The sequence below is a fragment of the Telopea speciosissima genome, chromosome 5, assembly GCF_018873765.1.
Source record: "Telopea speciosissima isolate NSW1024214 ecotype Mountain lineage chromosome 5, Tspe_v1, whole genome shotgun sequence".
NCBI lineage: Eukaryota > Viridiplantae > Streptophyta > Magnoliopsida > Proteales > Proteaceae > Telopea > Telopea speciosissima.
In genome coordinates, this window is record NC_057920.1 from 30,692,470 (window position 1) to 30,980,827 (window position 288,358).

A 288,358-nucleotide genomic window follows, 5' to 3' on the forward strand; every position below is an offset into this window, starting at 1 on the left:
AATAGAGTGCCCAAATCTGTCCATAGTTGTGAACTAACACTGACAAAAGTGGACAATTGCACATTATCAAAATGATCATAACAAACACATGAATATGAAAATGTATTAATTAATTTAATCATATTAAATTGGATTTGATGGACACATACATCAAATGCAATTAATCCAACACTAAATTGTACCAAATCTCCTCTTTCTTTTTTATGCTTATGATCAATTAACCACATTAAGTGGTTAGGGATCAAATCCCTTCAACATAGCATGTGAAGGTTTGAATTTAAAATTCAAACTCTCATGTCCACCTAGATAATGTGGTAGGCCCATATACTTTAATGGACACATGCCCACCAACAATCTCCCACTTGTACATCAAAGTCAATGGGATCATGATACATATCCTTATGAGATCATATCAAATATCATATCTAGATATTTCAAAATAATGCACATCCTCTAAGCATATATGCCAACTTTTATATATGCTGTCATAAAGGGTGAATCTAAAACATAAAGGGATAGGACCCCATTTGGATATAACCCATCATGTAATGTATCACATAGTTGTTGGCAAAAAAATAGCAACACTCACACACAAGAGCACACAGACGTGGTTGAAATAGCGCAGGCGTGCCAGAACCTTTGCACAGGTTTAAACGAGTTTGGTACAGCTTGTCTTAGCTTCCAACCAGGACGAAACAACCTGTTCTAACTGACGAACTGGCCTGTTCTAATTTTTGACCAGGACGAAACGGCCTATTCTAAGACGAAACAGCCTGTTCTACCTTCCAGCCAAGACGAAATGGCCTATTCTAACTGGCGAAATGACCTGTTCTAAGAGGCCAGAAATGGCCTGTTCTGACTTCTAACCAGGATGAAAAGGGGATACTTCTGTGCCTAAGTAGCTCTAAGGTCTTTTGGGTAAAAGAAAATCACAATGGACGAAGCAAAGGAAGAAGATTGAAAATCAAATTGCTTACTTGCAGTTTGTATCCGATTGGAGTCAGTACAACTTGTGAAATCCGACATTGATGAGGTTTACAACTTGGTATTTACACTACAACTATTCTACGACCAAATCGTAAAATCTCCCAAAGACGGATTTGATGAAGCTTCCACAACTCTGCCAGCCATGGATTGATGGAGCTTGCAGCATGATGTTAATGGTCGTCTTCTAAAACACGGGCCAAAAGACAAGATTGCTAGAGTTATTCTCCAAGCATCTCCCAAAAATGGTTTTGATGAAGCTTCCACAACTCTGCCAGCCATGGACTGATGAAGCTTGCAACTTGATGATGATGGTTGTCTTCTGAAACACAGACCAAAAGACATGGTTACTGGAGTTATTCTCTAAGCAAGACCTACATGAATGCCCCTTGAAACACAAGACAATGAGGCATTGGTGGCTGGAAGCCAACTCCAGCAAAAATTACAGGAAAAGATGAAAGACTACATCTTGAAAGATAAAAAAAAAGAGGAAAAGATAAAATAAAGATAAAGACTCTTGTCTAGAGTGTGTTTTTGATCCGTTGGGTGTCTTTTCTTTTGCTTGGCTTTTGTCTTATATAGAAGACATTTACTTGGTAACTCCCATAACCAACACTTCTACCTCCTTCCTTGTATTGGGGCCACTTTCATTCCAAAGTGCTAATCTTCTGCGCCATGTGGCCATGTGGGGTTTGTAACCTCCAACCATCTATAGTCATGGTGGGTCCCACCTTTCCACTTTGTTAATCAAATTTAAAAGGGTAACTCTTTGATGGTAGCATGCAATGCACGGCCTTATGGCTCGTATAACCTTGTTTGTCTCGGTCCCATATTTCCCAGTCTCAATCAGAGCTTGCCATGTGTCCCATCAGGCCTGTATTACTTCCAACTACCTGTAGCCATGGTGGGGCCCACCTCACACTGCTTTCTCACGTCTCTTGGGTGATTTCCCTCTTCTTCCAGTATTCTTTGAGCACCGGCCATGTGGTTCTGCCTCTGGGCTGATAAGATAGGATCATGCCCAAGTGGGTCACACCTATATAGCTTGTAGCCTGGCCATCCATCTTGGATCCCCGGTCTGGCCTAATCTGGGCCAATGATTTTTAGGAGCAAACAATGCCCCTCACAATCCCGTTTGAACGAGGCCACACGAGTTCAAATGGGATTGTGGATGTGTTTTTATGAGTCTTAAGTTCGACCTATTTATCGAAATATGATGCCACTGTCACTACTTGCTCGGTCTCCTTTTGTTGATTCTGGCTTGAGACCGATTCAAACAACATCACCATTCATTTATTCACGTACTATCACCCTGACCGGCCGTGTTTGGCCATAATTGTTGGGATGCTACAACTGTTGACCGAAGTGAAGCGGTTGTAGTGAGTGTCATTAGAAATGCCTGCACGAGAATCCTAACGTTTCAATTCACTGGCGGGGACAGCAAAATTTGCCAGAGTTGGGTTCCCTTGGTGGATGACTTGTTCTTCTTCACCTCCCTTCTTCGCATAGCTAGAAACCTGATTTTCTCATGGAACTCCTCCCTTGCGCTTGTGGTGACCAACGGAGGTGTGAATGGCAACGTTGGGGTCGTGAGGCTGTTTGTACTAGGAATGATTTTTCATGCTCACAACCTTGTGCATTGAGTTGGAGATGGGACCCTCCTTCTGGTTCTCCTTCCACCGTTAATTCTCCATCTCTTTTACCATAATTGATATAAAGGGGAAAATCGGAGATAATGGTGGGGATTGAGTAAGTGGATAGGAAAGTGGTCTGGATCATATGGTGGGGGATTAAGGAGTAAGTGGGTAGGAGAGTCGGATATAGTTATGGTGGTTTAAGAAAAAATGGAGATAACAGTGTGGTTTAAGGAGTATGTAGGTAGCATGTGGAGCGAATTAGAGGTAGTTTAGGGAGAGAGATGGGAGAGAGGAACGTAATTTTTGGGATAGGGAAGATAGAGTTTAGGAGAGATTGGAGTTGTGGGTGGCATGTGAGAGGAGAGAGAGTGATAATGGGGAGATGAGAGATAAATGAGAGATTTTAGGAAAGAAAGATGGGAATTGTGGAAAGCATGTGAGAGGAGAGAGAGAGATAATTTGACTTATCTTTAACTACGCACGTCTCGTACTCCACCGAGCCGAGTAAATCGGCCTTTTGCTTTGAGTATACCTCAGATTTTCCATTTTTTTCTCTTTTTTTCCTTTTTTTTTAAACAACCTACTCTCTTGCAGAAAAAGTGGCTATGCGGCAGATTTCTGCCGCCTTTGCCCCTTGCTTGGTGTCTATAGTTTTTAGCCAGAAAATAGATTGACGGCCATTCACAACCCCAGCAGCAAGGCTGGTACAAAAACCGTGCCCCTTGACGATGGGTTACGGCTTCTCAATGCTTGTTTACAAGGGGATTTGCCCCTCGTTTCGTGCATGGGATATCCAAACAACCACTTTGCACTCTAAAACTGCCCACAATAGCAAACTAAATACCGAGTCGATCGATATGATGCACATTTCACGCCGCTAGAAATGAAAATGAGGGACCATGACCCCGAGGCTTGGTGCCATGAAAAGGTGAAAGTCCTTGGATTCTTGATTTCACACCAAATGGAAACTTCAGTTTGACTTTATTTCGACTCTCCGATGGGATCATCTGTGAAACAAAATTTTAATAAGAGAAACCGCTGCTGCTTACATCAGGAATGTGAGAATCAACTTCGGTTTGGGAAGGTAGGTGAAGCACGACAGGTCACCTAATGCCATTGGATTATCTCAGCCTCAATCGCAGGCATAATGGATCATCACAGCATCAACAAAAAGACTTGCCCCTTACTTGGTGGCGTACCCTCCCCCTCGAACCATCCAAATCCTGTTGGACATAAATCGTGTCCCTTGCTGATGGGCTACGGCCTCTCGGTGTTCATTGATAATGAGAATTGCCCCCTATTGAGCACATTCTCACTGCCTGATTCGGGAATGGATTTCCTTCATCGACAGTTCTTCTTCCTCGAACCATCACGATTTTGCTTTCTAGAGTCCCACCAGGCATGCCAAAATGTGTTGGCGAAAAAATTGCAACACTCACACATAGGGGCACATGCACGTGGTGGAAATAGCGCGGGTGTGCCAGAACCTTTGCGCAGGTTCAAACGAGACTGGTACGGCCTGTCTTAGCTTCCAACCAGGATGAAACGACCTATTCTAAATGACTAAATGGCCTATTCTAAGACGAAATGACCTGTTCTAACTTCCCGCCAAGCCAAAACAGCCTGTTCTAACTGGCGAAACGGCTTGTTCTAAGAGGCCAAAAATGGCCTGTTCTGACTTCTAACTAGGATGAAAAGGGGATTTTTTCGTGCCTGAGTAGCTCTAAGGAAAGGAAGAAGATTGAAACTCAAATTGCTTACTTGCAGTCTATATCCGATTGGAGTCAGTACAACTTGTGAAATCCGACATTGATGAGGTTTACAACTTGGTATTTACACTACAACTATTCTACGACCAAATCACATAATCTCCCAAAGACGGATTTGATGAAGCTTCCACAACTCTGCCAGCCACGGATTGATGGAGCTTACAACATGATGTTAATGGTTGTCTTCTGAAACACGGGCCAAAAGATAAGATTACTAGAGTTATTCTCCAAGCATCTCTCAAAAGCGGTTTTGATGAAGCTTCCACAACTCTGCCAGCTATGGACTGATGAAGCTTGCAACTTGATGATAATGGTTGTCTTCTGAAACACGGGCCAAAAGACATGGTTGCTAGAGTTATTCTCCAAGCAAGACCTACATGAATGTCCCTTGAAACACAAGCCAATGAGGCATTGGTGGCTGGAAGCCAACTCCAGCAAAAATTACAGGGAAAGATGAAAGACTACATCTTGAAAGATAAAACAAAAGGAAAAGATAAAATAAAGATAAAGACTCTTGTCTAGAGTGTGTTGTTGATCCGTTGGGTGTCTTTTCTTTTGCTTGACTTTTGTCTTATATAGAAGACATTTACTTGGTAACTCCCATAACCAACACTTCTACCTCCTTCCTTGTATTTGGGCTACTTTCATTCCAAAGTGCTAATCTCCTGCGCCATGTGGCCATGTGGGGTTTGTAACCTCCCACCATCTACAGTCATGGTGGGTCCCACCTTTCCACTTTGTTATTCAAATTTAAAAGGGTAACTCTTTGATGGCAGCGTGCAATGCACAGCCTTATGGCACATATAACCCCATTTCTCTCGGTCCCATATTTCTCAGCCTCAATCAGCGCTTGCCATGTGTCCCATCAGGCCCGTATTACTTCCAACCACCTGTAGCCATGGTGGGGCCCACCTCACACTGCGTTCTCACGTCTCTTAGGCGATTTCCCTCTTCTTCCAGTATTCTCTAAGCACCGGCCACGTGGTTCTGCCTCTGGGCTGATGAGATAGGATCGTGCCCATGTGGGTCACACCCATACGGCTTGCAGCCTGGCCATCCATCTTGGATCCCCAGTCCGGCCTAATCTGGGCCGACGGTTTTTAGGAGCAAACAATAGTACATTCAAAATATAATATTTACCAATACATACATGATAAGTAAACGTAACAAAAAATTCCCAATTTAAGTAGATTAATTATGCATGTCCCCCATTGAACATTATCGTATGGCACAGTATAGGGCATGTGCAAATTACTGTCAAGTCCCTAATGCACTGAAACTTCCATTATAGAGATTTTTTTAATTCAGATTGATCCAAGAAAACATTTTGAAATGTTTGTGAAGATAAATAAAATATGGGGGAGTGTTCTCTATGGAGGAGCATAGGGGTCACGTACGCGTAGTAGCCAATGAGAGCGCGTGTGCGGGCATCTTGGGGGTGGGATTTTTGCCCTTCATGGGGGTAGGGCAATCATTTTGTCCCCATTGTGTCTTGGCGTGGCCGCTGTGTCCCCCACAGAGAACTTCTCTCCATAAAATACATTAGTTTTTCAAAAAAATTTACAACATTTTATCAAAAGGCTACTAGATCCAGATTTTGTCCAATCAACTATAGACTTTCTCTCTCTTTGATATTTGCCCAATTAGGGCAGTGGATTCAGTATTGGGCATCTCTTTCGAATATGGCCAAATACTGCGAATCTAGTACATTGATATATAGTTAAGGAGACATCAACTGTTAGTGTGCCAAAATTTATAGAGCATAACTACTTCAACAAGGACCCCTCAAGTCAAGGGACCAACAGTACACCACTTACAAGAATTTCATTTCCAATATTCGACAATAACCCACATGAGAAATTCTTGAATGATCCAATTCAATGTAAACACAATATGTATACTCACACTTATTATCTATAATCATCATTCTTAGGTACATATTATGTGATGTCCATATGAACTAGATGTCCAATCCCGTCCCTAGTGGTGAACAATTTTGGGTGAACACTCATTAACAACCTTGACTTGCGAAAAGATCACACTAAATAAGTAAATAAATTAAATAATTTAATATAATTAATTTAGTTTGATGGACACATTTCCAACTCTTATGTACATCATTGCCAATTCCCAATAAACCTTACACCCATATTACCAACATTCTTTTCAAAAATAGAAGGTGACAAACACTTTATCATATGATCAGAAATATTCTAAACAGAGTCAACCTCAGCAATGGCTACAACACCAAGGTGAATAATCTCTCGATTCAAATGATACTTTTGTTCTACTATTGTTGGACTTGCATGTAGGTGCGGAGCTCAAGTATGTCCATGACCTATGGGCTATCACCATGAAACCAACGTGCAAGATCTTCGATCGTACTTTTGGTATAACTGTTGAGGATAGATTCTTAGATCGAGATAGAGGGAAGTTCATGGCCGGGTGGAGAGTACTTGACCTTCCCCCTTGCACCTGTCAAGGGTGTGAGAGGGTACGAGCAGGACGTACAGGACCACCTTCGTACGAGACCTCATGACCATGGTGAGTATTGACTTTAACTTACTTATTTTATCCATTTAGTTGTAACTAAGGTTGGGGGCAAATAACCAACCTTCGACGTGCCCTATGTGTGTTAATTGTATGCCTTGAAGACCCTACTACTACCCCCCTCACTGGTATAGACTCCTCAAAGAAGCCCCTATCCTTTAAGACCTTCAAAACCACCACTTTGGACCTGGCGACTGATGTTATGAGCCTCCAGTACATGAGCGGCTTGGTAGCGAAATGCTTCTCTGTAAAGATGAGTTTGGCTTGGTTCCATATTATCTAAGCCTAGGGCTTAACCCTTGGTTATTGTGGACCATTTGTGACCCAAATGACTTAGCTAAACCCTAGGATCCTGAGCCTATGACCTATTTGGATTACACTAAGTTTCAAACCCATTTTGGACTCTAGATAAGCTCCCAACCAAACAAGGCCTAGGATCCTTACCTAAACTAGGAAAGAACCTTGCCTCCTCCTCATTCTCCTTCATTTCTAACCTGAGAGAAGAGGGGAAAACGTGGAGAGCAAGAAGGAGGGGAAGAAGGAAGAAGAAAGAAAGAGAAAAGGTGGGAAGTGAGGCAAAATCACCATTGGAGCTGCCTACCAGCTCACAAGACCACCCACTTACTGTTGTGCACCTTGAGAAGCTTGATTTCGTGGGGGCTGAGGAGTTTAGCCCTACTTCAGCCTTGGTGCTTGCCCCCTTGAGTGTTTTAGCTTATTCTTGGTAAACCCTCTAGCCTATGTGAATTCCTAGCTAATTCCTACATTGAATTGATTGGAATGTATCCAATATCCTATAAAACCTTAGGGATTTTATTTTTAATTGTTTTATCTATCTAATTGGATGCCTAGAGCATCAATTGAAACCCTCGGATAAGCCATTCCTTCCCCTAGGGCTGAGATGCCATGAGACCCCATGGTAGACCATTATTTTGGGGTTTTGGCATTGGAACACCTAACCTAGTCTTGTGGATCCTAAATAGGATCAAACCTACATGTTTATTAACCTAATTGAAGACCATTAACATTCCCCCATAAATAAAAATCAAAAAAAAAAAAAAAAACATTCCCCCATAGACCTCTATTGGCCCCTTGGCCATTAGCCTTGATTGGAGAAGATCCAGGCTCTAGTGGACGATGCAGCAGGCGGCTGATGTCATGAGCTGCCTAGAATACAAAGCATCGTCCGCCTAGTGTATTTTGATGCTATTTTGGAGTTCTAACTCCAGACCTTCAACCAGACACTCTCTCACCTATTGTACACCTATATATCGACATGTTAGGCTAGTGTACGTGTGCAGAGAGGACGTGCACTACACGTGAGCTAAGATCATCTACGCTCCGACCATTGTGAGTGGATTGAACATTTGAACTACATGTGGTTAGTGCAGGGCACTATACATGTGAAAATCCTTATGATGTTTGATTGGTGGATTGGATTCGGGTGGTGACCGGCCAACCGTTACTTCGGTATCAAACCCGCCATATTGTTACTTGGTGTGGATGTAAGCTAGAGGGACGAGAGGATAGTTGGCCTCCGGTTAAGACACTATGGACTAGACCTCTAGGCTACACCCACACAGGTGTGTGTGTATATATATATGCATTTCAATAGTTGTTTGTTGGTTAGGATGTAACTCACCCAGTACTATGACCCTTATCGGCAGGGGTTTAGGTATCGGCCAAACCCATGGGTCCCAACTGTATTTTGGGGTAGCCCACCAAGAAGTCACCGATCGTATTTCGGGCTAGACACCAGGACGGGGTTAGTATGGGGGGCTTGTGGATAACTCAGTGAGGGAGTCCGGTCTCACAGGTTTTCATTGTAGCATGGGGTTGACATGATCGGAATGCCATCCGATTTATGGCACCGTTGCCGATGATGCTACTTGTGTTACTATAGTACTTAACCCAATTTAGAATCTCGTTGTTAGGGGAAAATGAACAAAAGCATTCATGCATCATATGTGATGAGCATACTTTTGCATGCTTTGATAATGTATTATTATTTGTATGAATGTGTATGGTTTAATCGCTCACTGGGCTTGTGGAAGCTCATCCCTCAGGAATCTTTGTTTTTAACATATGGATACTAGGATAGCGGATCCAGCTGAGATTGATCCAACGTACCATGGTGGTAACGACTATGAGGCTTGGGGTGCCCAGCCAGAGATGGAGTAGGGACCTGATCACCTTTGCGATGAGTGTCCTCCTGATGCTCAGTAGTTCGGGCCAGAGGCCCAGTGACTTGAGCTTTATTTTTGTCTTACACGAAGAGGATGAATGTAACCAATAACTTTCGAGATTGAATTATCTTCTTAATACTTGATATTTAGTATTTGGTTTATGTTAACCACATTACTGTTTAAAATAAAATGCCACACTTATAAATATAATATCATTAGAGTTCCTAATTACTTAAATTTATATTCTTATTAAAAGCCATTGTAACTCTGATTTTTTTCTTATTCCTTGAATGAGAAATCGGGTAGCATGGCACAACAAAGTGTTGATCCTATAGTTTGGTGTGTAATACAGGGGTATTCCCATCACAAAACCCTAAACTAGGGATGGAGGTGTGACAATATGGTATCAGAGTGACTCTTGCCTTGTCATGTACACTACCAGATTTGATCCGTCTCGATCTATTCCATGTTAGGATTCGAAAGAATAAAAGTCTTTAACTCACATAAATTATAAAGAATAGTAGGATAGAGACTTGTTGCTGAATGAAAAGTAAATGCATTAAGTAGAGAGAACTTTTATATAGATATGGCCGTCCAAGGTCGACATAACGCAATAAACATCAAAACAAAAAATAAAAAATAAAAGGGGAAAATACAAGCGTTTCTTCCTCACTTTCTACCACTTAACCATTATAAACTAACTCAAAATGATAGAAGAACATAATGAAATAGAAACTAAAATGTCTCCTAGGGCTAATCCTGCTGTATTCCCTTTCTCTTGTCCTGTTGTCCAGCCCTTCTTGTAGTTTCGTGAGTTGCCCAGAGCTGTGTACCTCACAATGCTAGATGGGACTCAATGTCCTCCAACCTACAATTCATGTCTTCCAAATTCTCGGCAATCATTGAGTGCATGGAGGAGAAACCCTCTCTAATCTGTGCTTGTAGTGCCCTATTGCTCTCCTCCATTGCCTTCTCCATACCAGCAAGGCACTAAGTCAGGTAACCCCAACCAGTGGGATACTCCTGTGAATCATCATGGACAGGTGCGGGTATATCCTCATGAACTTGTGAGGTAGATGCTCCAGTACCTCAGGCAGCAGAGGCAGCATCTCTCTGCCCGTGACCCCGTGCTGAAGCATGTGTAGAGGCTCAGGTAACTCTAACTTCTCTAGCAGCTAGAGGAGCCACTGCATCATCACCACCATCTCCATCAGAACTATCAAAATTGCCATTGTCATCATCACCTCCTACTGGCCTCTCTAGTGACAACTCGATGCTTCCCTCTCTCCCAGTCATCTTCATCTTGGTCAAAGTAGTTTTGTTGACTGGGGTCACCACCTTGCCTAGCCAGTTTGTGTTCAAAGGAACATTGAATCGGCATAATATCTTGGTGATCAATTTGGCATAGGGCAAGTTCCCATCAAGGGGGTACTCACCATGGTGCTCCATAGTTCGAATAATGACATTCGGGAGACACAGGGGTCGCCCTGTGTAGAGGTAGTAGGTGCAGTAGCTCTGCATATTTGAAACCTGTCAAAGAATATAAAACAAGAGTTAGAAATTTTAATAATTTGAACCATGAAATAATAAATTAAAATGAATTAAAAGGGTTACCTGGTGCTTGTGTCCATCCGATGGAAGATACACCAATTGCACCAGATGCGCAAAGATGCAGAGAGATGGGTAATAGTCCTTAATGAGGAGTCGAGAAGTCACCTCCTTGGGCGTAGGACCCTCATCATGTCTACATATTCCTCCTCAGAGAGGAAGGCTGAGTAATCACACCCTGGAGGTCCGTACTTGCGTGAGCTTGATCGGGCTATAATTATGCATTGAATTTCTATTTAATTGTTGGTTCCAATTTAATATATTTGGTTTAATTAATTCCATTTTGCTATGTAATTGTGATTGCAGGGTGTTACAGGGTCATGCGCATAAAAGATGCTGAATGAAAGGATTTAATGCAATTTAGGCACCTGTCTACCCATGGATCGACTCACATGTGATCAAGGGCGAGATGGGAAGAAGTTTCACTAAAGACCCAAGGGCATTGAAGAGATTTCACCTCAAATTAGAAGTATGACCAAGAAATTGGGCAACAAAGGAAAATCAAGCATAAGGGCATAACTGTAATTTCAAAAAATTGGGAAATTTTCAGAAGATATCCGATATTGGGCTCATATCATCCGGAACATTAATTGGAACAACTGTAATTCTTAGATTGAGTCCATCCAGGACCAGAATGAAGAGATATTTTCAAAAAGAGGATTTTGACCAAATTTAGAATTTATATTGATTTTAGATTTAAATAAAAAAGAATTCTCTCTCTCTCAGCCCTTTCACTCTCCTTCTCTCTCCCAACTTTCTCTCCAGCCTCTCATCTCTCACGACTCCCTCACGGACTCAGTCCCTTACGGATTCTCTCTCTCTCTCTCTCTCTTTCTCTCTCTCGCATTTTTTTTCTCTCCATCTCTCACGCTCTCTTTGGTTTATGATATTTCTTTTTAAGAACGACTGCTCCCTCCTAGAATCCTCTCTCCAACATCCACAACCGAGCACAATACCACTTACCATCATCCCATCCTTCCTCTCAGCATCTCATCTTCTCTTTTTTTCTTCTTCTTCTTATAAGGATTTTCTTGGACAGCATTCCGCAAGAAGACCAACCTCACCATTGAAGCCACTCCAGCTCTCTACCTGAGTATCATGTTCATGGAAGATCACCATTGCTGCCCCCTGTTAGTTAGCGCCATGAGTGGCTAAGTATCTTCTGTCTTTAGGTGTAGATGATACATTTGATTGCTTGATGCTAAGACTTATAATTTTATTTCATTAAATGAATTTTATTGCTAAATCCAGTTTAGGGAATTTGTTTCTATGATTCATCTTCTCTATTCAAGCAATGATATTCATATGATTGTGATTGAAACCGATGATAGTCTATAACGGACCGACTAAGCGTACTAAGCCAAAAGTGAAAGACGATAGTGATCGGCAAGATAGGTTATAACTAGGTCGAATTCCAATTTATCATTCTGTGGTGTCATTAGGTTTGTAGCTGTAATGAACCGTAAGTGTATGCCATAAATTAACTAATGAATCAATGTGGATTCGAAACCTAAAGACAGTCTTTCTCTTTCATCTCTCAAATTGATTTTTAGTATCCCTTATAGTTAATTAAATTATTATTTTTTGTTTTGTTTAATCAAAACCCAAAACTACTATATTTCATCCTTAACATTTTAGCCTTTTAGTTTCTCGTGGATTCGATCCCTACTTACCACTGTTTTATTAGTTCTAATTAGGGTTTACTTTTTATCTTTTAACGACATGATCAAATTTTAGCGTTGTTGCTGGGGAACCGAAGCACGGTTTGCTAAGATTGATTTAGTTGTTTCATTTTCTATTTTATTTTTATTTTAATTTCATATTTTTTTAAAAAAAAATAAAAAAAAAACACAATCAGAATTTTTCTTTTTAATTTTTTATTTAGTTTAATTTTAGTTCAGTCTAAGTTGCTTTTATTTTGGTTTGCAGGCAGCCCAGTTTGCAGAGCAAGGACGAGTGCGCCATTTTCAGCCCAACTTGTTGAACTTGCATTCACCCCCTTGCACATATTTTTTTTTTACTTTATTTATTTATTTATTTTTTCCCACTCTTTTATTTGGTTCTCATCATTGTTAAAGCAGAATTTTATTCTCCCTTCCCCTTAAGATCATATGTGTAACTTTCTTTTTATTGGTTATTCGTTCTTGGATGTGAAAAAGTTCAAGTGAGGATCGATCTTCATTGGAGCTAGGCATTTCAAGTATATACCCTATCTCTTCTATTTGATTTGCTTAGTTTAATTTTATGATGTCTTCCCATCTTGGTTGTGAATCTTTTGGTCGTTAGTTTTTTTATTTTTATAGTTTTTAGTTTAGTTGATGCTTGGTCTTCGCTCCTGTCATCCTACATTGACCGATTTAGACCTTGAAATTGAGAGAATTTTGCGTTTAATTCAGAAAAATAAAAGAATGGGAGAGAACGAACCAAACCATCGCCCATTGAGTGAGCCCTTCACTCCCTCGACCTATATGTCGACTTCATGCATTAGGGTTCCTGCTGTTCAGGCAGCCCAATATGAGATTAAGTCCAGTGATATTCAAATGCTCCTATTTTTTTATGGACTTAACAATGAGGAACCCTAAAACATCTGGATGAATTTTTAGTGATATGCTCAATTGTTAAAATCCAGAATTTTTCTGAAGATGCTCCGAGGTTGATCTTGTTCCCATTTTCCCTCAAGGATAAAGCCAAACAATGGCTCAATTCCTTGGATGCTGTAGTAATCACTACTTGGGCGTAGATGCAACAAAAGTTTCTGAAAAAGTATTTCCCCATAGCTCGGACCAATCAGATTAGGCGAGCCATCACTAGCTTTTTGCAAATTGATGGTGAGCAATTTCATGAGACCTGGGAAAGACTTAAGGACCTGATTAGAAAGTGTCCCCATCATACTATACTTAAGTGGCAGTTAGTTCAATGCTTTTATGATGGACTAACTGATAGACATAGATAGATGGTGGATGCTTCTTATGGAGGTACATTCATGCATAAGAGTGAGACTGAGGCTTGGCAATTGTTTGAGACCTTGAGTGAGAATTCATTGCATCATGTGTCAGCCTCTAGGACTGAAATTCCCATGACTGGACCCCAAAGAAAAGGTGGTCTCTATGAGGTACATAAATTTGTGTCCATACACACCAAGTGGACATGCTCTCTCAGAAGTTAGATTGTTTGTTATCTACAGGGCAGATTCCTAAGCCAACAAATTCTCCTCAAACCTTTCAGGATGTGTCCACTCTTTGCACCAATCCTTCTCATTATATGAGTGAGTGTCCCTTAGTTGGGAAATTCCCTAAATATGTTCAAGAACAAGCCCAGGCTGCAAAGAGTTTCTCTGAATCGGGTAATGATCCATTCTCTAATACTTATAACCCTGGTTGGAGGAACCACCCAAACTTTAGTTGGAAACAACCTAATGGATTCCAGGCTCCACCCTATAGGCAAAAATTTTCAAATCAACAGAATGCCTATAGAGAGCCGCAATATCCACTTCCTCCACCACCTATGAGTTCATCATTAGAGAAAAAGGTGATGCGTGCCTTGAATGGATTGGACTAAAACACTCAGCTCTTACACTCCCATACTCAATCTCTCACTAAGTTAGAAACTCAGTTAGGTCAGTTAGCTTATGCCATAAGTAGGAGAGAAGAAGGTCAACTACCAAGTCAAGTGGTAGGAAATTTTAATAGTCAGCCTCGTAACCGATTTTTCCATGAACAAGCTAAGGCAGTCATGACTTTAAGGAGTGGCCGAGTATTTGGAACCCCTGAACAGAGTTCCCCTACAAAGAATTCTGAGAAAGAGGTGAGTCCAGAACCTAGTCCTAAAGCTTCCTAATCTTCCAAGGACCATAAGATTGAACAAGTTGGGATGGGTAACAACCCTGGTGTTTACATGCCTAGAGCCCCTTTTCCCTCTTGTTTAGAATCTCCATCTTCTTCTGCATTTGGCAAGAAGGGTGCAAGAATGGAAGAAATGATGGAATTGTTCAAACAAGTCCAAATCAACCTCCCCCTTCTAGATGTTATCAAGCAAGTTCCAGCTCATGTTAAGTTCTTGAAAGACTTATGCACTCAAAAGTGTAAGCTGAAGACCCACATTCTTAAGACTATCCATCTTACTGAGCAGGTTAGTGCAGTCCTGTCTAATCAACTCCCCCCTAAGCGTATAGATCCAGGAGCCCCTCTTATATCTTGTACCATTGGCAACCTTGCCATTGAGCGAGCGCTTCTTGATCTAGGGGCGAGTGTTAATATTTTATCCAGCTCAGTTTATGATCATTTTGGGTTTGGAGAATTGAAGCCTACACAGGTTATTCTCCAACTTGCTGACCGTTCCATTAAAGTACCTAGAGGTTTCATTGAGGATGTATTAGTTAAAGTAGATGAGCTCTATTTTTCTGTGGATTTTCAAGTCCTTGACATGGAAACACAAACTAATGGGAAACCATAGTCGATTATCTTAGGACATCCATTCTTGGCTACTGCCAATGCTTGCATCAACTGTAGATCAGGTGCAATGGATATTTCCTTTAGTAATAAGAAGCTCCGATTGAACATCTTTAACGCTTCTTTAGGGCCCCAACATGAGGAAGAGTGCTTCTCTATTGATGTTATAGATGAGGTAGTAGTAGAGTGCACACCGGTGATGTTAGCAGATGACCCATTGCAGTAGTGTCTGACCTTCTCTAGAGGTGATGATTTTGATAGTGATACATATACTGCTGAGGTCAATACATTATTAGATGCCCCTACTCCTCTAGACCGTCCTTCGTGGACTGTCAAGTATGAGTCACTTCCTCCCCTGGCTGAGAAGCCACTATTGAGTTCTATTGAGTCCCCACCAGTGTTAGAGCTTAAACCATTGCCAACCTCTTTGAAATATGCTTTTTTGGGATCGAATGAGACGCTACCTGTTATCATTGCTTCCAACTTGACATCTGACCAAGAAAGCAAACTATTGGGTGCTCTCAAAGAACATAAGGCCGCCATAGGGTGGTCCGTGGATGATTTGAAGGGCATTAGCTCATCGACTTGTATGCATCGTATCTACTATGATGATGGGGCTAAACCTTTTCGGGATGCACAGAGGAGATTGAATCCTAATATGCACGAAATTGTCAAGAAAGAGGTGGTGAAATGGTTAGATGCAGGCATTATTTACCCCATCTCTGACAGCAAGTGGGTGAGTCTCACTCAGGTTGTGCCTAAAATATTAGGCATCATTGTCGTTGAGAACAACCAAGGTGACAAGGTCCCTACTCGTACAACCACAGATTGGCGGGTATGTATTGATTATAGGAAATTGAACGCTGTCACCCGCAAGGACCACTTCCCTCTCCCTTTCATAGACCAAATACTTGAGAAATTAGCAGGCCAAAGCCATTATTGTTTCCTAGATGGATATTCAGGTTATAATCAGGTGTCTGTGTGCCCAGAGGACCAAGAGAAAACTACTTTCACATGCCCCTATGGTACACTCGCTTTTAGGCGGATGCCCTTTGGTTTGTGTAATGCACCCGCCACCTTCCAGAGATGCATGATGTCTATCTTTTCTAACATGGTGGGAGAGTTTCTCGAAGTCTTCATGGATGATTTCTTTGTATTTGGCTCTTCCTTTGCTGATTGTCTCTCCAAGTTGACTAAAGTTTTGAAATATTGCATGGAGACAATTGATTTTGAGTTGGGAGAAGAGCCATTTCATGGTTCAACAAGGGATTGTGCTTGGTCACATTGTGTCTCAACGTGGGATAGAGGTTGATAGGGCTAAAGTTGATTTGATTGCCAACCTCCCCCCCCCACTTCTGTTCGGTAGGTCCGTTCCTTTTTAGGCCATGCTGGCTTTTATAGGCGATTCATTAAAGACTTCAGCCATATATCCAGATCCTTATGTAATCTGCTTGCCAAGGATGCACATTTTGTCTTTGATGATGCCTATCTCCAAGCCTTCAATACCCTTAGAGCCTTATTGTCTACAACACCCATAATCCAGCCCCCGGATCGGTCGCTACCATTTGATATTATATGTGATACATCTGACTATACGGTTGGAGCTGTGTTAGGACAAAGAGTCCACAAGAAAGCCATTGTCATATATTATGCTAGTAAGACCTTCTCAAAAACTCAATTGAATTATACCACGACTGAGAAAGAGTTGCTAGTTGTAGGTTTGCTCTCGATAAATTCTGGTCTTATCTCTTAGGATCCAAGGTTGTGGTGTATTCTGATCATGCTGCTCTTAGGCATTTACTTGCCAAGAAAGACACCAAACCTAGATTGATTAAATGGATTCTTTTGCTGCAAGAGTTTAATTTAGAGATTCGGGACAAGAAAGGTTCCAAAAATGTGGTAGCAGATCATCTGTCTAGGATCTTAGTTGAGTCTCCCTCCACCACTGAGTTGGTTAGAGAATCCTTCCCTGATGAGCAATTGGTTACGGTTTCTCATACTCCTTGTCCTTAGTTTGCATATATTGTGAACTACCTAGTTGTTGGGAAGCTTCCTGATGGTTGGAGTAAGCAAGAGAAAGAAAGATTCTTCTCACAGTTGAAGTTCTATTATTGGGAGGACCCGGAATTGTTCAAGTACTGTCCTGACCAAGTCATTCGCCGTTGTGTCCCCGAGAGTGAGTTTCATAGTATCCTTACCTATTGTCACACTCTTGCATGTGGAGGGCATTTTAGTGGCAAGAAAACTGCTGCCAAGGTTTTACAGAGTAGTTTCTTTTGGCCTACTATTTTTAGAGTTGCCCATGAGGAGTTTTGCCACAATTGTGTCCGGTGTCAGAAAGTCAAAAATAGGTCTCGTAGAGATATGATGTCCCTTAGTCCTATTCTAGTTGTTGAGATCTTTGATGTGTGGGATATAGATTTCATGGGACCTTTTCCTTCGTCTTTCGGCCTTGAGTATATTTTGGTTGCGATAGATTATGTGTCTAAGTGGGTTGAGGCATTAGCCACTAGAACCAATGATCACAAGGTGGTGGTTAAGTTTGTACAGAGCCATATTTTCAGTCGCTTTGGATTTCCATGTGCCATCATTAGTGATGCTGGCTCCCATTTTAAGCACTGGATTTTTGGGGCTTTACTGCTGAAGTATTCTATTACTCATAAGGTTGCCATGCCTTATCATCTGCAGACCAGTCAAGTAGAGGTGTCAATAGGGAGATCAAGCGCATTCTTGAGAAAACGGTTAGGCCGGATAGGAAAGATTGGTCGTTGAGACTCGATGATGCATTGTGGGCCTACCGTACTGCTTATAAGACTCCCATTGGCATGTCCCCATACCGGTTGGTATTTGGGAAAGTTTGTCACTTACCTGTCGAGTTGGAACACCATGCTTTGTGGGCCATTAAACAATTTAATTTTGATATGGTCAAAGCTAGTTCCACCCGTTGTCTTCAAATCTTAGAGTTGGAAGAGATGCGCAATGATGCGTATGAGAGCGCACATATTTATAAGGCTAGGATAATGACTTTTCATGATAAATATATTGTCCGTAAGTCTTTTGAGGTTAACCAAAAAGTTTGACTTTTCATTCCAAATTATGCCTCTTTCCTAGTAAGCTTCGCTCTCGATGGGATGGTCCCTTTGCTGTCACCCAAGTGTCACCCCATGGTGCTATTACCATTCAAATCCGCAAATAGGGAACATTTTTATAGTTAAAAGGCAGCGTCTGAAGCCCTATGTGGATGGTATTACAGATGGGCAAGTCATTGAGTTTGTTGATTTGATTGACCCGATTTATCAGTTTTCGTGAGCCCCCACTCTTTGTCTGGTTGAAGACAATAAACTAAGCGCTTGTGGGAGGCAACCCACCATTTTACTTCGGTTTTTGTTTTTCTTAGTTTTTCAGGTAGACAGTAGGTAGCCATGGAAAGTACGGGTTGATGGTTGTAGCGCTCCACTTCACAAGGTTGTATTGCTCCTTCCCTTTGTTTTTGTTTGTTTTCCATTGTTTTATATTGTCATATTCTTTTGCATGCCATTGGGGATAATGTCATTTAAGTTGGGGAGGGCACAACTTTGAACTATGATCTTTATTGCGAATTCATGCTGAAATTTTGTTCCAATCTAGAGCATTCAATGTCATTATTAGGAGTTATAGCAGGTGATTCTAGAGTTTGTTGATGTTTTTACCAGTTATTTAAACTTCGAACATTATTTCTCTTCCATTGTTGATTAAATTTTTTCTTGAGATATGAATTTTCATCTTTAGTGAATGTTTATGATGATTCATGTGTAACTATGCAAGCCTTTGTGGTTGAAAATTTTCCAAAATCATGCATTTATGACTTCCTCCTTAGTAACCGGGCCTCTTTGTCACAAGCATTGAGTTTCACGTCAAACAGTTGGAATGTCTATAAAAAAAATAAAAAATAAAAAATAAAAACTTCCTACTTAGTAACCGGGTCTCTTTGTCACAAACATTGAGCCTCGCGTAAAACGGTTGGAAAGTTGAAAAAAACAATTTGACTCTTTAATCCAGTCTTGACTTGTAGCCTATTTGGGTAGAGTAAGTAAGTCTTAGGGGTGTTTTTACACCTAATTCCTTAAAGCCCTCTGGCTTGAGAGTAATTGACCAAAAGCTCGCTATATGATCCATCTAGAAAGCTTAAGGGGTCAAGACATTGCACCAATTGAAGAAGTTAAGAAAAAAGTAAAAAAAAAAAAAAAGGAAAAAAATATAATAAAAATATAAAGCATGATAATAAATAGTGGGCTTGTGTAATACTTGGACATTATGACATAGCTTAAGATGAGTGATTTTGAAGTATGAGTAGGAGTTGGCTTACATGGAAGAGTTTCTTGTTCTTTGTTTAAATTTCTGTTGGATTTTATTGACATGCTTAAAGGTCCTTGCTATTGATTCATTGATGATGATTTTACTTGCTTCTGAGTGGTTAAATTAAGCTAAAGGAGTGATACGCAGAGTAGTTTTTATATTCTTTCACTCGAGGACGAGAAAAGTACAAGTTGGGGAATGTGATCAGGCTATAATTATGCATTGAATTTCTATTTAATTGTTGGTTCCAATTTAATATCTTTGGTTTAATTAATTTCATTTTGCTATGTAATTGTGATTGTAGGGTGTTACAGGGTCATGCGCATAAAAGATGCTGAATGGAAGGATTTGATGCAATTTAGGCACCGGTCTACCCATGGATCGACTCACATGTGATCAAGGGCGAGATGAGAAGAAGTTTCACTGAAGACCCAAGGGCATTGAAGAGATTTCACCTCAAATTAGAAGTATGACCAAGAAATTGGGCAACAAAGGAAAATCAAGCATAAGGGCATAACTGTAATTTCAAAAAATTGGAAAATTTTCAAAAGATATCTGATATTGGGCTTATATCGTCCGAAACATCAATTGGAACAACTTTAATTCTCGGATTGGGTCCATCTGGGACCAGAATGAAGAGATATTTTCAAAAAGAGGATTTTGACCAAATTAAGAATTTAGATTGATTTTAGATTTAAATAAAAAGGAATTCTCTCTCACGCCCCTTTCACACTCCTTCCCTCTCCCAACTTTCTCTCAAGCCTCTCATCTCTCACGACTCCCTCACGGACTCTCTCTGTCTCTCTCATTTTTTTTTCTCTCCATCTCTCACGCTTTCTTTGGTTTATCCCTGATATTCTTTTTAAGAACGACTGCTCCCTCCTAGAATCCTCTCTCCGACATCTACAACCGAGCACAGTACCACTCACCATCATTCCATCCTTCGTCTCATCATCTCCTCTTCTCTTCTCTTCTCTTCTTCTTCTTCTAAGGATTTTCCTAGACAGCATTCCGCAAGAAGACCAGCCTCACCATTGAAGCCGCTCCAGCTCTCTACCTGCTTTGAGGATTCGTTCCCAAAATCGCGCAATGAGGGGAGTTTTGGCTTGCCCTGCACTTGGCTCGATGGGGGTTTTTTAGGGTTATGCTCCTTGGTTGGAGAGAGAGAAGGAATGCATCTTCTCGGATGGTTATGATTTATCAGGGGATGGGGGTCATACAATTAAATGAAATGGAGTCGCCACCTAGGATTAGGGCCTAGGACCCATTGGTGTAGCCCTGTGAAGGGCTATGGGATTTTGTTTGGTCTGGTCAGAGATTCAAGGTAAGTGGTCAGGTTACAAGAGTGGGAAGGTGTTAGGCACCCACTTTGCCCGGTAAAACCGATCTTTCTACTAGATGCTGGTTTTCGAATATTCTTCCTTCATAATGTTCTATTTCCACATGTACAGCTAAAATGATGCGCAAACTACTTAATTAAATTTACTAATGTACACTACACGGTCATAACTTAAAAGTCTACATTGCTACGGAATTAAAGTGCGATGAAAGAATTAAATACCTGTATGCGTTTAAACTAATGCGGTTATACGAGACGAATCACGTCCCCTAGCTCAGGTTTAGGCAGAAGACTTGCTTTGTCCTTCGTCGGACAGAGTAACGATGTCGAAAAGTAATTGCCTGGATATCAGGCAGAATAAAGATGTTGGAAAAATATTTGGGGAGTACTTACCCGGATGTCGGGCAGCGTAACGGCATATAGATGTCGGGTGCTGAGACCTCGGACAGAACAACGACGTCGGAGAGCTTTGGAAACAAGGCTTCTTCAAATATCGGGCAGAGTAATTGCGCACGGGTGCCAGATACTAGGATCTCAGACAAAATTACAATGTCAAAAAATGCTTCAAAAACTGGGGATTAGGACATCGGGCAAGGTGACTAAGCCATGGGAGGCTTCGGGGTTTTGGATAGAACCGGGTTAGGAAAGGCGGGTCCGGAGGACTCAGACTCCAAAAAGAGGGACTAGGCTCGAAGGTTCAAAATCGGACAAGGGCAGGGCCTCGAAACTAGGAAAAAAGAAAAAAATTGAAAAACTGGAGCTTTGGGAGTCCCCCTCTCCTCAACTTGAGACTTGCTGAAATGAGGGGTGGGGGCTATTTATAGGCCAAAATCTGTCTAGCGGTGCCGTGGGAAATCTAGCGGCGCCGTCGGACTAAAAAAATTATGTTTGGGGTACTTGACGGCAACGCGGCCAGGGGTGTGGTGCGCGGAGGGTGAAATTTTCTTGGCTACGGCGTTATCGCGTGGCACCGCAACTGGGCGCGGCGTTATCGGGTGGCACCTCTGTCGAGCGCGGTGCTGCCGAGAAGTGCCGTTGCCAGGCGCGATGCTGCCGGGTGATACCACAGTCGGGTATGATACTGTCGGCCAGTGCAGCGGCCACGTGCGATGCCACTAGGTCAGGGCTTCAAGCATGGGCGTCATGGGGGGTCATTCCAGGGATGCGGGGGGACCACGGGTGGAAACAAGATGGAACAGGGGGTGCCCGAGTCACCTTGAAGGAAAGGAATATTCAAAGGGCATTGCCAGTCTTTCACATTCAGTTGTCATCATCGCATGGGGCTGGCAAAATCCAGCGTCTATAGTTTGCCCCTCTTTGGTTGAGACCCATGCCAATAGCTGAAGGGCAAAGACAAAAGACTGCTTGATTTTGTCACCAAGAGCATGCATCACCGCCACTTTGCTCATAGATGGTGGAGTTGAATGATTAAAACTGCATCTTGGTAAACCATTAGACAAATCTTTTGAGCCACTACTACCGTCACTTTGGTCATAGGTGATGGTGTTCCCTCGGAAAACTTTTCAGTAAGCCTCCTTGGGCCAAGCAACTACTCTATTACTTCGCTCAAAGGTAATAGAGGTCCCTTAGTATACCTTTTGGTGAACTTCCTCGGGTTGAGCAACTACTATCGCCACTTTGCTCATAGGTGATGATGTTTTGAACGATAAAACCTAATTCGACAAATAGCTCGATGAAATCTTTGTTTTGAATGACAAAACCTATCTCGGCAAACCATCCAATGAAATCTTATGTTTTGAATGGTAAAACCTATCTCGGCAAACCATCTGATGCAATCTTTTGCTCTAAACGATAAAACCTATTTCGGTAAACTGTCCAATGAAATCTTTTGTTTTGAATGATAAAACCTATCTCGGCAAACCATTCGATGAAAACTCTTGTTTTGAATGATAAAACCTATCTCGATAAACCGTTCGGTAGCAATTGGTGCTCAATCAGTAAATCTAGAGGATTGGGTGTCAATGGGAGATCAAAGATCAAACGGGAACGGGTGATCTAAGGATCGGAAGACAACGGTAATCAATAGATTAGATGGCAATGGGCGATCCGAAGATCAAATGACAACGGTGATCAGTAGATCAAATGGCAACGGGTGATCCGAAGATCGGATGACGATGGGTGATCAATAGATCAAATGGCAACGGGGGATCCAAGGATCGGATGACAACGGGTGATCATCAGATCAAATGACAGCGGGCGATCCAAGGATCAGATGACATCGGGTGATCAACAGATCAAATGGCAATGGGCGATCCAAGGATCAAACGATAGTGGGTGATCAACAGATCAAATGGCAATGGGCGATCCAAGGATCAGATGACAATGGGTGATCAACAGATCAAATGGCAACGGGTGATCTAAGGATCAGATGACAACACGTGATCAACAGATCAAATGACAATGGACGATCCAAGGATCAGATGACAACGGGTGATCAGCAGATCAAATGGCAATGGGCGATCTAAGGATCGGATGACAGCGGGTGATCAACAGATCAAATGGCAACGGGCGATCCAAGGATCAGATGACAACGGGTGATCAACAGATCAGATGACAATGGGCAATCCAAAGATCGAATGACAACGGTGATCAGCAGATCAAAATGGAAACGGGCGATCCAAGGATCGGAGGACAATGGTGATCAATAGATCAAATGGCAACGGGTGATCCAAGGATTGGATGACAATGGGTGATCAATAGATCAAATGGCAATGGTGATCAAAAGGTCAAATGGCAGCGGGCGATCAAGGGATCGGATGACAATGGGAGATCAACAGATCAATAGGTAATGATTTTGAGCGACGCTCCATTGGATTCTGCTTTATGAGCAATGCTTGGTAGGAAATTTGCTTTTGAGCAACGCTCGGCTGGGATTTGTGGTTTTGAGCAACGCTTGATTAGAGTCTTGGTTTTGAGCATCGCTTGATCGAAAAGGCATCGTGATCGAGATTTGAAGTGTACAATGATGAGACGTCATCGGGACTGAATTTTGAAGTGTGTGATGATGAGATGGCATCGCAATCGAATTTTGCAGGGTGTAACGATGAGACGGCATCGCGACCAAATTTTGAAATGTGTAACAATGAGACGGCATCGCGACCAAATTTTGAAAGGTGTAATGATGAGATGGCATTGCGACCGAATTTTGAAATGTGTAACAATGAGATGACATCGCGACTGGATTTTGAAATGTGCAATACTGAGACGGCATCGCGACCGAATTTTGAAATGTGTGACGATGAGACGGCATCGCGACCAAATTTTGAAAGGTGTAATGATGAGACGGCATCACGATCGAATTTTACAATGTGTGACGATGAGACAGAATCTCGACCGAATTTTGGAATGTGTAACGATGAGACGACCTAGCGATTGGATTTCAAAATGTGCAATGATGAGACGGCATCGCGACCAAATTTTGAAATGTGTGACGATGAGACGGCATCGCGATCGATTGGGGGAAGAGAAGTACGACGAGGTGGTATCACAACCAATTTTAGAAAACATACGATGAGATGGCATCGTGACCACTGGGGAAAAAATGTATGATAAGGTGGCATCGCGACCAATTTTTAGAAAACATACGATGAGATGGCATCGTGACCACTGGGGAAAAAAGTTCGATGCGATGGCCTTGTAACTGGAAAGACAAGGTCATCGAGTGATCGAGCCATACGCGAGTATAGCAGGGATCGAAAAACCACAGGAGATTAGACTATACACAAGTATAGCGGAGATTGGGAGACCATGGGAGGTCGGACTATACATGAGTATAGCAAAAATTAGAAGAGGAGGTCGGACTATACACGAGTATAGAAGAGATCAAGAGACCACGGGAGGTCGGTCTATACGTGAGTATAGCAGAAATGAAGAGACCACGGGAGGTCAGTCTATACGCGAGTACAACGGAAATCGAGGGACCGTGGGAGGTCGATCTATACGCGAGTATAGCAGAAATTAGGAGACCACGGGAGGTCGGACTATACGTGAGTATAACAAAAATTAGGAGACTATGGGAGGTTAGACTATACGTGAGTATAGCGGAAATTAGGAAACCATGGGAGGTCGGTCTATACGCGAGTATAGCGGAAATCAAGGGACCACGGGAGGTCAGACTATACGCGAGTAAAGCAGAGATCAGAAGAGTTAACGATTAACTAGTACACGAGTACAAGGGAGATCAAATTTGTAGGCCAGTCAAATTATATACGAATATAGTGGGTTTAATGAATGATCAGGCTATACACGAGCATAGTAGAGATTAATAGGATCAAGTTGCACAAGAGTGTAAAATATTTAAAGGTCATTGATGAATCTAGTAGTGGTCGAATAATCAATAGCACAAGAGTGCAGAAGAGATCGAAGGTTTGGTCAAGCCATACGTGAGTGTGGTAGGAGCCAAACGATATGAGATCAGGTCGTATGTGAGTGCAACAAAATCAACGTTTAGACAACATGTGACAATACAATCCTTATGCATGATGAAATTTTTTATTTTTATGTAAAGAGATAAAATAACCAATTTTATGCAAGTATTTATGATGTAAACATGGGAAATGAAAAGCAATCATATACAATCATAAATGCTTACCAAATATCCTTCATTTCTGTACTACACAATACATGTTCTTCACAAATGGTTAGTGCATAAATGTTATGGCATCACCAAAAACCTAGGTAGAGGCAAATATTTTCCATGATTGTGATTCACCCCCTTTTTTTTCATATTTTTTATTTTTTTTAAAACATTATATTTACAAAAGTATTTCATTTTGAAATCCTATTGCACAATTCCACGTAAGCATATTATTCACATCCTTGTTACACGCATAGGCTCATCAAACATTGAGGGGCCAAAATCGAAGGGGTAAAACTTTGCCCCAGTAGGTCAAAATGGATGCAACCAACATAGGTGGATAGGTCATTCATCCCTTCCTCCATGGGTAGCATTGTCTTTCTTTTCCGTGTGGTCATCGAGGTTCTTCAACGATTAGGAACTGATCTCCATGGACAGGATACCCCTCTTATTTCAGATTCTTTTTCCCTGTAGACTGCCCTAGGGAAATAAACTTTCTTCCTCATGCCCCATCATCTCGGATAGAGATTGCTCTAGTGACAACTTAATTCCTCTTTTGGTATTCCCCTGGTCACCTTGCTGGTTAAAAGGGTGAGTACACTGCTACTAATGTTCCAAGCCATAAATTCCCTTGATCTTGGTAGACAGGTTGTCTCTTTTTTTTCTTTTTCTTTTTTATCTATCATTGGGTCACATCAAAGAGAGAGATACCGATGAATGAGGGAATAGAGTGGAAATAGGGAGAGTAGTAGAGATAAGAAGCAAATGGATGAACGGACGATTGTATATGTGGGAGGACCGAACTTGATTGTTCTTTTTATCAAGTTGCCTACGTACCCTATGTAGGGATCAGGTCGAATGTAGTTCAGGACAAAGATGTCCCATCGTCAATGCCTTGTTAATTAAGTTCCGTCATAGTTGGGTGAGCTCGAAGCTGTTGAGGAGAATCTCATCATCGTTTATCCCAAGAGAAGTTTACTAGGTTGTAATGGGGCTTAGGACTGGGTTCCAAAGGATGGTAGAGGCCTAAATGTGCCCCTAGGGTCCAACCATGACTTGATACTTTCACTCCCAAAATTCTACCAAGTATCTGGTAATTGAATTCTTTTTTCTTTTTTTTTTTTGGATTTTGACAATTTTTCTTTCCAGAAGTGTAATCGAGAAGTTAAACAACCATTCTCATTTTAACTGAGGGCTTTACCTTCAAAGATTGACTGACGATTTTGACAATATTGTCTCCGAAGGAAAAGTGGCAATTTTTACCCCATGGTCTAATTGCTCCCAATTGTTTGCAAGATCTTGAGCCAATGCATCCTTTTTCTTTTTCAAAAAGTTTTTTTACTCTCATTTATTTTTTCTCTCTTTTTTTTTTTTTTTTTTCGGACTCTTTCATCATTTCCTTTCTTTTTTTTTTTTGAACTCTCATTTTTTTTATTGGCTCAACTTTGGTTTTGGAGACGGAGCTTTTCTTTTCTTTTTATCCTTCGAAAATGTAATACCCTTGTGACATCTTCCTTCAACACGGAGACTCCTTCCGATCAGACCCTAGAAGCTAGTGGGATTTTTTATAAGCAGGAGGATGTATGGATAATGGGGTGTAGATGGGCCAAGATAAGTTTTTTATTTTTTTGAAAAGGTTAAGGCACAACTAGGGGACTAGCGGGTTTTGTTGTCTTAGGATTTATTTGGGATGACTAGCGGCCAAAGGGGTCCTCCCTTAACAGGTTTTATGACATGAAATCTTCATCTAGGCTTCCGGCTCGTTGACAGGGGATCAAATGTATAGAAAGCACCAGATCTTTGATCATCAAGACTTTGACATTGGAAAAATGGGTAGTAGATTTTATTTTTTTAACTATCAGTCATGAGATCATTATAAACTGCTATTTGAATGAAAGCGAAAAGAAAGAGAATGAGTAGATGGACAAGAAAACATATTCATTGATGGCTAATGGAAAACACACGATGGATGAGTTAATAGAACGAAATTTGACTGAATGAAAAGACCTAAGGGATGCGGACCCAATGATGTCTTCAGTACGATCCTGTCTACAAAAGAGTAAAGTATTGTCACTGCTTTGTCACAGGACGGTGCAGTTTGTACCATCAAAAGTGCCCTTCTAACTAGAGCTAGGTACTGGATCCATTTTAAGTTGGCAGCGAGGCTGATGCTCATGGAGTTAATGACCGTAGTTTAACACCTTCGAGCGACAGTGGTATCCTCAATCAGTGTCCGCCCTCAGTTTAAACTTTCCCGCTTCTAGTAGGTCTTGGATAGCACGCATGAGTGCAATGAATTCATCAGTAGGGTGCCCCTTTTAGGTGTGATAGTCACAATAGTGACCCGGGTATACCAAGAAGGTGGAGGATCTCTAACCGATCGTGGTCAGACCATGCCTAAAAGCCCTAATTTCTTCAATTCGGTGTATGCCATAGACCTAGTCATGGCCAAATCAGTGAACTCACGTTGACTTGAATTTACCATGTTCACCTCTGGGTTTTGGTTCTGATTTTGCATCATGTGATTGTCCTGGCCATTTGCATCTCTGAACAATTTATCTTCAATGCGATTCCTTGTGGCTATGAGCAATTCGAAAGTTGTGAGGTGTTGACAGTAGAGACAATCATGATATTCTCCATACTAATTCTCTAAGATCATCTCCACCTATTCTGCTTCCGTCGGGCGGCTCCATAACTTTGTGGCCTTCTCTCTAAATCTCATAATGAAATTGGAGAACCGTTTATTCGGCCCCTGCCTTAGTGTCTCCAACTCTCATCGTGTGATATCCAATTCAGTGTTGTAAGAATATTATTTTGTGAATGCCTTCACAACTGCCGACTAGGTTTGAGTTTGAGTCTATTCCAACTGGGTGAGCCACCTCAGAGCTAATCCAGCTAATGAGTAAAGGAAGGCCTGACCCATCTAGTTTTCCGTGAGTTCCCATGACTTGGCCACAGTGATGAAGATTTTTAAGTGGGCTTTGGGGTCTCCAATTCCATCGAACTTATCTAGCTTCCATTTGAAATCTTTGGGTATTCTTCTTATCAGAAAGAAAACCAAATCATCTTCTTGTAACTGTTTTACCTTTCACGGTGATCTCCAGTTTCTTGACCTTTTCCCTCATTTGCTTTTCCCTTTCAATCTCAGGTGGATTCTGTAGGGTGTTGACAGCTAATGAGTAAAGGAAGGCCTGACCCATCTGGTTTTCTGTGAGTTCCCAGGACTTGGCCACAGTGAAGAAGATTTTTAAGTGGGCTTTGGGGTCTTCAGTTCCATCGAACTTATCTAGCTTCCATTTGAAATCTTTAGGTATTCTTCCTGCCAGAAAGAAAACCAAATCATCTTCTGGCTTTGTAACTGTTTTACTTTCACGGCGATCTCCAGTTTCTTGACCTTTTCCCTCATTTGCTTTTCCCTTTCAGTCTCAAGCAGATTCTGTAAGGTGTTGACAACCACAACCTCCTCTTCTTCTATCACGACTTTGGGATGCACCCTAGGTACTGTCGGTGTCATCCTAGGTTCTCTGGGGCTTTGCGCATTATCTCCTCTAAACTGGCCCTGCATTGCTTGTACCATTTGCATGACCAACTGTTTCATCTCTGTCATTTCTTTCCGCATGCTGACCATTTCCTGATTCAGTACTTCAATTGACGGGCTGATATTTGACTGATCCATGGTACCCACACTGGGTGATGACCTTACTAGACTCTATCTGAGTGGAGGAATGGAAATACTAAAGACCTCTATAGATCAAATTGGACCAACTCAGGTTAGCCCATTATCATGATGAGCCCACGCGAGTAACAGGAATATTTCTTATCGTGGAATGTGCTTGACAAAACTTATTTTAGGACTTGAGAAGATCTTTTTTTTTATGATTTTATATGTTATATATATTTTTTATTTATACTAGAAGATATACACAAACAAATATATACAAATAAGGTTAGTCTGTGCAACAATTTGCCTTTGACCTCTTGGTTCCATCTTATTTAGGTAATTAATGGTGTAATTATGCCGACACCTAGGATTAATCAGGGAAGGCCCTCATAATCTCAAAATTGATGTAGTGACACAATAAATACTTCGTTGTTCAATGGTTTTGGTCAAATTAGAATCGTTACACAGCAACAAACAAAACGGCCTAATTGAGAATCTCTCAATGGTCTATCCTTTTCTAATACGGGATGCCTCGTATCACAGGACGATCAGAGCTCTATCATTGACATACCATGCTGGATAGCATATCATTCTCTAAGGGACAACTGAGGTAACATTTTTTTTTTGATACGCCAGCCCAGACGGATATGTCATTTTTTACGAGGGACTATCGAGGGAAAGATAAAGCCCCTTCTTATGACAGGAAATCCATATTAAGAAAGGTAGACCACCGAGAATCTCGCATTTAGCCCTACTATGTTAGTTTGTGGCGTATCCTAATCGTATATGGTCTAATTTCCTACATGATGCATGCAATGGGTAGGCTGATAGAATAGAAAAAGGTCACCCTTGACAGCACCTATATACCTATCGCTCGTGGTCGCAAATTGTCAGTACATGGTGCTTTTAAAATACCTTGAGAGTAGGTCACACGATCTCAGAGTAATCAAACTAATGCCCTTTTTGAGTAGCGAAGTACCCCATGGCACACTAGTGAATACCCTCGTCGATATGATCTCAGAGTAATCAAACTAGTGCCTTTTTTGAGTAGCAAAGTACCCCGCGACACACTAGTGAATACCCTCGTCGATGATTCTAAACTCGTATAGTAAATATCAAGGGCTGTGGCTTCACCGCGAATTACCCATATCCACATATAGGGTCGAACGACTAACCATGGGGTTGTGTGTTTCTATGTAGTGTTGTGTGTGCATGATAGTGGTGGCGGAAGCGGGTATCATCTGATCTCAAAGTATTTAGTATGATGTGCCCCACCTCCCTGGGGGTAGAGGCACAACAGGGAGTACCCTCGTCGTTTGACTTCACTTCGAACACGCATGATGCAGTTAGTACAAAAAAGGGGTTAGTCGAACATGTTATCAATCAATAATGCAGAATGCAGTATATTCTTGCGTCAATGGTAGCATCTAGTATTGAAAGCTTGACCACCAATCCCTAGTGGAGTCACCACTGTGAGGATCTGTTCCCAAAACCGCACAGTGAGGGGGGTTTTGGCTTCCCCTATACTTGGCTCGATGGGGGGGTTTTTTGGGGTTATGCTCCTTGGTTGGAGTGAGAGAAGGAATGCGTCTTCTCGGATGGTTATGATTTATCAAGGGATGGGGGTCATACAATTAAATAAAATGGAGTCGCCACCTATGATTAGGGCGTAGGACCCATTGGGGTAGCCTTGTGAAGGGCTACGGGACTTCGTTTAGTCTGGTTAGAGATTCGGGGTAAGTGGTCAAGTTAGAGAGTGGGAAGGTGTTAGGCACCCACCTCGCCCGGTAAAACCGGTCTTTCTACTAGATGCTGGTTTTTGAATATTCTTCCTTCCTAATGTCCTATTTCCACATGTACAGCTAAAATGATGTGCAAACTGATTAATTAAATTAACTACTGTGCACTACATGGTCATAATTTAAAAGTCTACATTGCTACGGAATTAAAGTGCGATGGAAGAATTAAATACCTGTATGCGTTTAAACCAATGCAGTTATACAGGACGAATTGCGTCCAGCTCAGGTGGAGGTAAAAGACTGGCTTTGTCCTTCATCGGAAAGAGTAACAGCGTCGGAAAGTAATTACCTAGATATCGGGCAGAATAACGGCGTCGAAAAAATATTTGGGGAATACTTACCCGGATGTCGGGCAGCGTAACTGCGTACGGGTGTCGGGTGCTGAGACCTTGGATAGAATAACGGCTTCGGAGAGCTTCAAAAACTAGGCTTCTTCAAATATTGGGAAGAGTAACGACGCACGGGCGTCGGATACTAGGACCTCAGACAGAATAATGGCATCGAAAAACGCTTTGAAAACTGGGGATTAGGACATCGGGCAAGGTGACTAGGCCATGGGAGGCTTTGGGGTTTTGGAGAGAACCGGGTTAGGAATGGCAGGTCCGGAGGACCTGGACTCCAGACAAAGGGACAAGGCTCGTAGGCTCAAAATCGGACAGGGGCAAGGCCCCGAAACTAGGAAAAAGGAAAAAAACTGGAGCTCTGAGGGTCCCCCCTCCTCAACTTAAGACTTGTTGAAATGAGGGGTGGGGGCTATTTATAGGCAAAAATCCATCTGGCGGCGTTGCGATAAATCTGGCGGTGCTTCTGGACGAAAAAAATATGTTTGGGGTACCTGGCGACGCCGTAGAGGGCAAAATTTTTGCGGCGACGCCGTAGTCGGGTATGGCGCTGTCGGGCGGTGCCACGACCGAGCGCGGTGTTGCCTGGCGGTGCCGTTGCCAGGTGTGGTACTGTCCTGCAGTGCCGCAGTCGAACACGGTGCTACCGAGTAGTACCACGGCCGTGTACGATGCTACTGGGTTAGGGCTTCAAGCGAGGGCGTCATGGGGGTTATTCTGAGGATGCGGGGGGACCACTGGTGGAAACAAGATGGAACAGAGGGTGCCCAAGTCACCCTGAAGGAAAGGGGTATTCAAAGGGCATTGCCAATCTTTCGTGTCCGGTAGTCGTCATCGCTGGGGGGTGGCAAAATCCAGCGCCTACACCTGCGTTTCACGTTCATGGAAGATCAACAATGCTGCCCCCTGTCAATTAGCCCGATGAGTGGCTAAGTATCTTCTGTCTTTAGGTGTAGATGAAGCATTGAATTTTGTTAATTAAATTTATGGATGATGCATTTGATTGCTTGATGCTAAGACTTATAATTTTATTTCATTGAATGGATTTTATTGCTAAATCTAGTTTAGGGAATTTATTTCTGTGATTCATCTTCTCTATTCGAGCAATGGTATTCCTGTGATTGTAATTGAAACCGATGATAGTCTATAACTAACCAAACTAAGCATGCTAAGCCAAAAACAAAAGAAGATAGTGATCGGCAAGATAGGTTATAACTAGGTCAAAATGCAATTTATCATTCTGTGGTGTCATTAGGCTTGTAGCTGTAATGAACTGTAAGTGTATGCCATAAATTAACTAATGAATCAATGTGGATTCGAAACCTGAAGATAGTCTCTCTCTTTCATCTCTCAAATTGCTTTTTAGTATCCCTTATAGTTAATTAAATTATTGCTTTTTGTTTAGTTTAATCAATAACCGAAACGACTATATTTCATCCTTAGCATTTTAGCCTTCCAATTCCCCATGGATTCGATCCCTAATTACCACTATTCTATCAGTTCTGATTAGGGTTTATTTTTTATCCCTTAACGACACGATCAGAGCCCTCCATGGATACACCCAAAATCTCTCCTAGCTCGGTGGTGGTGAAATTGATATCCATCCCGTTGACTTGTAGTGAGTTGATGTCCCACCGCACCTATGTCGTCCAACTCTAGGTTGGCATAAAAATGGCGGACTAAAATAGGGTAGTAGTCATCCTCCGGCTCGATGATGTTTGACCATCTGAGATGAGCAAACCTCTCCACCACTTGGAAGGACCGGAAGTCCTCTGTGATGACCCGTCTCTCGGGTATGACTGAGGCACATTGTAGGTTGCCCCACAACTACGTATACCCAGCCTCACGGAACAAGTGTTCATCGAATTCCATGGGCTGAGGTGGGTTAACTACGCCTCTTCTAGCGGCCATGGCTAATCTACACAAGTAAAAGGGGGAACATGAGTAAGTAAACCTTGATTAGGACAAAATATTCATTAACACCAAAACACAAACACCATGTGTACATTCTACATTGTAAACAAGTTAACCAATTAAAATGTAACAAAACCTAACAAATTAGAGATTTGAAAAGCCTCAAACAAAATCCAAATGTAGATGAGGCTATTGGACATGTAAGCAGATCCAATGAAAACCCGGAAAACCCCACATCCATACACATTATAAGAAAATTCATGTTTGGGGCAATATACAAAATACCTAAGTTGGGGAATTAAAGGAACTCGGATTTTGGATGCACAATAGGTTTAAAAAAAATCGAGATTGGTAATAATACTTGTGTGAATCGGTGTGTGTTTGATGTTTAAACCCCAAATCAATTGATACATCATGTGATTTTGCCTTAGGTTATGCACAAATTTCGTTTTTGGGCAAAAATACTACCCAAAAACCTAAATTTGGGTTGCAGAGACTATATAAAATAACAAAAATCACATCATTGCAACCTAAACTACTAATCTTATTTTCATTCATTGATTAATCAAGCAAGAATTCTAATGAATGCAAAACAACACATAAAATCCCAAGAAAAATGCACAAACCTAACCTAGTTTCGGTTAGGATTGGAAAGAAAGGGAGAATGGAGTTTGGAGTAGAGAAAACCTACCTTGGATGGAGTGCGGGAAGATGGAGACTTGTGATTTGGAGCCTTGGGGATGGAGTTCGAAGTGGTGGGGGAAAACTCCTCTTGGATGCTCTGGTTATGTTCTGGCGGATGAAGGAAAGAATGAGGGAATGAGAAGCTGGATCATGTTCTGTTTTAAAAAATGGATCACCGCCCAAGCGGAAGATCCGATCGTCTGCCAAAATATTCACATCGACTGCCTTTGCATCGTCTTCCAGAAAACTTAGGCCAGTTACTGCCTGCATGAGCCGCTAGTATTGGCGGATGATGTACACAGGCCATTACTACATGAGCCACCAACTATAGTTTTAGCCTTTTTAGCTTATTTTGGTCACCCCGTTTGGCGTGCACCCATATTACATGCCTTATAGCCTTCGTATGCGACCCCACCCAATTGATTAACCATTTTTTATATTAAATTGATTACTTGTGTGATGCATTATGCGGGCTAACTTTTATGGCTTCTCTTTTAGGGATTTAGTAATGGTACATGGATGTCGTGGTCGTTATCCTAGAGCGCCCACACCTGGTCGCGGCTATGATAGAGACACGGCTAGTACTTCCGGTGAACCCTTTCTGGATGTCCCTAGGTACACTACGGCTCATGATTTAAGCCAAATGGTTGGTGATATGATGAGGGAATTTTGGGTCCAGCTAATGGACTATTTGGATGAGATGAGGCGCACATTCCAATAGTAGCAAAGGGAATTTGCGGATTACTTGACAGCCAGGTATGAAGCCGATGAGAGGGCTAGGGCAGTACCCTATACCCCACCCCCAACACCTATGGTGGCGGCTCAGCCGACTCAAGTGCAAGTGGATGTTACAAGGATCATGGAAAGGTTCCAAAAGATGAGGCCCATAGAATTCAATGAGTTAAATAAAGACCCATTACACCCGGCGGTGTGGGTCCAGGAGATGGAGAAGACTTTCTCGATGATCGATTACACCGAAGATTGCAAGATTCAGTGTGCTGCCTATATGTTGAAGGGCGAAGTCGATGCTTGGTGCAGATTGACGGAGCCCAACCTTGTTGTTACCCACCCCAATCTCACTTGGGAGCAATTCAAGGAGGTGTTCTTCGACGATACGGGGGGATGACTATTTACAGTGATGCATCAAAATTGGGATTGGGGTGCATGCTGACGCAAAATGGGAAAGTTGTGACCTATGCTTCGAGGCAATTGAAAGACTAAGAGAAGAACTACCCCACTCACGACCTTGAGCTAGCGGCAATCATTTTTGCATTATAGATATGGCACCACTATTTGTATGGTGAGAAAAGTGAGATTTTTAGTGAACACATGAGCTTGATGTATTTCTTCACCCAGAGGGAGTTGAACATGAGATAGAGGTGGTGGTTGGAATTGATGAAGCACTATAATTGTACAATCCACTACCACCCAGGCAAGGCGAATGTAGTAGTGGATGCCATAGCCGAAAGTCACAAACTGTATCCTTAGCGACTTTGACTTCATGTGAGCGGTTGATTGAGGAGGCGCGACGGTTAGATCTGGAGGTATTGATTGATGATATAGTAGTGTCCTTGGCAGCCCTCACTATGTAGCCATCCTTGATTAAGAAGATTAAGGGGGTCCAATCCACAGACCCAGAGTTATAGGAATTGTTGAGTGAAGCTCAAGCCAGCAAGCAGCCCAATCCGGACTTCATCAGATCAAGGGATGGTATATTTAGATTTTGGGGCAGAATTTGCTTACCCAATGATGAGGAGTTAAGGAAGGAAGTGTTGAGCAAGGTTCACTGTTCACCATACACATCTTGATGGCACCAAGATGTACAAGGATCTGAAGAGGAATTATTGGTGGAATGGTATGAAGGATGATGTAGCAACATTTGTTTCAAGGTGCCTGACTTGCCAGCAGGTGAAGGCCGAGAGACAACGACCCCATGATTTATTGCAGTTGATACTAATCCTAGAGTGGAAGTGGGATAACATTACTATGGATTTTGTCATCGGGTTACCACGCACAGCTAGGGGTGTCAATGCCATTTGGGTCATTGTTGATCGATTGACTAAGGCGGCACACTTTATCCCTATGAAGATGACCTACACCATGGACCGTCTAGCCAAGCTTTATATTGATAATGTGGTCCGATTATATGGGGTGCCGGTTAGCATCATTTTGGACTGGGATCCGAGGTTTACTTCAAGATTTTTGGAAGGTTTTCAAAAGGCCATGGGATCCTTATTGAATTTTGGCACAACCTTTCACCCACAGACTGATGGGCAGTTGGAGCACACTATCCAGACCCTGGAGTATATGATTAGAGCATGTGCTATCGATATGCAGGGTAGTTGGGATGAGCACATTTTGCTTATCGAATTTACTTACAACAACAACTGTCAGGCATCTATTGGCATGGCACCTTTTGAATTCCAATATGGAAGGAAGTGTTGTACGCCATTGTATTAGGATGAAGTTGGCAAGCGGCGTATCTTGGGACCGGAGATGATCCAAGCTACTTGCGAGAAAGTAGATTTGATTCGAGACCGTATCAAGGTTTCCCAGTCGAGACAGAAGAGCTACGCCAATGTTAGGTGAAAGGACCTCGAGTTTGTAGTTGGAGATAAAGTTTTTCTTCAGGTGTCACCTACCAAAGGGGTGATGAGGTTCGAAAAGAAAGGCAAATTAAGCCCAAGATTCATTGGACCCTATGAGATCTTGGCCCGGATTGGACAAGTAGCTTATAGGTTGGACTTGCTTCCAACCTTGGTGGGAGTTTATGACGTGTTTCATGTTTCGATGTTGAAGAAATACGTTCCGGACCCAGTCCACATTCTTTCCCAAGAACCACCCGAGTTGAATGAAGATTTGACCTATGAAGAGAAACCTATGGAGACTTTGGAGCGTAAAGAGTATAACCTGCGGAACCGCTCTATTCTTTATGTCCGTGTGCATTGGAACAACCACACCGAGCAATAAGCATCTTGGGAACGAGAAAGCGAGTTGAGACTGGGTCACCCCCAATTGTTCGGGTTATCAGGTACGTCAGTTTTGAGGATGAAATTCTTATAAGGTGGGGGGAATGATACACTCGTAACCTAAACCCTACTATTGTTAGACTTGTATATAGGTGCAGAGCTCGAGTATGTCCATGACCTATGGGCTATCACCATGAAACCAACATGCAAGATCTTCGATCGTACTTTTAGTATAACTATTGAGGATAGATTCTTAGATTGAGATAGAGGGAGGTTCGTGGCCAGGTGGAAAGTACTTGACCTTCCACCTTGAACCTGTCAAGGGTGTGAGAGGGTACGAGCAGGATATATAGGACCACCTTCGTACAAGACCTCATGACCATGGTGAGTACTGACTTTAACTTACTTATTTTATCCATTTAGTAGTGATTAAGGTTGGGGCCAAATAACCAACCTTTAACGTGCCCCATGTGTGTTAATTATATGCCTTAAAGACCCTACTACTACCCCTTCACTGGTATAGACCCCTCAAAGAAACCCCTATCCTTTTAGACCTTCAAAATTACCACTTTGAACCTGGCGGCTGATGTCATGAGCCGCCTGGTACCGAAATGCTTCTCTAGGAAGCTGAGTTTGGCCTGGTTCCATATTGTTTGAGCCTAGGGTTTAACCCTTGGTTATTGTGGACCATTTGTGACCCAAGTGACTTAACTAAACCCTAGGATCATGAGCCTATGACCTATTTGGATTACACTAAGTTTTAAACCCATTTTGGACTCTAGATAAGCTCCCAACCAAACAAGGCCTAGGATCCTTAGCTAAACTAGGAAAGAACCTTGCCTCCTCCTCATTCTCCTTCATTTCTAACCCAAGAGAAGAGGGAAAAATGTGGAGAGTAAGGAGGGGAAGAAGGAAGAAGAAAGAAAGGAAGTGAGGCACAATCACCATTGGAGCTGCCTACAACCTCACAAGACCACCCACCTACTGTTGTGCACCTTGAGAAGCTTGGATTTCGTGGGAGCTGAGGAGTTTAGCCCTACTTTAGCCTTGAAGCTTGCCCCTTGAGTGTTCTAGCTTGTTCTTGGTAAACACTCTAGCCTATGTGAATTCCTAGCTAATTCCTACATTGAATTGATTGGAAATCCAATATCCTATCAAACCTTAGGTCTTTTCTTTCTAATTGTTTTATCTATCTAGTTGGATGGATGCCTAGTGAATCAATGGAAACCCTAGGATAGGCCATTCTCTGCCCTATGGCTGAGATGCCATAAGACCCCATGGTAGACCTTCATTTTGGGGTTTTGGCATTGGAACACCTAACCTAGGCTTGTGGATCCTAAATAGGATCAAACCTACATGTTTATTAACCTAATTGAAGACCATTACCATTCCCCCATAGACCCCTATTGGCCCCTTAGCCATTAGCCTTGATTTGGAGAAGATCCAGGTTGTTTCCTACATTTGCGGACTCTGATGGATGATGCAGCAGGTGACTGATGTCTTGAGCCGCCTAGAATACAGAGCATCGTCCGCCTAGTGCATTTTGATGGTATTTTGGAGTTCTAACTCTAGACCTTCAACCAGACACTCTCTCACCTATTGTACACATGTATATCGACATGTTAGGCTAGCGTACGCGTGCGGAGAGGATGTGCACTACACGTGAGCTAAGATAGTCTACGCTTCAACTTTTGTGAGTGGATTGATCATTTGAACTATTTTACAACGTTTAAACATCAAGCAAAGCTATGCATACTGATGTGTATGAGTGATATGCATGTTGGTTGGTCTTTAAATTGTTTATTAATATGCGTTAATATGAAGCATGATGTAATATGATTAGTTATGCATGATGCTATGTATGAGAATGAGATGTGGTTAGTGTAGGGTACAATGTGGTTAGTGTAGGGTACTATAAATGTGAAAATCCTTATGGTGTTTGATTGGTGGATTGGATTCGGGTGGTGATCGGGCGACCATTACTTTGGTATCACACCTGCCGTATTGTTACTTGGTGTGGATGTAAGCTAGAATGACGAGAGGATAGTTGGCTTCCGGTTAAGGCACTATGGACTTGACCTCTAGGCTACACACCAAGACACGTGTGTTTATATATATATATATGCATTTCAATAGTTGTTTGCTAATTAGGATGTAACTCACTCAGTACTATGACCCTTATCGACAGGGGTTTAGGTGTCGGGCAAACCCATGGGTCCCGACCGTATTTTGGGGTAGCCCACCAAGAAGTTACCGATCATATTTTGGGCTTGATACTAGGACGGGGTTTGTATCGGGGGCTTGCGGACAACTCGGTGAGGGAGTCTGGTCTTGCAGGTTTCCATTGTAGCATGGGGTTGACATGATGGAATGCCATCTGATTTATGGCACCGTTGTCGACAATGCTACCTGTGTTATTGTAGTACTTAACCCGACTTAGAATCTCGTTGTTAGGGGAAAAATGAACAAAAGCATTCATGCATCATATTTGATGAGCATACTTTCACATGCATTCTTATTTGTATGAATGTGTATGGTTTAATCGCTCACTAGGCTTGTGGAAGCTCATCTCTCAGGAATCTTTATTTTTAGATATGGATACTGAGATAGCAGATCCATCTGAGATTGATCCAGCGTACCATAGTGGTGAGGACTACGAGGCTTGGGGTGCCTAACCAAAGATGGAGTAGGGACCTGATCACCTTTGCGATGAGTGTGCTCATGATGCTCAGTAGTTCGGGCTAGAGGCCCAGTGAATTGAACTTTATTTTTGTCTTACACGAAGAGGATGAATGTAACCAATAACTTACGAGATTGAATTATCTTCTTAATACTTGATATTTAGTAATTGGTTTGTGTTAACCACATGACTGTTTATAATAAAATGCCACACTTATAAATATGATATCATTAGAGTTCCTAATTACTTGAATTTATATTCGTATTAAAATCCATTGTAACTCTGATTTTTTTCTTATTCCTTGAATGAGAATCTGGGTGGTATACATGGCACAGCAAAGTGTCGATCCTGTAGTTTGGTGTGGAATACAGGAGTTTTCCCATCACAAAATCCTAAACTAGGGATGGGGTGTGACAGGTACCACCCTTAGGTCATGCATTAGCTTCTGTTTGGCGTTCTTCCAAAATATAGTTCCACCATCCATAACAAAAACATAATAGATGCGAACTTTCTGTCATCTTAGACAGTCTGAAAAAAGTTTGTCTGCATAACCTATGGGCTATGACTGACAACTAGTTATAGCCAAAAATTAGGATATAATCATTGGTCCTCCTCAAGTACTTGAGGATACACTTTACAGCAGTCCAATACTCTTGATTTGGATTAAACTGATACTGATTCACAATCCCTATCTCATAATAAATATCTAGTCTGGTACATAACATGACATACATAAGACTTCCTACTAGAGAAGCATAAGGAATTATTTTCATTTTTTTTTTATGTCCACAACAGTATGAGAGCACAAAGACTTGGACAAAGTAACTCCAATCTCTGAAAGGAACACTTCCTTTCTTAGAATAAATCATGCCGAATATGACCAATATTTTGTCAATGGAAGTGAATTTTGACAAGCCCAACATCTTGTTCTTGTGATCTCTCACCAGCTTAATTCCTAGGATGCAGTTGGCTTCGCCAAGGTCTCAGACAACCACACCTTTATAGATGACAACATGCCCACATCATTCCCAGTGAGGAGAATACCATCCACATACAAGACTAAAAAACAAAAGTCACTCCCATTGACCATTTTATAAATGCATAACTCATCAATGTTTTGTTCAAACCCTAACACTTTGATGGTTTGATCAAAATATATGTTCCAACTCCTGAAAGCTTGTTTGAGACTATAGATAGATCTCAAAAGTCTGCACAGACTATTTTTTTCTCTTGGGAAAATAAACCCTTCTGACTGATGCATGTATATGACCTTATCTAAATGTCTGTCAAGGAAAGTGGTTTGCACATTCATGTGTCATATCTTATTATCTAAGTGTGTCACAATCAGTGATAAAAGCCGAATGGATTTAATCATCATCACTGGTGAAAAGGTCATTATAATTCACCCATTGTTGTTAGGTGTAACCTTTTGCCTCTAGTCTTGCTTTGAAATGCTCCATGTTTCCATCCACTCCTCTCTTCCTCTTAAAGATCAACTTACATCCTATGAGCTTGATGCCTTTAGGTGGATCTATAGGAGTCCAAACGTGGTTGGAATGCATGGAATTTATCTCAAAGTGCATGGCTTTCAACTATTAAATTGCATCGACTTCCCTCAACGCCTTAGAATACGTATATGGATTTGACTTTGAAGAGTCTATCACCATGTGGAACTCTTCCATCTTCTGTAAAATGAGTCAAACGTGTGATAGGCCTCCACTACATTGAGGAGCTTGGGGATGTTCAGTTGTAGACACCCCATTTTGTCACCCTAAGTGGCCCTAGACGATGATGAGCTCAGAATCTACCCAAATTATGGATGTGGTTCCCTCATTATAGCTCGAAGTGTCCCCTTACCCCCAGGCAATTTTTTTAACTCCCAAGATGGTATAGGTGGTTAAAATGAACTCAAATTGACTTTCACAATATTGATCAACAATTTTGACACACTTAGGTAGATTCAGACCGACCCTATAGACCCAGACTCTAGTTGGAATAGTGTTATACCCGCACCTCAGATACTAATATTATAATCTCTCTCTATGCCACGTAGACGGGACGGAGGTTTATGCGGGTGAACTATTCTACCTGGTCATCAAGCCAACCCATAAAATCATTGATCGGTTTATGGGATTGACTATAGAGGACAGATTCCTCAACCGGGAGTGGGGAAATTCATAGATGATGACTTCACCGACTATCCTCCTAGCACAAGTCCTAAGAGTGAGGCGTATTGGAAGGCACACCCCGTGTCATGCCACATCAACACTTCGTCTCTCGATGAGGTCAGCATTGAGTGAGGAAGCTCTTTGGGATCACGGAGGACACGCCGTGATGGTTGAGGGATAAGGTACTAATCCTTATTTATTACTTGTTAATACCCTCTCAGAGTCCTTGAAGTGCGGGTCAAAGCCCAGAGCTTTTTTAGTTTAAAAGGCCCTTTTCCTTGCATCAGACCAAGGGCGGATGGGCTGCATCCGTCCTTGAATCTGATGTTGTTGTCAAGGATTTTTTGGGTAAATCTTTATGTGGGGCCCACATACCCTATGTCTTGGATGTTGCTGGTAACCTAGGGCATGGTCAACCCTTACCCTTACCTTCCTTTACCTTGTGGCCTCATGAGTGGGCCCATAGGTCCCAAACCATGCCTTACAATGAGCTTTGTGTAAAATGAACCTTAGGGGACCCTAACCCAAACAAGCCCTAAGTGGAGCCTTATTATAAATAGGGGGTTGAGCACCCATTGGCCAATTACTCAGCCTGACCTACCAAAATCGTGGAGTTAAGAGGAAAGAGAGAAAGAGCAAGGAGAAAGAAGGAGAAGAAGAAGTAGAAAGAGGGAGTTGGTTGGGGGTAGCTTGGACCTACAAGGAGGGCATCCTTTGGGCATCTCAAACAAGGTAGGCTCATGATGACTCTCTCATCTCACCCCTTCCTCTTATCTTCCTTTTAGCTTAAGCTTGGTTGGCTCCTTTGATAATGAATTAGAGTCTAGGGTTTCACTTGGAACCCAAGTTATGATCCTAACCTTGTATGGGGCCTCATTAATTAGGTTTTATCCTCTTGTTACATCCATTAAGACCCCTACCTACACCTCCATTTGATCTTAGGGTTTCAAACACCCAAGAGGAACCCTAGATCTTAGAATATTGAGATTTGATCTATTGAATCTCTCAACCCTTGGATGCTTTGTGTTTCCAAGACCTTAAGGATGTGTTTGGTTCGGCAAACCAAATGGTGGCTGCATTGATATTGGTGAGGCACCAATTGGTGGTGCACCAATGGATCCGTTGTCCTGATAGATTAACTGTTTGGTTACCCTGAGTCTGTTAATTGAATCTTCCTAAAAATGTGTTTGGTTACCCTGAATCTGTCAGTTGGATTCTACTTGAATTTATATGAAAAACTGTTTGGTTTCCCTGATTTTTTCAATTGGATTCAGATTGAATTTGTATGAAAACTGTTTGGTTCAGATAGATCCTATCAACACATTGGCAACTCTATGGCTAGAAAATAAAACAATTATGAAGAAATTTGCGTACAATTAATGTTTAAACTTGAATTAAAATGAAAGTTAACAGATTTCCTATCCCATAGTTGTCATTGTCATTCATTACATGAATAAAATATAAGTTTAAAAAGTTCTTATACTATTGTGGCATCCTCTTCCCTCCTCCTAGACATCATCGCTTGTTAAAGTCAAGTTTTTTGATAGCATCAAGAACGTCCTCCAACTCCCTTGTATGTTGCTTCAACATCCTTGCTTGACCTTGACAAGCATTGATTGTTCCCCTGAGGTAACCTTATATGTATTTTGTGTCCGCAAGTGGTGATTATGTGATTGTGGTTTGAACTTCTTCGGTATTTCTACATTTGTTGTTAGAAGACGAAGGTTTTCCCTCTTCTATTATTTTAAACATCCCACAACCACGATTTTGTGCCTGAAAATAAACAAAATTTTTAATTATTGATTAAAAAATAATTTTAAAGGGAATTCTTTTTCAAAAGAAAAAGAATCTAAAAAAGGAAAAAAAATTGAATGTCGATTCATACTGAGGTGGAATGAGGACAACACCAAAAATCACTCCCTATTGCTGGTCCACTAGTACATTTGCGCACTTTGCATTGTCCTTCTCCACAATCACACATTCTGAAGTGATCCTTCCACAAAAAAAAATCATTGTGTAGTTGACACTTGTAGAACATTCTTCCTGGATTACGCTTAGTAGTTGATGTCATTATGTTGCATTTAGCATCACAAATTTCACACATAGCCACATTGTTATCCATCTATCCAAAATTTAAAATTAACACATAATAAGAATTTGTCAATGTGCCAATGTAGATGTAACCATTACTAAACCATTACTAACAGTTTAAGAAACAAATTTAACCAAAACATTAGAAGCAACCATTACTAATATGTCAATGTTCTGTTGTAGATCAGTCAAATATCTAATCTCCAAAACATTCAAAAAGATGCCTTTAAAGTAAACTAACTATTACAATAAGCAATAAGTTCTAAAACCATGAAATATTAATTGTTCTTGCAACCTAAGCACGTCATTAAAACACCAAACATTGTTTAACACAACATAAAAAAACCATAGAACCACACCCCAACATCAGTCTTCATTGGTCAACCCAGTTCCTGGCATATACAAGTCCAATAATTTGAGCCTGTCTTCCGCCTTTGCTTTTAAGAGGACGATGCCCAAGTTTTTCTTTTCCATGAAATTTGACTTGGCAAGAGCTTTCTTGTTGAAGTCAATCCTTGGGATTGCATCAATTGCATCACAAACTTTATCCCCAAAAGCAATCTCTGACTCATTCTCCACCATAGTCGTGATTGTTGTAGTAATAGCTTTTAGAGGACTTACAATTTTTTCAGCTCCTTGCTTCTTTTTCTTCTGTGGCTTACTTGTGCCAGTTGATTGAGGTCTGCCACGTCTACGACTGGAACTTCCAACAAGAGTGTTAATTGTAGTTTCTTCATTTTGACTCTCCCCATCATCACTAAGGACCAAGTTATCGAGTCCAACAACTTCAATAGCAGCTGTAGCTGGGGTTGTTGAAGCATTCCCATTTGTAATTTCGTTGCCTAACCAAACTGTAACTTCTAAGTAAATGGGAAGTACTTGATGCTCTCTCCAATACTTTTGCTCCTTTTTCTATAAACAAGAACAAGAGAAACAAGAATGACTAAACTGTTAATATCTAAATTTAATTATTTAGATATTAATATGAAATAAGACAATTGTACCTTAAACTCAGCCCAAACATGGTGGGGTGCCTCAAATCTCTTCTCTATCTCATTCCAGCCTAATCCAGAATTGTTTTGTAAATCAGACAATGCTTTCAGCCTAGCTTTCCATATCCTGTAGTGGTTTTTTAATTGCTCCCATTCATACATTGTTTTATAGCGTTCTTTTATCTTAAGTGAGAATGCTTGTCATTGCTCTTTCTTGAGGCCATTGTCTCCACATCTCCCATGTCTATGTTACTGTAAGAGACACTCCAGAAAAAAGTGTGAAATTTCACTTGGCCATGTTGCAATGTCTCTTTGTCTTAGACTGAGAGGGGGTTTCGGAGTTCATCAATCTAGAAACCAATTTGTCATTATAATAAGTTGAAAATGCAAAAGAAGAAGAAGCCACAGTATCAACCAATGGCTATTGTCTCTGACAACAGTATACCACAATACAGAGACATGTATATGAACACAATACTTTACAACACAGTGCAGAGACATGTATATGAACACAATACTTTACAACATAGTACAAAGACATGTATATGAACACAATACTGTACAACACAGTACAGAGACATGTATATGAACACAATACTTTACAACAAAGTTCTTCTTCCTTCTTTTATTATTTTTTTCTTTCTCTGTCATTCTGTTCTGTATATGGCTGTCCTAAACTTTGGGATTGAACTCTTTGGTGATCCATCAGTTTGGGCTAAGATTTGGAGGCCTACTTCCCTACCCTATGGGCATCTAAATCTTTGATCCTTGGCCTTTAATAACAACTATATTGTGATATTTGAATAGAACATCAGAACTGGTTTTTCTCCTTTCCACCAGACTGCATTTCAGTTTTTCAAATTAATTTTATTTTCCTGCTGTTTAATCTTTCAACTTGCAACTTGTAGTGTTGAACTAGATTGGCCTCATATTGACTAAGTTCTGCCAATCGAAACCAGCAGACCCTAGACAATTGACAAGTTCAGACATATCCAACAAAAGACGTAGTCTAACCTACTAAATTTCATCACCCATAAACATATCTTAATCATCATCATTCATTCAATTTCAGTACCCAAATGTACTATTTTTTTTTAATGAGCATATCAAATTCATTATAGATCAACAAATAAAATCCAAACAAAACAGAAATATGTTATGCATGTGGAAACAATTTGCTCATTTTGTTATACCAGAAAAGAGACCAAAATAGAATTTTCTAGATTCTCCTTGCCTATGAAACTGAAACATGCAACGTATTACTTACGAAAGGGTGGAAACAATGCACATTCCCAAGATTTGGTCCAGACCATAATTTTCCCTCTAATCAAGAAACGATCCACAAACTATGGTGACATGGCACAGAAGAATCCTATAATAAGAATATGCCAGGAAACCATGCCCCTTAGTTAAGGTAGTAAAGATACTATGCATTTAAAGTTGGGATGGTCAAAGAGATAAGCTTCTGTCTCTCTCTTATAGTGACAACTTGGACTGTAACATGAATCAAAAGCACATGTCAAACAAGATCATTATGCCCAAAAAAATGACCGGTAAACTGGCACTGATATGATGAAAACAGACACCACAAATGAAAGTCTGAACTGAATAGTATTAAATGACAAGCAGAGTTTTTTTTAGTTTCTCCTCTCCACTGGTTTAATGACAAGCAAAGTTTTTTACAGCCAATTTCCAATTACAAGTAAATGTACTCTTTCATATACAAGTTCATGTACTCTTTCAAATTTTAAGGGTTACTTCCAATCATTTGACAAGCATGCAAAACAATGTCTGAACTGAATAGTATTAAAAAAGTATTAAAAATGTATACAAGAAGGCATTGATGGAAAGGTTGGAGTACCATTGGGTGGCATCTTTACTTTTAGTATCCCCATTTAGGATGATTCTTACTTCCTACCATACACATTCTAATAATAAAGGATATATAGACAGATAAAAAAACTTCTAGTATTTAGGTGCATAACATTCCTCTATTAAAACAAAGAACCACATACCCATTGTACCATCAAATTACATAACCATTACCATATACTCTTCCTAATTCATAGCATACTATCAAATTACATAACAAAGCCACAGTACCATCAAATTACATAGCATACCAATTGTTTTTACAAACCCATTGTACCATCAAATTACATAACAAACCAATTCTTACAAAGCACATAAATAAAATCTAATCTTCTTCTTCTTCGTCACTGTAACCTTCGACCCACTCATCCCACATTTTATCTGCCAACTCATCTCGGAATTGATTCATGTCAACATTATTGTTAGCTTCATCAAGATCATCATCAATTGTCAATTGTTCAGGATTCGCTTCCTCATTATTGGTTGCATTTTGCTGTTCTTCTTCTGCAAGCCACTCCTCCTCTTCTTCAACACTATTTTTTGTGAGAATATGATTATGTAGCATAACACATGCTATTACAATCCAGGCTTGGATCTTGAAAGGGTATTCTGGTTGATTTTTCAGTATCTTGAATCTGGACTTCAATAGAGGGGGAGAACGAACATTCAATTACATTTCTCAATTTAGAAGGCCTCAAGTTAAATAATTCTTTCGCATTAGTTGGTGTATGTTCGGAGTTATGCCACTCTTTCAAATGATAATGAACATTGCGGTATGGTCTCAAGAAGCCCACTTGATTAGCAAACCTAGCATCAACAAGATAATACTTACCTAGAGGTACAACTATCTTTTCTTCTCCTATCTTGTGGATGGCATCATCTAATATTCGAGAATCTGATGCAGAACCTTCCCATCCTGAAAGTATATATGTATATTTCATGTCGAAGTCACAGGCAGCTAAGACATTCTAATATATATTCCCCTTCCTATCGCGGAATCTTCGATGTTGGTCAATTGGAACCCATGCAGGGATATGTGAATCATCTATAGCTCCAATGCAGTTGTTGAAATAACGTAAGTATTTTTTTGGGCTGAGTTGTGGATCTTGGAGGTTTCAATAGTTCTGTGTTCAGTTGAAGTATTGCACTCAAAACATGTTTGAAACACCTACTAATAGTCTCACCAGAATGACCAAATTGGTGTAAGATAACCCGGTTCTTGGCATTGTGGCCAATTGTGTGTAAAAAAATAACCAGTTGTTCCTCCATTGTCATAGATCTACTATCATAGAGAAGACCCCTCCGCCTAACCATTTCAACTAAACTAAAAAATGCCCTCCTACTCATCCTAATTAGAGATCGACAAGTGGTGTCGGATACACCAATAATTTTCTCTGTCTCAACAAGACCACGGAGAGCTTCACCGCGATACGGATCCTTACTGAGGTATAGTTTACGATATTGGTCAGTTGCTATAGCAGCAGCAGTTGCCGCTAAGACAATTATTTTCCTGCGTTTTCGGTAAGCCTCATCGTTCTCGCTATCCATGTATTCGTAGATCTACATATTCACAAATATCCCAATTAGTAACTCCGAAAAACCAAAACTTTGTAACATCACCACCATATACTCTCCCTAATTCATAATCTAAACTCTAATCTAAATATCTATCTACTACTCAAAACGAAATGGCAAAATCATAATCAGTAAATGATAAGAAATGGCTAAACATCTACTAGACAACAATAAATTCTGGTCTGATAGTTCTCACTCAAACAACTCTCTGTCTAGACCAGTTATTACATTCTCCAAACAATTATTACAATATGATCAACAAGTAGATAAGAAATTCCCTTTAAAAATTAATTAAACATAATTAAGAGTCCAAGACATCGCTTGCAAGAGTACATCATAGGAGAAGAGGAGAGGAGGACTAGAATGCCTGCATCTAGGATGAGTGTTGTTATTGATTACTATATCTAGGTCTTGGTGAGGTGAATGGTGGTATCATAGTTGCGTCATAACGAACTCCTCTCCCCCTTAGAGAAAAGATACAAAAAAGTTTCATGTTGCCATTAGTTGGTTTAATATGTACAAGAAAAATACTTAAGGATATTATTTTTAGCATTATTGAATGTTATTAACATGCCACATGGCCAATATAGCTAGCATAAGAGTAGTTTTATGATGGCACATTGAAAAGCTACTTAGATCCCACGTGGGCAAGCAATTGATGGTGTGGATTATAATAGTAGAGATGGGCATGGATGGGAACAAGATCACCTTTAAGACACCCATGGGGTTCGGCAAGTCCTTCCCTCTAACCTCTTTTGTGAACGAAGCAGAGAAGAAGAAGCATCTCCAGCACAAGGGTGCAGAAAATTGAACCCTCAATGATCACTTTTTGTAATACCCTGATTTTGGACTAGGGATAATTTGGTCATTTTACCTAATGCAGGATTAGGGCAAGTCGAAGTGTAGGAACTTGGACTAGCTGGAGGTGCACACACGCATGCATGGTAAGTAGTGTGCCCTAGTGTAACACCCTCATTTTGAGTTTATTCCTTGCCTAAGTGTAGAATTAGGGTTTTATTTATAACTTGATTTGGAAAATAATTCACAGTTAGTAACCTAGCCTAGTGCTTAGACATTTAATTCAATTTGTTAGAGGTCTAAGGTTCTATTCTTTAGAAGAGCAATTAAATATTTTATTTTTTTTTTATTTTATAAGGCTTAGAATGGGCTTCCACGATTCTAACTTGGGAGGTATTAGATTTTAACTAGGGAAGAATTGTGGATTGATAAAGAAAGGTGAGGTGGCAATCTCTAATTGGTTAGAAACTCAAATTTGAAAAAGAAAGTCTTCATAAAATAAAATCCTAACAAAAAAATAATTTTAGTTAAAATAAAATTACCTAATCTAAAGTTTTAATTTAAAAATCTCAAGTCAAGATTTCTTTTAAAATATTTTCATTGGAGGACAAGTAAATAGATGTAGTTAGAGACAAAATTGGATTCTTCCCACCTTCTTTCTTGTTAGGATTAAATCTCCATAACTAAATCCCAATTCTCATTTCTTTTATCATAAATTTGAGAAAGAGAGAGAGAGGGAGAGAGGAAAATTCGTGGACTATAGAGAGGAAGAAGAAGAAGGAGATTCAGACTATACAGAATCAGCAACATGACGTCCAATTTTGACCCTTTTTGGAGTTGAATTGGAAAAATCTTATTTCACAATAAAGCGTAGCCTCATCTTTTATCTTCGTAACCCAACTTGAATCAGCCCAAACGGAGTTCTGAACAGAGAGATATTACTGATTTACTGAAAGTAGGTCATTCTGTCAAAAATTTGTGTTTTCCAAATCCGAGTTTTTGCAATATATTGATGTTGATTTCATCATTACCTTATACATAGGATTCCATTAAAGTGGTTCTGAATTAGGAAGACATATATCAACATTATTGAAGCATTGATTTGACGTCACTTATAGAAACCCTAATTGCTTCACACAAGGTGAGTAGATCTTCAACCATTATACTTGATATTTTTCTTACATGTAAAATTTATTTTGAAACATTATTTTAAATCTAAAATTTAATTTTAGATTGAGATTTTTCAAGACAAAAACATATTTCATTCATGTTTTTACTCCATTAAATTGTTCACACATGATTGCTTGCAAGGAGTGGTGATTCTCTTATGATTTAATTCACATATGTGTGTGCAAAATTTTTAATAATGTCATGTTTATAGAATAATGAATCCAATGTTTATTTGTTGATAGTATGATGAAGGTCTATGAATGATTCTTCATGATTATAACCTAATGCGTGATGTTTTTGGATGATGCATAAAAATCTGATTTTGTCTAGGGTTTACTTTTAATTTTCATTGATGTTATTGTTGGATAAGTGATTGTGAAGATTTTGCCCAATCTTTCCTATTATTGTTCTTCACTTTATGTATTGATATGTTGATGAAAGTTACTATTTTCACACGTGATTTTATTCTTTTCAATAGCATGTATTAGGGTGGAATTGGGGAGTTGCTAACCCTAAGTTCTGAACTTGGATGTATAGCTTTAAATTCTAACCAAACCCTTTATTGCTATTTTGTTGTTTACCTTACCGATATTGGTGAATATGTTGGGGTAAGGATAAGTTGGCGAGTTTTTGAGCTAGGGGCTTACCCTTATTAGAGCTATATGGACTACTAGAAAGAGGGGTGATGATCAAAAACTCTTCAGGAGGGCATTGCTGGTAAACCTTCGGGGGCTTTGACTCGGTCTGGGGCAAGTTTGGTCACTAGTTTCTCCATTAGTTTCTTGATGTTGAGAGGGGATAGTGGTGTTGTAGTTGATCATAGCTGGAGTCATACGCTGCTATCATGAGGGCCTTGACCAGTGTATGGTAACTAGTTCACACTAGTCCATTAGGGAGTGATGTGTTTGTTATTTTACGTTCTTTCGATATATCTTTCGTTGATTGTTGTCATATATACTTTTCATTACAATAGTGGTGATAAGCAAATATGGTTATGATCATTTTGTTTTATTTTTTTTTTTTTGATTTATATATACATATTATTGTATGTCTTTACATTTTGTATTACTTGTGCATGTTTTCACACCTGTATAGTTGTTATAGATTTACTTGCTAAGCTTTTTTTGAAGCTTACCCTCACCACTTTTCAGATGAATAATTTTATGAATGCGAACCTGGATGTGAGGATGTATTAGAGGAGGAGGTCCAAGAGGACGAAGCATTTAGAGTAGAAGATGACAACTACTATTAAAACTTTACACTTTCTTTCAATTTTAGAAGAACTTAGAATTTATTTGAGTTTAATTAATTTTGAAGATTGTAACCTTTATTTCATAATTTTAAGTTTAATTTGAAATTTGTAATAGCTTAGTTTGACTATCCCACTTTAGTTGAATTCTTAATCTATATATTTTAGTCATGTGTTTGTGTTTTGGTTCTACTCCAGTTCATATCTCCTTGACATAAACGATCTTGTGGACTGTCAATGTCCCTAAACCGCTAGGGTGGTTTTGGGGGCGTTACAAAGTGGTATCAGAGCATACTAAGTTTGACTTAGGATAGGATATGAACTAGAAACATGAACCTAGAACACTAAACTCAAACACATAAAAACATAAAAACACTAAAACTTGGGATTCGAACACTAGCAGAAAAATTCCAAAATTCACTGTGTAGGAATCCAAAATTGCATAACATTTTAGACACACTTAGAAATTAAAATTATACCTAAAATTTGTACTGTAGGTACCTAGATATGCCTTGGAAAACTCCACAAAATCTCAGCTAAATTTTATTTTTTTTTCTAGGTCAAATAAATTTTTATTTCAGACCGTACAGTTGCTATAAAAACCTAAAAACTGAGAAAGATGGTGTTAGTAGAGGGACTTAAAAGTGGAATTTTGATCTGATTTTTCTACAACTTCAGCCTTATTGAGTCTAATTTCTACCATAAAAATATTGGAACTTATTGGATTCAGGAAGGTCAATTTTCATATTATGCATCAGGGTTTGATCAGAATCAGCTAGATTTGGAAACCTGGTTTTGGAGAGACTAAAAACCTAGGTTAGAAAAACATTCTTAAGGGAATTTTTAGATATGTTTTAAAAATCTAAGTTAGGTTTCTTAAGAATTTGGTCTCATCAGGTCTGAAATCTCAGAAGTATTATTTTTCTAATTTCTACTATGAACGGATAGAATTGGAGAAGATAGAAATTTTTAACGAGTTGTAATTTTGGGTGTGAGTTGTTGATCTTTTGTATTTGGCCATAATGCTTCCGTAAAGAGCAAAACAGAGTGATGAAAATCCTCCACCACGAACAACTAAGGATGAACATTGATTATGAAATCACATGAGAATTATTGGAGATGACTATTAGTGAATCCTGAACTTAGAAACTGGTGGCATAGGATTTTGAGCATAGAAACAATAAACATAGGCTGAAACTCTCTACTATTTTATAGTTGACTTGAACTGTGTGGGAGTGATATATTTTCTTTACCATTTGAGGAGACTTTTGTCGAAGACACTGTATATTTATCTTGTTAAGTATAGATAGAAGGTGGAGTTATGCCGACAGATTTAATCTTTTTTTAAGTGACGGATTTTGATGTCTTACTTGACATGAATTGATTATCCTCCTACTATACTAGTGTTTATTATTTTTAGAGAACAATTTTGTTTGGAACGAAGGATAAGTTAAGACCTAGACATTTGGGACCCTCCAAGATTGAAGAACATATAATTTCGACGACGAAATATTTTTAAAGGAGGGGAGGATGTGATACCCTGAAAATTTTTGAAAACTTATTAGTGGAACATGCTATGGTAAAAATGATTTGACTTATATTGTGAGGTGCATGTATGCAAGATTAGGTGATTTATGATTCTGGTTGGTTCACACAAAAGAACTTAAATGGTTTAAGCTTGAGTGATTCTATATGGATAAATGTCGAATGGTTGAGGACCAAGTCAATTATGGATCAATTTATTGGTTAGTCCAACTCAAGTGTGAGTGGTTCAGTTATAGCAAAGTTTACCTTGGACCTCTGTTACAGGCTACGATTGAATAAATAAAGATATAGAGATAACGTCCAGGAAGCCTAAAGATTTATTTGCTCAAGTTTGCATATTACATTAGTGGTTTAAGAATAGTAGGATTGATTTTGGTTCAGCTCAGTGACTCAACATTTTAACCAAGAACCAAGTTACCATGTTGGATATTATTTATTGGTCAATAGATTTAGTTTGATTAAAGTTGAATTTTTGGATTCTGATTTAATAAATTGGTTAAATTTCTAAATATAATGTCTTGACCAATAATTGATGGGCAGTCAGAGAGAGTGACTAAGATTTCGAGGGAACACCTATTTGCTTTGGATCGCAAAGGGCAAGTGCTATATAATCATACTATTTCAATTGGGACGATTCTCTGGAGGAATCATGATATTCAAAGGGTTGTGGGAGAAAGAAGATGATATGCGATGCAAGTATCTGCAACTATTTAAAGATCTAAATATTTAAATTTCGATGACGAAATTTCTTTAAGGAGGGTGGATTGTAATATCCTGACATAATGGGGAGATCCAAATATGTAAATTTTGAGGATGAAATTTTGTTAAGGGTTGGAGAATTGTAATACCCTGATTTGGGACTAGGGGTAATTTGATCATTTTACCTAATGCAAGATTAGGGCAAGCCGAAGTGTAGGAACTTGGACTAGCTGGAGGTGCACACACGCATGCATGGTAAGTAGTGTACCCTAGTGTAACACTCTCATTTTGAGTTTATTCCTTGCCTAAGTGTAGAATTAGGGTTTTATTTATAACATATATAATTTGATTTGAAAGATAATTCACAGTTAGTAACCTAGCCTAGTGTTTAGACATTTAATTCAATATCTAAGGTTCTATTCTTTAGAAGAGCAATTAAATATATATATATATATAATATATATATATATTTATATATATATATATATTTATTTATATATATATTATAAGGTTTAGAATGGGCTTCCACGATTCTAACTTGGGAGGTCTTAGATTTTAACTAGGGAAGAATTGTGGATTGATAAAGAAAGGTGAGGTGGCAATCTCTAATTGGTTGGAAACTCAAATTTGAAAAGGAAAGTCTTCATAAAATAAAATCCTAACAGAAAAGGAATTTTAACTAAAATAAAATTACCTAATCTAAAGTTTTAATTTAAAAATCTTAAGTCAAGATTCCTTTTAAAATATTTTCTTTGGAAGACAAGTAAATAGATGTAGTTAGAGACAAAATTGGATTTTTCCCACCTTCTTTCTTGTTAGGATTAAATCTCCATAACTAAATCTCAATCCTCATTCCTTTTATAATAAATTTGAGAGAGAGAGAGAGAGAGAGAGAGAGAGAGAGAGAGAGAGAGAGAGGGAGAGAGGAAAATTCGTGGACTATAGAGAGGAAGAAGAAGAAGAAGAAGAAGGAAGGAGAAGAAGGAGATTCAGACTATGCAGAACCAGCAACTTAAAGTTCAATTTTGACCCTTTTTGGAGTTGAATTAGGAAAATCCTATTTCATAATAAAACGTATCCTCATCTCTTATCTTCACAACTCAACTTGAATCATCCCAAACAGAATTCTGAGCAAAGAGATATTGCAGATTTACTGAAGGTAGGTCATTCTATAAAAAATCTGTGTTTTCCAAATCCGAATTTATGCAATATATTGATGTTCATTTCATCATTACCTTAATCATAGGACTCCATTAAAGTGGTTCTGAATTAGGAAGACATATATCAACATTATTGAAGCATTGATTTGACGTCACCTATAGAAACCCTAATTGCTTCACACAAGGTGAGTAGATCTTCAACCATTATATTTGATATTTTTCTTACATATAAAATTTGTTTTGAAACATTATTTTTAAATCTGAAATTTAGTTTTAGATTGAGATTTATCATGCCAAAAATATATTTTATTCATGTTTTTACTCCATTAAATTGGTCACACATGATTGCTTGCAAGGAATGGTGATTCCCTTATGATTTAATTCACATATGTGTGTGCAAAATTTTTAATGATGTCATGTTTATAAAATAATGAGTCCAATGCTTATTTGTTGATAGTATGATGAAAGTCTATGAATGATTCTTTATGATTATAACCTAATGCACGATGTTTTTTGATGATGCATAAAAATCTGATTTTGTCTAGGGTTTACTTTTAATTTTCATTGATGTTATTGTTGGCTAAGTGATTGTGAAGATTTTGCCCAATCTTCCCTATTATTGTTCTTCACTTTATGTATTGATATGTTGATGAAAGTTACTATTTTCACACGTTATTTTATTCTTTTCAATAGCATGTGTTAGGGTGGAATTGGGGAGTTGCTAACCCCAAGTTCCGATCTTGGATGTATAGCTTTAAATTCTAAGCAAACCCTTGATTGTTATTTTGTTGTTTATCTTACCGACATTGGTGAATATGTTGGGTTAAGGATAAGTTAGCGAGTTTTTGAGCTTCGGGCTTACCCTTATTGGAGCTATATGGACTACTAGAAAGAGGGGTGATGATCAAAAACTCTCCAGCAGGGCATTGCTGATAAACCTTCGGGGGCTTTGACTCGGTCTGGGGTAAGTTTGGTCACTAGTTTCTCCATTAGTTTCTTGATGTTGAGAGGGGATAGTGGTGTTGTAGTTGATCATAGCTGGAGTCATACGCCGCTATCATGAGGGCCTTGACCAGTGTATGGTAACTAGTTCACACTAGTCCATTAGGGAGTGATGTGTTTGTTATTTTACGTTCTTTCGATATATCTTTCATTGATTGTTGTCATATATACTTTTCATTACAGTAGTGGTGATAAGTAAATATGATTATGATCATTTTGTTTTATTTTTTTTTGGATTTATATATACATATTATTGTATGTCTTTACATTTTGTATTACTTGTGCATGTTTTCAAACCTGTATAGTTGTTGTGGATTTATTTGCTAAGCTTTTTCTGAAGCTTACCCTCACCACTTTTCAGATTAACAATTTTATGAATGCGAACCTGGATATGAGGATGTAGTAGAGGAGGAGGTCCAAGAGGATGAAGCATTTGGAGGAGAAGATGACAACTACAATTAAAACTTTACACTTTCTTTCAATTTTAGAAGAACTTATAATTTATTTGAGTTTAATTAATTTTGGAAATTGTAACCTTTATTTCAGAATTTTAAGTTTAATTTGGAAGTTGTAATAGCTTAGTTTGACTACCCCACTTTAGTTGAAGTCTTAATCTCTATATTTTAGTCATGTGTTTCTGTTTTAGTTCTACTCCAGTTCATATCTCCTTGACATAAACGATCTTGTGGACTGTCAATGTCCCTAAACCGCTAGGGTGGTTTTGGGGGCGTTACACTTTTTATAGTTAAATCCCATAGGGTCCAGATCGATTATTCATTCTCTGCTATGCAAGTTCCTTATTTATTTGTCTTAATGTACCTTTATCATTTCCTTTACCTAAATAATTGATGTACTGTTACTCGTTGAAAAGAGAGATTGAAGGCCACAGTTACATAATATGTTTTTGCATGTTCACTCTTCAACATTATAATTAACAACTGCAACACCAGCACGCACAGATGATTGAAGTTTTCTAAATACCATAGGCCTTAATATTTCATTTTGAAGGCATCCAAAAAATTGTTTCATTCTGATAAACCCAAAATCACACCAACCAATCAGAGGCTGCCATGTGTCCCGGCCCAAGGAAGTGGACCATGACAGAACCAGTGAAGGACCAACCACGGGCGCGGACCGCATGGCCCTCCCCGGGCACCGATCTGAAGGACCGCCCTCCACGGGCACCGGTCCGAATGATCGCCCTCCACGGGCACCGATCCGAATGACCACTCTCCCCGGACGCCGATCCGAATGACCGCCCTCGGGGGTGACCTCAGACAGACACAGGTGTAGATCCTGGTCTAAGATCAAGGTACCACTGCCGCCATTAACTAGACGTGCATCATCTTTAGGACTCTCGACCACCACCTATCAGCTGTACAGTCCCAAATGGACACAAGCACTAGGCACTTTATCTGACAATGCATCAGCACCTATCCGCTAGGTACATCAACCCTACAAGGACACTACCACCTGTAGGGGACAACCAACCAAGGAAGAACCCTGGTAGCTAGGGACTCTATCAACTATGAGGACTACTCGCCATCAACTGGGACTCTCCACACCGCCACATTCCACTATAAAAGCAGAGGTATTCCACCCCCTTAAGCTATCTTGAATTCTAATCATTCATCTGTTTGCTCAGAGAGATCTAACTTAGGCATCGGAGAGTCCTAGGCCGGAACCACACTAGTTCTCCTTTGTCACCCAGGTTCTTTTGTAGGTTACGGCACTCGAAGGACCATCGGACGATTTCCTGACGCAACAGATTGGCGCCATCTATGGGAACAATGCTAGCCATCGTACCTACTAGCTCGATTACACCATCACTCAATGGCACCACGGGGTAAGAAGACCACTCCCTCCACCATCAATGCTGTGAGGGAGGGGAACATATCGCCTCCTCCAGAGAGCTCGCATCGCAGAGCCAATGATCATGTCTCTCAGGAGAGGGAGGTCTTAGAGAATGAATAGGTTAAGGTAGCCGACCTCAACCCGAAAGCAGTCGTGGAGCCAGTACCTGACCCTAATGCACCAGCAACTGTGGGTCAGATCAATGACTTGTAGCAACAGATCCTCAATGACCAACGACTCTTTCGAGACTACCTGAGGCAGCACGCAACGTCCCATCGCCATAGAGCATTGCCACCACCAAGGATGGAACCTATCCCTCGATAGGAGCAGAACCCTAGGAGGTCACCTCTCAGGGATGAAAGGTCAGGGAAGTTCACTGGGCCTGCAAGTCCCACTCACCAGCAAGAGGATCCCTCCCAGCATCCCAGGAGAACGGCAGATCTCCTAGTACCTAGCCCAGAAGGTTCGATCAGGAGGTCGGTGTTCCAAGGTCGACTAGGAGGAAGTCACACACTAAGGCAGAGCCGGACCTATCGAGAAGAGAGTCCCTCACGTTCAGGCCAAGGTTCGTCGCGCCGTGACCACACACCATCCTGTTAAAACTCACTACGGGAGGGAACTTCAAGGAGAGGTTAAGAGTAAGGTCACAGCGAACACCCTGTCAGGGTGAAGGGCAGTCACGGGAAGAGAAGCTAAATAAAAGACTCTGAGATTTGGATGAGAAGTTGGAAGGGCTAAAGAAGCAGACCAAGGGCGAGACACACTCGATACCTGGACAACAACCATTCTTGACAGAGATCATGGCAGCCACACTCCCCTCCAGATTTAGGCTACCTACCTTCGAACTCTACAGTGGTACCTCAGACCCTAATGACCACATCAACTACTTCAACAGGATGATGACCCTATACGGGGGATCAGACGTGGTCTCCTGTCGAGCGTTCCCTGCATCCCTCAAGGGTGCAGCTACTTCATGGTTTTCCAGACTACGATCGAGGTTGATAGGTTCGTTCACAGAGTTGTGTGAACAGTCCATCACCTGCTTCCAGAGTAGCATCAAGCAGAAGAAGACCACAGTCAATTTACTGAACGTGGCACAAAACCCTGGGGAGTCCCTCAGGGAGTACGTCACCAGGTTCACCGAGGAGTCCTTGGGGGTTCGGCACTTAAACGACCAGACCCAGCATGCAGGCTTGGCTGGGGGCATCAGAGATCTGGACTTGATTAAGGACCTGGCACGACATGAGACCAGGACCATAAAGGAGCTTCTGGAATGGTGTAATGAGTTTGCCAACATGGTCGAGGTACTCCAGGCTCGAAAGAAGGCGATCGAGGCCAAGCCACAAGATAACAAGAGGTCAGCGTCGAAATACCGCAAGGAGAGCAAGAGGTCGAGGACCGAGCGTCGACAGGAGAAGGGCGACTGCCCATTAGGAAGGACCGACTACCACTCAGAGAGGGGCGAGCAAGCAAGCAGCCCAGAGTTCACACCCCTGAATACTGCTAGGTCTCAAATGTAGGACCGTGACCTACTACATGAGCCATGACCCATACTAGCAAGACCTGAGAAGCGTAACCCTAACAAGTACTATCTCTTCCATAAAGACACAGGGCATGATACAGAGGGTTGCATCCAACTAAAAAGGGAGATGGAATAGCTTATGAGGGTAAGGAGCTTGAATAAGTATGTGAAAGGAGGACGCGATGACCGTTGGGGCCAAGGAGGTAGAGGTCATGATCGAGAAAGAGAAAAACCAAGGAGGGAAGAAAGGAGGACAGATTGAGATAGGGAAAGAGATCGCCCAGAAGAAAAGAGAGATATAGCATAGCCAAGTGACACCAAGGGAGCCCCCATCCTCACTATACTAGGAGGACTAGGGCAGGAGTCTACCAGGAAGGCCAAAGCCCATGCTAGGTTCATGGGAGTAGCAGAGAAGCCAAGCAAGATGACCAAGACGGAGACGGTAATCACCTTCTCAGACGCAGACTTGGAGGGAGTAAGCCTTCCACATGAGGATGCCCTAGTAGTGCAGGTGGAGATAGCCAACAGACCAGTACACAGGGTGTTGATAGACACTGGGGTGTCCGAGGACGCGCTCTCATTGAAAGCCTATTGCCAATTTGGGTTCGACGACGACTAACTCAAACCAGAGCTTACCAACCTCCATGGGTTCTCGGGCGCCAACGCCTCCATCATAGGTACCATAGAGTTGCCCGTCACCTTTGGAGAACACCCTCGGTAGATGACAATCTTGGTGAACTTCATGGTCGTCAAGTCCGTGGCATCCTGTAATGGCCTCCTAGGGCGACCATCTCTAATAGCCCTTAGAGGAGTTGTATCACCCATCCATTTGAAGATGAAGTTCCCCACAGAGAATGGGATGGGCAAGGTCCGAGGAGATCAGAAGAAAGCCAGAGAATGTTATATGACCTTTGTCAAGAAGAACAATGGCAACACCCGTGGAATGACGCTGTGTATGGAGAACTTTGTCAGCGACCAGAGAGATGAACAGACAGAGAGAAGAGTAAGGCCAGTGGAGGACCTCATCCCATTGGCCACCCAGCAAGGACGACCATTCCAAGGTCGTACAGGTTGGCTCGCTATTGAGCAAGGAACAGAAGGATGAGCTTGGGTGTCTCCGCTAAGTAAACATGGATGTCTTCGCATGATCGACCTTCAACATGCCAAGCATACTCAAATCCATAGCAGAGCATAGGCTACACATAGACTCAGCCAGGAAGCCCGTCCAACAGAAGTGACAACATTTTACCCTTGATCGACAAGCAACCATCGAGGTTCGAGGTCGAGGGTTGAGGACGAGGTTCGAGGTCTGAGGTCCTAGGTCGAAGTTCCCGAGGGTTCGAGGTCAAGGTTTGAGCAAAGATGTGCTCGTGGCCAAAGACCAAATTGAGTCAATACAAAAAAAAAGGGCCATGGCTAAGGGCCGTAGGCGATAGGCCATGGGTATGGATGAGGTTCGAGGTTCGAGGTCGAGGGCCGAGGATAAAGTTCGAGGTCCAAGGTCCAAGGTCAAAGTTCATGAGGGTTCGAGGTCAAGGTTCGAGTAAAGATTTGCCTGTGGCCAAAGATCAAATCGAGTCAAAAAAAAAAAGGGCCACAACCAAGGGTCGTAGGTGACAGGCCATGGGCATGGACAAGGTTGTAGGTTCAAGGTCGAGGTTCGAGGTCAAGGTTCGAGTAAAGATGTGTCTGTGGCCAAAGATTAAATTGAGTCAAAACAAGCAAAAAAAAAAAAAAGGGCCACGACCAAGGGCCGTAGGCGATAGGCCATGGGCATGGACAAGGTTTGAGGTTCAAGGTTCAAGGTCGAAGTCCGAGGTCAAGGTTTGGGGTCCGAGGTCGGAGTTTGTGAGGGTTCGAGGTCAAGGTTCGAGCAAAGATGTGTCTGTGGCCAAAGACCAATTCGAGTCAATATCAACAAAACAAAAAGGGGGGAAGTACGAGATGTCATATTTGACATGAGTTCGAGGTTTAGAGGCAAAGTCAGGGAAGTTCGTGGAGTTTGGAAGTTCAAGATGGTTTGAATACCAAGAATCGAGTACTAAGGGTCGAGATTGAGGAGGGACCAAGCTGGATGGACCCTATACTCAACTACCTACAGAACGACGCCCTATTAGAGGATAAGGATGAGGCAAGGAAGATAAGGATGAGAGCTGAAAAGTACATGGTCCTGGACGGGGTACTATACAAGAGAGGAGTCACTGCACCACTACTCAAGTGCCTAGAACCCAAGGGAGCAAAGTACGCCCTGGCAGAGGTCCATGAGGGGATATACGGAAGCCACATGGGAAGGCGAGCGCTAGCCTATAAAGTCCTCTGCTAGGGTTCTACTGGCCACGGATGCAAGAAGAAGCCATACAGTATGCCAAGACTTGGGAGCAATGTCAATTGTTCACCCCAGTACCCCATCTACCCACCACCAAATAGACATCCAAAGTTCAAGGTTTTTTGCCAACTCAACAACATTGACTATCGGCCTGTATAGGTAGCCTACCCATAGGCCAATGGTTAGGTGGAGGTGACAAACAGAACACTACTATAAAGCGTTAAGGAGAGCTAGAGCATCACAACCAAGGAAGGAGGGCAAGCGGACGACCAACTGGGAAGGACCCTACATAATTTTCAAGCAGATATGCCTAGGGACTTACCGTTCGAAAATTTCAGGGGGCAAGAAGGTAGACCATGCTTGGAACTCAGAGCATCTGAAGAAATACTACCAGTAGAGTAGTAGTAGTCGACTTTCAGCTAGCATCACATTACAGTATTCCGTTTTCAAGAATGATTTGAAATTTTTTGGGAGTTTGAAGTAAATAATTTGTTCTGGCTACATCCGTCTACTTTTGCCATCTACTTCAGCACTTTCAAGCAACAAGGCACAATGCCACCAAGGTCTGTAGACCACCAAGGCGTAAGGCCACCAAGGTCCATAGACCACCAAGGCGCAATGCCACCAAGGTCCGTAGACCACCAAGGCGTAAGGCCACCAAGGTCCATAAACCACCAAGGTGCAATGCCACCAAGGTCCGTAGACCACCAAGGCGTAAGGCCACCAGGGTCCGTAGACCACTAAAGCGTAATGCCACCAAGGTCCGTAGACCACCAAGGCATAAGGCCACCAAGGTCTGTAGACCACCAAGGCGCAAAGCCACCAAGGTCCGTAGACCGTCGAGGCGCAATGTCACCAAGGTCCGTAGACCACCAAGGCATAAGGCCACTAAGGTGTATGTCACCAAGGTCCATAGACCACCAAGGCACAATGCCACCAAGGTCTATAGACCACCAAGGGGTAAGGCCACCAAGGTCAGTAGACCACCAAGGCATAATGCCACTAAGGTCCGTAGACCACCAAGGCATAATGCCACCAAGGTCTGTAGACCACCAAGGCGTAAGGCCACCAAGATCCGTAGACCCCCAAGGCGCAAAGCCACCAAGGTCCGTAGACCACCAAGGTACAATGCCACCAAGGTCTGTAGACCACCAAGGTGCAATGCCACCATGGTCCGTAGACCACCGAGGTGTAATGCCACCAAGGTCTGTAGACCACCAAGGTCCGTAGACCACTAAAGCACAATGCCACTTAGGTCCGTAGATCACCAAGGTCCGTAGACCACCAACGACCGTAGACCAACAAGGTCGGAGAACCATTAAAGCACTAGGTCACCAAGATCGAATGACTACCAAGAAGGTCAATAGACTATACGCGTCAACAATAAAGAACAATACGAGAAGAAGATAAGAAGTTAACTACAAATAGCAAGACAAGGAAGTCACAATAATTATAACTCAAAGTTCAGAATCCACAGGTTTGACATGTAATGTACATAGAAGGTCAAGAAATCTCCGCTAGAGGAGTCACATCCTCCTCTGGAGGGGAAGCCATCTCAGCCTTAGGCGGGCATGCCACACCCTCCTCTACAGGAGTACCGCCCTCATCAGGCAGAGTAACACCCTCCTCAGGCACCACAGTACTCACCCCTGAAGGAACATCAGCGGCCACAGCTGTAGCTGAGGTCAACGTCGCAATACCTACGAATTGAGAGAAGTCATAACCAGGAGTCTCCTCAAGAACGTAGGCGGCCAAGTCCTAGATCCCCGCATCATATATCCCCTGGTTCTGCTCGTAGAACAGATCCATGAGCATCGAGGACTTCTAGAACTCGGCCATGACTCTCTCGTCAACCTTGATCAACTCAGCCTCGTGACTCTACCTCATGCCATAGAGCTCCTCCTCCAAGGCATGGATCGAACAGGTGCGGATCGAACGGGCATGGATCAACAGGCTTGACTTAAATAGGCACGGATCACAGACATAGATCGACGGGCATCGATCGATAGGTGCGGATCAATGGGTGTCGATCGACGGGTGTGGATCGACACAGGCACGAATCAAACGGACGTCGCCAGGCACGGATTGAATGGGCATTGCCAGACGTAGATCGAATGGGCATCTCCAGGCACGGATCAAGCGTGGGCCTAGATCAAATGATTGTCACTAGGCACGGATTGAACGCAGGTGAGGATCAAACGGGAGTCGCCAGGCGTAGATCGAGTATGGGCGCGGATTGAACGAGCATCACCAGGCGTGGATCGAACCAAGGCACGGATCAAAGGGGAGTCACCAGGCATGGATCAAGTGAACAGGCACTGACCTCACACAGGTGCTGATTGCCTGTTGCGCGTGGACTAGTGGCGTAGGGAGCGGACAGGACAAGAGCCAAGAAGTGCGGAGGTAGGATCGAGGCACAAGCAAAGAACGCGACCGTGAGCACAAAGCTAGGCCACCAAATCCAATGCTAATGGCCAAGCAAGATCAAGAAAGCATGCAAAGCACTACTATTCTTTGTAACCCAAAAGCGAACATTTGACGGGCACCAAAAAACAAAGGGCAAATGCAAAGAAGGGAGAAGATTCCAAAAGAAAAAAGTGAAAACCTTAAAAGCAAGAGAGAGATGAGGAAAAGTGAGAGATGAAAAGTGAAAAAGGAAGAGAAAGGAAAAGGAAATATATCTACAAAAAGAGAAAGAAGGGAAAAAGAGAAAAGGTGTGAGAGGAGAGGTTTGAACGCACAACCTCTCCCACTTCACCAAATGATTCGTAGGTACACCCTCTAACAAGAAGGAATTCGTAATAAACCCCCTATGAGTGTAAAGAAGACAAAGTCTACTCTCTTAGACATTCTGACCCAAGAGAGTGGGGGCAAATGATAAACCCAAAATCACACCAACCATTCAGAGGGTGCCACGTGTCCTAGCCCAAGGAAGTGGACCATGACAGAACCAGTGAAGGACCAACCATAGGCGCAGACCGCATGGCCCTCCACGGGGGTCGATCTGAAGGACTGCCCTCCACGAGCACTGATCCGAATGACTGCCCTCCACAAGCGCCAATCCGAATGACCACCCTCCACGGACGCCGATCCGAATGACCGCCCTCGGGGGTGACCTCGGACAGACACAGGCGTAGACTCTGGTCTAAGATCAAGGTACCACTGCCGCCATCAACAAGATGTGCATCATCTTCAGGACTTTTGACCACCACCTATCAGCTGTACAGTCCCAAACGGACACAAGCACCAGGCACCTTATCTCACAACGTATTGGCACCTATCCGCTAGGTACATCAACCCTACAAGGACACTACCACCTGTAGGGGACAACCAACCAAGGAAGAACTCTACTACCTAGGGACTCTATCAACTACGAGGACTACTCACCATCAACTGGGACTCTCCACACCGCCACATTCCACTATAAAAGCAGAGGTATTCCACCCCCTTAAGCTATCTTGAATTCTAATCATTCATCTGCTTGCTCAGAGAGATAGAGACTTAGGCATTGGAGAGTCTTAGGCCGGAACCACACCGGCTCTCCTTTGTCACCCAGGTTCTTTTACAGGTTATGATACTCAAAGGACCATCAGACGATTTCCTGACGCAACACATTCCATACCCATTACCAAACATCTCATCATGTTTGAGAAAATACAAATTGAAGTAGATGTCCTGGGACCACAACAAAATGGGAATAAACTTATTTTAGTAATAACATTGCCAATGTAAAGGGGCACAATAGGAATCATCCTCTTAGTATTGCTATTACAAATGTAAGGGTGCAACAGGAATTATAAACTATATTATCAATGGCAGAAAGGGAATCATGGTCTGTGTAAGATCATTGCAAATGTATGGGGCAATTTAAGAACTATAATCTCAATAGAAATTAAAATCCAGGTATATTGTCATAGATAGAGGTGAAACAGGTCTAGGTTGCCCAGATTTTTCTAAAACCCCAACCAGATTGTTACAAAACTAGTTCCTTGAGAGAGAGAGAGAGAGAGAGAGAGAGAGAAAAAATAGAAAGATAACAACTATGAAATACTTGTGTTAATCGCAGATGCTCCTTCCACTGGAGATGTTCAAAACGACCCTAAAACCTGAAATGGAGAAAAAATGATTAGAAATCGGTACATTCCAAAAAACCCTAACTATACAATAAGGGGGGAGAGAGAGAGAGAGAGACAGAGAGAAAGAGAACGATAACGTTAGAGAGACATAGAGAGTGAGCAAGCGATAGAGATTCACAGAGCAACACCGAGAGAGAGAGAGAGAGAGAGAGAGAGAGAGAGAGAGAGAGAGAGAGAGAGAGAGAGAGAGAGTCATAACGCACCTACGAGTTGTAGACTTTGTGAAGCACCGTGGAGTCACAGACCTCTTTGATGGCCTTCGCTTCATTGGAGAAGAAAAACATGACAATGAGGGGAGAGGAGGAACTCGATTTGGTTTAATTGTGGATTCATCTTTGAAAATGGTATTTATACTAGGGTTATTTTTTTGTGACCCAATAATGATACACATTTACATTGAAAGTGTAAATCCGTCGTTCACCTTGAATCGGAAGTAGTGCACCGTCGAATAGAACGAAACAATTTGTTATATCAAGAACCATGAACCAACGGATTCAGCACCGTTTGGTTCGCCGAACCAAACACATCCTAATGGACCCTAAAACACCCCTCCTTAACCCTTGGAGTTTGGAAATCCAAGTGGGGCAAGTTGTGGGCTTGAAACCCTTCAAAGCTCAAGCCTAGCTTGCATCGGAGGCACGGTCGGATCCAAGCCTAGGCGTGCATCCGTGCTTGGATCTGATGAGTCCTACAAGTTTGCTAACATCGGAGGCATGGCCGGAGGTAAGACTCTGCCTACATCCATGCTTAGCTCCAATGCTTTTGTCATGGCCTTTTACCCATGTAATCTTAGGGCTTCTCTTTGGGGACCTTCCCTACCCTCTCTAACACCCTTGCACACTTCTCTAGGCATTATTGTATGTACGAAGAAGTGACTGGAATCGAAATCTATATGCTTATACAAATTCTATAACAAGCACTAGGTGAGTGGGTTTGTGATGATTTCCTTGGGTTTGTTTATAATAATTGTATGTAACATGTTATTGTATCATGAATGAGCATATTGTAGACTTGCATATTATTCTTAATATATGATGTGATATGAGAACTATTGTGAATTGTATTCTTCTCTTATATCGGGTTACAATGCCAGGAAGTACCAGTGCCGGAACCTAAAAAATGTATATGATATCCTCTATTGCATGCCATATTGATTTGTATGAGCCGTGTCATGCTGGTACCCGGGTGGTATATGGTATGGGACGTTGATGCACCCGGAATACCTCTCGAGATGATAGGTTTGCATGCAATATAACTATGATTAGGATCTTTACTTCCTTATGCTACGACCCTTACCAATAGGGGTTAAGTGTTGGGTGATCAGGGCTCCCAGCTGCCTGCGGGAGAGAGAGGCCAGGTCAGGGATGATCACTGATCATCTGGGTCTGTCTTTGGGTGGTTTTAGTGGCTTTGATTGACATGGGCCTCCTAGTGATAATTGAGGTTTCATTGTGGCAATAACATAAGTGACCCACAGTGACTCCCGAGTTGTTAGAGTAGCATATGGCTATTGCCTTGTTTTGTGTGTTAGGTGAAAAATGAATTAACACGTACATGCATCATGGATTATTTGTGATTGTGTGATTGTGCATCCCCTTTTCTCTCTCACTAGCTCAGTGGAACTAATCCTCGTGTACACATTCTTTAAGATTTTTATGCAGATAGTGGATACTTTGCTGGACTCAAGGTTCAGTCTTCAAGTTATGATGATATTGGTACTGAGGATCATAGTGATGGTTGTCCTTGTGATGATTGTGCCTACGGGCCTTACTAATACTTGAAATTCAATCCCATTTTGATATTTTGAGGGCCTTGAGCCTTGTATAAACCTTATGTTATACTTTTCGACAGTTACCTAATGGTCATGGGAATTTTGTGAACTACAGTACTTATTATCATTAACCAATGAACATCTTGTAACTATTTAACTTACACAACTCTGATCTATTTTGAAATGTAATATTCCTTTGTCTTTCGCACTCTGATATTATTGTATTTTAATATTGGTTTATGACTGTAGATTGGGACACTATATCTGTGATCCTAGTAGCTTATTGGGATGACGTGTGTCATCCTAGTCACCCCTACCTGTACTTTATTCCTTGTCAGAATGGGGGTGTGACGAATAGGCTTAGAACCGGCTACAATACCCCATGGTGCTGCATATGGACCTTGTACATCCTATCCTAAAATAGTGCCCCGTGCCCTCTAAATGGCACTCAACGCACATCGTCCGGTTTCATTTTCTCCAAAATGGTGCCCTCTGAATTACACTCCATGCCGTTTTGATCATCACATGCTGTTTTGGCAAAAATCCAGGGATCTTACGAACCCTAGTTCGAGATTCGACTTGATTCCTAATCCTTTGACCTTAGCACATCTTGGACACCCTGTAGGACTCAAAAAGACCTTCCATAAAACCCTAGAAACCTTCCTTTGGTGAATGGAAGCGATTCCCTTCCATCCAAATCCAAAATCAACCTCTTCTTCTTATGGTACGAATATCCCCTTCAGTTGGAAGTTGAGAACCCATACCTTGCTCGATTTTGGGACCCTTACACTATAAATAGGTAACCCCTTACAAATTTTGGGGGATTCCAACACAATTCACATGACTTCGGTACGATTCCAAAGAATTGATATTGCAATATGCTTTGGAGCTAAAGTTGTTGTGCTGTAGTAGCTCTTCCAACTTGAAGCCTCTTTGACCTGAGTCTAGGCCACTAAAACGATTTTCCTTCCTTCATAAAAGTTGTAAGAATGTGAGTGCTCTTCCTTTCAGTTCTTATTTCATATTTTTACGATTTGTCTACGATTTAATATCCTTTTTTCTGCTGAGCACAGGTCACTAGAGGGCAGCGGAGTTGTGCATAGCTATATGATTTTCTGTTTAATTTTATTTATGAACTCTGTCCAACACTCTTTTCCCCAGAATATTAGGAGTATTTTCACACCCCTTTTAGGTCTTTTAGGATAGATTCTCATGCCTCCTTAATTTCTCATTGAGAATAGGTTTCCATTGTTTCCCTTAACCGAATTTTTCATTGTTTTTTCCTTCTCTTGATCTTTTGATCTATTATTTTTCTTTCAAATTATTTTGACATCTTTTAATGATTTCATTACGTTATCATCGTTGTTTTCACTGATTTTATTTATCTTAGGGTTTTAGATCCATTCCCCTCTTCTTTTTCATTTTTTCCATTTATGCTAGGCTATCACCAAGGGTATTTTTGTAATTTCTCATGCACAAATTTCTCTTCGTTTGTTTATATTATTTCTGATGATATGCTTTGCCATCCGTTATGCTTATCATGTTCATTATACTTGCCATGCTTGCTATGAATTTCAATGCTTATGCTCCACATTGCCTGTTTTTCATGCTTTGATGCTTTGAATGGTAATTCTATAATTTTCAGCATGTGAATTATAACCTCCAGCATGTTAGCATACGATATATTTCATTACATGATATCATTTATGCTTTAAATTCCAGTATACTATCCTTGCAAGGTAAAGCTGGATCAAGGTATCCAATCTACCCCTTTTTTTGTGGTTTTGTGTGTGATTTCCTAGCATTCTTATTATTTCAATCTAGGCTCAACCCAAATAATATGCAACCTAGGGTAGAAGTTTGGTTCTACTGGGTGGACTGGGATGCCTAACACTTTCCCCAGACCCCAACCTTTGGAATGGATCAGTTCTGAATGGAGTTATTTTTGTTTTATTTTTAGTAAGGGTTCTAGACCTTAACTAGGTGGCGACTCCTTGTCATTCAGACCTTGAGGTTTGGTTTCCCCCCGAAGCTCTATTGTTCCCACATTAGTTTCAGTGAAAATTCAACTGGAGGTACTATTGGTGTGAAAGGTTCTTGGTCATTAGAAATCTCTTTTATGACGATTGAATCTGATTGCCTAGCGACTAGATCCTCTTCTAAGAACGTCACATGGTTACTCACTATCACCTTCTGATCAACTAGGTCATAGAAATAAAACCTTATGATTGCTTAGGGGAGTTGCACCAATCCAGGACAAGCTTCGTGAGAACCGCTTGAGGTGGTTTGGTCATGTCCAAATGAGACCCATGAATGCACCATTAAGGAAGAGTGGCCAGATTCAGTTTGAAGGAGCTAAAAGAGGTAGGGGCAGACCTAAAATGGCTATTGGAGAAGTGGTAAGAAAGGATATACATAGGGAGGGCTCGATCCTAGTACGACCGCAGATAGAGTTGTCTGGAGGACAAGGACCCGTGTAGCCGACCCCTCGTAGGGGGATGTTCCTAAGATGTTGTTTTAACTATTGCTTAGACGTGTTTGGTTGCTTACATCCGTAGTTGTTACATCTACAGATACAGGAATCTTGAATTTTTTCACCATTTGGTTGGGAAAATCGATTTACATCCTAAGATGCACCAAATCTTAAGATGCAGCATTTTACACTAAAAATCTGAATCTTTGGAAGGTGAAATCTTGAGATTCAAGAAATTAAACCCTATGACTAACATCTTCAGATGCAAAATAAAATCGTGAAAAACCAATGTTCTTCGTCTTAGCGCTCTGTTTCATCTTCAACCTCCCTTTGCAATATTGCCGTTGCTCCTAGAATCGATCAGAAGATGCCGCTCCAAGAATCGACCAGAAGATGTCGATCTCAGCGCTCCGCTTCATCTTCAACCTCCCTCTCTTCGATCTAGTCTGCGATTCGTTCTCTCTGTTGTTAGAACGAGGATATCATTTGATGGTGATGCAGAAGATGACTCTTCCGACAGCTCTATCCTTTGAAGGTCTGAAGAGGAAAGGTTCAAAGATCAGCAAGTACTTCCTTCCTCTCTCTCGCTCTCTCTCAAGCTGTCGCTCTCACTCTCTCTATCTCTCTATGTCCGTGTCTCTCTCTCTTGCTCTTTGTTCGTCTCTCTATATCTCTGCTCACTGTCTCTTCTATTTTTGTCAAATTTGTGATTTGTTTCTAAAGTTTGTTTTTCATTTTATCAACTTGATTTATGCAGGGAAAATAGAAGATAAAGTTGGAGTTTCGTCCTGCAACTAGGGTTTTAGGGGTTGCGGAAGTGGGATCTCAGGTATCAGGTAAAATTTCAAAAAAATCTAAAATTTGTATTTTGTGGAAGTGGGATCTGCGGTATTCAAGCTATTGAAGTACTGCCTTTTGGTAATCTGAGTCATAATTACACAGTTCAAACAGCTTGTGCAGCAAACCAATTGCTCTTGTTGAATAACATATTGATCCTAATATTGTATCCTTTGCAATTCATGATGATACGTAGTTAACCTCTTGGCTGTCCATGTAAAATGAAAGTTAGGAATAGAGCCTCGCACCATTAAATTCTAAGATGTCAGCTTGTTGATACAATTTGAGATTCTGTCATACGAAATCTGTTTTTATTTTTGGTACTGAAATATCATGGATTCTTTACAATGGAGCAATGTCAACAATTTTGCTGCTGTTGTGCCTTCTTGTACTGTTTTGCACTTTCAAATATTAGAGAGTGGCTCCTTTGCAGAGACATCATTCTCAGATTTTTACAATAAGGAATTAATGGATCATCATGGTCGATTACAATGAAAATTGATGGAGAGCAATTGCAATGAAAATTTAATTATGTTGTTCGTGGATGGTTTGATTGTATAGCTAATGGATGGATTTTTTTATGAAGGTTAGGACTTTACTATTCTTCTTGTTTAGAGAATATTATTTCCTTTTATTTTGCTTTCTACTTCCTTTGAGGCAAAACCTTATGACGTTTACATCAATATCTTATGTTTTAAGCAAAACCCAGTAAGAGAAATGATAGAACAACAATGCCATTTTTTTTTTTGATAGAACACCTTCATTTAGAATGCCAAGACAATCTTTAATGATCTCTACATCTGAAGTTTTCGTGGGTATTTCTGACTAGGAGAGAAGCTATATCAGATACTAATACATTATGAAAAGACAGCCCTTCGATTAACAAAAACCCCACCCCACCCCCACTTAACTTAAAAAAATATTGATGGGGGACTAAAGCCAGATACCCAGAAAAAATTAATTCTTGTGGACTAAAGCAGTACCAATGAAATCTTGAGTGAGAGAGAGAGAGAGAACGGGGGTGTGTGGGGGGAAGATCCAAGTACATGCTCCTTTGTCAGTGCTCTTCACTGTTCTGTACATCTGCATGAACATGCACAAAAAAGAATTATACAAAGTCCACAATGCTAAGAATTCATTAACTCCAAAACTGATTCGGGTGTTGCCCTTACACAAAAATAACTCACAAAATTGATTAATTTGATAGAAGGCAAATGGAGATTTTCTTAATTTCATGGCCACCAAGAAGCTCTACTGCATGAACAAAATGGGCATGTAGAGTAGTGGTCCATCTCATCCTTGGTGCTCTAGAGCTTCTCTCTCTTATCTCTGTTTTTTTTTCCCAGGAGCAAATGCATATGCTGTACCTTTTTTTTTTTATATATACGTCTACGTCCCATAAATAGTCTATTGTTGTACTTGTTGGGTCTTTAGCTTAAATTGGTAGAGCACTTGAAACATGAGCATGTTCCAAGGGAATGGTGGTTCGAATCCACCGAGATCCTTTTATTCAGTTATTCATAGCATAGTCAGTTAAGGCAATCATGAGCATTATACATTGTTTGGGAGGAAGGAGGAGAATGTGGCATTATCGGACCCTGTTTTTTTGTTTTATGTACTTGAATCAAGTGACACATAAATGTGAAACAACATGTTTGATTGAATTCTATTTAACTCTTCTATTGTTGGAAAAAATCATTCAACCAAAGCATCATATAATTAAAATTTCATATAATTAATTAAATGGCCAAGGTTGCATGGAAGACAATGTGCACACATAATTAAATTATTAATTAAAAATACTAAAATTTTTAAATACTTATATTCTAACTGTGATTATATTTTATTATTATTAAATAATAAAATAATTAATATAATTAATTTTATTTCATATTGCATTTCAGAATCAGGGTAACCAAACAGTTATTTTGGTAGATTCAGGTTTCAGAATCAAGGTAACCAAACAGTTATTCTGATAGATTCAGGTTTCAGAATTAGGGTAACCAAACAGTTATTCTAATAGATTCAGGTTTCAGAATCAGGGTAACCAAACAGTTATTCTGTCAGATTCGTTCATCCACAGATACTCTGATCTATGGATGTTACATCTGAATCAATGCAGGCATCCAGAATTTATGCAACCAAACACAATCTTAGACTTTTCCCTTTAGTAATTTTATTTTATTTATTATTAGTTTTTTTAAAACACCCCCCCTTTTTTTTTATTTTTTTTACTTTTTTACTTCCTTCTATTGCTCTTATTTCTATTACTGTCATGGCCTCTTCGGATCCATGTAGCCGACCCCATTTAGTTGGGATAAGGTTATGGTTGTTGTTGTTGGTTGCTTTGGGGTATCCCAAGAAGCAGCACCTATTTGTTCTGGATTCCAACTTATCTATCTATTGCTTACACACATGTGCAAAACAACCCTGATATGTTTTAGGCTAGGTTTTTGCCCATACCACAACTCATAGGGTATCTTTAGTTCAGTCTTAGTTAGAACCATATTCATAATGTAGATTGCTATCACCAGGGCAAAACCCCAAAACGACAGAGGTAATTTCGAGTAACAAAGCATTGATCGAATCATATCTGATAAGGTTCAATTTTGTCTCTTTGAGACACCGTTCTGCTGAGGTGTCCCTGGGGTTATCAACTAAGAAATGATCCCAATTTCCTTGAGGTAGTCCCTATACTCATTAGATAGATACTCCCCCCTTGATATAATCTAAGAGCCTTGATATACTTACCTAATTGCTTTTCAACCTCAGCTCGGAACTCTTTGAACTTTTACAAGATTTTCGGCTTCTAGTGCATCAAGTATGTGTATCCATATTGAGAGTAATCGTTAGCGAAGGTTACCAAGTACTCATACCCAAACCCAAAGTTCTAAATCTCAGTTTTGAGGTGTAGGTCAAACTACGGTCTTGGGATCAAGTCATAATTCCCTAGGGAAACTAATTATAAACCAATTAGGGTATTGCACGCCCTGGGTTAGCCCATGGTCGTCCATGGACGCCCTATTTAAATTTTAGGGTTTCCTATGGTCACTCATGGGAACTCTAGTGCATCCCAATTAGGGTTTGGTCTGACAAACCAATATCCTACCCTTCTGTTTTGTGTCCCATGCAATTATGGAACCCTAAACAAACGGAGAAAATTCATCTCTAATCCATCACATGGAAAGAGGGATCCATCCCATACCCGAATGTGCAGTGAAAATAAATCGATTCGGGTGTCTTTCGCATCCCATGAATAATCAATAATTAAAAACAAGAGGAATTCATGAAGAACTGCTAACCTGATGAGCCTTAAGTGTTGTTCCTTCAATAGACAATGGTTCTTCCTCCAATGAGCATTCCAAGTAAACAGATTTGAACCTCCAATGGTGCAGCCAAGGTTCTTCGAGCTAATCCCAGATGCTCTTCAACTCTTCAAGCACAGATCTGGGTTTCTGAAACCCTAACTTTCAATCACAGAAGAGAGAAACAAGAAGAAGAGGAAGAGATCACAAGAGGGAGAGATGGACCAAAACACTCAAGGAGGGGAAGAGCCAGAAAACGTGGAAGACTGCCTCCCCTCCTGTGTTTTGGTCCTACTTATAATAATAGGATCTCAATTAAATCCTAGATGGATTTAAATAAATCCCTGTGAGAGTCTGGCTCTCTCTCTTTGTTTGACAGTTCTGTTTAAACTTAAAAGTACTTCTAAAAGGTGAAGAAGCAAAATCTAATAGGGAATGATTTAATTAGTTACTTTATTTAAATTTATGAATAATTACAATTAGCACCATATCCATTAATTAAATAAAAAATCAATTAATTGAGCAAATTTTAAATAACTCTTTACATGATAACAAATTATCATGTACAACCCCCCCACTAATCAACACCATCATTATGAAATCTAGGACATGTACACTTGTACTGCCAAACCCCATTCCATAGTACATGTCCATATAAGAGTGTCTGTGCATCTGATTGGGTCCCGCAAAACTCGATAAAACAATTTGTTCAAATAATCATATATAATCTATTATTTTATGTAAAATAGCTTTTGCAAAAACCATTTCCAAAATGGCATTGGATCCAGATTCCGATCTGACCATACGCAGACAATCTCAATCTTATTGTTCCCCAATCGGGCAGTGGTGACCATGTTGAGTAACTCCTTCACTCACAAAGTGTTCACGCATTCCCAAAACACCGGCTTTGACTCACTTGAGTCTCAGTCCTTGATGAACTAAAGAATGCGATCATACTTTACAGTGACAGGGTTCCCTCAGGCAAAGGGTGTCGGTGACACATGTCTATTCCTTCCTACATCTGACAGTAATACATGAGGGAATCGACAAAGTAGATTCTTTCCCAATACACACATCAATCATGTGAGTACTCGCATTCGTACCCTGACATCACATGTCTAGACATACCCAATGCGACGACCATATGATAAGGGTGCCCAGCCCAAACCCTAGTTGTGACAACCAGAGACATATCTTAGAACATAATAAAGCTAATCTCATCTCATGTCCAAAAACTTACTCACGGCTCAGCAAAATCACAAATGGCTCACAAAAATTACAGCTTACGCCACCATTTAAGAATGATCTGACTTCGTCACATGATGAAACGTCGTTGGAAACTAATTTGATGCCGAACAAAGGTTAAATGGCACTGGCGTTTGTGATCAGTAAAACACATAATGCAACATTAATTTTAGTCAAGTTGCATTTTGTTTCATCAATTTTAGACCATAATAAGCAAACAAACAGTTCACGCACTTAGAAGTGGTTTTTTGTGCTTGAAGTGAAAGAACTCCATGGGCTATATACCATAAAATCCCTGAACTGTAATACAAGTGTCCAACTTGAATATTTCTTTTCCTTTTCTTTCTAATCTTTCATACATATATCTATAGTAATTACATTTTCAATCACATTCCAAAATCCTAAATGTTACCTCAAATTTCAACTGCATTTAAATCTCTTTATTCCTTTACCATGCAGATTGCTTAGAAATTACATTATTAACATGTTCTGTGTGTCACAGTAGCCTCTTGCAGTACTTGCAAGGTTGTCTACTAAGACCAATGTATTGGTAGAGAAGGATGCACATATAGGACATAGTAGGAGAAGTTGGACATGAGCTAAGCTTGGTCATCTAGAGAAAGCAGCAGGATGATGGATGAATAACTAAGCATTGGGTATGAGTTGGCATCGAGGAAGTGGGCATATTGTTTTATTGCTGCATCTCTTTCTGATAAATCCTCTGAAAGGAAGTCAAATGGTGATGGCTTGCTAGTGTCAACCAGGGGTTCCCATCTGTAACCAGGCCTTTCTGGTAGAGTAACAATGACAGGTAAATGGCTAGTGTTGAATGCAACGTAAATCTCTCTATGCACTGAATCAATCTGCAGAAAAATTGAGAAAAATAAATTAGGACATGCTACATACAATGTGCTAACAAGCATAAAATGAGCAGCGGCATGAGACTGATTTAGCAATGAGACCAATATTTTTCAGAACCGCCATGCCAATTATCCAGGCCAGTGGTATCTCTCAATAGACAATCATAACCATCCAATTAAGTCATATTGAAGGATGCTACCATCATGGCACTTGGAAATTGCTCACAGAAACGGGAAGTACCGTTGTCAAGGATATGTAGCTGTAAATGTGCACCTAGTATAATGCCAAACTAACAGTTTGTTGGAGCACAATGAATTTTGACTCGATCACTGTGGAATAAATTTGGTAGCACTCAGCCAATCATACAAGCAAAGTTCTCGCTTGTAATTTAACCATAGCCAATTATAATTAATGATAAATTTCTAAAAAATGACCCCAAGGTAAGCCAACATAAGCATAAACTAAAATTGAATCAGAAAGAACAATAAAGAAGCAACTTACCAAGGAGAAGGCTACAAATCGGCTCGTTTCAGACCAGTCTGGCATTCCAAGTGTGTGTCCATGCCACTGCAGTCGTTCTGCTGTCGGGAAATCATATAAACCAAGGGATTCACATTCACTGCAGATCATAGCATGCGGATGAGCTTATGCGAAGTTAAGTATTCAATAGAAAGTAAAATATGTTTTAAGAAATACTTATATTGATATCTGAAGGAAGCACCTACCGCCTAAACTTTGTCATGAGACAGCAAAACCTGAAAAAGTCAGATGAAGACTCTTCCTTCTTATCCCAGCGGAAATAGTTAATCTGAAATTATAACTGATTAACTCCATAAACACTTCAAAGTCAATTTTTGTTTGTGAAAAGCAAAGGATTGGGAGAAGGGAGTAGAATATCACATAGTTATCATGGCAATATGTATTGTTGTTGCCTCCCTTCGTATGACCATACTCGTCACCCATGTAAATCATTGGCACACCCTAATAGAAAATGACAGCTCCAGTCAGTGAAACCTTCGTATTGATAGAAATGATTCTCTCAACGTGTAATGAATTTATGGTACGAAAATAGTATTGGACAGAGAGACAGGCAGAGGAGCTCCAAAGGGCAATATGCTAGAACAGAAAAGAAGAATCCATGAACCATGCAACAAAAACCAACCTAAGATAAAAGCGATACCCCAAGAAAAATCCTCCCCCCCCCCCCCCCGGGGACCTTTGAATGCAGAAAAAACTGAAAATCCACCCAAAACTCTTGATATATATATATTTATTTATTTTTTTGGGGGGGGGGGGGGGGTGAGGGGGTTCTTATACAGAAAATATTATCTTCTTAGTCAACAATCAATTTGATTTGGTGATGAAAACCATCCAATCTATAGATGCACTCTCATCTGCCACATTCTCTTAGCCAAAAGATTACAACAGGTCTGATAATAAATGAGTTCTTTGTTGTGCAAAAATCATGAACACAGGATTGATGGCAACATGAAAATGAAGAAATCAAATGTACAAAAATAAAAAATCACGTACAAATCAAAAGATTTATGTAGTTAATCTACAAACGACTACAATCATGGACAAACAAGGAAACTAAAATGAGCACATGATGAAACAACAATTCAGCCATATCCCAACTAAATGAGGTTGACAACATGGATCCTTGCCCTCCAATCCGCTCCAATCGAAGTCATACTTGATATGATACCTAACCTATGCACGTCTTTCCTCACCACTTCTCCTAAGGTTATTTTTGGTCTGCCTTTGGCTCTTTTAGTTCCTTCAACTTGAATCGAACTACTCCCCCATACTAAGGCATCCAAAGGTCTCTGTTGAACATGGCCATGCCACCTCCAACAACTTTCTCGTAGTTTATCATGTATCCGAGCTACTTCCAAATCAGCTCTAATATGATCATTCCTTACTTTATCCTTCCTAATTTTGCCACTCATCCATCTCAACATTCTCATCTCCGCTACACTGAGCTTTATCTATATGATGCTTCTTAACTGCCCGACATTTTGCACTATACATCATAGCCGGTCATATGAAAATCCTATAAAATTTACTTTAAGTATTAAAGGAATACACTGATCACACAACACTCTGGACGCACCTCTCCACTTCACCCATCTTATTTTAATTCTCTATGAAACATCATTCTCTATATAACCCTCTTTATTTATTATTGAGCCCGCCCATACCTAAAATAATCACTTTGCGGAATTTTTCTCTGATCAATTTTCACCACCTCATTATCCGTCCTAGTGTAACCAAAGTTACACACCATATAGTCTATCTTTGTTCTTCTTATCTTGAAACCTTTTTTGATTCCAAGGTTGATTTCCATAACTCCAACTTGGCGTTAATCCCTGCTTTTGTATCATCTAGCAAAACAATATCATCAGTAAAAAAACATACACCAAGGAACCTAATCTTGAATGTCTCTGGTTAAATCATCTATGATAAGTGCAAATAAATAAGGGCTTAAAGCTAATCCTTGATGTAATCAAATTGTAATTGGGAATTCACTACCTTGACCTCCACAATTCTTACACTCGTCACCCACGACCATACATATACTTGAAACACTTTTCTCTAGTACTTGCCAGATTAACTCTCTAGTGACTCCGTCATAAGATTTTTCAAGGTCAATAAAGACCGTATGAAGATCTTTCTTGCAATCTCTAAATCTTTTGAGTCTCCTAAGTAAATGGCTTCTGCCGTGGATCTTCTTGAGATAAAACCAAATTGGTTTTCCATAATAGTAGTTTTTTGTCTCAAGAAGGTTTCAATAACCCTCTCCCATAATTTCATAGTATGACTCATAAAGTTTTATGCCTCTATAGTTATTGCAGCTCTGAATAACTATAGAGCCATAAAAGTGTCCAATTTTTTGGAAAAGAATATGGCATGCATAGATCGATCAAGACATGCAGAGGGAAGGTCCAATTGATCATCTCCTAATTGATGTCACCCCCCCCCCCCCCCTAAAAAAATAAAAAAAATAAAAAAAATAAAAAAAAGAGGGGAAAGTGGGGAACCAAGGATTCTGAAGGGTTGAAAACGAGGACACCCTGATTGATACAAAAGGCACAAAGTAAATCTGTAAGAAACTACAGAAAAAAAATGGAGAAGAGCGCCAGGTATGGGGGGAAGGGAGGACTAAAAAGAGAGGGGATCCTGATCGATAGAGATTGAGGACTTCCACAATTTGGGACTTCTCTTTTTGATTTCAACTCATTGTACTTCATTAACTGGGAGCAGAGTTTCTGATTGATTATGCATCATTCTTTTGTTCTCTTGTTTTACCTTCTTTGTTTCCTTGGGGTGGTTGTTGGAGCTGGCTGCAATGAAGGTTCTGGATTGTTGTAGTTGTGGCAAAAGTGTCATATGGATGGGATCAGATTTGGTTTCCCTTTGCCTCTCCCTTCAGGCCAATTAAAAATGAAAATGAAGGGTTCTCTTTTTCCCTCTATTTTCTTTTGATAAAGTGAAGCGAGGTATATAATCCTTGTAACAGATTTAAACCTAAAGCAACAAGCAATCAACAAGATAATAAGATATAACCAAAGAGAAAGAAGAGAGTAGAATAGAGGCAAGACTGATGAAGAAGAAGAAATAGAAGGCAGCAAGACAAGCTACCGATTGAAGAGAAGAGACGTAGCCTACAATCGGTAATATATAAATATTTATATATAAGACTTGATAGGAATTACAAGTATGTCCTTAGAATAAAAGTACCCACGACTTAAAACTGTACTCTGTATCCATGACTTAAGACTGTATCCAAGACAAAAAAACATGAGTGGACAAGTATACCCCCAAGCTATATAATTCTTAACACTCCCCCTTAAGCTGGAGCATAAATATCACCCATGCCCAGCGTGTTACACCCTTGAACTAACACATTATTAAACAAGGCTTTAGAGAACAAATCACCAAGCTGTTGAGTAGAACCAACAAACGGAGTTGAAGACAATCAACTTCGATATGCTTAATAGCAATATAGATAGCAACTTGATTGTTATAGTACATGTCAATAGGCTTATTAATTGAAAAACCAAGCTCTTGAAGAAAAGATTTCAACCACAACAATTCAACTTCAGTATGAGTCATGGCCCTATACTGCATCAACACTAGACCTCACCGCTATTATTTGTTATTTACTCCAAGTGACAAGGTTACTTCTTCCAATAAACATATAGTAATCCGTGGTAGACTTACTATCATCTTTAGCACCAACACACTCAACATCAGAGTAACTAACAAGATTAGCATGTCCATGAGGCGAGTAAATGAGAACTTTTCCTGAAGCACCCCTAAGATACTAGAGAATGCAACACGCAGCCTTCTAGTGATCTTGCTTAGGCAATTCTATAAACTTGCTTATAACACCTACTGCAAAAGATATATCTAGCTAGTCTGTTAGAGTTTATGTATTAGGGGTACTTTAGTCCTAGTTTATTTGCAAGTCATATAGAGTTGTAAATTTATCTTTTGTTACTTTTTACCTTTAACCTCTCTAGGGAGGCATATGTAATTCTAAAGATATTATTAATGAATCAAATAGGTGAGAGTAGTACATCAGCTACACACCACGATTTCTCCCATCTCTCTACTTCTTTCTCTCTTCTTAGCTAAAACTCCTTGCTCCCTACTAGAATCGATCCATACGTAGTTTCTAACTTGGTATTCATGTCAATAAATCAGCCCGCACAAAGCTTGATCCCAAAGCACTCAAATGTCTTTCCCGTGGCTATTCCTCCTCTACTAAAGGGTATAAATGCTACCACCCTTCCTCTCGAAGACGATTTCTCTCCAAAGATGTCACCTTCTTTGAGTCTATTCCTTTCTTTTCTCCTCATCAACATTCTCTTCAGGGGAAGTCTAATGGAAGTGAACAGGCTGCTGATGTCATCCCTTTTTTGACTCCTTTGCCTACCTCCACCTTCCCATTCCTGCTTGACATTGGGAAATACAAAGAAGTTGATGTTGTTGACATTGATACTCATTCTGGTGTTGATGGCTTGATGCTAGCAATGAAAAAGAGTTAGTTGTGTACAAAAGAGGTGAATGCTTGAAGGGAAAGGGAAAGAAGACCTGCTAAGAGTCCTCTTTGGATCCACATCCTGAGCTCCACCTTCCTCTGTCAGGAAACAACTTGTCTCCTTCCTTTGAGTTAGATCTTCCCATTGCTATTCGAAAGGGGAAGAGAGCTTGTACTAATCCCATAGCCAAGTTTGTTTCCTATGATGGTATTTCTCCCACAGGTATAGCTTTCCATTGCTCCCTCCAATCTTCTATTCCCAAGAATGTAACTGAGGCTATTTCTGATCCAAAGAGGAAGGAGGTCATGTCTGAGGAAATGATGGCCCTTGAGAAGAGTGGTACGTGGACACTAGTTGATCTTCCCAGGGGAGAGTTCCAGTTTGATGCAATTGGGTAAGTACTGAAAAAATGGTACTATAGAAAGATATAAGGCTTGGTTGGTGGCCAACGGGTACAATTATGTGTACGGCATTGACTACCAAGAAACATTTGCTCCTGTGGCCAAGCACAACTCAATCAGAATTCTCCTATCAATAACAACCAATAGAGACTGCTGTGGTATCAATTAGATGTAAAGAATGTCTTTCTCCATGATGACCTAGAAGAATTGTATTGCAACCTCCACCTAGTTTTAAATTTCCCTCAGTTGAAAGGAAGGTGTGCCTCCTGAAAAAGGCACTTTATGGTCTCAAGCAGTCTCCTAAGGCTTGGTTTGAGCGATTTAGATAGACCATCTAATGTATAAGGGGTTCAGCTAAGAACCACTCTACAGTAGGATCGATGAAAGGTTGCAGCAGAACATCATAATAGCAATAAAACCAGAATTAGTAACTTAGGAGGTAGAGATCAAACCATCCAGTAGAACAGTGTCAAACTTAGGTTGAGTGGAGGTGATGTTGAATAGGGTCTAAGCTCCAAAGTTCATCCAATTATGATGGTTGGATACTGAGATATGAAAAGAACTCCAAAATAGAAGGTTATAGAATATCTCACAAACAGTACTGTATTTTGGACACCAATGTAGATTGAGTGTTGGCCTTGTTGGGGTGAATGCTTGCTGCAAGTTTGGGTCAATTCTAATGGCTAATGATGGAGTTCTGAACTGGAGTTGAAAATAGAAGGTTAGCCTCAAATTAGAAGGTAAGTGATGCAGATCGATCCAGCCAGCAACAGGGTCCAAGGCATGGATCAAATGACCTTTCAGAGGTCTGGAACAGTCCTCCAAGTATCACCCTCGATGGAGTATAGGCTTCTGGGTTCAGGTCCTTCGATTCAGCAGCAGGGAAAAGAAAGGGTTGCAGCCGGCAGGTGTGGAGATGGGATTTCTAACCTCTGTTCAGCAACAGAAACTCCACAACTTAATTGGATTGTCTTCTGATCTTCTCAGTTGAAGCAGCAGCAAACAGTTGAAGTCTCAAAGTAACAGCAGGGGTATAGCTCGATTGAGGTGAGAAGACAGTGAAAAGAAGATAGGAGCAGAAGAGAGAAGGGGATAAGGAGATTCGACCCTCACCAGCCAGGCTCTCAGCAGCCCTGAGGTTTCGGCTCTCTCAGCCAGGCCCTCACCCTTCAACCTCATAGTAGGATGATAAACTTTGCACAAAGCAATCAAATCAACTTCATTAATTCCGGAGGCTACTAAGAGCCATTACATATATAGGCAGCAATACCTTGCCCCTCAAGTAAATAGAAAATAGAAAGTGACTTGCTACCAAGTAGCTTACAACCAAAATAGAAACTTCCTAAATAATCTAGCTGCCTTATTTCAAAACAGAAACTCCTATTTTAGAGAACAAAACAAAAATAGTAACAAATTGAAATTCGAAACTACCTAATATACTTTCTAAAACTGAAAATAGAAACCAAATTATGGCAGCATTAGGATAGAATATTTTTCCACTTGATGGGCCCACAAAATCTTCTAAAAAATATCTCCACACAAGGAAAATATGGGCTGTGACACTGTTCAAGTGAACAGTGTTTTGGCCTCTTCTTCTTCATGTTTTGATTTACATCAACATCCTAAGGAATGGGTATTCCTAGAGTCAGGCTGATTACACCTTATTTATCCGGAGAGTTAATGGCACTATCACAGCCCTTATTGTTTATGTTGATGACATTGTAGTAACTGGGAATGACCAAGTCGAGATAAGTAGATTGAAGTCATACTTCAACCAACAGGTTGAGATTAAAGATCTTGGACTCTTGAAGTACTTCTTGGGAATTGAAGTGTCAAGATCAAAGAAAGGAATCAATATTTGCCAAAGAAATTGTGTTGGACTTGTTGAAAGAAACATGAATCTTGGGTTGTAGACCAGCAAACTCTCCAATTGATCAAAATCACAAGCTTAGTAAAGATTGTGATCCTCCTCTTATAGATGCATGAAAGTATCAGAGATTGGTTGGAAAACTAATCTACCTCTCTTTGACTCGGCCAGACATTATTTATGTAGTTGGAGTGGTGAGCCAACAGTTGAATGCTGTATATCGCATCATCAGATACTTAAGTCTTCTCCAGGGAAAGGTCTTTAATATGTCAGGTATAACCATTTGAGGATAGAAGGTTACATTGATGCTGATTGAGCTGGTTCAGTTTCTGACAGAAGATCTACATTCGGTTACTGCACTTCTGTTGGTGGTAATCTGGTTACATGAAAGAGTAAAAAACAACCAGTTGTGGCTAGGTCTAGTGTAGAGGCAGAATTTAGAGCCATGGCTCATGGGGTTTGTGACCTCATATGGCTAAGGCAGTTGACTCAAGAGTTGGACTTTGACATTGAGGGACCTATGCAACTCTATTGTGATAACAAGGCTACTATAAGTATTGCTCATAACCTTGTTCAACATTACCGAACAAAGCACATTGAGATTGATAGACACTTCATCAAAGAGAAGTTGGATTCTGGTTAAATTTGTACTCTCTTTGTGCCAATAGGAGATCAAGTGGCAGATATCTTCACCAAAGGTCTCCTTCCTAACTAGTTCAGTACCCTTCTCTGTAAGCTGGGAATGTATGACATTTATTCTCTAGCTTAAGGGGGAGTGTAAAAGTTTATGTATTAGGGGTACTTTAGTCATAGTTTATTGTAAGTCACATTGAGTTGTACTTTTATATTTTGTTACTTTTTACCTTTTACCTCCCTAGGGAGGCATATATAATTTCAAGGATATTATTAATTAATCAAATAGGTGAGAGTAGCACATCAACTACACACCATGATTTCTCTCATCTCTCTACTTTTTTCTCTCTTCTTTTTCCTTCCTCTCATCTCCTTCCACTCTTCTTAGCCATAGTTGTTAAGGTAGCAAAGCGACCCAATGCGCTGCAGGGGTATCTAAGTGCTTAGGCGTCAAGGCGACCCCAAGTGTTATTTTTTATTTCCCCCTTTTCTAACATCATTTAGTATGCTACAATATTTTTGTATGCTACAAAAATATACCTTATATCATAAACAATCAACATTAAGCCTTCTCAAGCCATCAAAAATCAATATTAAGCCACATTAAGTCACATCAAGTCATAAAAAATCAATATTAAGCCACATCAAGTCATCAAAAATCAACATAGAACTAGAAGACAACAGTACTGAAGAAGCAAGCTATTGGAAGTTTGAAACAATCAAACATACATTTGGTTTATACTAGTCTCACATTTGGTTTATACTGTTCTCAGAAAATATGATCTTATCTATAAGTAACTAAATTGTTCTCGATTTAGAGAAATGTTCTTGTTCTCCAAGAAGTTTGACTAGTCAGATGATTTATTTTTATATAAGACTTATAGTATTAGGTACAGCACAAAACCAGCTTTCCAACAAATCCAAAATTGCTTAAATCTGATTTATATTGAAGAAGTTATGTTCCGGTCAAACCTTACTTGGTATGCGCAAATGCTATCAAAATCGCTCTGAATGAAAATATTTTTTTAGATATCAAAATAAATGAGTATTTTACCTCACTTTTGGTTTTTAGCAATGTTTTACCATATTAAGATTTATAGAATTGTTAGATTTGAGAAAAACCTCAGCATTAGAAAATTGAAAATTTTACCTACCGTCCAAAATCCAGTTTTTTGTTCTTGAACTGGGGGAGTTGACTTTTCATCCTTTTGGAATTTGATTTTTTAACTATTTTTATTGGATTCAAATAGGGGGTCGATACCAATAAAAACCAGTGCAAGGCGTCTTGCAATAAGGCGGAGGTCGCTTAGGCCCCAACAAAACCGCCTGGACGCCTAGGCGGTGCCTACGCCTTGACAACTATGTTCTTAGCTAATACTCTTTGTTCCCTACTAGAATCGATCCATACCTAGTTTCTAACTTAGTCACGGTGAGATAGATAAGCTTACTAGCCAATCATCGAAACTGATGCTAATCAACAAATTCTTACCATCATACTTCTGATGAGGATCCATGGGAGTATCAGCAGGTTTTATAGGCTAACATATCAGTCTCAATCAATAAGTCAATAATATACTTTCTTGTTAAACAGTATTTTGTGGGTATATTCTTATTACTAAGTGGGTTTAGTTGTTATTGGATTAATCTGCTAGTTTGTAATTTTACTTTTCCCTATGATTAGCTTTTCGGGAAATTTCCAAACTAACAATTTCAACGAAATCTTTCAATTCTTATTTTACAATGTTCAACTCTATGTATTCCTCTATCCGTAGAATTTCTTAATGTATAAGTATGTGGACCTAGCCTCATGAGAGGAGTATTCTGAATCCTACCATGAGCCTAGGGGTTCTTTCCTTTCTCCATCGCGATTCCTCTCCTCTCTCTCTCTCTGATTACTTAGGGACTGGTTTTCCTGGATTTACATTGTTTCATGGGATCAGAGCTCCTCTAATCAGTCCCTACTCTTCAATCTCTGTTTTGATAGTCCCTTAGGGCTTTCCTTTTGTGGTTTGCAACAACCTATGTTGCCATATCTATTCTATGGAACCCTAGTTGGTGACTACATTAAAATAAACTAGGGTTTCTTCCATGAATGTTGCTGATTTGTTTCCCCTTTATGTTGATCACCGTGGAAGATGAATCTACATCAAAGTTATCAAGAGCACATAAAGGACATTGCTTGAAGCAGCGCCAGAAAGTCCTTGAGGATTTCCTTCTCCACCGATATTAAAATGTCTTTGTTCATTGCTGTCCAAATACCAAGCAGTATCCCTGTTTTTTCTAGGTTTTTGGACAGATTGAGATTCTCTATAGCTGGGAATCTGTCCGTCCAAAATTGCTGATATATTAGGGCTGTTTAGGGCCTTTTAGCTATCTGAAATCTCCCAAATTCTGGGTTTATGATTTCAGAATTTGAGTTTTTTGGCTGCTGGTTGTTATTCTCCATTTGATCGTTGTTTTTTTTTTTTTGGGTGAATAAATATATTACCAACCCCAGGGGGGGCAGGGAGAAAAAGAGGGGGGGGGGGGAAGCAAAACCAGCAACCCTACCTACGCAGAGGTGGTAGGCTGAAGAAGAGACAAATCAAGACCCCAGGAGACAACAATATGCCTGTTCCTTGGGGTATCCAAAAGGTGACTGTGGCGAGTAATACTGAGCTTAGAAGAGGCGTCAAAGGAGATGGCTTTCCAAATTAGACCAAAAGATCGAGAATTGGAAGTTCATCTCTTGAGGTTCCGCTCCATCCAAATATGATAAATAGCAGCGCCAAAAACCAGCTTTCCAATAGTGTCACTGATAGATGTCCTGGAAAGGTCATGTCCAACCAGAGCCATTCTCAATCAAAGGCCAGGGGTCTCCTACAACGGGGCCAGATCGTGGAAAGGGCTTTTTTGCAGATGGTGGCGGTAAAAGGGCAAGCAAAGAAAAGGTGGGGAATGTCTTCAAGGCCATTCCAACAAAGGGCGCAAGATGGGGAAACCGGGATGTTGCGGGGGATATGACCTTTGAACCAGATTAATTTGTGCCAGGGGACGGTGGGGCAAGGGGCTCGAACAAAATTCCAAGCAGAGATGGAGCTAAAAAGGCCAGTGGGGGAAGGGAGCCAAAGAACCTTATCCGCATGAGGAGGGGGGGGGGGGAGGGACGGCTAAATGTGGGGGAGAATAGAGGGATTAAGGAAGGGGTGGGGGGTCCAAGAGCCAAGGGAAATGAGGGAGGAGAGAGGGGTATCTCCAGGAAGGCCAGAAAAATAAATCATCCTAGGCCTAAAGACATTGAAAAGAACCCCAAGCGGATGCGAAGGATCAAGCCAAAGGGAAGTGGAGGAGCCATTAACAATGAAGGATGAGATAGCACGGAGGGCGAGAGGACAAAGAAGGAGGATCTTACGCCAAATCCAAGAGGAGTCCGAAGGAATAGGAGCAGTCCAAATGGAATACTTCTTGAGATGATGGGAATAGATCCAATTGACTACATGGAATCCTGACGGGAGGAGATTTTCCAAATGAGCTTAAAGATGCCAGTGGTATTAGAGTCACGAATGCGACGAATACTAAGACCTCCTTTAGATTTAGGGAGACAGATGGACTTCCAGCTAGTAGGGTGGAGGAATTTGGAAGGGATCATTCACTTTCCAGAGGAAAGCACAGAAAAGGCGTTCCATCGCCTTAATGGAGGCTTTAGGAATACAAAAAATGCCACTCCAATAGATATAGGAAGCTTGGAGGACTGAACGGATGCACACAAGTTGGCCAACATAGGAAAGGAGTTTGCCTTTCCAAAGCTGGAGACGCTTGCGAATGTTGTCCAACATGGGAGTGCAGTGGTGACTAGAGAGCTTGGCAGGGATGAGGGGAAGACCGAGGTATTTGACAAGGAGAGAGCCTATGGAAAACCCAGCTAGACGGAGGAGGGTCTCTTTGTCCGACTCCGGGATGCCCGAGAGGAAGATTTTGGATTTAAGGAGATTGATGAGAAGACCGGAGAGAGATTCGAAGAGGTGGAGGGAATCCATGATGGCTGAAATAGAGGAGGGGGAAGCCTTAGAGAAGATCATCAAATCGTCTGCAAAGGTCAGATGGGTGAGGTTAATATTTGCATTTGGGGATAGGAGAGATGAGATAGAGATCCGTTTTGGTTTGGAGGCTCCTAGAGAGGACTTCCAGAGCAAGGGGATAGGGGGCAACATTGGCGAATACCGACTTTGGAATGAGAAAAGCCAGCAGGGGAACCATTAACAAGGACAGAGAGGGGGAAGGAGATACAGGCATAAATCCAACGGACAAAAGCAGGGGGAAAGCCTATTTGGGAAAGCACATCGCATATGAAGTCCCAGCGGAGGGAGTCAAAAGCTTTGTGGAGGTCAATTTTCATCAGGGCTGCCAGAGAGTGAGATTTGCGGTCAAACCCTTGCACAATTTCAGAGCAAAGGATAATGTTGTCTGCTATACTTTTTCCAGAAATAAAGACGGATTGATTAGGGCTGACGAGAGAAGGGATAGAAGCCTTAATTCTATTGGCAAGGATCTTGGCAATGAACTTGTAAAGAAGATTGCAAAGGGAGATAGGTCTAAAATCAGACAAGGAGGTAGCTCCATCTTTTTTAGGGATGAGGCAGATGAAAGTCTAATTGACCTGAGCATGCTGGCTGGGCTTGAAGAAGAAGCTGTGAATCACTTTGAATAGATCACCTTTAATTGTATCCCAGTAGCTGAGAAAAAAACCCATGTTGAAACCGTCAGGACCAGGGGCTTAATTGGATTTGTGGGAGAGAATTGCCTTGGAGGTCTCCTCATCAGAGGGAATGGCAAGAAGAGAATCAGATAAGAGATGGGGGACAAACTTGTCAATAAGGTTAGGAGGAAGGGGGGAGGGGTAAAAGGGAGGGGGATTGAACAGGGTAGAGAAGAAGGAAATGGTTGCCGACTTGATATCATAGACCGAGGAGAGGGGAGTCCTATCGAAAGAATGTAGTAATGTGATGGAATTGGAGTTGAGCCTAGCTTTTAGAGACCGATGGAAGTAGGCAATATTGAAGTCTCCAAGGTCCAGCCACTTAATGCGGGATTTTTGGCACAAGAAGCTTTCTTCAAGGGAAGAGAGGGAGGAGAGTTCCTCAGAGAGCTGTTTCTCCTCAAGGGCAAGCTCAGGGTTGAGGGGATCCGACTGGAATCTGTATTGGACAAGGGAGAGCTGGGAAGGGATGTTACCAAAGGTGGATAGGTTCTAACTTTTGAGGGCGGACTTGGTGTGGCGAAGCATTCTAGCAAGGGCAATGAGAGGGAGGGAGGGAGAGGAAACCAGGATGCGCCAGGCTTTCAGGATGGTGGTGAGGTAGAGATAGTGGGAGGTCCACATAACAAAGAATTTGAAAGGCTTAGGACCAAAGGAAGAGTAGGGCTGAATAAGAATATGACAAGGGTTGTGGTCAGATAAGCCCTGAAGAAGGAAATTGGCAAGGGAGTGAGGGAAAGAGTTGAGCCAAGCTTCATTTGAGTGGAATCAGTCGAGCTTGCAAGTGATACGGTCAGGCCCCACATGACGAATGTGCCAGTGAGGGGGGAGCCTGATCATCTAAGATCGTTGATACCAAGATCATCAATGCAATCATTAAAGGCATTAACAGAAGAAGGATCAATAGGTCTTCCACCGATTTTCTCGGATTGAGATCGCACCATATTGAAGTCACCACCCACTCCCCAAGGAAGAGAATCCATACCGGATTTGAGGAGGGAGAGCTCAGTCCAAAGAGACAATCTATCGGCAGCCTGGTTGCATGCATAGATCACAGAAATGAAGAAAGAGGAGGGGGAGTTAGGAAAGGAAAAACAGAGGTGGAGAAGTTGCGAAGAGGAATGGGATAGGTAGATGTGAATTTTAGAGGGGTCCCAAAGGATCCAAATACAGCCATTAGGGGAATGGTTGCAGTTGGAGAGCAGAGACCAGGAGGGGGCTATGGATGCTGCAATGCGGGCAGCGTTCTCTTGGAGAACACAGGTTTCAAGAAGAGCACAAAAAGAGGAGTGAGTGGACTTAATAAAGGATCTAATATCCTGATGCTTAGCTAGGGAGTTGAGGCCCGGACATTCGAAATGAAGCCAGCCGACATGGGAAACTAGAGGGAGAGAGGCAAGGATCTCGAGGGGGGCAATAGGCGGGCTATGAACATATGGCCTGCAGGGAGGTCAGGGCAAAACCGAGCCAGGGAGGGGGGGGTGGACCACAACAGATAAGGCCAGGCAGCCCAATGGGGTTAGGGGGTAGGGAATTTACTAAGGGGGGTCCAAGGGGTGGTTAGCCGAGAGAAGGGTTAGAAATGGATTGGGTCAGGGAGGGGGTGGGTGGGTTGGGGTAGTGTTTTTGATAGAGATGGGCCGGAGGTTGGAAAATGGGAAGGTTATAGGTGAAGAAGGATTAGGCTTGGGCTGGGGGAGGGGGGATCAGGTTAGGGAGAGGATGGGCCGAAAGGGTGGGCCTGGCAAAGGGAAAGAAAGTTTGAGGATGGGGGATACGTGAAGGAGGACACGTGGTAGGGGAGGGAGCTGGTAAGGGGGGTTAGATAATAAGGGGATAAAATGGGGGGATTAGGTAATAAGGGGGGTAAAAGGGGAAAGTGTTTGGATAAAAGGGGTTGGGAGGTTGGATTAGGTAAAGGGGAAGACTAACCTTTGCGTTGGAGACGGGGCTTTAGCACGAGAATAGCTACTGGTGTTAGAGCTCGCCAGGACATCGACTGTGGCATCACCTGGAGGAGTCTGCGATCTGTGTAGCCTGCTTGTCAACACATCAAGAGAAGAGGAAGGCAAAGAGGATCTTCCAAGCTCAGGGCACGCAATAGAGATAAGCCTATCTCCAAAGGGAACTTCTTGGTTCGAGAGGACAATCTCAGTTGTCAGAGAAGCCGACAGGGAGGGAGCCAACATAGCAGGGCTAGAGGGGCCTCAGGGACTGGTAATGGAAGCTCCGACGTGTAAGGAGGGGAGCTAGAGGCGCGAAGAGAGCTGCTACGGCGACTGTGTTGTTGACGACAATTCTGGTGGCGGTAGCGAATACGGTGACGGACGGGGTCTCTTCCTCGACTAAGTGATCTGGGGGAGCTAGAAAGGGTCGAAGAAGCATTGATGAGAATAAAACCAGGGGAAACCCATTTCTGGTAATGGTTGGAGGAGCAGTAGCAGTCGACGGGATGTCGCGAGAACCATCCGAGGAGAAACCAGAGAAGTTGAGGGACACTCAGTGGCCTGAGAAGGCTGAGAAGCCTGAGTTGAGTTTGGCGCAGTAGTGGACAGAGGAGAAGTAGCTGCACAGTCCTTCGCATGGTGGCCAAAAATTTACAGAGGTTGCAATGTGGAGGAATCCACTCATATTTGATAGGTTGCTCAAAGCAAAATCCATCTTCTTCCAAAATGGAGATGGACGATGGAGGAGGAACATCGGCCGAGACTTCGACACAAATCCTAACGTAAGATAGATGATCCTTCTTGAGAGTGCGTGAATCAGTACGCAATGGGAAACCGACGACGGAGCCTAATTGACTGAGGCATTCTTGACTCCAATAGTGCAGAGGCAAACCAGGGAAGGTGATCCACAAGGGAATGGTGTTGAGGTCGACCTTGTGGAGAAGAAGATGGGGCCTCCATTGGTGGAGGAAGATTGGTTTGGAACCCCAACCATCCAGGGAGCGCCATCAAGAGCTCTAGATTTTGCATCATCCGAGAAGAATTTGAAAATGAACATCCCATTGTCAAAAAGAAAGGTGTCCAGCAAACGAGCGACTTTCCATTGCTTTGAGAGGGAGGCTTTAACTATGTTGAAAGAGGTTCTAGCACCAAGGAAATGACCTACCAGGCAAGATTGCCATTGAGGGATTTCATGTGAGAGGATGGAGTTGGGGCAGAGGGCGTAAGCAACACCATTCTCAGAAGAAGGTTTGATAAAATGGAGGGTACTGTCGGTGGTGGACGAGGTAGTTGGCTGGGAGAAGGAGGACCACTGTAGGACCAGCGAGTGCAGAGGGGACGGTGGTGGAGGGTGTTGCAGCGGTGGTGGCGTGAGTGGCGGTGGAGGATGAGGATGGCGGGATGGTGGCGGAGGGGATTGTATCAGTGGTGGCGTGAGTGGTGGTGGAAGATGAGGAAGGTGGGATGGTGAAGGTGGATAAGGGGGGGGGGAGGAGGAGGCGGAGATGGTGGGGTCAGTGGGGGTCACCGGAGAAGAGGAAGGAGGCGGAGGGAGGGGGAGTTCATTTTTTTGAGAGTCTATATTCTTTGACGTTGAGAGGTTTTGATTTGAGCAAATTCAGCAGCCAATAGAAGACAAAGAAAACTGACCAGCGGCAATAGTACTAATAAATAACCTAATCTGGCCAGAAACAACAGTCCACTAGAAGTCAAAGTCAACTCCTTTGGATGGGTTTCCAAGTCTGGTCAGATATAGTATCCCAATATAGGATAAAAACCCCCACAAAATCGTTGTTAACTTGTGATATTGTGGGGTTTTTTATCCTATATTGGGATACTATATCTGACCAGACTTGGAAACCCATCCAAAGGAGTTGACTTTAACTTCTAGTGGACTGTTGTTTCTGGTCAGATTAGGTTATTTATTAGTACCATTGCCACTGGTCAGTTTTCTTCATCTTCTATTGGCTGCTGCATTTGCTCTTTATTGTGGTCTTTTAGTGGTGATTAATGTGCTGGTTATCTCTTCATATAGATATATAATGGGTGATTCAAAGCCTCTGGTGTACTCTGTCAATGTCCAAAATGTAACTATCAAGCTTAGTGGTGCCTCAAAAATTTTTTTTTGGTGAATAAAGAATTCATTACCAGGATGCAGTTAAGTGACACATTGAGGTTGATTGTCACTTTGAACAGGATGCAATTATGAGGAAAATTATCTCTACTCCGTTTGTTAAATCTGGGAGGCCAGCTAGGTGACATGTTTACTAAATCTTTGTTTCGTCCGGCCTTTCTTGAGGGTTTCCAAGCTGGGAATGAGAGATTTATATGCTCCAGCTTGAGGGGGAGTGTTGAGATTATTGGATTAAAAGAGCTACTGCAGGGGTATTTCAGCCATACAGTCTTATGTTATAAGGTTATGTGTAAGTAGCTGTGGACCAAGGCTATACTCTCCCAATATATATACAGCACTAGCACTGCTCATGGTTGGTGTCAAACCGTGAATCCTATTGTTCACATCTTCTCTTCTTCTCACATCACTTTGTACAGGTACCGACTGATATTGCAACAGAGCTGTTGGTAACAGAAGTAAACTTACTCAAAAAAAAGAAGAGATACTCTTCATCATGCCAGTAATTTCTAATTGGCAGGAGCGATTTTCAATACCAATTGGTTTGATCTAAAATCAAGCAGTTTAGATTTCTTGCTGCATCTTGGTTTTCTGAAAATTTAATTATAAACTAGATCATTTATATAGATGCAATATTTGATTGTAATCGTTGTGTCAAATTGTGCCTCTCATTACTCACACAACCCCCCCCCCCCCCAAACAAAAAAATAAAATAAAATAAAATAAAACAAAAAAGAGAAAGAAAAGGTGTTTCACATTGAGTTCCTTAACAAAAACAGAGTTTTTAAGGTTCAGTGTATGTGTTAAAAAATAATAAAAAAAATAAAGATGAATCAGTAATTTAAACCTTACTTGGGAAACCATAAGGCAGAGGAAGAAATTCCGCATTTGTCTTTTCCTCAGTCTTTTGACTGGAAGGCTCACAAACTCTCCCTCCTACACACATTTAAATGGATTAAACTGGGTAGCTTTTGTTTAGATCTAATAAATTAATATAAAGGATGGAAGTTATAGCTATGGAAATTCAAACCTATAAGTATCTGAAAAACATTTGACAATAGAAACAGCTAATCAGAAACTGTAAAGACTGGAGTAGAAATGTTCAGAATTATTAGCATCTATTCGACAACTACAGTAAACTCGGTCACAAACTCAAGTAAAATTTCATTGTAATTTAGACATAAAAACCCCGATCCAAGTTTGGTTCAGGGCCTTCAGAGTTCAGGCTCAGTTCACCTCCATAAGTGGTTCAGTAAACATCCACTTCAAAGCCATGAACTACCCTATGGGCCATAAGAAATCTCTCCGATGTAGACAAGTTCCTGGGCCGCAAGTACAGCCACAGGAACTGACGGGGTCTGCCCATGATCCTACATAAGTGGACAAGATCCATGGGCCATCGGGCCAACCAGCCTTGTGGCTGGGTGTTTTTTGGTTCACCCACAACCAGATCGTGGGGGACAGCTAGCTGAGTTTGTTTATTTAATTTCTATTTCGGTTCAGCCTACAATTTTCTATTTTATTTCCTAGCTATGAATTTAGTTGGCTTAGTGTACAAGTCTAAAAGTTTCCTTGTACGAGACTCTTGTACTTCCCTATTTGCTTACTTTCTATTTTCTGTTTAGTAAGTATTAATCTATATGTATCATGTATGTGAGACCGTAGAGTCTCCCCCCATGATTTATGAATGAAATTAAAGTTTGCTTTATGCAAAAGACTGTGAGAGACAGTGAGGTGAGAGGCCCTGGTGGAGAAAGGTGGGAGACCTTCAGGTGAGATACCTACATGTCATTTTTTTTATTTTTCTTTTTCTTCTTCTTTCATTCTCTGTTTCACTTCTTCCCCATCTGCGATTCTTTCTTTCTATTGGTAAGTTAGTCTTCTGTTAATTTCGAATAGTTCTATTTCAGGTTTTTAGTTTGTCACCTCCATATTCTGTCGATTCGCATCTGCGTATTCAGTTTTGTTGTTTTGAATTAAGTTGAAGTTTAGTGACCTGCGCATGGTGTAACAGGTCTACAGAATTTAAGTTACTGTTTTTCCAACCAATCTCCCAAATTAGCAACTTCTATTTTCTCACTTTCTAATTTGGTTTGCAGGGTTTCTTTAGTTATTCATGTTAGAAGTCATGTAATAGGGGTAGTTTAGGAACTAGTTCTATCACTAGTTGCCTTATTATGTAATTCTTTTTTATTTCTTTATTTCCCTTTTACCTCCCTGGGGAGGTGGATGTAATTCCATATTAGTTGTGATTAATGAATATATGGTGAATGGAGAAGTCTCTCTATTCACAATCGATTACAGCCCAAACACTCTCTTCTCTCTTCTCTTGCTATCTTCTTCCTCCTCCAATCTCTTCCTTCTCCCTTCTTATTTCCTAAACCTAGAATCTAACTTGGTATCAGAGCTTTAGGTTTGAGAGTCCTATCATCTTCCTTTCCTTATTTTTTTCCCTCTCTTTGAGATCCTAGAACTCAAAGGATCTCAAGGAAGAGGTTCCTATGTAAACCTCTTGCTGAAGAGATATGAAATAGGTCTTCTACAATCTATTTAGGTGATTGAAGATGGTCTTCGAACCACTGTGAAGCTCCATTGAAGCTGTATTGAAGGTTTCCGCCAGCTGCTGCTTGCAGGCCATGTCCTTCTATTTCTCGGCAGTTTTTTGGAGCTTGGAATAGTTCAATAGGATCGTACAAGGGTCCTTTCTATGCTCCATGTGTGCTTCCTTGATGGATGAAGGCACTGCTGAAGCATAACTCAGTTTCGTTGGACTGCTATTCTGCCCAGATTTCCGCCAGTTGCAGGTTTAAACCATGTCTCAGCTCCATTTCAGCATGGGTTTGGCTGTTGGAGCAGCCCACTAGAATTGTATAGGGGTCCTATTTCTGGCCTTTGTGTTTCCCATTGATGGATGAGACTTTCCTTTGAGCAGTACTCAGTTTTGTGGTGATTTTTTGCTGCCCAGGTAAACCCGATACTGCTGTATTTCTCTTGTTCTTACATTTAGGATATATTGGGCTTCTTGTTTGGTTGAGAGGTGATTATGACTACATCTTGGAGCTTGTGTAAGCTGTTTTTACTCTTTGAAGAGTGTGAGGTCTGATGTTTTAATGCACTTGAAGTGTTTGATTTAAGTCCTCTTAGACATTTGCTGCTAGGACTGCTTCGGCAGTGTGCTATCCTAGGCTTTTTTGTAGGACTTCTTGCTTGTTTGGGTTGAGTGTGTACTCCCCACTTGCCTTTGGTGATATTGTTTATTGTTGGTAGCCATCATGGCTGGTTCGGATACATCTGTGCTTGGTACTGCTGATTCTCAGCCTCCCACTGTTGTCCCTCAGTTGGCTTATGAGAGTACTCATCAACAGATTTCTTTTGTGAAGCTTGATGGTACTAATTACCAGGATTGGTCACACTCTATGAGACTTTCTCTCAGGAGTAAGGGAAAGCTTGGATATATAACAGGTGCTATCAAGGCTCCCACAACTGGTTCACCGGCCTTTGATAAATGGGAGACCGAAAATTCTACTGTTATTGTGAAACCCGCAAAAAAAAAAAAAAAAAAAAAGAAGAAAACTTTTGGAACTTGAGTGGTTTCAGGTTCTGGTTCATTGCCCAAGCTAGTCTCTATGTGTTGGGCTGTCTCGATTAAGAAATTTCGACTAATCTCATGACTCGTCTATAAAGGGCATTTCGAACAGCCAACTACCTCGCCCTTCTAGAGTTAGAGAACCCCAATGGAACCCTACACCTAAGCTACCTGTGTCGTATCTACTAGCTGGACAGCATGTAGAACCCCTCCATCAATTAAACCCATTGTAAGTACAATTTATTTGTATTTTATAGTGTATCGTACTGACCGATTAGAGTTATAGGGGTATTTTAGTAAATTTACCTCTGTGGGACCCACATCCCCAGTGAGGAATCCTATTCCTAACATTTACCCGTATTCGGATTACCCATGATGTCATATGACATCACTCTATGGTTAGATTAATGTAATAAGTACGAAATTCTGGTTAAAATTAGTTTTAGGAATTAATTTTAGGAATCTGATTTTGGCTTTATTAAAACCAAACAGCCCTTAGTCAATCCAGTACACATATATATATCAATCTATCTTTATTATTATTCACAAAATCAAATGAGAGGAAAATCGATCCAGCCTAAGGAGAAGAAAAAGAAAAGAAGAGAAGAGAAGAAAAGAGGAGAAGAAGAAAGGAAAGTGAGGGCTTTGCATGGGGCTTGGTTCCTACACCTGAAATTGAAGTTTTTGGACCTCCATTGACAACTTAGCTGCATAAATCAAGGCTGCCGTCATCTCTTCTCACTGCTGTACTCAGGTAAGCAGAAATTCCTGCTGTACCCATCTTCTTCTCCTAATTTCTCTATCCCTAATTGATCTTTATAACAAATTCTTCCATTAAAGCTCAACCTATTGGTTTAATAAGCTAAGACCCATCCCTAACCTTTTTAATTAGACCCAATTGAGGATCAGATCTTGAATTAAGCTGTATAATTCCTGTTGTACCTCAAATCACAGCTGAAACATGAAACCTAATGAACCCTAGCATAGTGAATTAGGTTAATTTGATCAATTTTCTCAAATTGGTTAATGATTTTGAATTAAATTAACCAAAACCCCTAATTTCTGCTGTTTCCCATCTTGTTCTTCTCTAATCTCAGTCCTAATTAACTCCTAAACCCTAATCAGCCATTAAAGCTTAGAAATGTTAGGTTTATTAAATTAATTTCAGTAATTAAGCCTTGTTTTGAACCAAAGAATGGTTCAGATGTAACTATGACCTGAGAATTTCAGCTTAGAAACCCAATTCTCTGTTGATTTACTCAATTAACAAATCCTTGATAATCAGTTTGGGTTAATTTGTTAAACCCCTCAAATTGATTTTCAATTTTGGAATTAATCATGAAATTGGACCCTCAATTAAATGGACCCACCTTAGAATTAGGTGAAACCATGAAATTAAGCCCATGCATGTCAAGATCTGACCATTAGGAACAAAACCCCAATTCTGCCCTCTGAATCCGGTCCAATATTTTTTGACAGAAATGCCCCTAGACTCTTGGTTAGACCTTAGACTGCCTTCTGACCCTAACACTTGATCTTTTCTAATGTTTTAGGACTGTGTTGGGTGGTATACTCTATTCTTGTCTGTATTGCTGGGATCTTTGAAGGGTAATTGACTTAGTCTAGTCTACAACTTCAGGTAAGGGAATTCTGACTTTAATTTTGGAGTGTTTATCATTTTAATTTGTTATTGTTCGGATTGCCATGTCATGCATCATCAAAATTATCCTGTTCATATAGTTTATTAGCTTTTATTTACTGCATTAGAATCTGCATGTGAATTAGGTTGCATTGGCATCTTGCATTTGCACTGATATTTACTTGTTACTGATGATTATTACTGGAGAAGTACTGTTCTATTTAAATTCAGCTATTCATACATGTGCTATCATGCATAGTTTGCACTGGGCTAGGCTGTTATATCATAACCCAGTACTACGCCCCTTACCAACAGGGGGTAAGGTGTTGGACAACCCGTGGTACAGCCGAAGGGTATGCCGGGGTACCATTCACTATCCCATGTTAGCGTGTGTACTCTGCTGTGGGAACAAACAGTAGGGTTGGTCATTGAGGGTCTGTTGGGTTAGCTGCCTGGTGATATGCTTTCCTGGCGGGTCCTCACCGTGGTAGAATGGTTTCGCTCGGGTGACCGACGTCTGGAGCTGCCTGGTGTCATGCTTTCCGGTTGGTCATTGGGGGTCTGTTGGGTTAGCTGCCTTGTGTCATGCCTTCCTGGTTCTCTTCGAGGGGTTCTCTTCGAGGTTGGCATCTACCACAGTAGTACTTATACCACATGAGACTTAGTATCCATGTTAGGAGCATGCTAGATTAGCACATTCATCATGAATTATTGTGTTGTGTTTTGCATGCATTTCCTTAGTGGGCTCAGTTGAGAGCTCACCCCTGTGGATATCCCTATTTTTCAGGTGATTTAATTACTTTTAATGATGGATTTGCGACGCTGGAGTTTGAAGTGCACGATACTTTGTGCGCATGTGATGATTGCACAATCTTCTGATCTTGGCCTGACAGTCCAGGCTATCTCCCCACTCTTTTATGCTTATAAATATTTCTATATTGATATAATATAGTTTTTGTATAGTTTTACCCTGTAGTACCTTTGAGAACTGTATAGTAGTATCACAAGCTTTGTCCTTTATATAAATGAAATATCACATACACTTCTCTTACTACTGATATTACCTTTATTATTTAATTGTTTCCGCTGCCTCTGATTACTGTATTTGTGAGCAATGATTGTAAATAGGGTACTGCACTTGTGATCCCTGGGGATTGGTTGGATGTCAGAGACATCCCGCCACACTTGGCCCTTATTAACCGGGCCGGGGTGTGACAGTTATGACCTGGTTGATCTTCTCCATGAAGCTCGAGATTGGGAGAAGATTTATAAGGAAGGAAACCGCCAAAGCTATTGGGACAGTGTCTATGTGGCCTTTGACAGAGTGGGTGACACTACCAAGGTCTATCAGCTCCATCAACGAATCCACTCATTGAAACAGGGTGACAACACTATAGTTAAGTACTACAGTGCGTTCCTTAGTCTTGTGGAAGAGTATGATCATTACAGAGACCTTCATTTGACCAACCCAGAGGATAAAGCTAAGGTGTATCTGACTCTTGAAAAAGTGCGTGTCTTCTCTTTGCTTAGTGGTTTGAACTCTGACTATGAGCCAGTTAGACTCCAGCTGTTGGGCCGGTCTCCCCTTCCCTCTCTTAGTGAAGTCTGTAGTTACTTACAGAGTGAAGAGACCAGGCGACTTACTATGGCACCACCACCAGCACCATCTAAGAGGTTAGCCCTAAACTCTAGTTCTGTTCGAGACACCCGTGGAGGTGGTAGAGGCCCAGGGCCTAACCGTGAGGAAGCTAGTACTGTGGAGACAGTTGCTGCCAGTGGAGTTGGGTGAGATAGATTTAAATGTGATCATTGTGGTCGCACTGGACACACCAAGAATAGGTATTGGTCTCTCCATGGTCGTCCTCCTGGTATGCGAGGTCGTAGTAGCCGTAGAGGGGGAGCTCGGGCTCATTCTGCAGAGTGGGTGACACTACCAAGCTTCTTAACTACAAATCTCCCTTGGACATCTTATCTCCCAAGGCCTCTGTCTTTTCTCTTCCTCCTAGAGTCTTTGGTTGTGTTTGTTATGTGCATGTTAACAAATATGCTCGCACTAAACTTGATCCCAAAGCTCTTAAGTGTCTCTTTCTTGGGTACTCTTCTACTACCAAGGGGTGCAGGTGTTATCATCCTTCTTCCCGCCGAAGTTTCATTTCCAAGGATGTTACCTTCCTTGAATCTGTCCCTTTCTTTGTTCCTTCTCAGCATCCTCTTCAGGGGGAGAATTGTGGGAGTGAACAGGCTACTGATGATTTCTTCCTTTCTCCTCTACCTACATCTTCTTTTCTGCTTGACATTGGAAAACACAGGACTGTGGATGTGATTGAGATTAATGATCAACCAAGGGGGAATACAGATTTGGTTGTTGAAAGTGGTTCTGGTAAGGAGAAGGGTTACCACATTACATACAAAAAAGGTGAAGGCTTACATAATACAAGAAAGAAGGCCTAGCAAGAGTCCTCTTCAGATCCAGATCCACATCTTGAGATTCATCCTTCTCAATCAGGTGACATTTCTTCTCCTCCATCTGATTTGGACCTTCCTATTGCTATTAGGAAAGGGAAAAGAACTTGTACTAATCCTATATCCCAGTTTGTTTCCTATGATGCAATTTCTCCTACAGGCCTTGCTTTTATTACTGCTCTCTCTACTGCTTCTATTCCCAAGAATGTCATTGATGCTATGTCTGACCCAAAGTGGAGCCAAGCCATGTCTGAGGAGATGATGGCACTTGAGAAGAATGGTACTTGGCAACTTGTTGACCTTCCCAAGGGACGTGTCCCAGTTGGATGTAGATGGGTCTATACTTGTTGACCTTCCCAAGGGATGTGTCCCAGTTGGATGCAGATGGGTCTATACAATCAAGTATAAATCCGATGGCAGTATTGAGAGATACAAAGTAAGGTTGGTGGCCAAGGGGTACAGCCAAGTCTATGGAATTGATTACCAGGAGACATTGCCCCTGTGGCCAAGCATAACTCCATAAGAGTTCTTTTATCCTTAGCTGCCAACAAAGATTGGCCTTTATATCAGTTGGATGTGAAGAATGCCTTCCTTCATGGTGATTTGGAAGAGGAAGTGTACATGCAAACTCCACCAGGCTTCAAGATGCCCTCAGCTGAAGGGAAAGTGTGTCTCCTTAAGAAGGCTCTATATGGTCTCAAACAGTCACCAAAGGCATGGTTTGAGCGTTTCCGACAGGTCATTCTGAAGAATGGATATTCCCAGAGCCAAGCTGATTATACTCTCTTTACCAAGCGGAGTAATGGTACTATCACAGCTGTCATTGTCTATGTTGATGATAGCGTGGTCACCGGAGATGATACAACTGAGATAGGTAAATTGAAGAGCTACCTGGCACAGCAATTTGAGATCAAAGATCTGGGTCCCTTGAAGTACTTCTTAGGAATAGAAGTATCAAGGACCAAGAAAGAGATCAACATATGTCAGAGGAGGTTTATTCTTGACCTGTTGAAAGAGACAGAGATGTTAGGCTGCAAACCAGCTAGCTCTCCTATTGAGCAGAATCACAAATTAAGAGAGGATTGTGGTCCCTCCCTTGTTGGTGCAGGGAAGTATCAAATACTAGTGGGGAAACTTATCTATCTCTCTATGACTCGGCCAGATATCTCTTATGCAGTGGGAGTTGTTAGTCAATTCATGCATGCTCCCAAGAGTGGCCATTTAGATGTTGTGTATCGCATTCTAAGGTATTTGAAGTCCTCTCCAGGGAAAGGACTATTGTATGCAAGGCACAACCACTTGAGAGTGGAAGGTTTCATAGATGCCGATTGGGCTGGTTCCATTACAGACAGGAGATCTACCTCCGGCTATTGTACCTTTGTGGGAGGTAACTTAGTCACATGGAGGAGCAAGAAACAGCATGTTGTGGCCAGATCTAGTGCCGAGGCAGAATTTAGAGCTATGGCACATGGAGTGTGTGAGCTCATCTAGCTGAAAAGACTTGTTCAAGAACTGGGGTTTGCCACTAAAGGGCCCATGAGACTGTACTGTGACAACAAGGCTGCCATCAGTATTGCCCACAACCCTGTGCAACATGACCGAACTAAGCACATTGAGGTTGATAGGCATTTCATCAAGAAGAAGATAGACTCTGGCTGTATTTGTACTCCTTTTGTGAAGACTGGTGATCAGTTGGCAGATATCTTCACCAAAGATCTTGGCTCTCCTCAGTTTAGTTCCTTCCTAAGCAAGCTGGGAATGCATGATATATATTCTCCAGCTTGAGGGGGAGTGTTAGAAGTCATGTAATAGGGGTAGTTTAGGAACTAGTTCTATCACTAGTTGCCTTATTATGTAATTCTTCTTTATTTCTTTATTTTCCTTTTACCTCCCTAGGGAGGTGGATGTAATTCCATATTAGTTGTGATTAATGAATATATGGTGAATGGAGAAGTCTCTCTATTCACAATCGATTACAGCCAAACACTCTCTTCTCTTGCTATCTTCTTCCTCCTCCAATCTCTTCCTTCTCCCTTCTTATTTCCTAAACCTAGAATCTAACTATTCAAATGCTGTCTTTGACCAGATTACTAATCTCTATTGAAATGCTGTTTCCTGACTTTCTAAATCTAGTTTTGGCCTAATTTCTAATTCTGATTTTGGACACTTGCTAATTCTGTGACTGACCCATAACTTCACATCCAGCCGTTGGATGTTGATCAAAATTTGAAGACTTGTTTCCCATAACCACGGATACTTTCGACAAAAATTTTGTCCCCACCAGTTTACTCTGTTGCGAGATACAGAATATATCTGATTCTGGTTTTTATTCCTTACCTGCGGTCTTGCTATTATTGGTTTTCCTTGTCTCTAACAGTAGGTTATTAGGATCTCATTATTTTCGTATCAGAGCCACAGAGAAGATGTGGTCCTTGATTCTTGGCATTACAGAGTTTGTATATAACAGTTTCATCAACTGCACCACCAGTCACACACCTTTTGAGATCGTGCTAGGTCTTCAGCCATAGAGACCCATTGACTTGGTACCATTACCCCTCATGTACGGGTAAGCGTTGAGGCAGATGAGTTTCATAGACACATCACGGAGGTTCATGAAACAATGCATGCCAGAACTATACAATTTTAAGCAATATTGCTAAGGATTTTTATTTAGGCTCCATCCGATTTGAAGTAAAGTGGAGGGAAGCGAAATGAAATATAGAAAGAACAAAATGGAAACTTTTTTTTTTATCACAATTGCAAAGGTTTCCATTCCCTTGTTAAAATTTTCCCTTTGTTTCCATTTACTTGCAACTAGACGGAGCCTTAGGTAATTCCTGGGCAGTCTTCGTAATATAATGATTTGTCTACAATTTTTTTCACATTTTTTTTAGTTATGCACATTTCTATAAATAAAAGCAACTTCCTTAAATATATGACGCCATGCTTGTTGCTGGAACTGGATTACTTGGATTAGTAATAATGTTAAAAAGAAACTTCGATGAGTTTTACATGTCTACTACAAATATGAATCATGTATAGTATTCCAGGAAAACTCTATAGAAAAAAAAAAGGTATGCTTTGATCACTAAAGAAAGGGAGGGTAGAAAAGAAAACTATGCTGAACGTGCATGTTGGGTAGCCTTAGAGACAAAGAAAAAATGGTTTCTTGGGCTTCCATATGTAAAGGGTTTTCTGGTCATTCTGCCTTTGACATTAGGTGAAACTGGAAAACTTTATATGTAAGTACCTACAATTTTGATGATATATCCAATGTATTTGGAGTTTGGACACATCTCTCATCCTGGAAAAAGAGAAAAAGAAACTTCGATGAGTTTTACATGTCTACTAAAAATATGAATCATGTATAGTATCCCAGGTGGAAGAGTGTTGGAAGAGTGTGGGTTAGGGATGAGGACATTGTGAAGAGGTGGGACAAGTATATCTGTAACCTTCTTAATGGAGATGGGCTGAGTAGCAATGGCCCAAACGAGTACTCTATTCAACATGATACCACACATCATAGTTATGCAAGAAAGGTTAGTGTGGCGAAAGTTAAAGAAGCATTAAGAAAGATGAAAAGCTTGCAAGACTCTAGGCCCAGATGAGATCCCAATAGAAGTGTGGACAACCCTAGGAGGTTGTGGGGTTTATTGGCTAACCAAGCTGTTTAACATGATTATGAACACAAGGAGGATGCCAAGCGAATAGAGGAGAAGCATTGTAGTCCCAACTTACAAAAATAAAGGTGATATCCAAAGATGTAATAACTATAGAAGCATAAAGCATATGAGTCACACTATGAAACTTTGGGAGAAGGTTATTGAAGCCCGTTTGAGAAGAGACTCATATCTCGGTGAACCAGTTTGGCTTCATGCCAGGTAGATCCACAACAAAAGCTAGCTACTTATTGAGGAGGCTTATGGAAAGATATAGAGATAGCAAGGAGGATCTCCATATGGTCTTCATTGACCTGGAAAAGCCTATGACCGAGTCCCTAGAGATTTAATCCAGCATACTCTGGTGAAGAGAGGAGTGTTGAGTAAATATGTGTAAGTAATTAAAGATAAGTATGAGGGCGTGGTGACTAGTGTAAGATTTGTGGGAGGCCAGGGCAAGGAATTCCAAATTACGATTGGGTTACATTAGGGATCTGCCTTAAGCCCTTATCTATTTGCGCTTATCATGGATGAACTAACCACGAGCATTCAAGACGAGGCCCCTATAAGAGTTATCAGAATTTATGTGCTAGGGGTACTTCAGGAACTGGACCTTATCTAGTTCCCTTATTATGTAATTTCTTCTTTTTCTTCTTTTTACCTTTTAGGGAGGTTGGATGTAATATGTTTAGAGTTGTTATTGGAGTAATATAGGTGTCGAGAGAATAATCTCCAACACAAGAGATTACAACCGAAATATTCTCCCTTCTTTCTCCTTGTCTCCTCCTTCTTTTCCTCTCTTCTACTTTCTCCCCCATCTTGTTCTCCTCGTCCAACTTACTCTTCTAACCTAAAATCCAACTTGGTATCAGAGCTACTGGTTTGAGAGTCTCATTAATTTCTTTGCTCTTCTTTTTTTCCCTCTCTTTGGAATCCGAAAACTCAAGGGATTCCAAGGAAGAGGACCCTATGTAAATAAAGCTTGCTGAAATGGTCTGAGAGGTTCTACACAACCTATTTCAATGATGGAGGAAGTTATTTGAGCTGCATTGAAGTTTCCATGGAGTGTTGAAGACAACCAAGACTCAGCTAGGGTTTCCGCCAGTTTTCAGTTGCCAACCTTGTTTTGTCTGCATCTCAGCATGTATTTGGACCTTGGAGCAGCTCACTAGGATCGTATTTAGGTCCTCTTCATGCCTCTTGTGTTCCCTCTTGCTGGCTGCTGAGTTCTTTTGAGCATAGCTCAGTTTCGTGAGTTTCCGTTCTGCCCAAGTAAACCCGATAGTGCTGCAACTCTCTTGTTCTTGTCTTTAGAGTACAATGGCCCTTTTTCTTGGTTATGGAGTGATTATGGATACCTGTATTTGAGGCCTTGGAGCTTGTTCATGCTGATTTTGCTTCTTGGAAGGTGTTAGGGTGAAGGTTTATCCAGTTTTTACTTGTTTTCTTCCGTGCTGGAATCCTTTTCTATGTTGGGATCCTTGTTTGGGTTGAGTGTGCACTCCCCATTTGTTGTTGGCACTCTTGTTTATGGTCAAGTGCCGTTTCCCCTACACTATGGCTGCATTGGATACTTCTACACTTGGCTCGGCTGACTCACAGCCCACTCCAATGGCTCCTTAGTTGGTCTATGAGAACACACATCCACAGATTTCGATTGTGAAGCTTGATAACACTAATTACTTGGACTGCTCACACTCAGTGAAGCTTTCCCTTAGGAGCAAAGGGAGCTTAGGTATATTACAGGTGCTATTAAAGCCCCAGAGCATGGTTCTCCTACCTATGAGAAATAGAGAACTCTACAGTCATGACATGGCTCATCTTCTCCATGAAGCCTGAGATCGGGAGAAGGTTTATGCGAAAGGAAACAACCAAGGCAATTTGGGACAGTGTCTCCCAGACCTTTGACAGGGTAGGTGACTCTGCCAAGGTTTATCAGCTTCACCAAAAAATTAATTCAATGAGGCAAGGTGACAGAACCATTTCTGAGTACTACAACGCTTACATTAGTCTTTTGGAGGAGTATGACCACTACAGGGATCTTCAATTGACTAACCCATAGGATGAAGCAAAGGTACATCATACTCTTGAAAATGAGCGTGTCTTCACTTTACTTGGAGGTCTGAATCCTGATTATGAACCAATCATGCTCCAGATTTTGGGTCGGTCCCCTCTTCCATCTCTTGATGAGGATTGTAGCTACTTACAGAGTGAGGCGACTCGACGTGTTGCTATGGAACCAGCACCAGCATCATCTCTTGAGAGGTCAGCTCTCAATTCTAGCTCTTTTCGGGATACCCATGGAGGTGGAAGAGGCCAAGGGCCTACTCATGGGGAAGACAGAGCAGTAGAGACAGGTGGTGCTAGTGGAGGTGGCAGAGACAGGTTCAAATGTGATCATTGTGGGAGATCTGGACACACCAAGGATAGGTGTTGGACTCTTCATGGCCGTCCCCCTAGTATATGAGATGATGCTCGTGGAGGCCGTAGAGGGGGAGCTCGAGGAGCACACTCGATTATGACTGAGGCAGATACTACACAGGATGACTCCACTTTGGCAGATGCAGTGTTTCGCAGGGCTATGTCACAGTTGAGCACATCTCCTATACGCACTGTGGCTAGCTCCTCTTCATCCTCAGCTTTGCAGGTCTCCACCTCAGCTTCTACTACAGCCCAGTCTTGGGTTATTGACTCTGGTGCCACTAATCACATGACTGGTACGTCCCATTATTATGATTCCTATACCATTTGCTCTGGTAAGAATAAGGTTAGAGTAGTTGACGGCTCCCTTTCCTCCATCTCTAGTAAGGGCAGTATCCCTGTTACATCATCCATTTCTTTTACCTCTGTTCTACATGTCCCTAACCTTATTCTTAATCTTTTATCTGCGAGTCATTTGACTCTCTAAACTGTTGTGTCACTTTTTTTTCCTTCTCATTTTCTATTCAGGATTTGGTGACAAAGAGGATTATTGGTAGTGGCCGTGAGGAGTAAGGCCTTTATCTTTTTTAACCTTGTTTGCCCACAGCTCAGCCTTATGTGTGTGGACGTAATGATAGTAGTTCTGTGGAGTCTGTTATGTTATGGCATCGTTGTCTTGGCCACCCATCTTTTGTTGTAATGAGGAAACAATTACCTCACTTATTTTCTTCTATTGCTTCTTCTCATGTTTTTTAATGTGAACCATGAATGTTTGCCAAACACTGTCGTTCATCTGATCCATATCATGGCAATAGATCTGCTTCTCCTTTTCATATTGTGCATACTGATGCTTGGGGACCTTCCTCCTCTACCTCTTTATTTGGTTATCGTTACTTTGTTTCATTTGTTGATGATTTTTCTCGTGCTACTTGGACTGTTCTTTTGAAGCATAAAAGTGATGTTTGTGATGCCTTTAAGAATTTTTATCAGATGATTCTTACTCAGTTTGATACTCGAATCAAAATTGTTCGTTCTAATAAAGGGAAAGAGTATATGTTTGGTGGCTTCCAAACCTTTTTTACTGACAATGGCATTATTCATCAGCTACCGTGTGGTTGATGCACCCCAACAAAATAGGGTGGCTGAGAGGAAAAATCGCCATTAATTGGATGTCAATCGGAGTCTTCTCTTTGGCATGCATGTTCCTAAGACCTTCTGGTCTGAAGCTCTTCTCACTGCTTCTTTTCTTATAAATCGCATTCCTACCAAACTCCTTGACTCCAAATCTCCCTTAGAAACCTTACCTCCACAGGTTTCTGCTTTCTCTCTTCCTCCCAAAGTCTTTGGCTGTGTATGTTATGTGCATGTCAACAAACCTCATCGCACTAAACTTGATCCTAAAGCTCTCAAGTGTCTCTTTTCTTGGGTATTCTTCTTCTTCCAAAGGATACAAGTGTTATCATCCTTCTTCTCGTCGGTGCCTTCTCTCCAAAGATGTCACCTTTCTTTGCCCCTTCTCGGCATCCTCTTCAGGGGGAGAATTGTGGAAGTGAACAGGCTGCTGATTTCCTTCATCCTCCTCTCCCTATCTCTCCTTTTATGCTTGACATTGGGAAACACAGGACTGTGGATGTGGCTGATACTGATGATCAATCAGGTGGGAATACTAAATTGGTTGAAAGTGGTTCTGGTAATGAGAAGGAGAAGGGTTACCACCTTAAGTACAAAAAAAGTGAAAGCTTGCAGAGTAAAGGAAAGAAGACCTACCAAGAGTCCTCTTTGGATCCAGATCCACACCCTAAGATTCATTCTCCTCAATCAGGTGACATTCCTTCTTCTCCATCTGATTTAGACCTTCCTATTGCTGTTAGAAAAGGGAAAAGAGCTTGTACTAATCCTATAGCCCATATTGTTTTCTATGAGGCTCTTTCTCCTACAGGTCTTACTTTTATTGCTGCTCTCTCTACTGCTTCTATTCCCAGGAATGTAACTGATACTATGTCTGACCCAAAGTGGAGACAAGCTATGTCTGAGGAGATGATGGCTCTTGAAAAGAATGGTACTTGGCAATTGGTGGATCTTTCCAGGGGACGTGTCCCAGTTGGATGTAGATGGGTCTACACAATCAAGTATAAATCTGATGGCAGTGTTGAGAGATACAAAGCAACGGTGGTGGCCAAAGGGTACAGTCAAGTCTATGGAATTGACTATCAGGAGACATTTGTTCCTGTGGCTAAGCACAACTCTATAAGAGTCCTTTTATCATTGGTTGCCAATAAAGATTGGCCATTATATCAACTAGATGTCAAGAATCCCTTCCTTCATGGTGAGTTGGAAGAGGAAGTGTACATGCAAACTCCACCAGGTTTCAACATACCTTCAGCTGAAGGGAAAGTGTGTCTTCTCAAGAAGGCACTATATGGTCTCAAGCAGTCACCAAAGGCATGGTTTGAGTGCTTCCGACAAGCCATTCTGAAGAATGGATATTCTTAGAGCCAAGCTGACCACACTCTCTTTACCAAACGGGGAAATGGTACAATCACAGCCCTTATTGTTTATGTTGATGATATTGTGGTCACTGGAGATGATACAACTGAGATAGATAAACTGAAGATCTAATTGGCGCAATAGTTTGAAATCAAATATTTGGGTCCCTTGAGGTACTTCTTGGGAATTGAAGTATCAAGGTCCAAGAGGGATCAACATTTCTCAACGGAAGTTTGTTCTGGATTTATTGATAGAGACAGGGATGTTAGGTTGTCAGCAAACTCTCCTATTGAGCAGAACCACAAACTAGGAGAAGATTGTGGTCCCCCCCTTGTTGATGCAGCAAAGTACCAGAGGCTTGTTAGGAAGCTTATCTACCTTTCTATGACACGCCCAGATATTTCTTATATAGTGGGAGTGGTGAGTCAATTTATGCATGCCCCCAAGAATGCCACTTAGATGCTGTGTACCGCATTCTCAGGTATTTGAAGTCCTCTCCAGGGAAAGGACTGTTGCCCAGGTATGACCACTTGAGAGTGAAAGGTTTTACTGATGCCGATTGGGCTGGATCCATTACAGACAGGAAATCTACCTCCGGCTATCTACCTTTGTGGGAGGTAATTTGGTTACATGGAGAAGTAAAAAACAGTCTGTTGTAGCCAGATCCAGTGCAGAGGCAGAGTTTAGAGCTATGGCTCATGGAGTGTGTAAGCTCATATGGTTGAAAAAACGAGTTCAGGAATTGGGGTTTGACACTGAAGGCCCTATGAGACTCTACTATGACAAGAAGGCTGCCATTAGTATTGCCCACAGTACAGCATGACAGAATCAAGCACATTGAAGTTGATTGACACTTCATCAAGGAGAAGATAGACTCTGGCTGCATTTGTACTCCTTTTGTAAAGACTGGTGATCAATTGGCAGACATCTTCACCAAAACACTTGCCTCTCTTCAGTTTGGTACTCTCCCATGCAAGCTGGGAATGCATGACATTTATTCTCCAACTTGAGGGGGAGTGTTAAAAGTTATTAGAATTTATGTTCTAGGGGTACTTGAGGAACTGGACCTGATCTAGTTCCCTTGGTATGTAATTTATTCTTTTTCTTCTTTTTACCTTTTACCTCCCTAGGGAGGTTGGATGTAATATGTTTAGAGTTGTTATTGGAGTAATATAGGTGTGGAGAGAATAATCTCCAACACAAGAGATTACAACTGAAATATTCTCCCTTCTTTCTCCTTGTCTCCTTCTTCCTCTCCTCTTTTCTACTTTCTCCCCCATCTTGTTCTCCTCTTCCAAATTACTCTTCTAACCTAAAATCCAACTGCCCCATAGTGTATGCTCTTTGCCGATAATATCGTTCTGGTGGATGAGACAAAAGAAGGGATTAACGCTATGTTAGAGCTATGGAGATCAGCCTTGGAAACAAAAGGGCCTTAAGATTAGTAGAACAAAGACGGAGTATATGATGTGTAATTTTGGTCACACTATGATGGATACTAATATGGTGCGAATTGAGGAAAGAGAGATACCGCAAAGTGACTATTTTAGATATCTAGGGTCTATCATAAATAAAGAAGGTGACTTAGAGGATGATGTTTCACAGAGAATTAAAGTGGGATGGATAAAGTGGAGAGGTGCGTCCGGAGTGTTGTGTGACCGACTTATTCCTTTAAAGCTTAAAGGAAAGTTCTATAAGACTGTTGTTCGACTAGCCATGATGTATCGGTAAACTGTTGGGCAGTTAAGAAGTATCATATTGAAAAGATTTGTGTAGCAGAAATGAGGATATTAAGATGGATGTGTTGAAAAACATGGAAGAATAGGGTATGGAATGAACATATTAGATCAGACTTGGGAGTAGCCCCGATCAATGACAAATTACGAGAGAGTCGTTTAAGGTGGTATGGCCATATTCAACAGAGGCCTAGCGAAGCCCTAGTAAGGAGGGCTGATATGATTCCGATTGAAGGAGCTAAAAGAGCTAGGGGCAGACATAAAATGACCATAGGAGAAGTGGTGAGGAAGGACAAGCATAGGCTAGGGCTTGTTGCAAGTATGACCTCAGATAGAGCCTGCTGGAGGGCAAGGATCCATTTCCCAGACCTCATTTAGCTGAGATTCTCCTGACGGGCTGAGCTATGCCTCTTTTCTCTTACTATCTTTCATTGTTCATTTTTCTATTTATTTCCCATCTTTTATTTGTCCTTTTCCTTTTTCATCTCTCATCTCTTTCCCCATCTCTCTTTCCCATCTTTTCTTTCCCTTTTTTGGTTTAAACTCTGCTTTCCCTACTTTGTTTTGTTTGGATCCATGTAGCCGACCCCATTAAGTTGGGATAAGGCTGAGTTTGTTATATGTATAGTAACCCAGGTAAACTCTATAGAAAAAAAATGGTTTGCTTTGATCACTAAAGAAAGAAAAGGGTACAAAGGCTAAACTTGTTAAGATGTTTGAACTAAGTAGCATTTATAAATAGCAACCAAAAAAAAATATACAGGTTCTGAGCAAGGTATTAGGAAACATGGATCAACTTTGGGTTTCTCTCAATGTATAAGGATTACATAAAGCAATGTATCAATAAGACAATAACTCAATAAAATAAATATAATTTAATATTCCTTTGTAAATCTTTTTCTCCCCCCCCCCCCCCCACCCCTTTTCTCTTTTTCCAGGATGAGAGATGTGTCCAAATATATCATCATAATATTAGGTACTTACATATAAAGTTTTCCAGTTTCACCTAATGTCAAAGGCAGAATGACCAGCAAACACTTTACATTTGGAAGCCTAAGATACCATTTTTCTGTCTCTAAGGCTACCCAACATGCACGTTCAGCATAGTTTTCAAATTCTTTCTTGTTCCTTCCCAATCATAAACTCCAGGCAATATTTGCCAACTTAAACAACCAAACCACCCCCAACCAAACTCTGTTGGGGAATTGCCCATTTAAGAATCTCACATTCTCAAGTGTCCAACTCTTAGTTTTGATTATAACAAATACTTGAATATCTTTAACATGTATGCAAAGCTTTGTACTCATAATGATAACAATCAAGAAACTATTCTATTGGAGTAATAAGACTTGAAGAAGAATCAAGACTCATGGCTTGAGAAGACAAGACAAACCTAGATTATCAAGTCAAGCTAAAGTAAAGCTTCAAGACAAGATGCAACATTGAAGTCAAGTCAAGGCAAAAGACACGATAGAAGTCGAAGCCAAGATACACTTGAAGACTGAAGACAAAGATTCAAAGATGCTACTGTGTACCTAGTGACCTAGACTGTTTGAGAACACTTGCATTGTTATTTGCATATCCATACAAGCATAGACCTAGATGAACACTAGGTAATGCCCAAGGACCCTTGAAAGGACAAAAAATATGTAAAAAGACCATCGGTGTAAAAGCCCCAAAGACCAGACCAAAAATAAGCAAAACAGGGCTAGTTTTGCACCAATCAGTAGCTGGACTGGTCTGACCGGTTTCCTTAACCTGCTGCACAGAGGTTGGTAACCGATCTGACCGGTTGATCCAACTGGCTGGAGAATATCCAGCTGGTATCAAGCCGGTTGTCCAACGACTCTTTCAATGGTCCAGCCGGTTCATGAACATGTCGACCGGTACACCCAAAACATGATAATTTCTTTGACCGTTTGATATTCAAATTTCTCACACTTTTTGTCTATAAATAGGCGACTAAAGGACAAACTTTACACATCTTTTGAGGCATTCAATACTACTCATTGGAGAGCATTTATTAAAGGTTATTTGTCCTTCTATCAACAACTTTGGAGTTGAGTGTCGTCATTATAAGATCTAATTTTTGGATAAACTAAACCGTTGAAGGCTTGCATCATAGCACCTTTAATCGTCTCATCAAAGAAGTGTTGAGATAGCCTTCACTTTGTGCACACATACATTCTTATCATTTTGCACAGGGAGTATATTCCGAAAATAGGTATTCTTCTTCCTTTATTTATTTGTTTATTTGAATCTTAGTATTGATCTAAGAGTTGGTAGAACTCTTGATCAAACTAAGGTGCATCAGCCTAGACTGCACTTAGGTGATTGCAAACGAATACTCTTATCCTTAAAAGATTTCATGAACGGATACTATTATCCTTAAAAGATTCATTACATAGATACTCTTATCCTTAGAAAATTCATTGCATGGATGCTCTTATCCTTAAAAGATTCTATGCACGGATCCTCTTAAGATTGTTGTAAAGATTCTCTTGTCCTGTAATAAGATTGTGTAAAGATGTTGATTCCCACCTATTGTACTGAAAAAAAAAAAAAAAATCTAGTGGAATTCTTTCAAGTGTTGAGAGGAGTGGACGTAGACTCTTGGAATCAAACCACTATAAATCGCTTGTCTCTTGTGGTTGTTTGTCTCATTAACTTTAATTGTGCGATTTAATTTATAAAAAGGACACAATCCACTAGATACTCCTCCAATATTTGTTGAAGTTGCTGCTTCATTCTTGTTACTCTTTCTTCATATCTACTGAAAGTGAGGAGGAAATGGGGAGGATAGATTGCAACCAAGAATGTCAACACCCCTTTCTTATTTTTCTCTTCATGTGAGGGGCAAATAAAAAAAAGACAAACTCACCCAGATGTCACTAGTTTCAGAAAGGTTCTTTTATGTATTTATTTGTTATTTTCTTTCCCTTTTCCCCCCTAGTATGGAGAACTAAATTTATTCCTCTGGAAGTTTAACAGACAAGATAAATCTTTCAAGCATGATGGGGAAGAATACTGACTGATAGTGGAATTTTACTGGCATGGGAGATGGCAATTTTTTTCTTCCACAAATTATAACTCAGCCCTGGTTCTGATGCAATTTCCCACTTTTAATACATAGGAGAGAATAGAATGCTTACACAGGTACGATGATGCAGTGGAAACCAAGAGAAACTGAGGATACAAATAGCAAATTAGCTTCTTGGTGAATGACAGTGGATGACAAGTTAGAAAGGTTTACGGATTCATCTACAAGCATCAAATTCAAAACAAGGAATAAACCACAACATCGAAACAAGATTATTAAGATTTACTTGTCCGCAGTTCCAGCTATTGTTGTGATTCTCTCCATCATTGTTGTCTTCCCCATTTGCCAAGTTATGCTTCTTGTTGTATGTAACAAGATCAGCCAAAGTGAATCCATCATGTGCACATACAAAGTTGATGCTGTTCCAAGGTTTCCTTCCTCCTCCCTGTTTCAGTCCAAGTGAAGAGCATACCTTAATAACTTTTGCATATATAATATGTAAATATGTAAGCCCACAGCAATTCCACAATAATTCACACCACTGGAAATGAATAAGGAAAAATAACAGAAAACTAATATTTTAAGCTTGGATGGACTCCATCAATTTCAAAAAAAATAAAGAGATGCAAGTTTCACATTGGGGTACTATGGAGAGGGAGAAAAGGTTTTAGAGCTGGGATCCGATTGTCAATAGATCCTCACAGAAAACAAGCAGGGTCCCTGATCCTTGCTGAAACTAGGATCGTATCGGCCTTATTGATGACAATATGATTCGAGCCAATCTATGACTGGATCCATGGACCCTTGAATCCTTGCCAATAAGGGTTCAGATCTATCATAGATAAGAAAAATAAAACTCCACTATTTGGTTAGTACACGGGAACAAGTACAACAAAGTAATCACCTGGTATAGATTTGGGCTACCACAAAGACATTCAGCAAAAGCCCCGGAAAATCCATCTGTACCTTTGATGAACTGTCGAACTATATCTCGATACTGGAAAATTATAAGGAAATATGAATTTAAGATATGGTAAAGTTCAGGGAGGACAGAAATATGTTTTAAAGTGAATTACACTTGATGCTTTATGTACAAAATTCCAGTCCCACTTTTGGAGCAGTAGGAAAAAAATGATGTAAAGAAGAATGTGAGCAGACCTTCCCATTCCATTCTGACCAAATACCCCAGTGTGGAAATGTACCAACTTGGTAAAGCCCACCAGTATCCCATGCTTCAGCAATAAGCTGTATAAGATATGAAAGATACAAAATCAGTTGTGTTTCATTGCGGTTTCCCAAGAAGCAGAAATGAATAAAATTTCAGTGAAATGATACAATGAAGGTATATAAATCCTTTATTTTGATGCATTTAGCCCCATTTCGACAGTTTCACCCATTCCTCTTGTTAAACCACCAATGAGCTCAAAATTTCTGGGGAAACCCATATTCTGCCCAGATTACCTATATTTGTCACTGCATCAAGCCTTAAGTCTTCCAATTTGGAGCATTATTTTTTACATTTGGGTGGATTTGAAGCATCATTTGCCTAAATTATCCCCAAACTTTGAGTTTTAAGCAAAATCCCCAAATTCCTTCAAATTTGTTGGGTTTCATTGCTTGAATTGCATGATTAGTAGTACTTGATCATCATATTAACATCCAATGTTCATGACTCAAGTGTTTAACATGAATTTGATATGCTGTTGAAATTGGAGATTTTTTGAAAACAATTTTTTGAAAAAATTAGGGTCAATATAGCTTTGTTGCGGTTCACTTTTTATATGTTAGACACCATAGGCCAACGTACAAGTTCATGTAGTTAGTTTGGATTTTTTGCATGAACATTCAAAATTTTAATTATATGTTTTGAATTTTTTTTTTTTTGGAACATTTTTAAAAAAATAGTCAAAACAGTTCTGTTGGGGCTCAATTTTATATATGTTAGACACCAAAGGTCAATCCAAGGTTCTAAATCTCGGCCAAGACAGCTCAATTTCGACCTTTTTCAAGACGAAACCAATGGTCGAAATTGATTCGTACCAGGTTTAAACCCTGTTTTGACGGGTTTCGAAAGTTTCACAAGTTTCGACACTTGGTTTCAACCGAGAGCTGGGAGTTTTGCAAGTTTTGACATTGCTAAGGGGGATTTACCAAAAACTTGCAGTTTTAGCCAAACCGCTTGATTTCTTCCTACTTTTTGGGATTCTTCTACTCATCCAACCCTTCTACAACTAGGATTTGCATGATTGGAGCTCAAAGGTAATGGCTTTTCCCCCCAACATTTATTTTTTTGGAGAATTAGTACATAGACATTGATGTAGATCCAAGTTTCCATGACCTAAAGAAGCCCCCTTGATCATAGGGTTTTAGTAGGAGCCTTAGTATAGTTTATTTCAGTTCTATATTTAGTTTTTTTTAGCAGCCTTAAGGACTTAGTCCTATTGGCTGAGATTGTTTTAATCTTATTGGTTCTTAAGGAATCTGTTAGTTCAAGTGTTTTAAAGTTGTTTTAATTGTTTTAAGTTACTAGGGACAATTAGGTCTTTTTATGTCTTTTAATTGTTTTAAGTTACTTAAGTATACCTCTCCACGATTTTGGAAGAGAGAATAGAGTTGCAATAGATCTAGGAATGAGGCCCTTGGCCTATTATTTATAATAAAACGTGGGAGGCTCCCCCACACAATCTAGATTTGAAAATTTCGTTTGCTATTGCTGCTGCCATGACTGCTGCTGTTTGCTCTTTGAGAGTAATCCTTGTGGGTCATATCAAGGAAGCCTTGTGAGTCATATCAAGGTTGAAGGGCTGGTGGACTCCAGTGACTCCTTGCATCTTGTAGATCGGGAGGTTCTTCTTCAGATTATCTTCAAGCTGCTGCTGTCTTTGAAGGAGTTCTAATCAGTGAGTTAATTTTAATTCTCTGCAGATTTCCTTCCTCCAACCTCCCATAATCGATTCCCATAAAACCCTAACTCCATTAAACCCTAGAATCCCTTCACAGCTTTATTCTTCCATTAGATTCAGCCCATATCACAGTCACATCCCCGTTAAAGACCTCCCTCCACTCGATCTCAGCTACAGCCCATTCCAACAGTTAAAACCCTAATCCCCTTCATTCCCCATTAAGCCCTAAAACTCCAATTCTTAGATCTTATACTTCCCACCATCAAAAACCAACCAATTCCAGTCGAGTTACCCTTCCACTGTCCCCTACCTTCGATCCAAAGCCCTACTCCAAAACCTTACTGTAAACCCTAAATTCCATAGCTTTTCCTAATTTCTAAAATCCGAAACCCTAACCCTAATTCTGCATAATTTTCAAACTTAATTAAACCTTGATATTTTTATACCGTAATAATCCCCTAGGTCTGCCTATTAAAACTATATAAGACCCATCCCCAAATTCATAAACCTAACCCTAGTTTTGAGTCAAGTCAGCCTGCTTTGCCCTAATCGGCTGATTAATTTCAGGATTATTGTTCACCTGGTCTCTAGTAGGACTGCCTCCTATCTAGAGCTACATTAGATATGGTGCTGGGCACAAAATGTGTCATGGCCTCGTGTGATATATATGTGCAGCGTTTAAAGGAGCATCAACAAAATCTTCAGTTGTATGCAGCTCGTGGATTAGACCTGCCAAGAAACTACATGTATTGAGTGGTGAGTGTATACTTGTGTTTTCCTTATCTAATGTATGTTTTGATTGTTTAAATTGCATATTTACATTTCCAGTAGCTAAATCATATGTAGGTAGCGTTTATAGTAGGGGCAAGTGCATAGCAACATTCAACGTATACCAGCAAACTTGGGTCCAAACCACAAGAACCATTTTAGGTGGTTTTTGTGAAACTAATTCATGTAATAGGTGTAAAATGTTAAAAATAAGAAGAAGAAAAAAAAAAAAAACCCTGATCAAAAAACTGTTTTCTGGGCCTCAAAACCTAGGTTCGGATGTAGCCCAGCAAAATCCCAGGTTTCAAACAGGTTTTGGTTGAAACCTGGGATATAAATGTTTTGGCTAGGGTTGAAACTGGCATTGAAACTGAAATCTCGATCCTTGGGCCAATCTGCAAGTGTATGATGGTGAATTTAATTTTCTGCCCGAAAAATTCATTTTTTTTAATTTTCTGTTAAAAAAATGATTTAAAAATTTTAAAAAATTAAAGGAAAATAAAGAAAAGTATTCTGTTTTGAGTAAAAAAATCATGAAAATTTATGAAATTATTGCTATTATGTTTTCAACTGAAAATCTGAAAGTGATTATTAATGTGTCATCCCATAGTTAATTAATTATTTTAAATAGGTAATTTTTACTTCTTAATAATATTAAAAAATAGTCTTATTTGGAAAAAAAATATAAGGCTCAAGGATAAATCTGAAATTGTTGAAGTGTTAACTGATTAAAAGTAAATGCATTCTTAACTTTGTATGTATGTAATGGTTGTGTTAACTATTGATTCAACAGTGTAAGAAGTTATGTAAGAAAAAAAAAAAGTTATGTAAGAAAAGGATACAGTAGGCTACACCATACACTATAAACATTGGGTGATTTTTTTTTCCAGTTTAATTATTCAAACATGTGTATTTTATGCTTAAATTGACAGTTCCTGAAGTTTCATGCACAAATTCCACTTTTTAGGAGACGAAAAGGGCATTTCTGTCCATTTCACCGAAATATTTTGGCTTTGGCAGGGGTGAAATGGATTACCCTGCTAAAATTAAAACCTTGTAGAGAAGTGCAAGGGGGAGGGGATTAAGTCCTTGGAATGCATATATAGTAGAAAACTGAAAAGTGCTAAAAATAATCCTATTATCATACACTGATGTCCTCGTGATACAACAAATCTCCTTATCAACTGGTAAGCATAGATACTTCGTAGAAAATCTATAATCTCTTCTAAGTCAAAATTACAGCTCAATCACACAGATATTACACAGATAAACTAGGGATGTATGCTGAAATCAAGCTTCTAGATGACTGAAACTTTTTGTTTCTCCTCCTATTCAACTCCCATATGCCACACATATAACATGAACTTTGGAAATTGAGTTTAAACTAAGAAAAGACTCCCGGCAGAAAAATTATCAGAAGCAAGAGATAGAAAATGTAGTTCACATCTAAGGAGAGAAGTTACTGAAACTTATATGGCTTGCAAGAAAAAGCATAAATAGAATACTTGCTAATGGTATCTTTATTATTCAGCTGCACTTAATGAAATAAAAATCATGGCTTTTTCACATGGATAGAGAAAAGGAACTACTCTTGATGGTACCTTCACTCCACAAAGGATTGGATCATTACTGATCATATCAATTAACGGAGGGCTACTCAGGGGAGTGCCTGTTGTCAACAAGTCGCCTTCTATTGGATTCCCATATACATTAACTGCATCCCAAAGACTGGAAAGGAGAAAAGTAAGAAAAGCAATACATCAGACTATTTTAAGTTTTAAATGCGTACTGAAATAAATGACATAGACCATAGCAAAAAACCTGCTACTCCTGGTCAGTATAGACGCAAGATCAAAGCGAAAGCCATCCACATGCATCTCTGTAACCCAATATCTGTTGCATAAAGTGGTAAAATGCAGACCTTTAAAACTCTATGTTGCAAGATTGAAACACGTTATTGAAACAATACAATCGGAAACAGAAAATGAAGGGTTCTGAAAGCTTTAATGGTTGATAAAAAGTAAGGACAGAATCAACCTTCTGGATTCTACTTGAAGTGTTTCAGAGACATAGTTTAATGACTTGGAATTGGAATTGGAATCAGATCAGCGGATCACATGATTTGAATCGGAATCAGCATCACCGATCCTGATTCCTACCGATTCAAGCACTCGTTAATTGGATCGGGTGGTCCGATCTGGATCGCAGGATCCAACTGATCCGGCAACCTGCATGATGAACATGTGTAACCGAACCTTCCGGAAGTACCAAGGCGTCTCTAGCATTTTCAGCGACCACTTCTGTGCCTTTCACTTTGACAGCCCCTCCAGTTTCTTACATGCTTGCCATCATCAAAGACAATAAACCAAGAGAGAGCTGAGTCAGCATCGAAAGAGAGAGTTGCACGGGGCAGGTGAAAGGGAGGGTGATGATGATGCAGCCAGCTAACTAAGATTCCAAATTACGAATCACAGATCAGATCGGCTGCTCCACAGGCCCAGATCAGAAATATTTTCTGACAAATCAGGGTTGAAAAGGCTTGCTGGTTTGTCGTTTTCAGCAGTCTACAATAGGGAAGAAAGAGAGAATAAGGAGAAGAAGAGAGGGGCTGTTCTGGGACCATGAACGCTACCCAGGGACACTACCAGTGATAGTGACTTGAAGAAAAGAGAAGAGAGGGTGATGCAGATAAGACACCTGAAGGGCTTATGTTATTGAAAATAAGCTTTGGGTTGGGTTGATCCCATGGGTTTACTTTGTAATTGGCCAATTTAATGAGCCTAAAATATGGGTAGCAAGTAGGAAAACCAGATTTACTTCATTAGTTTAGTTAGATTCATGTTTTGAGTCGGCTTCTTTCATTATTTTAGTTTCCAGTCAATTTATGTTACCTTATTATTTAAGGATTGGGTTAGGCCTTTCCTTTTTAGTGTTTGAGTATGTTTTTGAGTCTTCTATATAAGTTTGTCAGGGGCTACAGCCTTGTACACGAATTTTTTTTTTTGAATGAATATATAATTCAATACCAAAAGGAAAGAAAAGGGGGGGGGGGGGAACAAAGAGCAAGGCCATGCCTTTACAAGGGGAGAACCCGGAAAACATAAGCGGCCAAAAAGCCCCAACTTAAATACAACTCAACAGACTCAACTTAAGAGAGCCCATTATGTCATAGCAAAATATCTCGGCAACAAACATGGTTACGGGTATCCATAAAGGCGAAAGCTTCTCAATGTTGGTTGCGGCATACTCCCAGATGGGCAGCTTCTTGCGGAAAGAAGGAGCGCTTAAATGACGTCGATGGTAGACATGAATGGGGTGATGAGAAGCAACAGAGACCTGAGGGGGAACGGAGAGAGGGGGAGGCAAAGGGTTTCCATTGGGAGGGAGAGACTCCGAGAGGTGGTCCGGCGAAGGAGAAGATCCATCAACCAGGTTGGAGAAGGCTGGAGTGGTTTGGGGATGGGCAGGCAATTGGCACGAGAGGATTAATGAGATTTTAGCTTGAGCCTTCTCTTTTATTCTGTGAGACTCAGATGGCTGTGAGATGTGGTGCTATATGGTGGGATACCATTAATGGCTGGTGGGATTCCAGTTGGAGCAAGGTGGAATGCTTAGTCATATCTTCTTCATTCTTCTTCTCCATCAATACTCAAGTACTCCTACAACCATCAATCAATTGCTGTTTCTCTGATCTGATTTGAAGTCTGATTTTGGTTTGGTATTAGTCTGTGATCTTTCTTCTACTAGTGGTTTCAATCTTTGCTATTAATTCCTTCTTTAATGACTTATTTAAACAACCATCACATACCCTGTTTTTTGTTAGTTTTCAGCATATATTGTTTGGTCCATAAACCTCCAAACTCTAGATCTGTTTTCCCTGAAACTTTGGGAAGTCAAAGTACTGCCCATGAACAGTACTCGACCAATGTTCATGGTCCTTCTGCCTGCTGGATTGTGAATTACCAAAGTTTCTCCTTGTTCCCAGTTTTCTCTACTTCAGAATTGGAGTTTTCAAATTACTTTTAATCTATCTTTTGCATCGTCTTGAACCCTTAGGGCTTTGATTTGATCTACCGATATTGAGGTTTGATTCAAATTTCAGATCAATCTGTTGGTTGGATTGAATTTAATTTCAGTTTTTCCATCTCAAGGATCTCTGCCCGTGAGATCGCTGTTTTTCAAATTACTCCCAAACAGTTCATCGTATCATTCCCATCTTTTGAGGGTTTCTTATCCCTCTTATAAACTATTTTTTCCTATAGTTTGGTGTTATTCTGAGAGGTTTTAGTTTTCAGTCAATTTTCGGTTTCTATCTGAGTGGGGTTTTTGACTTGGGATCCTATCCAGAGTTGTTCCTACCAACCCACCTCCACCAGAGGGGTAGCGGAGAGGATCCCATAGCTCACACACTTCCACAATTAAAAACTCTTATTCAACGGTGTAAATTGAGAGGGGGTTACATCCTTATATAAAAAACAAAAGTAGAAACCTAGTAAACTTCAAACACTTTTAACATCTAGATATAGTCTAACAAAATTAAACAACTGACAAGAAACCTAATAGACTCAAACACTAGCACTAACTAGATTGTCATTAATGAGACTTAACTCTAGATAAACTATGAGACTAAAAATACTCAACCCCCAAAATTAAGAGGGCCCCACATACTAGGAAAAAAAATTAAAAGAAAAAACTGTGTACCCCGTATGGACCTAAAATTTAAGCCTTATAATCGAACGCATGACAAATAAAAACACTTGTCCCAAAGCCAAATACTATCAAAACAAGCCCTAATGTTGCACTGTAACTGCATTTAGACGGGAGGGAGAGCTGGAGAGGCACAGAGAGAGAGAGAGAGAGAGAGAGGAGACTGCTTTTAATGTATGTGTAGTGTATAACTTGGTTTTGTGAGTCCTTTGAAGCTGACTTGGTTTGGATACAACCATGACTGATTACTGAAGGTTGTAGACTGTTTTCAGAATGTGAGGCCCAGTTCAGAAAAGCTGCCTGAGGCTTTGGTGGTGATTCTCAATTTGTGCTCAAAAGAGGACCGAAATGCCTGGCTGAACTTCTGATGGTGATCCCGGGGTCAAGAAACCCTATTCGGACTTGCTATGGACCCACACGAGCAAGGGAGTAATCAAATCAATAGTTTGGTAGCAAAACTGTAATTATTTTGAAGTTTTAAAGAAGAATGACAGAACTGTAAATATCCAGGTTATCAGAGGTTTAATAAGGTAGATTTTAAAGAAAGGACAAGATGGGTATTACAATTTAAAAAGTAGGGATTAACTCGGAACAAACTAAAATAAGAGGACAAAGCTGAATTATAAAGAAGAGGGATAAAAAGGGAAGTCAACCTTTAAGAGCTAATAATGTGAGGTGGAAAGTCATCTCCAACCTTGCGAAACTGGTTTAGCGACAAACCAGCAGCCCGATGGACCAAGTAACTGCCTCGTCTGAACTCCAATGGCGTTGAAATTCTAGGGTGTAGTTCTCAACTGAAAGCCGTTTTGATTACACCCAATCAACGCCCCAAGTAGTACATGGAAAAGAGGGTTTAAGGTCTGCAACTAAACCTGGCGGTAAGCACTCAAGAGTGATTGAAGGTGTGATGATCACAACTCCAGCAAGGTTATTACTCCCAATGGTGTTTCAGTCAATGAGATGACACAGAACACCTCGCCCGCTTTAACCCCTGATAAATTCAAGGGCAAGGGCTGTTAATCCCTACCGTGTCCAGATGCGACTGGACATCTCACTAAACTTTGGTGATTTGGGTGACTTATGGTAAGCGCACTTAGCACCATAGCATGTTAGTGATTCGGTGTAAGTAACACTGTAACTCGATGCGCCACAAACATAAACTCGCGTCCAGGAATATTTAAAGCGTAGTATAATGTAGCTCTAAATAGGAAAAGGATCCTATTAGAGGCAAAGCAACAGGATCTCAAAGGGGGCTGCTGGTTCGAATGGGCAGAATTAGGGTTTTTAGGCCAATTTCTAGGGTTAGCTTGGGGCAATGGGGCAATTCTTATATGGTTCTAATGGGCAAGTTTTAGGGAATCTAATAATGTAGGTTTGGATGATGTTTAACTAAAAAATTGAATTTCAGAAAATTAGGGTTAGGGTTTCGGGTTTCGGGTTTTGGGTTTTAGAATCTAGGTCAAAATCAAGGTTTTTAATGGGAGTTTAGGGCTAGAGTTGGGATCGAATTTTCCAGGAAGGGAGGGGAAGGTTAGATCCAAATATGGGAGGTTTTTTATGGCTGGAAGTACTGATTCTGGAATTTTAGGGTTTTGGGGAATTAATGAATGATGGGGAATCTAGGGTTTGAATGATAATTAGGGGCAGAACTTAAGGCCGAGTGTGAGTGGTGAGGAGAAGGGACTGTGGCTAAATTTTGGATGAAAACTGATGAAGGATGAAGGCTGGACAGGTTTAAGACTAATTAGGGTTTATGGGAATTCAAATAAAATAAAGGGGATCGATTGGGGGGGGGGGGGGGACGGAATTAGAGGATTAGGAGAAGATGAATGGGGATGGGGTTTCAAACTTACTTGCAGTTGCAGCAAGTCTTCAATGGAGGCAGTAGCTATGTGATAGAGGGATAGAACCACCTTCCAGCTGAAGAAGATCTTCCCAGCCGTCATGGCGTAAGGAATCAATTGGATTCCACCCATAGTTATCAAGGCGGGAAGGCGGCCATGGCGTTTTAGAGTGTAAAAAAGCAAGGCGACACCGCCATGGCGACATGGCGCCCAAGGCGTCCAAGGAGCCTGGATGCCTTGATAACTAGGATTCCACCAATCTCTTTCCACCTTGAAATCCACAAGGATGCACACACTCACAAGGAGCAAAGGAGCAGCAGCAATGGCAGCCAAGCTAACACGATTTTTTTATTCAATAAACTGTCGGGAAGCCTCCCATGATTTAAACTTTTATTATAAAAGGCTGATTCCAAATCCTAGTACAATCTAACCTCTTCCTTGATAAATCATGGAAGGGAAGGAATTAAAATTAAATCTAATAACTTAAAACAGTAAAATGCATAGTTATGAAACCAACACCATGGCGACGCCAAGGCGTCCAGGCTCCTTGGTCGCCTTGGACGCCTTTGGCGCCATGGTGGGCGCCTTGCCGCCATGGCTGTGTCGCCTTATTTTTTACCCTCTAAAACGCCATGGACGCCTTCCCGCCTTGATAACTATGGTAAAATGACCTATCTACCCCTAATGACTTGAATTAAAAGATACTTAGCTAGATAACTTAAATTGACCCAATTGAACCAATTGGATGCAACCAATTTTAAACCAGCACAATTTAAAAACAGAAAATAAACTATGGAAAATGCTAACAAAGCAATCCTAATCTACGGCTCCCTAACTAAGCCCTAATGTCAAGACTTCCTTCTTCTTCTCCTTCCTACTTGGTGCTGCATCAACTCTCCCTGACTTAGAAACATTCATCTCCGATGAATGACTGGAGATCATAGAATAGTCATTCAAATCAGGGTCAAATTTCTTAAGGTCATCCTTAGCAGATGGCTCAACCTTGTAGGCGGACAGCAGCTCTTTGATGGGTGAGGAAGGCTGGAATTCTGGCTGGACAGCAACCTCTTGAAGCATCACATGAACACCTCTTGGGTCATTACCCTCGTCTTCAAAGTAAGCAGCCGCAGCTTCATCATCAGCAGGATAAGCATGGAAGCCTTTGTCTTCATCATCATCGTGGACTTCCTCTTTCTCAATCACGTCCTCTTTCTCAATCACGTTGACGTTCTTCCTTTTGTTTGGTCAGTTCCTAGCAATATGTCCCTTGTCTTGACACTAGAAACAAGTGAAAGGGTAATTACGTCCCATAGGAGCTTTGCCCTTATCATCAACACGTGGGAGAACAGCAGGGCAAGAGATGCTGCCTATAGAGGGACCCTGTTGTGAGGTGCTAGTGTTGATGTAGGCCGGCTTGGAAGTAGAACCCGGCTGTTTGCTTGAAGCTAGTAGCTCCTCTGCTTTCAAGGCCTTCTAAAAGCAATCTCGAATGTCTATAACTTCAACCATCCCAATTGCCCTGTTGATCTTAGTTGTCAAACCCAACCTGATCGGGAAAGCATCTGGATGCCCTCCTCTCTAATACCAGTGCAAGAAGAAAGTGCATCAACTTTCCTCATGTACTCAAATACAGTCATGGTCCCTTGGCGTAGGGAGTTGAATTGATCCTGTAACTAAGACTTGAAGTGCCATGGCAAGTACTTCTTACTCTAGTCATATTTCATGTCCTCCCAAGTGCGGGGTGCTGTTCCATCAAAGTCCATCTCCCTTTTAGTGGTTCTCCACTACTCACGTGCTGGTCCAACAAGTTTAGTAAGGACTAGCTTCATTTTCCTCTCTTTAGACAGATCATATCAGTCAAAATAATCATCTAGGGCAGCAATCCAATCATAAAATACCTGAGAGTTAGGATCACCATCGAATTCTTTCAGCTCAAGCTTCACCTTCTGGTTGTCGTGTAGCGCCGATTAGGGCCCTGGTCTCCAGTGAAGTAGGATCTCATGTACTCCTCAAAAGTAGGCTGGCGACCTCTATTTCTATCCTGGTCTGCTCTATCTCTGTCTTTGTAACCTCTGTATTGATCTCTGTATTCCTGGGAAGCCTCATGGGTACCTCTGGTTCTGTCCCGATGATCTCAGTCATCTCTGTCATCTCTGAGTCTGTTTCTATAATCTCTGGGTTCATCTCTGTGAACTCAGTACCTATCTCTGTGATCTCTGTAATCATCTCTCGTATTCTCATCTCTCTCAGGGAGCCTCTGTACCACTGAATTGAGTTGATACCTGTTTTCATTGATGGGTAAGTTAATGCCTCTATCAAGGGGAACTCTTTTTTCTTCCAATCGTTGCACCCTCCCTAGCCATGATGGCATCGGTAGCAGCCCTCTGGGCTTCAGTTGCAGCCCCCTGTTCAGCAGCCAATTTCTGAAACAGCTCTACCATAGCAGCCATTGGATCTGTTGGTAGGTTCAATACTTAATTCCCATGCTGATCCATGACTCTGATACCACTTCATGTAGCTCTAAATGGGAGAAGGATCCTATTAGAGGCCAAGCAATAGGATCTCAAAGGGGGCTGCTGGTTTGAATGGGCAGAATTAGGGTTTTTAGGCCAATTTCTAGGGTTAGGCTTGGGGGAATGGGGTAATTCTTATATGGTTTTAATGGGCCGGTTTTAGGGAGTCTAATAATGTAGGTTTGGATGATGTTTAACTAAAAACATTGAATTTCAGAAAATTAGGTTTAAGGTTTTGGGTTTTGGGTTTTAGAATCTAGGTCAAAATCAAGGTTTTTAATGGGAGTTTAGGGCTAGGGTTAGGATCGAATTTTCCAGGTAGGGAGGGGAAGGTTCGATCCAAATATGGGAGGTTTTTGATGGCTGGAAGTACTGATTCTGGAATTTTAGGGTTTTGGGGAATTAATGAATGATGGGGAATCTAGGGTTTGAATGATAATTAGGGGCAGAGTGAGGGGTGAGGAGAAGGGACTGTGGCTAAATTTTGGATGAAAACTGATGAAGGATGAAGGCTGGACAGGTTAAGATTAACTAGGGTTTATGGGAATTCAAATAAAATAAAGGGGATCGATTGGGGGGGGGGATTAGAGGATTAGGAGAAGATGAACGGGAATGGGGTTTCAAACTTACTTGCAGTTGCAGCAAGTCTTCAATGGAGGCAGTAGCTATGTGATAGAGGGATAGAACCACCTTCCAGCTGAAGAAGATCCTCCCAGCTGTCATGGCGTAAGAAGTCAATTGGATTCCACCAATCCCTTTCCACCTTGAAATCCACAAGGATGCACACACTCACAAGGAGCAAAAGAGCAACAGCAATGGCAGCCAAGCTAACACGATTTTTTTATTCAATAAACTGTCGGGGAGCCTCCCACGATTTAAACTTTTATAATAAAAGGCTAATACCAAATCCTAGTACAATCTAATCTCTTCCTTGATAAATCGTGGAAGGGAAGGAATTAAAATTAAAGCTAATAACTTAAAACAATAAAATGACCTATCTACCCCTAATGACTTAAATTAAAAGACACTTACCTAGATAACTTAAATTGACCCAATTGAACCAATTGGATGCAACCAATTTTGAACCGGCTCAATTTAAAAACAGAAAATAAACTACGGAAAATGCTAACAAAGCAATCCTAATCTACGGCTCCCTAACTAAGCCCTAATGTCAGCACTTCTTCTTCTTCTTCTTCCTCCTTGGTGCTGCATCATAGTATCTTCCCATCAGTGCATGAACGCAACACTGAATCATGTCCGCTGAAATGTAGCCATGATATGTTTCAACTGTGCATTGGCTTGTTCATGTACGGTCACATCTTGACCGTTAGATCGGTCAGTTCTGACACTATCTAAGTCCTTAGATCAGGATCTACTTACAAGCCAATTCTATGTTTGACGTACATACCACACTCAGTACGCCACCAAATTAAATCCCACTGAATGGAATCTCAAAAGGGGCTACACATGACTTCGTACTCTACTACTCATCTCGCACCGCCGGATTCGCATTGTAAGATGTGGCTGATTCTCAACAGTTGGATGGTTCACTTAAGTGAACTAATTTAGCATGTGTCAATTAAATTTTATGGTGTAGCAAGACACATCAACACCAATAGACCTAACTAAATGATGACAAGAAATAGCATCTTCAACACAACACTTCACCCTGAGCCACAGAATTAGAATATTCCAAAGCATATTCATCTCAAGCTGCCATGTCCATAAGCTGCCACTGCACTGTCTGTACTGCCAAGTGGCTCCCTGTCTTCGTCATCTTTGCTAGAACACCTGAGAAGGCTGTGATCCCTGTCACACCACTCTAGATGCCCTGCCACACCAGTACAGTGCCTGTGCACCTTTGTACTCACAACTTCCATCTGCACTGCTGCTTTGCTGACTCAACCAAACTGCACTGTGTTGACGACAAAGACAACACTATGTTGATAACAATGACAACACACATGCACCACCACCTACACTCTGTGCAAAAAATAAAGACTACAAGTTAAACCCAAATAGAAAACTAAACCACTAACAACCTTTGTTAGGCCAAAAACCCAAGTTGGGCCTGTTTCGTCTTGGCTTGGGTTTCTAAACTCAATCGTACTGGTACCATAGTTGTCATGGCAACTAGGCGACCCAAGGCGTCATTCAAATGCCACTGCATCAACTTCAGTCAGATAGTACAGATGCTACTGCGTTATCTTTCAACCATTCCACCACCAGAGCCTATGATCCCATCCTGCATTTTCAAATCTGAAATGCTCTTCTTCCACTAGAGTCTTCTGGTACAAGCTTTTTGATGGCAATGCAGAATGAATTGGGAAAATCCACAAAAGCCAAGATGGAAAACAAGCCAAGTTGCAGAGAGAGAGAGAGAGATGCAGCCGATTCACTTTTCTCTCTCCTTTTTTTTTTACCCAATAGCAAAAAACTGCTACTGGAATTGGCCAATTACAACTGATTCCTTCATATCTGGATCTGGATCAGATCAGAAATGGCAGTGACTGATTCCGATACCGATTCCATATACTTAAACCTTGTTCAGAGATCATGCAATCTTTTTTGTTAGTAGAAATTAAGTTTCTTTGTATCATAATTACTGGTAGATCAACCTGTTTCGCACAATGCTTTGTTGAGTATAGAGGTGCTTTATTCTTTTCGATAAAATATCTGACCTGAACCTTCAAAACGGATAATTATATGAATAAATCTCATTCTTCTTGACAAGAACTCTGATTCACAGGAATGTGTATGCTTGCCTAAATGTTTCTGAACATGAATAATCAATCATCCCAACTTGGAACAGTCCTCTCTTACCTTAATTAGCAAGCATATTTCGTGATTTAGCTTTTTTTTTTGGATGAATAAAAATTCATTACCAAAGAGAGAACCCTAGAGGGGAAAAATACAAGGAGAAATAGAAAAAACAAAGAAAGAAAAAAAAAATACAAACAGAGGCCGTTGTAAGGGTAGGTTCAAAGAGGTTACAGTATACCTATTTCTAGGGTAATCTATGAATCTGTGGGGCACCGCTGACAATTTTCTTTTGATGTCAAAGGAGATGGAATCCCAAATCTGATGAAGGGATCTGGAATTAGAAGTCCATCTTCTAAGGTTGCACTCAAGCCAAATATGGTGAATAGCAGCATTGAAAGCGAGTTTACCCACTCGGTCACAAACTAAGGAACCCCCAAAAGTTATATCAACCCAAATCCATTCCTGCTTTACCCACTTGGTGGTATAGCTTTTTACAGTTAAAATTGAAGAAATCTTGTAAGTTTCTGAGATACCTACAAGTAAGCTAAATTAACACATATTTTCAAGGAAATTTAAGCTAACTACATAGTTGTATTCAAGCAGAAGAAATTTGCAACTAGTTAAAAAATTTATAAGAAGGAAAGTTAATAATAAAAATAAACAAATACAGAGTGAAGGAAGAGCTCAATGGAGATTTTGGAGGCCTACCTTAGACAATCCACTATAAATTGGCGCACAACAGGATGATTGCAGTTGAAAGTGTTGCCACAACCTGAATAATTATAGAATTCACCCTGTAGCAATATAAAAGCATAAGATGCGTTATAATGAGGTTCACAGTTTGAAAGTAGTAGGTCAGGAAACCAGAAAAGATATCTTAGACTTGAGAAATCAGAAAACAAAGGTTCCAATGTTCAAGATGAACTTTTGAGGAATATAACCTTTTGAATGAGGATAATTGTTTCTAAAAATGAACCAAAAGCCAGATCTTTGAGGTCAGAAGTGGATGGTTCAAAATTTTTCTTTATTTGATAGGAAATATAGAAATGTAAGTTAAAAACTCTAGTCTGTATGCGTGGATGGTGGAGAAGACATTGTCAGAGCAAATCCTATACGGTTGCCTTCTCAGTCTACTTGTGTTTTTCTTTTGGTGAGGTTGGGATATTGCATTGTTTGTTTTTGGCTTTTGGGGGGCATTTATTGGATGGTTGAAAAGGAGCTCATTTCTTCCTTAGGTTGTTGGTGGTGTTTAAGGGAGGGGAAGGGTTGGTTTTGTTTTACTGCTTGCTAGGTTCCGGCCCTGCTCTAACCTATATCGATTTATCCTAGGTGCTAGGGTTGGAACTTAGAATTAAATTCCTTTACTATTCCACGTTAGATTTGGGTTAAAGTATTCGGATCTTATTTGGATGTGGACCTGGGTCCTCCAAAGTTTATTTTATACAAGTTTTACAAGTGAAAAACAATTGGAAGCAAGTATGTATAAAAGGTACCCAGTGGATAAGGCTCCTGCGTTTAGCAGGGTCTGGGGAAGCAAGTATGTATATCCAAACAAAATCCAATCTATTGGGTCAGGTATGGATCTAAATATATGGATTTGAGTTGGATTTGGATTTCTAGCGGAATTGTTTTCAGGACATTCCCATCTGGACATGAATTGTTGTGGACAAGCTCAGATCCATAAAAATCTGAGTTCAAATCTCGTTACTCTCAAATGGATCCAGGTTCATGCAAGTTTTGACTTTCATTCGATGCAAATAGACAATACAAAGCCAAAATCCTTATGGGTTGGGTCCTAAATACTAATCAGATGTGGAAATTCAAGCATGATTCATCTTTATAAACCAAATATCATTAACCCGTTATTATACCCTAGAAAAGAGGGTTTTCTCTTTTCCCCAATAATCATATCAATTTTTTCGTCAACCTTTATGGTGCAACCAAACAGATGCTAGGGTAAATATTTCTCTTACTTTTCCTTTCTTTTTCTTTGCTTTGGGAACCAAACACACTCCTAAATACCATTATTTTTCTATCTACTGATTCCCCCCTCCCCCCCTCTTTCTGATTTCCTCTCTACAAATCTAATCATCAGAATGACATTGTCTTGTTTTACAGCTTTGCAGCAACGTAATGGTTGGCTGCACTGAAGGTGTTCTCTGCTCACAGATATCATTTGATCTAGTTCCATGTCGAGATCAATGAATTATGTGATCTACCCATGATGACATAATTCATTTCCAGACACTATTAGATACTCTTCGTCAGTTCTCTTTCTGTCTAAGCTATTTCTGGAATGAAAAATCTGTGACTTCAATTCCTTTTTATTTTTTAAAAATTTGACGGCAAAAACAAGGATCTGTGACATGTGTCTGTACAACTTCTTAAGGTGTTCTGATGTGACATTTTAGCTTTAACTGAATTTCTATTTTGTCTGACATTTATCAAAAAAAGTTTATCTCATTCTAGGCAGGGGGGCAGAGCCCACACTTTCTCTCAGGGGGTGCAAAACACTACTAACTCTTAACCAGTACTATATGTCAACAACAACAACAACAACTCAGCCTTCTCCCAACTTAATGGGGTCGGCTACATGGAACCTTGCCCTCCAATAAGCTCTATTCGAGGTCATATTTGATACAAGACCTAAGCTCATGGTTTAAAGTATTGACTGATACGATAAGATACGGATCGATACCGATATGATACATACCGATACTTATCTTTTCTTTTAGAAAATAGTATATCTCGATTGGTATCGTATTGTATCGGCCGATACAGATCAATACGATACGATACAGACCGATACATACCAATATTTACAATATGTACATTAAAAATTCTGTGAGCATCGATACGTATCGGTATGTATCGGTCGATACGGCTCGATGCAGACTGATACAGCTCGATACATACTGATACGATACGATACTGACCGATACGGCCATTAATGGACCCTGTGACTAACAAACTATGATTTTGTTTTTGAGATCAGAGATTGATGGAGATATCATAGAAAAAGGAGATTTCACAGAAAAGGTAAGTTTCAAAAAAATTTGATCTTTATGTTTAAAAAAAGGTTTTTGACCCTACTTTTTTCTATAAATCGATAGATTTAGATAAAAATGAGTTTGATGATGCATCAAACTCAATCATTTGCAAGGATTTGTACTCAAATCGATGAAAGTCTCTTGTCTCGTTATACGTTGTTCTCCATTTTAGTGTTTATTCATTATACATGTTATATATTGCTTATTTATATTGTTTTTTGCTCCAAAGTGTATTTCAATGTGTATCTTGACCATTTCCATGTGTATCTGTAGCGTAGGATACGTATCCCTGATATGGTACGATACAATATGATACGATACGATACGATACACATCTCTTAAAATCACCCTTCCGATACGATACCCAATACCGATACTTTAAACCTTGCCTAAGCTATGCATTTCTTTTCTCACCACTTCTCGTAATGTCATTTAGGTCTGCCCCTGGCTCTTATAGTTACTTTCAATCTGAATTAAATCACTCCCCCATACTGGAGCATCCAAAGGCCTCCGTTGAAAATGGCCATGCCACTTCAAATGACTTTCTAGTAGCTTATCATGTAGCGGAGCTTCCCCCAACCAGCTCTAATATGATCTTTCCTTACGTTATCTTTCCTAGTACAATCAACATCCTCATCTCTGCTACATTTAAGTCTACTTTTTCCCTCTCAAGTACAATCAAAATTCAATAGCCCCATATACCAATGCAAAAGTATTTTCATATTCTTTTTTACTTAAAATAATATAAATTTATCAAATCAATGAGTATGCAGATAAAATTTTAAAAACAATTAAGATATCCTTGTGACAATTCTTTAAAATTTTCATCCTACAACAATGGTTCAAGAAGTCGACCATTTCAGTTGAAACCAACCAAAATAAGTCGGTTTCAACCCTGGTTGTAAAATCCGCAAAAATTTAAAACTTTTTGGAACTTGTATGATCTCAGGTTCCAGCTTTGTGTCCATGATTGCTTCGATGCTATGGGCTGCATCGGTCGAGGACACAGACGAAATACTCGACAAACCTATGGAGGATTCCAAGGATCTTTCCCAACTTGCCCTTCTGGAGTCAGAGGACCCCGATGGAACCCCGCACCGGAGTTACTTGTGTCGGATTTGCTGCCTGGAGGCTATGCAGAAGCTCTCCCTCAATTAGAATTATTGTAAGTATGATTTAAATAGATTTATATAATGTTTTGTACGACCGAATAGGGTTAGAAGGGTATTTTAGTAAGATTGCCTCTGTGGGACCCAGTTCCCCAGTGGGGAATGCTGTTCCAGACAGTTACCCGTGTTCGGATGATCTCTGATGTCGTCCGGCATCACATTATGGTTAGAATAATCATTAAAAACAGATTTATAACTATTTACAATTTTTGAAATGATTTATATCCAAAGGACAGAATTGCCCCTTAGTGCTTAAATACCATTTACACATATATATAACCCTCTCTTATACTATTCATATGTCACAATTACAAACTAAGGAGCTGAAGAATTCGTTCTCTCTTGGAGAACAAGAAACAAGAAAGAAGAATAAGAAGAAGGGAAGGGGAAGAAAGAACCTAAAGCTAGATTTGGGCATCAAGCTTGGAGTACCATTAAGGCTGAAATTGAAGCTGTTATTGATTCTCTGAACTGAAATCAGGTTGGTTCCCTGCTGTTTCCTTCTCCTTCTCCTCTAAATTCAGTTTATTTTCAGCCTAAATTCACCTAAATAAGCTGGCCTCCATTAAAGCTTAAAGGCGAAGCTTGAAAATTCAGATTTTACTATGAATTACACTGTTTTGGAACAATCCTAGACCAATTAAACCTGAAATTGTGTGATTAACCCCAATCTGACCCTAGTTGCTGAAACTATTAACTATGAAATAAACCCTAAGCCAACTAATTTATGTTTAATTGATAAAATCCCTAAATTAGGAAGCCAAACATGAAATTGAACCTCTAATTAGACTGACCCACCTTAATTTTAACCTAAAACACCAAATTTGGACCATGCATGCAAAGATCTGGCCAATTGAAGCAAAACCCCCAAATTCGGACACTGGGTCGGATGCTGTTGCAGGCCCAGGGGCGGTTGACCGGCTCCCTGGAAGTCTGCATCCTGCTCCCCCTTTTTTAAGCCCCTATGACCTAAACCCTATGGGACTTGGCCTTGGACTATCTCAGGACCTAATGAGTGATATTTGTATGTTGTTATAGGTCTGTTTCTACTGTTCTTGTCTGTTTTGCTGGGTCTTGGAGAGTTAATTGCAATATGCTAAACTACATTTCAAGTAAGGGGATTTTTTGCTTTAATTTCGGCGTGTTTGTGATATTTAATTTTGTTTTGTTATGGTTGCCATGTCATGCATCATACTAATAACACTGATCATGTATTTTTGTTAGCTTTAACTTCTTTGCATTAGATGTGCATGATATTAGGTTGTATTTCCATATTGCATTTTGCATTTATTACTTGATTCTTGGAATTTATTATGATGTTGATGTTGTTGGACAGAATTGTTGTATTATCTATTATGATTCATATGTCATCATGATAGTATGCATTGGGTTAGGATTGGCATGAACCCAGTGCTACGATCCTTACCAACAAGGGTTGAGGTATTGGATAACCCGTGGTAGGTCCGAGGGGTTAATTCCGGAATGCCATTCACTGTCCCATGTTAGCGTGTGTACTCCGCTGTGGGAACAAACAGTAGGGTTAGTCATTGGGGGTCTGCTAGGGTCCGATAAGTTCATGTCGGAACTGGCGGGTTTCCATCGTAGTAGAGTGGTATTCTTGGGAAGATCGATGAGTTCATTCCGTGACTGGGAATATCATACCTACTACAGTAGCACTTATACCTCATGAGACTTAGTATTGTTGTTGGGTGCATTCTTAGATCTAGGTCATGCATCATGGACTATTTGCACTTGCTTGTGTGTTTCCCTTACTGGGCTCGGTGGAGTTCACCCCCGTGGATCCTTATTTTTTTTTTCAGATGATCTTATTGCTGCTTCTGTGGGAGTCTCCTCTAAGCAGGACTCTCCTTCAGCCCTTGGAGTTGATGCTCCTCTGACGGTGGTGCACGATGCTTCGTGCTCGTGCAATGACTGCGCATTCTCCTGAGATACTGCTAGATTCAGGCTTCTTCCCCTCTTTTACTTATACACTCTTGTATAGTACATGTACATAAGACCTTTTGTTTTAATTCTTTTGTTTATGGAAGAATCACTGTAACTCTGGTCTTTTGAATATGTAAATATATCACTGTTCAGTTTAGTCTCCCTTTATTGCTGCCTTATTTATGCATTTAATTACTTCCGCTACTTTTAATTCTGTATTTGTGGATATGATTGCGAATAGAGTACAGCAATTGTGATCCTGGTGGGTTGGTTGGATGTGAGACACATCCAGTCATACTTGGCCCTTAGAAACTGGGCCGGGGTATGACATTGGTCGGCACAAAATGGACTGTGACTCAGTCGAGCTATAAAAATTCAATCGAAACATTCAAGCTTTCGTCGAAATCTCGGTTCATCTCAGTCGTGCCATTTCATTATAGCAGAAATGGTACAACCATGGGTTTAAATGACTTAAAGTCGATCAAAGTATACCATTTCGATCAACTCTTGTCCCCATTTCACAGGTTTCATGTGAAACCTACCGTGAAGGGTAGAAACTTCAAATTTGAGTGGATTTTGGTAATTCCTCTTTATGGAACAAGCTTTTCTAACCTTGTGCAAGTCATCTACAACAAAGATTTGGAGGATTTGAAGGAGATTGATTGAAAAATTCAAACTTTCAGGTAATACCCTTTTCCCCTAAACTTGGTTATTTTTTTTTCTCCAAAAAATAGAGTAAAAATATACTGATTAGGTTTCAATTTATTATATGTTAGATAGTATTAGCCGAACTACGACTCCATGGAGTCCGATTTTTTTTTGGGTAATTTACACACCACCCCTGAGGTTTGACGAAAGGATAATTTTACCCCCCAGTTTTGGAAAATTTTGCGTACCCCCCTGAGATTTGCAAACGGCAACAAATAAGCCCATTTCGTCAGTTCATGACTAACTGCGTTAAAATTTAGATTTGAACTGACGGAATTGCCCTTGCAAAAAAAAACTTGCAACTCATCTTCCCCAAATCGATTGGGGAAGTTGGGTTGCAGGTTTTATGCAGCATAAGTTTAAAAAGATCTTTTATTTCATGGATAAATGAGTTAATCTTCTTATAGCAGAAACCCTTTTTTTTTTATTGAGATTAAACATCCACTTCACATGTTTCTAGGGTTTCATGATCAAACAAGTTTTAAATAAGAATCTAACATCACACATTGGATACCCAGAAATTTATAGTAAAAGGGTTCTAATTAATTAAGTGGGGACAAGGAAGCTTGTGGATTAGTACAATTGGATGGAGATGGAGGAGACTTTCATGAATTTCAAGTCCATGGAAGCAGTCAATTCTAATTTAATGGCGACAAATCTAACGATTTTGACATGGAAGCAGAGAAATTTCCAATGAAGAGAGAGGTTGGAGCTCGCAGAGAAGACGACGAACCCCTAACACCTACGGGAAGATTCTTCCTTCAACCAGAAATGAATCAGGTGATTAGTTGTGTGGTTGGGATGAAGAATCCAATCGATCTGGAAGACCTGAAATAGTTGAGTACGGAGAAGCCGCATAGACCTGAATAGTTTATTGGAGGAACCGACGGAAGCAACAAGAAGACAGAAGAGATACAGGCCTATGGGGCAGTGAAGATCGATAGCTGGAATTCCAAATCTGGGTTTTTTGGAGTGGTCAACCGCCGCAAGAACCCATATGAGGATGAAGATGATGGGTTTGGAAGTCGGAGGATCTATGTCCTTATTGGCCATGCACACTCTTCTAATCTCTTCCTGAGCTTCTATTTATCCTTTGTTCTTGGTTTGGCTTTTGCTACATCAAAGATGCTTCCCTCCCTCCAACAGAACTCATTGGGCAGATAACAAGAGTTTAAAGATGAGATTAGATTAACCAATTGTGCCTCTTCGTTGAATTGGTAGAAGCCCTAGCTCATCACAGAATAGACTCTTAAAGTCCGAGTCACTAGAGCTGCAAGTCAAATGCAGTAATCTATCTGCAGGAATGCACCTTGTTAGATGTTCATCGTTGATGGTTTCTTCCGCTTTGGGAGTTTCATGTGGTAAGGGAAAGAAAGTGTTGTGTATTGAGAATCCATCACGCTTTGGGGGATTGAATTTCGTTGATGTCTCTGTTTATTGCTTGTTGTCGGAAAGCCGATCAGCCTGATCAGATGGCTACAATCCCTAATAATCCATCTTCTTCTTTTGCAAATACGATTTCGAGGAGAAGTGAAGAGATTGGAATTGGTTTCTGCATAAAACCTGCAACTCATCTTCCCCAATCGATTTGGGGAAGATGAGTTGCAGGTTTTTTTTTTTCTTTTTTTGCAAGGGCAATTTCGTCAGTTCAAATCTAAATTTTAACGTAGTTAGTCATGAACTGACGGAATGGGCTTATTTGTTACCATTTGCAAACCTCAGGGGGGTACGCAGAATTTTTCAAAACTGAGGGGTAAAATCATACTTTTGTCAAACCTCAGGGGTGGTATGTGTAAATTACCCTTTTTTTTTTCTTGTTCTGTTTTTAAATTATTTTCTTAATTTTCTGATTTAAAAATTGATTTTCTTGCAACAAACTTTTGAAAAAAAATAGGTTAATACTGAGTGATTGGAACTCAATTTTATATATGTTGGTCAATGTTGGCCGATCTATGACCCCAAAGTGTCACTTTATTTTGAAAATTACAAAAATAATTTTAAGAATTCAAAAAAATTATGATAATTATGGAAAAATATGCTGTTTCGGTTTGAAAAATAGTAAAATTTTTTAAAAGCATTGTCGTTGTCTTTTCAACTCAAAATTATGTTTTTGTGTAGCTCCATACTTTCATATTGGCTAACTATGTTATAATTATAAAAAATTTGTTTTAAGCAAGGTAAAATGTAAGACAGGTATAAATTAGGAAATAGCTTTCTTGTTGTCATAGGATTTTTAATTGATGTAGTAAATTTAAGGGGAAATATCATCCTTCTCCCCTCTAAGTTTCCTTAATATCAACCCAGTACCCAAGTTTTAAAAATGACAATGCCCCCCCAACTTTTTAAAATTCTATCAACCATACCCTAACCGTTAAAAAACGCCATTAAGTCATGACGTGGGCATGTTCAATTTTTCTAAAACCCCAGATTACACTTAATCTAATTTAATTCCATTTTTACCCTCATCAATCCCAAACACCTTTTTCATCTTTTTTCCTCCAAAACCCCTTTTGGTTTCTGGAATTTCTTCTTCTTCCTCGCATGCCTCATACCTGCAACATCAAAAAGATCTCCTTGAATTCTTTCGCATAAACGACGAACACCACCGCAAGATCTTCTTCTTGCCTCTTATTCCTCTCAGCGTTTCTTCTTCTTCCTCTTCTTCCTATCCGCATTTCTTCTTCTTCGTCTTCTTCCGCCAGCACCACCGTCATGGTCTAGCCTTTCTTTTTAAATTGATAGTCAAAGCAGAGAATTTATTCCATCGGTGCCAACCAAGAAACTTAAACAGATGTAATCATATGAAACAATGAACAACGATGAACATCTCGAATGGAATTTGGTTAGACACAGAGGGACCCCTTGTCCTTGGTATAGAGTTGTTTGGTTCCGTGGTCACATACCTCGTCACAGCTTCACCGCTTGGTGCGTCCTTGCTAGCTGCCTTCCTACACAAGCCTTCCTTATTTATCGACATATTCAGGTCCCTCCCAACTGCTGTCTCTGTTGGAATGGGACTGAAGATGTCGATCACCTTTCCTTTTCTTGCCCCTTTGCTGCCTCCATTTGGACCCGTGTTCTCCGCCATTGTTGGCCCGGTCGTCGCACTCCTCTTCCTCTCAGTAGGGAATGGATTTGGATTGACATGACATTCGGAGGGAAGTCGATCTGCGACTTGGTTGGCAAGATTGCCTTTTGTGCCACTATCTCTCACATTTGGATGGAGCGCAACCTTAGAAGATGGACATCCAACTCCCGCTCTTTCGACATGATTTGGAAGGCCATCTTTTTTGATGTTTCATCTAAAGCTAGATCCCTCCCCCTCCGTGATGTGAAGGATTCCCCAAGGAACAGGCTCATTGTTGTCTCCTAGGGCCTCACTACATCCATTTTGCGCCCTAACTAGCCCCTAGTTTCGGCTTGCTGCCCTTGGGCTTGTATATTCCCTCTTTTTCTTTGTAATTAAATTTTTATTCATCCAAAAAAAAAAAAATACAATTTCAAATTTCTTTTTTTTTTCAATTTTACTCCTATTGAAAAATCTATTCTTGATTCTAAATGAAAATATTAAAATTCTCACATACAAAATCTAAAAAATACATACAAGATGTTCTGTTTGTCCCTTTGTCTATATACCAATAATCTGAAACTCAATTTCTCTTTCTCATCCCTTCGTTTTGCTTTCTGGGTGGACCTTCGTTTTGGTTGGGCATGAATCATTCAACCAAACAGGATGAGAGCGTAGAGAAAGAATTTCAAGAGAAAAAAAAAAAAAAGAATCTCAAAAGAGAACAACATCAATGCCACCAAAATCGTCAGAATTGGCAATGGAATGATCGGACCACAATTCTCTGAGAAGCTTAAGCAGCAACTGTGCCTTGCGCTTGGCTCGCTCAGTGCAATCGATCTACACCCGCAGCAAGAGCTGTGTCACCACCCCGCATGCCACTGCATCCCTCTGCAACTGATCCGACGCCGAGCACAGTGACAGCAAAGCACCCACCGCGTACTCCGTTGCCCTATCTAATATCTTCAATATGATCTTCACAAGAATCAGAACCGTCAACGCGTGGGAAGCGAAGGCCGCGCAACTCGCTGGCACCCTGCAGAGAAGTTCCGTAGTCGCCAAAGCTCGCTCTGCGTTGCACTTCTGGCGGAGGAAGCTTGCAAGTCGTCAATGGCGGAAGATACTTGTTGGTGTCTTCTTCTCTCTCTCGATTTCCCCTGTTGTAAGGGAGAAAGGCTTGTGCCTATTAACTCTAATTAAAAAGGGTAATATCGTCTTTTCATATGCTGTTTTAACAGAGTTAGTCACTTAGGGTACGGTTGATAGAATCTTTAAAAAGTAGGGTGGCATTATCATTTTTCAAAACTTGGGTACTGGGTTGATATTAAGGAAACTTAAGAGGGGAGGGGGATGATATTTCCCCTAAATTTAATGATGGGCTACTTTTTGTTTCAATAGTGTAAGAAGAGCACATCATTGCTTCTCAGGGAGGAGATGGGGGTGATATAGGAGGCATGGTAAACCTATTGGAAATGACAAGAAGAAATCTCAATGCAACTATCGTGGGAAAAAAAATTATGGGAGGTGGAGCCACTAGATTAAAGTGGCATTTGGCAGGAGGATATAGTGATGTGGCCAAGTGTGACAGGGTTTCTTATGAGGTGCATAAGGCCATGGCTCGACTCATGAAGGGAGAGAGAAAGAGGAAAACTGAAAAGTAAAGGGCAAGGGAAGAATTTGATGAGGGAGTACTGGACAAACTGGCAGAGGGAGGAGGGGGGGGGACTCAACCTTTGATATTGATTCTGTTGAGGAGTTTGTTTGCTGAAGTAGAGACAGAGATAGAGGCCAAACAGATTCGACAAGTGACCAGAGCGAACCATGTCACACATTATATGAAGCAGGATAGACATAGAGACTTCAGGGGATGAGCTAGTTCCTCAAGAGCAGCAGGAGGAGAGGATAGTCATAGTGGTAGTGGTTCTAGAGCAGCTGCAGGAGGGGCTGGTCCTAGTGGTGCTGCCAAGGGTAAGAAGAGAATGAAGCAGCCGGAGTTTCCATTCAGGAGGACACAGAGTGTGAGGGAAGCCCCAACACCACCAACCCTAGGAGAAAATGGTGATGAATATGATGACAATCCTGTTGAGATACTTTAGCAGGATCTTGTAGTTTACACCCGAAGTGTAGACAGCAAAAGCTGAAGCAAGTGTGGGGTCATTGGAGGGGTATGGTAGGGGCTCAAGTGGTTCTTTTACCACAGACCACAACATCCCAGCACATGCCACTCAGGGGCCCTACTACCAGAACTGTTAGACATTGTGGTGAAGGCTGGGGAGGGAGTGAGTGAAGGGTCCCACTGCCTATGAGTTTATGAATGTGTATCTGTCCCAAACGGAGTTAAGATTATATTGAGACCCTCAAGGTCTATCTATGGTCAGATTATGGGGTTACTGCAACGTGTAATGTTTGGACTGGACCTATTAGACAGTCCATCATCAACTTCATGGTGTATTGTGATGGGAGGACTGTGTTCCTCAAATCAATTGATGCATCCAAGCAGAAGAAGGATGCAAAATATATTTATAACTTCTTGAAGGAGGTGGTCCAGGAGGTGGGGATAGAGAACGTTGTCCAAGTGATAACGGACAATGGTAGTAACTTCAAGAAGGAGAGGGAGAATTTTATGAACAATAGTAGATATCACCTTTTTTGACCCTTTGTCAGCCCACTTCTTAGAACCTTCTCCTGAAGGACATAAGGAAGAAGACATTGGTATGGAATGTGATCGAGAGAGCAAGACAAGTGACCACATTCGTATGCAACCATGGATTTGACTTGTGGCTACTGAGGACCAAGTGTGGTGGGGGAATTTGGTTAGTCCAGGCATCATGAAATTCACAACCAACTATATTGCCCTGACGAGCTTTCAGGTAAAGAAGGTAAGACTCAGATCTATGTTTGCCTTTGAGTGATTTGGTTGGAGAGAGGCAGGTTCTCCAGGGGGTAGAGTTCATAGTAGATGATATCTAGTGAGCTCTTCTAGCACGACCTGGCGGAGGTTGTCAAAATAATTGAGTAAAGTGTTGAGGATGGTCGAATCCGAGAAGAAGCCTACCCTACCACACTTGTAGGCGGCAATGGAGATGATGAAGGACCAGGTGGCAGTGGCAGTACCACATGGTGGTAGGAGCTATGTCTAGATTGTGCAAGGCCACTGGGGGAGACTACTTATGCATCCGCTGCATAAGGCTGGTGAGTTTGTAATTTATAGTTTATACTTTATGGGAGAGGGATGGGTATGCTAGCAGTATACCATATGCTAGCACCCTATGTGTCTATCTCTCTCTTCCACCCTTTGAAATGACTCCTTTAGCCCCTCAAAGGAAGGAAGAGAGAGATAGACACATCGGGTGCTAGCATATGGTATACCACTAGCATACCCAGCCTTCTCCCATACTTTATACAACCTAAGTCAAATTACTTTCCAATAATAATTTCATAAACATTTATTAATTACAAATTCTATTATGTTATTTTCAACATATTATCTGAGTCCCAAGTAGCACAAAATTGGGCTGAATCAAGAGTTGATAGATGCAATAGAGGAGGTGGTGGCCAAGTTGGAGCCGAACGCATCTATCTAGTCAGCCTTCTTTAGTGAGGTATACTTATGTTTTTATTAAGTTATTAGTCCCAATAACACACTGATTTTGACGTATCAATGTTTGCAATGGAAATAGAGAAGCACAAGCCGGTTGGAAAAAGACTGCTCCTAGTAGATCTATTCACTTGGTTTCTTTGTTCAATTCATAATTTCACATATGTATGTATCCAAGTTAGCACTTACCAAGAATATTCTAATGCTGGTGAATGGTGCTAGGTGCTATATGGAAGAGATGCACCTAACCTGAGGAAGATAGAAATTAAAGTACTCTCCCAGACATGTTTGCCTCTGGATACATGGGCAACTTAAGTTCGTTTTTACTCATCCACTTGAAGAGGCAGAACTGATCAATCAATTGGGCCATAAACATTTTGAGCAGATGGTGTACGTGCACTGCAACATGAGATTGAAAATGGAGCACATAAGCTTGGAAATGGACAATGACAAAGAGCCCATCGAACTCAACAACATCTTCTAGGTAGAGTCAGATGAGGAGGATCCTCTATACAGGTGGGTGAGGGATTGCGGTGAGCCAGTGACCCTGAGATTGCCAGTCAGATGGGGTGCTGAGTTAGCGAGTTTATGTCTTCTCAAGAGAGTCGAGTCTGCTCACAGACACCCCAACCTTTTGAGTCTCAGCCTGGCGGGGATGTTGAGGATGTTGACTGGTCGCATTCTAGTGGCTGCACACGCACACCATCGCCTTCTGCTTGTGGGGATGATGGTGGTGGTGAAGGTGATGGAGATAGATATGCGAGCCTTTGAGAGGAGTTTGACCAGGCAGAGGAGGAGCCAGAGCTTAAGCCTGTCCGATTCATAGGAGAGACTCAGTTTGATCATGCTACCCAGGATGCCGACCATGGTGCACATGCCATCACATGTGCAGGTTATACTAGAGGGTTGCGTTGTAGATGAGGAGTAGGTGAGGAGCATGACAATGTTAACATAGAGATAGTTGTTTCTTCTATGTTCGACACCCTTGGAGGCCTCAGAATGGAGAGCAGTAGTAGGTTTGAGCAGCAAGTACAGTGTTGTGCATCATTATTTCCCACAGACACATCCATTTTTGAGAGTGGACCATATGGTGGCCATGGTAGGTTTGCTCAGCATGGCGCTTCATCATCTTCATTCCGCACCACCCATGATGATTAGTCACAGGGTGTGGCACCTTTCGTTGATAGCATCTTCTCCTTTCCTTGTCCCCAGCAACAGCCCTATCAGTCCGGAACACTGAGCAGTGTTTACATTGGAGCCACATTTGCATCATCTTCTTGATCCAGTGATCTATATTCGAGGGTGGGGTACCTAGTGTGTGTTGATGATGATACCTATCAGGCTGCTGAATTGGACTTTGAGCATTTCTTCCGACATACCATGACATGGTCATCTGTTGTGATCGAGTTGGAGGAACGGTTTTGTCCACCGCAGCAATCTTCCTCATCTTTCGAGCACACCCAGACCTCTTTCTGGTATTGACATAAAGTAGGACACTAGGACGAAGGGCAGGGGACATTAGCTCATTTGCACCTTTGGGCTTTTATGTGAATTGTGAACTTGTGATTTGTGAAGTCAGTGTCAGTGACTGTACACTTGCATCTTTGATGTAATATTCTGAAATTTAATAATAGTAAGTATTTTTTCTCCATCAGTCACTTGCAATTGCATATTTTAATTGGTTTCTTCATGTTTGGTATGCTATAGTACTAAATCAAGCGTAACATAGGCTATCTTTGAAAAATATACAGGCAAGGTACGGTGTACACTAACAACCTAGGATATGGATACCAATTTGAATGTGTTTTTCAACAGTCTAAAGGTTCCAATGTGTTTAGGGATTTTAATTAGGGCTCTACCAAGTTTCAACTCAAAATATGGTCAAATGAATCCCACCAGCCAACCCTGGCAGAAAGTCGACCAGATTTCAGCCAACTCCCGAATTAATTCTGTCAAAACCCGGGTTGAAAGTTGAAACCGACTTCTTGAACCTTGCTTACGACATCCAATAATACTCTCAAGTTGACAACTTCTTAAAACATGAAAATAAGAAAAAAAAAAATTTAATACTGAAGCATATAGGATTTGTATAAATCTTCGTAACTAATAAAAAGAGAGAATAGATGAGTAATATATAGGGAAAACTAACATCACGATGGTTGGTGAATCTTTCTCGTTGTCAGCAAACCATGTTTTCATGCAACATGGCAAACGTGGACAGATGAGGGGATAGAGCACTCCATATGCATTTCATGGGTCAAATAGCCCAAAACAAGCACATGAATGATTAAAAATAAATTTGTACATTTCATAGAATTGCACAGATGCCATTTTGCTGCAATATAATGGAATCTAATGGCAATCCTGTAAATTTCTAAAAAACTTTAAACTCAACTATTTAGGCATTTCTCCTACTTGTTTTGAGCTGAAACTTGACCAATGAGACAGATGTGGAGTATATCACATAAACTCACTTATCTCTGACACATGGTAAGTTGGTGACAAAAAGTTCACCACCACTTGTGACATCAAACAAGACCCTAGGGTTTTTCTTCCTTTTTTCTGGATTTCATTGTAAGTGGGGGTGAGATCAACCGAATCCATCCCATCCTTTATAACATAGAACCAATGGAAGAGTAAGAGGGGGGGGGGGGGGAGAAACAGTTACCAATTCCCCCCCCCCCACACACACACACACAATTTCGTCACACACAATACATATGCACATGGGGGGGGGGGGGGTTGACTCCACCAGTGATTCTGGGCCAGTTCCTTCGAGGCAATCTTATGGCCATTTGGCTTTAAGATTTTAAAATGATAAATTGACCATAACCTCCAGAAAATAGATGCTTGTGAAATGTCTCCTTAGTTATAAATATTCCAAATCAGTCAATTGCATTATTGAAGTGTTTTTAGTTGTTGGTTAAGCCCATTCCACTTCTCTAAGAAAGCAAATAAAATTAATTGGATACCAAGATCTATACCTTTGGTGCAAGCATATAATAGACACTGTTATCAACACCTCTAAATGATAATATAGGACCGTTTTCATTGCCTTCAGCTGTATGATTGAACACAACATCCATGATTACCTGTAAAAAAGAGAAGTGACAGAAGTCACCTGGCATTCCTAAAGAAACAACAAAGAATGTTAAAAGCAATGTGATTACCTCGATTCCTCGTTTATGAGCTTCTCTGACAAGAACTTTGACTTCATTTATTGCATTGCGGCCACAGTTAAGGATGCCCGATGAGCTGTATCTTATCATTGGTGAAAAGTAATTGACAGTTGAATATCCCCAAAAATTCAGCCTGGAGCAAAAAATGATATTTGGTACCAAAGGCGAAAGATTAGCATTACTGCATGTAATTTCCTTTTCATTTCCACTTTTTTAAAGAATCAAAGAGATTAAAACTTTAGGAAGAGACCAAAAGGGAAATGGGAATTTAGAGATTGTGCGTATTCCTATGTTCTTTGATCAGCAACAATTTATGTATATTTGTTAATGGATATATGCATATTTTAGATACTCACATACATACCAAAATTTTTATATGCACAGTGTTCTGTATTTTCAAAGATTCAAAAGGATTCTTATATTTTATACCTCATGTAATTTATAAACCTTTCCTCTATTATTCCACATTATTTTGCATTTTTATTTTACTTTTGGTATAAATATTTATAGATTTAAAATTATTAAATAATACATTTTTTTAAACAATCCAACTATATATACCTTATGGCAGCTCAGGCATATCCAAATTTAATGAGCATGATCTCCACATCATCAAGAGATAAATTTCAGATCAATATGAATTCTTGTATCATCATGCTTTAAAAAAGTTCAATTCTGTTTGGGACTATTTTAACGAAGGGAAAACAAGGGGAAAACCCCATACAAGGCGAACCATATGATTGAGATTGGCCACCAAATTTGCTATGTGGCTTGTCTAATGAATTCCAGGTCCCATCCAACACTTAGAGTGATGAATCTTGCCTACATAGCATAAAAAAGAGGGTGTGTATGAAAGGGTTCCCACATAGGGTGTGTAGGAACTCTTTTTCCAATACGTGCTGAAATTCCCATCACGCTTTAATGCTAATACCAAATTATTATCACACACCTATTTTTAATGTACTCGAGTCAGCCCGTGCTTTTTAGAAGACTCATGCATCCATATGGGCATATGGCCAAGCAGGCCTGCATGTGTATGCACGTGTGATGTGTGCATACAAGAATATATGTCCATGTGCATATACAATGTGTGAACAAACAGCCCCAAGACACCCAAACAAAATAAATAAATAAAAAGATGTAATAGCAATTCCAGACAACCATAATCACACAACAGCCCAGAAACACCAAAAAGAGTAAAAGCTCTAACATGAGCCCTGACATACACCTCTCCATAAAAAAAAAGCCTAGAAACACAACCTACACCAACAAATAGAACATGGACTCTGTCTAGTTGGAAGGAAAGTGAAGGAAAGGTAAATGAAATGAAAACAAAAATAAAATGGAAATTTTTGTAATCACTACCTATAATGAATAAGTAGGTCATAAGGTAATTACTTTCTAAATATAGTTATTAAATATATTTTAAAAAGCTTAAATTTTTGGTCATGAGGTCATCAGCTTACATTTGGGCATGAGGGAGAAAAGGCACTGGTCCATACTAGACTGGAGGCTTCTGGGAAGGACTTCAAGGGCCAGGGAGAACAGATAAGGGGAGAGGGGGCTGCCCTGACGAATCCCAACAGAGGAAGCGAAGAAACCAGTTGGGCTACCATTGATGATCACAAAGAAGCAAGGAGAGGAAATGCGATGGAAGATCCAATTAACGAAGGCAGGGGGAAAGGACAATTTATTCAAAACACAAACAATGAAATCCCAAGATAGAGATTCAAAGGCTTTATGAAGATTGATCTTCATTAGAGCAGAAGGGGGGTGACAATGCTATTTACAGGTATGGTTTCGATAGGTTGGATTTGGTCTCCGACATCATTCGGTTTGAAGAGGGCCTCCCCCCCCCCCCCTTTCCCCCTCCTTGGCAACCATATGGGGCATTCTTCTAACCATCCGAAGAAGGTCCTCCGGTAGTGGTGACTTGGTCTCATGGACAACTTCCTGGTTGTTTAGTGCCAAGTCCGCCTAGGATCTTATCAGGGCTTGCGGCCCCAACTCTTTCTAGAGCAAGGTTGTTTGGTGCAATACATGCATCCCCCATCAAAGTTTTACAATTTGGAGAGCTTTCACCCGCTACCTTCCTACACAAGTCTTTCTCATTGAGAGCGGCAGATTCTTGCCCCTCCCAGCTGCTGCAAAAGCTCTCTTCCTATGCAAACCTTTCTCATTGAGCGACAGATTCTTGCCCCTACCAGCTGCTGCCTCTGTTGGATTGCTCCTGTGGATGTGGATCACCTCTTCTTTGATTGCCCATTTTCTTTTAACATATGGAAAGGTTTCCTCTCCAAGTGCAGGCCCAGTAGATGAAGAATCCTGCCTTTTGCTAGAGAGTGGATTTGGGTGATATGTCCTTTGCTAGGAAGTTTTGTTGTGATCTGGTAGGCAAGCTGGCGTTTGGTGTTGCATCCACCACATCTGGTACGAGCGTCATCTCCGTAGGTAGACCCCCAAGTCCAAGCCTTTCCAACAGATCCGGGACTCCATCATCGTTGAAGTCAAAGCTAAGATCGAGGCGGCTCCTTCTTCTTGTACCATCACCCCTAGAAATAGTCTTATTATTGCTTCTTGGGGCCTGCCCCCTTCTATTCTCCAAGCCATTGCCTCCCCTTTGTAAAGACATGGCCTTGATATTGTTTTCTCCTTTGTTCCTTGGTAATGAAGATGTAACACCTTACATGCATGTCATGATTATTTTAATATCATTTTAGATGTCCTTTAATATTTTATGATTAAACCGGTAGACCCCTGAATTGAGTTTTTAAAAGGGCTGTTTCCCTAAGAACATGGTATATGATCTAATAAACCAAATCAAGTTACATAAAACACTTATTGTATGTACTCTAATCTTGTGTAGGCACACCTTATTGGAACTCTACTTGAAGCTTGTGATTGGCAAATACGATAAAGGTGAGTTGATATACATCATTGATGGATATTGTATATTGTGATGCAAGAATGGAATGTATGTGATGACATGTTATCAATAACAGATTGAATAGTACATTTATGTATTGAGTTGTGACTTGTGAATACTCATATGAATGAACTATTATTGGATGAATAAATGTTGTACACTGTGGTAATGCTTGAATTGGATATGTTGTATGATGTATGTTACCATGCAAGTTATTAATCATAGTTAATAACTATGAGTGCATGTTAATGAATGAAAGAATGCCTCTTGAAATGCTTGTTTTGCTATAGGAGGTAAGTATTGAATTGCATGTTCACGCATTAAACCTCACTTAGTAGGGGGGAGAAGTGAGATGTATACTGAGTTGTTATCTTATTTAGCAGGGGGAGGAATAAGACACTTCTCAGAGGAATTATGAAGCGGAGGTGATGGAAGTCATGCATTATGCATATGATGCAATGTTTTGATTCATAATACATTGTGACATTGAAATTGTATCAATGAGTTTGCATATGAAGATTGTTCTTGAGTTGAATAGCATGATTATATGTTGTCACTCACTGAGCTGTTTGCTCATCCTATGTTGTATATCTTATATGCAGATCAAAAGAATGTGGACAAGGGCAAGGGAATTGTCAAGGAAGAATCATAGAAGTTTTATTTTGCTTTTACTTTTTGGGATCAAATGAATGTATATATACATGAAATGTTAGTACAAGAACCAGATAGAAGGTGTTACTTACTTTGTTAAGTAAGTTTCTTTTTAGTGTGTTGCCATTGGATTTTGCTCAGTTTTGTATGGACTGTAAATAACCCTAAAATAAACTGTAGGTCTTCCGCTTGTATTAAACTCTAATGCGTTATGTGTATGGATGTTTGATTCATATTGCTGTAAGGTATGGTTTTACCCTGTACGGTCCCAGCTATGTCTGGTTAGTTTGGGGTCGTTACAAGTACCAACATCTCTCTTTAGTGTACCCCAAATTCCCACAGTGATCACATTTAAATCTGTCTCGTTATCTCCACTAGGTGGCCCTTGGCCTCTCCCCCTACCTCACCAATCTTTGTGAAAACTAGAAGAGCGAGCAGATCTCTCCAGGGATGGTGTAGTGTCCATGGATACTCTTCTAGTCTCCTCATTCTGTAAATAGCTACATACTTCATCTAAGGATGGAAGAGGAGACTGCCTTAAGATCTGCAGTCAGATTGGCTCAAATTCTTGATTGAGCCCACCAAGTAAAATAAGGACACACTCCTTCTCAAGTGTCCTATACACCTTCGCTTCATCCTTAGAGTTGGACAAATGGAGGTCCCTTTAATGGTTATGCTCCTCCTAGAGACCAATGACAGTGTTGCAATATTCAGAAATGCTTCGGTCACTTGTTTCATATTGATGACTTTTTGGAGAATTTGATAGACTTTTGTTGAGTCCCCTACTCGGTCAAAAGTCTTAGAAACACTGTCCCAAATTTTTTTTGCAGTCTCCTTCCTTATAAATCTCCTACCTATCTAAGGTTTCATGGAGAAAATCAGCCAAGTCATGACAGTGGAGTTCTCAGTCTCCCACTTCAAGTATGTTGGATCAGTCGTAGCAGGTGCCTTGATAGACCCGGTAATGTACCCCAGTTTTCCCCTACTTCTCAAAGACAACTTCACAGAGTGAGACCAATCCAAATAATTGGTATTGTCCAACTTCACAAGAGCAACTTGGGTAAGGGGTTATCAAATGAAGTCATAATGGGGTGAATACCACCCAAACCACCAGCAAAAGCTTCCAAAGGTCCACAGTCCACTAACCTCAGATACAGACCCAGACATGGTAGACATGGCACGCAAATACTCAACAAATCAATATAAGGTTTTGCACAAATGGGGAGTATATTCTACTCAACGAAAGCAAGTAAACCAGCAAATAACAGTCTCATCAGCAAGTAAACAGAGAGCAGTTCCTTAATAATAGCCAAATCAAACACTTAATATGCACCTTAACTTCAGTTCACAACCACCATAGACATTCAAATACTAACCTTCAACCAATAGTGTCCATTCCACTCATTACAGCCAAAAAAACTCAAACAAGGAGGGAACAGAATCTGGCAATACCTGGAGAGCATCAAAGAGTTGAGCTATGCTCCTCAACCAGCTCCTCTCATCAACCGAGTGGTTAAGGGTCTGAAAGGGTATCCCTAGGCATTCCAAATGCACTTGGTTTCATCCCAAATAGTGGAGAGATGAGAGATAATCGAAACAAACAGTCCACAGGCTGGCGGTAACTTGGTGTGCACCTTTAAGGGCTTCAATCCACTTCAACAGCTCCTAAACTCCCTCTATTGTGAGTTGGTTTGAAGAATGTAACTCCAAAGAATGTATTGTGTAATATTTCACATAATATAGCCTCTATTGGAACCCTCTACCTTTCTAGGGTTCCAAAGAGAGGTGAAGACAACAACCGAGCTTAGTTGACTCTCAAACCAGAGAACCAAACTCTGATACCAAGTTAGAATCTAAAAATGGAGCGATTCTAGTAAGAAAACAGGATTTACAGCTAGGAGAAGAAGAAGAAAAGAAGAGGGATTGAGAGAGAATTATTGTCAGTTAGAAACCTCTCCACTCACCTATTTCCTTCATTAGTTTATTCTTGTAATTACACATGCCTCCCTAGGAAGGTAAAAGGAAAAAAGAACAAAAGACAAAAATACAATTTGACATGACTTATAACAAGACAGTGACCAAAGTATCCTTTACAATACAAACTCTAAAACTTTCCACCAGTTCTCAAAATTCATCCTGTGGTGGACTCTCGTGGTACTAGTGATCGTCCTACTTTTGATCGGGCTCCAGTGAAGTGTGACTATTGTGGCAAGGAACGGCATACCCGTGAGAAGTGTTGGAACTTCAATGCAGTCTTCACTCCATTAACCAATCACCACCGAAAAGAAAGACCTAGTTCTTAATCTTCAATCATAAACTAGTCTCTAAACAGTCCCAAAACACAACATAGGCTGCTGCACCCCTTCAAACAAAAAACGAAAGAACCCGCAAACTAAAACTGATATGAATCAATCAATAATGATTGAAACCTTGAAAGGAAGAAGACAAAATACTAGGAAAGTTGTACTAGTCCCTAGATATCTCGCTCTGATACCATGTAAATAATAAGAGAAGAGAAAAAGAGAAGGGAAAGAGAGAAGGAAGAGAAGAGGGAGAGAGCAATGAGAGACAATAGGTTTTGTGTAACTTTGGGAGTCTCAACTTAGTGTTAGAGCTCCTACTTCATTCAATATATAATCACTTAGAGGAACCAAGGGACACAATAGGAAAAATAATAAAATAGAAAACACATCATAATACCTAAACTACCCCTACTAACATATCTCGGTATTAGCACTAGCTAGCACCATAGTTCAAAAACTCACCGAAATCTTGGCGAGATCTCAAATATCTCGAGAATCTTGAGCTCCTCGAGATGAGATGACACACGAGACACAAAATATGCACAGTTTTGAATAACTCAACCGAAATTTCAAATATTTCGAGAATCTTGGAGAAATCTCGAATATTTCGAGAATGTCAACCTCCTCAGTACTCATAGAGTCATAGTATAATACTATTTGTCCTTGGGTATCTATTTAGTATGCATTATTCATTGTACTTGGGTGTCTATTTAATATGCATTGTTCACTGTACTTTGTAGTTTTTACTTTTAGTCCTTAACTATTTCTTAAAATAACTATTCAATATTATGTGTCTTCATCCATTATTGCATAATATACTTGCTTTACTTTCCAATTATGTCTCATACCATTCAAACAATGTGTAGAATAGGCAATATTACATCAAGGGTTTGGCCTTTACTGCCAACCAAGGTGCAAATCCAAAACACCAAATTGGGTGTTTTTTTTTTTTAATTTGAAGATTTAAATATGTTTATTATGCCTAAAACAAGCTTTTCCCTAAAAGTTTTGGAGCTAACTATGGCCATTTGCCCACCGAAACTTCATTCCAAAACAAAAAAACATATGCACTCTCGCCGAGATCTCGACCTGGTCGAGACAGCTATTCAAGACGAGTTTTTGAACTATGGCTAGCACTAATACCGAGATATTACATAGCCTCTACTAACGTTGTCCAGCTTCACAATAGATATTTGGGTATTGGGGTTACCAAATAATGTCATACTTGATCTGTGGGGGTGATTTCAATGCTGTCGCGTCCCCCTTGGAAAAGGCGCCGCAGACCGGCTTCTTCTTTATCCTTGGAGGAGTTTGGGACCTTTGTGAGTGGGGCTGGCCTAATTGATGCAGGTTACGCTGGCAATGTTTTTACTTGGTTGAATAATCAATCTGGTGCAGGAAGGGTGATGGTCAGGTTGGATCAGTTTTTGGTGAACGCTTCTTGGGTGGGTGCTTTCCCCAGGTGCACAGTTACCCACTTCAATAGAACTTGCTCAAATCACGTGCCTATTGGACTCTCTTTCTCGGTTTCTGGACACCACACCTTTTCAACATTTAAATTTCAGCAAATGTGGTTATGGCACCCGGGGTTTCAGGACTTTGTTAAGGGCCAGTGGGAAAAGCAGGTGGTTGGCATGCCTCTATTTGTGTTGTTCATGAAACTCAAAGGGCTTCGCAGTGCTCTCCGTAAATGGAACAAGGAGATCTTTGGCAATATACACCAGAAGGTTAGGGATGCTGAGGACTCGGTTAGCAGGGCAGAGTCGGACATTGACCAACATACTGACAAGGTTTTCAGGACACCCTTGTGGCGGCCAAGGAAGTTCTACAGGAGGTGTTGCTGCAAGAGGAAATTTTCTGGAAGCAAAAATCCAGAGTTACTTGGCTAAAGGAGGGGGATCGTAACACGAAGTTCTTTCACTCCATGGTTAATGTCAGAAGAAGGCAGGCTAGTATTCAGAGAATTAAAGGAGAGGATGGTGCATGGATTTCTGGCATTGATGGGGTGCAAACTGAGGCAATGTGTCATTTCTCAGGTATCTTTGCCTCTCAGGGTTGCTTAGTGGATGAGGGGCTGCTCTCTTTGATTCCCTCGGTGGTAACTGCTGCTGAAAATTCTTCTCTTCTTTTAGTGCCCTCTCTGGATGAGGTGAAGGGGGCTGTCTTCTCTTTATCTTGTGATAATGCGCCAGGACCAGATGGTTTCTTGGGGTATTTTTTCACGTCTTGCTGGGATGTGGTGTGCAATGATGTTTGGGCAGCTATCAAGGATTTCTTTGAAGGTGGGGCCCTGCCTAGGAGCTTCATGTCGGCCAATCTGGTTCTCATCCCAAAAAAGGAGAACCCGAAGGTAATGTCTGATCTTCGGCCCATTAGTCTCTATAACTTTTCTTATAAGATTATTGCCAAGATCATTTCTTCTAGACTGGTAGGGATTCTTCCATCCTTAGTGGCAGAAGAACAAGGTGCTTTTGTGCAGGGCGGGTGTATACATGGCAATGTTTCTATTGTCCAAGAGGTTGCTCATGACTTAAACAGAAAGACTTGGGGGGGCAATGTGATCCTCAAATTGGACATTGCTAAGGCTTATGACCGGTTGAATGGAATTTCTAGTGGCTGATCCTCTCTAAATTTGGTTTTAGCAATGCCTGGATCAACTTAATCAGGAAGCAGTGGAGAATTGTTGGTTCTCGATAGTTTTGGGGGACAACCAGTCGGGTTTCTTTAAGTCGACAAGGGGCGTGAGGCAGGGGGATCCCTTATCTCCTGCTCTATTTATCTTGGCGGAGGAGGTACTTAGCAGGCGCATTAAAAATCTTTTTGTTGAAGGGCATGCTTCCTATTCCGGCTTCCGAGAGGGTGCCCTGGGGTCTCTCATTGCCTTTTTGCAGATGACACTATTATTTTCACTAGGGGCTTGAAGAGTTCGCTTAAGTAGATAATGGGTTTTTTCAACAGATATGAAGGTTTTTCTGGTTAGCTGGTCAACAGGCAAAGGAGCTGCTTTGTGTTGGGCGACAAGGCCTCTCAGCCAGAGCCCGGATGATAGGGGCCGTTACTGGGTTCTCGAGGAAGTCTCTCCCTATGTCTTATCTAGGAGCCCCACTCCACTCTGGCAGACTAAAAATCTGTTTCTTCGATGGGCTTGTGGAAAGAATTAGAAATAAGGTTGCAGGTTGGAAGGGGAGGCTGTTATCTTCTGGGGGACGGGTTACTCTCTTAAAACATGTTCTCTCTTCCATTCCTATCCATGTTTTTGCCACGTTGGACCCGCCCAAAGCGGTCATTCGAAGGATATATGGGATTTTTGCTGACTTCCTTTGGGGTTGTTCGGAATGGGGAAAGCATAAGCACTAGGTATGTTAGCGGAAGGTTTGTAGGCCTCTTGATGGAGGGCTGGGGGTTAGGCTACTGGATGAAGTTGGACTTTCTCTTAGGCTTAAGGGTCTTTAGAGGGTCCTTTTAAAACGTTGTCTTTGGAGTGATTTTTTCAGGGCCAAGTTCTTCAAAAATTATCATGTTGCCCTAGCGAGGGCACATGGGATGGGCTCGAAGTCTTGGCGGCATGCCTTGGCTTATAAGGGGCTCTTGTGGGACAATTCAAGATGGTTGCTAGGCTCTGGCAATATAGCCTTTTGGCATGATAACTGGACTGGGGCTGGCCCTCTGATTGACGCTGTGGACATTGGCCTTCTGGTTGACCCGGAGTTGCGCATCAAGGATGCGTTAGAGGAGGACGGCTCGTGGAAACAGGGCTTACTGGACCGCATTGATTCAGCAGCTATTAGGCATAGCATTACTTCGGGTATTTACTCCCTTTCTGATATAGAGGATGTTTTGGTGTGGACCCCTTCAAGTAATGGTTGTTTCTCTACTAAGTCTGCCTGGAATGAAGTGCGGAGTGTGTCCCCCGTAATCACCTATACCAAGTGGATCTAGAATCAAGCCTTACCCGTGAAAGTGGCCTTTTTCCCCTGGCAGCTCATAAATGGAAAGATTCCAATAGGTGATTCCTTAATGTCGATGGGTATTCACCTGGCTTCCAGGTGTAACTGTTGTGGAAGTCCAAGGAGGGAGACGACTGACCACTGCCTGGTTTATGGTGGTACGGCCACCAAAGTTTAGGGCTACTTCTCACTTATTTTTGACATTGCCTCCCTTCCCACCCAGGATGCCAGAAGCCAGATTTCTCTTTGGCAGGAATCGGCGGGTTGCAACTGCCTTAGTGCTTATATCATAGGTATTTTGCCCTCTCTGATTGTCTGGGAACTTTGGAAGGAAAGAAACAATAGAAGACATGGGGAAATGAGGCGTATTGCTAACTCCATTATAGAGTGCATTAAAACCCGGGTGAAAGACCTTCCTTTAACCTCCAAGGTTGGTCGTCAGGGGTCATCTAGAGACAGTTTGATCCTCCAGTGCTTTGGGCTCGTGACGCCTTCCCCCAAGCTGAAATGCCCTCTCCTAGTTTACTGGTGCCCGCCGTTCACCTCTGTGAAGCTTAATGTGGATAGGGCTTGTCGGGGCAATCCTGGCTATGGGGGGGTGGAGGAGTTGTTAGGAATTCGAATGGAGCGATCCTGGCTGCTTTCTCTAATTTTTATGGTCTTTGCACTAATGCGTTTGCACTAATGCGATTGCTAACCTGAGAGCTTTAAGGAATGGTTTGCTCCTGTGCCAGGAGCTGGGTTTCATTGATTTGGTGGTAAGCTCGGACTCCGCTTCCACAGTCAGAATGGTTAACCTCAAGAGGTGTAACTTGTGGAAGGGATGGTACTGGTTCCAAGAGGTACTGGCTTTGTCATCTACTACAAGGGCATATGTGTCTTTTGCGTTTCGAGAGAGCAACAGGACGGCTGATTGGTTGGCCAATCTTGCTTGTGATTCTGGGTCCTCCGTCACTTTCCTGCAAGGTAGTTTGCCTTTGGGTGATTTACAGGGTATTCTGAGGGAAGACAAGGCGGGTTTACCTGTCCTTAGAAAGTAATGCTTGTGGCTTACTGGCTTTTTGTATGGGCTGGGTATGAATAGTTTTGAGAGTTATTGTGCGCTTTGCTTCTTGGGTTGGGGTAAGGTAGAATGTCCCCCCCCCTTGTATTCTTTATTATTTTTGGAACTTAATAAAACTCTAGGGGCCAGCCCAGGTCCCAGGTAATATTCGGGTTTTAAAAAAAACAAAAAAAAATGTCATGCTGGGGTGATTATTACCCAACAAACCCCCAACTAAACCTTCTCCAGTTCCACTGACCTCTGAACCAGACACAGGCATGATATACAACCACTTAAGAAGAAAATATAATGTCTTGAACAAATAGGGTGTTCACTCCACCCAAGAACAGAAACAAACCAGTACCCAGATACACTACCACCAAGCAAACAAGCAACAGTTTCTTAAAAATAGGGGTATCAAATGTACCATTAGCACCGTAACTTCATTCCACAACAATCAACAACACTCAAATAGGGTACTCTTTCAAGAAACAACAACTAATCAACACACCACAAGGCTGTAAAGATGAAACAGAGAAGTATACCAGAAGCTGGCGGTACCTGTGAAGCTGTAAAGAATCAAGCTATGCTCTTCAACCCTCCCATATCATCAACCGAGTCCCTAGGGACCTTAAAGAATACCTCTGGGCGATTCAAACAGGCCTGGCCCCATTGCAAGATATGGTGGAATGATGAAGAATCGAAAAAAGGAAGGGAAGAGCTGGGGGTTACACTGATTTGGTCTTCTAGGGCATCAATCAACTGCTACAGCCCTTAGACTCTCTCCAACAGATCTTGTTTTTGAAGAATAAAACACTCTTGAGTATGCTATGTGTAGTATCTTACATATTGCAGCCTCTATTGGAACACTCTACCTTTCTAGGGTTTCAAAGAGAGGTGTAAAGAAGAGAAGGAGCTTAGTAGACTCTCAAACTAGCTCTGATACCAAGTTAGAAACTAGGTATGGATTTATTCTAGCAAGGAATAATTAGTAACAGCAAAGAAGAGGAGGACGAGAAGGGAAGAAGGAAGAAGAAAGGTGGAGAGGAAAATCGAGTGTTGAGGAGAATCTACTCCTCTCACCAATCTACTTCATTAATCATACTCTTGGAATTACATATGCCTCCCTAGGGAGATAAAAGGTAAAAAATAAAAAATAACAAAAAGATAAATTACAACTCTATGTGACTGATAATAAACCAGTGACTAAAGTACCCCTCTTACATAAACTCTATCAAGAAATAGGTATCTGAAATACAGCCAGACGCATGGGATTGAAATCCAGTCAAAAGTCATAGTACTATCTCCAAGATGTATTTTAAATCCATAATGTGTTGTGATTAAGTTTTCAGGCTCAATCACATATCACATGATCTCTCTTTGGGCCTGCAAATAATTGTATAACCCAGAAACATCAACTTCAAAAGTGTTTCCAAGAACATCAAATGAATGACTTCCATGCAACTTAACTTTTGGTGAATGGACTACGCATAAACATACGTCTAGTGTGATGGAATAAAGCTGCGGAAAAACAAAGAATTAATGGGTTCAAACTTCACAGAGATCCCAGTTTAAAATTTTATCATGTTCAGGCAAGTCAATTTTACAACTAATGTTGATTTAAATGCAAAATCACCCCCACAACTTTCGTTCTTTTTTTTTTTGAGGGGGGGGGGGGTTCCCAACCATAATCATGTCATATATAATTAGCACAAGATCTTATTTGTGCTTTTTAAAAGATTTTATGAATAAAAATCAACTACTTACTATTTTGGAAACAAAATTACTAATTTCGAATATTTTACAAAGTTCGAATTCACATACTTGTAGTCACCCAAAACAGAATTGTAGCTGAAATACTCTAGCTCATTGAACTCCTGACATGGCATTAGCTCTATACAGTTGATTCCAAGTTCCTGTAAATGAAACTTTAGTAGGAAAACCAATGGAACTTAATGAAGTATGCAACCTGGTTACACTAAATAAATGTTGCCATTACCTTAGTCTACAAATTTAGTAAGTTATAAACTATCCATTAAAATAATTATATCAATGATCTTACATTAAAGTAACTTTATCAATGATCTTACACATCAACAACGTAGATACTCACCTTGAGGGTAAATCAACCCCACAACAGTACATGCCAGAAATATGTGGGGACCTGATAGTGAGATTAACCACAAGAATGTAAGGAATAGACACAGATTTCTTCCTTTTTCTTTTTTCTTTTGTGTAAGGTTACTCCAAGATACTCACTAATAGAATGGTAGCTCATCATCAGATGGAGAAGCAAAAGATGTGAGAATCAAAGCAATAGCTTCGAGGGAGTATGCTTTGTCTTTCATTTATGCAAAGTCTGATTTCATGTGTTAATCACACTCCAAATAACAAGTAGATGTCAGGAAGAATGTATCTTCTCACCTTGCAAAGTAACTTTCGAAAATGGCTTAGTATAACTGGCAGTTGACTTCTCTACGGATCTATAGATTGAGATACCAGCACCGGTATCAGAAGAGAAGCATTCATCCTCATGAAATTTTTAGGGAATTCCAGTAATTTGGAATTGCAGTATTTCCATATGTTACAGAGATAAAATGCAGGGTAAGTTGCACAACGGTTATGTTGCGCGCACCGGGTTAAAAACTTGTAAACAGCGTCCCCAACGAAGTAGAGGGTAAGGCTGTGTACATTTGCCTCATCCAGACCCTGCAGTAGTGGGAGCCTCGCGCACTGGGACGCTCTTTTTTTTACATAGACTTAATGCTTTAGGAATTTTTCAAGGGTATTTGTAAAAAGTATTGTACTTGACTGAACTATTTGGAACTAGAACAAAAAATGTGTATTAAGTTTTAGAAATGACAGAGTTACCCCAAGCCAGAGGCCAGGCTATCCAAAAAGAAGTGCTTTTAAAATAAACTAAAGGAAGGCACTATAAGATCTTCATGTGGGATTCCTTGCTGTTTGATTGATATCTTTTGTTGATAGTTGAGTGTTTGTATATATATATATATATATGTGATGGGGAGAGGAGAGAGATAATACAACACCATCAATTGTACTTGTCTTCCCTTCTGATGAAATGGGAAAAAAAATTACATTTTGTTGTTGCTCATTGAGAAAGAAAATAAATAAAACCATATTACAGTTAACATAGAGAGGAAATCTGGTGGGTCCTGGATAAGATAGGTGATTCAAATAGATACATTGACTTAATCAGAAACATGTATGAATCTACAGTATTGGTAGCTAGGGTTACAACTGCAAGTGAGTAAGTACTCAATCTGAATAGTCTCATGTCAGGGTTCAGCATTAAGTCCATATGTTTTAGAATTGGTTAAAAATGAGTGGAAGAAGCATACATATAGTGTGATATCATGGTGTATATTCTTTTCAAACAACCACTAAAGCAATGCGTGCAGACTAGTAAATGTAACTACAAATCTTGTCCTACTCCTAACTCAACCAGATGTTATTCTTGAATCTATGTATCCTAATAAGACACAACTACTAAAAATAAATGATAAAGGGATAAACATGTGAAAACTTATTAATTCAGTCCATGACAAATAATCCCATTAAAGTCCAAATACAGAATTTATAGCTAAACTGAAAACTAAGACTATCATTACTAATAATAATCTGTTGGATTCTTATTCAGCTCTGTTCTCTTGGCTCGCAGTTCATTTAATCGCCTAATCAGTGAACATAGTTGGCACTTTCCTGTGGGGTGGAAGATATAACTTGACATTCTTCGTATGAACTCTGGGGGAATTGTGGCTCATTCCCATTTGCATCCAATAAAATTACAAATGAAAGCATTCATGGGATACTAGGGGCAGCACTCATAGTTAAGAAGATGAGTGAAGTCATCTACGATGATTAGCCACATAAAATAAAAACCAATGACTACACCAGAGAGGACAGACTGACATGATATATGTTGAAAATGTAAAGGACAAGGGGAAAGCCAAAAATGGTTTAGGTTGAAGCAGTGTGAAAAGAAACTAGTGTTTGTGACTTAGCCAAAGACGAGGTTCCACAAAATGGAATTGCAGAACAAAAGCCAACCCCAAGTAGTCGCATAAAATGTGTTGAGTTGTCTTTAAGTTTAAGTTCAAAAGGGGCCACATAGATAGAGCACCCATAGCAAATGAATTGTTTATAACACTGGATGAACTTGGAATGCAAGAGAACGAGATTATAACCTACATGAAAAAGAACCCTATCTGCTCAAGTGTAATGGTCTTATAGTTGATGACAAAGACATCCATCCAATGATTTTCCTGGTTTTCCCTCTACAACTGATCAATTGAGACCAAGTGATGCAGGATAGCTAAGAGGCTACATCTCTTAAATTGAAACCCACAGACTGTCTAGGCTATTGAGTCTATAAAGAGATTTCTGAATATTTGTGTAAGGTTATAAGAAGATGATTCCAAAGTTAGGAAGCAATAAGATAAGGGAGTGGTAAATCTAGGCGGGCCAGTCTAGAGAGGGTTCACCAGGCAGGTCTTGGTTCTGCAATGTGGCAGGTCGGACAGGGCTGTAATTTTCTGGACAGCTGGACCCTAGGGACCCCAGCTCACATGTCAAATTTCATCGCAATCGGAATTGGCCAAATGGCAAGATAAAGTATTGAAAATTTCACGAATATGACCTATGAAGAGGGTACATGCCAAAAATTGGATGCATGGAAATACATGGGAATCATTTGATTGAACTCGAGTCTGAAATCGACACATGGACAATCCAGATTATTCCCTCAATATTCCAACGGTGAGAATTGCCAAAAACCCTCCACCTGACAGAAATGGGTGGCCCACCTAGAAAAACTCTCCAAGCGGGCCAGTCTAGAAGAACTTTTTTTTCATAAGATTAGGATTTCTGCAGCTAAAATTGAAAGATGGAAAGCTAATGCTTCAGGTCTGAAGTATTAAGGTTTATTAGAAGAAATCAGGTTAGGATCATCCAGTGGTTCATCGTCTGGGGTTGGATTAAGACTGTTTGGGGTTACATGGAATAGCGGTTGATCAAGTGAGGGAAAGCTGTATAGAGACCTGAGTAAATAAATGTAGGGAACAGCTAGGGGCAAAAAATATTTAACAGCCAACAGGAAACTGCAAACAAAATCTCAGAAGCAGTAGGATGTTTGAACATCAAAGTTTTAATCAGATTCAATCACCACAGTTTACTTTCAGTCCAAAATACATCAGAACCAGGAAAAAAAATACCTAGTTCTGAGGGTTCTTCACAATAAGGTAGCACTGAAAAAAGACTCACTGTTTACAAAATATCACCATGTACCAAAGACTCGAGTATCGGTATCGGCTAGCGTATCAGGAGGGTATTTAATAGACATATCTGAGAGACGCTAAGAGTTACACCTGGAAATGCTTAAGAAGCACATGGATGTGCTTAGATACAAGCAAAATACTATTTTGAAGCATGATGTACCCAGTGCATGAGGCTCCTGCCACTGCGGGGTCTGAGGAGGGTCATATTGTACACAGCCTTACCCCTGCTTTCGCAGAGAGGCTGTTTCCAGAACTATTTTGAAGCATAATACACAATACATAAGGCAGTAATTAGGTTTGAGTCTTCGACAATAGGACATTAGTTGGTCAGACCCAATATCCACCATCAGATTACATATGTGACTAATCCTAGGAGTTAATTATTCATCCAATGTTTGGAAGCCCATATCAGCCGTTCAAATGTTCGAAAAGATAGAAACTGATCAAGCCATCACTAAAACGTGGCATGCATGGCTCTCCTTAACCACAAACAGATCTCTGCTTCTCATTAATTATCAAATGGTATGGACCATGAAAGCCTAAGGGATGGGCATTTATGAGTTATGAGAGAGGGTGTGAAGGTTGGGGGGGGGGGGAGGATTCAATTAGGATGCTAAGATAGGGAGGGTCCATACATCCATGCTCCATGGTAAAGAGTCAGCCCAACTTGCATGCCCGCCATGTGTCGATCAACAATCATGCAAGCATACTTCGTTGCCTGGTTTGGTATGGCCTACATGTTCATCCACGATGGCCTCTCTCACAAAAGATTCCCTGTGGGACTCAGTGCCAACATACCCTACTTCTGTGGAGCTGTAGCAGCCCACCAAGTGTAATATTTCGCTTTGTATTGCATCTTTGTCCACATACTTAAAAACAAATGATTAAGCCTTATTCTAGGAAATAAACATTGAGATTGATATTGGTTGCTTATGTCTGAATGGATCCATTACTCGGACAAATTCAAGGGCATATGGCTTGTTCTTGGGTCCTAAGTGGGTCCATTTTTTACGATTTCTTTTAAACTTTTCATTTTAGTTAATCAATTTTTTTGCAGGAGGTTTTTGTTTGACTGCAGCAACTTCTGTTCATCATTAACCACATTGTTGCAGGAGTTAGAAGAGGTCGGAAGGTTGGAAGACTTGGAAATGGAGATCAATTGAGAGATAAAGCCATCACATGGTTCCCGTAAGAAGCATAGATGAGAAAAGGAGATGAAACGAGGCAACTTTACCGTTGCTGTTGCCGCTGCCACCAGGTGAGTTCTTTTCCTTCTCTCTTCCTTCTTCCTCTGCTACTGCTACTGCCAGGCGGTGGATCTGCTGCTAGCCGTAGCTCTTCTCCTTCTTTCTTCCTCTTCATTCCTCTGTTTTTGTTCAGGCATAATGTGTCTCAGGTTGTATTGACCCGAGACGGTCGACTTGGGTCAATACAAGTCGTCGACTTGTTATACATTTATTTGTCTGTTGAGTCTCATACAGTATCATCTCAGTTACCTTCAAATGCTAGGTATCAGGCTGATACGCCAAATATGTATCAATACTTAATTCCTTGCCAAGTACACAATAATGATCTTCCCCACATATTCTCAAAATTATTCCTAATTTTAAGCTAAACTAATTTCTAACAAGCTTCAGAAACTAACAACTTCTTAATACATAACTTTTATATAAATGCATTAAGGACTAAAAAATAATGTCTGAGGAATAAACTCTGATCCAAATTAAAATTTAAAAAAGGGATAGAGATTCCACAAGGACCCATGATAACTAGCATTAGTGACATCATAAAAGGTATGGGAAGTCTAGAAATAGCCCTAATAAAGACCGTAAGGAGACCCACTAAAAGCCCACGTGGTTATGACCTATGAGCAAGACCTCTGTGAGGCTCAAATAGAAGACTAGAGTTGCTTTCATGTCGTTCTGTAACATAGTTTCAGAGATTGGTCAGCATGCTCTGTTTCTGCATCACTGAAGCTGGTGCCTATGGTGCAGTTGTTAAGGGCTAAATAAAAGACCGCTATGTTTTACAGCAATACAGCATTCTTGCATCGACTGTTAGCAAGCACTCTATACAGATCACTAAGTTTGGTAGGTGTGGTGAGTTAATTATCCACCAAAGTCCTGTAGTTACTCTTTTTGTTGGTAGTTCTTCCTCTATTTTTTCTCTTTTCAATGGAAAAGAAAAACAGAGCATATCTGGATGGAATCTTGTTTTATATTAATGTAACTCTCTATACAATGTGTATTGTTTTCCTTCAATAACAACTTAACAGAGATATGAGAGCAAGGTCCTATCATGACATTACTCACTTCATTCTTAACGAAATACAAGCAAAAACTGATATGTGACAAATACAAAGAGAGACAATAACTAGATCCCACAACCCAATGGAAAGAACAAATCGATGATAGATGTATACCTTTAAGTGATCAAGTTTCTCCACTATGCCAAGATAAGTCCCAGGAAATCTACTCATGCTTGATTCATGTCTTGTAAAGCCACGAACATGCATTTCATAGATTATAAGGTCCTTCTGGTAATATTTTAAAGGCAAATCTCCCTCCCAATCAAACTGAAAATGTACAAACCGAAAACCTGAGATAAGTTCTGGAACTGATAAATAATAATCATGCATAATACTTCTGGACAACTAATCATAACTTATTAATAATAATCGTAAATGTAACACTTCCAAGTTGAACATATAGAACTTAGGAGTACCTCACGATATACACGGTGGAAACACTATTTATACCAGAAAAGAAAATTTGCAAGTCAAAAAACTGAGATAAACTCTGCAGAAGTAGTCATGATTTTGGAATAATAATCATAAATATGCCAAACAATCAAAAAATGAACATTTAGAATTAAGGTTTACCTCACAACATGCACTAAACACTATTTCTATCTACAAGATTAGACTATTCATCTTGAACCACAGATTCATAAATAATATATACCAAGCCCCTGAAACTAGATTAAGCATAGTTGCACACTTCACTGAAATTCAATTGGACACATCAGAACTTTGCAGTGGACAAACTTCTGTTCTTAATCAAATTCATCACACATCTTTGCCATAGGTCCCACTGCTCCTTTTTTACCTTTTCTCCTATATCAAGGACCTCTCATTTATTTAGTAAAGTTCTACTTAAGGAACAGAACTTTAGAAAATTTCTATTGGTTTCTGAGGTTGAGGCATTAGATCCGCTTTGCTTCCTGCCAGAAGCCTAGATCTATCATGAGTTAGGATCCAATCTGAATATAGTAGTCTACTTCGTTGTCTTCAAGCTCACAATGTCACTGTGACTGGTTCATTGAAGCTCTGGCAGTTCGGGCCTACCTAGACAAGCGTTGGTGGCAGACATCATTAGTCAGGATGACTAGGCTCCCCCGACTCCTTCCTCTCTCCCACTATCTGCTGTCTGGGATGCTCTACCTTCCATTGCCAGAAGACCTAGCGGCAGGGGAGATAACATAGTTTGGTCTGCATCTTCTTTCGCCATTTTCAGCTCCAACTTGGGACTTCATTCATTCTCATGGCCCATTGTCCCCTTGGCGTAAGTTAGTGTGGTTCAAGAGCCACATCCCTCATCATAGCTTCACTGTTTGGAGGGCCCTCTCCAACTACCTCTCAACACAATCTTTTCTCATCCACCATCAGATTCTGGTATCCCCCTCCTGCTTCCTTTGTTGGAATGCTTTAGAAGATGTGGACCACCTATTTTTTCCTTGCCCCTTTTCCTCTTCCATTTGGAAAGGAATCCTTGGAAAATGCTGGCCAAGGAGACAGGATTCTTCCAAAGTGTTAGTAGAGACTGTTTAGTGTCTCAAGTGTCTCGGTTCTAGTCAAGGGTAGTTTGGGTATTATGTTTTATTTGTTTCTTTCTTATTTCCCTATTGTGTCCTTTAAGTGAATATATATTGAATGAAGTGGGAGCTCCAACACTAAGTGGAAAACTCCCAAGGGTTACACAAACACATCGGTTATCACTGCTCTCCTCTTTCTTCTCTTCCTCTCTTCTTCTTCCTCTTCTTCTTTCCTCTTTTATAATATTTACATGGTATCAGAGCAAGATCTCTAGGGACTGCTACAACTTTCCTAGTATCTCAGTTTGAGTTTTGAGAGTTTCATCAATTTTTGTTTGAAAGGGGTGCAGCACCAATACTGTATTTTAGGACTGTTTAGAGACTACTTCATGGTTGAAGATTGAGAACTAGGTCTCCTTTGCTGGTGGTAATTGATTTATGGAGCGAAGAATGCATTCAAGAGCTTAGAAATCAGGTTTTATCAAGTTTTTGGATTAATTTTTGCGGGCAGAATTGGAGATCGACTTTTGTCAGGGTTTCGGATCGACTTTTTAAGCAGGGATTTGAAATCTATTTTTATCAGCATATTGGAGATCAATTTTTTTTCCAGCAAAGTAGTTGAATATTGATTCTCATTGAGTTAGAAGGTGGAAATCAAGCTTGCTTCAGGGTCTTGAGTTCGAGCATCATCTTTCATCTTTCAGGGTTTTGAAATCGACTTTTCAGGGTTTTGGTGTTGAGATCAACTTTTTCAGGGTTTTAGGTATTTCTCTGAATCCTTGGTACGTATTGCAACTTCATTCCATTTTGTGTTTGTTGAAATGTCTAAACCATCGAAGAATGTCATTACTGAGGTTGTGTCTTCATCATCCAATCGTATTACCGAGAAGAAGCTAGAAGGAATCACCAACTTTCAACAATGGAAGAAGATTGTCAAGTTGGTGTTAATTGGTCGTGACCAACAGGACCATTTGACCAAGACTAAACCTGCTAATGATGCATCGTAGGATAGCATTGATGCATGTATTTTGGGACAGTTGTTGAACTCTATGGAAAATCAAATTGTTCATTTGGTGACTCATATTGATACAATTAAGGGGTTATGGGATTATCTGAATGTTTTGTATTCTGGGCAGAACAACATCACATATCTATGAGTTGTCTCAACAGTTTTTCAAAGCTGATCGAAAGGGTCACCCCCTGACCCAGTACTTTGCTGATATTAAGAGGATGTATGAGGAGCTGAATTCCTTAATTCCTATCAATTCTGATGTGTAACAGATGCAGAACCAGCGAGAGCAACTCGCAATCATGGGATTTCTGAGTGGTCTTGGGAAGGAGTTTGATTCTGTTCGTTCCCAGGTACTTGGTGGTGATAAGGTAACCACACTTTCAAACACTTTTTCACAAGTTCTACAACTCTACAAGTATCTCGTGAAACTTCTCATGATTCCACTGTTGTGGATAATTCAGCTTTGGCCTCTTTTACACCTAACCGTGGGCCTAGTAGTGGGATAGGGACTGGTGGTAGTCGTGGCCGTGCGGCTGGTTCTGGCAAAGCCCCTATAATTGGCAAAGCTCCTACTTCTGGTACTCGTGCTGGTTCATATTCTTCAGGATTGGTGATGACTTGCCATCATTGGGGTCGTACCAGACATATCCAACGCTTTTGTTGGAAACTTCATGGCAAATCACCACAGCAACAATTTGCTAATTCTGCTGCCATTACCAATCCTGCTGCTACATCATCTCCCCAGTCTAAACATAAGACTGTGAAGATGTCTGATGAGGATTCTGCATGCTTTACCCAGTTTCAGATTTCTCTGTCTTCCCAGCCATCTATTGTTACATTTGTTCAGACATGTAATGCCACTGCATGCCTTTCAACTGCTTCCCGCCCCTGGATCATTGATTCAGGTGCATTGGACCATATAACTGGGGTCTCAGGTATATTTTCGTCCTCCCATGCATCGTCCTCTAGTGTCACCTTAGCTGATGGTTCTTTAGCTAAAGTAACTAGTATCGACACTGTTCATGCCACTCCTTTATCCTTATCTTTTGTTCTTTATTTGCCTGAGTTTCCTTTTAACCTTTTGTCTGTTAATAAGTTTACCAAAACTTATAATTGTTCTGTAACCGTTTTCTTTGATTCTTATGTCTTTCAGGCTCTTACGACGAAGAAGACGATTGGTAGAGGTCGTGAATGGGGGGGGGGGGGGCTATATCTACTTGAGGATACTTTGCCTGTGGCATGTTTGAGTGTGGCATCACCTCACCAAATCCATTGTCGTTTGGGTCATCCATCATTACAAAGCTCAAGGCATTTAGATTCTTGTTTTCAGTTTATATCTAGTTTAAATTGTGAGTCCTATCAGTTTGGGAAGCTTCGCTGTGTAAGCTATCCCCCTAGAGTCAATCAACAGTCTAATCAACCTTTTGCTTTAGTTCAATCAGATGTAAGGGGTTCTTGTCCGGTTGTTTCTATGAGCTTCCATTATTTTGTTACTTTTGTTGATGACTATTCCAGAGTTAATTGGCTTTATTTAATGAAGAATCGTTCAGAGTTGTTCTCTATTTTTTGTGCTTGAGAATGAAGTTAAGACTCAGTTTAGTACTCCTTGGTGTATTCTTCGTATAATAAAGCTAAAGAATATTTTTCTAATCCCTTCACTACTTTTATGGTTCAACATGGCATTATTCTTCAATTTTCTTGTGTCGATACCCCACAACAAAATGGTGTAGCAGAAAGAAAGAATCGTCATTTAATGGAGGTTACACGGTCCCTTTTATTTGAGATGAAGATGACCAAACCTTTTTGGGCTGATGTTTTGACTATGTGTTACCTAATCAACTACATGCCTTCTTCTGTTTTACGTGGTGGTATACCCCATTCTTTATTATTTCCTTCTGATCCTTTATTTGCCTTACCACTATATGTCTTTGGTAGTATTTGTTTCATTTGTGATCATCGTCCAGGTGTTTCTAAACTTGATCCCAAAGCTCTTAAATTCATCTTTGTTGGCTATTCTCGTACTCAAAAGGTCTATCGTTTGAGTTACAAAAATATTTTATCACAACTGATGTTTCCTTCTGTGAGTCTACCCCTTATACTGATTCATCTTTTGTTGTTTCTGAGTTGGAAAATTATCTTCCTTTGTATATTGTTCAATCTCCTACTTCACAGGTTTCTCCAACACCATCGCCGCCACCGCCGCTGCCGCCGCCACCATCTCCTATTGTGTACCAGCGCCATCTTCAGAAGGTTTAGGCACCCCCCTTTCATCAACCTTTACCTCCTCTTCTTCGTCGGCTGATCCTGCCCCAGGTAATCCTTCTTCTTCTATTGATGTTTTTTCTGACCTTGATAGGCCTATTGCTCTTCATAAGGGTGTTCGGAGTTGTACCCAACATCCTCTTTCTAACTTTGTGTCCTCTTGTTTATTCTCTACCTTTCATTCCTGCTTGACTACTATTGAGAATTTTCCTATTCCTAAGTCTATTGTAGAGGCATTATCTAGTCCTGGTTGGCTGACTACTATGACTGAGGAACTGTCGATGTTGGAGGAAAATCAAAACATGGGATCTTATTCCGTTACCCTCTGGTAAATCAGCTAGTTGTTGTTGATGGGTTTTTGTGGTAAAGGTAAATCTTGATGGTTCTTTGGCACGCTTGAAGGCCCGCCTTGTGGCTAAGGGCTATACCCAAGTGTATGGTGTTGATTATTTGGACACTTTTTCTCTTATGGCTAAGCTCACTTCTGTTCGTGTATTGATTTCTCTTCCTGCTACTCATCATCAGCCCCTATTTCAGTTGGATATAAAAATGCTTCTTGCATAGGGATCTTTATGAGGAGGTTTATATGGAGCAACTTCCTGGGTTTGTTGCTCAGGGGGAGTATGGAATGGTGTGTAAGCTCAAGAAGTCTTTATATGGGCTGAAACAGTCGCCTCGAGCTTGGTTTGGCCGGTTCACTGAAGTTGTTTTGGAATTTGGACTGACACGTTGTAGTAGTGGTCATTCTGTATTTTCCGGCATTTTGATGCAAGAAAAATATTTCTCATTGTATATGTGGATGATATTGTCATTACAGGAGATGACTCTTTAGGAATTGAGAAGCTGAAGATGCATTTACAATAGAAATTTTAGACTAAAGATTTGGGAAGATTGACATACTTTTTGGGTGTGGAAGTGGCTCAGTCAAGGAAAGGAATTTCGCTTTCACAGCGAAAGTATATTATTGATCTTCTTTCGGAGACAGGATTGTTAGGATCTAAACCTCTGGATACTCCCATGGATCCTAATTTAAAACTTACAGCTGATGGTGGTGATGTTCTCAGTGATCTTGAGAAGTATCGAAGACTTGTTAGGAAACTAAATTATTTGACTGTGACTCAACCTAACATTGCCTTTCCTATCAGTGTTGTGAGTCAGTTTTTGTCTACTCCTCGGACATCTCATTGGGATGTTGCTATACGTATCTCGAGGTACCTCAAGAAGGCTCCTGGACGTGATCTATTTTACTCAGATCATGGCCATGGAGGGGTTGAAGACTTTTCAGATTCTGACTGGGCTGGATCTCCTATTGACAGAAGGTCAACTACATGTTATTGCACATTTGTTGGAGGGAATCTTGTATCATGGAAAAGCAAGAAATAGACAGTTGTGGCTCAATCCAGTGAAGAGTCAGAGTATCGAGCCATGGAAAATGTTACATGTGAGTTGATGTGGGTGAAACAGTTATTAACTGAGCTTGACTTTACAGATGATTCCCCTAGGCAATTGTGGTGTGATAATCAAGTTGTTGTTCATATTGCTTCAAATCCTATGTTTCATGAAAGAACGAAACACATCAAAGTAGATTGTCACTTTGTTCGAGATAAGCTGCAACAAGGGCTCATTTCTTCTAGTCATTTTAGTACAGGAGAGCAACTGGCAGATTTGTTTACAAAGTCTTTGGGGAGTGCTAGAGTGGATTACATTTGTAACAAGCTGGGCATGATCAATATTTATGCTCCAGTTTGGGGGGGAGTGTTAGTCGAGCCTATTTATGTAACACCCCACAAGCAGGTCATAAATTATTAATTGGATTACTTGTTAATATTTTAGTGTCTATTGAATGGTTCTATTTATTTAATTATGATGAATAGTGCAAGCACGAGGTAGCATGCTTATGTTAATCTTAGTAATTAAATATTGATTAGCATTTGATTAATTAAGTTAATTCTTTATTAGGAGAATTAATGAGGGATTAGAGGTGGCATAGCATGATTGGACCATGTGTTAGTGAGAAGAATAGAATGGAGTAATGTATTAGTGAGAAGAATGTGTACCATATTATTATATGTTGTGATATTTATGTGAAGGAACATTACTGTAATGTTATAGACTGTTTCTTTAATTGAATTTGTGAAGAGTATATGTTAAGCATAATTGTGTTAAGTATGAAATGAATGATGCTACGTTTATGACTGCTTTAAGTATATGAGAATGAATGGGTATTTGAATGATGAAATCAAATGTGTTAATTGATTTACAAATGAATTGTCTTAAAAGCTAATGCTGATAAATACATGATGATGGTATTAATAAAGTATGATAGGAATAAGAGCAATGTGTATGAGTCAAGTGTAAGCTCATATGTTTTATACATGAGGAAAGAAAGAGTAATGAATGTAAATGAGAGCATTCCCAGTGTCTGTCGTCTCTTCCAATAGGGGGTTATAGATGAGGTTTTATACGATGGTAATTCTAGAGCATGTTCCTCCTGGACATGTGGTCTAGTACAAACCATTACACGATGGTAATTCTAGAGCATGTTCCCCCTGGACATGTGGTCTAATGCAGACCATTACACGATGGTAATTCTAGAGCATGTTCCTCCTGGACATGTGATCTAATACAGACCATTATACGATGGTAATTCTAGAGCATGTTCCTCCTGGACATGTGGTCTAATGCAGACCATTACACGATGGTAATTCTAGAGCATGTTCCTCCTGGACATGTGGTCTAATGCAGACCATTACACGATGGTAATTCTAGAGCATGTTCCTCCTGGACATGTGGTCTAATGCAGACCATTACACGATGGTAATTCTAGAGCATGTTCCTCCTGGACATGTGATCTAATGCGAACCATTACACGATGGTAATTCTAGAGCATGTTCCCCTGGACATGTGGTCTAATGCAGACCATTACACGATGGTAATTCTAGAGCATGTTCCTCCTGGACATGTGATCTAATACAGACCATTATACGATGGTAATTCTAGAGCATGTTCCTCCTGGACATGTGGTCTAGTACAGACCATTACACGATGGTAATTCTAGAGCATGTTCCTCCTGGACATGTGGTCTAATGCAGACCATTACACGATGGTAATTCTAGAGCATGTTCCTCCTGGACATGTGGTCTAATGCAGACCATTACACGATGGTAATTCTAGAGCATGTTCCTCCTGGACATGTGGTCTAGTACAGAATGTTATATGTTGGTAATTCTAAAGCATGATCCTTCTGGACAGGTAGTCTAGTGCAAACCAAATAATTTTAGAGCATGTTCCTCACGGACATATGGTCTAGTTAGAAAAGTTAATGATAGAGCATGTCCTCATGGTCATGTGGTCTATCCAAGAAAAGCCACGTCATTTCTCCCCAAATTGCAGTGACTGGGATACTTGAGTAGAATAGGTGATACGAGGCCAAGCTAACCTCAACTATTATGTGCACAATCAATATTTCACAATATTGACTAGGACTTAACCAAACAGTAAAATGTTGTATGCATATTTGTACACTGATATGAAAGCACATGAATAAGAATGTATTGTAACATGACTTCCTCACTGAGCTGTTGGCTCATCCCTGTTATAAATATTCTTTTCAGATGATGAGTTCAGAGGAGAGGTGTGTAGAGCTCCAGACTCTTTTGGATTGTGAGTGTACATGGTACACTAACCTAGGGAACAAGATTGAGAGAAGTGTTTGCGAACAATAGGAGTTATGATATGAGAATGACAAAGAATGTGTTTTGCAATAAGGTTTAAATTCACAGAGCTTTGTAATACTAGTTTATTGCCACCAGTGTTATATACAGGTCATGTATTAGTCTTAATCCCAACTCCAGTAGTGTTAAGTCTTCTGCTGCATATGTATGACTTATATAGGAGTTGGGTTATTTATACAAATGTGAAAGATGATTTTTTATCAATGCCCATAAGGGCAGACTTTTTACGTTGTCCGGGTTTGGGGTCGTTACAGTTTAGTATCTCGATTATAGTCAAGGGTAGTTTAGGTATTATGTTTTATTTGTTTCTTTTTTATTTCCCTATTGTGTCCTTTAAGTGAATATATATTGAATGAAGTGGGAGCTCCAACACTAAGTGGAAAACTCCCAAGGGTTACACAAACACATCGGTTCTCACTGCTCTCCTCTTCTTTTCTCTTTTAAATTATTTACACAAAGAGAATGGATTTTAGTCGATATGATTTTTGCAGGTAAATCAACCTATGATATGGTGGGGAAGCTTGCCTTTGGTGCTGCCATTAACGAAATTTGGATGGAGCGTAATCCTAAGAAATGGTCTGCCAGTTCTAGATCCTTCTAGCAGATATCAGACTTCATCAGTTTTGAAGTCAGAAGCAAGTTGTCTTTGGTCTCCTCTTGTTATAATCATAGTATTAAATCTCGTTTCGGCAGGCCATTTCGGCCTAACCGAAATTTGGTAGTTTTGTGCAAGATTTTGGTTGGTCATTTCGGTGGGTTTTAGGCCAAATTAAGGCCTGAAACTTCATGGAAACCTTAGTTTAGGCTATATAAACACATGTACAAGTTCATATTTTAAAAAATAGTCACCCAAAGTGGTGTTTTGAATTTGCACCCTTGATTGGCAGTATACAGTCGAATCCTAATGTATAATTACACCTTGTTTAAGTACTAGAGGGCATAATAAGCAATTAAACAAGTAAATCATACAAACATAGAGTCAATGACTCATAATATTAAGTACATAATATGGATGACATCAATACACACTCCTAATACAAGTGTCTACTAATAATAATGACAGCACCGTCTAGGATCAATCCCACTCATAGTCCGTGAATCCGACGTGCATTCTCCTCTGACTGTAGGACATATGAATGCCACGTTATACTCTGGGAGAAGAAACGAGTATAGTCCTCCACAATTGCCATGTAAATTGCATCATCGACATATTGAAGGTAACCTATCCTAGGAAATGGGTCACCAAAGTGTGCAGAATTTCCCACTAATCCACTGTGATATGATACCTTTGAGAGCATATACAGATACAGCTGGTAGGTTAGGTAGGAGAATATGTCGTCCACAAAAGACAATCCAGTACATCCCCTGAGTGGGAGTCGTACTCAAAATTGAGAATGTCCACAAAAGACGATCCAGTACGTCCCTGTGGAATGGATCCACAGTCTTTAATAGGCCCTATTCTACACATATAACCCCTATTTTTTCAGATTTTTGTTGTAGGAAAGAAAATAAAAGTTTTTAAACAGAAAAATAAAATAAATAATATATATAGAGGAAAAGAATTTGACACCGTGATGTTGTAAATCAGCCTCCGATGTCTGACATATAATAAATTCATCACTAACTAACATGTATTGATCATATGTTTTTCATAAACACATTTTTGGAGAATATGGTTTATTTGAAATAGTAGAACAAGCTTCAATGATGTGTTTCCCAAGTGATTCCGACGTTGATGTGGTGAAAAATCGAAGAAGAAAGCTCAAAATAGCAAGTTCTCACTGTGCCCGGTTCCCAAAGCATTGAAAGAAGACAAGGAGTGGACCTACCTAGAGGAGACTTCCTTCTACTATCAACTCATACTATCAGGTAAGGGTCTACCACAGCTAAGACAGAAAACATGAATTCAAAACAGACACTAGTGGGACCACCTTAGCTAATTGTGATACCCCTGACTAATTCCCTCAGGACATGAATTAGTGCTTCAAAAGTTGAAATGAGACAAACCAGAGAGGTCTCGATTGAAATTTCGACTGAGACTGACGATTTTTAGCCTTTTATACTTGAGCTTTGTAACATCTTTTCGAAATTTCGGCGATATGTTACAAACAGTCAAAATATCAACATCTCGCTGAAATTTCGACCAAAACATTGTCTTTTTTAATTTAGAACTCCCATTTCGTTTTGGCTCGACCAAAATTACCGAAATTTCCAAGATTTCGCCGAGATTTTGAACTATGATTATAATGACTCCCCAAGGAACAAGCATACTGTTGTATCCTAGGTATAGTAGTCAAGGCGGCTAGGCGATCCAAGGCAGTGGAGGGAGGGGGAAAACCAAAGCAACACCAGCAAGGCGACTAGATGCCGCCTAAGCGACGCCTAGGCGACCAAGTTGCCCTTCGAGCAAAGGGAGCCTAGACTCCTAGGCAACACCCAGGCGATGCCTTGACAACCATGATCCTAGGGATTTCCCCTCTCCTTTCTGCAGCCTCCTCCTCCAAGGATTGGGTTTTTTGTTTTATTCACCCAAAAAAATTCGTTGGGTAGCAAATACCCATTACAAGAAAATAAATACAGCTGAGTATTAGAGACTAACTCTTACAAGAAACATGTCCTAAGTAGGACAAACAAAGAAGGAAAAAAATACTCTCCAAGCCATGGGAAAGGTAGAAAAGGTATTCTAACTACAGAAAACACTTAAAGAAGATAAGATAGATTTCTACCTAAATCGAACTCTAAAGAAACTAATACAAGTATAAATTAATTAAACAAAATGAATAAAACACCTAAAAAGGTTTCCCATGATTCTGGTGGTTTGATGAACCAGAAACTGAACCAAAAGGGAGCCCAACTGAGTCAATTAAGAACCACAAGGCTGAGTTGAACTGAGTTGCTACTGAGTTGGCCTGTTTCTCCTTGTTTCTTCTTCTTTGGTACTTTTTAAGGCACCTATCCTGCTGATCAGCATCATGTTCCCATCTACAAATCAGACCTTCAACCAAGGTTTCCCTTCAATCTGAGTTGCTAATCACTAGATATTTAATTTCTCTTGAATCTGGTATGTTTTCTCTTCACTGCGATTTAGTTTTAACTGATTTTCTGAACTCAATCCCTTAGGCTTCTAGAAACCCATCTATTGGTATCAGAGATATGGCCAGCAATGATTCAAAGAACCCTGACATGGCTAGTATGGCACAAATATTGGTTAAGTTGATCTAGAAAGCATCAGTACATGTTAAGATGTCTAAGCAAATAGACTTGAAGCTCTAGTTCAGCAAAGAGGGGGCATATCATAAACTAACTCCCATAGGAGGTTTAGTGAGAAAACTGATTTCCTTTCTACAGTACATGCTGAGCTCAAATTTGCACCATCAAAGGAAGAAGAAACAACACTTGTCAATGAAGTGAAGCCTAAATTTGAGGATAAAATCGAAGAAGTCATAGTGATTTGCAACAACATCGAAGAGGCAATACTTAGAGATTTTAAGATGGATGACTAACAATCAGAGGCTACTAATGTGGAGAATTACATTGCAAAGGTTCAAGAGGACAGGGTTAAAGCAGTAGTAATGCAAAATCAACCTCAAACTAGGGAAACTAGTGGGAGATCGGTTGCAGAAGGATCAATACAATAAAAGGAAGAAGTCATAGTGATTTGCAACAACAACAAAGAGGCAATACTTTGAGATTTTAAGATGGATGACTAACAATCAGAGGCTACTAATGTGGAGGATTACATTGCAAAGGTTCAAGAGGACAGGGTTAAAGCAGTAGTAATGCAAAATCAACCTCAAACTAGGGAAACTAGTGGGAGATCGGTTGCAGAAGGATCAATACAATAAAAGGAAGAAGTCATAGTGATTTGCAACAACAACAAAGAGGCAATACTTTGAGATTTTAAGATGGATGACTAACAATCAGAGGCTACTAATGTGGAGGATTACATTGCAAAGGTTCAAGAGGACAGGGTTAAAGCAGTAGTAATGCAAAATCAACCTCAAACTAGGGAAACCAGTGGGAGATCGGTTGCAGAAGGATCAATACAATAAAAGGAATAAAATTAAATAACTGAAACTCTTATTTTATTGCTATTTTCTGTATACATATGAAGAAGAGCATCAAAGGTTAGGAAAGAAGAAGAAAGAGATATAGAAGGGGGGGAATAGGATCAGCTATCTCAACCCAACATCCTCTAATCCAGGGCTTCTCACCCACAGTATTCTCACACCTTCATCAATAGCTCTTTTCTCTTCAATCTCTATCTCTTTTCTGTTCAGCTACATACTTATTTATAATAACCCAATTACAAAGCAACCCAATACTAATCTAAGAAACTAATTAATAAAACCTATAAAATAGAAACTAGACTCTAATTAGGATTCCCAATTAGGATTACAACTCAAATAGGAAACTAAATAAGTGTCTAATAATAAAACTAACACCAAAAATCAACTACTCTAAGCCAGCAGTTCCATATCAGCCCCCAAATCACTATTCACGTGAACAGTGCCTCGTGGTACTGTTCATGTGAAACAGTAATTTTTGTTTTCTTTGGTCTTCTTCATGCTTCAATCTAAATCAAGTAGTACCAGATGAGGTCATGATTAAGGAAGGCTTCAAGTACACTCCGCATGAAGTTGTCACCACCCCGGATGCTATTCTTACCGTCAAAGAATTTATTGAGTTCGTGATTCCACCTCACTATTTTGAAGAGAGAGTTCCTAGGATAAAAACTTTATTCCTAACATTCCTACATCATCACAGTATTATTTGAGACTGGTCAAAAACTCAAAACTACTACTCACATATGTTACCTCATCGTCACTACAAAGTTCATGGACAATTTTTTTCATGCCGGGGAAAATTGATGCAGATAAATCACAGATGTAGAATTATTTGTAGTAAAAATAAACCTTTGGTTGGGTTACACATGTGTGGGGCCATTGGTCCAATGGGTTTCACTGTAATTAGACAACTTTTTTTTTTTTTTTTTTTTTTGGTGAATAAAAAATTGTATTACCAAAAGGAAAAGGGACAAGAAGGGGGGGGAAACAAGGGGGAAGAGAGAGAGGGGGGGGAGAGCGAACCCGCTAGCGGGTCCTCAATAAAGAAACATCTAAACCCCAAGAAACAACAATATGCCTGTTAGAGTCCTAAATATGGGTAGGACATTGGAATACAGGATTTACTTTATTAGTCAGTCTAGTTAGAGTCCTATTTTTTATTTTATTTGTTCAACAACAACAACAACAACCTTATCCCAACTAAATGGGGTCAGCTACATGGATCCTTTCCCTCTAAACTGTTCTATTTGGTGCCATACTTGATAAAAGGCCTAAGCTAAGCATGTCTTTCCTCACCACTTCTCCTATGGTTAATTTAGGACTGCCCTTGGCTCTTTTAGCTCCCTCAATCTGAATTAAATCACTTCTTCGAACTGGAGCTGCCGACAGCCTCTGTTGAACATGGCTGTGCCACCTCAATAAACTTTCTCATAGCTTATCCTAAATAGGAGCTACTCCCAAGTCAGCTCTAATATGGTCATTCCTCACTTTATACGTCAAGGTTTTGCCACACATCCATCGTATCATCCCCATATCCATAACACTTAGTTTATCTATATGACGCTTCTAACAGCCCAACTTTCCGCAGCATACACCTTTATTTTATTTGTTATTAAGTGTTTTAGTTGGCTAGATTAGGACTCTATGAGTCCAGCCTTGTTTTAAGCTGTCTTCATTTATTTTAGCCGAGTTTCCATTGTAGTAGACTACCTCCAAGGTGCTATTGGTTGGAGGAGTTTCAAGCCTAGTTTGAGTTTATTTTTTAGTTTTTTATATAAGTTCATAAGGGGTTATAGCCCTACCCCTGAATTTGATGAATGAATTATGGCTCTTTCCTCCATTGTTCTGCGAGATTCAGAATAACCTGTTGTGAAATGCAGTGAGACCCTAGGTGAGATGCTAAGGAAAACTAAGTGGGATTCCAAGCTAGGGTTTGGTGGGATGCCAGCTCTAAGGAAAAGGTGGGTTTCCTGATTCATATTTTCTGTTCTTTTATCTTGCTATGTTATAGGGAATAATACAGCTAAAAAAGACCTTACTAGCAGAAGTCAAGCTGGGGACTCTTCCATATGGCTGTAGGCACCATAGAGTAGGGCAGAATACAACCAAGCTGGCTTTCTCCAAGTCATGTTCAAGTCAGAAGTTAGAGCTCAGAAGCTTACATGTGACTGTCTCATTGCTCTTTTAGAGGGGCAGTAGAACAAAGATCTCATAAGTGGTTAAAGCCCGCAAAGGCCATACGAACAAATAAAGAAAATTGTAAAGGTGCTTCTTTATTCAATCAAAACTAAAAAAAAAAACACATCAAGTAACTGCGCGTTCCTTGTTCAAGTTTTCTGGTTTCTGTTCTGTTCTTGCTCATAACTTACTTGCTGGAATTTCAATTTCTCCATTGTTTCCATCTGAGATTTCAAATCTGATTTCATATTTGGTAATTGGACAGTATTCTAAACACATCCATTTTTTTTTTTCAAAATTTGATCTTGCTGCTGTTTTCTTCGTGTTCTACTTCAAGTTGGGTTTCTAGTTTCCTATATTTTAAGATCAGATTTGTATCCTTATATTATTGCTGACATCTGTTGATGCTTTGCTGCACTTTTGATTATTGTTTTGAGCCCATTAAGATCTGCTATCAGTAGTCAATTTTGGAATTCTGTTTTAAAGAATCCTCTCCCTAATAGAATAACTTTACAACTACAGACAACCGGTCGTTTCTGAAGAAGAAAACAGAGAGGAACAAGTTCTCATCTGAAGGACCGCCGTTTTGGAGCAGCCTGGCCGTATGGCTGGGCTGCTTCCCCACCTTCTCCCTTCTCCTTCTCTCTTCCTCTCTCTCTTCTTCCTCCTCCTCCCCCTTTCTCCACTTTTCTTCTTATGTTCGGTACTAACTTCGCAGGCTGAAGTCTCTCAAACTGTACTAACTGGTCGCTCACTCTGTAAGGTCGCCGCCTGGCAGGTCGCCTCTTCTGCTAGGTCTGCCGTTTCCCTTGGTTGCTGGCCCTTCTTGGCTGGCATCCCATCGGATCCCAGGCTCGATTTGGCAGCACCAGCTCGGTAGCCGTTTCGCTGGGCAAGCTTCCCCGTCATCTGCTTGTTTGGCTCTGCTTCTCTCTTGTTCGTTAGCTCCTCCGCCGTCATCGTCTGCCTCACCGGTGCTCACAACCTTCCGCCGCTTGGTCCCCTGCTTGTTTGGCTTGCTGCCTTCCGTCCGCAAGCCTCGCTTGGCCTCCCTCCTGCCAGTTCCGCTTGGCTTGCTCGGCCTTCGGTCGTTTCGCTGCCAGCTCCAAGCCCGCAGCCCATGGCTGCCTTCTTTGCTCGGCTGGCAGCCTCTTCGCCGTTGCCCTCCGCGAGGCCGGTGCCCTCTGTCATGGCGGTCTCCCTCGCTAGGCCAGCTGCTCGTTTGGCCATGGGCCTCCGCAAGGCCAGCGCCCCTCCACCTTGGTTGCCTTCTTGCCGGTGGTTCCAGATTTCGTCTTGGCAGCTAGGAAGAAGAAAGTGTTGAGAATTGTTGGTTAGGGTTTGGGGGACCCAACTAGAATTGACATTGTTGCCCCTCTTCTTTCTTTTAATTGAGCCCATGTGGCTTTTGTGTTGCATTGGTCATGCCCATGTGGGCTTGTGTTGCATTGGACATGCCCATGTGGACTTTTGTGTTTCTTCTAGCCATATGGGCTTGTATTGTTGTCCTTTATGGACTTTTGTTTCCCTTTGTGGGACTTTAATACATTTCATATTCACCCAAAAAATCTTTACAACTACAGATCAGAGTATTGGATCAGACTCATCCTTTGAGGAGTTCTTCCCCTGTACAAATCAGACCTTCGACCAAGGTATCCCTTCAATCTGAATTGCTGAATCATCAGATTATTAGATATTTAATTTCCCTTGAATCTGGTCTTTTTTCTCTTCACTGTGATCTGGTTTTCAACCAAGTTTCTAAACATAATCCCTTGGGCTTCTAGAAATCCATCACTTGATTTCTGAATCTTACTCTGTTACTCGGTGTTGGTTTAGGGTTTAGAAATAGTCCCCAGACTGTTCAATCAATAATATTATTATTTCCAAACAAAGCTGATTAATTTCAGTAGGTGGCATTATTCTGCCTGCTACCTGTTTATTGAAATTCTCCATAGATTATGCGCATGCAACTTATAGGTTGAACTACCCCAAACCCTCCTACATCCATGGTTCTAAATCTTGTTTCAACCGAGATATCTTGGTTTCCCAAGAAACCAAAACGAAACTTGGTACAAGTCAGGTTTCAACCATATTTCACACATTTCGGTAGTTTCGACCAATTTTGACCAGCCTACTTTCGAGTTTTCAACCAGCTTTGGTAGTTTCAAACAGTTTTGACAGCACACTAGACCTTGTACATACCCAAAATCAAAATGGACACAAGTTGGTCAGATCTGATAATTATTCTTTATCCAGGAACTTTCTGCATGCAAAAATATACATAATCCAATCCTGACCTGTGCGAGCTTGCTGCTGTTCTTTTCTTCCTTCCTCTCCACTGAAACCAGGTCTGATTTTCCTCCTTTTAAGTTTCTGTTATGCTGTTTGCTCCTTTCTCTTGTACTCATCTTTGATTATATCCCAGATTTCTTCTTTATTCATTGCCGTCCTTTATTCTTTGCTCGTAGCAGTAGTAGTGGTGGGGAAAATCGTTAGAACTCAGCTTAGTCATTAAAACTTTGGGGTTAACATCACTACCCTAAGGTGACCAAACACCTAAGATCTTATCCTCCAAATCATCTCCTATTGTAAGAACCACACCTGCAACCAGAACTGGATTCTGTTCTTCCAGGAGATAAAGTTACGGGCTTACAGCTATTAAGTATTAAATATTATTTTCCCCTAGTTATTTCCAGTGATGGTTGAGTGGATTCAGTAGGTCCTTGAGTTAGCAACTTCCATGATCCATCTGAAATTTTGAAGATGAATATTTTTGGAATTACAACTAAGGCAAGTTTTTTCTGATATTTATTGAAAGGCCTTCTTTCTTGACTTTTATTTCATTTTATCCGTATTCTGAAATTAAATTCCAGATTCATCCCTTCTTCAAAACTGTAATTACCTTTGCGTCCCTGACTCCATTTCTTGCCCAAAAGGTCCTAAGCTGTTACCAGATTTTACAGAATTGCCATATTTATATTTGAAATTTTATCACTTTCGTGGGTCCAAAGCAACCTACATCAGGGATTTAGAACCATAGGTGCATCAACTAATTTTTCCTAGATTGTGTAGTTAATCACCTAATCCATATATTGTTTGTGTAGCAGGCATCAAGTTTAGCTCATTTCTCTTTACTTTTCTGCCAATTATTACTTGATCCGACTGCAAAAGATTGGAATAAAGACGTTAATCTGGGTTAGATCAATACATCATAGATGTTTTCCATTATTTATTTCTAGTTGCCTTAGATTTGGTTAGATTTTTCATGCTTATCATACTTGAAAGATTAATTGCAGACTAATAACAGTTACTGAACAGAATTAGGGTCTGAACCATTCCAGTTCCATAATCTGATACCAGGACCCCAGTTTAGTTGATAGACTTAGTGTGCCTTATCACTGGAGTCAATAATAATTCAACGTAGAGAGATTTCATTAGGCTTTGCTTGTTTCCAGGTAAATGCTCTGTAAAAGGAACGGCACGTTCGGCCAGTTTGATGCTAGGCAATTAGGCAAGGATTTAAAACTCAGGATCCAGGATCAGATTGGAATTCTCTGATCCGAATCCCGGTCCCATTCTGAGACTGAGTTAGTTCAGTTGGGTTTGGCTGATCCTGATCTGGTAACAGCTGTAAACAGGGGAAACAGACCTGGAAAGCCAATAATTTTGGGTGAATTAGTATAGGACCAGTGGATCAGGCTCCACAATCCTAAGTAGACTCGGTTGAGTTCGAATCCATCCTGATACTTGAAACCATTATACAAGGAGATTTTAGTATTTTACCAGTGATATGGATTCTTAAAATTAACAGATATGTCATCATCATTACCAACTTACCTTATGTCAAAGAAGGTGGGTCAATGTTATAGAGGACCCTACACCCATTCCACTGGTTTTGGATCAAAACAAGTAGTGAAAATGATTTAAGAAGAATTAGTTTAAAGTGACCGAAAATTACAGAAACACCACTAGATTCTATTACATTGACATGGCTTCCTGTAATTTTAGAAACCTTTATTTGTCATTTTCAAGAGTGGTTTGAGATTATATTATAAAAATAAAAAAAAATAAAAAACATGAAAAACACCTCCCAAAAATTAAATACCTTTCTATCAGGAGAAGGTACCATGCCAGCCATTTGGGGCCAGCAATTATCTTCAGGGCCGTAGGCACCATACTCCGTTCTGCTTATAACTGCCTGAATAAATAAAAAAGACAATTAAGGTGCACGCCTTGGACTTCAAAAGCATGCTACTACAACAAGCATAAAATAAAAATTCATTGAGCAGAAAACAATGCATGGCATGCTTGACTTTTCAGACTTCAAAAGCATGCTACTACAACAAGCATAAAATCAAAATTCATTGAGCAGAAAACAATGCATGGCACACTTGACTTCTACTGAGATGTATCTTGAAATGCACACAGTACACCACATATTTTGACTGTAAGCAGTATCCTGAGGTGTCAAAGCTTCTGGACACTGAAACCAAGGACTTAAAGATCGGTTCAGAGTAAGGATCATTCCAGAGTCAAGATTGATACTCAACTAGATCCTTCTGGATCGTCCAGATCTTTCTGGCGAATACCAATACAGATTGGATTATCTGAACAATCCATTACCAATCCTTAAAACCATGACTGCAACAGCTAAGATGTGTGGTCTAGATTCCAAAGTAATGGAAAGAAAGATGAATCTTAATGGCATCACTTAAAATTCACCAACCTTAGCATAAGGATCCAACACAATTCGAGAAGGATCAAAGTAATGCCCTTCTTCAGGGGAAAATTTTCCATCAAACTTGTAACCATACAGCATATCTTCAAAATTTCCTTTCAAAAACACATGCCAAACATCCCCCGTCTTGTTACTTAGTGGATCAAGGGAGATCTGCTCAGTCACTCTGTTCTGCTTTATATTAATGGAAAAGGTCAGTAGCACAAAATATAAAATATGAAATTAAGAAGCCAAAAGAAATGAAGCAGGAAAGGTCAAGGGATTCTAATTCGCTAACTCAAGACCATTTAAGATGTGATATTAAAGTAAACAAGATAGTTCCAATTATAGAAGGACCCTTTTGTTTGCAACTTACTTTTGAAAACCAACATCCTGTGGGCTCTTCCACAAATACAGGAGATGCACCTTACAAATATTAGAATCTGCAATAACCACCTTTCCTTTCAACTCCCACTAACCACCATGAGGGTAATACCAGAGAAATTGCAGACAATTACATTTTCTTGAAGACAGATAATAGAAAAATTAACAATAAAATTTCAAGTGAACTGTCCATATTGTCATTTATTGGTGGCGGATAATTCCTGCTTTAACCATGTAGAGTACAGTCAAGCACCCAAATTTTAGTGATCACTAAACAAGTACATTTTCGCAGGGTCCCCATAAGGTGGACAGGAAACCGTCCAATTCCTTGGCAGTTTTTGCACAAAGTTATCACTCTCAGACTCAAACCCATGTCTTCATGCTGGCAGGTCAAGCATTTATCGTTGCACCAACCCACAGCCCTTTGGAACTCGTCACATGTTAAGGGGCATTTTTAAAGTGAGGGAACAAGAATAGGCTTTTTGCTACTGAGAAAGCATCAGCAGAGACAAAGAAGAACCAAAAGACAACTTAGACAACTTATCTAAAGGAATTGTAACACAATAAAAATGGCAAAAAGGAGATAGAAAACTGAATCAGCCAGGGTTGAGAGCACAAAAAATACAGCTTTTATTTCATCATTAGCATACCAATAAAGTACCACTGCAGTTTGTAACAACATGCACACACCGCCAACATAGATCTTCTAGAACTAGAAGCAGAAAGCTTTGGTACTAAAAGTGCCACAGCAGCACTTTCATTTGTATTTCAACCAGTGTTAATTTGAAGACCGGTGATCTTTAATGGTTATGAAAAATTCTAACAATTATACAGCCACATGCTCACCTAAGCTGTAGTTCATTATGTGCGTGACTGGTGGCAAGTGTTACATGTCATGGTGCACATCAAATTAAAAAACTAAGCATGATTAATCATTAGTCTTTCTAACGATAGCAGCAAATCTGATGAGAGAGAATCTCATGCAACAAAGGATGTAGACACATTATTTGGGTTCGTTTCTGTCACTTATATTTGTGTCAACTCTTTAAAGGTAAAAAACTGTCCAAATTGACATGAATCAGGTGTCATATGAAAGCTTATTCAGTTAGCTTTCCAATGAGACCAAGATCTAGCGAAATTGAGCTGTTTTGAGCATAGTTGTCACGGCGTTGGGCGACCCTAGGCGTTGGAGGAGGGGGAAAAACAAGGCAAAACCAACAAGCACTTAAGCGTCTAGGTGACACCTTGACAGCTGTAGTTTTGAGAAAGTTATGGCCATGTTAGAGGGGTATCATGCTGTGACAGGAATTCTGCTTTATAAATAAGTGAAAAGAAAGTTCTAGTTCAGTTTGATTTCTTCACTTTGAGGAGCGCCCAAGGGAGATGTAGTCTAAATAGTAAGTTTATGTTGTAGATCACAAAATTACTTAGTTTAGAGAATTGGAAAGTCTTAAAGTTGGGTTCTTAATCAGTTCAAGAGTCTAGAAGGTTTCTATTTTTTCAAAGCATTGAAACCTAAATAAAGGCAATGGTGCTGACAAAGCTAAGAAGTTGAACTGTTATTTGCTTATCGAATTGAAGTTCAGTTGTTGCTTGGCTTTATAGCTGTCGTGGTTGGTGCCCTTTAATTCTATTGCTAGTTGTAGATTGCAATAAACCCTAGGTAAGTTGTAGCTTATCTAGTTATCTCTCTCTCTTTCACTCCTCTTATAATTCATTCACTTTATTTTCTTCTTTTTAGTGTTTGGACCGGCAACCCATAGAGACTGTCATTGCACTAGTTTTCTTGGCAGCCTAAAAATTTCATATAATGTCAATATTCATTTTTATTTTTTAATTTTTTTTTTCTTGGGGGGGGGGGGAGATAAATAAAAACTTTATTCAAACCAAACAGAGCCGCATATTGGAACATAAAAATACAAATAAATATAAGCCAATATTCTTTGTTATAATTAGACCTGCCACTGTACTCTTTTGTTCTGATTCATTGATAAAGATACCGTTAAAATAAATAGGCCTGTCACTGCCTATTTAGTCTGTCCAAAGACAAAGTATGATAACGAAGTCCCAAGATCATGCGCAGTTTAATTTAGGTCCAAGTTATGAGGAGCTTAAGAAAGTCAAATAGGTACTTAACACTGAATTCCTCATTTCTAAATTATTTTCCCTTATTTTATTCAGGCCTTTTATTGTGTTTTAACTACTAATTCCTCATGCAAAATAACCTGCTTGGACCACCACACCATTACTAGAGCATTAGAATGAGGAAAAAATGAATGACAGAAAGGCACCATGGGAACCCTATGCTACTTCACATTTGAGTTTTCTCCTTCCTAAACATCTTTTTTGCCCATAGTTGTCACGGAGTATAGGCAACCCAAGGCATTGGAGTGGGGCTGGATGTCAAGGCATCCTTCCAGCTTGGTTGCCTGGATGCCTAGGCAGCACCTTGTGATGCAGAATTCAAGCTGAACATGCAAAGGAGGAAGAGAGAACAGAATCAGACTCGGGCCCAAAATCATAATCTGAGTGCAGTTAATGCCCAAATCTTTGGTTTTGGTTCTGGTCCTAGTTCAAGCTAGGGTCAGGCTGGCCTACGTATGGCTTGACTTGGTCTGCGTATGGCTTGTGGAAATCTTATAGCAGATTGTGTGGGGCCCTAGTGTGAAGACAATGTTCTGGAATATTCTCTTAGTAGCTACCTATATTCTAGTTTCTATTTTGTAAAGGATATAGTTAGTAAGTCAATAAATCTAGGAGTTTCTATTTTGGTTATATTTTTATGCAATAACAATTAGATCTTCTTTCTAGAAGAGTTGCTATTTTTCAGAGTTACTATTTCTTAAGATACTTATAGCAGCCAAATATGGAGAGTTACTTATCTGTAATACATGTAATACAGAACATATTATAAATAAAGCAACGGGGGAATAGCCTCCCACGATTTGAGTTATTGAGAAAATGTATCTTCCCCTCCTTTGATCAGTGTGAAGCTGTTCTTGGACTGTGGTGAAGCAGCTCCAGCCTTTGGTGGTGATTTCAATCCCACAAGCTCTGGTGGTGATTCCAAAGTCATATACTTCCTTTCTTTCTTCCTTTTTCCTCCATCTTCACAAGCTCCATAAAGCATATCAGGTCCTGCGTGGGTGTTTCTCAGACCTCTTAAAACTCTATTTTCTGGTTTGAAACTAGACTCAGTTCCTTCAATTTTATATTAATATTTTCCTGGACTAACCAAATTCTGTCCAGAATCTCTTCTCAATTTCAGACCCTCCGATTAGCAGGAACAGCCCTATTGTGGCCCCAGATTTCAATAGCAGTTCCAGCCATAGTTTAAAATCTTGCGATATCTCGGTATCTCGGGCTGGTCGAGATGGCCGAAATATGGTATTTTTTCTGCCATATTTCGGCACTTCATCTCGGTGGGTTTTTAGCCATATTAAGGCTTAATACTTCATGTACACCGTTATTTAAGCTAAATAAACGCATTTAAACCTTCATATTGCAAAAAAAAATGAACTCAAAGTGGTGTTTTGGGTTTGCACCCTTGATTGACAGTATACGGTCGCCGACTTTGAAGTATAAATAGTTAAATATACATTCATTAAGTACTAAAAGACAATAAGAAATTTAAACAAAGTAATGAAACAAAAATAACTCATAACTCATAAGTCATAAACTCCATAATAGTCAATAGTTCAATACTCAATAGTCAATACTCATTACTCAATAGTCAATACACAAAGTCACAAGTTCACAACTCACAAGAGTGCAAGACTCACAAGAAATATCACGAAATATCGCCAAAATATCACGAAATATCACCGAAATATGAACTTTTTCCATTTCGCCTTGCCATTTCATCTCGGTACTGTCAAGATTACCGAAATATCCTGATATATCGGCGATATTTCGCGAAATCTTGAACCATGGTTCCAGCCAATCCGTTGGATTGGGCTGAAATTCTGATCATTCGATACCCTCTATCAGGCATATACTCGACAGGAAATTGAGGGTCATCAGACTAGGGAATTGGGAGATATTGTTGTTCTCTCTCAATTTCTAATTTTGATTCTCATAGTTACTAATTCTGTTCCGAATAGTTTCTGCAGATCCAACATTCGGGTCTGCCAGAGTTCATGTAATAAGGGTACTTTGGGAACTGAGTTATTATCTTGTATTGTGTTTTTACCTTTTACCTCCCTAGACTACCTTATGTTGCATGGAGGGTACTAATGTAACTTTTCATCATATAAGCAAGTAGTCAATATGGGGAGAGACATCGATTCTCTCCCTAAGACGTGCACACTCTTTCTCTTCTTCCTCTCATCCTCTCCTCTTATCTCCCCTTCTCTTCTCTCACCTTGATCATTACACTACTTCCAACTTGGTATCAGAGCTGGTTTGATACACCAGCTTTCTGTTTCTCTCTCTCTCCCCAACTTGGTATCAGAGCTGGTTTGATACACCAGCTCTCTCCACCACCAAATTAGTGTTTCCGTTCCTATTTTTATTTGAAATGCTTGTGTGATGCTATCGGGTGCTATTTTCTGATGAGTTACCTCATTTGGGTCCTATGAGTTGTAATGGGATGAACCCACACCTTGAAAAGTGTATTTGATTCAAGTTCTTCAAGTTTCTGAGTAGAGTGTGTACTCCCCATATGGTTTGGGTATCCAACCTAAGAGTGTCCATACATCATGTCGGAGGTCAGTGGAACTATGGAAGCTTCGGCTGGTGGTTCAGTAGTACCAACCCCAGTTTGATTGCCTTTAAGAACCCCAACAACCATATATCCATTGCAAAGTTGGACAACACCAACTCTTTGGATTGGGCTCACTCAGTAAAGCTGTCTCTACAAAGTCAGGGGAATTTAGGGTACATCACTGGCATGGTTCTAAATCTCAGTTTCATATCTCGGTTTTGCAAGAAACCGAGATGACACCTTGGGTCGATACTAACTCGTACTAAATTTCGACCATATTTCGCACATTTTGGTAGTTTCGACCAAAAAATACCAAGTTTCGACAAATTTTGACCTGTTTCGACAAGTTTTGACCAGTTTCGACGAGTTTTGACAGCACATGACATGTCGAGTTTTGCCCAAAAAATACCAGAAACCGAGATTTGGAACCTTGATCACGAGTAACATTAAGGCTCCTAATTCAAGAGATCCAACATATCAATGGGAGACTGAGAACTCAACCGTTATGACCAGGTTGATTTTTTTCTATGAAACCTAATATTGGTAGGAGGTTTATGAGAAAGGAGACTGCCAAGGATATTTAGGATAGTGTCTCTAAGACTTTTGACTCAGTAGGTGATTAGGTTAAGGTCTACCAACTCCTCCAGAAGGTTATCACAATGAAGTAGTGTTAACAGATTTAGAATTAGAGTAAGGCTTGGATGATTAATGATCATCCCAAGCTCATTATTTATATCATTGAAAATAGAGGACAGAATTACAAATAAGCAATGTGGGACTAAAACCCACATAATAGAAACATAAACATAATAGAAATAGGAAAGTGTCCAGAATACCCCTACGGTTCTAACACTCCCCCTCAAGTTGGAGCAAATATGTCAATCATGCCCAACTTAACTAGATTAGGATGGAACAATTTCCCAGACAATCCCTTGGTGAAAATATCAACAACCTGATCAGTAGACTTCACAAAGGGAACACAAATCAACCCGTCTTCCAATTTCTCCTTGATAAAATTTCTGTCCACTTCAACATGCTTGGTGCGATCATGCTGTACTGGATTGTAAGCAATGCTGATTGCAGCTTTGTTGTCACAGAACAAGATCATAGGAAGATGAACAGGAACACCGAGGTCTTGTAGCAAGCCTTTCAGCCAAAGCAACTCACAAATGCCTTGTGGCGTAGCACAAAACTCTGCTTCAACACTAGAACGAGCCACCACATTCTGCTTCTTGCTACGCCAAGTGACAAGATTGCCCCCTACAAAAGAACAATACCCAGAGATAGATTTCCGATCTGCAAAACCAGCCCAGTCCGCATCGATATATGCCTCTACCCGTAGGTGACCATGAGGAGATAGAACAATGTCTTTTCTAGGAGCTGACTTCAAGTAGTGAACAATCCAAAGAACAGCCTCCATATGAGAAGAATAGGGGTCATGCATAAACTGACTCACAGTACTCACAGCAACAGAATGTCTGGACGTGTGTGTGATAGATAAATCAGCTTCCCCGCTAGTCTTTGGTACCGGCCTTTATCAACAGGTTCACCCTCCTTTTCATTGAGACGGACAATAGCCTCCATAGGAGTATCTGAAGGGTGACATCCTTACAAACCAGTTTCAGCCAACAAGTCTAGGACATACTTCTTTTGGGAGAGAAAAATGCCTTTAGAAGACTTGGCAACCTCAATCCCTAGAAAGTACCGTAGCTTTCCTAGATCTTTAATCTCAAACTCCTGCCCAAGAAATTTCTTCAACCGGTTGATCTCATCACCGTCATTGCCAGTAACCACAATGTCATCCACATAGACTATAAGAACAGTGAGTTTTTTACCAACCCTCTTTATAAAGAGAGTGTGATCAGCATTTTCAGCTTATAGCCCACAAAAATCATGGCCTTGTGATATCGACCAAACCATGCTCTAGGTAACTGCTTCAGCCCAAAAAGTACTCGCTTCAATTTGCACACTTCATCTTGATTACTGTCACAAGAAAACCCTGGTGGAATATCCATGTACACCTCACCAAGTTCTCCATTTAGGAAGGCATTCTTCACATCCCGCTGTTGTAGATCCCATCTAAGATTGACTACACAAGATAGCAAAACCCGAACTATATTCAACTTTGCAACAGGAGCAAAGGTCTCCTGGTAGTCAATCCCATATGTCTGAGTGAAGCCTCTTGCAACCAGACGTGCCTTATATCAATACACAGTCCATCAACCTTCTGTTTGACTATAAACACCCATTTACATCCCACTGGTTTTTTCCCTGGAGGAAGATCTACAAGATCCCAAGTATTATTTTTTTTTAAGGCTCTCATTTCTTCCAACATAACTACCTTCCACTTTCCATCTTCATAAGCTTCCTGCCAATTTTTAGGAACAGAAACAGAAGAAAGAGAAGACACAAATGCACGAAAAGACAGCGAAAGAGAACTATAAGAAACAAAGCGAGAAATGGGATGCAAAGTGCAAGTCCTAGTACCTTTGCAATGAGCAATAGGTAGTTCGGAAGGAGAAGTCTCACCAGGAGGAGGAGGATGAGGACCTAGATCCTGAGCCGGCAATTGGATAGGTATTGGTGCCACAGTGGAATGATGCTACCCTCTTTTGGAGTATCTCTTAGTTGAAACTTAAAGGTAGGTCGAATCTGGTAAGAGAAGAGGTTTATAGCAAGAAGAAGAGGGAAAGAAGAAGAAGAAGAGAAGAGAATGGGAGAATCGATTATGTGTATTGAGTGATTCTCAACACACATATTAGCTTCATTATTAACTCTTCCAAATTATACAAGCCTCCCTAGGGAGCTAAAGGGAAATAAGACAAGAAAGTAAAAATACAACTCAGTCATGTGTTATAACTAGACAATGACAGAACTACCTCTATACAAGATATTCTAGCAGCTCTAACACTCCCCCTCAAGCTGGAGAATAAATGTCATACATTCCCAGCTTGCACGATAGAGTACTAAATAGACTAGGAGGGAGACCCTTGGTGAAGATATCTGCTACTTGATCAACTGTCTTCACAAAGGGAGTACAAATGCACCCAGAATCCAGCTTCTCTTTGATGAAGTGACGATCAACCTCAATATGCTTGGTTCGATCATGTTGAACCGGATTATGGGCAATGCTTATGGCAGCCTTGTTGTCGCAATAAAGTCTCAATGGCCCTTCAGTTTCGAAGCTCAAGTCTTGAAGAAGCCTTTTCAGCCATATAAGCTCACATACTCCATGGACCATGGCCCTAAACTCGGCCTTAGCACTGGATCGAGCAACAACTGGTTGTTTCTTGCTCCTCCAGGTAACTAGATTACCACCCACAAAGGTATAGTACCTAGAAGTAGATCTCCTATCAGAGACTGAACCAGCCTAATCAGCATCTGTGTAGCCTTCAATCTGCAAATGGTCATGCCTGACAAATAGAAGACCTTTTCCTTGACAGAATTTCAAGAATCTAATGATGCGATACACTGCATCCAGATGTCCACTCCTGGGAGCATGCATGAACTGACTCACCACTCCAACTGCATAAGAGATGTCTGGTCGAGTCAAGGAGAGATAGATTAGTTTCCCAACTAACCTTTGATACTTGCTTGCATCTATAAGAGAAGAACCACATTCATCACCAAGTTTATGATTCGGATCAATGGGGGAAGTGGCTGGTTTGCACCCCATCATCCCTGTCTCTTTCAGAAGATCCAAGACAAATTTCCTTTGGCAAATGTTGATCCCTTTCCTTGATCTAGATACCTCAATACCCAAGAAGTATTTCAAGAGTCCAAGGTCTTTGATCTCAAACTGTTTAGCCAGATAAGACTTCAATCTATTTATCTCAGCAACATCATTCCCAGTCACCACAATGTCATCAACATAGACAATGAGAGCTGTAACTGTACCATTACCTCTCCTAATAAACAAGGTGTGGTCAGCTTGACTCTGATAAAACCCATTCTTCAGAATGGCTTGTCGAAATCTCTCAAACCAGGCCTTAGGAGACTGCTTTAGGCCATAGAGAGCTTTCTTCAACAAACACACTTTCCCTTCAGCTTGACTCTGATAATACCCATTCTTCAGAATGGCTTGTCGACATGTCTCAAACCAGGCCTTAGGAGACTGCTTTAGGCCATAAAGAACTTTCTTCAACAAACACACTTTCCCTTCAGCTGAGGGACACTTAAAACTAGGTGGAGGCTGCATGTACACTACTTCTGCTAAATCTCCATGAAGAAATGCATTCTTCACATCTAATTGGTACATTGGCCAATCTTTATTGGCTGCTACTGAAAGAAGAACCCTGATGGAGTTATGCTTGGCTACAGGGGCAAAAGTCTCCTGGTAGTCAATGCCATACACCTGACTATACCCTTTTGCAACCAGCCGAGCTTTGTACCTTTCCACTGTACCATCGGATCTATACTTGATTGGAGCCAAGGAGTGGAGTTGGCATCCGGTTAATAAGAAAGGCAACGGTAAGAAGTGCATCAGACCAGAAGGTCTTAGGCACGTGCATACCAAAGAGAAGACCCCTAGTGATTTCCAGCAAATGGTGGTTTTTGCGCTCAGCCACCCCATTTTGCTGTGGGGTGTCAACACAAGCCAGTTGATGGATGATGCCATTATCAGAAAAGAACTGTTGGACCCCCCCCATACATGTACTCACCCCCCTTATCAGATCTAACAATTTTGATGTGAGTACCAAACTGAGTACTGATAAGTTCAGAAAAACTCTTTTGTTTCAACAAAACAATCCAAGTAGACCGAGAATAGTCATCCACAAATGAAACAAAATAACGGAATCCAGATAAAGAAGTAGTAGGAGAAGGCCCCCAAACATCAGTATGAATAAGGGAAAAAGGTGCAGTAGATCTATTACCACGATAAGGATAAGATATGCGACAATGTTTAGCGAAAATACAAGATTCACACTAAAAAACATAAGATGCAGGAAAAGAAGTAAACTAGTGGGGTAACTATCTCCTCATAACAACGAAAGAGGGATGACCCAAACGTTGATGCCAAAGCATAACAGACTCCAAAGTACTACGGTCATTCCGCCCACAAACATAAGCTGCAACAGTAGATTGGGCAGGTAACCGTGGCTCAAGAAGATAGAGTCCTCCTTTCTCAGTCCCACTGCCAATAACCCTCTTTGTCTTCAAATCCTGAAAGACACAATAAGAAAGAAAGAAAGTGACACAACAATGTAAGGATTTGGTTAGGTGACTCACTGATAATAGGTTAGTAGCAAAGTCGGGAACATGAAGGACAGACTCAAGGGAAATAGAAGGAGCAACTCGCACATTACCCTTACCAGAGACAGAAGAAAGGGAACCATCAGCAACCCTTACCTTGTCCCGGCCAGAGCAAATAGAGTAGGAATCATAGTACTGTGACATACCAGTCATGTGATCAGAGGCTCCAGAGTCAATAATCCAGGTGGGTGCAGTAGTAGGAGCAGACGAGACCTGCAGAGCTGAGGCAGAAGTAGTAGACCCTCCAGAGGTAGAACCAGTAGCTGACCCTCCAAGGTGAGACATCAACCGATAGAGGGCTGCAATATCATCCTGTGAGAGGGAATCAGGAGCCGGCTGGGGTCCAAGTGGCTCAGACTCAGATGTCACAGAGTGAGCCCTAGCTCCCCCTCGCTTGCCTCTACGGGCACTAGATGAACCACCACGTATACCAGGGGGCTGTCCATGAAGATCCCAACACCGATCCTTGGTGTCTCCAAGCTTGCCTCAATGATCACATTTGTATCTCTCACGGTGATCGCCACGAGGTGGCCCTTGGCCTTTCCCCCCACCTTTCCAGTCTCTGTGGGAACTAAAAACAAGAGCAGACCTCTCTGTTGATGGTGCAATATCCATAGCGGACCTCCTGGTTTCCTCACTTTGCAAATAGCTGCACACGTCATCCAGAGATGGAAAGGGAGATCTCCCTAAGATTTGCAGGCGAAGAGGCTCATATTCAGGGTTAAGACTACTAAGCAAAATAAGGATCCTTTCCTTTTCTTGGCTCTTGTAGACCTTTGCCTGATCATCAGAATTGGACAACTGGAGATTGTTATAGTGATCATATTCCTCCCACAAGCTAATAACAGAGTTGTAGTACTCAAATATACTCCTATCACCCTGTTTCATATGAATGATCTTCTGGAGGATTTGATACACTTTCGTTGAATCTCCAACTCTATCAAAAACTCTGGATACACTGTCCCAAATATCTTTAGCAGTCTCCTTACTCATAAACCTCCGACCTATCTCAGGTTTTATGGAGAATATTAGCCAAGTCATAACAAGTGGAGTTCTCGCCTCCCACTTGAGATAGCCTCGTATCGGTTGAAGGTGAGTCGTGATAGACCCAGTAATGTACCCCAACTTTCCCCATCTGCGCAGGGACAACTTCACGAACGGGACCAATCCAAATAATTAGTATTGTCCAACTTCACAACCGAGATCTGGGTGTTGGGGTTATCAAAGGAAGCCATGGTTGGGAAAACACTACTTGGGCTGCCGGCTGTAATTGGTCCACTGACCTCAGAATCTTGTCCAGACACAGTGGACATAATGAGCAAACACTTCAACAATCAATATAAGTTGTTTGGGCAAGTGGGGAGTTTACTCAACCCAAACAAGGAGGCAAACCAATACACAAATGGTACTCAATCAACCAAACCACTAGGCTGAGACCAAGCCTAAAAAACAGCAAGCATATAGAGAGCAAAAAATTGCATAACTCAAACCAAACTCTTCTAGCAGCCAAGAACCTTTAGTCCATAACACCCAATAATTGTATCAAGATGCAATGCATTCCATTCTCAATCACATTCAGTCATCCAATACAGCAAGCTTCAAAGAAGGCAAAAACAGAGCAGCCGATACCTGTATAGCAGCAAGGAACAAAACAGTAGCAGTCCTCTTATCCTCCAGCTTCAAGAGCAGGCTTTTAGGGCTTCAAGAAGGCATTCCCATACGACATAAATGGGACAAGTTCCAAGGCCAGCCAAGCTGCCAAAGGCAGAATCGAATCTGAGACAGTCCAAGGCTGGTGGAAAAACAGGGTTTGCTTCCAAGATTTCAAAACATTTGGAAGCTAAGTAGCATTCCTTTCAAAAAACAAGAGATTAGGGATCTGAAACAACACCCCTAGGCAATGCAAATCCAATGGGTCTCATGCCAAGAGATGGAGAAGAGAAGGAGAACCAAGAAAAATCTTCACAGGTTGGCGGTAACTTGGCAGTCATCTTCCATAGCTTCAAATCACCCTCAACAGCTCCTAAACTCTCTCCATATGAACTTAACTTGGAGAATACCACTCCCAAGACTGTAAGAAGTATAGTATCTCACATATACAGCCTCTAATGGAACCCCCTTTACATTTATAGGGTTCTAAAGAGAGGAGAAGATAACTCCTGAGCTCAGCCGACCCTCAAACCAGATATGTTGGCTTTGATACCAAGTTGAAACTTAAAGGTAGGTCGAATCTGGTGAGAGAAGAGGTTTACAGCAAGAAGAAGAGGGAGAGAAGAGAAAAGAAGAAGAAGAAGAGAAGAGAATGGGAGAATCGATTATGTGTGTTGAGTGATTCTCAACACACATGTTAGCTTCATTAATTAACTCTTCCAAATTACACAAGCCTCCCTAGGGAGGTAAAGGGAAATAAGACAAGAAAGTAAAAATACAACTTAGTCATGTCTTATAACTAGACAATGACAGAACTACCCCTATACAAGATATTCTAGCAACTCTAACACTCTTTTGGTAGGTGATAACATTCGAATTGTCAATTCTCTTCTGAAATTCACTGATGGTTTTCTGGACTGGAGTCCACTCCCCCTGACTAGGAACATGACCATCATTATTTTCTACAAGCTCCCCTTGTAAAGGAATCCCTGCGGAAGAAGGGGCAGCAGCCAAAGTAGGCTCCAAAGTAGATGGGAGGGGAGGAAGCACAAACACATCTTCACTAGAACCAGAATTCTCCCCCTGAAAATGTGGGGATGGATAATAAGAAAGACTTTAATGAAAAACGACATCCATACTGACCAGAGTACAATAGGAAGGGGGATGGTAACACTTATAACCTTTCTGGGTTGTAGAGTAACCCAAGAAAACACACCAAAGCCCACAAGGGTCAAGTTTACCATGAGCTTTCGTGTCTCTAGCATAGCACACACAACCAAACACCTTGGGAGGAACCACAAAGGTGGAATTCCTATGTAAAAGTTCGGCCGGACTATGGGAGTCAAGAACACGAGAAGGAAACCGATTAATGATATAGGTAGCAGTGAGGATAGCATTCCCCCAATATTGGGAGGGAACATGGCGCGAAAACAGCAACGCCTTGGCCACTTCCAACAAGTATTGGTTCTTCCTTTCAACCACACCATTTTGGGCTGGGGTATCGACACAACTATTCTGGAGAATAATCCCATTATCAACAAAATACTTCTGAAATTGGTTTTCCTTATACTTGGTGTCATTATCACTTCTCAAAACCTTGAGAGTAGCCTAGAACTGAGTTTGGATCATTTTATGGAAATGCTGAAAATAAGAAAAAACTTGACTCTTGGTGTGCATAAGATAAACCCTTGTATGCCTAGAATAACAATCAATAAAAGAAACAAAACAACGATGACCGGAAAGGGAAGTTTTACAACTAGGGCCCCAAACATCAAAATGCACCAATTGAAAGAGTGAAGAACTCCTTTTATTTGAAATCGAATAAGTAGAACGTGTCTGTTTGGCCAGAACACAAGCCTCACAAAAAAAAATTGGTCTTATCACATGTTTTGACTAAAGTAGGAAATAAAGATGCTAATATTCCTAATGGAGGGTGACCTAATCTAGAGTGCCACTGGTAAATTTCAGAAGAGACTAAGGAGTTCTAATGTGGAGATGGTAACGGAAGTGGAGTAAGACGACCATCATCAAGCAGGTACAAGCCACTATGCACTTTACCCAATCCAATCGTCTTCCTAGAGGCCAAATCCTGAAACACACAATGGGAAGGAAAAAAAAGTCACTTTACAGTTAAGATCACGAGTAAGACTACTAATAGAAATAAGGTTAGTAGTAAAATTAGGAATATGCAAAACCGAAGACAAAGTAAGGGAGGAAGTGCAGTTGATGATTCCTTTTCCAGATATGGAGGAAAGGAACCATCAGCTACTTTGACCTTGTCTTTCCCAGAAGTGGGCGAATACCGATGGAACAGGCTAGAGGAACCGGTCATGTGACCCATAGCCCCAGAATCTATGATCTAAGGATGGGAAGCTACAAAAGTACAATGACCACCAAATGAAATACCTGACCGGACAAAATGTGAACCTAAAGGAGCAGAAGAGGTGGCAGGAGCTGATGTAGTAGAGGCAGCAACAGCGGAAGACCTTAGCACTCATAGGAAAGCTTGTAGATCATCCTGGGATAGACCAGTGTCAATAATTGGGGCTGTAGGACTAGGTTCAAAGTGGTTTGCCTTATTTTTTGTCTTCTTCTTGGCAGCCCGTTTAGCCTCGTCAGCTGGCTTCCCGTGAAGCTTCCAGCACTTCTCTTTGGTGTGGTAAGGCTTGTGACAATGCTCACAAGTAACAATCCCTATAGTAGAATCACCAAGAGAAACATGTCCGACAGGTGTAGGGGTAGCCTGGGCAGCAGACTAGAGGGCTGATCTGTCAGTAACAGGAGGGTGGAGCATAGCAGCCCGACGGTTCTCTTCAGAGGAGACCAAAGCATAGAATTGTTTAAGTGTGGGAAAAGGGGAATGACCCAATACTTGAACCCAAATCTGGTCATACTTCATATTCAAACCAGCCAAAAAATCATACACCCTGGTTTTGTCCAGATGCTTCTTATATGCAGTGATATCAGCAGCTGTAGTGGGATGGTAATCAGAAAAATGGTCCAGTTGCTGCCAGAGACTGCACAAAGTAACATAGTATTTGGAGACATATAACTCCCTCTGAGTAGTATTATTGGCCTTCGTCCGAAGTTCATACACCTGTGCATCATTACCAAGCTGTGCATATGTCTCCTTGCAAGCAGACCAATTTTGATGGGCTATATCAAGGAGAAGAAAACCATTGGCAAGGTCTGCTTGCATTGAGCCAATCAAATAGGACATAAGTATACCATTGTTGGAGATCCATCTGGTCAAGAGAGTGCCAGGGGCATTCGGCATGGTGATAGTACCATCAATATGGCCAGTAAGCCCACGGCCAACAATAGCAAAGTATGCCGAACGAGACCAGATCAAATAATGCTCCCATCCAGTTTGACAGCATTAGGGAGGAGATCACGATTGTCATTCCTACCAAGCCCATCAATAGCAGAGGTGCCAGTAAAGACTTCAGAGTCACCCATAATGCAGCCAAAAGACCCAACTCTCAGAGGAGGGCTGTGGTGATAAGAAACCCAAGAATCCTTCAAATTAAGGGCTGAAAATTGGAGAAGAATCCCCTTTCAATGTGAGAATGTGTCTCCAAAATTCAGCAGCAGCAGACAAGTGTAGCCCCTAGATCAATTTTTTTAGGGTTTTGAACAAAAAAATCCCTATTTGGCTAAAATCGATATAGGGAAGAATATGCCAAAAAATTGAACTGTTGAGGCTTAAATTGGAGGCAAATCTGTCTTTATAAGTGGAGAACCAGCCTTCAAAAAATCAGCACTAACAGAAGTTTGAAACTCCTAGATCGACAATTTTCAAAACCCTGAGTTTGTGAAAAATCGATCTTAGGAGATCTTGGATGCAAGGGAAGATAGGAACAGTATCTGAGGAGAGAGGCTGCTGCAGTTCTTGGTCTTCAAAGAGGAGGATTCATTTGTTGATGATTGCTCCTGAACCACGTGGACTTTTTTGATGAAGCGAGGTCTATGATGCTTTCAAAAATTTCTAACAAATGATTTCTACTCAATTTGTGTTAGAGTTATTAGAATGGTTGTATAAGGGTTGTTCTGTCATTGTCTTGTTATTAGACACGGCTAAGTTGTATTTTCGTTATTTCTTCTTTATTTCTATTTACCTCCCTAGGGAGGTCTATGTAATTCTTAGAAATGATTAATGAAGTGAATGTGTGTTGAGAATCACTCAACACACATAACCGATTATTCTCCCATTCTCTCTTCTCCTCTCCTCTTTTTCTTCTTCTTCCCTTACTCCTAGCTGTTAACCCTTTGATATCTCACTAGAACCGATCCATTAGAAGATTTTACTTGGTATCAGAGCTAGGAAATCTGGTTTGAGAGTTGATTGAGCTTGTTTGCTGTCTTCACCCCTCTTTGAAACCCTGGAAAGGTAAAGGGTTCCATTAGAGGCTGTACTATGTGAGATACTACACATATTACATTCTTTGGAGTTGTATTCTTCAAACCAAATCCATATGGAGTGATGTTAGGAGCTGCTGAAGTAGATTGAAGCTTGAGAAGATGCATACCTAGCTACTGCCAGCTTGTGGAGTGTTCTGTTCGATTCTCCTTCATCCTTCCATCTTTTTGAATGAGACCTAGTGCATTTGAATCACCTAGAGGTCCTCTATCAGATCCCTAACCTCTCGGTTGTTGAGAAGAGTGCTGCTTGGCTGAAAGCTGCTGTGAAGACCTTGAAGATAGCCCAGTTTTTCCACCAGCCATGGGTTGTTTGAACTTCGATTCTGCCTTTGGCAGACTGGTTTGCCTTGAAACCAGGCTTGTTTGAGTCGCACATGAGTGCTTATTGAAGCCCTAAAATCTTGGTCCTTGAAGGGGGAAGATTGGAGAGTAGTGCTCTCTTTTTTGCTGCTGTACAGGTATCGGCTGCTCTGTTTCTGCTCCTTGTTTGACTCTTTGTTTTGAAGATTGATGCATTGGGTGGTTGTTTGTTGCTGAGAATGGAATGTTTGCACCTTGTTCCACTTTTTGGGTGTTATGAACTGAAGCTCCTTAGGTGTTAGAAGGATTTGGTTTGAGTTATGCAAGTTTTTTGCTCTTTGTATGCCTGCTGTTTTTTAGGCTTTGCCCCAGCCTAGTTGATGTGGTTGATTTAGAACCATTTGTGTACTGGTTTACCTCCTTTCTTTGGGTTGAGTGTGCTCCCCAGTTGAGCAGCACACTAGTTTGACTGTTGAAGTGTCTACTATGTCTGGGCAAGATTTTGAGGTCAGTGGACCAACTACAGCTAGCACCTGAGTAGTGGTTCCCAAATGGTGGCTTCCTTTGATAATCCCAACACCCAAATCTCTGTTGTGAAATTGGACAATACCAACTACTTGGATTGGTCCCGTTCTGTGAAGATGTCCCTGCGAAGTAGGGGAAAGTTGGGGTATATTGCTGGCTCTATTAAGGACCCTACCATTACTGATCCAGGATATCTGAAGTAGGAGACTGAGAATTCCACAGTTATGACATGGTTGGTAGGAGGTCTATGGACAAGGAAACTGCTAAGGAGATGTGGGACAATGTTGCCCGAACCTTTGATCGAGTTGGCCAAATCCACCAAAAGGTCACCAATATGAAGCAGGGTGATAGGAGCATTTCTGAATACCACAATACTGTTATCAGCTTGTGGCAAGAATATGATCACTACAGGTATCTTTGATTGTCCAACTCTGAGGATGAAGCCAAGGTTTACAAGAATCAAGAAGTTGAAAGGATCTTTTCTCTACTTGGAGGGCTCAATCCAGAGTATGAGCCCATTCGTCTATAGATCCTAGGGAAGTCTCCCTTTCCATCCTTGGATGAAGTATGTAGTTACTTGCAAAGTGAGAAAACCAGGAGAACAACTATGGATATTGCACCATCAACAAAGAGGTCTGCTCTTGTTTCTAGTTCCTACAGAGACTAGAAAAGTGGGGGGAAAGGCCAAGGGCCAACTCGTGGAGATCATCGTGAGAGATTTAAATGTGATCACTGTGGAAAGCTGGGACACACCAAGGACAGGTGTTGGGATCTTCATGGGCAGCCCCCTGGTATGCGTGGTGGTTCATCTAGTGCCCGTGGAGGCAAGCGAGGGGGAGCTAAGGCTCACTCTATGACATCTGAGTCTGAGACATCTAGACCCCAGCCTACTCCTGATTCCCTTTTACAGGATGATATTGCAGCCCTCCGCCAGCTGATGTCTCACCTTGGAGGATCAGCTACTAGTTCTACCTCTGGAGGGTCAGCTACTTCTGCCTCAGCTCTGCAGGTCTCGTCTGCTCCTACTGCACCCACCTGGATTATTGACTCTGGAGCCTCTGATCACATGACTGGTATGTCTTAGTATTATGATTCCTACTCCATTTGCTTTGGCCGGGACAAGGTAATGGATCCCTTTCTTCTATCTTTGGTAAGGGTAATGTGAGAGTTACTCCTTCTATTTCCCTTGAGTTTGTCCTTCATGTTCCTGATTTTGCTACTAACCTATTATCAAGTGAGTCAACTAACTAAATCCTTAAATTGTTGTGTCACTTTCTTTCCTTCTTATTGTCTTTTTCAGGATTTGGAGACAAAGAGGGTTATTGGCAGTGGGACTGAAAAAGGAGGACTCTACCTTCTTGAACCACGGTTATCTGATCAATCTACTGCTGCAGCTTATGTTTGTGGTCGGAGTGTTAAGAATAGTAGTCAGGGGTATATTTGTATATAACCACATCTTTTATATGTTCTTTATGACATGTGTATAAGGCTAGGGGCCTCTATGTAATTATCTGTTCATTTTAATATAAACTAGTTTTTCTCTAGTTTGAGACATAACACACAAAACCCAAAAATCGTCTTTGCTCTCTTGGAGCTTTTCCCTCTTCTTCTTCTACTCTAAAACCTAACATGGTATCAGAGCATATTGTTCCTGGAGTTTAAAGGAGATAGAAGGTTGTTTGAAAGGCTAAGAGTTGGTTTCTTCTCTTGGTTGTTGTAGGAGTTTGAAGAAAAACCTAGGGTATCTTCACAGTTCTGTTTCTCACTTGTTTGGAATCCAAATGGAGAGCAACCAAGTGCTCTAGTTTTGTTTGGAAGTCCTCTTTCTTTCCATTGTGTCATCTCAAGTCTCTTGGAAGCATCTAAGGGGCAGAAGTGCATTTCGGCCAAGACTGTTCTGCCAGCTTTTCCGCCAGTCTGTGTGCTTGATTGGAAATAGCTCTTCAATAGAGCTTTGTTTAGGGAATTTTTTGGGCTACTCAGTCTCGTTTTTTAGTAAAGAAGGATTCTCCTTTTTACTCCGCTGCTGTTTGATGATCGTGTGAGGTTCTACAAGCCTTCTCAAGCTTTTTTGTCATTGTTTTTCCCTATATTTGCCTGCTGTTTTTTTAGACGAAATTCTTTTGCTTGAGGGGCTGTTGTTTGGACCTTCCAAGTGTTTGATTTAAGGTCAAGATAAGTGATGAAACTGTTGAAACAGCCTTGCCTTCACCTTTGATGGGTGACAAAAATGTTGAAACAGCCTTGCCTATACCTCTTTCATATGAGAACCCAAATATCCAACTTCCCATTGTCAAGCTTGACAACACCAATTACTTGGATTGGTCACGGTCTATGAAGCTGATTCTTCGAAGTCGAGGGAAGTTGGGGCACATATCTGGGAGCTTTAAGACTCCCCCTTCTACTGATCTAGGGTACTCCAAATGGGAAACCGAAAACTCCCTTGTGATGACTAGGCTAATTTTTTCGATGATACCAAAGATTGGAAGAAGGTTTATGAGCAAGGAGACTGCCAAAGACATTTGGGATAGTGTTGCTCGTATTTTTGATAGAGTGGGAGATTCTACAAAGGTTTATCAACTCCTACAACAGATTGTTAGCTTGCGACAGAGTGATAAAAGTATCTCTGAATACTAGTCTTGTTGTGGGACTTTGGGATGAGTATGACCACTACAAAGATCTCCAGTTATGTCCTGTTGATGAGCCCAAAGTGCATCAGTTGTTTGAGAAGGAGAGAGTCTTGTTCCTTTCTTGGAGGTCTTAACCCTGACTTTGAACCTTTAAGGGTGCAGATCCTTAGCCGACCGAGTCTTCCCTCACTGGAGGAGGTGTGTGGTTATCTACAGAGTGAGGAGACCCGTAGAGGTGATATGGAGACCACTCCCACTGTTGAGCGCTCTGCTCTTGTTTCTTCCATTCCTCAGGACCGTACTCCCCTTACTAAGGGAGCTGGCAAGGAGAGATTCTCCTATGACTATTGTGGCAAGCCTGGGCACAAGAAGGATTTTTGTTGGGATCTTCACGGGAAGCCACCCTCTGTTTCATTTGGGGGACAGAAAGGACAGAAGAAGAATGGGCCGAGGGCCCATGTTGGAGTTCATGAGTCTGATTCATCCTCTCTCTCCAAGGAGGACATAGCTACATTTCGTCAGATTGTAGCCCACATGGATGGTTCCTCCTCTGCTACTACCACTATTTCCGCTACTCTACAGGTTTCTACCTCCTCTGGTACCACTCCCTGGGTCATTGACTCAGGTGCCACTGATCATATGACTGGTAGGTCTCAGCTTTATGATTCCTATTCTGTTTGTTCTGGAAAAGATAACGTAAAAATTGCTGATGGTTCCCTCTCTTCCATTTCTGGTAAGGGAGATGTCCAGGTTACTCCATTTATACCTTTGACGTCTGTCTTTTATGTTCCAAACTTTGCTACTAATCTCCTTTCAGTTAGCCAGTTGACTAAATCTTTGAACTGCTTTGTCACTTTCTTTCCTACCCATTGTCTCTTTCGGGATTTGGTGACGAAGAGGGTCATTGGCAGTGGACGTGAAGCAGATGGCTTATATGTTTTAGACACCTGTGTCTCCCCTGTTGGGAAGGCTCAATCTTATATGTGTGGGCAAGATGGCGGACGTACACAGGAAGATATTTTGCTTTGGCATCGTCGTTTGGGACACCCTTCCTTTTTTGTTATGAGGAAACTGTTGCCACATTTATTTACCTTTTTTCCAGTCAATCATGTTTTTCATTGTGAACCTTGTCTTTTTGCAAAAAGTTGTAAGACAGTTTATCCATCTACTGGTAATAGATCTATTTCACCTTTTCACATTGTCCACACTGATGTTTGGGGACCTTCCCCAGTTATTTTTTTGCGTGGCTTCCGCTACTTTGTCTCTTTCATTGATGACTTTTCTCGAGTTACTTGGGTTTACTCATTGAAACAAAAGAGTGATGTCTATGCTGCGTTTAAAAATTTTTATGAGTTGGTATACACCCAGTTTCAAACTCGTATTCAAATTGTCCATTCTGATAAAGGTGGGGAGTATATGTATGGTGGTTTGGAAACCTTTTTTTCTAACCATGACATTATCCATCAGGTGACCTGTGTTGATACCCCACAACAAAACGGGGTTGCTGAAAGAAAAAACCGCCACCTTCTGGAAGTGGCTCGGTCTCTTTGGTTTACAATGCATGTCCCAAAAACTTTTTGGTCCGATACCTTACTCACTGCTGTATTTCTTATTAATCATATGCCCTCCAGTGTCTTGAACTTCAAGGTTCCTATTGATGTCTTACCCTCACTTTCTTCTTCTTTCTCTCTTCCACCAAAGGTGTTTGGTTACATTTGCTATGTACATATTAGCAAATCTGCCCGCACTAAATTGGATCCTAAGGCCCTGAATTGCCTCTTTCTTGGGTATTCCTCTACTTCCAAAGGATACAAATGTTATTATCCTCCTACCCGTCGGTGGCTTCTCTCAAAAGATGTCCATTTTTTTGAAACCATACCGTATTTTCAGTCACCTCTTCAGGGGGAGTGTTCATCCCTTGGTGGTGAGGTTGAAGAGGTTCCTGAGTTTGTTCTCTTTCCGTCCACTTCTCTTGTTCCTATTCCTCCTTTTCAGATTGACAAGGGAAAGAAAAGTTTTGTGTATACTGTTGTTAAGGGGGAGCCTCCTAGTGTACAGGTGAACGGAGAACAGGGGGAGCTGCTGGTGTATACAAAGAAGACCAGCCACAATCCTTCTTCATGGCTTCCCAAAAAGAAGACCTGCCAAAATCCTCCTTCGTCTCCTCATCCTGAGTCTCCATCCATTGAGACAGTTATACCTTCCTCTACTACCCCATCCTCAGACCTAGATCTTCCCATTGCTCTTCGCAAGGGAACACGGGCATGTACTAATCCTATTGCCAAGTTTGTTTCCTATGATTCTATCTCCCCTACAGGTGTTGCCTTCACTATGGCTATCTCCTCCATATCTATTCCTACGAATGTAGCAGCGGCTATGGCTGACCCAAAATGGAGAGCAGCAATGAATACAGAGATGGTGGCTCTTGAGAAGAATCACACTTGGGATCTTGTTGAACTCCCAAAAGGGAGAATTCCTGTTGGATGCAGATGGGTATTCACAGTCAAGTTCAAATCTGATGGTACTGTGGAGAGGTATAAGGCAAGACTTGTTGCTAAGGTTTATACACAGGTGTATGGCATTGATGATCAGGAGAACTTTGCTCCAGTGGCCAAGCATAATTCCATTCGTGTACTTCTCTCAATGGCTACAAATCTTGATTGGCCATTGTACCAGCTTGATGTAAAAAATGCATTCTTACATGGGGACTTAGAAGAAGAGGTCTATATGCACTCTCCTCCTGGGTTCAAGCATCCTAGTGGCAGTGGAAAAGTGTGTCGTCTTAGGAAGGCTCTTTATGGACTCAAACAGTCTCCTAAGGCTTGTTTTGAGAGGTATGGACAAGCTATCTTATAGAATGGATACACTCAAAATCAAGTCGATCACACCTTGTTTATACAAAAGAGGGATAGCACTATTACAGCTCTCATTGTATACGTTGATGACATTGTAGTCACGGGAAACAATGAGACTGGAATCTCAAAGCTTAAATTTTACTTGGCTCGACAGTTTGAGATCAAAGATCTCGGTCCATTAAAGTATTTTCTGGGGATTGAAGTTTCAAGATCCAAGCAAGGAATCAATGTTTGCCAAAGGAAGTTTGTCCTTAATCTGCTTACAGAGACAGGCTACTTAGGGTGCAAACCAATCTCCTCCCCTATTGATCAGAATCACAAACTAGGAGAAGATTGTGGTGAACCTCTTGTGGACGCTGAAAAATATCAGAGATTGGTAGGCAAGCTAATCTATCTTTCCCTTACCCGACCTGACATAGCCTATGTTGTTGGAGTGGTAAGTCAGTTTATGCATGCACCTAAAATGGGACATCTTGATACGGTTTATAAGATCCTCAGATATTTGAAGTCATGCCCTGGAAAAGGTCTTCTCTTCTCTAGAAATGGTCACTTAAGGATTGAAACATACACTGATGCTGACTGGGCTGGATCTATTTCTGATAGAAGATCCACCTCTGGATACTATACCTTCGTTGGTGGAAATTTGGTCACCTGGAGAAGTAAGAAGCAACCTGTGGTGGCTAGGTCGAGTGCAGAGGTAGAGTTTAGAGCCATGGCTCACGGAGTGTGTGAAATCTTGTGGTTGAAGAAACTTGTCCAAGAATTGGGATTTGAGACTATTAAACCTATGAGCTTATACTGTGATAACAAGGCAGCCATAAGTATTAGCTACAACCCAGTTCAACATGAAAAGACAAAGCATGTTGAGGTTGACAGACATTTTATCAAGGAGAAGATAGAATTAAAAACCATTTGCACTCCTTGTGTGAAGACAAATGAACAAGTGGCCGACATCTTCAACAAAGGACTTAGCTTTTATCACTTTGATTGCTTGTTGGACAAACTGGGCATGTATGACATATACCACCCAGCTTGAGGGTGAGTGTTAAGAATAGTAGTCAGGGGTATATTTGAATATAACCACATCTTTTATATGTTCTTTATGACATGTTGATGCAGATTCATCACCAAATAGGGTTTATTTCTTTAGAAATAAGTCTAGGGTTGGGATATATATATGTTGGGCCTTTGATCCCAAGGGTTTTCTATGTAATAGGCCACTTTAATGAGCCTAAACTAGGGGTATATAGGTTGCATACGGGATTAGCCGAATACTTAGTTTATTATTATGTTTTTTAATTGAACCGGTTCAAATTGGTTGCATCCAATTGGTTCAATTTAAGTGATCATGTGACTTGGTTAAGTGGTCATGTGACAACTTAAGTGGTCATATGATGTAAGTTGGGCTGGATTAGGACTCTATAAGTCCAGCCATGTTTTGAGTCTATTTCCTTAGTATTCTAGTTTCCTAGTCAGTTTAAGTTACCTAACAGGTTAGGCATAGGGTTAGGCCTTCCCTTTCTAGTGTCTAAGTCTAATTTTGAGTCTTCTATATAAGGTTGTAAGGGAGGCCAGCATTGAACACGAATTTAATTAATGAAAAAGCTTTTGTTTGCTGCCATAGCTGCTGCTCTGCTCTGTTGAGTGAACCTTGTGAGTAATATCAAGGCTACCTTGTGGGTAATATCAAGGTCAAGGGATTGCTGGACTCCGATCGACTCCTTGCATCTTGTAGATCGGGAGGTCCTTCTTCTTATTCAATCGAGCTTCTTCAAGTTGCTGCTGCTGCTTTTGAAGGAGATCAAACCAATAAGTAATTTTAATTTCCTGCATATATCCTTCCCCTCTTCATCCTCTAACCTAATCCACACACCCCTCCATCCATCAAACCCTAACCTCCATTAAACCTACAACTCAATTCTGTCCAGAATTGCAGAATTTCGTAACTCATCCAAACCCTAACTTCTTTATACCAAAATAACCCCCTAGACCTGCCCATTAATACCCTATAAACCCCTTTCCCAAAATCGACCCCTAAATACTAGATCCTGAAAACACTCCATTTTTATAAGGCCTCTAACCCGAAACCCTAGATTTCCAACTTCATCCAAATCAATCCAAACCTACACCAATAGACTCATAAAAACCTGCACATCATTACCAAATACAACCCTAGCTCGAAAACTTAACCCTAACCCTAATTAGCCTATGCTGTCCCAATCGGCCAGCATTGTGTGGTGATCCTATTACCCTAGTTCCTAGTGGGACTACTCCTACCTAGGACTACATTAAACAGAATTGGATTTAGGGTTTTGATGGACAGATTGGGCAGCAACTGAGATCGAGTGTCAATAATGATGTAAGGGATGTATGCTGAAAGTTTGGTTTGAAACTAATGGACAGATTTGAAGTTATGGAGGAATCCTAGTTAGGGTAGGAGTGAGACGAAGAAAGTTTAAACAAAGTTCAGATTCAAACTTGCTGGATTTGAAGAGATCTTCAATGGCAACAGCTTTGAAGATGAACAATGGGGTCTCCCGATCTACAAGATGCAAGGAGTCGATCGGAATCCACCAATCCCTTGACCTTAATATTACCCACAAGGTAGCCTTGATATTACTCACAAGGTTCACTCAACAGAGCAGAGCAGCAGCTATGGCAGCAAACAAAAGCTTTTTCATTAATTAAATTCGTGTTCAATGCTGGCCTCCCTTACAAACTTATATAGAAGACTCAAAATTAGACTTAGATACTAAAAAGGAAAGGCCTAACCCTATCCCTAACCTATTAGGTAACTTAAACTGACTAGGAAACTAGAATACTAAAGAAAATAGAATCAAAACATGGCTGGACTTATAGAGTCCTAATCCAGCCCAACTTATATCACATGACCACTTAAGTTGTCACATGACCACATAAGTTGTCACATGACCACTTAACCAAGTCACATGATCACTTAAATTGAACCAATTGGATGCAATCAATTTGAACCGGTTCAATTAAAAAACATAAAAATAAACTAAGTATTAGGCTAATCCCGTATGCAACCTATATACCCCTAGTTTAGGCTCATTAAAGTGGCCTATTACATAGAAAACCCTTGGGATCAAAGGCCCAACATATATATATCCCAACCCTAGACTTATTTCTAAAGAAATAAGCCCTATTTGGTGATGAATCTGCATCACATGTGTATAAGACCAGGGGCCTCTATGTAATTACCTATTCTTTTCAATATAAACTAGTTTATCTCTAGTTTGAGACATAACACACAAAACCCAAAATTCGTGTTTGCTCTCTTGGAGCTTTTCTCTCTTCTTCTTCTACTCTAAAACCTAACACGGAGTAACCGTAGTACTTTGGAGTCTGTAATGCTTTGGCATCAATGTTTGGGTCATCCCTCTGTTGTTGTTATGAGGAAACAGTTACCCCACTTGTTTACTTCTTTTCGTTCTTATGTTTTTCAGTGTGAATCTTGTATTTTTGCTAAACATTGTCGCACATCTTATCCTTATCGTGGTAATAGATCTACTGCACCATTTTCTCTTGTTCATACTGATGTTTGGGGACCTTCTCCTACTACTTCTTTGTCTGGATTTCGTTACTTTGTTTCATTTGTGGATGACTATTCTAGATCTACTTGGACTGTTTTGTTGAAACAAAAGAGTGATGTTTATGATGCTTTTAAGGATTTTTATCAACTTATCAGTACTCAGTTTGGTACTCGAATCCAAATTGTTAAGTCTGAAAGGGAGGTGACATGTATATGGGGGCTCCAACAGTTCTTTACTAATAATGGCATCATTCATCAACTGGCCTGTGTTGACACCCCTCAACAAAATGGGGTGACTGAGAGAAAAAACCATCACTTGTTGGAAATCACCAGGGGTCTTCTCTTTGGTATGCATGTGCCTAAGACTTTCTAGCATGATGCACTTCTTACCGCTGCCTTTCTTATTAATTGGATGCCAACTCCACTCCTTGGCTCCAAATCTCCCCTAGCTCTTCTTTCTCCTCAATCCTCAGTCTTCTCCTTGCCTCCAAAAATCTTTTGTTGTGTTTGTTATGTTCATGTCAACAAATGAGCCTGCACCAACCTGAATCCCAAAGCTCTCAAGTGCATCTTCTTGGGCTACTCTGATTCAACCAAAGGGTACAAGTGCTACCATCCTCCTTCCCGAAGGCGACTTCTCTCCAAAGATATCACCTTCTTTGAGTGTATTCCTTACTTTTCTTCTCCTCAGCATCCTCTTCAGGGGGAGAGTACCAAAAGTGAATAAGATGCTGATGCCATTCCTTTTCTATCTCCCTTGCCTACCTCCACTTCCCTAATTCCTATTTGATATTGAAAATACAAAGAAGTGGATGTTGTTGATGCTGATGGTGGTGTTGATATTGATGCTAGTAGTGGTGGTGATGCTAGCAGAAAAAAAGAATACAAGGGAATAAGATTCAAAGATGTTGTATTCACAAGAGGTGAATGCTTGAAGGGAAAAAGAAAGCAGCCCTGCCAAAACCCCTCTTTGGATCCACATCCTCAGTCTCATCCTCCTCAGTCAGGTAGTACTTCTCCTTCTAAATTAGATCTTCCCATTCCTATGAGAAAGGAGAAGAGAGTCTATACTAACCCCATAGCCCAATTTGTTTCCTATGACTCTATTTCTCCTACAAGTATTGTGTTAGCAGAACCGTGAGTTAGACAGAGAGAATGAGAGAAAATAATGACTTAATTCATTGATAAGTAAGCCCCAGGGGAAAGTTACAAAGGGACTGAAATACACAGAATTACCCCTAACTAACTGACTCTATAAGAGCAGCAACTTAATCCTAATAACATAAGAATAAATCTATCCTAAAAGGACCAGAATACCCCCACGGTATTCTGGATTACATATTCTAACACTCCCCCTCAAGCTGGATTATACAAATAAGTAAAGAAAGAAGATCCAGCTTGAACTAATAAGAAAAAAAACTCCAATATTCTAACACTCCCCTTCAAGTTGGCGCATATAAGGCACTAATGCCCAATTTGAACAAAATGGGAAGAAACTAAGTTGGAGCAGAGTCCAGCTTGACAGATGAATGAAGCTCCCAAATAAATCTTCAAGAACTTGAAATAATTGATCTTCAAAACCTGGACAGACTTGATCAACAAACTTTCACCAATCTTCAATAGCTATCCAGTCATGAAAGATTGTCATAGTGACATAATATCTTGAAGTGTAGAACTAGGGCAGCAAGCAGCGAAATAAACTGAATTAGGCAACGGAAATAATCAACCCAACTATAAATCCTCATATAGGAAGGTAACAAATCCTCAAATAGGCAGGCAACAACCAAATATCTTCAATACTTTAATACTTTAATCCCCCCCTTACGGCAAATTCAACCCAGTAACGAAGGATACCCAATGGCAATGGTGGAAACACTAATCTTCTATGTTTTACTCCAAGTGTTCCTGCAAGTTTTGCTTCTGCAATGTTTGCAGGTGTACTGTACATAATCTCCTCCTCACGTGTAGTAGTACATCTGGACATAACAGAGATGATGTAAGAGATAGTGCAAAAGTATAATCCTCCAGAATTTCCAAAGGTGCCATGGAAATGGAAAAAAGAAGAAATGGCAAAGTAGAGTAAACCATAAACTTCCAAGGTGGTGATTGGTAAGTGCCAAAGGTATGGTACAGGAGATGGGTATCGTAAGAAGCAGTGGGATAAAGAACCATGGAGAAAAAACAATGCAACATATAAATTGTCAACCATCTTCAAACGATCAAACAAACTCCTTAGATGGAAACTCCTGCAGGGGAGAAACACCTAACTCCAATATTCAGATCTGATTTAAAGTAAAAAACAGATCGGATTTGAAGCAAGGAAAGGCTCCAATCTACAAGGCTTGATCAATCTTCAAACAAGAAAGAACAACTGTGTAAAACTCCAATTTATAAACTCCCATATGCTGATTAGAACTGATGAAAATATCCAGGCAGAATTGATGTAATAAGCTTCAACAAAAAACTTGGATCAAATCTGAATTAGTGAACAATGCTGGGATCAAGCTCTCAAAGTAAGCTGGATTTGAATCAGTAGAGAAAACTTCACACAACTAAATAGGTTCGTAGTTGCAACCAATAACTATAGAACACACTGTTGTAATCCCAAATAAACTGATCTCCAGGGTAGTAGATTCGAGTCTTCAATAATGAAAGAAATTCGATCTCCAATAGTAGGATACTCAGCCTCAAGAACAGGGTAGCAGTAGTCCTCATAAAGGCAGCAGTAATATGTTAACCAGTCATGCTTACAAAAGCCAATCAATCTCAATAGAACCAGCAAGTATAAGATAATAACTCAGCAGATCCAATAGTAAGTGATGCAACCAGCCATATAGGAACTCGAAAAAAAATAGGTTGATAGTTGGTGAAATTGAGCCATAAGAGTGAAACCTGAATTTTTTTCAAAATAACTCCATGAATGATGCTGAAACGTGGGTCAAATACTCCTCTGATATGTATAAGACTCTCCTCAAAAAATTAGCTTGATAGGACAACCCAAACCCTAAAATTGATTTTAGTCAGGGTTTTGGAAAACCCTGAAATTGAGATCGATATAGGGAAAGAGGGCTGTAATTGCTGATGTAGACTTACAATAGATGCTGATTAATAATGCTTGAATGGGACCTCCAATGCGAACAACCAATCTCCAGTTGCAAGGAATTTATCTTCAAGAGGGAGAGACACCAAAAAGTTGCAGAAAATTAGGGCAGCAGCTATCACAGTAAATAAAACTTCTTCAAGCCATGAATTGATGGAGGAGTATGTCACTTTTAATGTTAGAACCACCTCCAAAGCACTTCGGCAGCAGCAAACATCCCTATCCCCAAAAATCGATTTGTATCAAGGTTTTGAAAAACCCTGAAAAGTAGAGATCGATTGGGGTAAGGGTCTTCAAAAAAGCTTGGAAATGTGCAATATTGAGGTCGATTGGTCCTTGTAATAGAAGTAATCAGCCCTCCAAAAATCAGCAAAAGCTAAAAATTGTAACCCTAAATTCAATTGGAGTCAAGGTTTTGTCAGAATTTTTAGCAAGTAACCAAATTAGAAGGTTAAGGAAGCCTTGCTGTAGAAACTAATCCAGCCAGCAGAAAGGGTCCAAACTCAGGTCGAGTAGGGCTTGTATAGGGAGTAAACCTTGCAAGAAATCCTAACCTGATCTGATGGTGTGGTTGTGAGAACCATGGGTTGATCCAAAAATAGAAGGTTAATGGTTTGGCCAGATCTAGCCATTGGAAAGGAGTGAAAGTGGGGTTAATGGATGCTAGTTAAAGTTGCAGATGAAGCTCCAACAATGAACAATCAGCCTTCAATAGTGGTAGAGATCTGATCTTCAAAAAATCTAGAAAACTCCAATACCGCAGAGATGGTTCCAGCAACCATCGATCTGAAAGAAAAAAAAAGCTAATGAAAATAGGTAGGATAGAGGGGGAGGGCAGCAACTAAATCATTGGTTTACGTTTACCTCATTAGTCCTGCCCTCTTACAAGGATGAGAGACAAAAAACAGAAGAAGGCGAAGCCGAGAAATAGAGAAAGGAGGGAGAAGTTGATTGAAGAAAAGGCTTTTTTTTTCTTTCCTTCTAACCTAGATCAGAGTTGGCTTTGATACCATGTTAGCAGAACCGTGGGTTAGAAAGAGAGAATGAGAAAAAATAATGACTTAATTCATTGATAAGTAAGCCCCTCTATTTATAATAGAGGGGAAAGTTACAAAGGGACTAAAATAGACAGAATTACTCCTAACTAGTTGACTCTATAAGAGCAGCAACTTAATCCTAATAACATAAGAATAAATCTACCCCAAAAGGACCAGAATACCCCCACGGTATTTTGGATTACATATTCCAACAGTATTGCCTTTTCCACTGCCCCTGAGTCTTCTTCCATTCCCAAAAATATCACAGAGGCCTTATCCGATCCAAAATGGATGCAAGCAATGTCTGAGGAAATGGTGGCTCTGAAAAAGAACAATACTTGGACACTAGTTGATCTTCCCAGGGGGAGAACTCCAGTTGGATGCAGATGGGTTTATACCATCAAGCATAGATCCGATGGTACAGTACAAAGCTAGGCTGGTTGCAAAAGAGTATAGTCAAGTGTATAGCATTGACTACCAGGAGACTTTTGCTCCTGTAGCCAAGCATAACTCAATCAGGGTTCTTCTTTCAATGGCAGCCAATAAAGATTGGCCAATGTACCAATTAGATGTGAAGAATGCATTTCTTCATGGAGATTTAGCAGAAGAAGTGTACATGCAACCTCCACCTGGCTTTAAGTGTCCCTTAACTGAAGGGAAAGTGTGTCTCTTGAAGAAAGCTCTCTATGGCCTCAAACAGTCTCCTAAGGCCTGGTTTAAGAGATTTTAGACAAACCATCCTGAAGAATGGGTATTATCGAAGTCAAACTGACCACACCTTGTTTAGCAGAAGAGGTAATGGTACAATTACAGCTCTCATTGTATATGTTGATGACATTGTGGTAACTGGGAATGATGTTATTGAGATAAACAGATTTAACTCTTATCTGGCTAAACAGTTTGAGATCAAAGACCTTGGACTCTTGAAATACTTCTTAGGTATTGAAGTATCTCGATCAATGAAAGGAATCAACATCTGCCAAAGGAAATTTGTCTTATATCTTCTGAAAGAGACAAGCATGATGGGGTGCAAACCAACAACTTCCCCCATTGATCCGAATCATAAGCTTGGTGATGAATGTGGTTCTTCTCTTATAGATGCCAACAAGTACCAAAGATTAGTTGGGAAACTAATCTCCCTCCTTGACTCGACCAGACATCTCTTATGCAGTTGGAGTGGTGAGTCAGTTCATGCATGCTCCCAAGAGTAGACATCTGGATGTGGTATATCACATCATTAGATACTTGAAATCCTATCAAGGAAAAGGTCTTCTATTTGCCAGGCCTGACCATTTGCAAATTGAAGGCTACACAGATGCTGATTAGGCTCGTTCAGTCTCTGACAGGAGATCTACTTCTGGGTACTGTACCTTTGTGAGTGGTAATCTAGTTACCTGGAGGAGCAAGAAACAACCAGTTTTAGCTAGATCCAGTGTAGAGGCTAAGTTAGGGTCATTGCTCATGGAGTGTGTGAGCTTATATGGCTAAAGAGACTACTTCAAGACTTGAGTTTTGAAACTGAAGGGCCAATGACTTTATTGTGACAACAAAGCTGCTATAAGCATTGCCCATAATCCGGTTCAGTAGGATCGAATCAAACATATTGAGGTTGATCGACACTTCATCAAAGAGAAGCTGGATTCTGGGTGCATTTGTACTCCCTTTGTAAAGACAAGTGATCAAGTAGTAGATATCTTCACCAAGGGTCTCATTCCTAGTCTATTTAGTATCTTATTGTGCAAGCTGGGAATGCATGACATTTATTCTCCAGCTTGAGGGGGAGTATTAGAGTTATTAGAACGGTTGTATAAGGGTTGTTCTGTCATTGTCTTATTATTAGACATGGCTAAGTTGTATTTTTGTTATTTCTTCTTTATTTCTATTTACCTCCCTAGGGAGGTCTATGTAATTCTTAGAAATGAGTAATGAAGTGAATATGTATGTTGAGAATCACTCAACACACATAACCGATTATTCTCTCATCCTCTCTTCTCCTCTTCTCTTCTCTTCTCCTCTTCTTCTTCTTCTTCCCTTACTCCTAGCAGTTAACCCTTTGATATCTCATTCGAACCGATCCATTAGAAGATTTAACCATTTGATACCAGAATTAAAACTGTTCATTATGATAGAGGAGGAGAATACATGTATGGTGGACTCCAAAACTTTTTTACCGATAATGGCATTGTCCATCAGCTTGCTTGGGTTGACATACCCCAACAGAATGGGGTAGCTGAACAGAAAAAATCGCCATTTATTGGAAGTGAATAGGAGTCTATTGTTTCGTATGCATGTCCCTGAGACTTTTTGGTCTAATGCCCTTCTTACAGTTGCCTTCATAATAAACCATATGCCTTCTAGTATTTTTGGTTCCAAATCCCCTTTAGAAATTCTGTCCCCTCAAGTTTCTGTTTTCTCTCTTCCTCCTACGGTGTTTGGGTGTGTGTGCTATTTCCATTTGTTAATAAGTCTACATAGACAAAACTAGATCCTAAGGCCCTCAAATGTCTTTTCCTTGGTTATGCTCCTTCTACTAAGAGCTATAAGTGCTACCATCCATCCTCCCGAAGGTAGCTTCTCTCCAAAGATGTCACCGTTTTCGAATATGTGTCTTTCTTTACTCCTCATTTGCATCCTCTTTAGGGGGAGAATAATGGATGTGAAGAGGTTGTTGATGTCACCCCCTTTCTTCCACCTTTTCGCATTCCTCCTTTTCTGCTTGATATTGGGAAACACAAGGAGGTGGATGTTGTTGATGTACTAGATCATTCAGGGGGAGCTGGTAATGAGGAGGTAAATGTTTACAGAAGAAAGGGAAAGAAGACCTGCCAAGAGTCCTCTGTGGATCCACATCCTGAGCTCCACCTTCCTAAGTTAGGTAATACTCCTTCCCCTCCTTCTGAGTAGATCTTTCCATTGCTATTCGAAAGGGAACGAGAGCTTGTACTAATCTTATAGCCAAGTATGTTTCCTTATGATGCTACTCTTCTACAAGTGTGGCTTTCTCAGTTGCTCTTTCCTCTATTCCCATTCCCAAGAATGTCACCTAGGCCATGTCTGACCTAAAGTGGAAGGAAGCAATGTGAGAAAAAATGATGTCTCTAGAGAACATGGTTCTAAATCTCGGTCGAAACCGAGATATCTAAGTTTCCCAAGAAACCCAGGAAAACCTACCTATGATACCACTTTGTACCTAGTACATGTTTCGGTCATATTTCGGTAATTAAACAAGTTTCAACTTGAAACACCTATATAAATTCATCTATCCCTATCGAAACTTGATGAAACTTTAAGAGTTTCGACTTAAACCTGGTTGAACTACCATATATCATTTACTTGAGATATTATTCATAAATAAGCAAATACCCCCTCACCCCATTTGAATCCAATAAAAATAGTTATAAAATCAAATTCCAATAGGATACAAAGTCAACCCATCAATTCAAGAACAAAAATTGGATTTTCGGTGGTAGGCAAAATTTTCAAATTTCTAATGTTGGGGTTTTTCTCAAATCTAAAAATTCCAAAAATCTTATTATGATAATAAACATGACTAAAAACCAAAAGAGCGGCAAAATTATCTTTTGTTTTGATATCTAAAAAAAATTCATTCAGAGTGATTTTGACAATATATACGTATGTTGATGTGTTTCAGCGGGTGCTTCCAAGAATATCTTCAAACCACTCTCCTCTTTTTATAGTCTTAGAGTTGACTTCTAAACCAAAGAATTGTCCATTCAGGCTCCACAGGTTCTGGATGGATCATGTAGATTCTGTTGATACAGGGAAGCAGTCTTGGTCTTTGCCGGTATCTGGCACGCCTATTTATGTGGTAGCTCATAAGTTAAAAAGACTAAAGGGTTCCTTGCGTGGATGGTCTCGTAATGCTTTCCCCAATATTGATGGATATGTTCTTCATTCTAAAGGTGCCTTAAGGATTCCCAGGAGGAAATTGAGACAATAGGAATAAACAATGATTTGTTCATTTGTGAATCGGAGGCTAAATTGGGCACACTAGAAGGCTCTTCAGTTACAGGAGAAATTATGGACAGAGGATCTCGCATCGGATGGCTGAAATGAGGCGACAGTCATACAAAGTCCTTCCTCCTTTCAACCAAGATCATACGCTTAAAAAACTCTATTCGGGTTATCAAACAATATGATGGTACTTTTCTCTCTAACCCAGCTCTCATTGGTGATTTCGGGGCCAGGCATTATGAGTCTTTTCATAACAAATCAGATTCATCTGTAGCTCATATGGATTTGCTTTCATGTACTACAAGGTTAACTTGCAGGGTTCATGAACTAGAAAATAAAGAAAACTTAATTCAAAAATCTTATTTGAGGTAAGACGGATTATATTGGGTCCTTCGTTATAGCTTGTAATCTTTAAATTCGATTCAGTTGATTTTCTCTACTGTGTGGCCTAAGCTATTGTAAATCAAGATCAGTTCACTGCATCAATTCGTAGTTAATTGAAGGTTATGCTGAATCGAGAAACTATGGAATATTTCATCAATCCACCTCTTGAACAAAATAAAAATTAAAAAGAGAGTGAAAATAACAATAAGAATACATAACCGAGTTACCTCTTGTAAATCTGAGAGGCTGATTAAGCAAAGAGTAGCAGACTCTGCACCACTAGAGTGGATTGCAAAATTCACTCCATCATCTTGCGCTATGGCACCAAAAGGCATTGGATTGCCCCTGTATACTTCGAACGTTCGCACCCTGGGCTTCTCCACTACTGCTGTCTCCACCTCCACTCCCCCATCACTTGCTTTGACGGCCAATGATCTTGTGGAACTTTCAGAACCTCTCTGAATTACCCTAACGGTCAGATCCTTTCTTCTCTTCTTACAGATTGTCCAACGCTCCTGCCGAGAATTGGAATGGCTATAAAGATTTCTCCATTCCCCTTCCCCAGGAATACACTTTCGAGTACAGCCGAAGAATGCAGCACTCTGTGCTAACTCCATAGTTACACAATCTTCAGGACCATTTATTTTCGTAAAACAACCAAAACACAGCACTCGATTCTAACAGCCGAAGCTCTCTACTTAAAAACAGAGAACGAACAGCATAAAATAGTTTAATTATTCGAAAACAATATAGCAGAGCATAAATTTAAATTTAAAATTTTAATTAAAAGAAAAGATCTATTATTGTGATCAAAGCAAATAGCTCCGAGATTTGCAGAAATAAGAATACATTAAACAGTTCCGAGAGGCTTTCATTAAAAAAAAAAAAAAAAAAAACAGATCAGAGAGATCACTAGAAACAATGAGAACTTTTTTTTTATGGTAGATATAAACAATGAGAACTACGCAGATAAATCTCGAGTACAAGATCAAGGATTTTAAGAAAAATATGAAAAAAAAAAATAATGATAAACAGAAAAAGGACTGCTCCGAGTTCCGAGGAACAGAATCCAGACTCTACTCCGAAGTAGAAACCGAGATACAGAAATCTAGGGTTTTGACACTCCCTCAAGCTGCTCAAATCATAGTAGAAAAGGAAAATGATACAAACTTAAATTAAAAATAGGGTGTACAACTGAAACTAGAAGTGCGAAATTGGCATTTGAAACTATTTAATAATTTCCTTCCTTTTTTTTTCTAAATTTTCGCCTGGGTTAGATTTCTCTGATCTCGAAACTAAGAAATCTAAATCCTGAAATATATGGTTTTCGTTTACAGAGAAAACGATGAATTTTTATGATTTATTGGTGTATGAGATCTCCTTCCCGCTAAAGACAATTGAGAAGCTACTGAAACCTGCAAAAGAGTGAAAGAGTACTAATGAGAATAGAATTTGTAGACCCTACATGCAGACCATTAGATCAGCATAGAGGATCAAATGATAGCTAAAGCGTCCAATCTAAGGGTTCACGGAATAGAAAATTCAAAATTGAAATGATGTTCCTAGCGCTCGATAGATCCTTGAACGTACGGTGTCACAAAATTGCCACGTCAGAGAAATGAATGGGACCGGCAAGAGATCATTTTTTTTATCTACAACAAGATGTACTGAATCACTTTCCTTCTTTAAAAAAAGAAAATTAATCCAACCACGTGGGCATTTTGGACCAGAAACGTCCTTTTTATTTTTATATCAGTTAAAATCCGACTACCCTGGGACAGTTTCTATGATAGAGAAGATACTAAAGGGGTTTCTTTTCTTTAATCAAAGGTAATCTCTATTCTATAATTGATTGCATCTAAGGAAACAAACATAAGTTATAGCTATGTTAATCAGACAGGTGGAAAAAGCAGGCCAGTTCTGGTGCACATTGTTCTGAGGAATATCAGATGTTGGCCTTTTTTTTTTCTTTAATTATTGGCATTTTGTTGCAATCGATGAAAGAATAGAGGGGTGCAATTGGGCTGGACCTAGCCCAGTATTTGTACGCCCAGGCCCAGCCTATTGGACTATGGGCCGAGTCAGGCCAGGCCCTTTCAGCATTACTAGTTTACAAAAAGACTGGAACCCAGGGGTGCAACTTTCAAGTTTGGTCTAATCATCTTGGAGTGCAGGCTGAATGGTGGTATTTCCCTTGTTTTGTTTTGTGATGTTATTTCTAATTTTAGTTGGAATATAACTTTACTTTCTTCTTTGCTTCCACCTGCTTTTGTTGGAAATATTACAAAATTCTTATTTCAGGACATGAGGACCAATGGTGGTGTTCCTTTTCTTGGGATGGCCACTTCTCTAATCGTCTGGCTACCAAATACCTTAGGCTTCCAATTTGCTTCTTTCGTATTTGGTTTTTCTCAGTTTTTATCATTACTATTTTATCTGGCATGTCAGAAACAATGTCGTTAAGGGTTTAGCTAAGGCTGATCCTAATTTAGTCTTCTAGTCTGTATCAAGATGGATTTCTGATCTTAACATTTGCCCCCCTTTGATCCCCAACCGCCCATGCTGATCTCTCTAATCGTACTCCTTCTAATTCTTCTCCATTTACTTTATGTGATCCCGACCCCATGCTAAATTACCCTATTTTAATCTACGCAAGAACCTCTAACCCAAGTCTAAAATCCTCTGGTTGGGTTGTGTTGCACAAGAATTTCTGTCGGAGAGAATCCTTGTTACAAACACAATTCTGAAGCTGTTACAGAAGATTGAAAAGATTTGAAGAAGACGAAGAATAATTGAGGGGAAAACTAAGAAAAAGGAATTGGCATGCTATGTTCTCTTTATTGGTTTATTAAAGACACTCTGATCTCCCTTACATGAGGGACTCCCCCCCCCCCTATTGATATACATGTTATGGGTTTAGAGTGATCCGTTCTTTGTTAGCCATAGTCTTCCTTCGCAGCACGGTTTTCTGATACTTCCGTTCTTGATATGGCCCCCTCTTTGTCTCTGGGATTTCCGGTCCACATGGGAGCTTTCTTTCAAGGGGGTCTCTAACTCCCACCATCCAATAACCATTATGTGCATGGGACCTCGTAGGCGTGCTTTCCAAGTCTTATCTCCTGGCGAGTCCACGTGTACGGTCATGATTTAAAGTAGGAATTATAGTATAACATTTGCCCCCTACTCCCTTCACCTCGGTCGAGGCATCTCAGTTGAGGTGTAGGGTGTAATTTAACAAAATTTCGAAGGAGCACTTAGGTATATCCCACCTTACAAAGTTTTTACAATTACGCCGTCTTTGGCTGCTCTTAAGCACGTGGGAGCGAAATATCTACAGCCTTTTTGCGCCTTTTGAGGGGAGATTGATGGGAAGTTAAAATTTAACTTTTAAACTTCTTTTCTCTTCCCGGTGTTCTAATGATAGTACTCTTATTCCTAAGTATAGGTTCTTTCGTCTTCCCTATTATCTGGTCCGTTCAAAGATATTTGAATAGTGGGATCTAGTCGAGGGTTATCAGTGTTGTCTCCAAGGATATAAAACATTCTAATCTTCTCGAGTTCTCCATTTCTTCATCTTCAAGTTTTTTCTGTGAAGGATTTTTCTTGAAGTTCTACCATTGTGTCGTTCTGTCCCTTCTACAAACCGTAATCTTCTCCTTCTCAAGTAAGTGCTCTTCTTTCTCTTCTTTTTATCTATAATTCTTTTTCTTTCCCGTTTGTTTTTAGTTTAGTGGAATGAGAAAAACGAAGAAAAATCAGTCATCTAGGGAGGAGGTTGAAGTAGAATCTTTGCTAGATGAAGGTGAAAGATTATACCATGGAGTTACCCCAGGAAGGGGTAAAGGAATTTCTCCCCAATCATCCACAGTGGGGGATACAGATTCTAGGGTTTCAGCGTTTGTTCCCAGGAGTTCTACTGGAGCGCTGGCTAGTTCTTCTAGTCTCGATTCCATGAAAGAGTTTGGGAAAAAAGGTTATCGAGTTCGCCAGCCACAACTAGATCCTACAATTGGGAAAGGGGTTGATGAGATTTGCTCTGTTCTATCTGAGTATAATCTTCTAGAAATCAAAAATGTGTATGCGATTCCAGAAGAGATTATTCTGAGAGTTCCTTCATCCGAGGACAGATTGAACCAGCCCCGAACTGAAGAAGTGGGATTTATTCTTGATGCTTTTGAGGCCGGTCTTTAATATCCCCTTTCCCCTTTCGTGGGCCGACTTCTCAGGCATTATCAAATTGCCCCCAGTCAACTGGTTCCTAACGGGTCGAGGTGTATAGGAGCCTTTCTAATAAAATATTTTCAGTTGAAAAGGCGTGCTTCCCCAGCATTGTTCATTGAGTGTTTCACTTTAAATCAGAACAGTGGTCATCCCAGATGATATTATTTTCGTCAACAAGCTGGTATTCCTATAGTAGATTCTCTTCCAACGTCCAACCACGGTTGCAAATAGAGATTTTTCTGGGCAGTTCTGGTGGGGCCTAATTGTCCTACCGCGTGGGGTTACCCCGATACTAAGGCTGGTAACAAGACTCCTTGGTTGGACTCCACGGATCAAGCAACTTTGAAGAAATTGATAGCAGACGAGAATCGCATCAGGGAAGAGGTCGTTGATGTGCAGGATATAGGCGAGTTAGAATAGGGTGAGCATCTCGGGAGCTGTTCCTCAATGCATGAGATTTCCTTTGTCTCATATATTTCTTTTGTTGATTGCAGTGGAATTTGATTTGGATTCGGTGGCGTCGTTTATAAAGGAGGACCTTCAAATCACTGGGGATACGATTGTAGCTTCTTCGAACATAGGCAAGAAGTGAAAAACGCCACCCACCGAGCTGAGCAAGGATTCCTCGAAAAAGGGATCATTTAAACCTCCTCCTGCAACTCCCCAAAATTTGGAGATTGTCGAAGCTTCCTCGGGTAGAGAGAGGACTCCTAATCCGAGCCTGGTCTCTCAGGCGGAGGGATCCTTGATGATCCCAAAAGATGTTCCTACTCCTAACAATACAAAAAAGGATAAGGGGAAAGGCAAGGCTGACCTCGGTGCGTTTGTTCCCCAATGGTCTATTACAAATGATCAGAGGGTAATTGGCAATATTGCAACGGCTGAGGATATGGCCTTGAACTGTGTCGCTCTGGCAGATCAGGTTGATCTTTCTGAAATGCCTGACGATCTCTTAGAAAAGTCTGCTCTTGCTCGAGGTTATGAGGTAATAGTCTTCCTTCAATTGGCATTTTTCATCACAGCTTCGATCCTCAATCGACATGCAGTGTCTTTTGAGTTGTCAGGCTGTGAGGGTACCTCTCTAGGGAACCTTCCCTTTGCCAACTCTTTGGAGAAGGAAGGTTGCATCGGAGAGGTGGAGAATCTTCAGGAGACTGCTTGTCGTCGATCTTCACTGTTAACGTATTTGGCAGGCAGTGGTGTGGATCTATTGGTGCGCTGGAGAACCTAAAGCCAGTGTTTCTCCTAGGATTTTTTGGGCTCCTCATCTCTGATGCCTTGAGAGGAGTAAAAACAGGGCTATTTTGGTGCTTTAGCATACTGATGGTGAATCCCATTTGGCAAGGTGGTCAACTGTTGATTCTCGGGGTTACTGTGGAGTAGGTGGTTTTACTTCATTATGATCAAGCTCGGTATCGATCATTGTGTCAATGCTACTCCTATCTCACATTTTCCTATTCTCGGCTTTTTTTTTTCATTAGCCTTCTTTTGTTCAGGATCGCAAAGCCAGTTTTCTCCTGGCGGTGTGGTTGTGCACTTAGTTTGCCAGATTTTCATCTTTTGGTGAAGTGGTTTTTGGAGCAGAGCAAGACCTCTTTGTAGCACTTGTAAACTTTACTGCGTACTTGTATTTGAGAAATATAATTGCTTTGTAAGCTAGCACTTGTATACTTATATCAGTGTAGTGGATATAAAAGAATCTTGTTATCCAAGCAGTCTTCTTGGCATATTTTCATCTTTCTGTATGTGGACTCTTTTATTTCTGTTGGACATTTTCTTCTGTAATCTCGCGGTTACTTCCTTTCATTTAAGAAATCCTCCTTATAACGTAGCAGCTGACCATGATGCTTAGTCGGTGAGAAGCACTCTTGTTACACTCCTCTCCATCATGGTCGATTGACCGTTATCATCTTTGGGGAAACTCCCCTATGGTGCAAATCACCATTATGGTCAGATGAACATCTTCTTTGGGGAAACGCCCCTATGGTGCAAATCACCATTATGGTCGGATGACCATCATCTTCTTTGATTGGGGAAACACCCCTATGGTGTAACTCACCATTATGGTCGGATGACCATCATCTTCTTTGGAAAAATGCCCCTATGGTGCAACTCACCATTATGGTCGGATGACCATCATCTTCTTTGGGGAAACGCCCCTATGGTGCAACTCACCATTATAGTCGGATGATCATCATCTTCTTTGGGGAAACGCCCCTATGGTGCAACTCACCATTATGGTCGGATGGCCATCATCTTCTTTGATTGGGGAAACGCCCTTATGGTGCAACTCACCATTATGGTCAGATGACCATCATCTTCTTTGGGGAAATGCCCCTATGGTGCAAATCACTATTATGGTCGGATGACCATCATCTTCTTTGGGGAAATGCCCCTATGGTGCAACTCACCATTATGGTCGGATGACCATCATCTTCTTTGGGAAAACGCCCCTATGGTGCAACTCACCATTATGGTCGGATGACCATCATCTTCTTTAATTGGGAAAACGCCCCTATAGTGCAAATCACCATTATTTTTAATTGCCGGCACATTGTTAATAAAAGTAATAATATAAACAATAATATCCTCAACCACAAAAATTTTGATTTTTGTCTTCAACTTTATTGACTAATCAGTGATTTTTCACAAATGATGTATCACAGATGATGTATTTGGAGACCCAATAGCTAATAGCGCTAGAATTTAATTTTGGTGAACTTTTAATAACAAAGTATTACCAGAATTCAAACAGTTGGGGACTAACCTCATTGTTGGTAGAATTTTTGCAAGTTCTCTACATTCCAGGATCGTGGTATGGGTGCCCCCTCTGGGGTCTCCAAATGATATGCTCCTGGGGCTACTCGCTTGGAGACCCTATATGGTCCTTCCCAATTGGGTGATAACTTCCCTATGGACCTCGGGTCTGAGGTTTCTACCTTGTGTAGAACCAGCTCTCCTTGATGGAACCTTCTGGTCTTCAACTTTGCATTGTAGTAGAGTGTCGTACGTTGCTGGTGTACTGCGTTTCTTACCCGAGCTGTTTGTCGGATTTCTTCCAACAAATCTAAATTTAATCTTAACTCCTCATTATTGACCTCGGGATTATAGAGTTGTATCCTCAGCGAGGTTTCTCCTATTTCCATGGGGAATTTTGCCTCAGTTCCATATGCTAGCATGAAGGGTGTTTCTCTAGTTGCTAACCTCATAGTTGTTCGATATGCCCATAGAATATTGGGCAATTCCTCCACCCACAATCCTTTGGTTGTTTCTAGTTTTTTCTTGATTCCGTCCAATAGAATTTTGTTCATCGTTTCTGCTAGTCCATTGGATTGGGGATGGGCTACTGAGGTCTTTCTTCATTGAATTTCATATTGGTCACTAAATTCTTTAAATTTATGCTCAAACTGCTTTCCGTTATCGGTAATGAGGGTTCTCGAGATTCCATATCGGTATATAACCGAATGCAAAAAGAATTTCTAGACCTTTGCGGTTGTGATGGTTACCAATGCTTCTGCTTCTACCCATTTGGTGAAATAGTCAACAGCTACTATTGCAAATTGTTTGCCTCCAAATGCTTTGGGAAAAGGTCCCAATATATCCATTCCCCACTGGACAAAGGGCAAGGGACTAGAAATGGAAGTGAGCTCGGTGGCCGGCTGAAGAGTGATTGGTGCAAACTTCTGGCATTTTAGGCATTTGCGGATAAAACTCAATGCTTCTTTGCGAAGATATGGCCAAAAGTATCCTTATCTAATGACTTTGTGGGCTAGTGCTATGCCCCCCAAGTGTTGTCCACAAATGCCTATGTGTATCTCCCGAAGTACATACTCTGCTTCAGATGGCCGGAGACATTTTAGATAAGGCATTGCAAATGCTTTTTTATATAGTGTTCCTTCTATCATTGTCTATCTGGCGGCCCTCATCCTGACTTTCTTTACTTCTTCTTTATTGGTGGGTAATATGCCCTCCTGGAGGTAGTTGACTAATGGATCCATCCAGCAGGGTTCTGTCTCCACCGGTAATATTTCCTCGGACTGTGCTATGCTCGGGGAGGTGAGTACATCCAAGTATACGGTTCTGCCCAAATCTTGAAAATCCGAGGTGGCGAGTCTGGAGAGGGCATCTGCTGATGTATTTTGCGCTCGAGGTACTTGCGATATCTCGAAATGATCGAAGTTTGTGATCAGGTCCTGGACTCTTCTCAGGTATTGGGCCATCCAAGATTCTTTAGCATCATACTCCCCTCTAACTTGATTAACTATCAGCTGAGAATCACTGTATGCGGTGATACACTTTACCATTAGAGTTTGTGCCAGCTTCAATCCTACAATTAGAGCTTCATATTAGTGGCCTGGAATTTGAACCTCAGCGCATATTGCACAAGAAATCCTCCAGGGCTGGTTAATATCAACCCTGCCCCACATCCTTGCGCACTGGACGAACCATCTACATACATCATCCATTCCTCAGTTATCTCCTGGTGCTCCACGGTGGTAGTGATTTTCTCACCAGGAAGTGTACATTCTACTAGAAAATCTGCTAAGGCTTGAGCTTTTATTACAGTTCGGGGTCTGTAACGGATGTTGAATTCTCCCAACTCCATGCACCATGCTACTAGTCTTCCTGAGTGGTCTGGTTTGGCCAATATCTTCTTCAAAGGTTGATTGGTGAGCACTTCAATGGTATAAGCTAGAAAATAGGGCCTTAACTTCCTAGCCGCCATGACCAATGCATAGGCATATTTCTCCACACTGCTATATCTGGTTTCTGCATCTAAGAGGACTTTGCTAACATAATATATCGGTTTTTTGGTTCGCCCATCTTATCTGACCAATATAGCGCTTATTGCAATGGCAGAAATGGCCAGATATAGTTACAATATATCCCTTGGTTTAGGCTTGGCTAGAAGTGGGGGTCGTGCTAAATACCTTTGTAGTTCGGTGAAGGCAATCTGACATTCTTTGGTCCATTCAAAGGTAAGCTTGAGTCCTTTTGTTCCAAGTTCCTTTGCTCGGTTTTTGAAAGCCTTAAAAAAAGGTAAACATCGGTCCCCCGAAGCCAAAATGAATCTCCCTAGCACTGCGACTCTTCCTGTAAGTTCTAACAATTCTTTGACTCTTGCAGGCGGATGCATTTCAAGTATAGCCTTAATCTTTGCTGGATTTGCTTAAATTCCTCTTCTTGATACCATGAAACCGAGGAATTTTCTAGATGTAACTCCAAACGCACACTTGGTTGGGTTTAACCTCATCTTACTTTCTCTTAGGACTTGAAACTCGCTCAGATTTGTAATATGATTCTGCGCTTTCAGGCTCTTCACAAGCATATCATCTACATAAACTTCCACATTCCGACCTATTAGATGTCTGAAAAGGTAATTTATTAAGCGTTGGTAAGATGCTCCTGCATTCTTCCATCCAAAGGGCATGCGGATGTAGCAATACGTATCTCTGCCCGCGATAAATGAAGCTTTCAATATATCAGACTCATACATCCTGATCTGATTATACCCTGAATAGGCATCCATGAAAGAAAGTATTTCATGGCCTGCTGTGGCATCTATCAATAAATTGATACGAGGCAAAGGGTAGTAGTCTTTAGGACAAGCTTTATTCAAATCAGTAAAATCAATACACATTCGTTATTTGCCATTGGACTTGGGGACCATTACAACGTTGGAGAGCCATTCTGGGTAGATGGCTTCCTCAATAAAGCCTGCATCGAGTAGCTTGGTTACTTCTTCAATCACTTTCTCTTGTCATTCTGGTGCAAATGTTTTTTTCTTCTGGAATACTGGTTTGGCATTAGGGTAGACGCTGAGCTTGTGTTCAACTATCTTTCTGTCTATCCCCGACATATCAGCGGCAGACCAGGCAAATACATCAGCGTTAGCTCTCAGGAAGTTTATGAGGTCGGTTTTCCTTTCGGCGGTCAGGTTTGCGCCTATTTGGATAATGTGCATGGTGTCCCCTTCTGTAGGATTAAGCGTTTGCCAATCCCCCAAAAGATGCTTTATGAGGGAAGGTGCAACTTTAATTCCTTATTGCACACCAGCCAGCACGCATCGCTCCCTCGCCAGAGTCGGGATCTGGGCAAGGCATTTTGGGTGACTCCCAACAATCCCCCCCAAATACACGCCTAATAACAAAGCACCCATGGCACCGAGGAGGCTCGAACTTGCGACCACCTGCTCTGATATCAATTGTAAAATTAAGTGCTTGTCAATCCCCCAAAAGACACCTTGTGAGGGAAGGTGCAACTTTAATTCTTCATTGCACACCAGCCAACGCGCATCGCTCCCTCATCTGAGCCCGAATCTGGGCAAGGCATTTTGGGTCACTCCCAACACCTTCTACTATCTCCACGGGAGCCAAGTCCTCAGCTGGTTCACTCCTTTTTGGTTCTTCGATATCTCGATTATCATCCAAATGGATAAGGTTCATTTGTGGCTCCTTTCCTCTGGCCCTCAGATATCCTTCATAGCAACGACAGGCCGTCACTTGGCTTCCTCGACATTCCCCAATCCCGTGATCGATGGGGAACTTCATGACTGAATGGGGAGTGGAAACCACTGCCTACAGAGCGTTGAGATCAAGACGTCCCAATATCCCATTATACGCAAAATTCACCTTTACCGCCAAAAAATTCATCATCACGGTAGAGAGTTTGGGTTTTGTCCCCACCGTGACCAACAACTCGATCGATCCTTCGACCTGGACAGGGGCTCCATTGAACCTGTACAGAGGGGATTCTACTCTTTTCAACATCTCGGATTTCAGGAGCATCTTTTCAAATGCATCATAATATAGGATATCAACTAAACTCCCATTGTCCACTAAGATCCTCCCTATCGCGCAGTTAGCGATTACCATCTTAATCACCAACGCATTGTCATGGGGCGTCTGTATGTCTGCCAAGTCTTCGTCAGAGAAGGTTATAGGATAGCTAGCTCTCCTCCTCTTGGCCATAGTCTCGATTTGGAGTACATTCCGTGCATATTGCTTTTGGGAGTTTGAGGTTTCTCCCCCCATGCCAAGTCCACCAAATATGGTTGTGATCTCTCTCATTGGTGCATTCTCAATATGGGGTTTACCTCGGGGGAGTTCTTTTTTATTAGCCTTAGGGGGTGATCTCTGCCTTCGCTCGGGCTCTCGAGCTCAGTAATCCGTCCTTCGATCATTCGCCTCTTTCTTGACGAATCGACTGAGACACCCTCTCTGGATGAGCGCCTCTAGCTCGTCCTTTAACTGTCTGCATTCCTCGGTATTGTGACCATGATCTTGGTGAAAACGGCAGTACTTATTCTTGTTGCGCTCGTGGGCTGGCTTGACCATTTTGGCTGGCCAGCATAGTGTCGTCTGATCTTTGATCTCATTCAATAAATGTGCTCGGGCGTGGGTCAGGGCAGTATAGCTTGGCTTGGATTCTCCATCTACAGCCCTAGGAACCCAAGCTTTCCTATCATCTTTCCTTTTCTTTCCATCCACATCATCTCGGTTATGCTTTGCGCCGGCCTCTCGAGGAATTTCTTCCTTCTTCTCTTGAGCTTTCTTCTCGATTTTATCTTCTCTTTCTGCCGTAAGGACTTCAGCTAAGTTGATATACTTTTCACATCTCGAGAACAGTTCATACATATCTCCTGGTTCGTCCATGATTAATGACTTTTTCAACTCGGTATCCCAGATTCCACTTCGCAGAGCTTAAAACTTCACCATTGGATCCAAGTTTTGCACCTGTAGGGCTTCTTTATTAAATCTTATAAGAAAACTTCTTATGGATTCTTCTAACTACTACTTTATAGCCAGAAGATTGGTGGCTGTCTTCTTATGTACCCTGCTGCTCACGAAGTGTGCCAAGAAGGCCTGACCCAGGGCTGTAAATTAGGGAGAGATCGCGGCAGAAAACGAGAAGACCATTGACGCGCTGCCCCCTTCAGAGTGGAGGGGAAGACTCTGCACATTATAGCGTCTAAAGTGCCTTGGAAGAACAAGAGGGACTTGAAAGTTTCCAGGTGATCCTCTGGGTTGATGGTGCTGGCGTATTGTTCTACGGCTGGCATCTTGAACTCTTTTGGGAGAGGTTCAAACCGCACCTCATCTGTAAATGCGAGATCTGTCGTAAAGTGGAAATTGCGGATTAAGGCCTGGTTCTTTCCCTTTATGACTTCTTGTAGCTGATCTTGGAGTTCCAAGACCTTGTCATTCAGAGCTTGCTCGAACTTTGTCATAGGCGAATCTTGATTCTTGGCAGTTCCTGGGACCTCCTTGTTCCTTCGTCGAATATTATTTGCATTGATGTGGTTCCCGCTATACTCTGGTGAACAAGACCTTTCTCTATTCGATAATGGAGGTGGGGGTACAGGAACCCCCTGTAGAAAACCGCGTTGCATTTTCAACATTTGCTCGATCTTATCATCCCAGTGAGCCTGCATTGCGTTGAACTGCTCCACCGTCACATAACACAGTGGATCTCCTAGAAGTCTCGGCTATGATTCAGTTGAATGTGACCGTTCCGAATCTTCTAAGATACGATCTTGCGCTTCTTGTTGGGGAATTGCTAGTGGGGCTCCTCCCAGACCAGCGACTGAAGGTCTCAAAGGAGGAATAGTAGTAGGAGCAGCGGCAATGGTGGATCCTGTGATGCTTGTCTGATTTCTTGTGTTTGTCATGGTGGGATCTTCGCAAGTTTTTGTTCCCGTTTCCCACAGACGACGCCAAATGTTGCACAAAAATTTCTGCCAGAGAGAATCCTTGTTACAAACATAATTCTTAAGCTGTTATAGAAGATTGAAAAGATTTGAAGAAGACGAAGAATAATTGAAGAGAAAACTAAGAAAAAGGAATTGGCATGCTATGTTCTCTTTATTGGTTTATTAAAGACAGTCTGATCTCCCTTACATGAGGGACTCCCCCCCTATTTAAATACATGCTATGGGTTTAGAGTGATCCGTTCTTTGTTAGCCATAGTCTTCCTTCGCAGCACGGTTTTCTGATACTTCTGTTCTTGATATGGTCCCCTCTTTGTCTCCGGGATTTCCGGTCCACGTGGGAGCTTTCTTTCAAGGGGGTCTCTAACTGCCACCATCCAATAACTGTTATGTGCATGGGACTTCGTAGGCGTGCTTTCCAAGTCTTATCTCCTAGCGAGTCCACGTGTACGGTCATGATTTAAAGTGGGAATTATGGTATAACAGGTTGTATGCATTTTGTAAGATGGACATTTTGTTTTGGTAGTTGCAGGGTATATAAACTCATCGGATTGTCTGGAGGCTGAGATATTTGGAATTTAGGAGGATTTGAAATACGCACACAGGTTGCACTTAAATCTTAAAAAAAATTTGGTGGAACAACAAGGACATATGCTTCTTTTAACCAGCTTCATCATTAACTACTTGGCCCTGGAACCTTCTCCCACATCTTCTCCAAATGTCTAATGCTACCAAAAACTTCAAGGAATTGGTTTGTCTGTAAACACAAATGCTAATAATGCTGATCTAACTAGGAAGTTGGCAGTTCACACCATGTTGCATTAATAAAATTTTGTAAAATTTGGAACTTTTTTACACTTTCACAACAATAACAAACTAAGCCTTATACCAACTTAATGGGGTTGGCTATATGGCTCCAAACAAGACAAGATATAGATGATAAATGAGATGAGGAATGCCAAAAAAAAAAAAAAAAAGGCACAGCCCAACAAGTCAGGATAATCTCAGCTAAACAGGTCAACAACATGGATCCTTGCCCTCCAACAGACTCTAACCGAGGTCATATTTGGTACAAGGCCTAGACTATGCATATCCTTCCTCACAATTTCTCCTATGGTCATTTTAGGTCTATCCTTAACACTTTTAGTTCCTTTAATCGGGATCATATCACTCCTTATTGGGGCGTCCCTAGGCCTCCATTGAACTTGACCATACAACCTCAAATGACTCTCTCGGAGCTTGTCATTAATCGGTGTAACTCCCAAGTCATCTCTAATATGGTAATTCCTAGTCTTTCCTCACATCCATCTTAACATCCTAATCTCTGATACACATAGCTTCTCAATATGACACTTTTTAACTGCCCAACATTCTGCCCCATACATCATAGTCAGTCTTACAACAATCCTATAGAACTTTCCTTTAAGTTTTAAATGAATAAGTCGGTCACACAGCACTCCAGACGCACCTCTCCACTTCAACCATTCCACTTTAATTCTCTGAGAAACATCATCCTTTATGTCACCTTCTTTATTTGTTATTGACCCCAAAGGTACCTAGAATAGTTACTTTGTGGTATCTCTCTTTCCTCAATTTGCACCCTATTAATATCCATCATAAAATGACAAAAATTACACATCATATACTCCATCTTCATTCTTCAAATCTTAAAGCCTTTTGTTTCCATGGTTGATCTCTAAAGATGAAGTTTAGCATTAATCCCTTATTTTGTTTCATCGACTAAAACGATATCATCAGCGAAGAGCATACACCACGGGACCTCGTCTTAAATGCTCTGGGTTAGGTCTTCCATGATGAGCGCAAATAGATAAGATCTTAAGGCTGATCCCTAATGTTACCCAATTGTAATTGGGAATTCCTTGCCCTGACCTCCCACAGATCTCACACTAATCATCATGCCCTCATACATATTTTTAATTACATCCACATATTTACTGGATACCCCTCTCCTTACTAGGACATGCTGGATAAGGTCTCTAGGGACTTGGTCATAGGCCTTTTCCAGATTAATAAAAACCATATGACGATCCTTCTTTCCATCTTTATATCTTTCTATAAGCCTTCTCAATAAGTAGATAGCTTCTGTCATGAATCTACCTAATATAAAGCCAAATTGGTTCGTCGAGATAAGGGTCTCTCTTCTCAAACGGGTTCAATAATGTTCTCCCAAAGTTTTATAATGTGGCTCAATAGGTCTATGGTCCTATTGTTATTACAGCTTTGGATATCACCTTTATTTTTGTAGATTGGGACTATGATGCTTCTCCTTCATTCATCTAGCATCTTCCTTGTGCTCATAATCCTGTTAAACAGATTGGTCAACCAATAAACCCCATAGCTACCTATGGTTTTCAACACTTCTATCAGGATTTCATCAAGGCCTGGTATTTTGCCTGCTTTCATCTTTCTTAAGGCTTTTTTAACTTCCTCCATACTAATCTCTCATACAGATATACATCTTTTTATCCTCTGATACAATAGTCCTTTGTCATGTCTTAAAAAAATCCTTTTTTGTCTTAATGACTACTTGGACTTCATAATTCTACCACCAAGTCTCCCTAGGATCCTGACGACTACCCTTTGTTTCCCCTAGCACCTCTTTGGCAATCCTCTTAATACAGGTCATCATCTCTATCCACATCGCATTGGTGTCTCCCTCCATGTCCTGCTTATCTTGTTTGACCACATTATCAATAAATGTCTTTAGGGACTCCCCTTTTAATCTCCACCACCTTATCTTAGGGTACAAAAGTTCCCTCCTACTACACTTCTATGAATTAAGGTACATATACAGGACCACCAGTCTATGTTTGGTGGTTAGACTCTCCTCAGGAATAACCTTACAGCCCTTACACCGCATTCTGTCTACCCCTCTAGTTAAGAAGAAATTTATTTGATTGGAATGAGTCCCACTTTTGTAGGTAACTAAGTGCTCCTCCGTTTTTTCAAAAAAAATGTTCACAATGCAAAAATCAAATCGTACCACAAAGTCTAAGATTGAGAGCCCCTCCTCCTTCCTCTCCCCAACCCCGAAGCCTCCATGGACACCTTCAAAGCCTCTATGATCCCTCCCAACATGCCCATTCAGTTGACCCCCAATAATAATCGATTCGTCCTGACCAAAACCCTGCACCAACTCATCCATGTGATCCCAAAATTATCACTTACTACTTTCATTCAATCCTATTTGAGGTGCATAAACGTAAACAATATTGACAACCTCTTTCTCCAACACCAGTTTGATGGATATAATCCTATATCCCATTCTTTTGATCTCCACAACATCACTCTTTGTCTACTATTATGCCCACTTTGTTTCTATTACTTTGATCTCCCGAATACCCAAGTTTGAAGTCGTCTAACTCCTTAGCCTTGTTATCCTTCCATCTAGTCTCTTGGATACAGGCGATATTAATCTTTCATCTCCTCATAACATGTGTTAACTCTAGGCTCTTATCCGTTAAGGATCCAATGTTCCAGGAAGCTAATCTAACCGTATGCTTATGGGCTGGTATAGTTCCTCACACATGCCCTATCCTACTTGTCACCGCATCTGGGTGTCAATGCGGCTTCTCGCATACGAGGGATGCCCTAGCCAAAAAGGGACGAAAAGACATGATAACAAGAAAAATATATTAGAAATCAACAGGATCTATGCAAAAGTGATTGGCTAAATAAAATTAAGTGTCGGCTGCCAGCCTAACACACCACTACATGAAAATAGATAAATAACAATGGTACACAAGGGTAGAGGATAGATGAGAAAAGACACCTAAAGGATTAAAAGACCCTCACACATCTAAAAAAGAAGCAAGGTCAAACCAAGAAAGGCAGAGATGGTACCATAATGCATATAAATAAACAAATAATGTTGAAAAGCATAAACAAGTGATTCAGACATATGAAAACATAACTTAGAACCTCCCAACCAATAACTAAAAAATGGCTACAATAAAAGAATCGTCTAGAACATCAAGACATATACATAAGATGCTACCAAGGCTACAACAAATAAAGCAAGCAAAATGAAACAACTAAATACACTAACCAATAGATAAGTAAAAGTTTTGGCACATTAGAAAAGACCGTAACAAGGGTCGACAGAGTCGCAACCTAAAAGTAATTGAAAAAAAACACAATCTAGCTAAGGGTAGACAGAGTCACAAGCTAAAAGTAATAAAAACAAAAAGCACAAGATGGCCAATGCACAATATTATTTCATTCACAATACCAAGGTTACCAGTGGTCTCCACTAGAATGCCAAATAAAAATATCTTATCGTAGTAGATATAGTGTAACCAACCTATGTATTTTGAGTAGAGCCAAGGGCTTCTTGAGCAGCTCCACTGAGGTAAAAGCTGAACTCAAGCAGCTTCAAACGTTCCCAGAACTGGGATAGGGGAGAGATAGTTGGATGAGAGAGCGATAGGGAAAAACTGGGGTGCGTGGAGCTGCGGGGTGGGGTTGTGATAGAAAAAACAGGGGTGGGAGATTGGTATGTGAGGGCAAAGTGGGAGGAGGTCGTGGATGTTGTGATGGAAAAAACAAGGGTAAGGAGATGGGGGAGGTGAGAGCGAGAGCGTCTTGGATGTAGCTCCTAGAAAGTTGGGGGTGGGGAGGTGGCTTAGTTGAAATTAGAGGTTGGAAATAGGGGGAAGAAAAATCAAGGGTGAGAGATAGAAATGGGAGCAAAGGGTATAAAAATCAGGGGGTATTGAGATGGGCATAAATGATAGGAAATCGTTGTAACCATGATAGGATTGTGGATGTAGGTGCGAGAAAATCTAGGGTAAGGAGAGATAAAATCAGAGGTAAGAGATAGATCTAGGGGTGAGATGAGAGAATGAGCTAGGTAGGTCTTGGGCCGGGCTTTTTAGCCCACAGGACAGGTAAGGGATGAGATTCCTAGGGCCAGGCCAAGCATAGGCTAAGGCCTTTGGTTTAGCTCAATCTGACCCAGCTTGGCCTTGTACGTATATTTATACATTTTTATATATAAATAAATCAAAACTAAAAATAATGTAAATGGCTTGGGATATCTAGCTTTATTTATAAGCATCACATTCTCTATCCTTCTTTTAAGTTTTTTAATTTGAGACAAATAAAAAAAAACTTCTTTTTTTTTTATACATTTTCATTTTTGCAAGTGTTTGGAATGATTTCTGGCCTTGTTTTTATGTAAAATTAATTATAATAGCCCAAAACCCTTAAAAGGTTCAAGAGCCATTTTTATGTTATGGTTAAAAATCATTTTCTCCATTTATTCACTCAACGTTAATGAACATGTGTTCTAACTGCTCAAAATGGAGTAAATGGTAAAAACGAATTCTAACGGTTCTCTTCTAGCCTTATGAATGCTCCTTAGTCATTGAAACCCTTACCTATGAAAACTATATTTGCAGACTCTCTCCATTTCTCCTCCAACTCCATCTCTCTCCATCTCTAGACTCTAGAACAAGTATTAGTTCGTACACTCTCCTTCAGCTCGTCATCGATCGCCTCCCTTAGTCTCAAACACTCTTTGTAGCAACAAGCAGTAGAAATGTTACATCCGCGGCCGGATTTGCTACTAATTATAATTTCTCTCTCTTGTGACGTGTAGATTCTGCTGCTGTGTACACTGGTGAGCTGTTTTCACGTATGGTCAAACCTAGCCACAAGATCATTGACCAGTTCATGGGCTTGCCTGTGGAGGAGAGGTTCCTTAACTGGTAATGGGGAAGATTTATCGATGGTGATTTCGTCAATCATCCTCTTAGTATGAGTCCACAGAGTGAAGAGTACCGAAAGGCGTTCCCTGTGTCCCCACACTTAGGCACCTCCTTCGGCGAGGAGCTTAGCATTGCAATTGGGAAACTCTTTGGGATCACGAAGGACACGTCATGACGGTTGGGGGGGGGGTAAGATACTGCCCTTATAAATGTTAGTGTATCCTTCCCCTTGTTGGCCTTGAAGTATGGGCCAAAGCCCAATCAATTTCCTTAGGGTTCTACCCTTTACAGCCGCAATGGATGCACGAACGGACTCACTAAGACCACATCCGTCCGTTAGTCCGTCCGTGCTGTTTAAGGCCTTTATGTGTTTTTCCTCGTGTGGGACCCACACCCCGTGCCCCAGGTATCCTACCTAAGCACCTAGACAAGGTTGGCCGCACCCTTGGTCTCCTTGGCTTGTGGGTGTGCCATATAAGTGGACCCTTTTGCCTAAGTAGGCTTTTAAATGAGTTTTGACTCTAAAAGCCCAATCCAAACAGGCCCTATGTAGGGATTAGTATTAAGAGCAAAACTTGGCCATTAAGGCTCATTACTTCTCCTACCAACCCAAACATTGGGAGCTGAGGAGCATTGAAGGCTTTGGTGGAGGGAAGCTTGGAGGGAGCTATGGAGGTGGAAGCCATCCATTAATCCATCCTTGAGGTAAATGTCCTCACCTTCCTCCCTCTCTTTTCCATTTTCGGGTTTGGGGATTCCCTAGGGATCGATTCCAAACTTGGGGTTCTCTTGGGAACCCAATAACCCCTTTTGAGTGCTCCTTTTGGAGACTCACATCCCCTTTCCTCTAGTGCCTCCATGGCTTTGATGACCTAGATGTTGTTCAAGCATTGAAGACCTAGTCTAGGTTTGGGAAGAACCTTGGAGATGGATGCAATCCCTTAAATCCCATAAGTTCATTAAAGGATTATGTATTTTGGACCTCCAACAAAGGTTTAGACTCACCTCCCCAACCCTAGGACCTTTATGGTTCCATGGATGAAGGGCTAGAGATGGAGATCTTCACAGATTTCAAAAGAATGTCAACGGATCCATGAGAGGATCCACTGTTGTGTTTCTGCCCGTTAGTCCGTCCGGTATAACCTAGCTATTTAACCTAGGTGGAGCCACGAGTGGACTCACTGGGTGAATCCGCCCGTAGCTCAGTTTGCTCTCGGGAATGTCTTAGGGTTTAGACGGATGCAAGAGTGGATCCATATTCTATATCTGCCCGTGAGTCCGTTCCATATATTTTCAGGGTTTAGTCTGGACGACGGATCCACGACTGGACTCACCTGGCTGTCTCTGTTCCTGCATCCGCCTTGCTATCTTAACCCAAACTTCAAATAAATTGTTAGGGCTCTTCATGGAACCCACCTATACACTTCTAACATTATTCTCACGCATCTCCAAATTTTAGAATCTGCACGGGAGTACGTGCATCAAGGAAAACCTTATCAAACACACCGAACGACAATCAAACAAACTATGAGTGGGCTTTGGGTGATGTTTGGGTTAGATATATATTATATAGCTATGTAGAATACATGATGATTGATGCTCGCATTCATCCTTACCATGTTGCATCTTTGCATATAAAACTATGTTGGATATGAATTGATGAAATGTGGATATGTTTACTTTACTTCATATTATTGGGTTATGGTGCCGGATATGCCGGTGCTGGAACCCCAAAATTTTTTGTTGTATTCATTGCTTGCCATCCTGGTCTGTATGCGCCGTGCCATGCTGGTACCCGGGTACTAGATGGAATGGGACGTTGATGCACCTGGAATACCTCTCAGGACGATAGGACTTGCATGTAGTATATCTATGGCTAGGATTTATGCTCCCTTATGCTACGACCCTTGCCAACAAGGGTTTATGTGTTGGATAGTCTGAGCACTTGTTGCCTGTGGAGGTGGAAGAGGCCAGGTCAGGGGTAGTGAGGGCTATCAGGGTCTGCCACTGGGTGGTCTGATGGCTTCTACCAGCGTAGGCTCCCTTGTGATAATTAAGGTTTCACTGGGACGATAGGTTAAGTGACCCTCAGTGTCTCCCAAGTTATCACAGTAGCATATACCATGACTTAGACTGTTTGTTAGGTGAAAAATATGATTAACATTACATGTATCATGGACTATGTGTGATTGTGTGTTTGTGCACTCCCCTTTCCCCTCACTGGCTCAGTGGAGCTAACCCCCTGTGTACATAACTTTTTAGATTTTGATGCAGATGGTGGTTACTTGGCTGCCCTAGAGGCTCAGCCAACGGAGTACGATAGTATTGACATAGAGGAGCTTGAGTTTGTGTCTGATGAACACTGCGATGGCTACCTTAGTGATGATTGTGCTTACGGGCACTGATGTTGTTGGGGATTGTCCCCACCTTTTGATTCTTTTGGGGCTTTGTGCCCGTCATGAGCACTTTTTGTAATAAGTTACTATTATTTTGAGTAGTTACGTCATGGTCAGTTGGTAGTCAGTGCAATCTATTACTGTATCACTTAGCCAGTTGAACATATTGTAACTGCTTTATGTAAATATTGCTTCTGCTCATATTAACTCCGACAAGGAATGGAATATTTATTTCCTTTTACGCAAATGTAATCATTTGGGTGGGTCCTTGGTTGTTGACTATGGCTTGGGACACTGTGTCGTTGATCCTGGTAGGAATTGGGGTGACGCGTGTCATCCTAATCACCCTCTTGACTGTGCTTATGGCCTAAGCTTGGGATAGGGGCGTGACAGTGTGGTATCAGAGCGTGATGCTCTGCACCAAACATGGTCCCCCAAGGGCTCCAAATTTACTCTACACAATAAGGTCTAAATTAAAAGCTTTCGACTGGCATAATTGAAAAGTATGCAAAACATAGGGAGAAAACTAGCTAGGGTGAAATTCGGGAATCATAGCAAAATAATAGGGACACCATTTGAATTAAAGAGTTAATATATATCTATATAAGTACCATATACATCCACCTGTTATGTCTACTCAACCTCCTGAGGAGGCGAGCAAACCACACACAAACCCAAAGAGAAAGTTTCCAAAATTTCAACTGGAAGGACCATAATTACATGCTTGTTAAAAAAAAAAGAGACAAAAGAAAAGACTCAAAATAAAATATTTTTCACAAAACATCCAGCCAAACCACAAAAAGAAACAGTAACCAGAGAAAATCAATATGTAACTCCAACAGCTCGGGGTCTAGTCCCCCATATCCTCATCACTGTCCTCATCTTCTTCATCATTGCCTTCATAATACAGGTAGGCATTAATGTCATGAATGTCTTTCTCCACCCTTTCGAAGCGATGGTTGTATGAGGCAAACTATCCATGGATACCTACAAAACCCTGTAGCATGTCTGAATTGAGCCTGGCCATGTTAGTGTTTAGCTGGCCTAGGGCATCAAGAACAACACCCATATCTGAGGTTCCAAAACTAGAAGCTCCAGCGCTGCACTGGAACTCCTCCTCCCTCATCACCATCACTTCCTTCTACACCCACCTCCTCACCACCCTCTGGGACCACTGGCTCCCCATCACTGTATATGTTGCATCTGATCTGCATTCGGGCCAGGGAATTTCTCCCAAAAAGTTCCTTGTAGCTCTCACAGGGTGGCTCATCCTCCAGGTTAACCTGGAAATGCTCGAAGATGTGGATGAGAAGTCTTCCATAGGGCAGAGTCTTCTCTATTCTAGACTTGAACAGAACTTGCTCCATGTGTTTAACTATGACAAATGGCAGGCTTACTTGGACACCCCGAAGCAGACAGTACCCCAGAGTTGCAGACATGAGGGAAGGCTCAGTGTTATGCCCCTTGATAGGAACTAGGTTGGTCTTGGCTATCATAGTCAAAATCCCCTGAGACTTACCAAAAGTAGTCATATTCATCCGGTACTCATACTTGTCATTAGTCATGGAGGTGTACAACTATTTGTACTCTGCCTTGGACATGCAAGTCAAGGGATCCCTTCCCGGTGGGTGATAAACTCGGTTCCCAACAGAATTGATCCCTAGGATAACTCCCAATTCCACCTCATTGAATGATATCCGAAGTCCCTTCACAAAAGAATTTATTCGAAGCCTCCCTGCATCCTCCTGAATGACTGACATATTGGAGTAGAAATGCCCAATCAGCTTGGGGTAGTAGTACCTGGGCAAGGTTAACATGTTGAACCACCCCAAATGCTCAAATCTCAGCCCCACTTTGAAGGCAATCAATTCCTCTGCAATGACATCCCTTCCCACTTCAATTTTTCGTTTGTGGAGTTTTCAAGTGTATAGGTCCTCCGCCTCCGCTGAAACAAAGAAGTTGGCATCAAAGCGGACTGGGGCTGGAGCCGGTGTTGCTGCTACTGCAGGAGCCCTGTTTCCCCTAGTCTTGGGAGCCATCTTTCCGCTTAAATAATCTACACACACACCAAATGAAACAAAGAAGACAATGTGAGAGCTTAGTCACTCCAATTTTAACAAAATATGGGAATTTAAGAAAAAAACACAACAAATAATTGATTCAGATTCACTAAGACATTAAAGAGAAAATTGATAGGACAATAGTTCTCTTGAACTTGGGTTTAAGGAAGAAAATCCCAATAAACCACTATGGAATTCGATATGATAACAAGGAATCAAACACAAACTATGCAAGCAGCATGCTTGTAAAGGAGAATCAAAAGGGAAGTAAAATATACCCAACGCATAAAATAAATTTCCTCCTAAAACACCAAGGATTGGGTTTTCCTTCAAATTTCCATCGGGACATTGACAATGATGCCAAGCAAGAAATACTACACCTAAAAATTTACAACAAACTCATGTAAGGTGGGAAGAATAAGAAATGCATTCCATGTCATAAGGCTAATTAACCAAAACGGTGGGAAATTTTTGATTTTGGCAAGGGTTTAACTAACCCTAGCCCTAATCGATGGGTGTATGCATGGAGAGACATGTTCACAAATAGATTGGAACTTAAAGAAACAAGAAAAACAAGATTTTAACATTATTCAAGTAATCAAGCACAATGCCATGAAAAGGGGAAGGAAAACCTAATTAAAAACCCTAGAAGAAGATCAAAAATCAACTCAAGGAAACTAAGATGGGAAAGAATCTCATACCTTGAAGTAAGAGGCTTGAGATTAAGATGAAAAGAGGTCCAAATCCACGAGCTTAAGGCTAGAAATTTCGAGGGGACGAAGTTAGGGCTCCCCTGCTCTGTGCCTCTGCCTTTCCCAAACAAGCCAAAATGAAAGAGAAAGGCACGGTTAGTATTCTTATTAAAAATTTTTGAGCGGACGCACGACCGGACTCACTATCGTGATTCCGCCCGTGAATCCATCGAGTATAAAAACCCTGACCTTTCATTTATTGAACTGCGCAGACGAACGAATGGAACCACGATCCAAGGATCCGTCCGTAGTTTCGTTCGGCTCGGTCTTTTGGGCCAAAGTGAACACCTAGAGAACGGATGAACGAATGGACTCATGTTCCCATCTGTCCGTTAGTCCGTCCAGCCTAATTTTGCGATGGAGTCATAAACGAACTCAGAGGATTAGATCCGTCCATGAATCCGCCCGTGTTCTAAAGGGCTATTGGCTTATATTTTTGGCTCAGCCTCACTCCTAGGGCCTTAGTTTCTCTTATGTGTTCCTTGTGTACAATTTTGTGCTTGTTTCCCTTAAGGTCCCTTACCTTGCATTTATTTCCCTTGTCCTTGTGCTAACATGTGAGACATCTTATTTATATCAAGTGCTAAATCATGGTCAATACTCACAACCGGAATCGTTCCCCTCCCAGGGATGACGCCGGTGATGTTTTCGAGCAAGGTTTGCCTACACCGCCTCCGGTGAACACTAATGCAGATGTTGCCGTACTCTTAGGGAACATTCTGCGCGATATACAAAGGGAACACCGGGAATCCCAGAATGAGCAATGCACTTTTATGCAAAATGTGACTGCCCAGCTTTAGAATGTTGGTCGGGAAGGACTGAGAGTGCCACCTCCGGTGCACAAAGTCCCGAATCCCACAGCTAACATCACTCCTACCATTCCTCCTCTTGGGCCAGATGCAAATGAAGTTCCTGTAGTACAAGTAATCCAAAATCCACCTCCTCCTACACCGGCTGCCTTACCAGTCCAGAATGTGGTGCCAGAATGGGCCGATGCCTCCAAACTTTCTGAGAAGTTCCAAAAGCACCGTCCTCCTACTTTCTTTAAGTTGATCCATGACTCTATGTTCCCGGCTACCTGGATACGGGACCTAGAAAGGATTTTTGAGGTACTACCGTGTAGTGACCTTGAGAAGATTCGATGTGCCACTTTCCAAGTTTGAGGTAACGCTGATGCATGGTGGTGTTCCTCAAAGGAACATTTCTGGACCAAGTATCCCAATGCAACTTGGGCTCAATTTAAAGAAGCCTTTCTCAAGAATTACTTCCCAAGAAATTTTTGGGAGAAGAAATTTTTGGGAGAAGAAAGAAATTGAATTCATGAGCCTCAGTCAGGGATCCAAGTCGGTCCTTAAATATCAACATATCTTTGAGGAGTATTTCTACTTTGCTCCGACACATTTGAAGACTAAGGACATGAAAGCAAGAAGGTTCAAAAGGGGGCTTAGAGCCAACTGAAGTACTTCTGTGGTACTACACAAGTTCCCCACCTATGCAAAAGTGGTTAAAGCCGCCAAGTTGATAGAAGATCAGCAGAGGGAGAACTATAGGGCCATACAAGCGGGCAAGAGGCCAATGTCATCTCATGACTCTAGGGGACCAAATAAGTTCTAGAGGAGAGGGGCTTACACTTTTACAGCTCTAATTCAGTCCCGTAGACCTGATGTGGCCCAGGTGCCTAAAGCTACATTTGCTCCTTATTATGGCACCCAGACTCTTGTTTGTTACAATTGCAAGGAGTCCGACCACATGGTCAAGGATTGCCCACAACCTCGACAACCAGGTTCATGGCTAGTTGTGACTTCTAAGGCACCCCAAGCAAAGACTGTTGTTCGCCCACTTATTTCTCCTCTAGCAAGTAAGATTCAGGGGTGAGTTTATTCTATCACTCATGAAGAAGCCTAGTCTAACCCTGGCGTCATCACAGGTATTGTACTCAACCACCTTAGTAAAATTCTTTATGTTGAGTTTATCATGTTTGGCTATTCGGTGTTTGTCAGGCATGGTTCCTGTGTGCTCGGATGAGCACATTTATGTGTGAAATCTTAGGGCATAAAGCATACATTTTACCACATTGGACAGAGTTACTTGCTGCTTTCTTTTGCTTTTCAGGTTTTAGGTGATTTCCTATGAAAATGGAGGAGATGATGCTAAGGAAATGTTTTTAAATAGTTTAGAGGTGTTAATGGATTGGATGAGTAGCCCATCGAGTCAGCTTCGCAACAGTTAAAACGGCACATGATTCCGAGTTGAAACGAAGAAGCTATGGCCGTTTCCGTAACGAAGCGCAAAACTGGTCTATAGGGGTTTATTTGCAATTATTGATAGTCGGCCGGAGATAAAGTGAATCGAAAGTTCGGATTCTAGGGGTCTTAACGCAATAACCAGAAGTTATATTTCCTGTACCCGAAAGATTCCATTTGGAGGGCTCTGGACAATCCAACTTCAACTTGAGATATCTTGGGCTCCCGAACTCCAAATTGGACGAAATTCGGGTCTATTTTGGGTGATTTTTTGCAAGGAACACAATGGTGAGGCCTATATAAACACCCCATGCTCCACGTTCTCTGAAGGACAGAATGGGTATTTTATTTATTCTTGAAGGAATCCTAGTCATCACCCTTACTCTCTCTCTCCTCCAACTTCTCAAGGGCACTTCTGAAATTCTACTTGGGATAGATTTATTTTGAAAGATATTCTCTCACCTATGAAAAATTGAAAAGTCAAAGCATCATTGATTTTATTGCTTGGAGAAGATATCTACAAAGAAAAGGAAGCACTTGTTATAATTAAAAGTTTACTTTTCTAGAAATAGAAGTTCTATGTAAACAATTTCTCTTCTTCTTCTATCTATTTTTTTCCTTTTTTCTTAGGATTCAAGGTATTGTAAAAGAGGAAGGAGAAGAGAATATTCTCTTTTCTTAGGGAATATTCTCCTACACTTCCCTCTTCTCTCTTCTCTTCTCTTCTCCCTATAAATATCCCTTGCCCTTTGGGTTGTAAGAAGTTAGTCTTTTAGTTCAGTTTTTAGTTAGTTTCTAGTTCAATTTTAATTCAGTTTTTAGTGTAATTTTTAGCTCATTCACTTAGTGAAATTTCCTCTCTTCTTCTCCTTCTAATTTGTGATTTTTGGCTTTTCTAAGTTCTAGTTTGCTTTTATAATTTTTAGTTAATGGTTATAATAGGTTTAGTTTATGCTTTAATTTCAATTTAAGTCTTCAATTGGGTTGTAATTTCTTAATTCTAGTTTAGGTTTTAAGCCTTCTAGTCTAAGTTCTTAAGTTGATGACAAGACTTGAAGATTTAGAAGAGGAGGCCATGGTAAATTTATGCAAGTATTCAAGCTTTTCATTTACATTCATGCAAGCACATCCAGGTTTTACTATCTAAACTCTCAATCTCATTCTCCATCTCCTCTATCTCTCTCTATCTTCTTCTTCTTCCCCCTCTATTTCTTTTATTTTAATTTTATATGGTTGTGGTTTATGGATGCATTTTTATTCCCTTATTTTTTTTTATGTGGTTAGTATGTGTGGTTGCATTTTTATTCCTTTCAATTCGCTTTAGTTTGATAGGTTAGATGCTCATGTGTTAGGACGCCGATTTAATCCCTTAATTTTGTTAAATGCTTATGAGTTAGGATGCATTGATTTTCGTTAGTTTAATTAGTTTAATTTAACACTTTAATTTGGTTCACTTTGCATTACTTTTAAGTTAGTTAAATAGAGTGGCGTATATCTCCTCGTGTTCGACCCGTAGCTACGCTTGACCCGTACGCTTGCGGTTTTATTTTAACTCAAACAAGTTTTTGACGCCGTTACCGGGGAGATTATTGACCACTTTATTTTTCTGATTTTTAAGTAATTCGAAGTGCTTTAGTTTCTTCTCTTTCTCCTCTTCCCTTAAAAAAAAAAAAAAAAAGTTTTTGAAAACCTCTTCTTGTTTCTCTTCTGTTTCAAATAGTGTGCGCCCAATCTAAAGTCCTTCATATGCCCAAACCCAGCCAATCTTGGTGCCCCTTGATTCGTTGGGTGGTTTCGATTGGCATGCGATTTATCTTTGAAGGTGACCACTCTTGCAAATAGGAAAGCGATATAGTGAGAGCGTTGAAAACATAAACGTATAGTAGTCCTCCACCCTACATCAGAATCCATTTGGAGTCGCCCGTAGGTGGCTCATGAAGACTATACGGGTTCCCTTGCTATCAACCTATATGGCAACCTTACAACTTTGGAACCATTGTTTCGATTTCTGAGGGATAGATGCACTATCTACCTTGGACTCCCTCTTATTTTTAGTATTTTTTTTTCTAGTCTTTTATTTTTCTTTAAATTTTTTTTTTATGGGAGACCTCAATTTGGGATAGGTGGTTAATTTAGAATAATGGGAGATACACTTCCATATAAGACTTTGGGGGAAAGATGGACCTATGCTAAGGCAACCATGATTTTGGAGGAAATGTTTAAACAGGTTAGGGAAGTCAAAAGTAGTGAGATAAAGAATAATTTTGCACCACCCCAATACAATTTTGCTCCCCAACCCAACTATGGGCTTTCGGGAAATTTTGATTGGTCACTTCCCCAGACAATCCATGTTATGGAAGGATGCCCTAATCTTTATGGGGGTAGCTATGGTGATGAGAATGTGAGTCCTCAATTTTAATACAATTCTTTTGGCACTTACAATCAAGGGTGGAGTGATCATCCCGATTTTTTGTGGGATCAATGGAAGAACCAAGATGGACCACCCAATTTCCAATATCATGGTCAATTTGGTCCTCCAATGCCCAACCCTCCATTAAATCTTAATGGGCCACCTCTCCTTGAACCATATCACCAACCCCTTGAGTTTCAAAACATGGGTGAGGAGGCCAGACTGAATGAGCTTGAGAAATACATAGACCTTCTCACAATAAGCCAAAATACCATGGAGAAGCAACTCTCTCAACTGATAACCATGGTGCAAGAGGAGGAAATGGGTACATTACCTAGTCAGCCTGAACCGCCCCATCCCCAGTTTAATGATATTGAAAGTCCACCACCCCAGTTTGAGGTTAATGAGCGTCATTCCCAACAAGCTGCTTTTCATGATGATTTATTTATTGAGATTGAGTCTCCTCAAGATATTAGTGAAGCGAGGTTTGATGAGCTACCTGGGGAAGTCCACCTTTTGCCTGAAATTTCTGATTTTAGTGAGCCTAGTGAATTTATTGATTTAGAATCAGATTTTCTTGATAACATAGAAAGCCAGGAAATTTGATCTCCCCCTCTCTCTTTGGAAAACTTAGATAATTGTCATTTTGAGGATTCCATTGTCTCACATTTTAGTGAGCCTAGAGAATTTATTGATTTAGAATCAGATTTTCATGATAACATAGAAAGCCAGGAAATTCGATCTCCCCCTCTCTCTTTGGAAAACTTAGATAATTGTCATTTTGAGGATTCCATTGTCTCACATGTTGATTTGTTCAAACTTCCTAGGTTTGACGATTTTATTGAGGAGGACAATGTTAGTCATAATGCCTTTCAAGCATATTTCCATGATCCTTATTTGGCAAACCAAGTTATGCAAAGAGCGGATAGTTGTATTGCTAGGATTGATTTGAGTAAACCTCCAATTTTTTATGATTATTTAGATGAGGTTATTCATAATCCTTTTTATGCTTATTGTGATCCGTTTTTGATTGATTTTTCAAAGAATGATAGGTGTTCTACATTGCAAATGGGAGAGAAGGGAAGGATTTATGGCCTGAGTTTTAATGCCTTCATTTTCCACTGTCCCATGAGGATAGATTTTTCTATTGGATATTTCTCAGTTGTGCTTAACTTCCATATTATTTCTCGCTTTACTAAAATTCATGGTCGAGTGTTTTCTGGGTCTGAAGCTATTTCTCCATTTACTGGCCATGGATTGAGATTTCTATTGCTGCTCCTAGCACTTTTTGTAGAGCTCATGACTCTTCATGATCCTCTTTGTTGATTATATCCGGTAAGCCCCTTCATCTCCTCCCTTGTCCTTATTCTTTCTTTTATGCATGCATTGAGGACACTGCATGAATTAAGTGTGGGGGAGATGTTGGGCTTAATTGGTGAATTTTGATTGTGACAATAGTTTGGTTTTGTGCATATGTCTCTTTGATTGCAAAGTGAGACAAAGAGGGAATTAGGTGTCCTAGCATGCGAAATAATAAAAAATCCCTTTTCAAGGACAATCGTTGGTTTGTATCCGGTGAGAGGGATTGAATTGAAAAATATGAGCATTATTTCATTTGATGGCTAGATTCCTCTATGTGTTTTATGGACCCTTTGATCTTTTGGCTAGTAGTTGAGACCAATTTGTTTGTGGTAAGGCAAGGCATGAAAGTGGAAGTGAATGAAAAAAAAAAAAAAATAATAGAAAAGAAAGTGGAATTCCTTAGGACTAGACAGGGCACTGTGCCTCATGAAGCAGGGTGACTTGATCGAAATTCCTTGAAAGGAAACTCAAAAAACTCTTGCATCAATGTCTCAAATTCTCTATGGATATATGCAAAAAGCGAAGCTACCAAGTATTTAGGTGTCTGGTGTATGCTCCACCATGTCATTCAGAGAGCAGTAGTGGAGTAGAAATAGAGTTTGTGGTTGAGAAAGAAAAAAACTTTTGCCTTAATGCCTGAAAAAAAAAGAAAGTATCGTCAACAATATTCAATGCCTAAGTCTTTGGTTCCATCGATGCTATGGGGGGGTTTACTTGAAAGTGAGTAGTGTTCATAAAATATGAGGAGATCCCTTGAACTTGTTGCATGCTTGTTACTTGAATTGATGTGGGGTGATAATATTCAAGTGTGGGGGAACCTTTAGCTCCTTAATCTTTAGTTGAGTATTTCTTTGAGATTGTGTGCCCTATCTTACTTATGCCATGAGAAAAATTTACATCATTCTTTTTGATTTATTGAATTTTGGGTGTATATTCACTGCAAATACTCACGAGACACAACTCGTCCACTAGGGGTAACCTAGGGGTTGAAAGGCTTGTTGCACATGCTAAGTGCAACCGTGATTCCTACGAAAGTGAGTTAGGATTTTTTTTTGCATTCTAGGTTAGTTTATCTTTTGCTTTACTTGAGGACAAGTAACGTTCAAGTGTGGGGGAATCTGATGAGCACATTTATGTGTGAAATCTTAGGACATAAAGCATACATTTTACCACATTGGACAGAATTACTCGCTGCTTTCTTTTGCTTTTCAGGTTTTAGGTGATTTCTTATAAAAATGGAGGAGATGATGCTAAGGAAATATTTTTAAACAGTTTAGAGGTGTTAATGGCTTGGATGAGTAGTCCATCGAGTCAGCTTCGCAACGGTTCAAACGGCACATGATTCCGAGTTGAAACGAAGAAGTTATGGCCGTTTCCGTAACAAAGCATAAAAATGGTCTGTAGGGGTTTATTTGCAATTATTGACAGTCGGCCGGAGACAAAGTGAAGCGAAAGTTCAGATTCTAGGGGTCTTAACGCAATAACCAGAAGTTATATTTCCTGTACCCGAAAGATTCTATTTGGAGGGCTCTGGACAGTCCAACTTCAACTTGAGATATCTTGGGCTCCCGAACTCCAAATTGGACGAAATTAGGTCTATTTTGGGTGATTTTTTGCAAGGAACACAATGGTGATGCCTATATAAACACCCCATGCTCCACGTTTTCTAAAACACAGAATGGGTATTTTATTTATTCTTGAAGGAATCCTAGTCATCACCCTTACTCTCTCTCTCCTCCAACTTCTCAAGGGCACTTCTGAAATTCTACTTGGGATAGATTTATTTTGAAAGATATTCTCTCACCTATGAAAAATTGAAAAGTCAAAGCATCATTGATTTTATTGCTTGGAGAAGATATCTACAAAGAAAAGGAAGCACTTGTTATAATTAGAAGTTTACTTTTCTAGAAATAGAAGTTCTATGTAAACAATTTCTCTTCTTCTTCTATCTATTTTTTCCCTTTTTTCTTAGGATTCAAGGTATTGTAAAAGAGGAAGGAGAAGAGAATATTCTCTTTTCTTAGGGAATATTTCTCCTACACTTCCCTCTTCTCTCTTCTCTTCTCTTCCTCCTATAAATATCCCTTGCCCTTTGGGTTGTAAGAAGTTAGTCTTTTAGTTCAGTTTTTAGTTAGTTTCTAGTTTAATTTTAATTCAGTTTTTAGTGTAATTTTTAGCTCATTCACTTAGTGAAATTTCTTCTCTTCTTCTCCTTCTAATTTGTGATTTTTGGCTTGTCTAAGTTCTAGTTTGCTTTTATAATTTTTAGTTAATGGTTATAATAGGTTTAGTTTATGCTTTAATTTCAATTTAAGTCTTCAATTGGGTTGTAATTTCTTAATTCTAGTTTAGGTTTTAAGCCTTCTAGTCTAAGTTCTTAAGTTGATGACAAGACTTGAAGATTTAGAAGAGGAGGCCATGGTAAGTTTATGCAAGTATTCAAGCTTTTCATTTACATTCATGCAAGCACATCCAGGTTTTACTATCTAAACTCTCAATCTCATTCTCCATCTCCTCTATCTCTCTCTATCTTCTTCTTCTTCCCCCTCTATTTCTTTTATTTTAATTTTATATGGTTGTGATTTATGGATGCATTTTTATTCCCTTATTTCTTTTTATGTGGTTAGTATGTGTGGTTACATTTTTATTCCTTTCAATTCGCTTTAGTTTGATAGGTTAGATGCTCATGTGTTAGGACGCCAATTTAATCCCTTAATTTTGTTAGATGCTTATGAGTTAGGATGCATTGATTTTCGTTAGTTTAATTAGTTTAATTTAACACTTTAATTTGGTTCATTTTGCATTACTTTTAAGTTAGTTAAATAGAGTGGCGTATATCTCCTTGTGTTCGACCCATAGCTACGATTGACCCGTACGCTTGCGGTTTTATTTTAACTCAAACATGCTCCTTACCTGCATCTGTGTTATTTGACTCGGGAGTGTCACACTCCTTTATATCACCTTCTTGTGCTGAGAAATTACCAATTGAACCGGCCAGTATGGAGCAAAAGCTGATAGTTTGTACACCGATAGGAAGCAAAGTCGAGCTTGACCAAGCCTTCAACTCTTGCCCTGTTCGAGGGAGCGACCATGGGCTTGAGGCCAGTTTGATCATCCTGGACATGAGAGACTTTGACATCATTCTGGGAATGGATTGGTTATCCACTCACTGAGCTAGCCTAATCTGCACAGAGAGGAAGATACTCTTCAAGTCAGGAGAAGACAATGAATTTGTGTTCAAGGGTGACAAAAGTAAAAAGCCTAGAAAGACAATCATTTCAGCTCTCCAAGTTCAGAAGCTCTTAGAATAAGGTTGTCGTTACTTAGCCTCTGTGCTAGACACTGAAGCTAAGATTACACCTATGGAAGAGATAAGTGTAGTAAGAGATTTTCCTAATGTCTTCCCGAAAGACCTCACACAATTACCACCAGATCGGGAAACACAATTTATGATTGACCTAGTGCCCGGTGCTGCTCTAGTGTCTAAGGCTCCATACAGAATGGCCCCATCAGAATTGAAAGAACTCTAAGAGCAGCTTAATGATCTATTGAAGAAGGGCTTCATTAAGCCAAGTGTTTCCTAGTGGGGTGCACCTGTGTTGTTTGTAAAGAAGAAGGACGGTATTATGTGTATGTGCATTGACTACCGTAAACTCAACAAACTCACGATCAAGAATCGGTACCCGCTGCCTAGGATCAATGATCTATTTGACCAATTGCAAGGCGCAAGGGTATTCTCTAAGATTAATCTCCGCTCGGGGTATTACCAGCTAAAGATCAAAGGTAGTGACATCAGCAAGACATCGTTCAAATCGCGATATGGACACTACGAGTTCTTGGTTATGTCCTTTGGGCTGACCAATGCCCGGACAGCTTTTATGGAATTAATGAACAGGGTATTTCATGATGTGCTGGATAAGTATGTTATCGTATTTATTGACGACATCCTGGTCTACTCCAAGAGCGAAGAAGAACATGTTAACCACCTTTGCTTTGTACTGCAGTGCTTGAGAGAAAAGCAACTGTATGTTAAGTTCAGCAAGTGCAATTTTTGGTTACGGCAAGTGGCTTTCCTGGGTCATTTGGTTTCTGCGAAGGGTATTGAAGTTGACCTCGACAAGGTATAGTCAGTAGTTGACTGGGAGACACCCAAGAATGTAGCAAATATTCACTGTTTCCTTGATCTAGCTGGCTATTATAGGAGATTTATCGAGAATTTTTTAAAGATCTCTACTCCTATGACTTGATTGACCCGAAAGGGAGTGAAGTTCGAGTGGTCAGATGACTGCGAGAGGAACTTTTGAGAATTGAAGCAACGGCTGATTTTGGCTCTGGTACTTACCATTCCAAATGGTATCGGAGGGATGGTAGTTTATTGTGATGCTTCCAAGATGGGCCTCGACTGTGTTTTGATGCAGGATGAAAGAGTAGTAACCTATGCTTTTCGTCAGTTGAAGGATTATGAGAGAAATTTCCCAACTCATGACTTAGAGTTGGAAGTTGTGGTCTTTGCCCTGAAGATCTGGAGGCACTATCTGTATGGAGAGGAGACTGAGATCTACAATGATCATAAAAGCCTCAAATATTTCTTTACTCAGAAGGAATTCAACATGAGACAGAGGCGTTGGTTGGAACTCATGAAGGACTACAATTGCACCATCCATTACCATCCGAGTAAGGCAAATGTTGTGGCGGATGCTCTAAGTTGGAAATCTCAGACCTTGTCCATCGCATCCTTGGCTGTCAGTAAGGAACTTGTTGAAGAAGCTAGAAGGATGGATTTGGAATTGTTGGTACAGGGTGTTACTTGATGAGCACATTTATGTGTGAAATCTTAGGGCATAAAGCATACATTTTACCACATTGGACAGAGTTACTCGGTGCTTTCTTGTGCTTTTCAGGTTTTAGGTGAATTCTTGTGAAAATGGAGGAGATGATGCTAAGAAAATATTTTTAAGCTGTTTAAAGGTGTTAATGGCTTGGATGCGTAGCCCATCGAGTCAGCTTCGCAACGGTTCAAACGGCACTTGATTCGGAGTTGAAACGAAGAAGTTACGGCCGTTTCCGTAACGAAGCACGAAAATGGTCTATAGGGGTTTATTTGTAATTATTGACACTCGGCCGGGGACAAAGTGAAGCAAAAGTTCAATTCCAGGGGTCTTAACGAAATTATTAGAAATTATATTTCCTGTACCCAAAAGATTCCATTTGGAGGGCTCTGGACAGTCCAACTTCAACTTGAGATATCTTGGGCTCCCAAACTCCAAATTGGACGAAATTTGGGTATATTTTGGGTGATTTTTTCGCAAGAAACACAATGGTGAAGCCTATATAAGCACCCCATGCTCCACGTTTTTTGAAGGATAGAATGGGTATTTTATTTATTCTTGAAGGAATCCTAGTCATCACCCTTACTCTCTCTCTCCTCCAACTTCTCAAGGGCATTTCTGGAATTCTACTTGGGATAGATTTATTTTGAAAGATATTTTCTCATCTATGGAAGGTTGAAAAATCAAAGATGCTTTGATTTTATTGCTTGGAGAAGATATCTACAAAGAAAAGGAAGCACAAGTTAGAATTAGAAATTTACTTTTCTAAAAATAGCAGGTCTATGTAAACAATCTTCTCTTCTTCTTCTTTCTATTTTTTTCTTTTTTCTTAGGATTCAAGGCATTGTAAAAGAGGAAGGAGAAGAGAATATTCTCTTTTCTTAGGGAATATTTCTCCTACACTTCCCTCTTCTCTCTTCCCCTCTCTTCCCCCTATAAATACCCCTTGCCCTTTGGGTTGTAAGAAGTTAGTTTTTTAGTTCAGTTTTTTAATTCAATTTTTAGTTCAATTTTAATTCAGTTTTTTAGTGTAATTTTTACTTCATTCACTTAGTGAAATTTTCTCTTCTTTTCCTATTTTTGGCTTAAGTTCTTAGTTTTGATTTCAAGTTCTTAATTTTGATTTCATAAGTCTAGTTTAATGGTTGTAATAGTTTTAGTTTAAAGCTTCCTAGTCTAAGTTCCTATGTTGATGACAAGACATGGAGATTTAGAAGAGGAAGCCATGGTGAGTTTATTTAAGTATTCAAGCACATCAAGGTATCTCATTCTCTAAACCCTTAATCTCATTCTCCCTCTCCTCTATCTCTCTCTATCTTCTTCTTCTTCTCCCTCTATTTCTTTTATTTTTTTTTATAGGGTTGTGGTTTGTGGATGCACTTTTATTCCCTTATTCCTTTTTATGTGGTTATTATGTGTGGCTATATTTTTATTCCTTTCAATTTGCGTTAGTCTAATAGGTTAGATGCTCATGTGTTAGGACGCCAATTTAATCCCTTAATTTTGTTAGATGCTTATGAGTTAGGATGCATTAATTTTTATTAATTTAATTAGTTTAATTTAACACTTTAATTTGGTTCACTTTGCATTACTTTTAAGTTAGTTAAATAAAGTGGCGTATATCTCCTCGTGTTCGACCCGTAGCTACGATTGATCCGTACGCTTGCGGTATTATTTTAACTCAAATAAATTTTTGGCGCCGTTGCCGGGGAGATTATTGACCACTTTATTTTTTTGATTTTTAAGTAATTCGAAGTGCTTTAGTTTCTTCTCTTTCTCCTCTTTCTTTTAAAAAAAAAAAAAAAATAATTTTGAAAACCTCTTCTTGTTTCTCTTCTGTTTCAAATAGTGTGCGCCCAATCTAAAGTCCTTCATATGCCCAAACCCAGTCAATCTTGGTGCCCCTTGATTCGTTGGGTGGTTTGGATTGGCATGTGACTTATCTTTGGAGGTGACCACTCTTGATAACAGGAAAGCGACATAGTGAGAGCGTTGGAAACATGAACGTATTGTAGTCCTCCACCCTACATCAGAATCCATTTAGAGTCGCCCGTAGGTGGCTCGTGAAGACTATACGGGTTCCCTTGCTGTCAACCTATATGGCAACCTTACAGCTTTGGAACCATTGTTTCGATTTCTGAGAGATAGATGCACTATCTACCTTGGGCTCCCTCTTATTTTTAGTATTTTTTTTTCTAGTCTTTTATTTTTCTTTAAACTTTTTTTTATGGGAGACCTCAATTTGGGATAGGTGGTTAATTTAGAATAATGGGAGATACACTTCCTTATAAGACTTTGGGGGAAAGATGGACCTATACTAAGGCAACCATGATTTTGGAGGAAATGTTTAAACAGGTTAGGAAAGCCAAAAGTAGTGAGATAGAGAACAAATTTGCACCACCCCAGTACAATTTTGCTCCCCAACCCAACTATGGGCTTTCGAAAAATTTTGATTGGTCACATCCCCAGACTATCCATGTTATGGAAGGATGCCCTAATCTTTATGGAGGTAGCAATGGTAATGAGAATGTGAGCCCTCAATTTCAATACAATTCTTTTGACACTTACAATCACGGGTGGAGTGATCATCCCTATTTCTCGTGGGATCAATGGAATAACCAAGCTGGACCACCCAATTTCCAATATCATGGTCAGTTTGGTCCTCCGATGCCCAACCCTCCATTAAATCTCAATGGGCCACCTCTCCTTGAACCATATCACCAACCCCTTGAGTTTCAAAACATGGGTGAGGAGGTCAAACTGAATGAGCTTGAGAAATACATAGACCTTCTCACAACAAGCCAAAATACCATGGAGAAGCAACTCTCTCAACTGATAACCATGGTGCAAGAGGAGGAAACGGGTACATTACCTAGTCAACCTGAACCGTCCCATCCCCAGTTTAATGATATTGAAAGTCCACCATCCCAATTTGAGGTTAATGAGAGTCATTCCCAACAAACTGCTTTTCATGATGATTTATTTGTTGAGATTGAGTCTCCTCAGGATATTAGTGAAGCGAGATTTGATGAGCTACCTGGGGAAGTTCAACTTTTTCCTGAAATTTCTGATTTTAGTGAGCCTAGTGTTTTTATTGATTTAGAATCAGATTTTTATGATAATATAGAAACCCAGGAAATTCGATATCCCCCTCTCTCTTTGGAAAACTTAGATAATTGTCATTTTGAGGATTCCATTGTCTCACATGTTGATTTGTCCAAACCTCCTAGGTTTGATGATTTTATTGAGGAGGACAATGTTAGTCATAATGCCTTTCAAGCATATTTCCATGATCCTTATTTGGCAAACCAAGTTATGCAAAGAGCGGATAGTTGTATTGCTAGGATTGATTTGAGTAAACCTCCAATTTTTTATGATTATTTAGATGAGGTTATTCATAATCCTTTTTATGCTTATTGTGATCCATTTTTGGTTGGTTTTTCAAAGAATGATAGGTGTTCTACATTGCAAATGGGAGAGAAGGGAAGGATTTATGGCCTGAGTTTTATTGCCTTCATTTTTCACTGTCCCATGAGGACAGATTTTTCTATTGGATATTTCTCAGTTGTGCTTAACTTTCGTATTATTTCCCGCTTTACTAAAATTCATGGTCAAGTGTTTTCTGGTTCTGAAGCTATTTCTCCATTTACTGGCCATGGATTGAGATTTCTATTGCTGCTCCTAGCACTTTTTGTAGAGCTCATGACTCTTCGTGATCCTCTTTGTTGATTATATCTGGTAAGCCCCTTCATCTCCTCCCATGTCCTTATTTTTTTTTCTTTTATGCATGTATTGAGGACACTGCATGAATTAAGTGTGGGGGGGATGTTGGGCTTAATTTATGAATTTTGATTGTGGCAATAGTTTGGTTTTATGCATATGTCTCTTTGATTGCAAAACGAGAGAGAAAAGGAATTAGGTGTCCTAGCATGCGAAATAATAAAAAATCCCTTTTCAAGGACGGTGGTTGGTTTGTATCCGGTGAGAGTGATTGAATTGGAAAATATGAGCATTATTTCATTTGATGGTTAGATTTCTCTATGTATTTTATGGACCCTTTGATCTTTTGGCTAGTAGTTGAGATCAATTTGTTTGTGACAAGGCAAGGCATGAAAGTGAATGAAAGAAAAAAGAAAGAAAGAAAGAAAGGAAGGTGGAATTCCTTGGGACTAGACAGGGCACTGTGCCTCATGAAGCAGGGTGACTTGATCAAAATTCCTTGGAAGGAAAGTCAAAAAAAAAAAAAAAAAACTCTTGCATCAATGTCTCAATGTCTTATGGATATATGCAAAAAGCGAAACTACCAAGTATTTGGGTGTCTGGTGTATGCTCCACCATGTCATTCAGGGAATAGTAGTGGAGTAGAAAAAGAGTTTGTTGTTGAGAAAGAAAAAAAAGCTTTTGCCTTAATGCCTGAAAAAGAAAGTATGGTCAACAATACTCAATGCCTAAGTCTTTGGTTCCATCGATGCTATGGGGGGGTTTACTTGAAGGTGAGTAGTGTTCAAAAAATATGAGGAGATCCCTTGAACTTGATGCATGCTTGTTACTTGAATTGATGTGGGGTGATAAAATTCAAGTGTGGGGGAACCTTTGGCTCCTTGATCTTTAGTTGAACACTTTTTGGGATTATGTGCACTGTCCTACTTATGCTATGATTAAAATTTGCAGCATTTATTTACAATTGAATTTTGGGTGTATATTCACTGCAAACACCCACGAGACACAACTCGTCCACTAGGGGTAACCTAGGGGTTCAAAGGCTTGTTGCATATGCTAAGTGCAACCGTGATTCCTACAAAAGTGAGTTAGGATTTTCTGCATTCTAGGTTAGTTTTTCTTTTGCTTTACTTGAGGACAAATAACGTTCAAGTGTGGGGGAATCTAATGAGCACATTTATGTGTGAAATCTTAGGGCATAAAGCATACATTTTACCACATTGGACAGAGTTACTCGGTGCTTTCTTGTGCTTTTCAGGTTTTAGGTGAATTCTTGTGAAAATAGAGCAGATGATGCTAAGAAAATATTTTTAAGCTGTTTAAAGGTGTTAATGGCTTGGATGCGTAGCCCATCGAGTCAACTTCGTAACGGTTCAAACGGCACTTGATTCGGAGTTGAAACGAAGAAGTTACGGCCGTTTCCGTAACGAAGCACGAAAATGGTCTATAGGGGTTTATTTGTAATTATTGACACTCGGCCGGGGATAAGTGAAGCAAAAGTTCAATTCCAGGGGTCTTAACGAAATTATTAGAAATTATATTTCTTGTACCCAAAAGATTCCATTTGGAGGGCTCTGGACAGTCCAACTTCAACTTGAGATATCTTGGGCTCCCAAACTCCAAATTGGACGAAATTTGGGTATATTTTGGGTGATTTTTCGCAAGGAACACAATGGTGAAGCCTATATAAGCACCCCATGCTCCACGTTTTCTAAAGGATAGAATGAGTATTTTATTTATTCTTGAAGGAATCCTAGTCATCACCCTTACTCTCTCTCTCCTCCAACTTCTCAAGGGCATTTCTGGAATTCTACTTGGGATAGATTTATTTTGAAAGATATTTTCTCATCTATGGAAGGTTGAAAAATCAAAAATGCTTTGATTTTATTGCTTGGAGAAGATATCTACAAAAAAAAGGAAGCACAAGTTAGAATTAGAAATTTACTTTTCTAAAAATAGCAGGTCTATGTAAACAATCTTCTCTTCTTCTTCTTTCTATTTTTTTCTTTTTTCTTAGGATTCAAGGCATTGTAAAAGAGGAAGGAGAAGAGAATATTCTCTTTTCTTAGGGAATATTTCTCCTACACTTCCCTCTTCTCTCTTCTCCTCTCTTCCCCCTATAAATACCCCTTGCCCTTTGGGTTGTAAGAAGTTAGTTTTTTAGTTCAATTTTTTAATTCAGTTTTTAGTTCAATTTTAATTCAGTTTTTTAGTGTAATTTTTACTTCATTCACTTAGTGAAAATTTCTCTTCTTTTCCTATTTTTGGCTTAAGTTCTTAGTTTTGATTTCAAGTTCTTAATTTTGATTTCATAAGTCTAGTTTAATGGTTGTAATAGTTTTATTTTAAAGCTTCCTAGTCTAAGTTCCTATGTTGATGACAAGACATGGAGATTTAGAAGAGGAAGCCATGGTGAGTTTATTTAAGTATTCAAGCACATCAAGGTATCTCATTCTCTAAACCCTTAATCTCATTCTCCCTCTCCTCTATCTCTCTCTATCTCCTTCTTCTTCTCCCTCTATTTCTTTTATTTTTTTTTATAGGGTTGTGGTTTGTGGATGCACTTTTATTCCCTTATTCCTTTTTATGTGGTTATTATGTGTGGCTATATTTTTATTCCTTTCAATTTGCGTTAGTCTGATAGGTTAGATGCTCATGTGTTAGGACGCCAATTTAATCCCTTAATTTTGTTAGATGCTTATGAGTTAGGATGCATTAATTTTTATTAATTTAATTAGTTTAATTTAACACTTTAATTTGGTTCACTTTGCATTACTTTTAAGTTAGTTAAATAAAGTGGCGTATATCTCCTCGTGTTCGACCCGTAGCTACGTTTGACCCGTATGCTTGCGGTATTATTTTAACTCAAATAACTCTATGTCTAGCAGCCTTATCTGTGCAATCAACCTTAGTGGAAAGGATCCAGTCAGCTCAAGCTTCAGATGAACACTTTTAGGAAATAATTAAAGCTATCCAGGGTGACACACAACAAGATTTGGATTTCACATTGACAGATAGCGGCGTTCTCATGTTTAGAGATCCCCTATGTGTCCCTAAAGATGATCGGATGAGGAAGGAAGTATTGTCAGAAGCACATGACTCTCCCTATTCGATTCACCGAGGTAGCACTAAAATGTACAAGAACCTAAAAGGACACTATTGGTGGAGTGGAATGAAGAGGGATGTAGCTAAATTTGTGGCCAGGTGTCTCACCTGCCAACAGGTGAAGGCAGATAGACAACGACCCCATAGCCTTTTACAGTCATTGCCTATGCCAGAATGGAAGTGGGAACATGTCACCATGGACTTCATCACTGGACTGCCTCGTACACCAAGAGGTGTTGATGGTCTATGGGTTATTGTGGATAGGTTGACGAAGATAGCTCATTTTATCCCAATCAAGGTCACCTATTCTATGGATAAGTTGGCCCACTTGTACATTGATAACGTGGTTCGCCTGCACGGAGTTCCAGTTAGCATTATCTCAGATTGGGATCCCAGGTTCACATCCAAGTTTTGGGGTGGATTCCAGAGAGCTATGGGTACCCTATTGAGTTTTAGCACTGCCTTCCATCCACAGACTGACGGGTAGTCGGAGAGGACAATACAGATATTGGAAGACAAGCTCCGAGCCTGTGCCATAGATATGCAGGGCCATTGGGATGAGCATATCTCGCTTATCAAATTTACCTACAACAACAGTTACCAAGCTACTATCGGAATGGTTCCATTTGAAGCTTAGTATGGGAAGAAATACCGTATTCTATTGTACTAGGATGAAGTAGGTGAGCGGCGTATCCTTGGGCTGGAGTTGATCCAAGCAACCTGTGAGAAGGTGGACTTGATCTGCGAGCGAATCAAGGCTGCCCAGTCTAGGTAGAAGGGCTATACAGACCGAAGGCGAAAGGATCAATAGTTCCTTAGTGGTGACAAGGTATTCCTCAAGGTGTCACCTACCAAGGGCGTGATGCGGTTCAGTAAGAAGGGCAAGCTAAGACCGAGATATATTGGGCCCTATGAAATTCTTACGAAGATTGGACCGGTGGCTTATCGGTTAGCACTCCCACCATCTTTAGATGGCGTGCATGATGTCTTCCACGTGTCTATGTTGAAAAAATATGTGCATGACCCAAGCCATGTTCTATCTCCAGAACCACCAGAGCTGGCAGCGGATATGTCCTATAAAGAACAGCCTGAGAAGATCCTGGACAACAAAGTGGTGAATCTCCACAATAGACCTATTCTTTATATGAAAGTGAAGTGGTGCAACCACCCAGAAGAAGAAGCGTCCTAGGAAGCCGAGGTGGAGATGCGAGCAAAGTACCCTTCCCTTGGATTCTTACAAGGTAAGATAAATTTTGGGGATGAAATTTTTGTAAGGTGGGGAGGATGTTACATCTGTGCCTGGATTTGTATAATTTCTCTCTCTTGTGTCGTGTAGATTCTGCTGTCGTGTACGCTGGTGAGCTGTTTTCACTTGTGGTCAAACCTAGCCACAAGATCATTGACCAGTTCACGGGCTTGCCTGTGGAGGAGAGGTTCCTTAATCGGTAGTGAGGAAGATTTATTGATGGTGATTTCATCGATCATCCTCCTAGTACAAGTCCACGGAGTGAAGAGTATCGGAAGGCGTTCCCTGTGTCCCCACACCTAGACACCTCCTTCAACGATGAGCTTAGCATCGCGATCGAGAAACTCTTTGGGATCACAAAGGACACATTGTGATGGTTGGCGGGTAAGATACTGCCCATATAAATGTTAGTGTACCCTTCCCCTTGTTGGCTTTGAAGTGTGGGCCAAAGCCCAATCAATTTTCTTGGGGTTCTGCCCTTTACAGCAGCAACAGACGCACGAACGGACTCACTAAGACCACATCCGTCTGTTAGTCCTCCCATGCTGTGTAAGGCTTTTGGGTGTTTTTCCTCATGTGGGACTGACACCCCATGCCTCGGGCATCCTACCTAGACACCTAGACAGGGTTGGCCCCACCCTTGGTCTCCTTGGCTTATAGGTGTGCCATATTGGTCGACTCATTTGCCTAAGTAGGCTTTTAAATGAGTTTGACTCTAAAAGCCCAATCCAAACAGGCCCTAAGTAGGGATTAGTATTAAGAGCAAAACTTGGCCATTAAGGCTCATTACTTCTCCTACCAACCCAAACGTTGGGAACTGAGGAGCATTGAAGGCTTTGGTGGAGGGAAGCTTGGAGGGAGCTGTGGAGGTGGAAGCCATCCATTAATCCATCCTTGAGGTAAATGTCCTGACCTTCCTCCTTCTCTTTTCCATTTTCGGGTTTGGGGATTCCCTAGGGATCGATTCCAAACTTGGGGTTTCTCTTGGGAACCCAATAACCCCTTTTGAGTGCTCCTTTTGGAGACTCGCATCCCCTTTCCTTTAGTGCCTCCATGGCTTTGATGACCTAGATGTTGTTTAAGCATTGAAGACCTAGTTTAGGTTTGGGAAGAACCTTGGAGATGGATCCAATCCCTTGAATCCCCTAAGTTCATTAAAGGACTATGTATTTTGGACCTCTAACGAAGGTTTGGACTCACCTCCCCAACCCTAGGACCTTTATGGATGAAGGGCTGGAGGTGGAGTTCTTCACAAAATTTAAAAAAATGTCGACGGATCCATGAGCAGATCCACTGTCGTGTTTTCGCCCATTAGTCCATCCGGTATAACCTAGCTATTTAACCTGGGCGGAGCCATGAGCGGACTCACTGGGTGAATCCACCCATAGCTCAGATCGCTCTTGGGAATGTCTCAGGGTTTGAATGGATGCATAAGCGGATCCATGTTCCATATCCGCCCGTGGGTCCATTCCATATATTTTTAGGGTATGGCCTGGACGGATCCACGACTAAACTCACCTAGCTGCCTCCGTTCCTGCATCTGCCCCTGCTGCCTTGACCCAAACTTCAAATAAATTGTTGGGGCCCTTCATGGAACCCACCTATATACTTCTAACATTATTCTCACGTATCCTTAGACTTCAAAATCTGTACGGGAGTACGTACGCCAAGGCTAACCTTACCAAACACACTGAGCGATAATCAAGCAAACTGTGAGTGGGCTTTGGGTGAAGTTGGGGCTTGATAATATATTTTATAACTATGTAGAATACATAATGATTGATGCTCGCATTCATCCTTACCATGTTGCATCTTTGCAAATAAAACCATGTTGGATATGAATTGATGAAATGTGGATATGTTTACTTTACTTCATATTATTGGGTTACGGTGCCGGATATGCCAGTGCTGGAACCCCAAAATTTTTTGTTATATTCATTGCTTGCCATCCTGGTCTGTATGCACCGTGCCGTGCTGGTACTCAGGTATTAAATGGAATGGGACGTTGATGCACCCGGAATACCTCTCGGGATGATAGGACTTGCATGTAGTATATCTATAGCTAGGATTTATGCTCCCTTATGCTACGACCCTTGCCAACAGGAGTTCATGTGTTGGATAGTCTAAGCACCTATTGCCTGTGGAGGTGGGAGAGGCCAAGTCAGGGGTAGTGAGTTCTATCGGGGTCTACCACTGGGTGGTCTGATGGCTTCTACCAGCGTAGGCCCCCTTGTGATAATTGAGGTTTCACTAGGATGATAGGTTAAGTGACCCTCAGTGTCTTCCGAGTTATCACAGTAGCATATCCCATGACTTAGACTGTTTGTTAGGTGGAAAATATAATTAACATTACATGCATCATGGACTATGTGTGATTGTGTGTTTGTGCACTCTCCTTTCCCCTCACTGGCTCAGTGAAGCTAATCCCCTGTGTACATAACTTTTTAGATTTTGATGCAGATGGTGGTTACTTGGCTGGCCTAGAGGCTCAGCCGGCGGAGTACGATAGTATTGGCGCAGAGAAGCTTCAGTTTGTGTCCAATGAACACAGCGACGGCTGCCCCTGTGATGATTGTGCTTAAGGGCACTGATGTTGTTGGGGATTGTCCCCACCTTTTGATTCTTTTGGGGCTTTGTGCCAATCATGAACACTTTTTGTAATAACTTACTATTATTTTGAGTAGTTACGTCATGGTCAGTTGGTAGTCAGTGTAATCTATTGCTGTATCCTTTAGCCTGCTGAGCATATTGTAACTGCTTTATGTAAATATTGCTTTCGCTCATATTAACTCTGACAAGGAATGGAATATTTATTTCCTTTTATGCAAATGTAATCATTTGGGTGGGTCCTTGGCTGTTGACTATGGCTTGAGACACTGTGTCGTTGATCCTGGTAGGAATTGGGGTGACGCGTGTCATCCTAATCACCCTCTTGATTGTGCTTATGGCCTAAGCTTGGGATAGGGGCGTGACAAGAAAGGCGAAGACACCTCTACAACGGTTTCAATTTCTAGTGTAATCCTAGGTAATACATGATCTCTCTCTCCCTCTCTCTTTGAATGACGTAGGATAGCTTTGTTGTTTTGCACTTTATTTTTTTCTAGTTTATAATGTTGAATATGAGATGCTCTGAAGCATGATGTCTCTACGCATTGCTTTGTTTTTTCTTTTCTTAGTTGTAATTTTATGCACTATAAGCTTTTTTATTCAACATGTGATTATGATTTCAACCATCGGTTCAGATATATAGAATACAATAATCCATTAGGAAAGTGATTACCCAAAGTCAAGCATTCCAAGGGCTTTTGAAAGAATTGTCCAATCAATCAAAATAGACCTTCCAACATTCACTATAAACTTTGAGGATGCCTTCCTTCTCATGGGGAAATTTATTGGTGAGTTTTGCAATGAAGTCATTATACTCTAGTAGACATCTCATTTTGTCACCTTGGAGCCTGCTCTGACAATAATGAGAATCCTCGAGGCGTGAAGATCATGTACCTATTAATTTGGGAATTTCCCATGTTCCTTGACATGTTTACAAATTGGTCATGTAAAAAGACCAAATACCCTAGAGAAAAAAATATGATGAGAAGTACTTATTTGTCCCAAAAATTGTCGGTATATCTAAATGGCAAATTATTTTGTCATACCCAAATTTGGTATGGAAATGATCTCATTTGTCCCTTTATTGGGAGAAGATTTTGTTTTTAAGTGAGTGGGACCCACACAAAGCAGTTCATGCCGGCTAATATTGTCCCTATTTTTCACACCAAGTCAAATTATGTAGAATACAAAGAAAAATGGCTTTTGAATCATCCAATTTGGACATACAGAGCCTAAGTTATGGGCATCCAAATATTCCAAGACCAATCTTGGATGGACCTAGCCCAGTCCAATTTAAATTGGAAGTATCCTAATTCAAAAGTGAACCGGCCAAAGTGACAAAAAAATATGACATTTGACATCCAAAGGCATGTTAACATCGGAGGTAGTCCATGCTGGCCAGTACTATCCTTGATTTTTATAATAAGTCAAAGTATACATAATATAAAGAAAATGGCTTTTGAATCATCCGATTCAAACATACGGAGCCTAAGATATGGGTGTCCGAACATTCTAAGACCAATCTTGGATGGGCCTAGTCAGCCAAGTTTTAATTGGAAGTAGCCTGGTTCAGAAGTGAACTGGCCAAAGTAACAAAAAACATGTCATATGACATCCAAAGGCATGTTGACATTGAAATGGCCTGATTCGCCTAAGAGAGATAGTCGATCGACATCCTCTCTTGTCGAATAGACTCTTTGAAATGTCAACCAAAACCTTCAAAACTTCAAATTTGAGCCTCATGTCAACATCAAAGGTTGTTCTATGATAGACCTTCATTGTCGAACTGAACCTTGTCTAAATCTACAATTTGCATAGTATTCTGGTTAACTTCCTTATTTTTAGGATTTAATGCATAGTACTGTAGACGCTACATTTTTACCACCCCTCGGTGATGATGATGACAGGACATGGATGACTGTCGACACCTCTCAAGGAATCTCACAAGACCTAGAAAACCTTTTGAAAACTTAAAAAATGCCCTTGCCCACGAAAATTGAGTCCGCAGGACCCATTTTGGGCTTCCGTGGCGCCACAGATCACCCTAGGACACTTATAAATAGGGTCCCCTCCCTCATTTGGTTATATGATTGTTTCTTGGGAAGTGTGCTCTCAAACCTCTGCTTTGCCAATTTCAGTGTCTAAAGCTTTTTTTCGCTTGTCTTGGGGTCCTCCCTATCTCCAGTCTTGAAACCCACGATCCCGTTACCTTGTCTACGGTCCGGATCATCTAGATCCACCTACCCAACCTATTCGTACTATCCTAAACCCATATTTTTCTTCCATAAATTCCATGAGTCCCAAGTGACGCTGTTATTCTGTCTGAAGATTGAGCATTTGGCTTCTAGATCTCTCACAACACCATTACTCTGCCCAAAGTCTGAGTATCAAAAGTCCCATTTGTAGTTGTTACTCTGCCCGAAGTCTGAGTAGCAAAAAACCCCATTTACAGCTGTTACTCTACCTGAAGTTGGAGTGACTTGAAGATCATCCCAGTCGTTACTCTATCCGATCAGAAGGAGGCAAGACAATCATCCATCTCCACCTGAGTCAGGGAGATCTTTCGCATCTCGTATTTTAGTGTTCCTGTGCAGCTATACATACTCATTTTTTCCATCTTCAAAGCACAATGTAGACTTTGAAGGTAACTGTTCAGTTTCTTTTCTTACTGTAAATAGTAATTTTCATTTGTTAAAGTATCTCATTTGATTTCCTTTCATATACTTGATCCGTCATATAGTCTTACATGTTGATATAGGACACATCATTATGGAAGAATATTCGAAATTGAGCATCTAGTAAAAAGACCAGTATAACCAGGCAAGGTGGGGTGCTAATACCTTCCCATTCGCGTAACCTTACTGTTTACCCAGACTCTTTGACCAGACCATATGGAATCATGTAGCCCTTTCCGTTCCCGAGGGATTGGGCTAGCACTTATTGGGTCCTTGGCCCGAACCCTAGGTGGTGATTCCTATTTCTTTAATGTATATGAAGCATAACCCCATTCTCCTCATTTTCAATAATGGAATCTGAATAATGAACCCCAATATCCCACCATATTTAAAAGCAACACAAAAAGATAAAAGACCACCCCTCTCGGGGACAGAGAAGGCTCCTATTTAATTTCCTTTGGGGGGACCATAGGTCGCGGTACCCACAAGTACGCATGGAACTTAATTTAGAAGTTGGTTGTTCTTTGATGTATATGGTCATTCCTTAGCCTCTAAGGAACTTCCTATAAGTGATTATCTGTGGCTGTACATGGTTAGCCAAGGTTATTGGTATTATATGCACCATTGATACATAATTATTTGGAGAAATCCCCAATGATTTGGATGAGTAAAGGTGTGTTTCTCCCTAAATCTATAAATACAAAGCCCTTTCTTTTAGTTGATCCTTTTTGAGGAGTTGAATATTGGTTTACATGTCATTGTATTGGACCTATAAGGTTCTATTTTTACATTATGTGTTTTGGATATGAAAACCATTGTGTGATATGTGTTTAGGTACTAACATGTGTGTTAATGTGTTAAGAGTATGATGATACTCAAGTTGCTGAGGTGGAACCACTGAAAACAAAAATATCATATTGATTGAAAGAAGAACTAAGGATGGATTTCTGCGAATAAAAGATGGTCGTCTGTGGATTAAACGATTGAAGAGATGAAAGCTACATCAAGTTGAAGAATCTTTCAATATTAGAATTAGGATTTGAGCTTTATTGGTTTATCTATGTGATCCACAAAATAAGGAAATCCAAAGTAAAAGACATCTAAGGACCTAAATGAACAAACCTAAGAAACTATGTAGTTTGAATAAGAAAAATGTCTAAGTTTGTTGTCCACGGTCTTTCGTAAATAGTGACGGACATACATGCTTAAGTGAGAAAACATAAGACAAGCTAAGTCATCATGGACGGACAACCGTGCTTAATGTTCAGAGTTCGCGGAAGATCCTGATGAACTTTCATAATAAGCTTCTGTCTATATCCAAGAGTAATAAAAGTAAGTCACTTCAGGACGAACAACCGTTTGGTTTTCCATGCTCTACTTCTGTGTAAACCTAAGAAGGATAGTCTTAAGTCCCTACAACCGTGGTCTTCCATTTAATAGCAGTTAATGCTGCATAGTTTGAGTTTTGAATAGATTTGACTAATCATTTATGAACCACTTGGACTCTAACTACTTGAGTGGAATTCCTAAACATCTTCACTGATGCTGAGAAGCTCCAACAACTAGTTTTTTCTTAGTAAATATGAGTTGATTAGTGGAGACCAAACGAATTATTTCTTCCAAAAAATCTTAGAATAGAAGTGGACCTCCAATAGTTAGTTTTTCCTAGGGAATAAAAAGATAATTCAAATACTTTGAATGGGATGCTAAGCTTGATTCTAACAACTAGTTTTGTTAACCCCAATAACTAGTTTGTTGCCTAAATATATGCTGAGTTATTTCATGTCAAATACAAGAATGCACAAGAATACAAGATAATATCAAGTGAAAGGGCTGTAAACAGAGCTGAATAAATAACAACAATTTAAGAAGGGCTATCTTATGCTGATCATCTGAGCTAAAGTGTGTATAATTACATGCTTGAAGAAAAAGAAGAATCCATTTTGCTGTAGTAGAGCTTTTATATATAGCTCATTTGTACTTTGTGTACTTGTGGAGAAAATGCTTAACCTCTATGACCCGAGTGGAAATCCTTGGCATGTTTGTCATGAATAAGGAAATCCTTAACTTATGTGGCTCAGTTGCTCAATCTGAGGGGCTATGATTGAATTGAAAATGGTTTTGGTTCTTATCAGGTAGTGGATTAAATCTTTGGTATATGATCAAGGTAATGGATGTAGGATCAGTTGGATCCGAACCACTCCAAATGGTTGCACCCTTTCAATAAGTTGCTTCAACATTTTTTTAATCCAAAAGGCATTACTTTGTTGCAATACATGCCCTATTGTGTAATGAAGGACGTCTTCTCCATATCTTCAAGAGCCATTTAATCTGGTTATCTTGAGAATCCATCTATAAAATATAGAATGGCATATTCTACCATATTATCTACCAGAATGTGTGTAAGATGCCTTATTTAAGATCTTAAAATCCACATACATCCTTACTTAACCATCTTTTCTAGATTGGAACAATATTAGCTAACCATTATGGGTATTTAGTCAAGTTTGAGAATCCTAAAGGCGATCAACATAGATCCGCGGAAGCATGGTAGGACCAATTCTATCAATGGAGAGTGCTATTAAATTATCTAGAACAATAGGGGAATCGATCGTTACCTAGAGTTCCACAGATGCAAAATCTCTAATCGATGATAGCCCTTTCTCAGTCATTCTATGCACTACGCAAAGCTTTACGTTCCCACATGATCAAGCCAACTCCTCCACACACAAGGGTTCTCAACAAGCTTTCTCTAAGATCAAACACCAAGAGAGGGAGAGGAAGAGAGAACGGTTCTAGGGAGGGGAGTGCTCCACCGATTTTCCAAGGATGAGAGAGTGCTTCTTGAATTTTGGCAATCTCATGAATATATATGATTTGCCCTCTCACTCCCAAATTGGTAGCACACATGGGCAAGGAATATTGAGTTTCCTATTGGGACTCAATCACCAACCCATCCAATCTTTCCTACTAAGGAAAGATCCCTATTGCTAGAGGAATCCAATATTGGGTCCAATATCCAATATTGATCCAACATCTTTCCTATTCTAACAATGTCGTCCATCCTACTATAAGATCCAATCTTACAAGAGGATCACAAAAAAGAAATCATGATCAACCATGCTGCATAAATGAATGAAACCGAAAGGAAGGGGGTAGGATCGCTATGGGATTCTACTAAGCTTTTAAAGTGTCCAATCACCAAAGATGCCAAACAGAGTGTAACAATCAACATCCAAGGTAAGTAGTTAAGACACGCATTAGTCCCCCATAAAACAATGTTGCATGGTTCAATATAAGGCATGTGTTCGAGACTGTCAATCCTCAATGAACCGATACGCCGATCGAGAGATTCAATTACCTTGATTGGATCGAGGAAAAACATTTCAAATAAAATATTCAAGAAAATAGATAATGGTTTGTAAATATATATCTAAAAACATTTCAAAAACATTTTGACAATGCTACCGGATTTGGATTTGTGTCCAATCCTGTACAAAAATACTCTCCTGAACATATTCCCAATGTATAGGTTGTGGATTCCATGTTGGGCATCTCTTTCGAATACAGTCAGACACTATGAATCCAGTGCACCAATATATAGTCAGAGAGACATCAACCGTTGGTGCACCAAAACACACAACATCTGAATGCAATGATAAGGACCCCTCAGGTCAAGGGACCAATCGAGAACTACTTAAGAGAATCTCATTTTCTTTATAAACTGACAGTACACTACATATGAAATTCTCAAGTGATCCAGTCCAATATATACATTGTATGTATACTCACACTTATGCCTTGGAAAAGTAACCTTCCTAAGCACACACAGTGTGACCACCATGCCGGACAGGATCTCCAGTCCCGTCCCTAGTGGTGAACAGTTTTAGGTATGAATACATATGGATAAAAATTGAGCTCAACAATTGATCATGCAAATCAAAAATTAAATTCATTAATTCAAAAAGAGTGTGTATATCAGTGCCAATTACCCATAAACTTTACCCCCTTCCCAACATGTTTCTCGAAAACAATAGGAGATAATGCTTTAGTCATAGGGTCAGATAAATTATCTGTTGTGTCAACCTTAGCTATGGTTATGTCACCACGCTGAATGATCTCACGAATTAAGTGATACTTTCGCTCCACATGCTTATTCTTTTGACGAGATCTTGATTCCTTTTCTTGTGCTATAGCTCCCCTGTTGTCACATAACAATGGTATGAGCTGCTCCACTAGCTCAGGCACCACCCCTAAGTCGGTCAAGAATTTCTTGAGCCAGACACCTTCTTTGGCTACTTCACTAGCTGCCAAGTACTCAGCTTCTGTTGTGGAATCGACTGTTGACTTTTGTTTGGCACTTCTCCAAATCATTGCATCACCACCAATCATAAGGACCATCCCAGAGGTGGATTTTCTGTCATCCTTGTTAGTTTGGAAGTCTGAATTGATATATCCAACTACTGACAGCTGATCACAATCGTAAACAAGAAAGTAATCCTTGGTCCTCCTTAGATACTTGAGGATCCCCTTGACAACTATCCAATGTTCTTGGCCCAGATTGGATTGATATTGGCTTATAATCCCCACAGTGTGACAAATATTAGGTCTGGTACACAACATGGCATACATTAGACTTCCTACTGCCGAAGCATAGGGAACTCTTTTCATAGCCTCAACATCCTCAGAAGTTTGAGGGCATTATGACTTGGAAAGACCGATTCTATGTCTGAGAGGCACATTCCCTCTGTTAGAATCCTGCATGTTGAACCTGTTAAGCACTTTGTTAATGTAGGTAGATTGTGACAATCCCAACATCCTCATCTTGCGATCTCTCACAAGCTTAATTCCCAGGATGTAACTGGCTTCACCCAGATCTTTCATTGAGAACATTTTGGATAACCACATCTTTATAGATGAAAGTAACTCCACATCATTCCCAATGAGAAATATATCATTCACATATAGGACAAGGAAACAGACGGCACCCTCTCAAATTTTCTTATATACGCATGGTTCATCAATGTTCTGCTCAAACTCAAATTCCTTGATAGTTTGATCAAAACGGATGTTCCAGCTTCTAGAAGCCTATTTTAGTCCATAAATGGGCCTCAACAACCTACATACCTTATTTTCCTCCCCTAGGGAAGCATAACTCTCTAGCTGATTCATATATATGACCTCATCAAGATATCCGTTAAGAAAAGCGGTTTGTACATCCATCTGTCAGATCTCATAATCATGGTATGTAGTAATTGATAATAGAATCCGAATAAATCTAATTATCGCTACTGGTGAGAAGGTCTCATCATAGTCGATACCCTCTTTTTGAGTGTCTCCCTTCGCAACCAGTCTCGCCTTGAAATGTTCCACCTTTCCATCTATACCTCTCTTCCTCTTGAAGATCCATTTACAACTAATGGTTTTCACCCCTTGTGGCAGATCTTCAAGAGTCCAGACATGGTTAGAATGCATGGAGTCTATTTTAGAGCACATTGCTTCCTTCCATTTGTCTGAGTCAACATCCTTTAGAGGCTCAACATAAGTATAAGGATCGGTGTCTAAACAATCAGACACCATGTGGAATTCTTCCACACTTTGATCTTCCTCTGTGAGAAGATTCAAATGAGTCGGTGGTCGTATAGACCTCCCACTCTGTCTAGGCTCTTGAGGCTGTTGCTCCTCAGTGGGTACGTCGGCTAAAATTTTTGTGGGTGCAAAGGGTAGCTGGTCATTAGATATTTCCTTTATAACCATTGGATCCGATCTCGGTGAGACCATGCCATCCTCTAGAAATGTCGCATGCTTACTAGCTGTGACCTTTTGATTCATCGGGTCATAGAAATAGTAGCCTATCGTAGTCTTAGGGTATCCAAGGAAATAACATCTATTTGTACGAGATTCCAACTTATCCGTCTGTTGCTTCTGCACATATGCTATGCAACCCCACACCCTGATATGTTGGAGACTAGGCTTGCACCTATACCATAATTCAAAAGGTATTTTGGGTACAGATTTTGTGGGTACCCTGTTCAGTATATAGATGGCAGTTTCTAGTGCAAAACCCCAAAAACTTAACGGTAATTCTGAATAACTCAACATGGATCGAACCATGTCTCCAACAAGCCTCGATTCTGCCTTTTTGAGACTCCAGTCTGTTGAGGTGTCCCTAGGACCGTCAACTGAGACACTATCCCAGCATCTTTTAGATAGTCCCCTGAACTCATCTGATAAATACTCTCCTCGTCGATCAGATCGAAGGCACTTGATGCAACTATCCAACTATTTTTTAACTTTTGCTCAGAATTCTTTGAATCTATCAAAAGTTTTCGACTTGCGGTGCATCAAGTATATATAACCATAACGAGAGTAATCATCAGTGAAGGTTACGAAATATTCGTAACCATACCTCGCTTGAACATTAATGGGTCCACACACATCCGAGTGTACCAATTCTAACATAGCTTGGGTTCTTCTTCCCTTATTTGAGAAGGGTTTCTTGGTCATCTTTCCTTGTAGACATAACTTATAGGTTGGATAAGGTTCTACCTTCAGAAAATCTAAAGGTCCATCCTTTACCAGCCTGCTTGTCCTTTCTACTCCAATATGACCTAACCTTAAGTGCCAAAGATATGTTGAATTATCTTGGGCTGATTTTCTTTTTATAGATGTATTGGAGATTTCATTCACATCAAACACCAGTTTTAAGATATATAATCTGTTATCTAGTAAGCTAGTAGTAACAAAAGAATTTTTAAACCGAATAGTCAACTTATCACCAAATAGAAAAGTATAACCATCCATCACTAGCTTACTAACAGAAATAATATTCCTCCTAAATAGGGGGACATAAAAACAAACTCTCAAAATTAAAGTAACTTTATTGTTAAAATATAAAGTAAAATCTCCAACGGCCTCAGCACTGGCCTCAGCTCCACTACCCGTTCTCAGACGAACTTCATCCTTACTCAGCCTTCTTGTTAGCTTGAACCCCTGCAACATGTTATAAATATGGGCGGTAGACCGGAGTCCACAAACAATGTATTAGTAGGTTCCTCCAACAAATTAGACTCATAAAGGACTAAGGTTTTAGAAATGCCTTCTTCGAGCTTCTTTTTCTGAGCTGCCAGGAAAGCTCGACGTTCCTTTTTCCAATGCCCGTCCTTCTTGCAATAGAAACAAGTTCCCTTTTTTTTGTTCTTCTGAGTTCCCTTTGACTAAACCTTAGGGGCTTTCCCCTTGTTAGTCTTCTTCTTCTTCTTCTTCTTACCCTTAGCCTTCAAAGAAGAAGGCTTCTCCTCTGTGGTCAAGACCTCCACTTTCTGCTTTTTGGATGCAGCCTCTACCTCTTGCAACATGTTGCCCAGCTCAGGAAGTTCGACTGAGAGTTTATTCATGTTATAATTAACAATAAATGATCCGTAGATATCCTGAGGCAAAGAGTAGAAGATAACATCCGTCTTATAATTCAGCTTATAAGACAACCCAAGGTTCTCCAGATCTTGGAACAAGTTTCGCATTTTCATCACATGATCTATAACTGGAGTTCCTTGGCCATCTTCGTGCCATTGAGAAGTGTCACTAGTTGATGATGGGCATGTCTTTCTTCTCTCCCATACATCTCCTTCAACTCCGCCATCATATCCTTTGTCAAGCACAAATTGTTGACAGAATCAGCGATGGTCTTTTCCACAGAGTTCAATACGAGGAGTTTGGCCTTAGAATTGTTCTGACAAAATAACTCATATGCCACTTTAGCAACAAGGTCCTCATTTTGCTAGAATTCAGGTTCATCTTGCTCAATGACTGACATCAGACCTTCTGCAGTCAGGAGTAACTTGATGTTCCTCCTCTAGTCGACGTAGTTTGGGTCGATCAAGATATGATCTTTTATGAGGGTAGCATAGTTGATTTGGGTCGACATAGTATAAAATCTACACGATATACAAAAATAATGATTAGCATGATCGACAACCATTGAAAAATGGGGTAAGAACAATTAATGGTCAATCACACCCTAAGCTTCCCTCTAGCTTATAGGGTATGAATTGGAACTTATCAACCCTTATACTCCTGACTTAGCCTATCGGAGTTCATCATTTACATGTTGCTTGAGTGGACTATTTTGCCCATCACTTAGACTTCCAATGTGATTTAGCCACCTGAGTATCATGCCCATTCCTATCAGCTGACATACACTCAAGTCAAGTGTATACCCTTAGTTTTGGAGGAAATTATGGTGTTTGTGGGTTAATGCCTACTATCACAGTACACGTACCACTGACCATATTCTCTACCTATCACATGTGAGATGGGTGTAGATAATTTCATCAATCTATTGAAGTGTTATCCTATCGGCATCTACAAGAGTAGATCGATGAAATCTCTACACTCACCAACTAAGGGAGGCCATGAGAATCCCACCAACTAGGGTTTCCCATATCACACTTGTTTTAAAATTGAGGGATTACGAAAACACATAAAATCACAACCATACGTCCAATGTATAAGCACATAAACACATCCATCCAAGGAAAAATAAATACCAATGGTTATGGGATAACATCTTTAATCAACATGAGTTCATATCCAATGTAAACTCACTTTGATTACAAGATGGATGGAAGTAATCACAACCTCATATATCATTTCGACACATAGCAATAATCATGTGATAATGCAGATGCAACTAACTATTACATGAAAATAAATCTAAAACTGTAAACAACTTTGACACTCCAAGTGAGCAAGACCCTCCTCCAATCTTCTCACCAACGAACCATCAAGATCCTTGATCACGATCAAAATCACGATCCCGATCTTATCATGATCATCAAGCGGTTACAACAAATAAATTAAATTAATTTAAAATTGTTACAACCCTTTAAATGTAAATAAAACTCAGGAAACCACCTATCAAAAAAAAAAAAAAAAACTGAGGAAACCAGTCCACCAATTTGAACTGCCTGAAGGGGAATTACAAAACCTTTACATGAGAGATGGGGAGAAGAATGAAAAAAATTATAATTGCATCCAAAACCACATCCATGCCATGCCTAGCACACACATCCATCTAATGCATGTAAATTATTAAATCCCACAACCTTGGTCCTCATTATATACATGATGCTTAAAGATTATAGATTCCATATTTTATGTGAAAAATACTAAAAACACATAAAAACACCATTACCATGACTAAACATGTCACAATGGCTATGAGCATCTAATGCCCATCATGATTTAATCAATACCACATACATGCTTATCAAAAAACCAATAAAATAAGCCATTATGTAAAATGGTGAAGATGGGTGAAGAGAAAAATCCCTTCTCCCATCTTCCCCAATGAGTCTCCTTTCAAAAAACCCTTGAAACTGATTTTTTTTAATATGCTTGTTGTCCCATCAAGGGCAGCCCATGGGAAAAAGAAAAGGGGACCATCCTCTTTAAAAAAAAAAAAAAAACTTGAAAATGTTTTGTTTTGTTTAGTTTTTTGTTTTTTGTTTTTTGTTTTTTAATGAATCTAAACTAAGAGCATCACATGTAATAATGGATACAAAAAAATAAAACACTCCCATTTGATAGTAAGGCTCTGATGCCACCAAAGACGATCAACAAAGATCCGCGGAAGCATGGTAGGATCAATTCTATCAATGGAGAATGCTATTAAATTATCTAGAACAATAGGGGAGTTGATCATTACCTAGAGTTCCACAGATGCAAAACCTCCAACCGATGATAGCGCTTTCTCAGTCGTTCTACGAACTCTGCAAAGCTTTGCGTTTCCACACGATCAAGCCAACTCCTCTACACACAATGGTTCTCAAAACCCAAGCTTTCTCCAGATCAAACACCAAGAAAGGGAGAGGAAGAGAGAATGGTTCTAGGGAGGGGAGTGCTCCACCGATTTTCCAAGGATAAGAGAGTGCTTTTTGAATTTTGGCAATCTCATGAATATATGTGATTTGCCCTCTCACTCCCAAATTGGTAGCACACATGGGCAAAGAATATTGAGTGTCCTATTGGGACTCAATCACCAACCCATCCAATCTTTTCCAGCAAGGAAAGATCCCTATTGCTAGAGGAATCCAATTTTGGGTCCAATATCCAATATTGACCCAAATCTTTCCTATTCTAACAAATCCAACATTGAGTTGTTTGGTAACTTCTTCTTCAATCTTCAGAGTCCACTTGGGTCTCATTTTCCTTAGTTTTTACTTTACGAGTTTTGCACCTGAGTATAAAACTAAGAGGCGTTGCACTACATTGGTGTCAATCCATAGTATGTCATCGTATGACTAAGCAAAAACTTCTTTAGAACTCCTTTAAAGTTCTATAAAATGTATGGCATCTTCATCACTGAGGGTAGTGTCTATCTTGGCTTTCCTAGGATTTTTCTCATGTACTAGATTCTTCCATAGAAGGTTGAACCTTTTTCTCTTCTACTTGCTCTACAAATTTGTGGAAGTTGGGAGATGGATCATCATAGGATTCATCCTCATTAACATTCACAAAAGGCTTAGAATTGATAAGAGAATAAATTACTTTATTGCCATGAAAATAAGGTACTTACATTGTTTTACTTTTGGGCAAGACTACACTTTGAAACTGAAAACTTAGAAATAACGGAATATTCAAAAAACAATAGAATCAAACTTGGAATCAACCTTAGACTCAAGCTTAGAAAAGATTCTTCATCCCTAAGTTCTCTCCAAACTTTTGTCAATCTTTATTGAACTCTGCTAGTTCGAACACTAACCAATCAATGTTATATGGGAAGAAAAATGTATATGTCAACAACATTCTCCCGACTAAGAAGAAGATTTTATATGCCAACAACATTCTCCCAATATCAATGTTGGTATCTGTTCACTCTAGTTGTGATGCTTAACACTTATGTTTCGGATCGGCCAATCCTTAACATTTCTTATCAATCCTTCTTTCATCAACTTGTTAAATGCCACCCTAAGAGGATACCCAAATTAAAGAATTTTTCTTTACCATGGTTGTGGGTTGGCATCGATAATGATAGGTGGAGTGGTATTAGTGATGGGATCCTTCTCGCTGGAATTAACTACATGGATTTCAACATTCTTCCCTTAGTATGCTTTCTTGGCCCCAATGGTAGCCAATGTGAATTTACTTTCTTTTCTGGGCAAATTGTTAGAAAGGATAACATCTTCTATCTGAGTTCTAGCTTCGGTACGATCCTCAAAGGTGGTTAAAGGCTACGTAAATAGATATTGTGCACATTGAGGGTGTAAATTCTTTACAAACATCTTCATTCTCTCTCTCTCTATTTGTCCCACATTTGGTGGCCTTCTTATGGAACCTCATTAGCAATGTTGTGAACCCTTATTTAGGTTCTTGCCTTGTGGTTTCAAAGCTATGATGGATGAGTTCCATCTCTATGTTGTATGAGGATTACTTCTTAAAAGACTTTATGCTATCTTCCCAAATATGGGTTTGGGATGGTTCCAAGGACAACAACCAATGTAGGGCAGATCTAGTGAGGACCTATTGAAAGGCTTGACCCATTTGTTGCTTAGTAAACCTTTGATCCTCATTTTTCTACATAGGCTCTTAGTTGGTCTCTACACTCACCGATCCCATCAAATTGATCAATTATTCAATTAAAATTTCCATGGAGACAAGCATCAGGGAAGAACATTTGATCTTCATCCCTTTGATATTCTCAAGAGTATATTCGGGATTCTCTAGTTTCTCCCTAAGAATACGTGTCTCAATAGATTCTACATTCAGTTGTAGAGTCGGATTAAAATTTACCATTACAACTTCTCCTAAAACTAATTAGGGAAATATGAGTATTCTCTTTCTGGTCTTGAATGATATTGATTCGAGGGTCCAACTTGTGGAACAAATTGACCTTTGAGAAGGGTAATTTGGAGGGTTTTGGGAGTTGTCAGGAGAGAGAAGCTCTGTCAGGGTTTGGGTTTTTAGGAACCTTTGGGAGATAGTCAGAATCTAAATGGGGTTGCAGGCACCACTATCCATTCTTCAGGGAGTAGCATTCAGTGGATGATCACGGATTATTCCAAGACTCATGTGAATGATGGTATTGTTCAATCGGTGGATATGAGGAAGGATGCGGCTATGGAGGTTTCAAGAGTATCGATAAACGGTAACAGGAGTTTATCTTTATCGGGGGTTTGGAAGAAAGGAACGTCCCTTCCTTCCTTTGCTTCTATCCCTTCTCCGATCAGAGATGGGGAGATTACAAGAATCAAAATCCCGTAATCTGCCTATGATGAATAGATGGCGGGACATCAATTTTCTCTGATAGGTCGTCTGAACTAATGTCTTCTTCGGGTGAATGAGATTCGTAGGTTTATCAAAGTTCATTGGGGGGTTTGGAGGAGAAGGTTGAAACCATGCGTATGGGAAAAGGTTTCATTCTGTTCCATTTTACCTGTGAATTCCATATGCTCAAGGTGTGGAAATCATGGCCCCTATTATTTAGACTGACAGGTTTTGCGCATTCAGAAGTCGTATCCAGATTTCAACATTCATAAGGAGAAGATTAAGGATCAAATTCTTGGACCTTCCCCTTGAGTATTGACATGAAGCAATATTCTTGTCACTAGCAAAGGCGGTTGGGTTTCCTCTTGCAATTGAAAAAACACACATGTAATCTTTGATAATGCAAGAGATATTGATAATCCATTTTATGGCAGTTGTAGGGTCTTAACAGTGGATAGCATAAACAACCAAAAATTCAAAGGAAAGTATAATCTGGACTCTTATTAAAAATTAGTTGGAACGGGGAAACATTAAGGGACACCTTAGATGGCATACGGTTGATAAGGTAAACAGCTGTTTCAAAGGCAAAATGCCAGTATTGCCGTGGGATCGATGCATAGGCAAGGAGAGACAACCTCGTCTCAACAATGTGGCGATGACACCTTTCAATAGAGCCTTGCTGCTCATGAGTGTGAGGGGAAGAAATCCGATGAGAAATCCCAAGAGATGCAAAATAATTGGGGAGGGAGTGAAATTTGCCCCCCCAATCGGTCTGATTGGACTTAATTTGGCGGGAGAAGAGACGCTCAACCATTAATTGAAATTGGCAAAAAATGCCAAACACATCAGATTTATTGCACAGAGAATAAAACCAAATAAATTTTGAATAGTCATCCACAAAAATAACAAAATATCGATGTCCATCAATCGAAGGTTCAGGGAAGGACCCATACATCACTGAAAATTATATCAAGGGGAAAAGAACTACGAGAACTAGATTCATGTAAATGAAGACGGCTGGCCTTGCCCAACTGGCAGGCAGGGCAAAGATTGCAGAGGCGAGAAGCGCGAGTTGCAAGGTAAATTATTGGCATGCAACATTGTGCGAAGAAGACGGTCATAGGGATGACCTAAACGGGAATGCCACCCATCCAAGCTGGTCCATTTGGCAATACTAGCAAATGGGTTTGGAGAGGAGGGAGAGTGTACAGTCCATCCTTACTCGGTCCGGTAAGTAAGGTCGCCTTGGTTACCTGATCCTTAACACAAAAATAGGAGGGGTGAAATTCGAAAAAGACGCCATTATCATGTGCAAATCTTTTAACAGACAGAAGTGGTTTGGTGATAGATGGAACATGAAGAATATGAGATAATTGAAAGGAAAGAGAAGGAGAGGAAAGAATACCATTACAAACATGAGATATTGGCAGTCCCTTACCATAGCCAACATAAAGATTGTCAGATCCATTGTATGTGTCGAATGAAGACATAGACTATAAGACAGGGGTTACATGGTGGGTTGCGCTGGTGTTTGGGTACTAGGTTAAAGCGGTAGAAGGTGGAGGAGGCTAAGGGAATAGAGGGGTTGTGCATGGTTGGCCTGGGAAGAGTACTGTGAAGGGGGATAGTGAGGTTGAAAGGGGGAGGGAGATGAGTAAGGGTTGGGTGGGCGATAGAATCAAGTCTGGGCCACATGATTGGTCCGATGGCAAATGGTGCAAAATAAACGTCCATCCTGAAAAGAGCCACGACCACCTCGACCACGGCCAAACCTGCCACGCCCCCCACGACCACGGAAGGAACCACGACCTGTTGTGGAAGAGCCTGATTCACCAATGGAGGGGAGGGACCGTTGAACGGTATTGGCTAAAGGTGCTGGTGTCGGTGCTGGTGCTGCAGTGTCTTGAATGGAGAGCTTTCGAAAAGACCGCATACTTTCATGGCTTAAGAGAAGCGCATGAAGTTCAGTGTAAGAAGGGGGCTGAAGTTGATTCAAGATTCCAGAGACAACATCTTGAAGATCATCACGAAGTGCACGAAGAACATGCATATTGAACTTATTCGGCTTTAGAGCATTACTAGAGGCAGCCAATTCGTCTACGATGGACTTGGCTCGCTGAAGAAGGAGAGAAAGACCCTCAGTAGGTTTTTGCTTCAGATTTAGTAAATCAAGATGAAGAGACATGATCTTGGTTCTTGATGTAGAACCAAAGGCCTCATGTAATGTAGTCCAGCACTCATGGCTGGTTTCTTTGTCCAGTAATAAAGGAACAAGAGACTCAGACAACGATGCCACTAGAAGGCTAACAAGTTGAGAGTCTTGTTGAATCCAGGCAGCAGCAGCTACAGGATCGGCAGGACAGGGATAAGACCCATCTAGAAACTAAAATAGGCCTTGACCCTTCAAGAAAGGCACCACGTGTTTGCTCCAGATGAGAAAGTTGGTGGATGTTAATTTAATGGAGAGAAAGAGATTTGCTGAGGGAAAGGTGAATGGGGAGGTGGTGGTTGATGAGGAGATAAGAGGGCCAGCAGTGGAAGATTCTGTGGAGAGATCGGCTGCCATTGGAGAGAGAACCGACTAGGGTTGAGAAGAGGACACCACCACAGGAGTGGATCGTAAAGCTCGTTGGAGCCAAAGAAGTTGCTCAGTGGAGCAGAGAAAAAAAACAAAAGAGCTGTCTCTATGATACCATGATAATGCAAGAGATATTCATTATTCCTTAAACTGATTCTCCACTATATGGAGAATATATAAGTATTACAACCAATGCCCTAGTCAATGAGATTTAGAGGATTACAAAGAGATCATGGAAGATTACAATGGGATTTAGAATCTTTCATAAGATAGAAACTAATATCACATGTGATTGGAGAAATCACAGAACCACCAACTTCTTTGACTATTGAGATTGGACGTGGTTCAACTAGTCGTGGTACCATGGTAAGGCAGAGAAGTTCATTTTCATTCAAAAAATTGTATATGAACCCAAATCCCGTCAATATTTTGTTTGTAATAGATTTGGTCATCTCCCTAAGGTGTGTGGTGGTGTATCATTTGCTCAGGTTGGAGGTCTTGGTGATCAAATTGTAGTTCCAAGAGTGGTATTTGTTGAAGATTAGGTTCCACGTCATGTTGTGCGCAAGCAATGGCAAGAGAAACCTCCAACTTCTCATCCCTCTAATGCTGCTTTGCATGGTCAGGCCGATGATTCTATTCATGGTTTATCCGATATCCCATGCACTGCTGCAGGTCCCTATTCACGTAATGATTTTGATCTTAGTGTTTTGCATCCCTCTGATGCTCCTAATGCAGGCACCCTCGTCTTGCTTGGTTTGTCTCTTCGGCATGAATTTGTAGATGTTCATCTTATGGGGCTATCAGGGTTGCAACAATTCTTGGGAATGGAGTCTTAGTTAATAATGATGCTACCATGGATTCTTTGTGCTCTAATTCTCGAGGCAAGGCTGTTATATCTCATGAGGCTTCTTTTGAAGATGACAGTGATTCTACTGCCTCTTTGGATGACAGGGGTAGTGTGTCTAATCTTAATACAGTCCAAGATTATTTCTCAGAACCACCAAGTTCTTTGACTATTGAGATTGGACGTGGTTCAACTAGTCGTGTTACTGTGGTAAATTTTAATGAGGTAGATGAAACACTACAGACAGCAAATTCATCTTTTAGAAATGTTGTGCCCAAGATGGCTCGAATTAATGACTCTTTGTCGTCAGATCAAACTCTACAGAGGTCTAGGAGGCTCGCTTCTATCCCTAAGCCTTAATCATAAAAGTATTTTATTGGAATGCCGATAGGGTTCAAAATAGCAGGGCAAAAGCTACGTGGACAAATTTATTTAAATTAAGATCATGATCCTGAAGTGGTATGCATTGTAGAACCAATGGTATGTTGGAATTGTGTGTCCATCAAACCCGAATTATTAAATTATTGAATTTAATTTTTACACTTTATTATTTTATTTGGGCTTATAAGAATGTTTCATAGGCCTTGACCTAAAACTTGTATGAACTGGGAATGGGACTGGACATCCTGTTCATATGGTTTCCATATCGCATGTCACGAGAAATGGAGATTTCGGTGCATAGATGTGGGTATACGTCGAAAACGTGTATAGTTGAAAATCTAGTACGTATATCTTATGTATTGCTACTGGTTGTGTGTGTGATATACTTACCCGCCACTCGATGGCCCTTTGACTTGAGAGATTCCATTTGTTGCAGTGTGGCATTACGGATTTTGGTAAGCCAATGGTTGATGTCCAATTGGACTACAAACCAGTACATTGGATTCGTGATCCGACATTGTAAACAAAGAGGATTTTCAACATGGGATCCACTGCCCGTTTACGGGGAATATCTAGGAGAGAGAAAGTTGGTGATTGGTCGGACAGAAATCTGGATCTAGTGTTTATTCGAAATGTTTTATAAATTTATTTTCAACAAAAATTATTATATATAATATATTGAGAATTGATTTTGAAGTTTTTTTTTTTTGGCCGTCCAATCGCAATCACATATTCTCTCGATCAACGTACATGATGAATTGGGGTTAAGTAGCATTAAAGTACATACCTGATAATTCATTATGGGATATTAGAAAAGTGAATGGGCTTATGTGCAATAAAAGAGTTTATAGGACACATGGCATTATATGGGAGAATAAAACATTTATAGTTAAATATCTTTTTATATTATGGCAAGAGATATTATGAGAATATCTCATGAACCATAATTTAGAAAGATTGTATCCCTTTTGAGATTCTATGTCTTCACTTTAGTAGCAAATTGGAGTTGCAAAAATTAGAAGATTCACAAAACACCAAAATGGAAGATTGAGCCAAGGCCAAGATGGAAGGAGATTACTTGAGACCCAAGGATCTCCAAAACTATAAAAGAGGGAGAGGGAGGAGCCTCCCACGATTTTGGCAGTGCTCTCTCCCCCTCCCACGATTTCTCTCTCTCCCCTCTCTTGTAGTGGTGTGTGTGAGACTTGAGTTAGAGAACTCAAGAGGCTTTGGTGATTTTTGTGTTCTTCTAAAAGATTGCAAAGATTGATCAAGCTTCAAAGTGTTAAACGATTTTTTAATCTCCAAGTTTGCACAAGTTGGAAGACCTATTATCTATAGGGGGAGTTTCACTTGTGACTCTGAGATAAGCATGAATGTTATTTTGAAATTATTTCTTCCCTACTCTTGATCATAAACTACAAGTATTGACCCGATCCAAATTCAGCTGCGCATCGGGTTTATTCCCAACAATTGGTATCAGAGAGTTGCTTGTACGTTCATGGTTGGAGTATGATTTTGATAGAATAGGGTTCTCCATGATCTTAGAATAAAGTTGTTATTTTTTCCAATAAGAGAATGTATGTTTTGATTTGATTATATTATGATTGATATGAAAAGGGAAGAAAAATAAATAGTTATTTTTTTATTGAAAATTTTTATGGGTTTTTATTGGACTTTTTAGTTCAATTTTTGGAATGCTCTCATACTTAATGATTAAGTGGGTGATTTGCATTCACCCAATTTTACCACATGTTGATGTGGGGTCACATGTATTATTACTTTATTGGACTAGATCATGGAGAATTTTTATTTTATCTTGGTAGTTATGGGAATGGATTTAATTTGTAAATCTATGTGGATGGTGGTATTTAATTGTTTATGTGAAATATGGAATGTGACGTGCGTTGTGCTCTCTTCCCCCTCTATTTCTCTCCCTCCTTTCTTTTTGATAAAATTATGTACTTTACCCCTTGGACAATCCAATGGTGGGTTGTGTTTACCAAGGGGGTTTCTTCCCCAAGGAAAGTGCATAGAAAACTAGGTTGTAATTTTATTTATTTTATGTAAGTTCAACCGATGGAGATTTTGAAGATCTTAAAGAAAGATGGAGGCCAACATACGATGATGGAAGGAGATAGAAAGGAGTATGAAGATGCAAAAAACAAAGCATGGAGATGCCAATGGATGGAGCAAGCATTTTGTTGGGCATCACTTGATGCATTGGATGCATAATTCTTTTCACATTAAATTAATTAAATAATTATTGTTTTAGTGGGAGTAATAATACGTTATTATTCTCACTAAACCTACTATCCCATAACCACAATTTATATATGTGTTTTCTTGTGCATTGTATTTTCTATATATGGTGATATATTTTGTGCGCGATCGTTTACCTTCCAATTTTTAAAAGCATGTGAGATATGGATAGATCTTAACCAGTAGATCTTTGTTCATGGCCCCCTTTTGATGATGGATGTAGAAGTAGGTAATGAGGTCCTCACAATAGAGCCGATAGGACGTTATGAGGATCTCACTACCATACGGTCTACACCTTCTCCCATTGGATAGGAAATGAACATGGATAGTGGGAGGGCACTGCGTTAGTGGGCCATTTCTCATGATACCATGATTCATTCCGAATCATTAGGAATACACATGACTTGAGTGTGTGTCAGTCGATAGGATATGGATATGACACTCAAGTGGCCAATTACATTGGAAGCCTAGGAGGCGGACAAAATAGTCCACCCAATCACCATATGTGGGATGATCCCCGATAGAGTAAATTTTACATATAAGGATTGGTGAGTTCCAATACATTTTTTTCATCATGGAGGGATATGAAAAAGATGAAGGACCATTGTTTTAATTATCCCAAAATAAAAATTCAATGGTCACGATATTTATTATGTATTTATTTGTACATGCGTAGATTATTTCGACATGGCTGCCCCAATCAACAACACCCTTATGTCACTTATCACCCAATCAAAATTGACTGGACCAAATTATGAGGATTGACATCGTAACATTACGCTCCTTCTCAAGGCTGAGGGACTTGACTCTGTCCTAATGGAAGAGTCTTCCACTATACCATTTACTAATATGGATGGAACTGAGGGTACTACTGAATTTACCACGGAACACCTAAAGGAAAGGGTGGGCATCTTCAATCCTACCATCAAAGGGATTCAAAGACCAAACTATACACTTTAAATTCCATTGACAAATCGATTGTCGAGTCTATCAAGGGAATATCTTCTGCGGGTGATATGATGGCTAAAATCAAGGAGTTGTATAGCCAACAAGATACCCACATAGAGTACGAGCTGGTGGATAAGATCCACAGTCTCAAGATGGAACCTGGAACTCCGGTATTGGACCACATAATGAAAATTTGAAATCTGTTTGAATAATGGGAGGGTTTAGGTTCTGAAAAGTTCTCCTTGAAGTATAAGAGAAATGGCTTTTTTAAATCTCTCCCTGGCTCAATCAGCTCCTTTATTTTCAACTTTAATACGAACAACTTAGATGTTCAGTTGACCGAGCTAGGTAATATGTTACAAGAATCCAAGAGAGCGATTAAAAAGGAAAAGGCAGAAGTACACCTCACCGAGGTGAAAGAACGTTTTTCCAAGAACAAACGAAAGAAAAAGAAAGGTAAGACCCATAAAGGAAAAAGAGGAAAAAATTCAGAAGAAGAAATCTCCCACGGAAGGAAAGTGTTTCTTTTGTGGGAAAAGGGGGGCATTGGAAATGTAACTGCCGTGCATACCTAACTTCCTTGAAAAAGAAGTCGGACAACAAGGATACCTCTTTAGAAAGTAATTTAAATGTTTTTGTCCTTTTCGAAACTAATATGTCTATTGGACCATCTAACTCATGGCTTGTGGATACTAGATCTACGGTCCATGTCTGCAATATGTTGCAGGGGTTCAAGGAGATAAAAAGACTGGACAAGAATGAAGTGTGTCTCAAGACGGGCACTGGAGCAAAGGCTAAGGCGTTGGCAGTTGGAACCTATAGTATAGAATTTGATTCTGCATCTTTAGTTTTAAAGAATTGCTACTATGTTCCTTCTTTTAAAAGGAATATAATTTCTGTTTCAAAGTTAGTTTCAAACGGTCATGTAATTACTTTTGGTACTAGACTTTCAATTCATTATAATAATATTTTTGTTGCTTCTGGATTTTTACAAAATGGTTTGTATTTTCTAGAACAACCCTTGATAACGAATGAGGTTTCAAATATTGATTTAAAATGAAAGAGAGCTCCAGGGAGTCCTACTTACCTATAGCATCTCAGATCAGGTCACATCAATATAGACATGATTAACAGGCTGGTGAAGGACGGGCTATTAGAAAGTCTAAAGGTTGAACCATTCCCAACCTATGAGCCATGCCTACAAGGAAAGATGACCAAGAAGCCCTTTCCCAATAAAGGCAGGAGAGCCGACGGTTTGTTAGAATTAATTCACATCGACGTGTGTGGGTCCATTAGCATCTAAGCTAGGTATGGTTATGAGTACTTTGTGACATTCACCGATGACTATTCTAGATACGATAGTATCTACTTAATGCGTAAGAAGTCAGAGACTTTTGAAAAGTTCAAAGAGTTTCAGGCTGAGGTTGAAAAACAGTTAGATAAACGCATCAAGTCCATTCGATCAGATCGAGGAGGGGAATATTTATCAGACGAATTCAAAAAATATCCACGATCGAGGGGGTTGTGTCAAAACTATCAAATCCCGGTACACCTCAACAAAATGGCGTATCTGAGAGATACAACCGGGCTTTGTTAGACATGGTTCAAACCATGCTCACCTTTAGTGAATTACCCTTATCTTTCTGGGGGTATGCCCTAGAGATTGCGATCTATATATTGAATAGGGTTCCTACTAAAACTGTACCCAAAACCCCATTTGAATTATGGTATGGGCACAAGCCCTGCGTAAAACACTTCAGGGTTTGGGTTTGTCCTGCGTATGTACGCAAGCAACAAACAGATAGTAAATTGGAGCCACGTTCATTTAGATGCTTATTCTTGGGCTACCCAAAAGGCACAATAGGTTACAATTTATATGACCCCGCAAATCAGAAAGTCATTGTTAGTAAACATGTTACTTTCATTAAAGAAGATTTGATTGCCAAGAGAAGCGACTATGTTATTATAGAAGAGATGTCTTCTATACCTGAAATGCCTAACCCATCAATTGAACCAACTATCGACCGTAGTAGGAGGACCATAAGACCACCCACACGTTATACACTTCTTACTGAAGAAGCTAAGACCGTAGAAGAATTCTACATGGTTACCACTGAATTGGTTAACA

At 40.5% G+C, this 288,358-nt stretch overlaps 1 protein-coding gene, 1 long non-coding RNA gene and 1 other non-coding gene across 6 annotated transcripts; 1 reads left to right on the plus strand and 2 right to left on the minus strand.

Moving 5' to 3' along the window:
* Positions 1-13,523: 13,523 nt before the first annotated feature.
* Positions 13,524-13,629, minus strand: LOC122663522. Its single transcript, XR_006333186.1, has one exon. It is a non-coding gene; the product is annotated as a small nucleolar RNA R71 (small nucleolar RNA).
* Positions 13,630-75,633: 62,004 nt separating this feature from the next.
* Positions 75,634-219,671, minus strand: LOC122661368 (isoamylase 1, chloroplastic). Of its 4 annotated transcripts, none has more exons than XM_043856745.1 (18): positions 219,110-219,670; positions 184,119-184,304; positions 183,498-183,590; positions 164,749-164,901; positions 158,854-158,945; positions 146,152-146,293; positions 145,966-146,073; positions 130,154-130,239; positions 119,440-119,511; positions 119,220-119,346; positions 115,106-115,192; positions 114,852-114,944; positions 114,234-114,389; positions 93,769-93,852; positions 77,053-77,133; positions 76,878-76,960; positions 76,654-76,771; positions 75,634-76,154 (listed from the first exon to the last, which is right to left on the minus strand). In XM_043856745.1, exons 1-18 carry the CDS (start codon positions 219,497-219,499, stop codon positions 75,891-75,893), a joined length of 2,415 nt encoding a protein of 804 aa, XP_043712680.1. In that variant the 5' UTR covers positions 219,500-219,670; the 3' UTR covers positions 75,634-75,890. The 4 variants fall into 4 exon arrangements, with proteins under 4 accessions (XP_043712680.1, XP_043712678.1, XP_043712679.1 ...); XM_043856743.1 differs by having other exon boundaries at positions 114,234-114,392; XM_043856744.1 differs by having other exon boundaries at positions 114,234-114,392; positions 184,119-184,301; positions 219,110-219,669.
* Positions 125,856-137,144, plus strand: LOC122661369. The gene is made up of 3 exons (XR_006332872.1): positions 125,856-125,866; positions 127,134-127,139; positions 137,038-137,144. It is a non-coding gene; the product is annotated as an uncharacterized LOC122661369 (long non-coding RNA).
* Positions 219,672-288,358: the final 68,687 nt, after the last annotated feature.

Coding starts and splice junctions, on each gene's coding strand:
- LOC122661368 (XM_043856743.1), bottom strand. CDS start 219,499: ATGGAGTTAGCACAGAGTGCTGCATTCTTCGGCTGTACTCGAAAGTGT. Junction 164,902..183,497: donor TACCTTCTCCTGATAGAAAG/GTATTTAATTTT, acceptor GTACATTTTCAG/TTTGATTGGGAGGGAGATTT. Junction 114,945..115,105: donor GGTCAGAATGGAATGGGAAG/GTCTGCTCACAT, acceptor ATAATTTTCCAG/TATCGAGATATAGTTCGACA.